Source organism: Dendropsophus ebraccatus, chromosome 6 (assembly GCF_027789765.1).
Source record: "Dendropsophus ebraccatus isolate aDenEbr1 chromosome 6, aDenEbr1.pat, whole genome shotgun sequence".
Lineage (NCBI taxonomy): Eukaryota > Metazoa > Chordata > Amphibia > Anura > Hylidae > Dendropsophus > Dendropsophus ebraccatus.
Window position 1 is genome coordinate 87,073,671 of NC_091459.1, and position 288,358 is coordinate 87,362,028.

The following is a 288,358-nucleotide window of genomic DNA, read 5'->3' on the forward strand; positions in this document are numbered from 1 at the left end:
GGCTACGAAACTGAATCATAAACTTCACTTTTCCAAAAGAAAAACCAGTGTGTGTGCATGAGTGTGTAAGCAGCTTTTAGGGTGCGTTCACACGTACAGGATCTGCAGAAGATTTGATAGCACAGATTTAAAACTGATGATTTGCTTTAAATCTGCAACATCAAATCTGCTGCGGATCTTGTACGTGTGAACGCACCTTTAGGGTTTTCAGTATGAGACATAGCTGCAACAGGGACATCATTTATGTTACGCTATGTTCACACTTTGGACTTTAACCCATTTTGTGGCTTACAAAACATGCAATTAGCCTTTATCATGCAAAAACTACTGAAAAATGTCAAATTGCAGACATTTTTGCATGAAACAGCAATTTTTATTTGTGTAAACACAGCTTAACTTTGGTAACTTTCCAGTTTGTTTGTTTTTTTAAACAAATTTTTATTGTAGTTTTAAACATTTTATAAAATACATACATGGTGTGAAAGACTGACTGGTATGCACGGAGTTACATCATGGCATGTGTCCATAGTATAAAGTACACCAAAACAAACAATTCCCTAACAGAGGAAGCTAAATACCCCCCCCCCCCTTTGCTCGCAACACGACCACATCCTTTTTACACTCTAAGTAAGCTTAGTGTCAGTGGGCGAATGCAGTTTCCGCTAGTTTAGCCCTCATATATCAGGCCGTATTTCTAAATGGTCATATGACCCTCTGAATTTCTGTGGGATCCAAGAACGTCACTATGAACACCTTCCATTTTTTAAAAGAAAGCCTTCGCTCTTTTCTCCCTAGCCGATTCCCCTTCTAATTGCTCCATAGATTAATATGTTTTCACCTGGCTTACCACCTGCTCCATAGTGCTTTCCAGTTTCTTAAAGGGGTGTTCGATTGCAAGGCTACAATTCTTGTTGTATAACTCCAGTCCCACACATCTTCCATTCACCTCTGTCTAGTCTCTGATCTTCTGTCTTCTCAGGAGCAGGACCCTGCAGACAATCACAGGTCATAGCAGTGTTGTGTCCCTATAACATTTCTACTGCATTGATCCATTAACTGGCACTCTGTTGGCTTTATTGATGCAAATCAGGCAATCACAGAAATATGTGACTTCCTCTTCACTCTTGGGGTTATCCAATGAGATCGTGCTAGTATGCGTTCAGTTTTTTTAGCAATAATGAATGTGGCGTTATCCATATAAATCAGTTTTATTTCCAAATAGTGATGCTTTATCTTGGCAGGGGCATGTACCGGGGTGGGGAGACTGGGGAGGTTCTGCCATCGAGACGTTCAGCTTTGGCCAGGGTATTTATACAGGCATCAAAGATAGGATAGAACACTGTTTTATTACCAGCTACATACTATTGTACTGTTGTTTTAGTCTTTTTATTCTGTATCATGTTATTGACTCTTTTGGAGATTGTTCTACAACTATGTTCTCATCTGATAAATAAGTGACTCTTTAAAAGTCCTTGTTATCTGTGACAAGTGACTTCTACAAGAGACATCTCCCATTTCCAGAAATATAGCTGCCTATTTTCTCCAGTATGGCCCAGAATACACTCTCCCGATGTGTCTGCAGCTGTGCTGGACTATACAACAAGATGAGTATGTGTGAGCCCAGCAGATACCGGGGGGCTCTGTGATGAGCGGCCTAATAGCACACAAGAGATGATAGTCTCTATAGACAAAAAGTCATAACCCCCTTGAACATGTTCCTATGGCAACAGAGCACACATCCGCTCTCTGACACACTCCCCTCTTTGTCCTACTATGAAATATGCTGCTGTGCCTATCTGTTCGGGGGGTGAAGAAGAAGACAGGAATGTGGGGGATACCCTCCCCTCTAGTGAAAGAGCCTATTTCACTACCCCAAGACATGTATGCAATCCTACTTAAACTAAAAGACAGAAAAGAGAAGACCATTAAGACTGGGAGAAGAGCTGGAGACTGAGGCTGTAAGTATATCATTTATAATGGTGGCTATAGCAAATTAGGTCTGGTAATAAGTCATAGTCCCATTAACTTGTGACCCCTGGAAAAAAAAGTTACCACTTTTGGGAAACCCCTAATGTAATTTCTGCCCCAGGGGAGCTTGGTGTATGGGGTAGGTAAAGTAGGTGTCTAATTCTTTCCAGTGCCTTCCTTGTTCTAAAAGTGACTGTGTGATTGCTCTGTTCTGTGCACTTCTAACCGGAGCTCAGGAATCCCATTGTGTTAACATTTCAAAAACTATATGTGATTTGCAAATGTACCTGCTCTTATGTGTATATAAACTACAGTATACATTGACCTTACATAGATAGCACTGATTTGTCTTTAATGAATGTACATAAATAATTGGTTGGAATAGGTTAAGTCACAGGATAAAATGTTCAATCTACAGATCATTTAAAGGGGTGTTATGACTTTACAAGTTTTGCAGCATTTTAAAGGGTTTATTCAGGGCTACAAAAACATGGCCACTTTCTCCCTACTGTTGTCTCTAGTTTGGGTGGGGTTTTGAAAGTCAGTTCCATTGAAGTTAATGGAGCTTAATTGCAAACTGCACCTGAACTGGAGACAACAGTAGGGGGAAAAGTGGCCATGTTTTTGTAGTGCTGGATAACCCCTTTAATATAGTTTACATATTAATTCCTCAAGATCTCTGCTTGCTTTAGGTGAATGAAATGCTCTCAACTTGTTCACTCTAGTTCTCAGAAAACCTTTGGCAATAACAGTCGAAACTGGAATGTCTAACTTTTTGTTAGACTGTGTTATTACATGTATGACAACTGTAAATCCATTATACCTGATCTTCTCTACACCTGTCAGTAATTTCAGGCAGGTTTTTAGACCAAAGTAATATCTGAGGTTACCTATACATTGTGTGACACTGATATATTATGTGTATATGTAACAGCACCGGCAGTGTGCACACATAATAGTGTCAGCGCTAGCCTAAATTCACACACAGTAAAATAAAAATAAAGCTGTAAAATTGAGGTTAAAATACAGCCGTTTTTTCAATATAATAATGTACTCTATTTAAGTCAAGGGCCAAGGGCACAAACTGTATAGAATAATGGCAGTAATTCATTACAATTATCCAAATAATGTACATATTTTTACCTGCTTTTGCAAAAAGTTAACATTTATTATGTTAAATTGTTTTCCCTTAGTCCTATTGGCATCACAATAGCTGGGGTGTTCTCACCCCTGTGGGCCACTAGGACGAGTGGAATTTTAATGATTTAAACTTGTAGCTCCTCCCACCCCTGTATATAGTGCCCCTCTACCTTCCACCTGTCAGTTTATTAACAAGTCAACTTTATTCAAAGGGAGGGACTCTTGTGATGCCAATAGGACTAAGGGAAAACAATTTAACATAATAAATGTTAACTTCCCTGTCGTCCTATTGGCCTCACAATAGCTGGGGAATTAGCAAGCAAACAACAAATCCCCTAGGGTGGGACATCAGACACAGAACTGAGAACAGATTTTGCAAATCCGGTATTAGCTGAAAGCAAGGAATCAATCCGATAATGTTTTAGAAATGTGATGGGGGTAGACCATGTAGCCGCCATGCAGATGTTCTCCATGGGAATAGAACTTCTTTCTGCCCATGAGGTAGAGACAGACCTGGTAGAATGTGCCCTCAGAAATTCCGGAACTGGAGTTTCCGACATGTTATAACTGATTTTTATACAATCACATATCCATCTAGAGATGGAGGGTTTGGAAGCCTTCTTACCTTTGTATCTTCCCTGGAAAAGGACTAGGAGGTTTTCGTCCTTGCGAAACTGGGCTGTTCTCTGCAGATAGATTTTCAGACATCGCACTACATCCAGGGAAGAAAAATCCATACCGTCTTCACTAGGCGCAGGAGAATATACTGGAAGAGATATGGACTGGTTAAGGTTAGAAAAGGAAGCAACTTTCGGCCTGAAAGAAGGCAACAGTTTGAGCACCACTCTGTTGTTGAGAAATAGGACATATGGTTCTTTAGAGCCCAAGGCTTGAAGTTCTCCAACGCGTTTGGCTGAAGAAATAGCTAGAAGAAAAACTGTTTTCAAAGTTAAGTATTTTAAGTCCACTTCCTGAAGAGGCTCAAATGGAGCTGCACATAAACTTTTGAGGACTAAAACTAGGTTCCAGGGTGAAACTGATTTTACCACTGTAGGTCTTAATCGGTCTGCCGCTTTGCAAAAGTCTCTTACCTCCTGTATTTGCAACAGTTTTCTGTTCAAAAAGACTGACATGGCTGCTACCTGAACTCTTAAAGAGTTAGGTCTTAACCCCCTATCGAATCCATCTTGAAGAAATTCCATAATCTGTGGGATTGATGGATTTTGAGCATCCACCTGTCTAGAGGTTGCCCAAGTTTGAAAATTTTTTTGAATTCTTGTATATGATTTGTTGGTCGCCTCACTCCTTGAGTGAGAAAGCGTAGCCAACACCCTTTCTGAGAGACCCTCGGTTCTCAATAGGGACCTACCAGAAGCCAGGCAGTTAGGTTGAAGGATTTCAGATTCTTGCATTGATGAGACCCCTGTAGAAGAAGGTCTGATCTCAGCGGGAGTCTCCAAAATTTCCCCTGACTCATCTGCAGAAGGAGAGGAAACCACGATCTCTTTGGCCAGAATGGAATCACCGTGATGACAGCTGCTTGATCCTGCCTGACTTTCAACAATACACGCGGTATCATTGAGACTGGTGGAAAAATGTAGGCCAGGTCGTATGTCCAGGGTATGGTCATGGCATCTATTACCACTGGTTTGTCTGCGGGGTAAAGGGAGCAGAATCTCTGGAGTTTTGTATTTTGTCTTGTTGCCATCAGATCTATCTGGGGAATTCCGAACCTTTTCACAATCTCTGAGAATATCTCCTGATTGAGGCTCCATTCTCCCGGCACTGTCAAACCCCTGCTGAGACGATCTGCTAGTACATTCTGCTCTCCTTTGATGTGGGATGCTGATAACCTGGTTATCCATCCTTCCGCCCAGTTGAAGATCCTTCCCACTTCTTCCAGAAGGGACTGGGATCTCGTGCCTCCCTGTTTGTTGATGTAACAAACCGACGCCATGTTGTCCGTTCGTATACGGATCGCTTTCTGTCTGATCTGTGAAGAGAAATGTCTGAGGGAATAAAATATTGCCTTCAGTTCCCTGGTATTGGAGGAAAGCTCTGCCTCCTCCCTGGTCCAGACTCCCGATACCTGTTGTTCTTGTAGGTGTGCTCCCCAACCGGTGCCTGAAGCATCTGTGGTAATTATGGTCCAACAGGGCTCCTCTAGACTCTTCCCTTCCTTTAGATTTTTCCACCACGACAGGGACTGTCTGCTTCGAGAAGATAATACTATCTTCCTGTCCAGCGTAGTCTGATCTCTGTCCCACGCCTGGAGGACTTCCATCTGAAGAACTCGAATATGCCACAAGGCCCAGGGAACTGCATCTGCCGAGGAGGTCAGTAGACCTAGAAATCTCATTAGTGTCCTCAACGATACCTGTCTTGGCACTGCAAGGAAAGCACACCCCTGAAGGATTCTCAGTCTCCTCTGTGGTGAAAGAAATAACTTCATCTGTAGAGTGTCTACGATAAATCCCAGAAATATTTTTGATGTTGCTGGGAGAAAGTCCGACTTGTCTTCGTTGATAATCCAACCTAATTCCTGTAGGAATTGGAGAATTATACAAACCTGGGCGTCTAGGAGGTCTGCAGACTGCGCTATGATTAGCCAGTCGTCAAAATAAGGGATGACTCTCATTCCCTGAAGCCTGAGTTCCGCTACCACCGCGGAAACCACCTTGGTGAAAACAAAGGGTGCTGTGGTTATGCCAAATGGAAGTACCTTGAACTGTAGATGCTTGAGCTGACCTTCGAGATACACGGCAATCCTCAGGAACTGTCTGAACTGTGAATGAATCGGGATATGAAAATACGCGTCTTGCAGATCCAGAGACGCTAGAAAGTCCCCCTGTGAAAGGATAAATGGAACAGACCTTATCGTTTCCATTCTGAATTTTTTCTTTATTATGAACTGATTTAGGAATCTGAGATCTATGATAACTCTCCACCTTCCAGAAGGCTTTGGCACAAGAAAAATTGGCGAATATATTCCCTGTTGCCTCTCTAAAGGGGGGACCTCTTCCAAGGCTGCTTTGGAGAGCAGTAGCCTTATTTCCTTCTCCAAAATTTCTTTCCTTGGGGAAGGAGGAGGATTTGAAATTAAGAATTTCTCTGGAGGGGGGGACTCCAGAGGAAGGGAGTAACCCTCCCGAATGATCTTGAGAACCCATGGATCCTTTATTCTGGATTCCCAAATTTTTACAAAAAAACTTAAACGTCCCCCTACTTGCTGGGGATAGTCAGAAATCTGGCTCTTTGTTTCCTTTGGACTGCTGTCCACCTCTTTTACTGGCATAGCCACCTCTACCCTTTGTGGAATATCGCCACTGTTGCATTCTTTGGGGAGTTCTCTCTCTACGAAACTGACGGCGATTTTTCCTCTGCTCATAAGGGAGACTCTTCCCTTTTTTATCAGAGAGATCCAGCATTAATTGGTCCAATTCAGTGCCGAATAGCCTCCCGGGACTATATTCCAAGTTGCACAGATAGTACTTGGAGGAACAGTCGCTTGACCAGGGCCTCAACCACAGAGCCCTACGGCTCGCAGTGGAGAGAGACATAGATCTGGCGGCGAGCCTGACCTGTTGGGAGGCCGCGTCACAAAGATAATCTATTCCAAGATTAATCTTTTTAAAGGCAGTAAGTATCTCATCTCTCCCTACTCCTGATTCTATGTCATCCTGTGTCTTCATAAGCCACTTCCTCAAGGCCTTCCCTACCTCGAAGGCTGAAATAGACACAGCCCCTTGAGCAGAGGCCGCAGAGTAGGCTCTTTTAAGAGATACCTCTAGGCGTCTGTCCATGGGGTCCTTTAAACTGGACCCATCCTCGGCTGGAACCATGGTACGTCTAGATAATTTAGCTACGGCTACATCAACCTTAGGAGGTGAAAGCCAATCTTTAGCTTTGTCTTCCATCAGTGGAAACATAGCCTTAAATCTACGGCTTATAACCGCAGCCTTTTCAGGCTTGCGCCATTCGTTTTTTAACATGAGCATAGACGTATCATCCACATCAAAGGCTCTTCTAGATGTGGATGGTCTATCCTCATCATCATACTGTGGCTCGTTCTGTTGTTTAACCACTCTAATGAATTTTTGCATTTTCTCAACAGGAAAATATGTTCTTATAGTCTCAATATCGTCATCATCATCAGAAGATGAGCCAATTTCATCCACAATCTTATACTCCCGTCCAGATGGCGAGACACACTTAGGGCGTTCATCCCTTCTTGACTTCTTAGCACTCTGGAAGGATTCCTTCAATTCAGACACAGAGTCCTGGATACCCGTCAGAGACTGCTTTACCCACACCACCTGTGGGAATAGGTATATATATATATATATATATAAGTACCACTTATGGACTTAAATGGATAAACAGAATGTTAGGAAGGGGTTAACCTACCACATCATGTATGGTAGGTTCGTCACTTGAGGCTGTAACACGACACTCATGGCATTTCAAATATTCCCATCCATCAGGAAGGTCTCTATCACAGTCGGCACATGAGAAATGTTTTCTCTTAGACAGTGTTTTTCGACCATCAGAGGCTCTCCTCTCAGAACCCTCTTTAGAAGACATCTATCATACATTAAAATGAGTAACAAGTATTCATAGAAAAACCATAAATGAGCTAAGCGCAACACTTACTTTAGACTGTGAAGACTATAGGCGACACCGCTGTCTAAACACATCCACCAGCTAGAGAGATCCAGACACACTGGTAGAGCTTTGAGTGCAGGTGGGGTTTAAAAACGCCAAACTGGCGCCAAAAGTTACAAGCCCCGCCCCCTTACGCCCCCCTGGGGCGGAGCTGAAGAATAGGCCAGAACACAGACCTCAGAAAAGGTAATGAGCCTGTACCTTAGGAAGGCGCCGCCGGCCTCCCGACTATCCTACCCGCGTTTTTCGCCGATCTGTGGAGCTCCGGAGCTTAACGGGCGCATCGCGCTCCGAAACCGGAAGTGCGTCAGAGACACTTCCGGATCCCGGGCTCCGCAAAGATGGCGGCCTCCAGGTATGGAGACCGCTCCGAAATACAGCGGCCCAGGACACCACAAGATGCCGGACCGCCGCCGAATGCCCGAAGGCAAAAGCGGAGCTACCTCCGGCCCCGGACATCCAGGACCAGAGCTAACCACTCGCCCCCCGTACCCAAAGGGACGAAAAATAAAAACTGACAGGTGGAAGGTAGAGGGGCACTATATACAGGGGTGGGAGGAGCTACAAGTTTAAATCATTAAAATTCCACTCGTCCTAGTGGCCCACAGGGGTGAGAACACCCCAGCTATTGTGAGGCCAATAGGACGACAGGGAAAAAAAAAATTTTCATCTGTTCACACATCAAAATGATAGTTCTATTTAGCTTTTATTTTACTGTGTATGAACAATCAGCAGTAATGCATATAACATCTATAGTGCAAATGTAATAACCTCAGCCATAGTGTATATCCAATAAAGCCAGCAGTGTATATACAATACCATTGTGGTGCATTTATAGAACTTTTAACCTGCTGAAACCTATTTTTCCCTAAGGAGTAGGACCCTTTTATGTGTCACTTGTATAGACGTACAAGTTGATAATGTCCCCTCTTATGATTTCTGATTGAAAGAATGCATTCTTCTCTGTTAGGCTATGTTCACACAACGTTTTTTTCAGCTCCGTTTAAAAAAATTTTGAGTTTAAAATAACGGACGTTTTTCGAACCCTGGCATCCCCTTAGTGCAATGACGGGTGTTTGCACATTATTTTAGTTTGGGGTTACTAATTGGCCTTTGGTTTCGGCTTAATTGAAAAATCCATTGAATTTAATAGTAAAAACGGAGAAAGAACGGTGACAAAAGAAGAACTGTGTGTGAACAACTAATAAGAAACGTCCGCTGTTTACAAAAAAACCTCCGAAAATAATGTTCATGTTCATTATTTTGACGTCCGTGGCAAAAACGTCCGTTTTTCAATGCATTGTGTGCATAGGACGTCCGTCTTCCCATTGACTTCAATTGCTGCAAAAACAGACATTTTTTTAAATAGCGAAATCGGAAGTTTTTTTCTCCATTTTTGACGTTGTGTGAACATAGCCTTAATCTGCCCCATATACATTAATTTTCTATTGATTCATATATTCATTCTGACATTCCCCTTCATGTGTTTTTTTTTTAATTTATGTAAAAGTGTTGAATGTTTTTAGTGTTGAATTTTTGTTCATATAATTCAAGGAATTTATTTGCCTAAATACTGTATTCTCTAAATTTTGTAACCCTATAGTCAAACTCCCCACAGTTCGTCTCTTACTGTCAAAGCAACATAAGGAAAATAAAATCTCCTGAGGCTATGTTCACACAATGTCTTTTTTTCGGCTGTATTTTTGAACAGCCGTAATTTTGAAGCATAAATACGGCCAAAAAAGACATGTGAACATACCCTAAATTTTCTCCTCTTTAGCTGAAGGTAAGGGTGCCTTTACACAGGGAGATTTATCTGACAGATTTTTTAAGCCAAAGGAATGGATTTAAAAAGAGCAGAAATCTCAGTCTTTCCTTTATGACCTGTTCCTTGTTTAGGCTGGGTTCACACTATGTATATTTGAGGCTGTATTTTTGAGGCTGTGATTGAAAACACAGAAAGGCTCTGTTCACATAATGTTGTAATTGAGTGGATGGCCGTCATTTAATGGCAAATATTTGCTGTTATTTTAAAACGACGGCTGTTATATTGAAATAATGGCAGTTATTTACCGTTATGTGACGGCCATCCACTCAATTTCAACATTGTGTGAACAGAGCCTTTCTGTGTTTTCAATCCACTCCTGGTTTTGGTTGCTATGAGGACCTGACTTGAGGACCAAATACTGCCTGAAATGTACGTAGTGTGAACATAGCCTTATAGTCTGTTCCTGGCTTTGGCTTAAAAAATCTGTCAGATAAATCTCCCTGTGTAAAGGCAGCCTAAGTGTACGGAAGGGAGTGGGCTATGTATGGATCCTGTGCAAGGGTCTTTCTAATTTTCAATAAACTAATTTAAATACAGCATGTTTATAGGTATGGTTTGTTTCCATTGATCTTTCTATGGAGCAATAAAGGAGAAAATGATAAATAAAAAAAATATATGTCTGGATTTAAAACTAGAGATGAGCGAACCTGGAGCATGCTCGAGTCGATCCGAACCCGAACTTTCGGCATTTGATTAGCGGTGGCTGCTAAAGTTGGATAAAGCCCTAAGGCTATGTGGAAATCATGGATATAGTCATTGGCTGTATCCATGTTTTCCAGAAGACAACCTTAGAGCTTTATCCAAGTTCAGCAGCCCCAGCTAATCAAATACAGAACGTTCGGGTTCGGATCGACTCGAACCCGGTTCGCTCATCTCTAGTGTTTTTTTGTTGTTTTGGTTTTAAATAGAGATGAGCGAACCGGGTTCGAGTCGATCCGAACCCGAACGTTCTGTATTTGATTAGCTGGGGCTGCTGAACTTGGATAAAGCTCTAAGGTTGTCTGGAAAACATGGATACAGCCAATGACTATATCCATGATTTCCACATAGCCTTAGGGCTTTATCCAAGTTCAGCAGCCACCACTAATCAAATGCCGAAAGTTCAGGTTCGGATCGACTCGAGCATGCTCCAGGTTCGTTCATCTCTAATATTTTTGCATATCATTGCATTTTATCTAGGTGTTTATGAGTAGTGTTTTTTTGTTGTTTTGGTTTTAAATACTCATAAACACCTAGATAAAATGCAATAATATGCAAAAATATTAGAGATGAACGAACCTGGAGAATGCTCGAGTCGATCCGAACCCGAACTTTCGCCATTTGATTAGCAGTGGCTGCTGAACTTGGATAAAGCCCTAAGGCTATGTGGAAATCATGGATATAGTCATTGGCTGTATCCACGTTTTCCAGACAACCTTAGGGCTTTATCCAAGTTCAGCAGCCCCAACTGATCAAATACCGACCGTTTGGGTTCGGATCGACTCAAACCCGAACCCGGTTCGCTCATCTCTAACAAATATCTGACAGAGTTTTGAGGCCAAAGCCAGGAATGGATTAGAAAAGAGGAGAAATCTCAGTCTTTCCTTTATGACCTGTTCTCTTTTATAGTCTGTTCCTGGCTTTGGCTTCAATGATCAGTCAGATATCTGTCAGATAAATCTGTGTGTGTAAAAGGACCTTAATTAAGAATCTTAGCTGATAAGATTCACTTTGTGCATTTGCCAAACTTTATATATTGCTAATAAGTTGGTTAATTTATTTTACCATTTTGTGGCATGATATAATGAGGGTAAAAAGTAGCACTGAGGATGGACTTTAACCCATGCTCCTATATTGCAGGGGCGACATGGAGTAGCAGTTTGGTGCCCATTATTGACAGCATATGTAAAGTTGGTTTTAGTAAGTATTTCCTTCACTGAACCTATAAAATACATTTCAGGCCCCCTGTAATTCAGTCATTAGTTATTACATACAGTCATGATTAGTCTAAGTGTGTGTGTGAGTGTGTATGTAAGTGAGTGAACAGTATTTGAATACCAGTGGCTGAAGAAGTTGGATGCAGCCCCAAAGCTGCCAGCAAAACGTGAATAAAGCCATAGGCCTGGTTAACACTACGTAAAAAACACGGCTGTATTTCATAACAACGGCCGTATTTGCACAACCATGGCCGTTATTTGCAAATAACAGCCGTTATTATTATTATTTATAGAGCGCCCTTAATTCCAGAGCGCTATACAATAGATGGGGTAACGAGCAGAAACAACACAAGATCAAAACACAGTACATGAAGGCAAATGGCAGACTGATACATGGGGAAGAGGACCCTGCCCGTGAGGGCTTACAATCTATTGTTATGAAATACGGCCGTGTTTTTACGTAGTGTGAACATAGCCATAGGCTGTATCCATGTTTTCCAGGACTCAACCTCTGCAGCCACCACTAATCAAATGCAGCACACTCAAGTTTGCTCATCTCTACATGCCTGTCATTTCTAAGGATTTTTTTTTTTTTTTTAAAACCTGCATGGTTTGTTTAGATCAGGCATGTCCAAAGTCCGGCCGGAGGGCCATTTGCGGCCCGCGTTCCGAACTTTTACGGCCCCCCAGGTATCCAGCTTGCTATTATCTGCCTGTGTTATAAAGCATATAGCATGTAGCATGTAAAATGGTCGGCCCTCGCACATGTTCACTTCATCAAATTTGGCACTCTCCGAAAAAAGTTTGGACATGCCTGGTTTAGATTAACCCTTCAGAGTGGTATTTAGGTGATTTTAGTGGATTTACTGCTCTTATTAAGCCCCTGAGAGGGGCAGAACAAGAGGTTTAGAGGGACAAGGGGTTACAAATATTCTGGGTTTGGAAAATGAGCAGAAAAAAAAAAAAAACACAGCGAGGAAGGGATTATACTAAGCACTGAGCTGCTACTGTTGTTTCTGCTGCTGGTGAAGTTGGGGGCAAGGGTAACACTACAGTAGGGTGGACCCATGGCAGAATGTATACTGCTATTTACAGAAGGAACAGCTTCTATTAGGGTCAGCGATTTGTCCTGATCTAGCTGTTACTACAGATTTCCCCTGAAAACAGGCGTGGATAGCAGAGTGAAGGGAAACTAGACACTTATTTACATCATATAGACATCAGAGCTGATTTTCAGTAGTAAGTAGCCATTTTAGGTTAGTGATATACAAATATATTAGGAATCACATGGGTTAACAAATAGCAGGGTAACTTCTGCGCTATACATGTATATGTGTCATAGACATGTATACATAGAAACAAATGGGGGAGATTTATCAAACATGGTGTAAATTGAAACTGGCTCAGTTGCCCCTAGCAACCAATCAGATTCCACCTTTCATTTTCCAAAGAGTCTGTGAGGAATGAAAGGTGGAATCTGATTGCTTGCTAGGGGCAACTAAGCCAGTTTCACTTCACTCCATGTTTGATAAATCTCCCCCATAGTCTTTTGTTCAGTAAAAGAACACCTGTTTTATCTAGTGTGCTCTTTTGGTATTTCCCTTCTTATTAGCTCAGAATAGAATATCCCAGACATGCTTACATTCAGTTATTGTGTGTTTACCTACCACATCTGCTGTAAGTTTGTTTCAGGCATCTACTACTCTTTCACTAAAGTAATATTTTGTCATGTTGCTTCTGACCTATCCCCTAACTAACCTCTGACTGCTCTCCCTTGTTCTTGTATTAGAAACACAGAAGATTGTCGGCAGAAAAAGACCACTGGGTCCATCTAGTCTGCCCTTTTAGTATTTACCTTCTTATTATCTTAGGATAACTATATATCCTAATATATGTATTCAGTTTCTTATTAAAAACACTTCCCCCCTGAACCTTATTTAATACAATTTCTATATTTTCTGATTTTGCTTTAGTAACTAATATTTGATATGAAATAACTAAAGGATATGCCTCTGTCTTTCAGAGCGATACTGAAGAATCTCAGTGACAATGACTAATTCTGGGGACAAGATGTTCGATAACTCCTCCAGTTTTGCATGGGTGGATCCTTGTGTTCATGAAACATGGCTGGAAAATGCCTTGTTATCTGTATGCTACTTGTTAGGCCTATTTGTAGGAGGTCTGGGAAACATCATTGCTCTATCACTTTTTGTGCGAGACCGCCAGCCTAAGTCACCCTCTGACATCTTCCTCCTTCACCTTGCTTTATCAGATCTCTTCCTGTTGCTCAGCTTACCTACTCGGCTCTTCTACCACCTGTCAGGAAATAGCTGGCCCTTTGGCTCATTGGCATGTAGGCTGTCAGGTTTTGTCTTTTACCTGAATATGTATGCCAGTCTTTACTTTTTGGCTGGCATAAGCATTGATAGATATCTGGCTATTGTGCATCCTCTCAACTCAGTCAAGTTCCGGAAGCCATTACATGCTCATTTGACTTGCGGCTTTTTGTGGGCTATTGTTGCATTTGCTACTGCACCATTACTGTTAGGCCGAGCAGCAGCAACAGAAGAAACGGTTTGCCGACTGCTGTATCGTGAAACGCCATCCTTGCGGGCACTGTCATCACTCAGTGCAGCGTTTGCCATTCCATTCTTAGCCACTGTCATTTGCTATGGTCTTATATTGAGAAGACTCCGGAAAGGAGGTGATAGAAGACCCAAGGAGCGTGCTGTGAAGATGGTGCTCTTGGTTCTTACAATATTCCTGATCTGCTTTGTTCCATACCATCTTAGTCGGACACTTTATCATGTCCTCATGCCAGGAGGTGAAAGTGCAGCTATGTTATCTCCCTGTGACTTAAGGCAAGGATTAGCTTTAGCAAACCGCTTTACTTCTTGCCTTAGCACCCTAAATGCCGCCCTAGACCCCCTTGTCTATTTCTTTGCTGTCAAGAAATTCCGTCAGATTCTCCTCCGTCTGCCGTGTAAGCAGGATGAAGGAGACAATGTGAAAAACCGCGAGGAAGGCCGAACAGAGGACAGTTCTCTCAGTGCTAAAACAGAAGTGTAATTGGAAATGTTGCACAGAGGGTCATGTCTGAAGATGCTTATGGAACGGCACTGTCAATAGAGTAAATGGGTGCGGACATAGAATTGGAATTTGCAGTGAAAGAACAAGACTCAATTGATAACTCAATTACTGGGAGTTTTAAGACTTATCAACACAGTCTGCACCCATAAGGTCTAGAAACAATACATGTATTTACATTAAACACCCGTAAATAATTGACACTGATTATTTTGTAACAATGGCGCCTGTCAATGAGCAGGACATATTGGGCACCAACTTAACATTCAGTTCTTGAAGTTGAGACCAGTGTTCCTGGTAAGCAGTGGTTAGTAAAGGCCAGAGAAGACATTCCCTTTTTTAAATCCTTAAAAACACATATATTCAATGTTCACAGTATTTGACATATAAATTACTCAATTCAGCTGATGTGTTTCTAGTCCTACAAGAGACTGTTAATGTCTAACCGTCTCTAACACAGAGAGACTTATATATGCATTTCCAGAAGTAAAAATTGATGTGAAATTTTACAACTGTGTGTTGCATTACATTATACAATAGTGTGCCTAATAAGAAAGGAGTCACACAGGTCAACTGCTATTTCAATCATGTAGGAAGATTATATATAATGGGCTTTATTTATTTTTTTGGCTCATGTGTTGAATTGGAGATGGACTTTAATCGGTCAAGTAGATCATCTGTCTGTATATATGAATTAACAAAGTTCATAATGTATTTCATAGTTACTATATGTTGTTTCATGTAATGTGAAGTACTGTAGAAAATCACTTACTGCTACATGCCGTATGACCCTGGCTTGGGCTGATCTTTATAGATGAGCAAACTTCGAGTATGTTCAGGTCCATCCTAACCTGAACTCTGAGCAATTGAATACCAGTAACTGAAGAAGTTGAATGCAGCCCTAAGAAATCCTGGAAAACACATGCTATTGACAAGGGGAACAGGAACGCCTGGTTGTTAATTTATCCATTGGAGGAAAAGCACAATGCAAAGCTCTATTAAAGCTCCGCACTTGTTCATGTGCGTGTACTGAAGTAGACATATTGGGAAGAGCTTTTTAATGGCCTTTTAAACTGGGCAATTATCAGCTAAATGGGCCGATTATTGCCCCAAGAAAGGCTGTGTTTGCATGTTTAGGTTTTTAATTGCAATTGTTGAATACATAGCCAGGAATGAGGAAGAAGAAGAAAAATATCAGTTGTACTGATCTGGTCTTTTTATTTAATAACTAATTTAAAAAAAACCTCAAATGTGTGAATGCACCCTAAATGGGGGACACATAAAAGAAAGAAACTTTTCCTCTTATCAAATCCATTCCTGGCTTCACCAGATTGCTGCAACCCTATAAATGAAAGAGGGGATGTCCTGCAGACAATACTATAAATGAAAGAGGGGATGTCCTGCAGACAATAATGTAAGAGAACAGTCGCACAAACAATACAGCGATTGTTCGTGCGGACCTTTGTTCAATATAATTGGGCTGCTTGACTTGTGCTTGTAGCAGGCAGCTGTCTGCCCCTCTAAAAGAGGCTTTATTTCTCCATTTAGGACATGGACAATAAATCAGTGTAAAGGCATCTATAGTCTTTAATCTAATTCATAATGCTGTACTCTGTGCCAATGCCTGAAACCATTATTTTGAACCCCTTATAACAAGTTGTTTCATGATTACATTTATGATTTTGTTATATTGCAAGTTGTTTTCAACTTGAATCTGAAAAAAGTTCATACATAGTGACAGTCTAGTATGTAATATATCATTACACATCATTATATGCTTATATATATATGTATAAATATTAACAGACTGAATTCTATTTATTTGAATGAACAAGCATACTTACCCATTTTCTACAGCCTGTGCATTTTATTTAGGGCAGAAGCAAAGTATACATTTTCTGCAGGAAATTGTCACCTGACGAAGATTCTGTTTTGTACAATCTGAGCAAATTTTTTTTTTTTTTTCTTTCAATAAAACAAGTCAGTAATTTTTCTTCTGTGTTTTTTTTTTATATAAGATTTTTCTTCTTTTTACAGCAATTTGATGTTTAGTAAAGTCGGCTGGCCCTGTGCCCAATGCAAGCATTGCGCAACAAATCTACACCTTCCCATCAGGCGAGCGGGGGATACAGCTGACGTAAGCCAGGGAGAAGGGGCGAATCTGTGCCTTCTCCCTGGCGTACACCAGGGGCGCAATGACAGTAAATGTCCCCCCATGTGTATCAAGCTTTTCATCTTGGAAGAAGCTGTGTCCCCAAGGTTTTGTGCAAAACTTTCAGCAAATGTGAATTTTTTGGCATTGTTCACAAAACTTAAAGATTTAAGGCAAATTGTTAGATGGTGCCGACGATTGTAAAGTACCAAGAGGTGTGCAGCTTCACTAAATACATAGATACAAAATATATATTGTTTTTATAATAAAGCATACTGTCATTCAGAAAAACGTATTTGATTAGTGAGGGTTTTACAGCTGAGAACCCCAACCAACCAGGAGAATGAGCTGAGAACAGTTTGCTGCAGCTCCTCACTGTCAGTCATCCGGGAGGAGACCACATTAAGCCATTGATTGAAATGCTTTACCACATGAAGGCTTTAACACTTCTGAAGGCTCATTCTCTCAATCAGTGGAGGTTTCAGCAGTGAGATCTGACTAATCAAAACTGTTGTTGCATCCCTGTGACTTGTCAGAAGTTTTTCTTTTTAATGACAGCCCCCATTTAAGTATTCATCTGTATGTGTTAATAGTGAAAACTGCGCTTGAAATATTTTGGCTGCAGAAGGATCAAAGTTCAGGTTGAACATCACCTCCTTATCATTTTTAGAGATGATCTAACATTGGGAAATCTAATCATTTTATGTACTTTGCTTATCTTTACACAGCAAAATGATGGCAAGTTCACATTTGTCTAAACTTCACTGTGCTGCAAAGTGTTCTGACTGCACCAGTAGCATCTGGTATCATGATCTAAGGTCTTTTAGAATGAAATGCATCAGAATATCACACTCTTGTACCATTTGGATGCATCTTTTTAACAAGAATTATTAAAGACCACTTCCTTTTAACCATATATCACCACTGCTGGATGTTCGTTTTCTCTTTAATAGCCAAGTGGGTGTTACCAGTGTGGGGCATGTCCCTGCCTTGTCTGATACTATCCAATTAAATACATAAGTCACTAGTCCTGTGCTCTTCTTATTAAAGGGGTTATCCAGTGCTACAAAAACATGGCCACTCTTCCCCCTCTCGTGTCTCCAGGTCAGGTGTGGTTTGCAATTAAGCTTCATTTACTTCAATGGAACTGAGTTTCAAACCCCACACAATCTGGAGACAAGAGAGGGGGAAAAGTGGCCATGTTTTTGTAGTGCTGGATAACCCCTTTAACCCTTTAAGGACAGGGCCCATTTTCGTTTTTACGTTTTCGGTTTTTCCTCCTTGTGTTTAAAAGGCCATAGCACTTGCATTTTTCCACCTAGAAACCCACATGACCCCTTATTTTTTGCGTCACTAATTGTACTTTGCAATTACAGGCTGAATTTTTGCATAAAGTATACTGCGAAACCAGAAAAAAATTCAAAGTGTGGTGAAATTGAAAAAAAAAGCATTTCTTTTATTTGGGGGAAATGTGTTTTTACGCCATTCGCCCTGGGGTAAAACTGACTTGTTATGCATGTTCCTCAAGTTGTTACGATTAAAACGATATATAACATGTATAACTTATATTGTATCTGATGGCCTATAAAAAATTCAAACCGTTGTTAACCAATATACGTTCCTTAAAATCGCTCCATTCCCAGGCTTATAGCGCTTTTATCCTTTGGTCTATGGGGCTGTGCGAGGTGTCATTTTTTGCGCCATGATGTGATCTTTCTATCGGTACCTTGATTGCCCATATACGTCTTTTTGATCGCTTTTTATAAAATTTTTTCTGGATTTGATGCGACCAAAAATGCGCAATTTTGCACTTTGGGATTTTTTTGCGCTGACGCCGTTTACCGTACGAGATCAGGAATGTGATTAATTAATAGTTTGGGCGATTACGCACGCGGCGATAGCAAACATGTTTATTTATTTGTTTACTTTTATTTAAAACCTGGGAAAAGGGGGGTGATTCAGACTTTTATTAGGGGAGGGGGCTTTTTACTATAAACAACACTTTTTTTTTTTTTTTTTACACATATACTAGAAGCCCCCCTGGGGGACTTCTAGTATATACACTTGGATCTCTCATTGAGATCTCTGCAGCATAGATATGCTGCAGAGATCCATGAGATCGGCACTCGTTTGCTTTCGGCTGCTGCAGCCGAAAACGAACGAGTGCCGAGCCGAGGACGGCGCCATCTTGGATGCGTCCCCGGCCGGCATCAGTAACGGAGATCGCTCCTCCGGGACAAGGTCCCGGAGGAGCGATCTCCCCCACTAGACCCCAGGGAAACATTGCCTCCGGTAATCGGAGGCAGCTGTCAACTTTGACAGCTGCCTCCGATTAGCTAATTAGCGGGCACGGCGATCAGACCGTGCCCGCTAATAGCAGCGGTCCCGGGCTACTCGCGGCACCCGGGATCGCGGCACTTCAAAGCGGGGCCGCCGCGCGGCCCCGCTTTGAAGTGCAAGTGAGGACATATGACGTAGGGGTACGTCATATGTCCTTAAGAGGTTAAGGGTACGTTCACACTTACCGGATCCGCAGCAGATTTCATTTAAATAACTGAACACAGCATCAAATCTGCACCATCAAATCTGCTGCAGATCTGCTGTGGATCCTGTAGGTGTGAACGCACCCTAAGTCTGTTTGGGGTGTGGTCCTCCTGGTAATGCAATGCTCCACCATACAACAGGTACACTGCAGAAAAAAAAAATCTGATCCACATATGCCAAAAAGTTATACCAATTTGTAAATAACTTCTATTGGAAAAAAAAAACTAACTGACAGTGCTCTCTGCTGCCACCTCTGTCTGTGACAGGAACTGTCCAGACCAGAAGCAAATCCCCACAGAAAACCTCTCCTGCTCTGCACAATTCCTGATATAAATACAGGTGTCAGTAGGGAGCCTGGAGGACTGGAAAGAACACACAGCTGCTGTGGGACATACAGCAGCTAACAGGTACTGGAAGACTTTAAAAAAAAAAAAAAATAATAATAATATCTGTATAGGTTTCTGGCACAAATTTGATTTTTTTTTCCTCTGGAGTACCCCTCACCCTACTGAAACACAGGGAGAGAAGAAGGAGAAGAAACGGGGGCGCCTCCTGGTGCAATAAATAATGGTAAAAGAGTGTCAAGCACGGAAAGGGGGGGTGTTGCACTCACCTAAGGGAGTTGTGCTGTATTATAGGCACAACTCTATAGCAGGCATAAAGAATAGGACACCGCAGCTCCTGCCGGGGTACGTTCAAGGAAGTCGTACGATGGATAGTGCAGATAGCCAGCTGCAACGGGCTTTAGGACCATGTGTAATCCCGGCTTGTGAAGGGCGCAGGTGTCCAAGGTACCACAGATAGCGGTAGTTATTGCATTAAAGGAATATTTATTACAAAACGACGCGTTTCGGCCCCCAAATATAAGGTGGCCTTTGAGAAACTTGATAAACTTGAGAAAGGCCACCTTATATTTGGGGGCCGAAACGCGTCGTTTTTTAATAAATATTCCTTTAATGCAATAACTACCGCTATCTGTGGTACCTTGGACACCTGCGCCCTTCACAAGCCGGGATTACACATGGTCCTAAAGCCCGTTGCAGCTGGCTATCTGCACCATCACCCTACTGAAGTCATAATTGGAAAAAATGTACCAACTCTAGCTCTAAAAAAAAATTTTTCAAAATTTTATAATTGAGTTTTTATAGGAATTTTATAAATGTTACTCATCAATCTATTTTATGTTCTGTCTAAGGACCTTTCCTCCATATATCAGAAATAAATCACTGGCCCTATAAAATAATGTGGGTCTGGGAGATGTTATCAGTGACTATTTGACAGTTTGTTTCTGTGCTGGAAGAGGTGTGGGTGTGTGTTAGATCTGTGCTGTTCTGTTCCCGGATGCTGGATGCTTGTTTAAGAGCTGCAGTGTAATATGAAGATATCCTGTGCAATACAGAGGAGGAGGAGAAGCCATAAATAGTGTAGCAGTAACCACTACTTCAGTCAATGTGGGAGAAGATTGTGTGTTTACTTTAGTGTACTATGGCTGCAGCAGGCTATGTGTGTGTGTGCGTTTGCTATGGCTGAAGAAGGCTGCATGTGTATTAGAGAGAGGCAGAAATAAAAGGGGTACTCTAGACAACAGTGAAAAATCTAGGGGGGACAGGAATGGTGGGATCATAATTAAAGCGTAACTGTCATTTCAGGGTCATTTTTTTTTTTTAAAACATTAAATATCAATAGTACAAGCGATTTTAAGAAACTCTGTAATAGGTTTTATAAACCAAAAGAGTTTCCTTCTGGACTGAAAAATCTCCCAGGCTCTCCTTTCACTTCAGAAGCAGCAGGATTTCTGTGTCTATTATGTGGCTATGGAGAGGGAAGGGGCTGAGAGGAGTGACTGAGCACGGAGCAGTCCTGCACAGCACAACACCCTGCAATCTTCTCTCAGTAAGTTCATAGATAAGCACTGACCTTTCTGACACCTGAATCCTGCGGTTTAGGTGTCCAGAGAGTCTACAAACAGCTGACCTTCATGTCACTTCTTCCTGCTCCCTCATCTCCCTCGGCCCCTCCAATAAGGATAGAATGGAGAGAGCAGAACCCATCTTCACTGGCTTCTCTGTAATGAAGACGTGTTTGCCTGATAATGCACAGATAAGAAGTCGGGGGGGGGGGGGGGGGGGGGGAGGCTGGGAGATTGCTTCTTGAGTACAGAAAGAGGCTTTTCTGGCTGATAAAGCGTAACTGTCATATTTTTTTTTTATTGCAGAAATCAGTAGTATAAGCAATTTTAAGAAACTCTGTAATAGGTTTTAAGTCCTATACCTGTCCCCATAGTGCAGCTTCAAGGCTCATGGTCTCCGCCTGGCTGCCAATTCTGTGACATCATGGCCCCACTCAGAAATGACCCCTCAATCAGTGAGCGAGGCGGGACATAGCTGCAGTTACTAAAGCTTTGGCTGTCCAGGCATGATGGGAGTTGTAGTTTTGCAACAGCTGGAGGGCCTGAGTTTGACATCCCTGATGTAGAACATTTTACTGAAGCTGCTGAGCCAGGTCTACTTTACACCAGTGTTATGTCAATACCTCCCCTGGTGTCTAACTGGCAATTTATGAAGGAGTCGGTCCCTGATAAAATCAGGAGTCGGAGCAGCAGCTTACTGACTCCACAGCCCTGGTCACTTTCTCATGTAAAGTCTTTTTAGTTCCACTTGGTTGTCAAGTGTCTATAAATCACTGTTCTGTTCTTCAATGTCACTGCCCCAGGATGAGGCCAGAAGGCAAAACCCAGGGTTTGTCAAGGAGGAAGAATGTGCTTCTTTGTATGATTTTTTTTAAATGCATTTTGTGAGTATAAACAAACAACTATACATTTTGGGGGACAGTTATCAAAATGCACCCCAGGCATACACCATGGGAAAGTGGCAGATTCCCCCTTTACCATGGCATATGCCAGCCGTATCCATGCTTGCCTGATGGGTGGGCAGGGTGGCTTGGTACGGTGGGAAAGAGGCTCACAATGCCTGTGCCAGGCGCAAAGCCAGATGGATTTACTAGGAGGCAGACACCTCTTAGTAAATCAGTCTGGGAAACTGGGGGTGGGGCTTTATTTAAGACCACCCATCCTTTTGGCCACTGGGTGCGGATTTGCATTGAAGTGAATGGAGCTGAATTGTAATACCTCACACAATCTGGGTATAGGGGTGGTTCCGTTTTTGCAATAAAGTAGCTGTTTTTTTTCTAATCCTGGATAATCCCTTTAAGAAATATATTTCTGCTTTTTGTGTCCTCCAGAAGATTTGTTCATAATATTGAAATGTGGATGTAAAATTCAAAGTATTACACAGAAACACGGAAGCTTTCACACTTAAAGCATCAAATAACTTTTAGAAAGACACTCCCTTTTTTTCTCCCTTAGTTATTTCTTAAACATATTACATTCAGCATTTCATACAAAAAAAAAACTTAACTCAATTGCCAACAAACTGTACACAAGGATTTGCTGTTTATAACAGTTGTCTCTGGAGAAAAGGACAAGTGATGGTTGTGTGGACTGAACACCATGTGAAAAACCTTAACAGAAAGAGAAAACAAATATGTTGGTTTTTGAGTTCTCTGAAGTCCAAAACGTTGCTTCCAGTGTTCCAGTTCTTGTAAAAGTGTCTAGAATCTCAAAGAAGGATCTCTTCAGCATTGATGCTGTTCTTAGCCACTAAAAATTCAGTTCATATTTGGTCCAATATGGACTTGGGAACAAGATATTTGTCAGGTGATCTTATCGATTCCTTCCTCCTCCACTACTACTTCCGCTACCTCGAGGACCCCCTCTCCACTGAGAGTTCATATTGCTGCTTGTTCCAGACCCCCCTCTGCCCCAGCTCCCTCGATTACCCCTAGACAAGCCTTCATCTTGTTCTTGAGAGCTTGAGCGGCTTAGTCTCTGTGACCTGGATGGTGGCCCTGAAAGAATTACAAAACAGAAAAAAACACAATGTTATAACACAAAAAGGAAACACAAAATGTCTGATGTATAATTTGAAAATATATAATTTGAAAATATAAAAATATTAATGGAGTTAGGGGATATTTTAGCCTATGAACAAGATAGGGGGATAACTAGTTAATAGCTTGAGGTCTGATCACAACAATGTCCAGAGTGAATGAAAGAGCAGTGCACATGCTAAACCACTGTTCTCCTCTCTCTCTCTATGGAACATTAGTGCACATGCTCAACCACTGCTCTCTCCCCTCTCTCTCTCTATATGGAACAGCAGTGCACATGCTAAACCACTGTTCTCCTCTCTCTCTCTATGGAACATTAGTGCACATGCTCAACCACTGCTCTCTCCCCTCTCTCTCTCTCTATGGAACAGCAGTGCACATGCTAAACCACTGTTTTCCGCTCTCTCTATGGAACATTAGTGCACATGCTCAACCACTGCTCTCCTCTCTCTCTATGGAACAGCAGTGCACATGCTAAACTACTGTTCTCCTCTCTCTCTATGGAACATTAGTGCACATGCTAAACCACTGTTCTCCTCTCTCTCTCTCTATGGAACATTAGTGCACATGATAAATCACTGCTCTCCTCTCTCTATGGAACAACACTGCACATGCTCAACCACTGTTCTCCTCTCTCTCTATGGAACAGCAGTGCACATGCTCGACCTCAATTTTATTTAATCTCCATGGAACAGCAGTGTACATGCTGGACTACCACTCTATTCATCCTCTATGGTGCTTTTAAACATTTGCTGAAATCTGCAATGTTTTTAGGTAGAGATTAATCAAAGGTTGTAAAATATACACTGGTGTAAACTGCCCATAGCAGCCAATCACAGCTCAGCTTTCAGCTTGGTAAAATGAAAGAGGAGCTGTGATTGGTTGCTGTGGGCAGTTTACACAAATGTAAATTTTACATCCTTTGAAAAATCAGGGCCTTGCTTCCTATACAGAATAAGTAGTGGCTGAGCATATGTGTTGTTTACCTCTACTCTGATAATGGAAAGGGGATTGGGGGGAGGGGACGACTCAGAGGTGCTGGGGATCAGCAGGGTGGCACATCGATAACACCTCACTTAGATAGGTGTATTGTATCAGTAATATGCCTATTTCTGGGTGTAACACAAAAACTTTTATGGTTTTACTGAACTATACTTTCAGAACATATAGAACTATGTTGTTGTAAAATCAGTTTGGTTGACCTGCCAGATGTCATACTTGGGATACAGACATGGATAAAATTCATTCCTCTGAATGCAAACATTGTATAAGTATCAAGTTTGTATAGGATAGTGATAATATTTGGTATGTGGTATTAGACCTAAATGATTAACATGTATTAATCTTCCTAAAGTGCTTTCTCTCTACACCATTTATGTAGCTTTTTCTTGGACTCTTCTTTAATTTGTGATTATTTTCAGCAAATGAAATTGTAAAAATTACCTTTACCTGGATCATCTGATAGACCTGGTTCTATATCTCTGTGATCAGGGGTTCCAGGGCCATCATGCCAGGGTCTCTTGCGTGGTGGTAAGGAAGCCATGTCCATTCCCTGCAAAGAGGAGGAGCGTTCCCTGCTGGCTGGGGAGTGACCATCAGGAGTTGGAATGTCCCGGCGAGGGCTGCCTTGGAAGTGATCAGGACCTGAGCAGTTACATTGAGGGACATAATATAATGTAATAAATTGAATGTAAGTGTTAAAAGTGTATAATACTACTTGATGTAAGACACGTTCTTAAATATAATTAGAACACGGTAAGAAAAGGAGTGAGCGCTATTCACATTCTGTCACTTTGTTATATGCTCAGTTGTTGTAATTTATTTTGCTTTTTAACTAAATCTAGATACTGGTACAAATTTATTTTTTAGGTGTGTTTTAATTTACATTTCTATATACAATTATGATGCAGCATTTTGTTGGAGCTGCTACTGAGTTCTTCCAACAGGATTCAGACATAGCAATGCGGTCCAACAACAGGAAGTAGTTATTGAGCCCACCTTCGTGCAGATCGCACAACATAGGCTCCGTACTACAATATCTTTAAAGTCTGGCACATCTGGAGACAAGGCCAAACTCTTTAACTAGTTACAGTCATAAAAAGCATGTCCTTTTTGCATCAAAGGAACCTGTAGTCTGGAGATGACTCCCTGAATTTTATAGATGTCTTGTGGCCTGCTAGAAGTTACTGTGCAGGGGAGGAAGAGGAAGTAGTGAGCTGTGGCTGTCACATCTTGTCAATGATAGGTCCTGTGTTATCTGCCTCCAGCTGTATACTAGAGCAGTTTTCATTTGATAGAATCTTGCTTGTGATAATCATGAAGTGACCACTTAGTCTGGGCACTGGTGGTCACATAATGCTATGTCTTTTAGGCTTATTGGAAAGAGGTGACTGTGAAGTGGCAAGTGGGCTCATACAATTACAGTAGATCAAAATCAACGATGTCAGTTTCTGTAAATTTTGCTGTGAAGCAACAGATCAATGTATAACATGTGAATGTGCAGCCAATTGTTTGCTTTTTTTCTTTATATTTGAGATAACTACTAACTACTGAGATAACTAGAAATGATCTCTACAGAATAGGAAATGTCATCTTGTAATGAGGCTCAGATTTACCTGCATCTCTGCCAGGGTCCCGGGACTGGTGATTAGGGCCACGATCTGAACTAGGAAACTGATCTGGAGTAGGTAGAAGACCTTTTCTTGCTTCTGTTTGGCAAAACAAACATCAGGGGCTATTACAGAATAGCTATAATCTTGCTAAAATATATTTCTATTACTAACACTATCATCATCGTGTGTCTATGATTTCAAGAGCATAACATTTTTTTGTAGGTATATCATTGTGAACTTTTCAGAACCCCATGATCTATAAATGATGGCCTATCCTGAGCAAAGGCCACATATCCAGAGAATAGGCTGGCTAAACCATCTAAGGCTGAAAACTTGTAAGGCCCTGTAACAGAAGACTAATGTGCTATGAAAAAAGGACATTAATAAAGGTCTTCTAAAAAGTATACTGAACCCAAAGTAAGCACATCACTATACATAACTAAGAGAACATGGCAGAGGTTAGTTAACCGATACCTCTACTGTAACACTTCACCTCTTTGAGGAGCACGACCACGTCCCCTGGAACTCTCTCGTCCTCTACCAGGCTCATCTTTATCATAGCCATCACTAGAGCCAAAGTCATCCGAGCTAGAGAACCCTTCCCGTCCACGAGAGCCACGACCCTCTTGTCTTGGGGGCCCACTCCGACGGAAACTGAAAATGTAAGAGTAATATGGTGACATAAAGCAATATGATGTAGAGGGCACATCAATCCATTCCATACAAACACTATACGTCAACATAACAGACACAAAATAGGATAAAATGTATTTTTTTTTTTTTTTTTTTTAATCAGATTCTTTGTATTAAGAAACAAAAAAGAACAACATTGTAAAACAGTATCATGGAGGTAGTCAAAATAAAGGCACATTACTCCATGGCAGGCGCGGGGGGGGGATGGGGTGGTGGTGTTGTTACACACCTAGGATATGCTATCTCGTCACCTAGCAGCTGTTGTGACCCATCAACAAGAAGTAAGCCTCCATTGACGTGTACTGTATGAATCTGTAGGGCTGCCTCGGAGTATCCACCCACAGTCCCCAGATAGTTTTAAATTTAGAAATGGCTTCATGTTTCTTCTAAAGCCCTTTTCCCAACCTAATAACTTTCAGCTCATTAATAGTCGGCGTTGTGGACCAAGTTAAATGCCTCCTGATGAGTTTGCGAGCCTGATAAAGTATCCTCCAAATGGCTAATTCAATTTCTGAGGGTTCATCGACAGATTCTACCACACCCAGTAAACATTTCAATGGTTCAGCTGGCACCGTGATACCGTCAAAAAAATAAATCTTGGTTTTGGCACCGGACACGGTATGTTTTGGATTTTTGTGTGCAATACAATGGAGGAAAAGGTCTGTCTGTGGGCAACATACACCTGATGACAAAGCCTCTGATTTAGAGTATATCCTACATGCTTTACTGTGTTTCTTTTTAGCTAGGACTACACAGTGACTGTCCACCTGCTACTGACTGAAAGCTTTCTGCCTATGCATAGTATAAATCAATGATGGAGCTGAACAGTACCTCCTGAATACTGGTGACTGGGGATTATAAAAAATTATGGCATAACACCCCCCCCCCCCCCACACACACACACACACTGATTTGTGGTGCCTGTCATCATATGAGTACAGCCCTTATGTGCCTGAAATACTCAAGTGTATATCAAATCCTTTAGCAACTGCAAAAAATGGATATAGCTTATTAACATGTAGTCATAATTACTACTTCACCGCTAAAGGCTGATAAGTAGTTCTCTGAGGCACAGGTATATGTCTGGTTAAAAATACCTTCCCAGAGCAGTAAAATAAAGTCTGCACATTTCAGGCCCAGAGTCCATAAAGTAACTCTAATGGTGGTTTTACACGGAGCGATAATTCGCCCGATCGCACGATTAACGATTTTGAATGAACGATGTTTTTTTCATAACGATCAGCGTTTACACGGAACGATACATCGTACGGAAAAATCGTTTTGCGATAGCTTAAGCCTATCTCATACATAGGTGAAATCGTTGAAAGAATGTTTACATGGAACGATCTGCGAATTTTTTGCGAACGATCAACGACGATTTGAGAAGTTGTTGAAAGATCAAAATGAACAATTTCTCGCTCGTCGCTTGATCTTTCGCTGCATTTACACGTACGATTATCGTTCGAATTCGATCGTTATGGTGCAAATTCAAACGATAAATCGTTCCGTCTAAAACCATCATAAGATGAAACGAGACAGACTGTCTTCTGTTGGCATGATTGTTCAACCTGATACAGGAATATGCTTGCTGTGGAATAGGAAAGTATCAGTGAGGTATAATACTCAAACTGTGCAGGGTCTATATGAAGGTGGGTTTAGACTGCTCTATTGCCAAGCTACGGCACCCCCCAATGACATGAATGTACTATCTGATGACATGTAACTCACCTATCATCTCTTTGTCCCCGGAAACGTATATCTTCAGAGTCCCTGGCATACTGCTCATCAGAGTGTCTCCTTCCCTCCCATCTGCTTGGATCTCTCCCTTCTCTATCAGGGAAATCTCTATGATTTGAGGCAAACTGCGGGCCTGAACCACCACGCCTCCACTTTTCATCTTGCGACGGGGGGCCACTACTTCTCCCATCAAAGTCTCGTCCTCTTGGTCCATAACGATCATCTGGATGGAAATCATCTGAGCGCTCATGTACCTCAGAGTGTGGACCCCTTCTGTCAGGTGGTCCTCTATTGTCTCTAGAGTCTACCCACTCTGGTCCACCTCTGAAAGGGCTTGGCTCACGCCTCCGATCAGACTGATGATTTGAAGGACCACGCAGGTCACCTAAACGCCCAAAACAAAATAAAAATTCTCTGAATCTGGAATGTATAACATCGTGCACAACTTCAAAGACAACAAATATACTAAATAATAGATTTCTAATCCCTAAAAGCTAAACTGGGATTGAATTGTTAAGTTTTTTTTTATCATAGTTTTTTTTCTCCACCAATCTTTACTTCCTTTATAATGTCAGAAAATATTAGAAAGAAAAATGCAGAAAAAGGCAGGCAAAAATATCCTGTCAAATCCCAAAATGTTACATTAGGATTTCACACTTGTATTGCAATGGCTGAAAACCACTGCAAATTTCTGGAACACATCTCAAAATCCACAACTTGCATACGATCTGGTGCAGATTTTTTTCTGCTCTATTTACTGCTAAGTCACAGAAGTGTAAATGCAAGGTTATGCTAACAAACTATTTATTGGGCTGCACTATCTCCCCCAGTAAACTGGATGTGCTGCTGACATTGATGGGAGTGAATGGCTGCATGATCAGTCCAGCATTTGGTTGCACAGCCCTTCACAGCCAAAAACTGAGCCGTGTAAAGGCTCCCAAGATGAATACTGACAAACTTGTACATAGTCGATCAACATTCATATTAAGCTGTCATCTGCTCATGTAAAAAATAACAAAAAAAGAAAAAACAAAAAAACAAAAACACAACTTTGTTTCAACGATCTTAGATCGCAAGAAAAACCATTTACTAACAACAACAACAACTAACAAATACCATGAGAGACAATAAAATACCTTTGTTGGGGCTGGGACCTTGGCCCAGTGGTGGTGGACGTCCTTGAGAGTTCGCCTGACCTCCTAGGCCCGGTAATAAAGGAGGAGGGGCCTGGCCTTTGCCACCCTGAGGAATAAATTAAATAAAGGCTTACAGTAAAGCCTTAATACAATTTTTACCATTCACCTTTTGCATATTAAAAAAAATAAATAAAAAAAGACCAAAAATTGGCTTTATCTGGATGAAACCCTCTAATATTGGGTTTGCTTTTACATTTTTATTTCCTCATTACTGTTTTGCAGAAATAAAGTACAGGAACATTAACAATATTACTATATGAATAGCTGATTATCATCTGCTTTGACTTGGACTTTCCATTTCTCCTGTATGTGTATTTCACAGTAATATATAGAAGGGAAAAGGATGGATTACATTTTGTTTCTTAATGTTAGGCTACGTTCACATCAGCGTTTGACCATCCGGCACCATTCCGTCTACCTTTTCCATTTTGGAGTAAGTCGGATCTGTTAAAATCCCCATAGACTCCCATTATATTTTAGTGTGCTCCGTTTGCCCTAATTGTGCTCCGTTTGCATGCAATCCGTTCAAGATCCGTTTTTTTGAACGGAAGAAAAAATAGTGTTTGCAGTATTTTTCTTTCCACTTAAAAAAACGGATCACGAACGGAAAGTGCACTTCCATTTTTTTTTTACATTGTAGTCAATGAGGACGGATCTAAAACGGAAGGTATTTCCGTTCACATCTGTTTTTTTTATCCGTTTTTGCACTGAGCATGCCCAGAAGCAGCAAGAAACCATAGAAGAAAAATAAATGGATATAAAAACGGATGCTGACTGATGCAAACCGATGTACAAAAGTCAGTTTTTTTAAGCCAAAATACAAACGGACCATTAAAAAGAGATGAACATTTTGCAATCAGTTTGCATCAGTCTGCTCATCAGTTTATGCTCATCCGTTTAATTAATATAGACGGATCCGTTAGAAACAAAGAAAAACGCTAGTGTGGCCGAGCCCTTAGGGTTTTTTTTTTTCATCAATGTGCACTGCAACATATGTTTATCCACAATCAAACTGTTGGATATGTTTTATATATGCAGAATTGCATTTATTCATGGCTGAAAGATTATGAGACTGGCTACACATGTCCAGCAGAGTGTAGGGATGCCTGCCTGCCCTTGTACTGAATGTTCATTTTAGTCTGCACAAGAGTTGGAGGCACAGGGAGGACACTATTGGATAAGAGTAACAATGGCAGCTCTGCGCTGTTACAGGGGCAATGTGTGAGGCCACCAAATGATTACTGCCTAAAAAGTGAGTAATGCAATGTAAGCACGGAAGACAATGGGTAAATTACCATTTATGTAAAGATGATTTTAAGGTTTGATCACAACAATTTAAATGCAAATGACAAGCTTATTATTTCTTTCTCATCTAATCTATGTGCTGAAGGTATAAAGGTGTCCATAGACCTGACCTTAAAAGTTGATGAAAGTGAACAATTTTGACCAAGACAATAATTTGTGGACTGAAATTTAAGCCCATTCATTTTAGCCAACTGATAACAGACTTATTGTCTGAAAAGAAGTCGACCATGTTTGAAATTACTGAGTGACAGCTGGACGAATAACCACTTGTGAATAAAACATATACTGGGAGAAGAATATTCCTTGATTGTTCGTCCTTTGCCCGGTGACATTGATCATGTACTGGCAGGTCGAACAAATTTAAAGGTTAATGTGGAATTAAGTGTATGGCTGTGAGGATCAGACAATTGTTTAACGGTTGTTCTACCATCAACCTACTTTTATCTAATGTGTATGGCCACCTTAAAGCCTTTATGTCTTCACAGATTTAATTATTTTTTGTTCATGTGGGATCTAAAGAAAGCAACACTTAAAAAGGTGCTCTAACAGCCAAAGCAGCCTTATACACTAGATGCTAAAGTTGGCAAAATCTCCCACTAGTGTTGGGTTTGGCCAACACTTAAGGTGTATGGGGGCCTCCAGATTCTGGCATGATGGATTTTCACTTTCCAACCCTTTTGTCCTGGGAGGAATAGGCTTGCACTAGAGCAGTCTGGCGAAAGCCTATTACTCCCCATAAGGAACACATCAACTATCATGTGTATAGGGAGAACGGGAAAGATCTGTGTATATGGGACTGCAGACTCATTTGTTTATAGAGAGAAGTTTTTAAGGTGTATGGCCACCTTAATACAATAAAATATTAGACTGCGCTCGGCTGGCTTTCTAAAGGGGAAGGTGCTACAGGATGGAAAAATGTTGAATACAGACAAACTAGAAAATGTAGGCACTGAAATTTACTTGTATAGTATATTATATAACATACTGTACAATTATAAACTATGGCACCCCTCTGATGGAAAACATGATCATCATTACCTCAAAGGAAATGAATTCTAGTAAATTATTGTAGTTTCAGAGGCCCAGACAGACAATATAGGTACTGATTATGTACATTAATGCAACAAAAACCCAAATGTAGAAACACTGCCTTATTGTACCTGCTCCATTATGTGCAAGAAATCAGGAGTGGAGGGGTTAAAAGAACACAGAGTAAGAATAATTCTAATGATTTTGAGGCACACAGTCAAGGAAACTACAGCCCAATACAGAGCTGGAACACCAAATGGCATGTCTGCATGTCTTAAGCAGCAGACAACTAGTTCCAGTGCCAATGCCATCTCTGAGTAAAGGAAATAGAAAGGCAAGGCTAGTCTGATGAATTCAGATCTCTGTTGCAGCATGCTGATGGGAGGTTCAGAGTGTTTGGACAGTAAGGCTTATCCTAGCATGGTTCATCTATTCATGGTAACTGTTTTTTAGGACACTTGGATACTTTCCACAGGACAGGGCACCATGCCACAAGGGTCATATAGTCATGGATTGGTTGCAGAAACATGACAGTGCCTTATGCCTACAGAACATCTCTGGGATAAAGTAGTTCTGTTCAGGGCCCGTTACTTCAGTACTTTGCGACAACTGTCAGGACAACTATCCTGCCTGCATAAGCCAATATTCCGGCAGAATGATTTCAACACCTAATGGAATCTATATCATGATGAACTGCTGGAATTCTGAAAGCAAAAGGCGGTCAAAAGTGCTACTAAATATGTGTCTCTCATTAAGTGGCCATTTAGTGTAAGTTGTTGGCTAGGACCAATTACTAAAAAAAAAAAACTATACTGAGTCCCCTCATTGCCGTATATAATCCCTTTGCTTCATAGCATGTTGTGCACCTAGTCCCTTTAAAAGGATGCTGACAAGTAATTTGAGTGTTTTTTTTTTTTGTTAGGAATGGGCCTTGTCGTGCATTTTCCAGTCTCATTTGGATCCAGTGTGTCTTCTCCTTTCCAGACAACAGTGGACCCTTTTTAACATAAATCTACCTTTTCTCACAAAAATGGGGAGTTAGGTGACTTGTTAAATATAAATTCAGCAACTGAAATAATGAATAATCATTTACAGCACAAGTCGTAGCTGTTGTAGTAACAGTACCATGATGTATTGTAAAGGATTTGTGATTCTGACTTAGGCTACTATACTGAAAACATGGGGATCTACATATACACCTCATTAAATAAGTTCAAGAGCCTGGATGCTTTTCTTAAAAAATATAATATTACAAGTAATGGGCACTAGATTACATGTGATAGGAAATTGATCCAGGGATTTATTCTGATTGCAATTTTGTAGTCGGGAAGGAATTTTTACATTGGGATGGGGCAATTGGCATCTGCCTCATAGGGGTTTTGCCTTTAACTGAATCAACAGAGTTTTTTTTAGGATGAACTTGATGGACTCGTCTTCTTTTCAACCTTAGGGGGTTCATACTGAGGAATTCTAGCGGATAATATCCGCGGAATTCCGTCAGCTGTCCGCGTGCCTTGACATGTCACTTCTTTCGGCGAATAGCAGAATACGCCGGCCCATAGAATGGTGTCTATGGAGCCAGCAGAAAGGTGCGCGGCCAGCCGATGGAACTCCGCGGAGTTTATCCGTGAGAATTCCTTAGTATGAATCCACCCTTATTAACTATGTTACTTTTAAAGATGAGCGAACCTCGAGCATGCTCGAGTTCATCTGAGCCCGAGCGTTCGGCATTTGATTAGCGGTGGCTGCTGAAGTTGGATAAAACCCTAAGGCTAAGTGGAAAACATGGATATTGTCATTGGCTGTATCCATGTTTTCCAGACAACCTTATAGCTTTATCCAACTTCAGCAGCCGCAGCTAATCAAATGCTGAACGCTCGGGTTCGGATGAACTCGAGCATGCTCGAGGTTCGCTCATCTCTAATAGTAACATAGTTAGTAAGGTTCATTAACAAGGTGCATTTCTGTGTTTGTGTTCTTTTCAAATGGATAATTAGTGCACAATGTGAACTTTTCTGTGTGTTATACCATAACATTCATATACAAGGAAACTACTTCATACATTTCTCATATAATGCCTTGTAAGCTTTATTCATTAGCAGTCAGCATACTTCCACAGTTTTGCCATCAAGCAAGTGTTGTGCTATACAAGCAAAGATTTTAGTAATGCATTGATGGATATGCCCAATCTTTCCATGGTAAATATATTTGGTTGTGCACTATATAAACCCCATCAATATATTTTACTTACATGCTGCTGCCTTAATAAACTAACAAGAATTTTTACTCAGCACTATAACCTTTGCTGTAAAGACTGAGATAATTTTTGACAATCTATGCACTGTATAATAGTATGGCTATATACACTTCTGTACGTCGTCACATAACAGCATTACCATGCCCTGCAATGCAATGTCCTCTGTCTGCTGATGTCTCTAATAACAGCATCAGCAAGACAGATTATAGGAGGTGGAGGGTGGGGCTTAGTATGTACTCCATGCTTAAGAGAGGTGAGAAAAAGACTTTGTACCTGCATCTGTGAGGATATGCACATCTATGTATAGTAAATAAAATCAAAGATTCCCTCTCATCTCTGAAGGAGTGCTTAGTGTGACACTTTTCTTGCAAACCCAGTGCACCTGTAACATCTTCTCCTCCAACATGCTATCTATAGTAGTGTACTTGATAAATCCCCAGCACAATGTCAGACTGTTCAATGCTTAGGGTAACCCTTTTCTAGCTGTCCTGCTGTTTCTTTCATCACCACTTACATAGCCCCTTGCAAAAAAAAATCAAAACCATGCATGATATATAAAAATCTTTTGAACCAATGGACACGCTTAAAAGGTGTTATTGTGATCCTGTGGTGCATTCTGGTTTTGTCTTGAATAAAAAACCTGTTCAGTGCAGAGACTTCAAATGATGCAAAATCTTTAAAAATTTATTATTATCAGTGGATCTCAAAATACTTTTTTTTGTATAAAAATATACTGTATAAATCTGTAAACTCAGCATTATCCATTTACAGTGCAGGCACACATTCACAAAGTTTTACTAAGGCAAGTCTTGAAACAAGCTGATACTTCCTTTTTTGCACATTGTCTTCAAATTTCCTCTCAGAGGTAATACTATCTTAAGGTTTATTAAAGGTTTTATAGTTAAACTCTATAGAATAGTAAATTGCCATGTATATTCAGTTATGGCTGGCTCAAAAAAAAAACAGTGTTAAAATACAGTCAGCAAAAACACTTTACGTAACAGACTCAAAGTCAGTTTAGAAGCAGAAAGTGATTTGCTCTAGGTGGCCTGTAGTGCAATGGATTCAGAAGTTGAAAGATCACTAGGCCCTAAAGACCACTTTCAAATAGAATAGTATTTGAAATTAGAAATGGCGTCTTCTATCAAAATATTTCCTGTCATTATTAAAGGAAGTTACCTGGTTAAAAGGCCTAGGACCATCTCCCAGTAATGGGGTTTTCTGTTGTGATTGGTGGGATGCCCTTGGATTCTGCGAATTGTGAGGACCTTGTGAATTTCCTGTGGGACCTTGGGATACTGACTGTCCACGGGTATCTTGAGAAAGTCCCAAATTTGACCCTCTGCTCTGGGGACCTCTCATTTCAGGAGGACCACTCATATCCGGGGGTCCTCTAACATCTTGAAGATTTCGAATGTCTTGAGGACCCCTTATATCTTGAGGGCTTCGTATGTCTGGAGAAACGTGCAGATCAGATGGCCCCCTACTGTCCTGAACACCTCTCAGGTGTTGCTGGCCGCGCATATCATGCGGCCCTCTTATATCAGTTCTTCTTATATCCTGTGAACCACGTACATCAGGTCTCATGTCGTGTGGGCCTCGCAAGTCATGAGGACCACCCCTCATGTCCTGGGGACCACGCATATCAGGACCACCCCTCATGTCAGGTGGGCCACGCATATCAGGACCACCTCTCATTTCAGGAAGGCCACCCCTCATTTCAGGAAGGCCACGCATATCTGGACCTCCCCTCATTTCGGGAGGGCCACGCATGTCAGGACCACCTCTCAAATCAGGAGGGCCACTCCTCATGTCAGGAGGACCACGCATGTCAGATCCACCCCTCATGTCAGAAGGGCCACCCCTCATGTCAGGAGGCCCACGCATATCTGGGGGTCCTCTCATATCCTGAAGTCCACGAATGTCTGGAGGTCCACGCATATCCTGGGGGCCACGCAAGTCTGGAGGACCACGCATGTCAGGGGGACCGCGCATGTCATGAGGGCCGCGCATGTCATGAGGGCCACGCATGTCATGGGGACCTCGCATATCTGGGGGACCTCTCATGTCTACAGAACCATGCATATCAGAAAGTCCTCTCATATCCTGAGGCCCACGCAAGTCTGGAGCCCTGATGTCCTGAGGGCCATGTATGTCTAGAGGACCTCGCATATCTGGGCCACCCCTCATGTCTTGAGGGCCACGCATGTCAGGAAGACCTCTCATATCTTGAGGTCCATGGATTTCAGGCGGTCCCCTCATATCCTGGGGTCCTCTCATGTCCATTGGTCCTCTTACATCAGGTCCATGTCCCAGTAGTGCACCTGAAGGGCCTCTCAAATCTTGTGCTGGATGCCCCATAAGCATTCCCTGGTTAGGACCTTGCTGGACACCTCTAGGAGCAACACCCATTAAAGGCCCTTGAGGGCCAGGCCCTCCCTGCATCCCGTGATGGGTCGGTGGAACTCCTCTTGGACCTTGTGGCATTTGAGGAGCCAAATGACCAGGTGGCCCAGGATTACCAGGAGGACCCTGAGGTCCCATAGGTCCAACTGGCCCAGAAAGTCTAGGCATTCCAGGATGCATTTCCTGAGGTCGTATGTTTTGAGGACCTGGACCCATGAAACCTTGTGGACCTGCAGACACTTGAGGCCCTTGTGGCCTGAACTGTCCTTGAGGCCCATGCTGCATATTCATTCCCATTGGTTGTGATGGATGAGGCTGCTGGAAATTTAGCGGTGGCTGGGACTGGGGTCCTGAGGAAGGAAAAGCTGAAGGAACTTGTGGAGGTGCCCCTAAAGGCGATGCAAGGCCTTGGGACTGCCCTGGAGCTTCTGCTTGCTTCTGTGCTATCCTTTCTATCTTTAATTGCTGCAAAAAGAAAAACAAAGTGTAAACTACAAAGTAGTATGCAGGGAAGCATTACTGTCATGTCAATATATAATAGACCTTATCCAATGAGTAAGGCTGAACAAATTGTACAGATCACATTTCATAAAGCAGAGTAGAGCCACCACTAAATGTTTAAAGCTAGATTTCTAATATAAAATTTTACAGAATGAGAAAAGAAAAGAAAACAAAAAATATAGGAAGAAGTGGTCAGCCTGAAAAGGAAGCCTTAAAAAGAATTACCATGTATGGACAACCATGTCACAGAAGTGGAACCCTGTCCTAATAGAAAGGGTTGCTAGAAGGAGCTAATTTGACCACATATTACAAAGTTCCCACTTTTCAGTAGAAACAGCTAAACATTTTTTGTAGGGATTGTCATGATGTGTATATCCTTTTAATTTAATTTAGTTCTCAGTATAATTAATCCATAGGTGCAGTTGGGCAACCTTAACCAATCTCTCATTTAAAGACATTAAATACAGGAGAGTATACGGCATATACTGGTCCTCGACTTTCTGTGCGACATCACATGTCCAAGTCAACTTAATTCCCACTAAGATCAATGTAGTGCTGTAAACTGCATTCACAAACTATAGTTAACATGGCATCACACCAGAAACGGACATACCTCAAGCAGCTGGGGATTGGTATACTGTAGAGCTGCCATCTCTTGTTCAATTTCAGCCTGATTCTTTTTCTTTTCATCAGATTTTACTTCTTCTTTCCGTTCAGGGACAGCTTCTGAAGGAGGCATGAGGGGCACTTTATTCTGCAGCCAGGCCTGAAATTATTAATAAATAATGGTATTTTAGAGTTTTTGTAGACAGAATGAATACAAATGACTTCTAAAAGTTAGACAATTAGGAATTTCTTTTTAAATAAAGTTCAGTTTGTAAATTCTGAAAAAACACTTGTAATAAAACAATTAGACTTTTCCCATAAATTAATGATGGTTAGAATTATATAAACTGTTGATTGTAAACACTTGCTTTTGTTTCATAAATTCAATTACGGCATCCTTGTAAAATTTCAAGACTATATAACAGTATGGTACAATACAGTGTAAGCAAATTAAATTATAACATTTTTAAGCTAACGTTAGATGCCAGTGTATCTGCTTTTCGATTGTTAGGCATTTGAACTATTTCCAAAGGTAGTCGGCAAATGTTATAAGTAGCTAGAGATATGAATGGAGATAACAAAATGTTTGGAACTGGAAAGGTCTATAGCATAAGACATAGTAAATGCTAATGGTAAAACATGAAGAGTAGGGGGCAATAAGATCTACCAAATGGTGGGAAACAAAGTAGTAATTAATCTAGCATGATTGGCTACATTCTTGTGGATCATAATGAGCAGATTTCTTATTTTTTTTAATACTGTGTTTTAATAACACAGTAAACAAGGGAAATTTAGGCAGCACATCTATGACTCCATTCACACTGCAGGTTGCACGCTGCGTGTGGCTTAAGTACAGACAAAAAAACAAAAGGTGCAACAGCAACCCACAGGTGCAAGGGCTTACCGTATATACTCCTCCGAGTGTACACACGGTAAACACCTGCTCTGTACATATTAAAAATTAAAAATATACATTTTTTATTTTATTTTTTTAAAGTGAAGATCTTAGCAAACTATTTGATCAAACAGAGTGTACCATGTCGCCACGTTAAGGCCTCCCCAGAGACACAGTCCCAACTCTAGCATTTTCACACTAGCAATGGCCTCTCCTGGGCTGAATAAGCCTACAACTGGGCAGATAGGAGCCAAATGATCTCTTTTATAGCACTCCTGGGACATGGGTGGAGTACAAGCCAACAGGATTTAGCCACACCCCCCACATTCAACAGAAAACAAGGGAAATTTTTATATTTTAATTTCTAATATCTACAGAGCAGGTGTTTACCGTGTGTATGCTGGGAGGAGTATATACGGTAAGCCCTTGCACCTGTGGGTTGCTGTTGCACCTTTTTTTTTTTTTGTCTGTGTTTAATAACACAGTATACTATTCCTGCTATAATGATCATGGAAACTTTGATGGAAATATTAAAAGGCAATGGAGTTGTTGGAGTTTGGATTTATGACCACAGAAGCCATGACAATGTGATCATAGTCCACTTTGGGTAGCTGTGTGGTGATGCTAGAGAGATAACATTTGACTAACTTGCTGAAATTGAGCAGGTATAGGTTTGGCATATGGGACTTTCTTCTGTGGGACTTTTTTCTGGTCCTTCTGCATCACTTCATCCATTCCCCAGTCCAAGCCTGGGATTGACATTTCCACTGAATTAGTTTCTTCTTTACCTATAAAATAAGACAGTAAGTTTACACCAGGTGGCAAATGAAAGGTAAAAAGACGGGAGACACAAGCAATGCTCCAATTATCTTACCCATTTGTTCTTGTTCCATTGCCATTTTCAGTTGTTCCGGAATACCCATACCAGGTATAACTGCTAGGTTGTTTGGCTCAACATCATCTAAAAAAGTACACAGATTACTTGTGATTAATACCAACTTTGCCTAATTTATAAAAAACAAATGTTCTTTTAGGTTCTTGGGAAAGCTAAGGGCATGATAACACCAAACCATTATAGGCTGTACTTGGCCGATTACTCTGGCCATTCTAGCCAAGAATTGTTTGGTGCACTAGGGCATGTTAAAAGGCAATGATTAGCCAACAAGTACAATGTCAGGAGATAGTGGTCTTAAACATGACCTATCACAACAATAACAATCCATGTAATCGAAGCAGTGGCAGCAGACTGCTCCTATCTTCTATGGGCTACCCGGACGATTGCAGGATTGTCCGGGCAGCCCCTCCAACTGCTCCCTACTCAATGGCTGTGTGTGTAATTGGACAGACAGTGTGTGTGTGTGGGAGGGGGGGGGGATGAGGAGCAAGCGAGCAATGACCTGAAAGGTAGGTGCTCGCTTGCTCCTCAGTTTTGGGCCGTGTACTAGGGCGCTTAAGCTTTGCCCAAGTCTTTGTACTTCTCATTAAAAAGAACCAATGCAATGTTTTTGTTTGTAGCAATCAGTCAAGGTCAAAACATGTCAAAAGTTTGGAATTGACAATGCCAAATATGTAAATATAAGTGGTTACCATATTCAACACCATCTTCTGACATGCCAGGAAGAAGATTGAGATTATAGCGATCTCTCATTTTGTCCCCAGGACGATTTCTGGTCCAGAATTTACTAGATGGAAAATAATGTAGCAAATTAGAACACACACAAAGCAGCAACCTGCAGTAAAAAGCTTCATAATTCCTAAAGTACTCAGTCATGACTTTTTTTTGCCTATTTAAAGGGGTTGGCCACTTTATAGTAAAATAGTTCAGTGTATGGTATTAGTAACTGTACTCACTGTATATACTGACAACAGCTCCCTGTGTACCTCATGGATCTAATACCAGACTGGTTTGTTTCTGTCCATAAGATGGCCGACATGGAGGAGCATGTGACCATACCCCGCCCTCTGTGTCCTCCATAGACATATACAGGCTGAGTGATGGACCCTGGGGGCGGGCCATGGTCACATGCTCCTCCATGTTGGCCATCTTATGGACAGAAACACATCAAAGCAGTGCAGTAAAGACTGGAGGAGGGGAGCCTGATTTTAGCTGTATGGGGTATACAGGGAGCTGCTGTCAGTATATACAGGGACTACACTTACTAATACTGTACACTAAACTATTTTTACTATAAAGTGGCCAACCCCTTTAACCATGTAAAGTGTTGGATAGCGGATGAAAAACAAGTTAAAATATACCTAAAGTGTGGTTGACAAGTTGATTACTGCCGTTTTTTTTAACTGGCCATGAAAATATCTCAAAAGAATGGTAAAGACTTGATCAGAGATCATTAGGAATGCACATGGGCTGGATCGTTAAGAACACTGTGCAAATGTTCAGCATGGAGAAAATGTTCAAGTGGCATTCCTAATGATGAAGAGGGTGGGGAGGAGGGACGGAGGGGTGGTGCAAAGTTAGGGCACAGATATTCTAAGCCAAGCCTGTAGGGCACGGGGCTGTAAGTTTAAAAGTAGTTTTTTAGGACTATAACTGCATCGCCTGCTGAACAGACCGCAGGACAGATCTTGGATTAAAAGCAGCTATCCGAAGGTACACTTTAACTTGTTTTTAACACTACTCAGAATGAGATCTGTTCTGAACAGATGCCAAACACATGTGAATCTAGAGTTTCACAAAACTTTTGACATGTCAAAATATTTGATCGGTCTAGATCCGAGTGTTCAGACCTGCACCAAACGGGAGATAGAGGCGGAAGACAGCTCTAAGCGCAGTCCTCTCCCGCCTCTGTCACATGATCAGCCGGACTTATAATGGAGCTCTATGAAGCCCGACTGATAAGTCTGACTGATTACGTGACACAAGGCCGGGAGATGACCGCGCTTAGTGCGGCCTTCTCCCGCCTCTATTTTCCGATCGCTATGGGTATGAATGCTCAGACCCATCAAAACTTTTGACGTGTCTCTATGACATGTCAAAAGTTTTGTGGAACACTTTCAGTTTTATTTTACATCTCGCACTGTCCCAAGTTATACGCACAACATGTAGTGTTGCTACACTAATAACTATGTGACTGCATGGGAAAATGTGACTGTTTATTATTACAGTTTATGTTTTCAATGCAAGTAATGGGACAGGATGTGCTTATTTCTGGATGACCTTCTCTCACTCAGAAACCAAATATGTTTACACTCTGTGACTGCTGTGTATTATTTTTTTTCTAATCCTAGTCTTCTTTTAACATGATCTGTCACAAAAATCAAAAAGAAAACAATCTGCATAATGCTTATTACCTGGTATGGTCATTAGATCCAGAACACAAAATATGGCCAAGAGGATGCCAGGCAAGACTCCAGATCATTCCTTCATGTGCTATCTCCATACCACCCACTTCTTTTTCCACACTTAAATAAAAAATATAAAATTATAATAACCTTGGGCAAAATGGTACAAAAATCAATCCAGTGATAACGAAAGCGGAAGCAAGTACGTACCCAACATGCCAGAACAACAGTGAGCCATCAGAACCACCACTAGCAAACAAGCCCTCGTGTACTGGATGCCACGCTACAGCTACAATTTAAAAAAAAAAAACAAAAAAAAAAACTAAGATCACGCATTAAATGGGATCTGGATCACTGTTCTATGTTCGCAAAACAACATTTTCTGACCTGTTGCCTCTTTTTTGTGTCCTCTGAAAACCTGAAGCTCCTCCCGAAGATTACGGATGTCAAAAAGCTTGCAGAGATGATCACGTGAGGCAGTGAGCAGCCAATTTCCATTCAAGTTCCACTTCACCTCCATTACAGTATTCTTATGAGCATGTCTAATTTGACACAAAAACACTTCATTTATACCCAATAATACTGTGAGACAAAGAATAAATTTTGGATTCTTTATATTTACAGTTGCTTATTCACTTATTATCATTTAAAGAGGAACTACTGTTTCTGGGAAGAAAAAAAAAAAAAAGTATAAAAAATGATGAAATTATGAGACTTTCCTAAAACACATTAGAAAATCCAAAGACTTGTCTTAGTGTCAGGAAAGCAGGTTTAAAGGAGAAGTTTGGCAAAATAAAAAAAAAAAAAAAAAAAATTGAGTGCCAGCAGGGGGTGAGGAAAACATAATAGAGAAAGTATACTCTAACCACACCCTGTACCCACGCAGCGCCACATTACCAGACTCACAGACCCCACCGGATGTCATTTTCTCACAGCTTCTGTGTATGTCACAACCCGTTGGGAAAGAGTAGGATATAGCCCGTTCAGCCAATCAGTGAGTGTGCCACCGCAGTCGCTGGCTGGTTGAGCGGGTCATCCATCAGCCGGGTCTTCACGTTGAAGGAGACATATAGAGTTCAGGCAGGGGTCCTGGAGTAGGACGAGGTGCTGCGTAGGCACAGGGAATGGTAAATATACGTTCTTGATTATGTTGCCCCCCCCCCCCCCCAGCTGCTCTTTAACGGTTAGTCTACTAGTGGAGGATGTAGCACAGGGAATGGTAAATATACGTTCTTGATTATGTTGCCCCCCCCCCCAGCTGCTCTTTAACGGTTAGTCTACTAGTGGAGGATGTAGCTGCTTGTAAAGGGATAATCTACTAATGGAGGACACATCTGCATGTGAAGGGTAATCTGGGTCTCTACTTCAGCCAGCTTGCAGCAGCAACAGCAAGCTAAGAAGAGGGGATACATTAAAAAATTGTTTTGCAAATTAAACATGTTTAGGCTATGTTCCAACTATGTATAAACAATGGCTGTTATTTGCCACGGAAAACAATGGCTATTGTTTTCAGTATCAAACAACAGCCATTGTTTTAAATGAAAAATTGCATTGAAGTCTATGGACAATGAGCTGAAATGAATGACATGAACATTATTTTGACAGCCATAGCCAAACAATTTTGGTGTTCAATACATTGTGTCTTTGTTTGCATTGACTTCAAAGCAAATCATTGCATTATGAACAGAATGGCCTTTGTTTTAATTGAAAATAGTCTATGAACATAGATTAAGGGTATAAACCCACACACCGTATAAGCAGCGTATTTACTGCTGCGATACGCAGCAAATACGCAGCAAACACGCAGCAGATTAGATCTAAATAACTGAACATAGCATCAAATCTGTACCAACAAATCTGCTGCATATTTGTTGCGTATCTGCTGTGTATACGGTGTGTGGGTTTGTACCCTTAAAATGATTTTGGTTTTTCATTCATTTATGAGGTTATCCCAGAAGTGTTAGGGCCCTATTCCACCGGACGATTATCGTACAGATTATAGTTAAATTGTTCGAATCTAAACGATAATCGTTCGGTTGAAATGCAGTCAACGATTAACAACCGAACGAGAAATCGTTGATCGCTTTATAAGACCTGGACCTATTTTTATCGTTGCTCGTTTGTAAAATGTTCGCAAATCATTCGCATTGAATAAGACATTGTTCAGTCGTTCGCAGTAGATACGAACGCAATAGCGAAGAGATAGCAAAGAAAAAACTTTCGCAAATAAGATCATAAGTAACGATTATCGTTCCATGGAAATGAGTGAACGTTTTCAGGTCTTTCGCAAAAGCGGTCGTTTGAGATAGTTAACCGTTAACGATTATGTGAACGATAATCGTCCAGTGGAATAGGGCCCTTAGGCCTTCTTTAACTTCTTTATTAAGACAACTTTCCACCAACTTCTACTGGAGTTATGGAAAGGCCTGAGTAATGCCCCCTTGACTGTTACAGAAGAATATCTGTCTGAATAGGTGAATAGGGGTCAATGGAAGGTTGTGAAGTTTGTTTGGCAGTAATTTGTGGCAGACTACTTTTGATGCATCTAATAGAAAAAAAAATAATTTAGAGGGATTTGATTATCTACTTACAGTGTTGCGAGACTCTGACCATTTTTGGGATCCCAAAATTTGATTGGCTGTTGACTGTCTTTACTTCCAGAGACAAGAAGACCTTTAGTTGGGTGCCAGTCTACACACTTGACATCAGCACCATGCCCTAAAAAGTGTAAATTTTTGCACTGTAACTGCTGAAGAATGATGAAAACACTGACACTTCAAAAATTAAGCTTGTAAAATCTGTACATAAGTTAGAATTAAAGGATTCACTGAGTTTATCAATGTACACTACAGATATGAAATAGGGATGGTCCGAACCTGCCGAGGTTCGTATGAACCCGGACCCTCGGCAATGATTCTCCCGCTGTCTTAAACCTCAGTGGAGAGGGTGGATAAAGCGGGAAGACCGCCTGGAAAACTGGGATACAGCCTATGGCTGTATCCCGGTTTTCCAGGCGGTCCTCCCGTTGGAATTGAGGAGGTTGGTGTTGGAGGAAATTGAAGGGGAAAATGAGGTTATGATTAAGAAAAAATTATTACAACAGGAGGTCTACTGGATCCAATTGTTGGACACAGTAAGCCCGAAAGGACTCAATGAGATGTGTAATTTTAGTGTTTTTGTAATTTTTCAGTAACAAGCAAGATGGCATTTTAACATTCATTTGACTATGATCAAAGTATATTCTCTGAACAATTATATGTATATATAGTGATTACGTATTTATACTGTGGAATAATTCTATTTGTGCCTACAGCGCGTCTATTTATAATTTGTTGTGATACTGATCATGTCATTTTTTGTTTTTAACAGCCGCGGAAGAACTCTCGCGAGGCTTCCGAGGCATAAATATGGTGGTGGTTGTTTATTCACATATGCTTGAGAAAGAAGCACTAGCTTTGAAATGTCAGAGACGTGAACTCTCCATCTGTTCCGTGAGTGTCTAGGTGTCCTAATGTGAACTCGGACCAGCCCGGCTGAGCGGTGGACTTTTTTTTTCCATATTATTGCTATAGTCCTCTCTACAGCGATATTTTGCTCATATCACTCAGTGGTGAATTGTTGTTAATTTTGAAACTAAGTTTTTCTGAAGATAATAAATCAAGAAAGCATTTGAATTTTGTGTGCATGCCTTTTCGTGAATTGGGTCCTCCCGCTGTATCCACCCTCTGTACGGAGGTTTAAGACAGCGGGAATCATTGCCGAGGGTCCAGGTTCGTACGAATCCGAACCTCGGCAGGTTCGGACCATCCCGAATATCAAACTGAAAGCATTCCATTAAAGAAGCACTCCAGGAAAGGACAGTGCAGCCCAGACTGCTATAAGAGAGTAATAGCAAGAGGTTCTTGAGTATGTCTTTGGCTGTTCACCATCTTACTGCCGATTTTCCCTGATATAACTCTTCTAATGCAGTCTATATTTAACATGATGCTTCTGGCAGACTTAGTGCCTCACTTGCCCTGGCCCCTAACTCACACACAGAGACATATACTGTACCTATAAAATATTATTTGAGTATGTCCTCTTTTCTCAAACTTTGTTCTTAATAGCAGGAAAGATCAGAGTCAGGCTACAAGCCAAATGACAGCAGTGATTTAGCACACAAAAGACACAGGCAGTGTAAGTCAGGGGGGTTGTATCGCTGCACTGATTGGACTTGCCAACTATATCACTGCACGCCTAGTTTATTATGGATTAATCTGACAGATTTAAAGCCAAAGCCAGGAATGGATTGGAAAAGAGGACCAATTTGTTTAAAGTCTGTCTGGCTTTAGATTCAATAATCTGTCAGTGTAAACACACCCTTAGAGAGGGCAGACATTCTATCTTCAGTAGTGCCTTGTGCATTGGGGGTTGTGGGGACAGGAAAAGCCGAGGCTGCCAGGAGGAATATTGTAAGTGATTATGTAATCCTGTAATTTTCTATTTAGGGGATTTTTTTTTTGTTATCTCCCGTGAACCTTGAGAACAAAAGTCCAGGTAAACTTCATTTGGGTCTCTCCCAAAGATCTAACATTTAGTTTGTCAACCGTGGTGCTAATTGAGCTGTCCCAACATCAAGTATTCCATGTATATCCATTCATCTCATCTGAAACTCTAGTCAGTAACCAAAACAGACAATTGCAGTTGGTCCTAGGGCCTTCTACATCCTCCTAGCTGACACGTTCTCTGTGAGTTTTCCTTGGCACTCTTCTGGTCATCTTCTGTAATTACAATCTTCTAACTGTTGCTCCTTATGTTTATTTTTCTATTCATTCTCTCCTATATCTTTATTTCATCCCTTGCTAGATGCTGTGCTTTTAATGTACTATAGGTTTCTGTAAAATCATGTGTACATATTCTCAGTTGATTTGTATCTAAGTTGTATGGCACATGTTATTGCAATGCAGAAAAAATCCTAACAAGTTTCCAAAAAATGAAAAATTACAAGGGCTCTGAATCCCCTATTAGAGACATTTATAACGCATCCCATGGACATATCATAAATATCTTATGGGAGAATGCTAAACAGATGTGGACAGGCATATGTGTCTATTCAGATCCCCAACACTCAAGCAATCCAGGAAAACACTGGAACTTTGTTGCTATACTAACTTGAAAGAAAACCTTCACCTAGCAATTTAAATTGTGGTTATATTACTGTCCTAATCAAACTGTAACTAACTTTGATATGGGTATTCTCATCTCAACTAACAGCTAAGCTTGTAGGACTCGTCAAAAAACAAAAAAAAAAGCAAAAAAAAAAAAACAACCACCCTACCAGCTAGAGGTAGTACTCTGGCTGGTATATACAAAGCTATTATATATACAAGTTTGACTGTTAGTTAACATGGGAATACCCCTTTAACCTCAAAGCAATGCACACTAAACTTATTCTAAGGCTTTTGAAAAGTATGTGCAATAGAAAGGTATAAATCTTGGCACCACCAACACAGGCTAGTAGAGCAGCTGCAATCTCTAACAAGAGACCTCAGCAGCATTACATGGGGTGTTGCTGAACATTATAGGCCAAGTCATCCAATAAAACACAGAAGAGAATTGTGGCCCTCACCAGTCCAGTAACAAGTATAAAATAGTCTTTTTTTCATATCCAGCTAGGTCACGTACGCTGACAAGTGACTAGGCTACAGCCATTTTGCACGCATTCGCAGCGTGCTTCTTATGCACATGCTACAGCTGTAGCCTAGTCACCGGTCAGCGTCCGCGACCTAGTTGAATATGAAATGAAGACAATTTTATACTTACTTATAATTACTGGACTAGTGAGTGCCACAATTCTCTTCTGTTTTCTTTTGAAAAGTATGCTTTGTTTTTTTTAACCTATGACACCAATAACCACAGTGTACAAAAGATGTCCTAAAATTAGGAGTATGCTGGACAATAGCAAACATACCTCGTAGAATTCTCTCCTCATGGCAACGAAGAAAGTCCCAAATTCTAACTGTACCATCATCAGAACAGGTGGCAAATTTATTATCAGTAGGGGAGAAACTGTAAAGTAAAAATAAGTATCATAAGGACAATCTCAGTAACCTAAGAGAACATTTCTGTTCCCTAAAGATTCCTTTGTTGTGGGACAGGCTTAAAGCTTACCCAAAAGGTAGCTTTTAAAAGGAAAAGCTTTGTGTTTGTACATTTATAATTTCAGTTGTCCCTGAGGTAGTGAGTGGAGATTTGACGTTATGATGTACACACAGAGGAGAGGATCCGGCTTCCCCATATCACTACAGTACACCCTCAGCAGCAGGTGCAGCACAGAGGACCTTACAGAGCAGTACAAGTTGTGAATCAAGAACTGGCGTGACATAACACTTCATAATCATCTGTGTCTATGCTTCCGTCTCCCTTGAGCCACTCTCCTCCTTTTATAAGCAGCTGTAACTTTATAATGCAGTGAATAACCATGTCCAGACAGACAAGTTTTTCAGCGTGTATGACAAGTTAAGGAGGCAGGGAAATGGGCCAATATGCTAATTTCTCTGATCCGACATATTACAAAGCATGTGTAAATATATAGTTTGAGTTCTGCATAATGTTTAGAAACGTATATTGTCAAATCTTGATCATAAGTGTCACAGATCTTATCTTGCATATAATATACTTAACATAGTCAGGGTAGGCACCCCAAACTTAAGGTGACCTTCCCCCTTAAGTTGCAGACTAAGATCAAAACGATTGTGTCGGATGAAATTTATCAACAAACATTTTTACCTACTGATGACAGTCTGAAAATATGTCAGATAAGTCGAAAATCATCAGACGAAAGATTATTCCTTCATTCTTTCAGGGAAAGAAAATTTTGATAATGTTCTCAGAAAGATTGTTTGGCCTTTGCCGTGATGTTATTGATCATGTGTTGGCAGATTGATTGACTGCTCAACCTGCAACTTGCTTTTATCTAAATGTATAGGACCACTTTTAGTCAAACTTTGATCTTACAGAATCAATAAAAAGATGGTATTAGGTCTTCACACCAAATTCAGATAACAAGTTTCCATAAACAAGAAAGATCAATGAAAGTCCTTCAGCTGGATTCTAGGATCACTGGAGTATCTCCAAATCCCAAGCATTCGGTGGAGCCTTGTCTTTGTCCTTTCACCAACAGCTCCATTACAATTATGAGATTCAAAGAGCATTGTCCTTGACCTCTTGCTTATACATATGGCTGGACTTAGGGCCCTATTCCACGGGAGCGATAATCAGCCCGATTCGGCAGATTATCGCTCGGTGGAATAGAGAGAACGATCACCCGATGATCGTGTCATCGGCTGATCGTTCATTTAGGGCCAGACCTAAAATCATCGGTCCCCCACCGCACATCGCTACGGTGGAATAGCGGTGCACGGCGGGCGACCGATGATTTGAGAAGCGCAGCATACATTACCTGTCCGGGCTTCTCCTGCGCTAAGTCTTCCTCCCCGGGTCCGGCTCGCAGCATCAGCAGCTACGGAGTGGCCTGACTGAGCAGTCAGACCGCTCAGCCAATCACAGGCCAGGACCGCCGCGACCTGTGATTGGCTGAGCGGTCTGATAGCTCAGTCAGGCCGCTCCGGAGCTGCTGATGCGCCGCAGGACCAGGGGAGGAAGACTCAGCACAGGAGAAGCCCGGACAGGTAATGTATGCTGTGCTTCTCAAATCGTCGGTCGCCCGCCGCGCACCGCAGGAGAAGCCCGGACAGGTAATGTATTGCTGCAAGGACATCGATAATGTCCCTGCAGCCCTCGCTCAACGATCATTGGGGCCGTGGAATAGGCCCAGTAAACTCGTTTACATCGTTGCTCGGCCCGTGGAAAAGGGCCCTTACACAAAAGGTAAATATGCAAAATGGAATGTAAATTTAATTTTTAAAAAATTAAATTACACACTATAAAAACATCAAATAAAAATTTACATTAGACCTACAAGCAGAAAAATAAATAAGACCCTTAAGTGTATGTTAAAAATGTGAACACATCTTATTTCTACATCGAAATACATTTCCAAGAAGTTTAACTTTATAATTTGAAAATTAACAAATTTAGTATGTGCATCCTACCTGGCCTAACTAGATTAAAGTTTTTGATGACCTGGATTCACAAAAGGTCACTGTGCAACAAAAATGTATGAAGAATGAAATGCCACACCAATATCTTTCAGTTTTTGGCCTGTACCTTCAAGCCAATAAATCTTATAGATTATCAAACAAATGTTTTAATGTAACATTTAACATAGATATAATGTTTTTTGTTTCAGATAAAAAGTGGTTGCTAGGCTTTATTGACATTTCCAGTTTCATAAGTAATTTTGTCGACCAATCAGCACAAAGAGGTGTTTTTAGTCCAGTCTTATATACTGCTCTGTGGGCAGCCTAAATTATGTGACACCTATATGTACTGCACCCCAAATATTGCATGGATCTGGCTAAAAAGGCTCTATTCCCTCACAATGATTTGTAACAGCCAGAGACCACCCAATACATGTCTACATAAAAGCACTGTTTAGGCTACCCAAAAGTTAAAATTATTCAAAGTCTTATACTGTTTCGTACATGGTTCACATTATGTTGACATTGCTAGTATTTCAGGTAAAAGACTGCTGTAATGTAATTCTGTCTATATGAATTTACTAGAGAGATGGCACATGTCTAATGGCAAACAAAAACTAAGCAGGTTGTACAAATTTGGTCTATGCTGTATATTGGAGCATAATCCATCTCTCTATGCTTGCGGTCAACAAATAAAAAGCAAAACAAAAAACCACAATGTACCATGTACCAAGAGGGAGTTGTTGGAATAAAATGAAATGTTAAAAGTGATTACATAGATTGGGGAAAAGGTGAGTCTAGTACACTGTTGGGCTCCTTCTAGCCTGGATGCATGATGAGATACAGCTGGGCATAGAAGCATACAGGTTCTACGTGGGATCATGCATTACATTTTCAGCTGTGCCTGTAGATCCTAAATACTCATAGGTTGCCAAACCTGGCTCCAATAACTACTTGACTAGGGGTAAATCTGCTGAACATACAGGCAAAGGAAAGGTTATAATCTGGTTGGGACATTTCTGGAAAAACTCTGCTGTGTCTGGGCAAGTGTTATTCTGCTGACAAATACCCTGGATGCAAGATACTCTGCACATATCGCCAAGCTGTTAAGTGTCCCTCATAACAAAACTAGGGTTTGTGAAGGATCCCCAGTTCTTCACACCAGTTGGGGCAGTGTGTCGTACCACAGCAATAGCTAGGGTGATAGACTTACAACAAGGCCTTGATACTTGATCTAGGATACCATCTCCTGTTCCCAAACACAGCCTGGATTTGTTAATAAAGATGATCCAGTTTCTGGTCCATAGAAGTCCATCTCGCAAACAAAGCCAACAGTTAAGGCTGTCAATGCCAGGACATGTAATGACAACAAATGTTTTTACTCGTGTCATATGACCTAAAACACGTCCGTTTTCGCACCTGAACTACCTCCTGGCAGTTTGTCTACTCTACATGTTTGAGGATTTAGTGAATTATAAAAGGACTGGCTTAGAAATAACAATGCTAAAGACCAAAACGACATAATACAACATTGGCCTAGTCTACTTGCCTAGGAGTTTAAATCTAAAAGAGTCTAGATTTGGTGAATGATAGGAGACTGTTACCTTTCTAACTGTATTGTGTTAACTGTACACTTTGTTTAAGGAGGGATAATGCTATGCGGTCTTTTTTTGGGGGGGAGTTGATCTAGTTCTCTTAGTTTTAGTTAAAGTTTTAGCACATCAAGATATTTTGAGCAACTGTAGGCCTCCCTGTGAGAAGTTTGGGGGAAGGCCCTTTTATGGTTCAGCATTACTGTGCCTCAATTCATAAAAGGCATAATTGGATGAATTTGGCATAGAAGAGCTCGACTGGCCTGTAGAATCATCACCTCAACCCAAACGGCATGAACTAGAACAGAGATTATCTATGGATGAGAGGGCATGACTTGCAGTGTCTGACATCAAATGCTATTCTTAAGGTAAAAAAGGACCAAAATAACCATAAACATCCATCCCAAAATCATGTAGACAGTCTTCCCACAAAAGAAGCGGTTGTGCTTGTAAAGACGGTATGGTGAAATGACTATTAATAGCCATTGATTAAGAATGGGGAGACCCCAAACTTCCTGTATGAGTAAGAAAACATTTGTCAATATAGTATATAATTCATTAGAATAACACCAGACGAAAGGTTCCAGTATAATTTCCTTGGTCAAAAACGGACAGCCAAGTCATAAGGAATTACATCAATCATCCACATCCCTTTATCCCAGCGTAAACTTGGTTTCTTCTGTTTCAGTGTAAACACTGCTTTTAATTCAGCTTTTCTACATTTAAATTCAATTTAGTTCACCTGATTTCGTACAGTTCTGTCAAACATTAACTTCTGTTTGCACCCGTTTTTCCATTTGCTTTTATGTGCATTTTCTACTTCGAAGGCATACATCTCTTTGCGTTTTTGATCCTGATGTGATGTCCTTCTTGGTTTACTCATGTTTATTTTCCGTTTAAAATCTTCCCATTTTGTTAATACTTGCTTAACATTTTATATACAGTTGTCTGGGAACAACTATCATATTTTGCAACAGTCTTGAAAGATTGCCTTTCAGAGTTTTACTTGACATTTCTTTGGGCCACGTTTTCCATCACTTTAGTAACGTCCGTAAGCAATTTTCACTTAAACTGCAGATGACTTTGTAATTTTAGTTTTTATTTGGAACCGCAAATTATAAGGCAAAGATCACTAAAGAGGCATTCCCTAACCATAAAGCGACATTTTTAGACAGACCTGTACACGTCAAAGAGAATAAAAAGACTGCAAATCCGAATCATAAAAAATAATTATTTTGCATGTGTGATTTGTGTTTTGAGACCCTTTAATGAGGCTCCAAGGGCTCTTCTTGTGCATATTCATGTTTCCCAGGGGGCAATGCACCTAGGATTTCACTGCATTGAGCACTTTCAATAGCAGCCGGCAGTGTTATTTTTGGCTGGTCTCCCTGAGATTAGCAATCTGTTTCTCTTATGATTTGTGTATTTGCTACACAAGAAAGAAAAATAAAGCTGTATAAAAACCGTCCAAGTGTGGTGATTCTACACATTTGCCAGGAGCTGTATATGTACAACAGCAAAACAATACCTTTGTTTTGTGTGAAAAGCACACCTTCAGGCCACTAACTCTGGAAACTTTAGTAAAATTGTTAGTACAGCACCAAAAATATTTTGATTTCACAGCTACAAAACCACATATAACTTGAAAAGTCGTCATAAAGGCATACTTCATGTATCATGGACTTGTGATAAAAAAAAATTAAACTCAAATCAGCGTAACAAATGATCTGTAAAGTGAGGTGTTTTTTTTTTGTTTAGTTTTTTTTACATATTAGATGGTGATTTTTTACCCTTTCAAATCTACTGGTGTCAGAAAATTATATAGATTTGCAATTTACCTCAAATTTTAAAAAAAACCTCAAACCTTCCAGGACTTAATTATATAAACTTTCTGACACCAGTAGATTTGAAATCCCCCCCCGCCTAGAGTTCCCTGTTAATAAAAATATTGACAAAAACTACACTTCTGGGGAAACCATGAACTACATATTGGTTGCTGCTTTCGTTACACACAATACATGTGAATAGAGGACAAAGGGCCCTATTCCACCGGACGATTATCGTTCGCAAAATCGTTAACGATTAACGATCTCAAACGACCGCTATTGCGAAAGACCTGAAAACGTTCACTCATTTCCATAGAACGATAAATCGTAACTTATGATCGTATTTGCGATAGTTTTTTCTTCGCTATTGCATTCGTATCTACTGCAAACGACCGAATGACGTCTTATTCAATGCGAACGATTTGCGAAAGAGCAACGATAAAACTAGGTCCAGGTCTTAAGCGATCAACGATTTCTCGTTCGGTCATTAATCGTTAACTGCATTTCAACCGAACGATTATCGTTTAGATTCGAACGATTTGACGATAATCTGAACGATAATTGTCCGGTGAAATAGGGCCTAAAATCTGATAGGTTTTTCCATAACAAATGAAAGTCTACTGAGCTTTCACCCTTTAATTTCCATTAACATTCAATCAATACTAAGAGATTGAACTTAAAAAAAATACAAAAAGGAAAAATGCACTGCTAAAACAAATAATGGGGAGGTAAAAATTATTTTAAGGCAAAACATATACTTTACATTTAATAAATAACTCAAATCATGTATATTTGTTCATAAAATCCCTGGATCAAGCAATTTCATTTCTAGCAATTCATTAATTTCCCAAACTCTCTTCACACTCTCTGGAGTAAAAGAACGTGCTAGGTTCTGCATGCACTGTTGACGCTCCATTTGGCTCCTGCACTTTACCCATACCACCCCATGGCTATGTTCACAAACCGTCAAAATGATGATGGCCTTTTTTTTTTAATGATATTCATTGTTTGCCATTAAATGACAGCAGCCCCCTCCCCCCCCCCCCCCAAAAAAAAAAAAAAAAACAGCTGTCATTTTGACAGTGCATTACATGGCTCAAGGATGATTTAAGCAGAGATTAGCTGGATCCTGCATGCCCAGTGTGTAAGCGCAGGAAGAGCTCAGGGGTGGCTAGTGTACAGTGTAGGTTCCATCCCTCTGTAGTCAGATGTGGTGGGGTGGCACACACTATTTGATCAAACGGTATGCCAAGCAGCTCATTTTTTTCTATAGTAGTTCTGCAGTTGTCTTCAAAGTTCATTTTTGTTTCCAGATGTGGTGCGAACTTAAGCTTCACTTTGTGAATTGGATTAACTAACGAGATAAAAATGGAGATTGATAGTTGTCCATCTTTTCATTCAGGCTTTCAGCCACGATGCTGTGGATAACAGACTCAGACTTATAGTTGGAGTTGATCTTGGATCAATGTGACAACAAAACAGCCAGTGCACACTGCTGTAGATCACAGGGGGTCCAACTGCTGCACCACCAATGATATGCATCCAGTGGGATTCAAATAGTTAAATGACCATCAGCGTAATCGAGTTTGCGGTCATTAATAGCAAGTGTCTGCTATAGATAATAGCTATCACCCAAAGTGTATGTAAGGGTATGTTCACATGACGTTTTTGGCCGCACGTGAGCAGGACAGAGTCATTATGTACGTACACTGCTTTTGTGCAGGACTCAAAAGCGTAGTCAGACTACGCTTTTGAGTCCTGCACAAAAGCCGTGTACGTCTGGCAAATGAGCAGAACACAGCCACATAATGACTCCGTCCTGCTCATTTAAGTCAATGTGGCCGCCGGCCGCACTTCAGGCTGCACGGCAGCATCCTTTTATCACCGATTTGCGCCGTGTAGCCAGACGTGTGGCCAAAAACTTCTTGTGAACATACCCTAGTCTAAAGTGAAGGAGGCTCACAATGCAAATGGAAGCAGAGCTTTACAGTCATGTTTAACAAACAGCACCAAAAAGAACAAGAAAATGATAAACTGTATAGAATACTGTATAATACTGAGGTACGCAAAATAGATCATGTAATATAAACTCATTACAGGGCGATTTGTTTTGTACAGTAACTTTTATCTTGGCCCTTTTATGAGGGTGGCTCTCTAACCATGACATTACAGTGCATCTCAGGATCCTTGCGATCAACTGTAATATGTGAAGAATCTGGTGAAGAAATCAATTTCTAGGCAAACTTATAACTTATAATGAAGTGTCTGGTGGCAAACCTCAAATGTAAAACTATGAAAAGACTCAATTAGCTACAAAATTGTCATTTTCTCAATGGTATTGGCTGCAAATCATGCCATAATTTATTTTGTTGCATAAATAAGCCATTCTTTTTCTGCTTACCTCCGTGCAGTCTGATCCTCAGTCTTCTGATAGAGTCTGCCGGCAGGCTCTATCAGAAGATCGCAAATAACACTGATCACTGCTATGCTATGGCATAGCAGTGATCAGCGTATGAAATCTAGTGTATGAAATCTAATGTGTAATAGTCCCCTGGGGGAAAAAAATAAAAAAAAAAACTGTAAAAATAAATAAAATTGTTTTTAAAAATGCCCCAAAGCCCCTCACCAAATAAAAGTCTAAATCACCCCCCTCCCCATTTTATAAATAAAACACATAAAAGTAATAAAATAAATAAACATATTCTATGACGTAACATGCATAATTGTCCGCTCTATTAAAATAAAACATTATTGCTGCACGTTGAATACACACACATATACATAAATTTTATATATATATATATATATATATATATATATATATATATATATTTAGTCATCAATACATCTGATCTAAACAAATATGGCACTAATAAAAAGTAGAGATCATGGAGCAAAAAAATGACACCCCATACAGCCCCGTAGGTAAAAAAATAAATGCGCTATAGGAGTTACAGAAGGGGCAACTTAAATATACCTATTTGCCAAAAAAAACACAAAGTTTTACTGTTAATAGTAAAACAGTAGAAAAAGCTATGTAACCTGCATATCGCTGTATTCGGACCGACCTATCGAAGATAAAATGTCAGCCTTACCGTTAAGTGCATTATGAAAACACGGAACCCTCCCAAACTTTGCAAAACTGCATTATTTGTCCCAAATTCACCCCATAAATGATATATTGGGGGTTCCTGCCTTACTTTCCATAAGGCGATATTGGGCTCTGTCCTTAAGGGGTTAAAGGGTCCCTCCACACTACGAAGTACCAACCACAATATCTAATAATCTTGATAGAGGGAAGAGGACTCTCCTGTCTTTCCACTGGTGCTCTGCAACAGTACTAAGGGGGACTCCCAACTCTCGAGAGATGTTGGGCAAGAAATGGATGGGGCATGATGGCTTTCACATGCCTGTCCCAATATTCTACCAAAGCAGTATAGCTGTAGCTTACCTTCTTTGAAAAGATACAGACACCGGCACTACTGCTAGGAAGCTAGGACATATGGCTGGATGGGTGGAGTATTCCCTTAAACGGAAAAATGTGGTGCTCTCTTGCTGAGGATAGAGTATATAGTCCTTAAATCATCCACACTTAGAAAAATGCAAGGGCACTCACCAGTCCGTTCACTTGCTTTATTGTTCCATCTTATAAAATTGGCAGATTAGCGGCCGGCAAGGACGCTAAACACTTTCAGCATGATGCTGAAAGTGTTTGGCGTCCTCGCTGGCCGCTAATCTGCCAATTTTATCATCGGTAGATAATAGCTGGAAGAATTGCAAATTTGAAATATTTTATGAATTCTTTAATTTGGTACGAATAGTTTCTGGCACGTTTTAACACCTTTAAAACATTTTGAAGTTTCTCTAAAAATATATTATTATTGGTATGTTTGCTTAGATCACATCTTTTAATAACTTGTTATTCCATTTTTTAGGACAGGAGTCGCCATTAGAGATGAGCGAACCTGCCGAGGATCCGGTTCGTATGAACCTAAACTCTCAGCGTCTGATTCCCGCTGTCTGCAGCCTCCATGCAGAGGGTGGATACAGCCGGAGGACTGCCTGGAAAACTAGGATACAGCCTATGGCTGGGTTCACACTATGTATATTTGAGGCTGTATGTTTGAGGCTGTATAGCAACCAAAATAAGGAGTGGATTGAAAACACAGAAAGGATCTGTTCACATAATGTTGAAATTGAGTGGATGGCCGCCATATAATGGTAAATATGTGCTGTTATTTTAAAACAACGGCTGTTGTATTGAAATAATGGAAGTTCTTTACCGTTATATGGCGGCCATCCACTCAATTTCAACATTATGTGAACAGAGCCTTTCTGTGTTTTGAATCCACTCCTGGTTTTGGTTGCTATGAGGACCTGACATGAGGACCAAATACAGCCTCAAATATACATAGTGTGAACCCAGCCTTCGGCTGTATCCCAAGTCCCAAGCCCTATCCATAACCATTTAACAGCCCCATGACAAAAATTTGATTTCATGTAATACTGAAAAACATATTTAAAACAATTTTTTTTTAAATTATGTTCAAAGGATTGTAAAATCCCCATGTATAAAATGCCGGAAAAAAATGCTTGCAAATCAGTGGTTTTTGTTGTTGTTTTTTTAAAGTAGTTTTTATGTTGTTTTTTTTCCGTTTGTTAAAACCTTTGTTAAAAGAAAAATGTAAAAGAAAAATTGATTTATTTTTTTCTAATATATAATTTTAAAATATCAGCAATCCCCTTTTTGTTTTTTTTTTACGTCGTTCACTGTAATAATGTAACAATAATGTAATATTTTAATAGATCGGACAATTCCGCATGCTACGATATGTAATAGGTTTATTTATTTTTACATATTGTTATAATGGACAAGGAGGTATTTTAAACTTTTATTGGGGGGGGGGTGATATAAAGGTTTACTTTTAAAAAACTTTTTTTATGCACAAAAGTCCGGGTCAAATTAATGCAATGTTCCTGCCCGCCCTCTAAGAGCCGTAGCGCTTTTATTTTTCCACCTAAAGGGCTGGTTGGGGTGTCATTTTTTGCGCCATGATCTCTAGTTTTTATTAATATCATATTTGTGTAACAGAAATTTTTTCTATAAAAAGCGATCAAAAATTTTCTGACAATATATTAAAATCAGCAATCCTGGTGTGTGTGTGTTTTTTTTTCTCGATTACTCCGTTAACTGTGTCGGAACAATAATGTTATATTTTAATAGATCGGAAAATTCCGCACGCTACAATATGTAATGTTTATTTATTTTTTTATATTTTTATAATGGGCAAGGGGGTGTTTTAAACTTTTATTGGATGGGGGTTTATAAGGCTTTTTTTATACTTTAAAAAACTTTATTACACTTGGCAGTAGGGGTCCCGATCACTCAGTGACAGAAGCTTGTTTTGTACCTTAAACACCGCAATCGCTATAGATCGCGGTGTTTAAGGGGTTAGTGAGACGCAGCTGCCTCTCATTACCTTTTGCTCGGACACACTGATGTGTGCAGGACCTCTCTCACTGCTGCGGTCCCGCACACATCAGTAAGCCTCTGAAGTCAGGAACGTGTGTGTGTATATATATATATATATATATATATATATATATATATATATATATATATATATATATATATATATATATATGCATGCAGTAGGAACGTATACACACACATATACATATATATATATATATATATATATATATATATATATATATATATATATATATATACACACATACACACATTACTGACGGGAAGGGGTTAACTTTAAAACATGCAATCATTAGATTGCCTATACTGCTCTATGCTATGCAGAGCAGACTCTGCCTTTTTAACAGCACGGAATTGTCTTACTCCCACCCATCGGTACAAGCGATCGGGATCCGATCCCGATCAGTCAGTGACAAGAACTTGTCCTGTCACAGACTACCTTAAACACTGCGATCACTATAGATTGCAGTGTTTAAAGCGACTCTGTACCCACAATCTGTCCCCCCCAAACCACTTGTACCTTCAGATAGCTGCTTTTAATCCAAGATCTGTCCTGGGGTCCGTTCGGCAGGGTATGCAGTTATTGTCATAAAAAACAACTTTTATTCCGGCAGCGCTGTGTAACGGCCAGGGCTTACATTTGTATATGCATTAGGCTGGCACCACCTCTCTGTCCTTCCTCCCCACCCTCATCATCATTAGGAATGATCCAGGCACATTTACTGCTGTTTGAGCTTTGCACAGGTGTATTAACGATCCAGCCCATGTTCATTATACACACAGGTGGGGAATAGGAAGCAATCTGCCTGGAGCATTCCTAATGAGGAGGAGGGTGTGGAGGAAGGACAGAGGTGGTGCCAGCCTAATGCATATACAAATGTAAGCCCCGGCCGTTAGACGCAGCGCTGTCGGATTAAAAAGTTGTTTTTATGACAATAACTGCATCCCCTGCCGAACGGACCCCAGGACAGATCTTGGATTAAAAGCAGCTATCTAAAGGTACAAGTGGTTTGGGGGGGGGGGGGGGGTCAGATTGTGGGTACAGAGTCAGTTTAAGGGGTTAATGACAGGCAGCTGCAGAATCGCAGCTGCCTGTCATTATCTCTGATGATGTGTGCAGGACCGCTCTGTAGTGGTCCCGCACACATCAGAAAGCCCTGAAATCAGGAACGTATACATACGCTCCTGCTCCAAGAGGCATGTGCAGCAGGAATGTATAAATACGTATGGCTTACATGAAGGGGTTAAAGACTATATACATGTATTACTCTGGTTGTTGGCATAAACATAAAGATGAAATGCCCAAAAGTAGTGACATGTAATTATTTTGATGTTTCTCGCATTAAAATAAATAGAAAATGAAAAACAGGCGAGTCAAAAATGTGAATGCCAAACTACTTATTTTTACGGTATGAACATACCATAAAGAGGACTGTGTAAATAGGAAAGTTTCAATGTAAGACTGTCCATATAAATTATGTAAAGGTGAGCTGAAAATGGATTTTTGGGTGAATGCTTGCATCTGTACAGGGGGTAGCCCGACAGCTGGACAATTATGTCATATGTAAGTACAGCTGGGTCTATCTGGCAGTGTCCCATCTCAAGTAATTACTATTCTGGGGACAGATGCAGAGCTGCTGGGATTTGGACAATATACCACCACACTGAACACACGATTACCTTATGTAACTTTTTCTTTTTTTTACTTTTCCCTTTTTGCAGTTTTTCAGTAGTAGTAGTTTTTGAAGTATTTCATAGGTATAATATCCATAAAAGAATACAAAACATATCACTCAGCTAATGTTGTGTTTAAAAGTGGACTATATATATTCTGCTGGGAGTAAGACCCATTGATCTGATGAAGATAGACAATGAATGTAAAAATCCTGGGAAAGACCTTAAAAGGGCTGTAGGCAAGGCATATAACCAGTTAAAGCGACTCTGTACCCACAATCTGCCCCCCCCCCCCCAACCACATGTACTTGTCCTGGGGTCCGTTCAGCAGGTGATACAGTTATTGTCCAAAAAACAACTTTTAAACTTGCAGCCCATGCCAAACGGGAGTATCTATGCCCCAATTTTGTACCAGCCCTCCATCCTTCCTCCCCACCCTCTTGATCATTAGGAATGCCACTGAACATTTTCTCCATGCTGAACACCGCACAGGTGCTTAACGATCCAGCCCATGTGCCGGGCTGACACAGGTGGGGAATAGGAGGTAATCTGCCTGGAGCATTCCTAATGGTGAAGAGGGTGGGGAGGAGGGACGGAGGGGTGGTGCAAAGTTAGGGCACAGATTTGGCACGGCATTCAAGTTTAAAAGTTGTTTTTAAAGTGACTGTACCACCAGGCCCAGGCTGAAGCACTGGAGGCAGGCCGACCCACCCTTAGTGGGAGGAAACCCCCGCCCCTCTATGATAGGGTTCCATTGATTCTAATGGAGTCACGCCATGGAGGGGCTGGGGTTTCTTCCCACTGGGGGGTGGGTTGGCCTGCCTCAAGTGCTTCAGCCTGGGCCTGGGGGTTCAGTCACTTTAAAGGGGTAGTCCACCAAAAAAAATTTTCTTTCAAATCAACTGGTGCCATAAAGTGCCAGAGATTTGTAATTCACTTCTATTTAAAAAACTTAAGTCTTCCAGTACTTATCAGCTGCTGTGTGTCCAGCAGGAAGTGGTGTTTTCTTTCCTGTCTGACCCAGTGCTCTCTGTTGCCTCCTCTGTCCATGTCAGGAACTGTCCAAAGCAGGAGCAAATCAACATAGAAAACCTCTCCTGCTCTCCAGACTGGAAATAATACAACTTCCTGTTGGGCATACAGCAGCTGATAAGTACTGGAAGGCTTGAGATTTTTTAATAGAAGTAAATTACAAATCTCTGGCACCTCATGGTAGCAGTTGATTTGAAAGAAAAAATTTTTTGGTGGACTACCCCTTTAAAGGACAATAACTGCATTACCTGCTGAACGGACCCCAGGACAGATCTTGTATTAAAAGCAGCTATCCGAAGGTACAAGTGGTTGGGGGGGGAGGGGGGGGAGACTAATTGTGGGTACAGAGTTGCTTTAACGCACTAATAAAGGCAGAAAGAAAATACCATGGGGAAGGCTCTGCGTCCTAAGCCAATTTACAGGGCACTTTAACCCCTTCACGTCAGCCATCTGTATATATACGTTCCTATTGCACATGCCCCGTGCAGTAGGAATGTACATATACGTTCCTGACTGACAGGGGCTTTGTGATGAGAACGGGATCGCTGCAGGGACAGCGATCCCACTCTCATCTGTGTACAGCACCGGAGATAATGAGGATCAGCTGCGATTCCGCAGCTGACCCCCATTAACCCCTTAGTGACCGCTGATATACCGCTGATCGCTTGTGCCATGTGCCGCCGGCACTTTTTATCCCCTGTCACCATGAATGATTGGTGACAGGGGATAAAAAGTGATGTCCCCCCACCCCCCAAGTCGCCCCCCACCCCCCCCAGTCACCCCCGTCTCCGAGTCACCCTTCCCTACCCCATATACTCACCTGCTCCTGGAGCTCCTTCCTCTTCCGTGTCCTGGCTGGTTATGAAGTGCGCATGCGCTCCACAACCAGCCAAGCTCTGAAAATTTAAAGTGACAGAGACCAATTTGGTCTCTGTCACTGAACTATGATTACTGTGATAGAAAATATCACAGTAATCATAGTAATACAGTGAACATGAATGTATAAAGTACAAAAAGTGACAAACATACAAAAAATAAAACACACACTTTTTATTATAGTAATAATTGCAGTTTACTCCCAAATTACCCCTAACCCCCCCCCCCCAGATTACCCGTAACCACCGCAGGTTGCCCGTAACCACCGCACGTTGCCCATAACCACCCCAGGTTGTCCGTAATCACGTCAGATTGCACGTAACCCCCCAGATTGCCCGTGACCACCGCTCATTGCCTGTAACCACCGCACGTTGCCCGTAACCACCGCACGTTGCCAGTGACCCCCTCCAGATTGTCCGTAATCACCCCAGATTGCCTGTAACCACCCCAAATTAGCTATTAGCACTTCACTCTATCCGTAACAATTCTAGATTGTCTGTAACCCCCCCAGGTTGCCCGTAATCATGCCAGATTACATGTAACCCCCCAGATTGCACGCAACCACCGCAGGTTGCCTCTGACCACCGCACGTCGCCTCTGACCACCGCACCTTGCATCTGACCACCGCACCTTGCCTCTGAACACTGCACCTTGCCTCTAACCACCCCAAATTGCCAGTGATCCCCTCCAGATTGCCCGTAACCACGCCAGATTACATGTACCCACCTCAGATTACCTATTAGCACTTCAGTTTATCCGTAACCACAGCAGGTTGCCTGTAACCACCCCAGATTGTCCGTAACCACCAGATTGTCCGTAACCACCCCAGATTGTCCGTAACCACCCCAGATTGTCCGCAACCACCCCAGATTGCCTCTAACCACACCAGGTTGCCTGTAACCACCCCAGGTTGTCGTAACCACAGCAGGTTGCCTGTGACCACCCCATGTTGACCGTATCTACCCCAGATTATCCGTAACCACCCCAGATTACCCGTAACCACCTCAGACTGCCCGTAACCACCCCAGATTACCCGTAACCACCCCAGACTGCCCGTAACCACCCCAGACTGCCCGTAACCACCTTTAGACTGCCCGTTACCACCTCAGGCTGCCCGTAACCACCTCAGGCTGCCCGTAACCACCTCAGGCTGCCCGTAACCACCTCAGGCTACCCGTAACCACCTCAGGCTGCCCGTAACCACCTCAGACTGCCCGTAACCACCCCACATTACCTGTAATCTAATTTTTTTTATTGTATTTTAGTAACTGCGCTATTCTAATAACTGTTACTAGCTGCGGTTTTGCTCCAGCAAATTGGCGCTCCTTCCCTTCTGAGCCCTGCTGTGTGCCCATACAGTGGTTTATGCCCACATATGGGGTACCGTTGTACTCAGGAGAACCTGCGTTACAGATTTTGGGGTACATTTTCTCTCCTGTTCCTTGTGAAATTTAGAAATTTCAAACTAAACCAACATATATTCAATTCAAGTTTTTCATTTTTACTGGCCAATTTTGAATACTTTCCTCTAATTAACCTGTGGGGCCAAAATGCTCATCCTACCCCAAGATGAATTCTTTGAGGGGTGTACTTTCCGAAATGGGGTGACTTTTGGGGGGATTCTATTCTGTAGACATTACAGGGGCGCTGCAAACGCACCTGGTGCTCAGAAACTTCTTCAGAAAAATCTGCACAGAAAATGCTAATTGGCGCTCCTTCCCTTCTGAGCCCGGCTGTGTGCCCATACAGTGGTTTATGCCCACATATGGGGTACCGTTCTACTCAGGAGAACCTGCGTTACAGATTTTGGGGCGAATTTTCTCTCCTGTTCCTCGTGAAATTGAGAAATTTCAAACTAAAGGAACATATTATTGGAAAAATTCGAGTTTTTCATTTTTACTGTCTACTTTTGAATACTTTCCTCTAATACCTGTGGGGTCAATATGCTCACCACACACCAAGATGAATTCTTTGAGGGGTGCACTTTCCAAAATGGGGTGACTTATGGTGAGATTTTACTCCGCTTGCACTACAGGGGCACTGCAAACCCACCTGGCGCTCAGAAACTTCTTCAGCAAAATCTGCATTGAAAAAGCTAATTGGCGCTCCTTCCCTTCTGAGCCCTGATGTGTGCCCATACAGTGGTTTATACCGACATATGAGGTACCTTTTTACTCAGGAGAACCTGCGTTACAAATTTTGGGGTACTTTTTTTCTCTTGTTCCTCGTGAAATTTCAAACTAAAGGAACATATTATTGGAAAAATTCGAGTTTTTCATTTTTACTGTCTAATTTTGAATACTTTCCTCTAACACCTGTGGGGTCAAATTGCTCATCCTACCCGAAGATGAATTCTTTGAGGGGTGTACTTTCCAAAATGGGGTGACTTATGGTTTTTTTTCTCTCTGCTGACACTACAGGGGCTCTGCAAATGCACCTGGCGCTCGGAAACTTCTTCCCTTCTGAGCCCCGCTGTGTGCCCATGCAGTGGTTTACGCCCACATATGGGGTACCGTAGTACTCAAGAGAACCAGTGTTACAAATTTTGGGGTGCTTTTTCTCTCATGTTCCTTTTGAAAATGAGAAACTTTAATCTAAATGTATATATTATTGGAAAATTTTAACTTTTCATTTTTTTACGGCCTAATGGTGAATACTTTTCTCCAGCCCCTGTAGGGTTAAAATGCTCATTATACCCCTAGATTAATGTCTAGTTTCCAAAATGGGGTCACTTATGGGGGTTTCCAGTATACAAACCTCCTAAATCAACTTAAAATAAGAACTGGTCCCTAAAAAAATCAGTTTTGGAAACTTTCACGAAAATGTGGTAATTTGCTGATAAATTTCTAAGCCCCGTAACACCCTAAAAAAGTAAAATATGTTTATGAAATGAAGCCAGAATAAAGAGGACATATTGGTAATGTGACTTAGTAACTAATTTATGTAATACAACTTTCTTTTTTTAGAAGCAGAGAATTTCAAAGTTCATAAAATGCTAATTTTTTAAATTTTTCATGATATTTTTCACAAAAACACACACAAAGTAGTGACCAAATTTTGCCACTAATATAAAGTGCCATATGTGACGAAAAAACAATCTCAGAATCGCTAGCATACGTTAAAGCATCACTGAGCTATAAGCGCATAAAGTGAGACAGGTCAGATTTTGAAAAATGAGCCTGGTCTTTTAGGTGCAAATAGGCTTGGTCTTGAAGGGGTTAAAGTAGTTTGGCAAGAGATCTATAATAAGTTTAAAAAAAAAAAAAAAAAAAAAAAGCACATTGTCCTTTTTAACATTTTTCTGAATTTCAAGACTTCTGTATTCATGCTGAAAGCTGCTTTTCCCAGCCAAGGGGAGGGCCAGCTTGCTTGTCGACATGTTTCTAATAACAGAAACAATATTTAGACAGACTGTACTTAAGGCTACCAGTTTGAAAAGGGGAAAATCCTCTCTAGACCACCTGCATTATGATTAGCTAAAGTATCATTGTGACCTTTGTATCACTGCAAAGGTGCAAGGAAAAATATGTCAGCACTCTGGCCCTACCCGAGGTGCTGACAGTGTGCTGTAGTTGGCCAGTGAGCAGGATACCATTTGGTAATTTATCCATGCAAAGGATTATGCATAATATTGCGTCTCCTTCTGCAAAGAAGAGTCAAAGAACAGTTATGGCGCACTCTAGCACATCTCACCACTCCTTTCTCGTCCCCCTTTTTCATGAATAATCAATGCTGCCAGACCTCCTGCTTCCAAGGCTGTCAGTCAGTATCTGCTAACAGAGGACTTATCTGCAATAAGATATAGTTAAATCTCTTAGCCTGTGTAGTAGCTGTGGTCTAGAGGTAAATCTGTCTAGACATCACCAGCAGTGCTTTCTTCAGTTCAAATCCCGATAGAAATGAAACATAGGTCTTTATTTATTTTTTCCTCGTTATTGTATCAATCAGGTCCAAATTAGTTTGTTTTTTTTAATACAATGATGAGAAAAATTTAGATAATCTTTTTGCATCACTATATGAAAATAACTAATTTGGACCTAATTAAGAATTCTTTGAACTTTTAAAAATGATAGGTATATTTTTCCCCCTCAATATTGTATCATTTTTTGAAAAGTTCAAAGAATTCTTAATTAGGTCCAAATTAGTTATTTTCATATAGTGATGCAAAAAGATTATCTAAATTTTTCTCATCATTGTATTAAAAAAAAAAAAAAAAAAGAAACAAAACTAAATTTGGACCAGATTGAGAATTCTTTGCACTTTTAAAAATGACAATAGCAAGGGAAAAAAAAATAAAGACCTATGTTTTATTTCTATCAGAGGATTCTAACTGTGATTTATGCTTAGACCACAGCTCCAACACATTTGGGCTCAGGGATTCAACTATATCTGAATGTTTCTTTCAAACTGGCTACAAAAAGGACTGATCTGCAATCAAGAGACACTGGCTGACAGCTGAGCAAGGCATTGATTATTCATGAAAAGGAGGAAGGAAAGCAGTGGTGAGCTGTGCTAGAGTGCGGCACAAGTGCTGAGCCACAACTCCTCTTTGACTCTTCATTACAGTAGAAAATGGGAGATTGTGCATAATCCACTGCACGGACAAAATCACCAAAAAGGTACCATGCTCACTAGGGGACTGCCAACTACAGCACACTGTCAGCACATCTGGTATGGCCTGGGTGCTGACAATTTACCTTTAAAAGGGGTTATCTAGATTTAAAAAAAAAAAAAAAAAACTCTTGTCCTCAGTTTGGGTGTGGTTTTGCAGCTTAGGCCCATTAAAGTGAGTGGAGTTTAACTAACACCGCAAACAACCTAGGGGTAGGTGAGGTGCTGTTTTTGTAAGAAAGTATCAGATTTTTCCAATTCTGGACGACCCTTTTAAAAGTAAGCAGTCTGTACTACGCTTGGGACTCTTAAGTAGTGAGGCATGACCAAGTTACTGTATACCAAGGGCAGCCATTGAAACAACTATGACAAGACACTGGCACAATGGAGGAGATTAGGTAGGTCTTGTAGGCACTATTAAACGGATTTTTTTTTTTCAATACATTTTGAAGCCAAATCTCTGTTGTATATCCCCAACCCACATTTTTACAAAGCTGCATGTAAGATACAATATTCTTGTTTCTGCAACTTTTCTCCTTGGTTGTCAACTTATTTACTGTTCTTTTTTTTTTTTTTTTTTTTTTATCTTGAAGCTGTATGATTTTTTGAGCAATCTTCTCTTACTGGGATGGAACCTAATAGTCGCGTACCATAGAGCTCCAATTAAAAAGCATACAGGTGGAACAACTCATGTAACTACAACTACAATTAATAATTAAAACAAAAACGTTTTTAACGGAATGGAGCTGGAAGGAATTTTCTTCTTTTTTTTTTTTAAATGTCTTGCTCCAAATACACGCAAAGCCCTGTGCATTAAAATTAGCAGCTAAAACATGAAATGCAAAACCAATACTATACTTTTTTTTCCTATGAATGAGGATTTATTTCTAAGAGCGGTTTACTAGGAGAGAAGAATAGAAGCAGTTGACCAAAAGTGTAAACAGATCACACAAGAGACGGTTATCTATTGCAGTCATGCATACAATGGGTTGTTGTGGACTAAAAGGATCAGACATCCCTCAAATTAAATAATCAATTCTAATAAGTGAAACTAATTAAATAATCAATTCTAATAAGTGAAACTAAAAACAAATCTATAAACATGTGAAGGAATAAAGCAAATAATGCTAGAAATGTTTGATGGCAAAGAAACAGAAAGTGGTGTTAGTAAAGCAAAAGAAAAAATAAAACTTATAAGAATCAAGACAAAATAACCACACCTACTCATTTAAGCAGGGCACAAAATTGTCTAAAATTCATAATAGCACCAACTGGAATGAAGAGGTAAAGGTATATTAAAAATAAAAAATTATAGAACTACAAATTTATCAGGTGCAAAACCTTGAATGGAAACTGGGATGGATAACAATACAGTGCCTAAAGGCCGTATTACACGTCCCGACTCAGGAGGAGCAAACAAGCGCTGTCAGCATTTGTTTGCTCCTCGTTCCCCGCTTGCTTCTGCTATTACACGTGGCAGCAGCGAACGGGTGAGTCCAGGGAGGGCCGGGGGAAGCTGCAGGGGGGAGCCCATAGGAGGTGCAGGGGGGAGCCCATAGGATATAGCGGCGGCCTGCTGCCGCCGCTCCTTCTTCACAGTGCGGCGGCAGCAGATCCCTGCAATATAAGTAGTTTGTCTTTCAATGTGTTGAAAGACAAACTACTTCAACGATCAGCCGACATGAACGATTTGTACTGCAATGGACAGTTCCCGACAGACATAGGTGGTGTATTCTTTCCATTCTGATGCAATGCTCTGCTGCCACTTCCTGAAGGACATACAGTAACTGATAACTGGAAAAAAGTAAAATTACAAAGTTACTAAAAAAGTAGTAATTTGCAAATCTGTACAACTCTTTGGCACCAGCTGACTAGAACATATTTTCACAAAGGCCTCTGACATGATTTCGCTCATCTATAATCTGCACGTATCAGACATTTATGGAATATACTATGGATATGAAAACTACCTACTACCTCAAATCGTTTCAATACTTTTCTAAAATAGAGTTTAATAGAAGCTACTTCCCAGAGACCCACCACCTACAGTGTTTCTCCAAAAATAAGACAGGGTCTTATATTATTTTTTAAGTATTTCTTATAACTAACTTAAGCCTATTCCAAAAACCCTGCAAAAACAAACTAGGGCTTATTTTCGGGGTAGGGCTCACTTTAAAATAAAAAAAAAAAAAAAAACTTTTCCAGAAGCTTTTCTTTTTTTTTTTAACCCTTAGGTTAAAAAACCACCGCGATCCCAGGTGCCGCATGTAGCCCGGAATTGCGGCTATTAGCGGGCACGGTGTGATCGCCGTGCCCGCTAATCAGGTAATCGGATTACCGGCTGCAGATGATCGGTGGTGGTATAGTGGGGAGATCGCTCCTCCGGGACGTTGTCCCGGAGGAGCGATCTCTGTACCTGCAGCCGGCCGGGGACCGCTCCAAGATGCCGCCGTCCCCGGCTCATCACTCATTTGTTTTCGGCTGCAGCAGCCGAAAGCAAACGAGTGCCGATCTCATTGATCTTTGCTGTATAAGTATACAGCAAAGATCTCAATGAGAGATCTGAGTGCACATACTAGAAGTCCCCCAGGGGGGCTTCTAGTATATGTGTAAAAGTAAAAATAAAAGTATTGTTATAAGTAAAAAGCCCCCTCCCCTAATAAAAGTCTGAATCACCCCCCTTTTCCTTTTGGTCGCATCAAATCCAGAAAAATTGTAATAAAAAGCGATCAAAAAGTCGTATATGTGCAATCAAGGTATCGATAGAAAGTAAACATCATGGCGCAAAAAATGACACCAAAAGGATAAAAGTGCTATAAGCCTGGGTATAGAGCGATTTTAAGTGACGTATATTTGTTAACAATGGGTTTGAATTTTTTACAGGACATCAGATACAATAAAAGTTATACATGTTATATATCGTTTAAATCGTAACGACTTGAGAAACATGCATAACAAGTCAGTTTTACCCCAGGGCAAACGGCGTAAAAACACAAACCCCCCAAATAAAAGAAATGCGTTTTTTTTTTCCAATTTCACCACTTTGAATTTTTTTCTGGTTTCGCAGTGTACTTTATGCAAAAATTCAGCCTGGCATTGCAAAATAAAATTAGTGGCGCAAAATATAAGGGCTCATGTGGGTTTCTAGGTGAAAAAATGCAAGTGCTATGGCCCTTTAAACACAAGGAGGAAAAAACGAAAATGCAAAAATTGAAATTGGTCAGGTCCTCTAAGGGTTAAACTGGTGTCCTTTTATAGTATTCAAAATCAACTTTCTTGAAGGGAGCAATTCAATGTTTTAAATACAGTTCTGAATGTAATACCAGTAGTTTTTTATTTTATTTAAATCACTCATATAATGCTTTGGTATACTCTGTAACTACTGCCACCTGCAATGGTAAGCAGCCATTAAGTATCAGTATCATAATCAGTTTTGGATGCGTACTAAAGAGACTGAAGAAACAAACAGATGAAGAGGACACATCAAAATGACAGAATCATCAGATGCAGGTGGTGGAGAAATACATGTATTACTCTTATTTGAGCTCACATTTGGAACACGTCAGCTGCATGAAGATTAGCAGTGTATCATAGTACCAGTACTGTGAACGAGATTTTTAAGTATTGTAATAACTTTTAACATGTCGTCAGACCAGGGTAAACCTTACTGCCGAGACCCGCTGCGTTCCTGAGATACAGCCAGGGAGTGATCGCAGCAGTATGATTTCACTGACAATCGGGGAGAAATGTGGGCTGCTGGGTTATTTTTTTCCATACTCTATCGCCCTCTGCTGGAGACAATGTAAAGAGAGAGAGACACTCCTCCACTTTTTGTGGACATGCCAGTCCATCCAGGGTTATTGGCTTCAATGTAAAGACCATCTGCAATACCTGCTAACATTCCCATTGACATGGTCTCCCCAAGACACACTGCTATTTATTAGAACGGAACACATCCCATAAAAATAAGAGCATTTTGGTGCAAATTTCTTGTTAGCGCCAAGACGGTCCTTGCCAGACACTGGAAATCCCCTTCGCTACCACAAATGGCGGAAGTCATCACCTCAACAACATATATCTGAGGGCATCATTACCTTGGGATTGCTTAAATATTCAAAGTTTGCGGATGAATGGTCTCCCTGGATGGACTTGATCCTCCATTGCTTACACCCACTATAGCTCCACACTAATGCCCCTATTCCACGAGTCGTTTGGAGGAGCAAACGAGCGCTATTAGCGCTCGTTTGCTCCTCTTTCCCCGCTCGCTGCCGCCGCTATTCAGCGCGGCTGCAGCGAGCGGGTGAGTGCAGGAGGGGCTGCTCGGAGGATCGCTGATCGTCCGGGCAGCCCATAGGATATAGCAGCATCTGCTGCCGACGCTCCTATTCAACGGAGCGACGGCAGCAGATCGCTGCTATATCAGTCGCTTGTTTTTCAACATGTTGAAAAACAAGCGACTGCAACGATCAGCCGACATGAACGATGTCGGCTGATCGTTGCACTCTATTCCACGGGACGAATATCGTTCGTAGCGGCCGATATCGGCCGAATACGAACGATATTGCTCCTTTAAACGACCCGTGGAATAGGGGCTTAAGCCCGTATGGTGTCAGACTTGCTCATAACTGACCCCTTGCAAAAAATTTTGTTTATATAATCACCCTATCACCCCAGTGCCTGCAAATGCTCCATGAACGTCACAGACACGGTCTTAGCGTGCTGAGTGGTAGGCTTTGGGATCTACCTGAATTGCATGTGTCTGTCCTGTAATCTTTTGTTTTGTGCACACACTGTATTTCAAAAGTTTAACTTTCTATATAAGGCATTGAACCAAAATTTTCCATACTTATCTACATGATTTGATACAAATCTGCCATTGTGGACTTTTAGGGGGAAAGACTGCATAAACTGTGCCTTTATTCTTTGAAGTGTGTCTATAGCAATGTGCTGATAACTTCTATTCACAACACTAAAGGAATGGGTCCTTTCCTCTTTTTCTCTTCACAGTTGGACCAACTATCAGCAGATTTGGCTTTCAGTAACATCTCTACACTGATGATACCGAGATAGACATTACTCCTGCATTTCTACACAAAAGTAAATGACTGACAGCTGTCCCAAACATATAGCTACCTACATCTTAAACTGAACGTCTTATATTTCCTTCATCTAGAAAACTAGCTAAACCAGACATCTCCATCTCAGTGTGTGGTACTACTGTAAACCCTAGGCAGCAAGCCTGTTGTCTTGGGAGTTATGCTAAACACTGACCTTCTGTCGTTCACTGCCTATATTCAGTCTTTTTCCGGTTCTTGTTACCTGCACCTCATAAAACATCTCTAGAATTAGTCCTTTTACTGTTTACTGACAGCTAAAACTCACTCTCTCTGATTTATTCTTGTTTTGACTACTGAAACTCTTTTACTAATGAATTTAATATTCTCTAAATGCTCCTCTCTCCAGTCCTTCCTAAAAGCATGGCCTGAGAACACATCTTTTCAGGAAGTATGATATTCCCCTAAGACTGTTTAGACGAAGCTATCTGCTAATTTTTAGTGAATGACCAACGATCATTTTAGAACATATTGAAAGATCACGATGAACAATTTATCACTCGTCATTTGATAGTACACAGTGTTTTTCATGAGCAGATTATCGCTCAAACGTGATAGTTATTGTGAAAATTTGAACGATAATCATTCCTTCTTAACGCATCGGGAATAATGTAAACGTGCTTAATTGGTTACAGCACCTACCAATAATTAACTAGAGTACCCATTTATTACATTGAAAAGTGTCCAGTTTAATTACTTGTACTAAACTGTACAATACTTTTTAATATAAGGAAAAAGCCAGCTTACCCTCTCCTCTATGCCTCCTAGCCCGGACTCTCACTCCAACAGGTGCCACGAGATACGTCCAACAAAACTCTGAGTCCAGCTTCCAGCAAGTGGTTTGCAAAAATGGATTTATTCAAAACCTTCGTCCCCGTACACACACTGCAGCATACCCCCGACAAGATTCCTACGCGTTTCAGCTGCGGCACGCAGCCTTAATCATGGCTGATCTTCATGGGGCTGTGCTGCACTAAATAGCTGCTATGTGGTGGTGTACGTCATCAGCCCTGTGCGTCGCGGCATCGATGACGATAGCACACATCACCTGCAGACTAATGAGCATCATCACCCGTGAAGTGTAAAAGACCGTGTAGTTAATATCATTAAACTTCATAAAAACAACACAAAAGGTTACTGTTGGTTCCCACCATTACTTCTTCTAATACAATCATATAATCATGTTACATTGGGCATAAACTCAGGGGAAGACACATTATTCGGTGTCCTGTAATCACCGTGACTAGGGGGCAATTCACATTCAGTATAAAGGGCAGGTCAAAATAACGCAGAAAAATACTACTCACTATTTTGCATGGCAACTGCTAATCAGTAATATATGAGTAATTCCTTTCTCATGTTCATACCCTGCGGGTAGCAGGTATCCAGGCGGAACATCCAGAAGGCTTCTTTATCCTTTAAAGCCCTCTGGATGTCTCCTCCCCTAATCGAGGTATGTACTTTTTCTATGGCAAAAACACGGAAGTACTTTGTAGATCCCTGGTGTACATCAATGAAATGTTTGGATGCTCCCGATGAAGTTCTTCCTCCAGGTCGTTCAATATCGTGTAAGTGTTCACACACACGCGTTTTTAATTTGCGTGTGGTGCAGCCCACGTATAGTATATTGCAGTGAATACAATGAACAATATATACTACGTTGTGGCTGTTGCAGTTCAAAAAGGACTTGATCTGATACTTTTGTTTTCCGGAGGTATCTGAGAAATTGCTACATGTGGTCACGAACATACATGTTTTACATGGATGATGTCCACATTTGTAAAATCCAATAGTGGATAACCAAGTGGAGTTATTTTGTTTTTTAGTTCCTGGCATCGAAGGAGAAAGTGCATCACCCAATGTTTTGGCTCTCCTAGACACAACATTAATGCCCTCTGATAATATTGTATCTATGAGAGGATCTTGTCTCAAAATTGGTAAGTATGAATTAACAATCTTTTTTTATCTGAGAAAATTGTGGGCTAAATCTAGTGACCATGGTTAATTTTTGTGTATGAGTTATATGAGTGCTTTTGTTGTTCTTTAGTAACTCATTCCTATCTCTTGTGTTCACTTTCCTCTCTGCTCTTTCAACCATCCATTTTTTATAGCCTCGCTGTATTAGACGTTGTGTACATGTTTGTTTTTCTGTGAGATATGCCTGTTCCCGACTGCAGTTCCTCTTCATACGCAACAATGCCCCAACTGGTATAGATTTAATGGTGTGTGGAGGATGACTGCTATTAGCATGTAAGGTAGTGTTACCTGAGATAGCTTTCCTATAGTTGGCAGTGTGTATGACTTGTCCTGGTGTTCCTTCTAATTTTAAATCCAAAAATGCAATGGTATTGTTGTGGGTGTCAGCTGTGAATTGCAAGTTCCACGTGTTTGAGTTGACATACTCTAGGAACAGGTCCAAATCAGGCGTCTCTCTGCTCCATACGATGAGGAGGTCGTCAATGTACCTCCCGTACCATCGTATGGAGCGGAGAAAGGGATTGGACACTGTATAAATATACCTGTCTTCCCAAAAGGACATGGTGAGGTTCGCGAGCGAGGGGGAGTATTTGGCCCCCATCGATACCCCGCTCGTTTGGAGATAAAAGTTGTTAGAGCAAAAGAAAAAGTTATGTGTCATCAGAAACCAGGTGGCCATTTTAATGAAGGAGATAAGATCTGAGTCATAGCTGCTCTGTGTGTGTAAATGAAAACTCAGTGCCTGCATGGCTACTTGGTGTGGAATGGATGTATACAATGAAATAATGAAATATTTATATAGTTATTTCATTGTATACATCCATCCAAGTAGCCATGCAGGCACTGAGTTTTCATTTACACACACAGAGCAGCTATGACTCAGATCTTATCTCCTTCATTAAAATGGCCACCTGGTTTCTGATGACACATAACTTTTTCTTTTGCTCTAACAACTTTTATCTCCAAACGAGCGGGGTATCGATGGGGGCCAAATACTCCCCCTGGCTCGCGAACCTCACCATGTCCTTTTGGGAAGACAGGTATATTTATACAGTGTCCAATCCCTTTCTCCGCTCCATACGATGGTACGGGAGGTACATTGACGACCTCCTCATCGTATGGAGCGGAGAGACGCCTGATTTGGACCTGTTCCTAGAGTATGTCAACTCAAACACGTGGAACTTGCAATTCACAGCTGACACCCACAACAATACCATTGCATTTTTGGATTTAAAATTAGAAGGAACACCAGGACAAGTCATACACACTGCCAACTATAGGAAAGCTATCTCAGGTAACACTACCTTACATGCTAAAAGCAGTCATCCTCCACACACCATTAAATCTATACCAGTTGGGGAATTGTTGCGTATGAAGAGGAACTGCAGTCGGGAACAGGCACATCTTACAGAAAAACAAACATGTACACAACGTCTAATACAGCGAGGCTATAAAAAATGGATGGTTGAAAGAGCAGAGAGGAAAGTGAACACAAGAGATAGAAATGAGTTACTAAAGAACAACAAAAGCACTCATATAACTCATACACAAAAATTAACCATGGTCACTAGATTTAGCCCACAATTTTCTCAGATAAAAAAAGATTGTTAATAGATACAATATTATCAGAGGGCATTAATGTTGTGTCTAGGAGAGCCAAAACATTGGGTGATTTCTCCTTCGATGCCAGGAACTAAAAAACAAAATAACTCCACTTGGTTATCCACTATTGGATTTTACAAATGTGGACATCATCCATGTAAAACATGTATGTTCGTGACCACATGTAGCGATTTCTCAGATACCTCCGGAAAACAAAAGTATCAGATCAAGTCCTTTTTGAACTGCAACAGCCACAACGTAGTATATATTGTTCATTGTATTCACTGCAATATACTATACGTGGGCTGCACCACACGCAAATTAAAAACGCGTGTGTGTGAACACTTACACGATATTGAACGACCTGGAGGAAGAACTTTATCGGGAGCATCCAAACATTTCATTGATGTACACCAGGGATCTACAAAGTACTTACGTGTTTTTGCCATAGAAAAAGTACATACCTCGATTAGGGGAGGAGACATCCAGAGGGCTTTAAAGGATAAAGAAGCCTTCTGGATGTTCCGCCTGGATACCTGCTACCCGCAGGGTATGAACATGAGAAAGGAATTACTCATATATTACTGATTAGCAGTTGCAATGCAAAATAGTGAATAGCATTTTTCTGCGTTATTTTGACCTGCCCTTTATACTGAATGTGAATTGCCCCCTAGTCACGGTGATTACAGGACACCGAATAATGTGTCTTCCCCTGAGTTTATGCCCAATGTAACATGATTATATGATTGTATTAGTAGAAGTAATGGTGGGAACCAACAGTAACCTTTTGTGTTGTTTTTATGAAGTTTAATGATATTAACTACACGGTCTTTTACACTTCACGGGTGATGATGCTCATTAGTCTGCAGGTGATGTGTGCTATCGTCATCGATGCCGCGACGCACAGGGCTGATGACGTACACCACCACATAGCAGCTATTTAGTGCAGCACAGCCCCATGAAGATCAGCCATGATTAAGGCTGCGTGCCGCAGCTGAAACGCGTAGGCATCTTGTCGGGGGTATGCTGCAGTGTGTGTACGGGGACGAAGGTTTTGAATAAATCCATTTTTGCAAACCACTTGCTGGAAGCTGAACTCAGAGTTTTGTTGGACAATACTTTTTAAACAAGAAATATTTAACAGCACTTATAGTACAGTAGTCCACATGCTCCCACCTGCCCTTTACTGTATGGTGCACCCCCTCCCCAGCACTGTAAATGATGAGAGATTGTGGTGCACTGACTGTACTACTACTGTACATGCACTTCACATACAGTACAGTACTGTATATGATTGCTGAAGCCTCACCAGTGGTAAACTCACCACATTAAACCAAAGCTCGCAAAAATGCTTGGATACCAAGCAAAGTCCGAACTCCTAGTGTTACCTAGGAGGTAATTTTTTTGTTGGAATACCGAACAGTTTGAATTCAGATGTGTTTGAACACCAAAGTATTGCTGTACTTCAAGACTGGGTGCAGAAAAAGTGTTTGAGAACCGGAAAGAGTTGGAGAACTGAAGCAAACTTTGCCTGAAAATATTGTTTGAGAACTGAACACTGAGTTGAGAGCAGTTTGAGAACAGTGGTACCACTGTAAAGTACTTTCTGCCTTTTTTCTCAACCCGGTTCCTCAGATTGTAAACTTTTGCAGGCAGGGCCTTCAATCCTCTTGCTTGGATAATCTGTGTGCAATTTTGTAATGTCTGATTTTTGTCTGTCCGTGTGTGTATCCTCAGGAAACGCTCTAGCCAACAGAAGGAAACCCCACCCGTGACTTCCATATGGCCCCAATAACCAACCTTCAAGAGGACAAAACTTAGTGAGTGGACGGGGAAAAAAAAAAAAATCATATTCAGATTTTTTTATTTTTTTTTTCCTGTAAGGGAAGTTAGTCAACATGTGTAATCAATATGTGCATCCTGCATGTGTATTTAGGACTATTAATAAAATTTATTTAAAAAGGCAGGGGGAGATATACCAGCAGTATATACTCTGCCTAGAAATCTCACAAAACAGTATCTATTCTGCAGTAACAGTGATATACAAGGTTTGAAATAGCTTACTTTGGTTTGTGATTACTTACCTCAAAGTTCAGCTTGCATAGACTCCCTCAGCTTTGAACAGTCAGCCTATCACAAGCAAAACTGAGACATACCGCTCAGATAACAAGCTTGTAACAAGCTCATAATGCTCTTCTGGAACTACATCAAAAAACACTGCAGAAAAGGTAAAGGACGAAATCTAGTTGAATGATTCTGACTGAATAGACCCTCCAGTGTTACCCAAGTGCTTGCAGAAGGTCTACTGTGTATGCCTTAACTCTCATAAAGGACTCTTCATCATTTAAGAAGTGCAATGTTTCTTTATCTAAAAAGCAAAGCTTTACAGGATATTTTCAGAAATGAACAGGTATTGCGTTTAGCGGGATCCAATCCATACCATTAGCTCAGTGTGCTTTGATGAGGCAGATAGAAGGCTGTCTAAATCAGGAAACCCCTACTGAGGTCTGAAGTGAAAATTTCAGTGGATATCAAGAGGTTTTTCCTTAGCCAGCAAAACACAAACTATAACTCTTGAACTTCATGACTTAAAACACTTATGCAACTCTTATCTGAAATAAGAAAGCATTCACTGTTACCAGATGTGTGACTTATGCAACCAAATATTATGTACCAACTTTTAGGGTTTTTCATGGCCTAAATGGTGACACTCCAGCAAAACCACATCCCATTTGTTTACAGAGACAGCTTAGTCCCACTTAGTCCCAGACACAGTGACACCTATTTGTACATTCCGTGCCTATATATAATGATAGGGGATGCTGCAGTCGCTAATTGGCTGCAATACCACTACTCGTACATTCCTGTTCTCTGCCCTGACACAAAACAAGTACTGTCCAGCCAATCATGTGGGACAGCAGCACTTTTGTCAGAAAACAAGAAGAACTCAGTAGCAGGGACTGGTACCATTGGATCACCAGCAGGTAAATACTTCTTTTTTGTTTTTATCCCACCTTGAGCACATTTAAACAGGTAGAAAATAAAAATATTCCGACAATCCATTTAAGTATGCTTGAAAAAGTATAATGACTGCATTCAGTTCAATACTATACAGCTATATTTTGTGGCTTTGCTCTTGTTTCTTATATGTGGCTTCACTTCACGTTTCTGTGGTTAGTATAACATAATGCAAAAATCCTTATTAGGTTGTCCACAACAACATTTTGTCTAGATAACGTTACTGTTGACTTAGCTTATGACATTCAACAATGTGAGGGAATTAAAATGTAAAAAAAATATAAAAAATAAAAATGGGAACACTAACTGAATCGTGTACATTACTTTAGCTTAAAACTATGCATAAAATGTATGCATATGGGCAAAGAAAGGGGGAAGAGTGCCAGGGCTTCCTAATACTAATTTGAAAGATATCCCACATAGGTCTTTCCATTTCCAGTGATTTGGCTCTATGGGAGTAGGTGGTTTTATTTTGTGTCATAGTACTTGTAGCTGTAGGTTTTATTGTATAGATTTGTGCTTTATTTTGCATCTGTGAACTATTAGAGGCACAGAATTCTTTATTCATAAAGCAAACATCTTGGCATACACAGTTTGTGCAAGAAACAGTACACAATGCTGTGATTGAACACAAAGAATAACAAGAATGGACGTGCAGAAGATGCTGCTTTAACCTGACTAAGCCTGCCCCACAACAAAAACCTAAAGATTTCAAAGTAATACAAGATAGAAGGCAGAGATTAGCAACATCTATGGAAAAGGGTAGAGTGGTTATAAACCTGGCCTCTCTAATCGCCTCCTTATGTGCCTGGAACATCTTGACGTTATTCATGTTGGACTGCCAGTACTTCACAAATCCACTATGATCAGCAGTAAGCATCCACATGTCATTATGGGACCAGGTCATAGCTCGAACTGGGCTGTCGTGAGCCTAAACAAAATAAAGAAAAAAGTTAACTTATGTGTGTTTAGAACACTAAACAACATTTTTTTACATATTACATCTTGAGTATTTTTTTTTTTTTTTTTTAATAATGCTAATTCAAGAGTCCATGTTAAAGAAAAAAAAACTTTGGAAAACTTTAAGCTTTTAAGATAACAGTCCTCTTTCAATTGATTTATGGATCTGTGGGGTCTCGGCATCTGGAAGCCCAGCAATCAAAATTTTACATGTAATAGTAAGTAGGCTCTCTAGGAATAGGTATATGATATAGTATATATCGTAAAGTAAATATACTGGTTGTGAATAGTAGTATATACTGTTAGAAAAGTATTGGGATAGTAGATAAAGAGATATACAGTAATACTTATACAAAAGCATGACTTAATATGTAATGGTTATTGCTAGTAATATATAAATATAAATATATATATATATATATATAAAAATAGAAATAAAGTATAAAGTAATAATAAAGTAATAATTCATATACATGATATAAAATACATAAAAAGATACATAAAAAGGTGCAATTCCTAGATTCAGAGCTCTCATGGATGAGCTCATATAGTGTCCGATTTGTATAATATGTAGAGCCAAGCTCAGCTGTCCATGCCGGGCCCTTTGCGCAGGCAGCTGATAAGAAAATATATATGTATTGTAGATAACATATAGCCTGTAGTTATATCAATCAGTCAATTAGATAAAGATTATTAGTATAGTGATACGGTAGCGCTTCTTTCAAGACTTGTGAGTTATGGCAAACGTAGCGCTTGTATATGGTGAAGTTCAATTGTGTTTGAGCTTGAATGAGCGTGCGCTTGTCCAACATGCAGACGCCCTGACAGTATCAGCAGAACGGTGAACGCAGACAACACAGATCTCTGAGCTTCTCAGTGTGAACAGGAATACATAGCCACACAGAGGAGCTCCCTGCCCGGCTACTCACATCTTTACAAACCACTGGAAGTCGGGTGAGAGGTGGATGATCCACCATCAATGTTTGAATATATGCTTTTATCTGCAATATATGCCCTTGAAAACCCAAAATGTTCTATGCAAGCCGATCGCACCTTGTGCCCTAAGGCTATCATACTCTGCACGACGAGGGCGATCTCTCTCCTAAGGGTTACAGTGTGCATAAGTTACATCCTACAAAGGAATCAATATTTCAAACACTACTTAACTACTTTCCTGCATGATTATTTTACTGTCAGTGGAAACAATAAGTGCCTTGTACTGTGGAGATACAGAGTCATATATAAAGAGATAATTAACGCAATTGACATTCACCATATACAAGCGCTACGTTTGCCATAACTCACAAGTCTTGAAAGAAGCGCTACCGTATCACTATACTAATAATCTTTATCTAATTGACTGATCGATATAACTACAGGCTATATGTTATCTACAATACAGATATATTTTATCAGCTGCCTGCGCAAAGGGCCCGGCACGGACAGCTGAACTTGGCTCTACATATTATACAAATCGGACACTATATGAGCTCACCCATGAGAGCTCTGAATCTATGAATTGAACCTTTTTATGTATTTTATATCATGTATATGAATTAAATTATATTATTATATATTTATTTATTTATCTGGCAATGACCATTACATATTAAGTCATGCTTTTGTATAAGTATTAATTACTGTATATCTTTTTATCTACTATCCCAATTTTTTTCTGACAGTATATACCACTATTCACAACCAGCATATTTACTTGACCATATATACTATATCATATACCTATTCCTAGACAGCCTACTTACTTTTGTATTTCCTTGTTTACCCTCAGGCGCAGAGACAGTAGTGCACTCGGAGTCAGGGTTTAGCCACCATATTGTCGGGGTGTAGCAAACATATAAGACAATTAAAATTTTACATATCACTAGGACATGTCAGAGATCTATGTTTAGATATTTATTTTTAAGATACAGGTATTTTTTACAGATCACCAATAATATTAGTAACTGTTTCAGTGTTAAGGAGCGGTTACACAGAGATTTATCTGAGATTTCTGAAGCCAAAGCTAGGAACAGACTATAAACAGAGACCTGGTCATAATGGGAAGATTTAGATTTCCCTTCTTTTCAAATGCATTCCTGGCTTTGGGTTCGAAAATCTGTCATATAAATCTCTGTGTAAACACACAATTCGGTAAATAAGACTCAGCTCTTGATTTGATCCTTGGGGATATCAGATGCTCGACCCCCATAGATCACTTATTCTATTGGCTATGCAATTAATCTCTGTCCAACAAGACAAATTCCCTTATGAAGCCACTCAGATACCGTACTAGAAAACTGGGCTATGAACAATTTCCTATATTTTACCATTTATGCTCCCTTTATAAAGGGAAAAGTTGTTATGGTAGGGTAAACCTACACATAACAAGCTATTGATATAAAAAAAACATTCTGTTTACAGAAATTAAGCAATACCACCAAACAGTATAACCTTTAAGAAAGTCAGAAAAATTACCTGTAATATAGTCTCAAAATTAAATGTGAGACCATTCCATAAAGTAAACTCCCCACTTGAAGCTCCTGTTACTAAACGGCGACCTTCAGGTGTCCACTGCAGGGAGATAAACAACAGTAATGGTTTATTTTACATTCAGGACACTAATGATTTTATAGAAATACTATATTATACAACCTAACAATCAAACAATACAAAGCCAAATACATACCCGTACAACAAACACAGGACACTTCACTTTGTTGGTAGATGTACGCACAAACTTTGTAGTAACAGCATTGAGAGGATTGTTAAGCATCCCAATGGGAGGCACCAGCTGTAAAATAGAACATATGAAAATTACATTTAAATATGTCACACAGCTTTTTTAAAACTGCAGTCTACAAATACCCACATTAAATCAACATTATTCTTCACAAATTCTAGATATGCTAAAAAGTCATTTTCGGAGATGATACAGTTGCTGCTAAAAAAAAAAAAAAAAACAACAACAACAACAACAACAACAACAATCAGTAGCAACTTTAACTTACATCATTATAATAACCGGCATCTGGTTGAATGGCTCTCATGTCTCGTTGATCTCTCTGCCATACACGATTCTGACAAAAACACAAGAAATTAAGTAAAAAAAAACAATCAAGCAGCTGCTCTCAAAAGGAAGAATATGATGAAAACACCCAGCAATGTCTCCCTTTTCTTTAACCAACTCTGTAATACTGCAAACACAACTCTAAAAAAAATATACATACGATTGTGTGGATTTCCCAGGATTTCCTAAAGCCGGGGGGGGTGGGTGTTCTGCCCGGGTGATCGCCAGATCGTCCGGGCAACCCATAGCATATAGCAGCAGTCTGCTGCCGCTACTCCTATTCCACGGAGCGACGGCAGCAGATCCTTGCTGTGTGAGTCATTTATTTGTCTTTCAAGATGCATCATCGTTCATGTCGGCTGATTGTTGCCTTCTATTACACAGGACGATTATCATCCGTATAGGCCGATAATCGTTCCATTTAATAGGGCCTTAAGCCATGTCACCCATCCGGCTAACCCACCTAGACAGGAATGGTCATGACTGCACTCCACTGCTGCCTGCAACAAGAGATCACACAGAATACACCCCATATAACTGTCTTTAGGCCCTTTAACACAAGCAGAATATCGTTAGTGAACATTCCTAGGACAGGGCTCCAGATGGCGACCAAAATGGTCGCCAATGCGACTGACTTTTTGCAAATGGCGCCCAGATTTATTAATCTGGGCGCCATTTGCGACTGGCCCCGGCGGCGGCGCGCTGTCTCTTTAAGATGCGCGGCTGCCGGGGGTGTCCCGTCCTATCCCCGGCAGCGCGGCGCATCAGTGAGCTGCCTGGGGCCCTGACTTCCGGCACAGGAAGCACACGTCAGAGACGCTTCCTGTGTCAGAAGTCACAGCCCCGGCGTACAGGAGCTCACTGATGCGCCGCGCTGCCGGGGATAGGACGGGACACCCCCGGCAGCCGCGCATCAGCCGGGGACAGCGTCCGAAGAAGAAGAGGATCGCCGGGGGAGCGGGTTGTCAGGTGAGTTTGTGTGTTTGTTTTTTTTTAAATATTGCTTAGCATAGAGGAAAGGGGGGGGGGCATCTATAATGGGGGGGAGAAGAGGGGGTATCTATAATGGGGGGGAGAAGAGGGGGTATCTATAATGGGGGGGAGAAGAGGGGGTATCTATAATGGGGGGGAGAAGAGGGGGTATCTATAATGGGGGGGAGAAGAGGGGGTATCTATAATGGGGGGGAGGAGGGGGCATCTATAATGGGGGGGAGGAGGGGGCATCTATAATGGGGGTAGAGGGGGTCATCTATAAGGGGAGGGGGCCATCTATAAGTGTAGGGCAGACTGGCTGCAGACACTGGGAGATAGATATATGCACAATTATTATTATCAGGGCCCCTCAGGTGTCTGTATTGTAGGGGGTCACTTGCATTAGTCACTAGGTGAGAGATATATCTATCTATATACACATCTTGTGGGGGGTCACTATGGCTGCAGTCATAAGTCTAGCTCAGTATGTATATACTGTTGCAAGCTTTTAAAGGGAACCTGTCACCCCCCGTGACGGGGTGACAGGCTCCCAACCCCCCATTAGAACCCCCTATACTCACCTCATCGCGCCGGGTCCCGCTTCTGAAGATGGTCGGGTCACGGAGATCTCAGCCGCTGCAGCCCGGCGCGCACACTGAGAGATGAGTCCAACGCTCAGAGAATGACGGAGCGCTGGACTCTCCCATCATTCTCTATGAGCGTTGGACTCATCTCTCAGCGCACGCCGGGCTGCAGCGGCTGAGATCTCCGTGACCCTACCATCTTCAGAAGCGGGACCCGGCGCGATGAGGTGAATATAGGGGGCTCTAACGGGGGGTTGGGAGCCTGTCACCCCGGCACGGGGGTCGACAGGTTCCCTTTAAGCTCAAGTTCAGAAGAGTAAGCCTCATTAAAAGGCTAGCCAAGTGAGGCTGAAGTACTGAGTCAGACTGGATATGGTTGTCAGACTGTATATGGTTGTCAAGTTGCAAGTTTCCATGTTGAACGTTTTCAAACTAAGAAAAGAAAGGATCTAAAGGAGGAGGCTGCTGCCGTGGCCTCTGCACACAGTAAGTCCCATTTAACATAACATTAATTTTACATGGTTTAAAATGTTGGCGACCAAATATTCTATTTGGCGCCTAAATTTTTCAGGTTAGGAGCCAATGGCTCCTAGGTAAATTTTTTAGTCTGGAGCCCTGTAGGACTTGTACTCAGTTACCCGATATACAGCCCGTGTAAAAGGGCCGGCGTTCAGCTGAGGAATAAGCAAATACCTTCTTGTCAGCTCACTGGATCTTTTGTGCGTCCAGCAAAATTATTATCGGGCGTGTAACATACTGTCTGAATGAGATACAGTGAATGACAATGCATTTAAAAGATCACATGAACATTACAGCGATTGTTCACGTGGCCTGGCTGCATGATTAAAGGGGTTATCCAGCGCTACAAAAACATGGCCACTTTTCCCCCTACTGTTGTCTCCAGTTCAGGTGTGGTTTGCAATTAAGCTCCATTTACTTCAATGGAACGGAGTTTTAAAACCCCACCCAAACTGGAGACAACAGTAGGGGGAAAGTGGCCATGTTTTTGTAGTGCTGGATAACCCCTTTAATCGTGCTGTATAAAAGCACTATAAACAAGTGCCAATCTCGCTGATTGCAGCCACACATGGGAGAGAATACAAAGAACATTTAGCTAAAAATAGAACGAATCAGGCAAAAACTTTTGTACAACCAATCGTGGACAGTACACTGCTGAAAGTCCCGCAGACTAGAAAGTAAGTACTATTTTCATTTAGTAAAAAGCTAGAGTATTCATTTGTTACTTGAAGCTTGCAAGAAAAGTTTAACATTAAGGGTATTAAAAAAAAACAAACAAACAAAAACCTTTTCTAGAAAGGGTACTCAAAATTAAAAGTGAGAATTTTCCTTCAGCCCTTTTATCTCATTATAAGGGCCAGTTAATACAGAGTAAAAGCGGCAAAACTCCGCCTGCCTCAGTGTCATACAGTCTATAGGAGGGCTTGCGCACCTCCTCTCTCCGCTCAAAGAATTGACATGTCAATTCTTTGAGCGGAATGGCTCGGAGAGAAGAGGCGTGCGAGCCCTCCCACAGACTATTTGACAATGAGGCAGACGGGATTACGCAGCAGAGATTTCTGCTGCTTTTACTCTGTGAGAACTAGCCCTAAGGATGATTTAAAAAAAAAAAAAAAAACAATTTAGAGCAGAAAGGGTCACACACTCCCAATTGGTACAGGTCTGAGCAATCAGACCCAGACCGATCAAAACTTTTGACACGTCTCTATGACATGCAAAAAAAGGAGAAGTGCAACAGCAACCTACAGGTACAAGTGCTTACCGTACATACTCCCCCCAGTGTACACACGCTAAAAACCTGCTCTTTAGATATTAAAAAAATTAGGATCTTTAAAATTAGCAAACCATTTGATCAAACAGAGTGTACCATGTCACCACGTTATCGTGTTCTAAGACAGTGCTTCTCAATTCCAGTCCTCGGGCCTCACCAACAGGTCATGTTTTGACGATTTCTTATACAAAGAACTGCTGTGATAATACCCGATACACTGAGTATAATTATATCACCTGTTGAGTCACGTGTTGAGGATTTCCTTAGTATTTCACAGGTGATATAATTATACTCAGTGTATCGGGTATTATCACAGCAGTTCTTTGTATAAGAAATCGTCAAAACATGACCTGTTGATGAGGCCCGAGGACTGGAACTGAGAAGCACTGTTCTAAGAAACATGGTCCTAATCTGTAGAATCCAAATGAAAAAGGGAGATATGTCCCCGCGCAGACCATAAGTATAGAAGCAAATTTTATTGGTGTATATCCACAGGTAACGCGTTTCAAGAGCGCTGGGCTCTCTTTTTCAAACCTCCAGGATACTTAAAACATGGACATCGAGATCAGCAAATCACGAACAAACTGTGTGGGCTAACGTTCTAATTACCAGAGGTCAAACTGTATCTATTGTAAATGTCCACGCGAGAAGCTGTCAGGAATAAGGAGCCGCCGCCATATTGTTGTTGCCAGATACTAAACCATGTTCTTTTTCTCTAATCTGTTTCTCTTTTCTGATTATTTTTTTTTTCTTTCTTTTTTTTTTGTACATTATTATGTGGGCAGCCATCTTGCTTGAGCTGTTTTCAGCTATTTGCTTTACAACAAACCCTGTGGACACAGTGTACAATGGACATGACCTGTCCAAGCTGTGAGCTTCCTCTACTCAAAACCATGAACTGGTGTCACATTTTACTGTAAGCAGCCTCTTGCTTTTCAGACAGAACAGGAAGTCTCAGCATACAGTCATTCCTAACAGTGATAATGAAAACAGAAGGATTCCAGGATTTTAGAATGTAGATAGTAACTGTATAACTGTAGAGATAACTAAATTAATATATCTTACCCTATGCTATACTCACCTCAAGATACTTTATAACAGAAGGATTGTAATCTATAGTCTTGCGGTTTACGGCCTTCCTCATGCGCTTGCCATCAAAGGTGAGCTGTTGCATGGCCTGCTGCTGAGCATAGTCGGGACGTTTGTAGAACAGCTGTCGGGGAGCCTGGTGCTGGAAACGTGGCATGTGAAAGAAGCGAGGAGGGGAACCAATTTCTGTTGCCATTGTGGTGCTTTCAGAGGTCTGGGATACTTAAATATGAAAAAAACGAAAATCAGAAAACACATCAAAATATATATTTTTTAAATTTAATTAAATTAAACATTTAATCTCAAATCCGGGATCATATCAATTCAATGGAAAATCAATATGCAGCAGAATACTGATGTGCATGGCACAAAACAAATGTATTATCTCCTTCTGGGACAGGAGGAGATAACGGGAGTTGAAAATTCACTAAGAAGGGAATAAATAAAAGTGTGTGCGCCAGGATTTTAGTGCAAAAATCAGTTCACCAGATTTTTAAAATAAAGTAAAACAAACTAAAAACCTAAGGTTTTACATCTGGTGGCTGGGCGGAGCATAACAAAAAGTGATTTTCCATAAGCTAAAAAAAGTTTGGCTGTCCAGGCATGATGAGCAGCTGGAGGGCCAAAAAGTTTTACACACCCCTGGTCTAAAGTTGTGCAGTAATTTTTTCTCCTCTAAATCCACGGTGTGTATAGGTTCTTTCGCGCAAAATACTAGAGTTAATATGTGAAACATGGGTTGGCCTAAATGTTTATCTAACATACTTAGCCATTGCAACAGGTCCCTGAACCCCTACACGTATGGATTCTATAACATTTAAAAAAAACATTTGAAGATGATGTCCGGGCATTTTCAAAATTCGGCAACTGGTAGGCGCAGGGGAGAAAATAGCTCACAAGTACAAATTTACCTCTGCCGTTGCTCGCAGTGAGCAGCAGAACTGGTCTTGGGACCCCCGCCGGACTCAAAGTTCTCTTGCACAGACACGTCACGACCCGGCTGATGGACTTGGCGCTTAGCCACCCCCTCGAGTCAGGACATCATCACAACCCAGGGAAAAATTCCTTACAGCAGGGGTTCAGAGGCCAGTCCTGCCGCTTACCGTGGGCACAGGGAGAGGTAAGTTTCTACTTTTAATCATGCCGAATTTTAACCTCTTCCTGTCAGCAATCTGTATGTATACGTTCCTACCGCACATACCCAGTGCCGTAGGAATGTATACATACGTTCCTGACTGAGGGGCTTCTGATGTGTGCGGGAGCACGGCAGTGAGAGCGGTCCTGCACACAACTGTGTGTCCAGGGCCGAAGGTAATGAGAGGCAGCTGCAATCCCGCAGATGCGTCTCATTAACCTCTTAAACGCCGCAACCTATAGCGATCGCTGTGTTTAACGTACTCCGTGACAGAACAAGCTGATCGGGTGATCACATCGGTCCCGATCGCTTGTGCAGTCTGGCGGGGGTAAGTCACTTACCTCCGTCCTGACCGATCGGCGATCCATGTATAGCGACTGATCTTAGGCTCTATGCATAGATTGCCTTTAACACTGATCTATGCTATGGGATAGCATAGATCAGTTCAGTATATGCAATATATTAACTGCATGTGTGTTACAGTAAAAAAAAAAAAAAAAAAAAAAAAAAAAAAAAATTTATAACCCCCCCCCCCCCCCCCCCCTGCCAATCAAAGTTTAAAATACCCCCTTGCCCATAAAAAAAAAAAAAAAAAAAAATTATATATACCAACAAAACACAACAAATCACTGAACTCAGGGAGAACAGTGAAAAATTCCAATGGAGAATTTTTCACTGTTCTCCCTGAGTTCAGTGATTGTTGTGTTTGTTGGTCTGTTTATCATTGCCCCAGTAGCCAGAATCCTGCTCCACACTGACAAGGGGGGCAAATACCCCGAAACTGCAGTCTGTGGATGGATGCCTAGCCTTGGTAAACCTTGTCTTATGTCGTTATACTAGGGCTGGGCGGTATACCGCAAAAATACCGATACCGTCACTGGCGTCGGTTAACCGACCTCAACTTAGCCAGGACGGTATCTGCGGTATTTTTTTCTGCTGCTCCTCCACCACTGACATGCCGGCGTCTCTGCACACAGGGACACCGGCATCAGAGCGGGAGGTGGAGGAGCAGCAGCAGGGCCCAGGTGACAATGCCGCCCGACCCACCCCGCCCCCCGCCCGTCCTGACCCGCCACCGCCCGTCTGAGCACCCTCACCCGTCCAGTCCCAGGCCCCGTCCCGCCGCACCTGTCCATCCATGCGCCCATCCGTCAAGTCCGGTCCCGTCCGGCGTCCCTGCACACACAGCACATTGACATTGCCCTCCCCGGCACCAGTCCCGTCTGAGCCCCCCCCCCGGCCGGCGAGCGCTGCACATGTCAATGTGCTGTGTGTGCAGGTGCGGCGGGGCGGGGGGTGAGGGCGCTCAGAGGGGCGGGGGGTGAGGGCGCTCAGAGGGGCGGGGGGTGAGGGCGCTCAGAGGGGCGGGGGGTGAGGGCGCTCAGAGGGGCGGGGGGTGAGGGCGCTCAGACGGGCGGGGGGTGAGGGCGCTCAGACGGGCGGGGGGTGAGGGCGCTCAGACGGGCGGGGGGTGAGGGCGCTCAGACGGGCGGGGGGTGAGGGGGCTCAGACGGGCGGGGGGTGAGGGGGCTCAGACGGGCGGGGGGTGAGGGCGCTCAGACGGGCGGGGGGTGAGGGCGCTCAGACGGGCGGGGGGCGGGTCGGGCGGCATTGTCACCTGGGCCCTGCTGCTCCTCCACCTCCCGCTCTGATACCGGCGTCCCTGCACATGTTATTGTGCTGTGTGTGCAGTGACGCCGGCATGTCATAGCTGGAGGAGCAGCTGTACCTGTTGTCCCCTCAGTAACATAGGAGGAATAATGGGCTGCAGCAGGCAGGATAACTTATAGCTGTGTGTGTTATCCTGCCTGCTGCAGCACATCCATTCCTCCTATGTTACAGCCCTGTATTGTTACTGAGGGGACTACAGGTAACAGCATGCCCCTCCCTGTATAATATTCTCCTACCCGCCTGCCAACCTTATGTGCCCCCTGTAAAGTTACACGCCCCTTTTCACCCCTCCGTATAGTCATACCCCCCTATCCGCGCCCCCCCCTGTTTAGTCATACACCCCTGTCCGCCCCCGTTTAGTCATACGCCCCTATCCGCGCCCCCCCTTGTTTAGTCATACACCCCTGCCCACCCCCCGTATAGTCATACACCCTTGCCCCCCCGTATAGTCATACACCCCTGTCCGCCCCCGTTTAGTCATACGCCCCTATCCGCGCCCCCCCTTGTTTAGTCATACACCCCTGTCCGCCCCCGTTTAGTCATACACCCCTGTCCGCCCCCCTATGTATAGTCATACACCCCTATCTGCCCCCCCCGTATAGTCATACACCCCTATCTCCCCCCCGTATAGTCATACACCCTTGCCTTCCCCCCCCCGTATAGTCATACACCCTTGCCCCCCCGTATAGTCATACACCCTTGCCCCCCCCCGTATAGTCATACACCCTTGCCCCCCCGTATAGTCATACACCCCTGCCCACCCCCCGTATAGTCATACACCCCTGCCCACCCCCCGTATAGTCATACACCCCTGTGCGCCCTCCCTGTATAGTCATACACCCCTATCCACCCTCCCTGTAGTCATACACCCCTATCCACCCTCCCTGTAGTCATACACCCCCGTCCGCCATCCCTGTATAGTCATACACCCCCGTCCGCCATCCCTGTATAGTCATACACCCCCGTCCGCCATCCCTGTATAGTCATACACCCCCGTCCGCCATCCCTGTATAGTCATACACCCCCGTCCGCCATCCCTGTATAGTCATACACCCCCGTCCGCCATCCCTGTATAGTCATACACCCTTGCCCCCCCCCCCGTATAGTCATACACCCTTGCCCCCCCGTATAGTCATACACCCTTGCCCCCCCCCCCGTATAGTCATACACCCTTGCCCCCCCGTATAGTCATACACCCCTGCCCACCCCCCGTATAGTCATACACCCCTGCCCACCCCCCGTATAGTCATACACCCCTGCCCACCCCCCGTATAGTCATACACCCCTGCCCACCCCCCGTATAGTCATACACCCCTGCCCACCCCCCGTATAGTCATACACCCCTGTGCGCCCTCCCTGTATAGTCATACACCCCTATCCACCCTCCCTGTAGTCATACACCCCCGTCCGCCATCCCTGTATAGTCATACACCCCCGTCCGCCATCCCTGTATAGTCATACACCCCCGTCCGCCATCCCTGTATAGTCATACACCCCCGTCCGCCATCCCTGTATAGTCATACACCCCCGTCCGCCATCCCTGTATAGTCATACACCCCCGTCCGCCATCCCTGTATAGTCATACACCCCCGTCCGCCATCCCTGTATAGTCATACACCCCCATCCGCCATCCCTGTATAGTCATACACCCCCGTCCGCCATCCCTGTATAGTCATACACCCCCGTCCGTCATCCCTGTATAGTCATACACCCCCGTCCGCCATCCCTGTATAGTCATACACCCCCGTCCGCCATCCCTGTATAGTCATACACCCCTATCCCCCAGTATAGTCATACACCCCTGTCTGCCATCCCTGTATAGTCATACACCCCTATCCGCCCCCTGTATATAGTCATACACCCCTATCCGCCCCCCCCTGTATAGTCATACACCCCTATCTGCCCTCCCTGTATAGTCATACACCCCTATCCGCCCCCTATCCCTATGTGCTGCCTGTATAGTCCTGTAACCCGATCCCAACCTACTGTATAGTAATACACCCCAATCCATCCCCCCCATATAGTCATACACACCTATCCCTCTGTGACCTGTGTATACCCTGTAGAGGGTGTATACCTGTATATACACATGTCCAGGTCTCTGCTGAGACCCCCTAATAATGACAAATAATAATAATGATAATAGACTAACCATGGGTTGCTGCTCAGTGAGTTCTTTTTAACTTTTTTTGAATCAAAATATCGCCAGTTTGGCACGGCAAGTGGGTGTGGTTTACAAAAAGGGGTGTGTCATATTTATCGTTCAATTATCGTTACCGCGGCTACATGTGCGATAAACCGCGATATTGATTTAGGCCAATATCGCCCAGCCCTACGTTATACTCGCCACAGAGTTAGACTTTGACTTACAGGGGCCACCCTGGTGTTTCCCTATTTAGGTCCCAAAGCTTGCAACAGAGTGAGGACCTGAGGGACTACGTATCAGGGTGGTTTGGTGCTCTAGGAGGCACCCCTCGGCAATGGGCTTCCTTCTCTGGAGAGAGGGATATCTGGCTATTCCTGTGTTTTGAGACTCTTAACTGAGGCTCCACGGACCCCTTTTTGCATAATGCATAATATATTTATATATATATATATATATATATATATATATATATATATATATATATATATATATATTTTACACATATTACATATCGTAGCGGGCGGAATTGTCCGATCTATTAAAATATAACATTGTTTCCACATGGTGAACGGCGTAAATGAAGAGGAAAAAAAAAAAAAAAAAACACACCAGGATTGCGGATTTTAATAAATTATATCAGAAAAAAAAAAATAAAAAAGCGATACATTTTCTGTTACACCAATATGATAATAAAAACTAGAGATCATGGTGCAAAAAATGACAACTCAACCAGCCGTGTGGCTGGGTTCACACTACGTATATTTCAGTCAGTATTGTGGTCCTCATATTCCAACCAAAATCAGGAGTGGAATAAAAACACAGAAAGGATCTGTCCACACAATGGTGAAATTGAGTGGATGGCCGCCATATAACAGTAAATAACTGCGATTATTTCAATATAACAGCCGTTGTTTCAAAATAACAGCAAATATTTGCCATTAAATACTGACCACAATACTGACTGAAATATACGTAGTGTGAACCCAGCCTGTAGGTGGAAATATAAAAGGCGGGGAGGAACACTGCATTAATTTCACCCTGACATCTGTGCATCCAAGGGCTAATCTTGAAGGGGTTTAAAATGGCCGGCCTTCTTTAATATCAACACGCATATTGAATCATCATAGGCTCCATAGGTTTTCTTCTAATGTGTCACCATGTGGCGCTTTGTACACACGCCCAGAGGGGTGTGATAACAGCGCCGGAGCCGGCCCAGGACAGTGACTACTTTAAGAAGACACTGCCCACCGTGACTACTTAGATGGTAATTTGCATAGAGCGCGGGAGACTAATAAACTAACTTTGTGGGCTCTATGTTCATGGGACGGGGGGATGGTTAGGAAGCGTGCTGGCTGATCTACCAGCACGTTTCCTTCGCTTTATAGCCAATTTTTGTGTGATTGGTTCCCTTTAAGGGAGCTTCCTTTTACATACTCGCAGCGGGATGACAATTCTGCTGAGAGTATGTAATCCTATTGAAAGTTACAGGAAGGGAAATCGCAGCGGATTTCGCCACGTACCTTAAAGGGAATCTGTCAGATCTGTACCATGTACAGAGCAGCAAATGCAGACAGATTGGCAATAGGGAGATAAAACAAATTAGGCCTTTTGCTCATGGCCATTTAAAGACTTTAAAGTGAGATAAAATTATATCATTCCTTGGAAGATGAAGTGCCACAGAAGTGATGCTTATGCTGCGTTTACACGAAACGATTATCGTGCGATTTCGCACAATAACGATCAAATTCAAATGATAATTGTACGTGTAAACGCAGCGAACGATCAAACGATGAGCGAGAAATCGTTCATTTTATCTTTCAACAACTTCTCAAATAGTCGTTGATCGTTCGCAAAAAATTCGCAGATCGTTCTGTGTGAACAGTCGTTCGCCGATTTAACCAATGTGTAAGATAGGCTTTAAGCGATCGCAAAACAAATTTCCGTACGATATACCGTACCGTCTAAACGCTAATCGTTATGAAAAAAAATAGTTACTCCGACATCGTTAATCGTACGATCGGGCGAATAATCGTTCCGTGTAAACGTAGAATAAGCCACAGCATGCAAACCTCTTTCCTAACACAACCTTCCTGACTTGACTAATTGATGTACAGGGTGGAGCCTTAAAGCGACTCTGTACCCACAATCTGTCCCCACAATCTGTCCCCTCCAAACCACTTGTACCTTCAGATAGTTGCTTTTAATCCAAGATCTGTCCTGGGGTCCGTTCGGCAGGTGATGCAGTTATTGTTTTAAAAACAACTTTTAAAGGAGACCTGTCACCCCCCGCGCCGGGGTGACAGGCTCCCGACCCCAGATAGATCCCCTTATACTTACCTCATGTCGCCGAGTCCCGCTGCCGGAGCCGGTCCCGGTGAGAAGCCGGCGCGCGCGCTGTGGAGATGGGTCCGGCGTCCATAGAGAATGAATGGAGCCGTGAGCGCGCAGCAGAGATGAGTCCAGCTCCATTCAATCTCTATGGACGCCGGACCCATCTCCATAGCGCGCGCGCCGGCTTCTCACCGGGATATCTCCGTCCCGGGACAGTCTCCGGCAGTGGGACTCAGTGACATGAGGTAACTATAAGGGGATCTATCTGGGGGTCGGGAGCCTGTCACCCCGGCGCGGGGGGTGACAGGTCTCCTTTAAACTTGCAGCCTTGTGTCTAACAGCCGGGGCTTACATTAGTATATGCATTAGGCTGGCACAACCTCTTCTTCCTTCCTCCCCACCCTCCTCATGATTAGGAATGCTCCAGGCAGATTGCTTCCTATTCCCCAGCTTTGTGCATAATGAACATGGGATGGATTGTTAAGACACCTGTGCAAAGCTCAAACAGCAGTAAATGTTCCTGGATCAGGTGAGGTGAGATAAGGAGAGGTGTGCCAGCCTAATGCATATACAAATTTAAGCACTGGCCGTTAGACACAGCGCTGTAGAATTATAAATTGTTTTTAAAACAATAACTGCATCCCCTGCCGAATGGACACCAGGACAGATCTTGGATTAAAAGCAGCTATCTGAAGGTACAAGTGGTTTGGGGGGGTCAGATTGTGGGTACAGAGTCGCTTTAAGCTCTGTGCCTCAATTAGTCAAGTAAGGGAGAGGTGGTGTGCATTCTAAGGGCCCTATTTCACCGGACGATTATCGTTTGCATAATCGTTAACGATTAACGATCTCAAACTACCTCTATTGCGAAAGACCTGAAAACGTTCACTCATTTCCATGGAGCGATAATCGTTACTTATGATCGTAATTGCGATAATTTTTATCTATTGCGAATGACCGAACGATGTATTATTCAATGCGAACGTTTTGCGAACGAGCAACGATAAAAATAGGTCCAGGTCTTATAAAGCGATCAACGATTTCTTGTTCGGTCATTAATCGTTAACTGCATTTCAACCGAACGATTTTCGTTTAGATACGAACGATTTAACGATAATCTGAACGATAATCGTCCGGTTTAATAGGGCCCTATGGCTCAGCATCACATCAGCTTCCAGGGAAAAATGCTATTTTATAACAGAAAAAAAAAAACAGACAAGAGAAAAAAAGAAAAAAACAAACAAAAAAAACACAGCCATGTTTCAAAGGAACGTTTCACTCTATGTTACATACAATGCTATGTTATACTTGGCTATTTAACCAATCCAACAGAACAAACATTAGCCACATGAAATCTCATGAGATACATGAAATAACACAAACCAATATCAGCAAAACATCAATTTTATTTAGTATAATGGCAACTCCTGCTCTCCAGCTGGTAAAACCTACCACTCCCATCATGCTCTAATAGCCCTCAGCTATATATTTTCTAAAACTACAATTTGGTTCCAAAGAAATGATATCCCATCAGCAAGTAATCGCTGCTTTTTAAAAGAGAAGTCTGGGCAAGGGCAATTTTTTTTTTTTTAAACTTGTGCCTGGAATGTCCCAAGTCCCATCTCAACACTAGAAAGAGGTGAGGGACTGGGGGCCGAAGCAGACGGCTGACACCAGCACTGGGAGGAAGTGCCTGTTATTCCCCTTTTTTTACCCATCTCCCTCCCCGGCAAGTTTGAAAAGATGTCCCTGCCACGAATTCCCCTTAATGGTGCGTTCACACCTACAGGATCTGCAGCTGATTTTCTGCTGCAGATCCTGTAGGTGTGAACGCACCCTAAGGGTATAAAACACACACACACCGTATACGCAGCGTATTTACTGCTGCGATACGCAGCAAATACGCAACAGATTAGATCTAAATAACTGAACACAACGCAACAGATTAGATCTAAATAACTGAACACAGCATCAAATCTGCACCATCAAATCTGCTGCAGATCTGCTGCGCATACGGTGTGTGTGTTTGTACCCTTAATGACTGTAGGACCACCACTCAATAGCTTCTCTCATCACCAACTACTTATACATTTGCCTGTGTAGTTTTGCAGAGTAAAAAAAAAATAATAAAATTAAAAAAAAAAAAAAAAAAAGACATTCACATGTTCAGTAGGAACTTCTCTCCTTTGAGAAAACCTGTTGCCAGAGAGACAAGGCAACCAACACGTCTCCTGGAGACAAACTTTCACTTCAGTTTACTGTATGCACAATTTAACATGCAGATTCCCCTTTGGCAAAACCATAAAGAAGTTCATGAAGAACAATTCCATGTTATTCATCATAGTAAGTATTCTGCCTGTGAAGTTGTTTATTACGACAAGATAAAACATTGCTACCATTTAGCAAAAACAGCACCACACCTTATCTGTAATATGGAGGTTTCTGGCAGCAAGTGGCCACATTTCTCTAGGACTGGATAACCCCTTTGGCGTACATTCAGGCAGTATGGATAGACATACCTTAAAGGGGTTGTCCGGGATATTTTAATAAACTAGCATTTCATTGACCTCTGTGGATGTTGCATATTCTACAGTTCTATTTTTTATTCAGAGTGCTTACTGTGTTCTCAGGCTCAGTCACATGACCACTCTGCCTGTGTTTTCTTTACTTCCTGTGGTGTCACGTTCCCTTTCTGTTTTCTGTTCCTGCCAGTGAGTCATCAGGTGGGCGGGGTTATTTATCCACATTTCTTTAGCCACACCCCTTACATCTAACTAACATCTGAGCCCAGAAAAAACTGCAGCAGTAAGGACAGCATGACAGACTACAATCTCTGTACAGCACTGCAGCATAGGTTGGAGCTATAAACAGTAAGTAAAGGAACCATAAGGGGTGATTTATCAAAACTTGTGCAGAGGAACAGGGAAGCAGTTGCCCATAGCAACCAGTCAGATTCTAGGTTTCGTTTTTCAAGGCCTTTTTAAAAATAAAAGAAGCAATCTGATTGCTATGGGCAATTGCTCCCCTGTGCAGGCTGTATTCCATCTCCCCTATAGTGTTATTATTGTACTGTAAGGATGTACAGTGTTAGGGCAGAGCTGCTGCATGTAATATGGAGAGGAGAGAGGAGGCTTCACCTCACGTCATTTACCATTATATTTATTTCTTGCTGAGGTAACAGAATTCTGCCCCATTGAAACCCAACCATTGAAAAAAAAAAAAGGTTTCACCATTAGCACAGGTGAGTATTCTTTACTGTAAGAGCAAAGAGACTATGGAACTCTCTGCCACATGATTATGTCTTGGCTAATTCGTTAAATACGTTCAAGGGAGGTCTGGATGTTTTCTTGAAAAATATAGTATTAATCAAAGTTATGGGCTTTAGATTTCTGGTGATATGTTGATCCAGGCATTTATTCTGATTGCCACTGGAGTCAGGAAGAAATTGTCTCCCTGTGATGGGGCAATTGTCATCTGCCACATAAGGGTGTTTGCCTTCCTCTGGATCAACACAGTAGGTTTTTCCAGGTTGAACCGGATGGAAACTTGTCTTCTTTCAACCTTATTAACTTTGTTACCAAGATAAAATGTGAGGAGGGGGGGGAATCTGCAATCCTGACGATTTTTTTTCCCCTCTTTTCTTTCACACCGTTCACCATAAGGGAATCGTTTTTTATATCTTAATAGATCGGATAACTGTGCAATCTATGATACATTTTTATTTATACATGATTTGTACAATTGTAAGATGGTAATTTAAACTTATTGGAGGATGGGCTGTGTCCTATTTAAAAAAACAAATAAACAAACAACAACATTGCTATACCATTGCACTGATCAGTGTTATCAGCGCTCTGAACATACAGTCTGCCCGAGGTAGACTTTATGACCAGACTGGTGATCAGACAAAGTTAAGCATCAAACCTCCAGCAGTCAGGAAAAACAATGCACTGCAATCAGCTCAACTCCTGTCACTGACACTTAAATGCTGCAAAGTCGTCAGTGATGGGCGGAAGCACAAACGTTACTGCCCTTCATAACAGGCAAGGACCCAGCGGCTGTGAAGCAAGCTCAGCTTTTGCTCCTGGCGTAAATGTATGCAATATGTTCTTTAAGTGACTTATTGCATTATGATTTCTCTATACAGGTGTAAAAGGTAAATTTTGCAGTTTTTATACCTAATTTTATATTATGTGTCATGGTGTTTGTTACAGTAAAAGGTGATCTTATCACCTGTGGATTGTGCTACCTGGGCAGGCTTCACAACAACGTTTTTTAGACCCACCAACATTGCCACCGTAGGCCCCTCCCCTCTGACGTCATCACAGCTTGGGCCCCACCCCCTCAGGGGCCATTGGTATCTAAGGGCCCTTTTACAGGAAAGATTATCTGACAGATTATCTGCCAAAGATTTGAAGCCAAAGCCAGGTCTGATTTTGAAAAGAGAAGAAATCTCAGGCTTTCCTTTATGACCTGATCTCTGTTTATAGTCTGTACCTGGTTTTGGCTTCAAATCTTTGGTAGATAATCTGTCAGATAATCTTTCTGTGTAAAAGGGCCCTTAGACTGTTCCATTCCAAAGTCAGTCGAGAGGGGGCCTATGCATCGATGTCACATCAGCTCTGCTACGTCAGCTAGTATGGAATACATACTGGGGTGATTGATGCAAAAGCAGTGAAAAAAAAAACTGTTCTGTGTTTACTGTGCAATAGTAATGACAGCAGTGGGCAGGAAATAATGCCAACTGGGCGACTATGCAAGCAGACCAATCAGGGAGATGCATGATGGGAAATGTTTCCTGGCCAGCGCCATTTTGGATATAGATTGGCTTTTGAAAAACATGTAACTCATTTCATTTTTTGGCTCTTAGGTGGATAACCCCATTAAGTTACAAGTTCCATGGAGTACATTTACATCATATGTTGGGAAAGGGTTAAAGTAATAGCAATTTTTTTCCCACACGGTAAACAAAAATAAAACCAGGATTTTGTCACATTATATATGTGGGGGAAAAAAGTTGTAGGAGTTACAATATGGCTATTTAATATATCTTAATATATTAGAAAAGCTATGTAAAACATAGGTATCGTATTCTGACTGGCTTATACTTTATACCGTTAACTGCATTGCGTAAAAACTAAACACCCTAAAATTTGCGGAAACTGTTTATTTCCAATTTCACTCCGCAAACATTTTGGGCATGCAGAAATATACTCTATATATAGGCTCTGTTCACAGTATCATGGCTTCTGTTTTCAAAATGAGCATTGCAGCAATAAACCAAACTGATACTCTTGAATATTAGCAAACCCCACTAATTTAAATGATGGTTCTGGATTTTTTTTTTGCAGCAGGACTAAAAAAGGTATGCTATTTTGCTGTCAGATATACAGGGAAGGCTAAATGAAACTCTGAAGACACATATACAAAAGCATTTAGCAAATAACTGAATTTTAGTGTAAAATAAAACCGCAACTAGGGATGCACGATGCACCGAAATATCGATACTACTATCGATATTTCGGGCAAAAAAACGGTTCGATACCAGGATTTCCTGGTATCGAAACTTTAAGTTAAGCTGAGAACACGGTGGGCGGCTAGCTGAGCGCCGGCCGTGTTCTCTATGTGCCGCCCCCTGCAGTCTCCTCCTCTGCTCTCCCTCCCTCCGCTCCCATTGGCGCCAATTTCAAATAGCCGGCACTTAGCTATTGCTAGTGCCGGCTATTTAAGTATATAGATGCCGCTGTCACACTGACAGCGGCATCTGACCCCTCCTGAGCCCGCTTTATATACAGCGGGGGCCCGCTACTGTGTGTAGCAGACCCCCGCTGCTGGTGTCTCTCTGATAACAGAGTCCGGCTCAGCCAGACTCTGTTATCAGAGAGATGATTTATGCAGAGGAGCCGGAGCTGCACGGAGGAGAGCGGCTGGAGAGGGAGAGCAGGAGAGGAGGACGGAGGAGAAGACTGGAGGAAGAGCGGGAGGTCCGGGAGAGAGGAGTACGGAGAGGGAGAGCGGGATGTCCGGGAGAGGAGCCGGAGCTGCACAGAGGAGAGCGGCTGGAGAGGGAGAGCGGGAGGTCACGGAGAGAGGAGGACGGAGAAGGCTGGAGGTGGGGAGGATGAAGAGGGAGAGCGGGGGTCTGTGAGATCCGGGAGAGGAGGCCGGGGGAAGTGCAGCACATGTGAGGATCCAGCCGGCTGGCAGGTGGGGGAGGTGGCCGGGGCTGAAAGGAGCAGATAAGATTGGCTGTAGTGTGTGGGATCCTGTGTAACCACCTCTTCTCTTCCTCCGCAATCTTGGTAACTGGTGCAGCAGAGCTATCTTAGTGATGGGTGGTGCAGCAGAGCTGTCTCAGTGATGGGTGGTGCAGCAGAGCTATCTTAGTGATGGGTGGTGCAGCAGAGCTGTCTTATCGCTTGGTATAGCAGAGCTGTCTCAGTGATGGGTGGTGCAGCAGAGCTGTCTTAGTGGTGGGTGGTGCAGCAGAGCTGTCTCAGTGGTGGGTGGTGCAGCAGAGCTCAGTGGTGGGTGGTGCAGCACAGCTGTCTCAGTGATGGGTGGTGCAGCAGAGCTGTCTTATCGCTTGGTATAGCAGAGCTGTCTCAGTGATGGGTGGTGCAGCAGAGCTGTCTCAGTGATGGGTGGTGCAGCAGAGCTGTCTTATCGCTTGGTATAGTAGAGCTGTTTTAGTGATCAGGCTATTTGGAAGAGCAGAATTGTATTAATGATAATGACTAGTGACTATATATCTATCCCTGTGTTTTGTTTTTTTTATATACTTTACTAAGTATCGAACCGGTATTGAGTATCGAAATAAAAAAGTTAGTATCGGTATCGAACTCAAAATTTTGGTATTGTGACATCACTAACCGCAACCCATACAATTACGGTCCATGGAAAAAAATTATTCTGGCAACTGTAACCACATACTGTATACAGCTTGTTTTAGTAAATATTTGCTTTTCTTGGTAAATGGAGAATATTACTTATAGAAAAGATATGGAGCACCCAATGTTTCAGGGGATGACAACTACAGGAGGGTATTGCTACAGTTGTTAAAACAAATGCAAGCTGGGCTTCAATTTGGCTGTGTACAGTCCTATTTAAAAAGCAGAGCAGCATACAGTTTTCATAGAAAGTCTGAGAAGAGCTTAACTAAGCAGATCACAGCAATCATTTCTGACCATTCAGCATTCATTGGAATCCAGCCCCCACCCCACAATAAGTTACTCTTAAAGGGAACCAATCAGCACGATTGTGCTAATCTGGTTCCCTGCTGCACAGTATAGCTCTGCTGTGCAGCTCCCTAAAGCTATCCAGCTGCGGCAGTAGCTTTACAGAGGTCAAAAAGTAGTTTTATTCTCTCGCACAAGGCCAAGGGAGGGGCGGCAACTAGTAATCTAGGCCTGTCAGTGCCCTGTGCAGAGATGATTGACAGGTAGAGAGGCTGGTTAGTGGTCTCTCTTCCTGTCAATCATCCCCGCACTGCGCACCGACAGGCAGAGAACTGTGACTAGTCACAGGCGGCTCTCCACCCAGATGACTAGTTGCCGCCCCTGGCCTCACGCAGGGGAATAAAACCACCTTTTTCCAGCTTTAAAGCTACCACCCCAGCTGGTAGCTTCGTGGAAGCTGCGCAGCAGGGAACCATATCAGAACAATTGTGCTGATCGGTTCCCCTTAAAGGGAATCTGTGAGGTGTGTACTGTGTGCAGAGCTGTAGACTGGTAAAAGGGAGATTAAACAAATGACTGTTTTTGCTGATGGCCATTAGCATAGTTATAAAATAGCATTTTCCTCAGAAGGTGAAGTGTAACTAGAGCGATGCAGAGCCACAGCATGCACACCTCCTCCCCCATTACTCACTTACTTACTTGACCACCTGACCTACAGGGTAGACAATCTAGTACATCAATGGGATACGGGTGACAAGGGGTTAATTTGGCAGCATCTGTCAGGGTAATGGTGCATTTACACAGACAGATTTATCTGACAGATCTTTGAAGCCAAAACCAGGAACAGACTATAAACCGGGATCAGGTCATAAAGGAAAGGCTGAGATTTCTCCTCTTCTCAAATCCATTCCTGGCTTTGGCTTCCAAAATCTGTCAGATAAATCTTTCTGTGTAAATGCACCCTAAAGGGGGCTAATTTTAGGTACACTAACAGGAAAGGGTCAATCAGGTGCAGTAATGGGGAACTGTGGAGACGATCAGGCACAGTGACAGGGGAGATGATCAGGTACAGCAACAGGAGACAATCTGGGTGAAAGGGTGTTATCTATAGACTATACACTAAGGCTGCATTCACATGTTACATGAAGTTGTCTGTGATAATGGACAATTTTATAGTCCAATGCTTTTTATAAGGCTATTCACACGTTCTGTTTTTTTCACAGACCTGCAATCTGTTCAGTGAAAAAACGTCATAACTCCGATGAGATCATGGCATTGATTTCCCCTTTGAAGTCTATGAAATCTGTTTTTTTTCACCGGTTCCATGGATCTGACATCCATGTACCTGTGCAATCCGTGAAAACACAAATGTGATGTAATCAGTGTAAAAGCTTGAAAAACATTGACACGGATGTAAATGGGATGTTTTTTCACGGATCACGGGAGGTAGATAGCAGACTTCATTCACGGACCTCGACTATCACTGAACGTGTGAATGCTGCCTAACAGGGACAGTGATCAGAGTAACACAGAAAGTCCTGTGTTTCCCAGGTTATCTGAGCGCTCACAGAGAAGGCAGTCATGTGATTGACGGACAGATGATCTGAGACTCTGTACAAGTCAGACTTCATGTAGTTAGTCTTTTATTTTTCAACCAGCACAAGACTAAAAATCTGCCTTCAGGAGACTGGACCTGGATTTCTGGTAAGTACAGCTTTGTTTTACAGCATGATAAAAAAAAAAAAATGTATATTGCAAACTCGCAAAATTTCAAGTCTACACTTGATTTGGATTTTGAAAGTTCTAACAGTTACATTTTCTGCCATGGGTAAATCATGATAAAGTAGGGGCAGAGCAGGGCTTCTGCCTGGGGTATACAATGGAAAAGGCAATAATTGTCGTCATTTGAGTGGTGTAAAACGGGGAAACACATTGATAAAGACATTCCATACACCTTGCCATTTATTCACGTACATCTGTTAACTTAGGGTTGGTGGTCCTAAGTCAAGCTAGTGGATTAAGGAACATAAGCCAAAGTCTGTCAGCGCCCGTTTTCTCCTCGTTCCCCGCTATTACATGTTGGCAGCGAGTGCAGAGGGGGCTGCCCGGGTGATCGCTAGATCGTCCAGGCAGCCCATAGCAGCGATCTGCTGCCACCACTCCTATTCCACAGAGCAATGGCAGCATGTCGCTGCTATAATAGTTGTTTGTCTTTCAACATGTTGACTGCAATGATCAGCCAACATTGTTCATGTCGGCTGCTCGTTGCCTTCTAGACGATTATTGGCTGCATACGGCCGATAATAGTTTCGTTTAATAGGGCCTTAAAGTGACTGTACCACCAGGCCCAGGCTGAAGCACTGGAGGTGGGACGACCCAAACAGGGCTGTGGAGTCGGTAAGCCGCAGCTCCGACTCCTGCTCCTTCATAAATGGCCAGTCATATACCAGGGGAGTTATCACACTGGCTCAGTAGCTTCTCCCTAATGTCCTACATGACCCTCGGGCGACTTCTGAGGGAATAAAGAAACATATAAAGCAGCTTCTCCTGTGTGTGCAGTAGATGCAGCCAGGCTCCAGCCTCCATGTCCTGAACTACTCACAACTAGACTAGATGGAGCAGGTGATCTCTTCAGCTGACAGTCTTCTAAATACTAAATATTCACCATACTTAAAAGGGGTATTCCAGGAAAAAAATCAATAATTTAGCAATGGAAAGAGTTAACCAAGGTTAACCCTTTCCTAATATACTTACCTCTCCGTTATTGGCCCCCCCAAGGAGATCTCCGGTCCGGTCACATGAGCGTCCAGCTTGCCACTCCCCGATCACCCCGATAAAACTAAGCTGACAGGCGCTGTGTACGGAGCAAGGAAGAAATCTCTCCTGCCTCAGCGCGCTCTGGGGGGGGGGGGGGGGGGGCAATCAGCAGCAGCCGATCAGCATTACTTTACAGAACTGTATTACACTGCTGCTCATACAGTCATCCAGCATCCAGGAAGAGAACAGCACAGATCTCCCCCCACACAATGGCCTCTTCCAGCTCAGAAACAAACTGCAAAATAGTGACCGACAACTTTTCCATGACCACCCTTATGTAAAAGGGCCAGTGTCCTATTAGAATGTTGCTTATAATATATATTCATGAGCAAAACTTGTAAAATTCATATCAAAATTCAATTCTACATTTTTTAAAGATTTTTTTTTAAAGCTGGAGTCGGTACATTTTTTTCCGACTCAAACTCCAGCCAAAACTAGCTCCGACTCCACAGCCCTGGACCCACCCATAGGGCGGGTTCACACTGCGGAATTCTCGCGGACAATGTCCGTGGAATTCCGTCAGCTGTCCGCCCGAACATCTGGGCGCCTTTCCGCTGGCCCCATAGATACCATTCTATGGGCCGGTGTATTCCGCTATACGCTGAAAGAAGTGTCACGTCACTTCTTTCAGCGGATCGCGGAATACGCCGGCCCATAGAATGGTGTCTATGGAGCCAGCGGAAAAGCTGACGGAATTCCAGACATTTTCCGCAAGAATTCCTCAGTCTGAACCCCCGCCCCTCTATGATGGGGTTCCATTGATTCTAATGGGGTCACGTCATGGAGTGGCTGGGGTTTCTTCGAACTGGGGGTGGGTCGGCCCACCTCCAGTGCTTCAGCCTGGGCCTGGTGGTACAGTCACTTTAAAGGGGTAGTGCGGCGGTAAAGAATTATTGACAGAATAACACACATTACAAAGTTATACAACTTTGTGATGTATGTTATGTCTGTGAATGGCCCCCTTCCCCGTGTCCCACCACCCCCACCTGTGTACCCGGAAGTGTGGTGCGCTATACATACCTGTCACGTGCTGACTCGTCTCCGATCTTCAGTCTGCGATGTCGCCTTCGGGCGTCCTGAATGCCGGCCGCCCTCTTAAGCGTCATCAGCTGCTCAGCCGCGATTGGCTGAGCATAACTGTGGTCAGCCAATCGCAGCTGAGCATCTAATGATGCTGAAGAGGGCGGCCGGCACTCAGGACGCTCGGAGGGATTCGGCCCGGCCGCCCGAAGACGACGTCGCAGACTGAAGATCGGAGACGAGTCGGCATGTGACAGGTATGTATAGCGCACCACACTTCCGGGTACACGGGTGGGGGTGGTGGGACACGGGGAAGGGGGCCATTCACAGACATAACATACATTACAAAGTTGTATAACTTTGTAATGTGTGTTATTCTGTCAATAATTCTTTACTGCCGCACTACCCCTTTAAGGCCACATTCTCATGCCCCTAACAGTCGCACCATGTGGATGATATTCCTGCCAACATTTCACAGCTATTTGTGAGCCAGTGGGGGCATGCTTTCAGACACATTCTAATTAGAGATGAGCGAAGTCAATGCTGCCCCACCCCGGGTGCCTGGAAAAGCTGGATCCAGTCCTGGAAAACTTCTACCAGAACTGGATCCAGCTTTTCCAGGCACCTTGGTGGCGTGTAACGGACTTTAAAGGCAGTCAGCTGATAAGCCAAGTTAACTAAGCGACTTGCTTCATTTGTACTGTAAATTCTCTCATCTCGAATTCTAATTGCACATGCAGTCTGAGTTTCTTAACATATTAGCAACCTTATAAGGAGTATTACCATCCCCAAAATTAGATAGAGGACTGCCTGTCGTCCAACAAAGAGAATGGAGAAAAATTGTACTGGATGAATAAAGTGCACTGTGTGTGAGTGGCCCGAGCTCTATTCATTCTCTATGGGGCTTCTGAACATTGGTGAGTGATAAGTAATTGGATCTCACCAGCCAGTTATCTTATGTCAGAATAAACAGCACCAAGGATGAAGGTAACAGACATGCCTTTATCCTCAGATCCCAAGTGGGCACGGGGCTAACCTGCAGATAGTTCCCCTTTAACACCTTAGGGACTAGAGATGAGCGAACCGGGTTCGGGTTCGAGTCGATCCGAACCCGATCGTTCGGCATTTGATTAGCGGGGGCTACTGAACTTGGATAAAGCTCTAAGGTTGTCTGGAAAACATGGATACAGCCAATGACTATATCCATGATTTCCACATAGCCTTAGGGCTTTATCCAAGTTCAGCAGCCACCGCTAATCAAATGCTGAAAGTTCGGGTTCGGATCAACTTGAGCATGCTCGAGGTTCGCTCATCTCTATTAGGGACCCATGACGTACCTTTACACCAGTGGGTCCGGTGGCGTTATGAAGTGAGCTCAGGAGCTGAGCTTACTTCACAAAGCGTGGGAACTGGCTAGAGAGTCTGCTAGGGGGACATAAGTGTAAAATAAAATCGTTTTTTAAAAACACACCATAGTCCGTTCCCCAGTAAAAAAAAAAAATCACCCAACTTTCCCATTTTATAAATAAAACACATAAAAATGAATGGCCCCCTTCCCCGTGTTCCCCCAACCCCCGCCCGTGGACCCCGAAGTGTAGTGCATTATACATACCTGATACGCGTCGACCCCTGTCTTCTGACAGCGATGTAACCTTCGGGAGGCCGGCCAACCCACTTCTGCCGTCCCTCATGCCAGCCAATCGCGACAGTTATGACGCAACAGAGGGAGCCGGCATGAGGGACGGCAGGAGCGGGTCGACCGGCCTACCGAAGATTACATCACTGTCAAAAGACGGCGGACGGGGGTCGACGCGTATCAGGTTTGTATAATGCACTACACTTCCGGGTCCACGGGCGGGGGTTGGGGGAACATGGGGAAGGGGGCCATTCACATACATAACATACATTACAAAGTTGTATTTTGTGAATAATTTCTTAGCGCTACACTACCCCTTTAACGATCCAGCCCATGTTCAGTATTCACACAGCTGATAAATAGGAGACAATCTGCCTGGAGCATTGTCCCGGAGGAGCGATCTCCCTGTTTGATGCCGGCCGGGGACTCATCCAAGATGGCGCAGTCCCCGGCTCGGCACTCGTTTGTTTCCGGCTGCAGCAGCTGAAAGCAAACGAGTGCCTATCATATTGATCTTTGCTGTATAGCTATACAGCAAAGATCTCAATGAGAGATCAAAGTGTATATACTAGAAGTCCCCTAGTGGGGCTTCTAGTATATGTGTAAAAAAAAAAAAGTGTTTATAGTAAAAAGCCCCCTCCCCTAATAAAAGTCTGAATCACCCCCCTTTTCCCAGGTTTTAAATAAAAGTAAATAAATAAACATGTAATCGCCCGAACTATTAATCACATTCCTGATCTCGCACAGTAAACGGCGTCAGCGCAAAAAAATCCCAAAGTTTAAAATTGCGCATTTTTGGTAGCATCAAATCCAGAAAAAATGTAATAAAAAGCGATCAAAAATTCATATATGCGCAATCAAGGTACCGATAGAAAGAACACATCATGGCGCAAAAAATGACACCTGACACAGCCACATAGACCAAAGGATAAAAACGCTATAAGCCTGGGAATGGAGCGATTTTAAGGAACGTATATTTGTTAACAATGGTTTGAATTTTTTACAGGCCATCAGATACAATAAAAGTTATACATGTTATATATCGTTTTAATCGTAACGACTTGAGGAACATGCATAACAAGTCAGTTTTACCCCAGAGTGAATGGCGTAAAAACACAGTTCCCCCAAATAAAAGAAATGCGTTTTTTTTTTTTTTCAATTTCACCACACATTGAATTCTTTTCTGGTTTCATAGTGTACCAAATGCAAAAATTCAGCCTGTCATTGCAAAGTACAATTAGTGACGCAAAAAATTTTAATAAAGTATTGTACTAACCCACAAAAGTTATACAAATCACCAATATACACTTTTTACAGGAAATGCACATAAAGTGCTTTTTCCCTGCACTTACTACTGCATCAAGGCTTCACTTCCTGGATAACATGTTGACGTCACCACCCGACTCCCAGAGCTGTGCGGGCTGTGGCTGCTGGAAAGGATGATGGCAGAGGTATGCTCAGTGTCCCTCCAGTGCCGTTTCCCTCAGTATCCCCCTGCCATCATCCTCTCCAGCAGCCACAGCCCACACAGCTCTGGGAGTTGGGTCGTGACATCACCATTTTATCCAAGAAGTGAAGCCTTGATGCAGTAGTAAGTGCAGGGGGAAAAAAAGCACTTTACGTGCATTTCCTGTAATAAGTGTATATTGGTGATTTGTATAACTTTTGGGGGGCAATACAATACTTAAATAAAAATTTTCGCCAAACTTCTCCTTTAACCCCTAGACGACCCTGGACGTAGGGTTACGTCATGGAAGTCTGTCCCCAGACGACCCATGACGTAACCTTACGTCATGGGTGTTATTCCCGCTATGAAGCGCGCTCCGGAGCGGAGCGCGCTTCATAGGAGGTGGGGGCCGGCTGCAGTGAGCAGCCGGGATCTCACCGGTAATGACACGCTGCAGCGATCGCGCTGCCGCGTGTCATTAACCCCTTAAACGCCGCGATCGCGGCGCGACCGCAGCGTTTAAGTGTAAGTGACAGGGGGAGTCCCCTGTTACTTACCGATCGGGACCCCCGCAGTGTGACTGCGGGGGTCCCGATCGTTGAAACGGACTGCTGGAGGTCTCTTACCTGCCTCCATGCGGTCCGATCGGCGATCTGCTACACTGAGCCTGCACAGGCAGGCTCAATGAGCAGAGCGCCGATAACACTGATCAATGCTATGCCTACGGCATAGCATTCATCAGTGTATAAATCAAAGTAATGTATGTACAAGTCCCCCAAAGGGACTTCAAAAGTGTAAAAAAAAAAAAAAGTTCAAAACACTAACACACTAACCCAAAACCCCTCCCCCAATAAAAGTCTAAATCACCCCCCTTTCCCATTATATAAATAAAACATATAAAAATGAATAGATAAACATATAATATACCGTAGCGTGCGTAATTGTCCGATCTATTAAAATATAACAAGCATCATTGCGACCGGTAAACGGCGTACACGAAAAGAGGGGAAAAAGTGCGCAGATTACCGATTTTATGTTACATTATATATTAAAAAAAAATCAATAAAAAGTGATCAAAACGTCCGATCTTCACAAATATGGTATTAATAAAAACTAGAGATCATGGCGGAAAAAATGACACCCCATACAGCCCCATAGGTGAAAAAATAAAACCGTTATAAGCGTCACAATAGGCCCATTTTATTAATATTTAATTGCCAAAAAAAAGGATTTCATAAAAAAAAAAATATATATAACATTAGAGAATCTGTGTAACCTGCATATGGTTGTGTTCAGACTGACCTATACAATAATAGTGTCATGTCGCTGTTACCATACAGTGCATTACGTAGACACAGGAACCCCCCAAACGTTACCATATTGCATTCTTTCTTACGATTTCACCTATTTATATCTTCATAAATAATATATTTGGAATTCCATCATACATGTTATGGTAAAATGAATGACGCCATTACAAAGTACAACTATTCCTGTAAAAAACAAGCACTTACATGGCTTGTAGATAGAAAACTGAGAGTGCTAGAGCTCTTAGAAGGGGAGAAGGGAAAAACGGAAACCCTAAGATCAAAATTTGCGCGGTCCACTGGGTCATTTTGGGCCTGGTCCTCAAAGGGTTAAAGGAGAAGTCCGGCCAAAATTAATTTTTGATATGTTGTTACTTATGAAAAGTTATACAAGTTTCTAATGTACATTAATTATGGGAAATGCTCATATACTGCTATTTCCCTTAATTTAGTAGATCAGGAAGTGTTAGAATTCTCTCAGATCCAGTGACGTCACGACGAAAGGTGTAATTCCTATGGAGTGTCCAGCAGGGGGCCCTCTCTATATAGAAGTCTATGGGACTTTATTGTTTCTATGGATTTCTATGTAATGTAATGTAGTGTACAGTACTTTATTGAATGAATACATCTATGGAATACTTTGGGGAGCAAGTGTCCCTGCTCCCTAAAGTATTGCATAAATGTATTCATTCAATATATTAGGATATCACAGTAAGCCCGCCGATCCGCCGCATATACACTAAACTACAGCTCCCATCATCTGCTTATAGTATGAACAGGTGATGGGAGCTGTAGCTGGGTAATGGATATGACTTGCCTGCGATGCCACTGCTAATGCCGCCGGGCACAGGGGGAGCCGCTCAGTACACAGGAGCGCTCCCCCCTCCTCCTCCTTCCGGGAACCTTCCCCCTATAGCACTGCTGACTCGCCGCCTGGCTGCCACTCTCATATACCAGCTCCCGATGCCTCAGCGCAGACACCAGGATGCATCGGGAGCCGGTATATGAGAGCGGAGGCCAGGCGGGGAGTCAGCAGTGCTATAGGGGAAGGTATCCCGGAAGAAGGAGGAGGAGGGGGGAGCGCTCCTGTGTACTGAGCGGCTACCCCCTGCGCCCGGCGGCATAAGCAGTGGCATCACAGGCAAGTGATATCCATTACCCAGCTACAGCTCCCATCACCTGTTCATACTATAAGCAGATGATGGGAGCTGTAGTTCAGTGTATATGTGGCGGATCGGTGGGAGTGCGGCAGATGGGCGGGCTTACGGTGATATCCTAATGTATTGAATGAATACATTTATGCAATACTTTGGGGAGCAGGGACACTTGCTCCCCAAAGTATTCCATAGATTTATTTATTCAATAAAGCTCTGTACACTACACTACATTACATTACATAGAAATCCATAGAAACAATAAAGTCCCATAGACTTCTATAGAGAGAGCGCCCCCCTGCTGGACACTCCATAGGAACTACACCTTTCGTTGTGACGTCACTGGATCTGAGAGAATTCTAACACTTCCTGATCTATTAAATTAAGGGAAATAGCCCTATATGTGCATTTCCCATAATTAATGCACATTAGAAATTTGTATAACCTTTCATAAGTAACAACATATCAAAAATTAATTTTGGCCGGACTTCTCCTTTAAGGCCCTATCGCTTTGTGTAATAGAAAACAACAATCAGCCAACATGCTGGATGTCGGCTGATCACGGTCTTTTAACAGGCTCAAACAGAAAGTATCAGCTTAGCAATGATCTGCTGCCTTTGCTCCATGTAATAGGAGTGACAGCAGACCGCCGCTATCTCCTATGGGCTGCACAGACAATCTGATGATCGGCCAGGCAGCCCCTCTCCTGGACTTGCTTTAGGCGTGTGTAATAGCTGCAGCAGCGAGCTTGCTCCTCTGAATCAGCCCGTGTAATAGTGTCTTTAGCCATGCTGCTGTGGACATGGCAGTAACGTACACTTACCTGTCCGCCTCCCTCGTCATTGCTGAATCCAGTGCAACCGCTGCTGTCAGTGTTTTTATAACATCCACTAATGTGTTCCTATAGGAAATGGACGTCACCATAGAATCTATGCTAAAGCCATTTTTGGTGGGAGCAGAGGAAAGCAGGTTGCCTGGATCCAGCAGGTGAGCGGGAAAGGTACATTTACATTACTGTTGTGTCCTCTGCAGCATGCCTAAGGCTGCATTCTCACATTCCGTGTTCCACCTCTCCATTGATTCTAATGGCGCGGCGTGATTAAGGGGTGGGGGTTTCTTCACACGGTGGGCGGCCCGGGCCGCCTCCAGTGCTTCACTCCCGGGCCGGTAACCATGAATTGAATGGCGCCGTACGCGGGAACCGGGCCGTGGTTCAAAAACAGGACCGCGGCACCAGCTTCCTTGTGCCAGTGCCATTTGATTCATGTGCGATTTTTAAGAGTGTGTACCTGATGGTACATTCTCTTTAAATAGAATTATTTTTATATTTGTGTCATCCTGTAACAATTCGTAACTTAGTTTTTCTTTTGCAGTTACTGGCGGAACAGAGCATGTATAAGGATTTTATTCACAATGTTAGCCTTCAGATCCCAATGTGATGCCCTGAAGATGAGAGTATGTTCTCCATACATTGTTATTTAAGATTTTACAGATAAATTCTCTAAAGTAATAGAGTAGAAGCTATTGCAGATAGCAGAGTAGTATACAATATAATAAATGCTTATCAATCACATTAGCCCAGACACTGATCTCTCATCCATGTGACAGCCCCCTCACACTCATGGAGTGTGCCCCAACACTACGACCCCCAGCTGTGTGTGTCTGCTAGGAGGCCACAGGTTGGCTTCCCCCTCACTTCCTATGTCAGGCCTCTCCTATACTCCCCAGGAGCAGCGTGCTGTGTGGGAGGTCAGGGACACCTCAAAGTACAGCGGTAAAAGAGAACAGCTACAGCCGCCACAGGTTGTTCCGGTAAAGGAAAGGCCCCTTTACTGTTTGCCAAACCCACCATGCACGAACGTACTATATACATACGAAGCTAGGGCCACTGCCCTCCGTCACCTCCTCCGTTCTTATCACCCCCTCGCCGTTAACGACTCAGCTGACTAGGCAGCTCTCTAAAGACACTCTTTACGCTTCCGGTTCCTGTCTCGGTCTTTCTCTCCCCTCGGCCGTGCTAAGCCGCGCTCCGCCATTAATCACGTGACACGACGGGCCGCCTCTTCCCCCTGAGGTAAACTAGCGGCTGCGCATTACGTCAGCATTTTTTTCCCCCTAACTTTATTTGTATAAACAAAGAAAACAATATAAGTTGCGTGTGGACATTTTTTTTTCATTATTTCTACGAAGCAGGTGCCCTGTAGATAGATTTTACATCAGGTTTTCATCAACTAAATTACTAAGTTACTTAGTATATACATTTTATTACCAATCTATATTCCATAGAACAGTTATATCTTTTGGAAAAAATCGTTATTGCGATCGTTTTAAGATCGCTTAAGCCTATCTCACACATTGGGTGAATCGGTGAAAGACTGTTTACACAAAGAGATCTGCAAATTTTTAGCGAATGACCAACAACGATTTGATAACTTGTTGAAAGATCACAATGAACGATTTCTCACTCATCGTTTGATCGTTCGCCGTGTTTACACTAGCCGATTATCACTCAAATACGATCGTTATCGCGGAAATTCAAACGATAGTCGTTCCGTGTAAACGCACCATAAAAGACAACCATCAGCCGACATGCACGATGTCAGCTGAAGGTTATACGTTCTACAAATACAATATGTTCTATGTTCTACAAAACAAACAAACAAAAAAAAAAAAAAACCCGATAAGTAGGATACAGAAGGAATGTCCTTTGTCCACCATAACAGCCAATGACAGCACAGATTTCAAACATTTATATTCCTGGTAAAAAACGCTGAGTGGTGATTGGGTGCTATGGGCAACAAAGATCATTCACCCTTTGAATTCAAATTTTACTGAATGGGAATCACCAGCCACTTTCCGATTGAGTTCAGTGGAACACAATACTAAACAAAGACTGCCAAACTCTGGCCTAATAGGTCACTGTCTATTCAACAATATCCCCACCATCCATACATGGATTCTGGCTCAGCACTACCCCATTTCATTGTTATTTTAGATGGCATTATACAAACCAATCCTCTCGTCCACTGTAAACTGCAAGCTCCAGAGCTTTTTTTTTTTTTTTTTATAAAAACTCTTGGCTTATTATAAAAAAACTGAATTTCAGCTAGGGGTCTATCATACTTGTGAGTTTTCCCCTCGATGTATAAGAGAGGCAGCTTTTAAAGCCCATAAAACCCCATCATTCATACAAGTGTCTGTAATTGCCAACACGACCCCATTCACTTGTATGAGTCATTTGGTCAGTCTTTTTAGCCAAAACCTGGAATACAGGACACATAGAAAAATGATAATGTAAAGATTTACATATTTACAAATTTGTAGGTTTTGCCTACAAATACCATCCAACTATTGTGCAAAATACTACAAGTGCACCTAGTCTGAAATCTTGGAAATTGCAAAAAGAAACACATTTGGCCTTGTAATGAATAAAAACTGCACCAAAATATAATGTTAGATATTTTCCACTTCTTCGAATAGAATCCAACTCTTTTAAATAACTCCCATGTAAAATAATGCACATATTACTGCTATTATACAGATTATATGAGCGAAAAACTGACATTCAAAGCCCCAATGACTTCTATGTGACTTCCTCCCTCTGACTATCTGCTTAAATGGGAGTCAGACATAAAACGTACTCTTTCGCCAAGGCAATGTGAGAAGGTACTCACTTTGGCTCATAAGTCGCCCATCAGTTCGTGCCTCCAAAAAAACGGTTACAAGATACTGACCCATTGGTATAGATTCCCCTCCAAGTTACATACTATCTAGCCACATGTGGACATCATGGTCTCACATCAGAAATCACAATTGTATTTCCATCCTTTTTTTCTATTGGGATGGTCTAGGACAGGGGTGGGGAACCTTTTCCATGTCGAGGGCCGGTCGGGCATTAATAAAATCATTCGAGGGCCGCATACCATGTGCGGCAGTTAGTAGTGTGGGTTTGCAGCACCCAGGGCAAGGCAAAGTATTGTTCCCCTGCTATTGTAGTTAACCCCCAGTGATGCCCTGCTATTGTAGTTAACCCCCCCAGTGATGCCCCTTGTAGTCTAGTTAACCCCCAAGTCATGTCCCTGGTAGCCTAGTTAACCCCCCAGTGATGCCTCTGGTAGGCCTAGTTAACCCCCATCAGGCATGTCCCTGGTGGCCTAGTTAACCCCCATCAGGCATGTCCCTGGTGGCCTAGTTAACCCCCATCAGGCATGTCCCTGGTGGCCTAGTTAACCCCCATCAGGCATGTCCCTGGTGGCCTAGTTAACCCCCAAATAAAAAAATAAACATCCCACTCACCTTACCTCCGTTCCCACGCTGCCCATGTCCTCTTCTGTCCCAGGTCCTCTGTGCCGGTCTTCTCCTTCAGGCGGCGCGCGATGAAATGACGTCATCGCGCGCGGCCCGCAGGAGACTGAAGACACGCGCCGCTCTGCTGGTGAAGAAGCCGGCATAGACAGCATCCTCCTGTATCCGGCAGCTGTCACAGACACCGGAGGATGCTGTGTATGCCGGCTCCTTCCTCCTCCAGAGCGGCGCGCATCACAGGGGAGCTGTGGGCCGCATCGGGAGGTCTCAGGGGCCGGATGCGGCCCGCGGGCCGGAGGTTCCCCACCCCTGGTCTAGGACTTATTTAATAAGCTTTTTAGCCATATAAAGCCATAGCTTTTGCTACAACCCAAAGAAGCTGCTCAAAACACAGCCCACAACAATGTCCAGGCTCGCATGGGTCTCCAAACTGTGGCCCTCGAGCTGTTGCAAAACTACATTTCCCATCATGCCTGGACAGCCAAATCCAAAGCTTTAGCTGTCCAGGTATGATGGGAAATGTAGTTTCGCAACAGCTGGAGGGCCACAGTTTGGAGACCAGGGTTTTCACTGGTCAGGGTCTTGGCACCAAGGAAAGTTTACAATGGAGTTTATTTGATTCAAAAAGTCAGATGGTGTGACAAGCCAGAGAGTGACGTGTACAGCTGTGCACTTCTCCTGACTATACCTAGTAATCAGTGGGGGTTTCAGAACTGATACCCCGTAACTAATAGTAGAAAAAAAAGAAACTTTTGACATCTTACACATGTCAATTTTCACTCCAGACAACAACCCCTTTAAAGAGGCAACAGAGAAAAGTCTAGGGGGGGCAGTGGGTGGGGGAAACATAATAAAGTCCTACTTACCTGACCCTGTGTAAGTCTCTTAGTTCATACGACGACCTCAAAGAAACTACCTACTGAGCCAGTCAGTGACTGCAGCAGTGTCCTGCCTCCGATTGGATAAGCAGGTGTTTCTGAGCTGGGGCCGTGAAGTCATAAGACCGGGAGCTTCAGGATCCCAGCAGAAAATTGGGAGCAATGCAGGGAGACAGGGCTAAAATGCAAAAAAAGCCTCATCTAGATGGCACCCATAATGTTCACCCATAAAATGAAGCGAGACTAAGGGGGTGGGGTGGCTGTATCACATTTAGGATCCACACGTTCACACCTACAGGTGCGTTCACACCTACAGGATCTGCAGCATATTCGATGGTGCAGATTTGATGCTGTGTTCAGTTATTTAAATGAAATCTGCTGCAGATCCGGTAAGTGTGAATGTACCCTTAGGGTCAGTTCACACAGAGCAAAAGCGGTGGAGCTCTCCGCCGCGGAATCTCAGTCTCAGTCGGTGGAGCTCTCCGCCTGTCTCAGTCTCCCAGTGTGTTTGAGTGGAGAGCTATGAAAGTGGAGACACGCAAGCCCTCCCACGGACACACTGTGTGAGACTGGGGCAGACGGGATTCTGCTGCAGAGTTCTGCTGTTTTTTGCTCCATGTGAACTGGCCCTAGGGCTATGTTTAGGGAGCACAGCAGGTGAAATCCTGATTATTATTAACGTCCGTCTTTATTACGAGATGAGTACCTTTCCCCGCTAGGTGGAGACATAGCTTAAAGTTGGTATTCCATGAACCAAAGTTACTAAAAAAGTAAAAATATCCTGTTTTTCAAGTAAAATTTTTTACATCACTGTATTGATCACCTGTGAGTCCGTTGTTGCCATGCTTTCCGTTGAGCACATACTTTCCCACAATCCCCCTTGCCTGTGTGTGCAGTGCAGCCTGTCAGTACATCCAGGACAGAGCAGGAGACTGTAGAACTGAGCCTGCGCCACTGTCTTAGTGGGTGATCCTCAGGCAGTCGTAACCGAGGGCAACAGGCCACCATGAAGGCACATGCAGGTTATCTATATAGCTATAGCTCACAGAGGACATCTTCACAACCGCTTGATCATCTCAATTATATTTAGACCTATTGATCTTGATGGTAAAACCCCTAGTAGAGAGCAGAGCTGTATAGACTGCAGCTGTGTATGAAGCCGGCCTCTCCAGTCAGTATAGACGAGGGCTGTACTTGTTGTCTGCATACAGCTGTGTGGATGCGTACCTGCATTGGATGGAACCACTGACATCACTGCGGCCCTGAGCACCGCTCTCTCAGGGGATCCCTTGGTGAAGCTGTGTACGTTTCAATAAACTTTATTTATACAGCTCCCGAACAAACAAGTTGATAACAACTCGCCCATGTCATCTGGTTACATCTTATCCGCACTCTAGATGCCAATACTGTGCAGGTTGTGAGAACACGGAGGCCGTACGTTACTCCCTGACAATGCCTGCAGTGCTCTGAGCCCCGGGACCGTCCGCCCTGCCGTTACCCGCAGCGACACGTCCTAGGGCACAGCAGCTAGCGGGATTACTATAGTCGGCCTGGATGAAGTGATAATGGGTTGTGTCCGTGCGCTTATATTCTACGTTACTTATGGTAATAAAGTTCGTTGAACAAAAAAAAATTGGACACAGACGTCATGTGTGGAGATCCTGGATGCCGCTGCTCGTCTTGTTTAGCTGGTTGGTGGGCGGGGCGTCGGCTGTCACGTGATTGGTGGCGGAGCGCGGTTCAGTCAGACTGAGGGAAGGGAAAGACCGAGACCGGAACCGGAAACCGAAAGAGTAACTGTGAGAACGGAGCAGTTCGCTGGGCTCGGTGACGGAGTGCTCGTCATTTGCTGTGTAGCTGCGCAGGGAGGAGTGAGGGGCGGCGGGCTGTGTCCATCACCTCGTATGTACGATTGTTGTTTTCTTTGCGCATTGTTGTTTCTGCAAAGTGAGCTGACACCTTGTCGGTGTACCGGCAGCCGCGGCTCCGTGCCTACCGGGTACCGGCCGGGGGGCGACACTTCTCTAACTGCCGAACTGCTCATGTCAGTATATGCGGTAATCGTATGTGTGTGAACAGCCGTGTATAGCTGGGAGGCTGAGGGGCCGTGATGTCAGTGCGCCCACCAAGGCGACTGCAGCATAGGGTGGAAGGGATCGCCGCTCTGACGGACACATTCTGCCTGCTGCTGCATGCTGTGCCTGTTCTAGAGCAGTACAATGTGTGAAGGGGACTATGACAGCTCTGCTGGGCCGTCTGTGGAGATCATTGTCCTTCCAGACAGTGGCAAACTACAACTATGGAGGCTTGCTGGGAGTTGTAGTTCTCACTAGGGTTGGGGCAGCTGGCAGGACTTGCTGGGGGTTGTAGTCTTGGCACAGGTCAGGGGGGGGGCTGGCAGGGCTTGCTGGGGGTTGTAGTCTTGGCACAGGTCAGGGGGGGGGTGGCTGGCAGGGCTTGCTGGGGGTTGTAGATTTGGCACAGGTTGGGGGGTGGCTGGCAGGGCTTGCTGGGGGTTGTTGTGGCACAGGTCGGGGGGGGGCTGGCAGGACTTGCTGGGGGTTATGGCACAGGTCGGGGGGTGGCTGGCAGGACTTGCTGGGGGTTGTAGATTTGGCACAGGTCGGGGGGTGGCTGGCAGGGCTTGCAGGGGGTTGTAGATTTGGCACAGGTCGGGGGGTGGCTGACAGGGCTTGCTGGGGGTTGTAGATTTGGCACAGGTTGGGGGGTGGCTGGCAGGGCTTGCTGGGAGTTTTAGTCTTGGCACAGGTTGGGGGGTGGCTGGCAGGGCTTGCTGGGAGTTTTAGTCTTGGCACAGGTTGGGGGGGGGCTGGCAGGACTTGCTGGGGGTTTTAGTCTTGGCACAGGTTGGGGGGGGCTGGCAGGACTTGCTGGGGGTTGTTATGGCACAGGTTGGGGGGTGGCTGTCAGGGCTTGCTGGGGGTTGTAGTCTTGGCACAGGTCGGGGGGCTGTCAGGGCTTGCTAGGGGTTGTAGTCTTGGCACAGGTCGGGGGGCTGTCAGGGCTTGCTAGGGGTTGTAGTCTTGGCACAGGTCGGGGGGGTGCTGTCAGGGCTTGCTAGGGGTTGTAGTCTTGGCACAGGTCGGGGGGGGGGCTGTCAGGGCTTGCTAGGGGTTGTAGTCTTGGCACAGGTCGGGGAGGGGGGGGCTGTCAGGGCTTGCTAGGGGTTGTAGTTTTGCAATAGCTGGAGAAATTGGGGATCAGCTGTGGTTATCATAAAATCGGCACCATGTACAGTATTTATACAGTGATTTTTTTTTTTAAAAGGTGTTTTTAACCTCCCTCAATGATTTTTTCAGCTCAAAGGGGGGGGGGGGGGGGGGGGGGGGGAAGCTGCTGTACTACAGGCAGACTGATAGAATTATGTCCTTTATACAGTTATTTATAATAATTTACAGCGATGTTCTAGCACTAGAGTACTCCATCACAATTCTGACTTTAGCACTGCAGCTTGTTCAGTCTTTCCCTACACCTCAGTTCTTCAGGTGAATGGGCCCATCATGACTATCGTGCACAGCAAGGTGCGACCCTGTGCAGAGAGGGTGCGGGCTATTTGGTTGCACAAGGTGTGCACTGTGTTACACTGCAACCTGACAGTGGCAAGAAATGCATTTGTGGTTTATTTCTTGTGACTGCTGGGTAGTCTTCTTTGCCACTTTTATGTTGAAAAATGTATCTTTGGTATAAAGTAGCACCATCCACACAGTGCAACGCCTATTTTAGGGGGCAGGACCCCCTCTTGTGCCCAAAATCCCCATGTATCCTCAGTTAAAAACTTTACTCTCACAATCACTGGGGGTCACACATTAGGCATTTAAAAAATACTTAAGCTAGATGTTAGCTGGGAGCCAGTATAGAAATAAGAAATGCCATGGACCCCTGCCATCTCTTACTTGTTCCTTATCCTGTGGACAGGGGACAGGTTTTTGGGTGGACAACCTCTCTAGGCATTACTAGTAACTAGCAAATTCTGACGTGGCCTCAGACATTTTAGAAGTTGCTGATGTCAGCAGGTGTCTCTCCTGAGACCCACTGCGATCCTGGGGGAGTTCTGGGGGGAATGTGTGGCAGTGTAATCTTCTCCCCAGCCAGCAGGGACATCTGCTTTTTTATGTGCCAAAATCAAAAGAAGATGCTGGTGAAAGAGTAAAAAAATGTATCATTCTGGGATAAAATTTCTGCCTGGCTAGGTAGAAAGTCCTCATGATCTGGAGGCTTTATAGGGGTCTTTCCTTTTTTTTTTTTTTTTTTTTAATCTATGTGGGCAGTGAACTGGATAAACACACCTACTTTAGTTTCCAGAAATGCTACAATGGTGATCCTTTACATAATGCAGTAGCCAAAAACTAGTTTCAGTAGTCACTTGCACCTATGTATTAAAACCACAAAATCTCATGCCTCTCTTTTCAAAAGTGTCGTATGCTGGATAGCAACCAGAAGGACACAGAGCTTCAGCAGCCTCTATAGCTAAAGCTTCGTCTGTCCAGGCATGATGGGAATTGTAGTTTTGCAACAGCTGGACAGCCGAAGGTTCCCCATCCCTGCTTTATAACTGCAAGGTGTCCGTCACTTTGCAATATACAGTGGTGCCTTGCATTATAAGAATAATTTGTTCCAGGACCGTGTTTGTAATCCAAATAACTCTTAAAGCAAAGCAAATTTTCTCATTAGAAATCACTGATATGCAGAAAGTTGGTTCCAACATTTAGAAACAGCTGAATATGTAATAATATAGGTTACTGTACAATATAGCAATCAGCATGTGGAGTATAATGTATAGTACGTGTATAAACCTGAAAAACAGCAGCAGTTTGTAGATACAGGATGGAGCTGCAGATCCCCAAAAGCAGTAGTGTAATACAACAGTCTAGAATAGAGAAGCAGGGCTGCTGTCAGAGGTCTGTGGGGTCACATCACAGCAATGGGGAAGGGGGGTGTTCAGCATGGACCAATGAGAATGACAGCTGTGCAGGAGGAAAGTGACAGAAACTTCTCTATACAGCAGTGTGAATGGCTAAGTGTAAGTGCAGGCACATTTTAGCAGCAGTGTATATAGCTGAGTAAGTGCAGGCACATTATAGCAGGAATGGAGAGGATGGGAAACACAAGGGCTGACAGAGACTGCAGGGAGTATGAAGGAATGAGCAGGACAGATGTGGGCACATAGAGGGGTTACAGCTGTGAAGAGATTACCTCCACACTCCTGTGCCCTGATACAAGCCCCAGCCTGAAGTGGATCTTCTATGATTTTGAAGGTGAGGGAGACTTCCTGGGTCAGAGTACAGTGCTGTATACCCTCCCTGACTTTCCATCCCACCCAGTACAGAGAGCTCTTAAACCAAAGCAGCGCTCTCAATCCAAGTTACTCTTAAACCAAGGTACCACTGTACTGTACTATTTCATACAATAGATTAATGCAACCCTGATACATACCACCCAGATAGAGGTCAAAATAACACTGTATTGGCCTGTCAGGTAGTGAGAAGTTATGGATGTGATTATTGTATACTAGAAAATGTACCCGGCGCTGCCCGGGTATAAAGTGTCAGTGTGTTAATTAGATTTGTTCTAAGGTGCCCAGGAGGTCAAGCTAAAGGTAATGTTTTATCTGAGTTAATCAGTGGAATTAGTGTATACCTGTAGTGCATAGTTGGAGGGGTTCTTTATACCCACAATGTATAGTTTTTAGGGGTCTCGCTTATCTGTAGTGCATAGTTGGGGGGGCTGTATACCTATAGTGTATAGTTGAGGGAGGTCCTGTATACCTGCAGTGTACAGTTGGTGAAGGTCCTGTATACCTGTACTGTATAGTTCGGGGGTCCTGTATACCTGTAGTATATAGTTGGTGCTGTATACCTGTAATGTATAGTTGGTGGAGGTCTTGTATACCTGTAGTTTATAGTTTATAATTGGTGGAGGTCTTGTATACCTGTAGTATATAGTTCGGGGGTCCTGTATACCTGTAGTAAATAGTTTGAGGGTCCTGTATAACTATAGTATAGAGTTGGTGGAGGTCCTGTATCAAAAGTACAAAAATGTCTTGTGTGAACAAAGTCTGTATACCTGTAGTGTATAGTTTGGGGTCCTATATAGCTGGTGGAGTTCCTGTATACCTGTAGTATATTTGGGGTCCTGTATACTTGTAGTATAGAGTTGGTGTAGGTCCTGTATACCTGTAGTGTATAGTTTGGGGTCCTACATACCTGTAGTATATAGTTGGTGGAGTTCCTGTATACCTGTAGTGTATAGTTTTGGGGTCCTGTATACCTGTAGTGTATAGTTTGGGGTCCTGTATACCTGTAGTATGTAGTTGGTGGAGGTCCTGTATACCTGAAGTATATAGTTGGTGAAGGTCCTGTATACCTGTAGTATATAGTTTTGGGGTCCTGTATACCTGTAGTATATAGTTTTGTGGAGGTCCCGTGCACTTGTAGTGTATAGTTCTGGGGTCCTGTATACCTGTAGTGTCCTGTATACCTGCAGGGTTGTATTTACCCGTATGGCAGTGTTATTCAGTCACAGTGTTTCGGTATTGGTCATGTCTGGCATGGGGGTGTTATCCAGTCACAGTATGGCGGTATTGGTCAGGTCTGGTGTGGCGGTGTTATCCAGTCACGGTATGGTGGTATTGGTCAGGTCTGGTATAGCGGTGTTATCCAGTCACAGTATGGCAGTATTGGTCAGGTCTTGATATGATGGTGTTATCCAGTCACAGTATGGTGGTATTGGTCAGGACTGGTGTGGCGGTGTTACCCAGTCACAGTTTGCCGGTATTGGTCAGGTCTGGTATGGCAGTGTTATCCAGTCACAGTATGGCGGTATTGGTCAGGTCTGGTATGACAGTGTTATCCAGTCACAGTATGGCGGTATTGGTCAGGTCTGGTATGGCAGTGTTATCCAGTCACAGTATGGCGGTATTGGTCAGGTCTGGTATGACAGTGTTATCCAGTTACAGTATGGCGGTATTGGTCAGGTCTGGTGTGGCAGTGTTATCCAGTCACAGTAAGGCGGTATTGGTCAGGTCTGGTATGGAGGTGTTATCCAGTCACAGTATGGCGGTATTGGTCAGGTCTGGTATGGAGGTGTTATCCAGTCACAGTATGGCGGTATTGGTCTGGTATGGCAGTGTTATCCAGTCACAGTATGGCGGTATTGGTCTGGTATGGCAGTGTTATCCAGTCACAGTATGGCGGTATTGGTCAGGTCTGGTATGACAGTGTTATCCAGCACAGTATGGCGGTATTGGTCAGGTCTGGTGTAGCAGTGTTACCCAGTCACAGTTTGGTATACCTGTTGTGCCCTGTATATACATGTACTGTATGGATGGAGTAGGGGGTCCTGTATATATGTACTGTATAGATGGAGTAGGGGGTTCTGTATATACATGTACTGTATACATGGAGTAGGGGGTCCTGTATATATATATATATATATATATATATATATATGTACTGTATAGATGGAGTAGGGGGCCCTGTATATACATGTACTGTATGGATGGAGTAGGGGGCCCTGTATATACATGTACTGTATAGATGGAGTAGGGGGCCCTGTATATACATGTAATGTATAGTTGGAGTAGGGGGTCCTGTATATACATGTAATGTATAGATGGAGTAGGGGGTCCTGTATACCTGTCCTGTATAGATGGAGTAGGGGGTCCTGTATACCTGTCCTGTATAGATGGAGTAGGGGGTCCTGTATATACATGTACTGTATAGATGGAGTAGGGGGCCCTGTATATACATGTACTGTATGGATGGAGTAGGGGGCCCTGTATATACATGTACTGTATAGATGGAGTAGGGGGCCCTGTATATACATGTAATGTATAGTTGGAGTAGGGGGTCCTGTATATACATGTAATGTATAGATGGAGTAGGGGGTCCTGTATACCTGTCCTGTATAGATGGAGTAGGGGGTCCTGTATACCTGTCCTGTATAGATGGAGTAGGGGGTCCTGTATATACATGTACTGTATAGATGGAGTAGGGGGTCCTGTATATACATGTACTGTATAGATGGAGTAGGGGGTCCTGTATATACATGTACTGTATAGATGGAGTAGGGGGTCCTGTATATACATGTACTGTATAGATGGAGTAGGGGGTCCTGTATATACATGTACTGTATAGATGGAGTAGGGGGTCCTGTATATACATGTACTGTATAGATGGAGTAGGGGGTCCTGTATATACATGTACTGTATAGATGGAGTAGGGGGTCCTGTATATACATGTACTGTATAGATGGAGTAGGGGGTCCTGTATATACATGTACTGTATAGATGGAGTAGGGGGTCCTGTATATACATGTACTGTATAGATGGAGTAGGGGGTCCTGTATATACATGTACTGTATAGATGGAGTAGGGGGTCCTGTATATACATGTACTGTATAGATGGAGTAGGGGGTCCTGTATATACATGTACTGTATAGATGGAGTAGGGGGTCCTGTATATACATGTACTGTATAGATGGAGTAGGGGGTCCTGTATATACATGTACTGTATAGATGGAGTAGGGGGTCCTGTATATACATGTACTGTATAGATGGAGTAGGGGGTCCTGTATATACATGTACTGTATAGATGGAGTAGGGGGTCCTGTATATACATGTACTGTATAGATGGAGTAGGGGGTCCTGTATATACATGTAATGTATAGTTGGAGTAGGGGGTCCTGTATATACATGTAATGTATAGTTGGAGTAGGGGGTCCTGTATATACATGTACTGTATAGATGGAGTAGGGGGTCCTGTATATACATGTACTGTATAGATGGAGTAGGGGGTCCTGTATATACATGTACTGTATAGATGGAGTAGGGGGTCCTGTATACCTGTACTGTATAGATGGAGTAGGGGGCCCTGTATATACATGTACTGTATAGATGGAGTAGGGGGCCCTGTATATACATGTACTGTATAGATGGAGTAGGGGGCCCTGTATATACATGTACTGTATAGATGGAGTAGGGGGTCTACCAGTTATTACTGTGGATGTTGTGAGGCAGCTTCCCTAGCAACCATTGTTCCCTGTGAAAATGAAAGCAGTAATCCTATTGGTTGCTAAGGCTCCAACTGCCGTGTCTGCTGCAGCTAATTATATCACCTGTGTTTGCAGTGAGGAGATTTTCCCATTCATCTCTATGGGGCGCCTCTCTTTCCCCTCCCCCTCCCCTCCTGTACATCTGGCGGGGACGGGACCTTCGCAATAACCTTCCCGGGCACCCAAGGTATCTGTGGGCCAAATTTGGGGTCAAACGGTTCAGGCGTTTGGAAGTCTATAGAGGACAGACAGACAGACTTTTATGATATAGATGCTGTGATTCTCAGATTTTCTCATCTAGTACGAAATCTCAGCTGTCTGTGTAATTCTGTCCTGTATCGTAGAGTGATGGTGTCCCAGATGTAGTAGATGAGAAAATCCCGGCACTCACCAATTGAAGTTATGCTTGTTTATTTATGCGCAAAACATGATAAAGTACAGGAGGACGTGTTGCGGCATATAGCCTTTATCAGCTCTGATGCAGCTCTGAGCTGATGAAGGCTATATGCTGAAACACGTCCTCCTGTACTTTATTATGTTTTGCACATAAATAAATAAGCATAACTTCAATTGGTGAGTGCCAGGTTTTTCTCATCTACTGTGTAATTCTGTCAATCAGGGCAAAATAAAGTTATGTTTTAGAGTTTTTAGTTTTATGTACTTACGTTTTTTTAAACATTTTTTTTGTCATTGAGCATACTTTGTAAACACAATTCTTACAATACATGTGACTAGTTATTGTGTTGCTCAAATATTTGTGCATAGAATATGGTTATACTAATGTATTGGCTGGCACATATTTAAGATGTGCATTAACTTATATTTGTGCTATTTTAGTCCTAGTAAGTAGCACAGAAACCTTGTGCTTTTTCCTATTTTCCCATTGTATCTAATGATTTGATTGTACATTTTCTTTCCTACTGTAAGGAGGACATGAGTTCGCAACAGTTCCCTCGACAAGGGGCTCCCCTTCCCTCGCAGATTGTAGGTGGTGGACCGACTGTGGGTCAGAATATGCAAGGGACAGGTAATAGCTGTAAGATGTACATGTATGAATGCTTTTCCTCTACTGTACTAGATTATTTTAATTTAAATTTTAATCCAGAAACACTCATGTCCAATGGTTAGGAGCTTTTAATGACTGTGTATATATGTACGTTTTCATCTTGTGGTGACCCATTCTGAAGTCTATGGGTCCTATTCCACGGGCCGAGGAGGGCCCGATCAACGATGTAAACGAGCGGCGATCTGCTAGATCGCCGCTCGTTTACTGGGCCTATTCCACGGCCCGATCGTTGAGCGAGGGCTGCAGGGACATAGTTACCGATGTCCTTGCAGCCCTTGCAGCATCATACATTACCTGTCAGGTCTTCTCGGTGCTGTCTTCATCCCCGGGGCCCGGGCGCTCTATCTTCAGAATGGCCATTCTGAAGATAGAGTGCGCGGGACCCGGGGATGAAGACGGCATGGAGAAGACCTGACAGGTAATGTATGATGCTGCAAGGGCTGCAAGGACATCGGTAACGATGTCCCTGCAGCCCTCGCTCAACTATCTGAAGATAGACAGCGTGGCGAAGACCTGACAGGTAATGTATGATGATGATGCTGCTGCTTGTAATCGTCGGTCGCCCGCCGTGCACCGCTATTCAACAATAGCGATGCGCGGTGGGGGAACGATAATTTTAGGTCTGGCCCTAAATGAACGATCAGCCGATGAAACGATCATCGGCTGATCGTTATCTCTATTTCACTGAACGATAATCATCCGAATCGGACCAAATGGGGCCGATACGGCCGATTATCGTTACTGTGGAATAGGGCCCTATGTCTTCTCTAAGCTCCCCAATACCACAATGGCGTCTGTAGTTAAAGCTTTCAAGCTCACTTACTTACTTAAGGCTCAACACTGGGCCCCGTTTCAGTGCATTAATGTGCTGGCACTGTAGTTGAAAATGTATTCATCGCCTCTAGATGTACCTTGTTCTGAAGCATACAGGCTATCTGCTATCCACAATTATTTCTTTTATTTACTTTTTATCAACTTCTCTCAAGGTGGTGACGAAACTTTGCGGGAAATGGAGGGTCAGTCACGTGACACACTTACTGCAAATACAGTTCTTCCTTCAAGAGACGACAAACAAGAAGCCGTGGTAGTCAGGCCATACCCCCAGCTACAGATGGTCCCTAACCATTCAGCAAGTCCCCTGACTATGACAGCTCAGTCTGCTCATCTTCCAAATGTCCCATTGGCTTTCTCTGAGAATATCCTCAAGGTGATTTGTCTTTAGATGAATATTTCTTACATGACCTTTTTTTTTTAAGTCTATCTGTCGTAGTACTATAAAGACATAAACTGATAATGTGAGTAACCACATGTATACATTTCAGATTTTTTTTTTTATTGTCATAAATTGTTTCATATATTAACCCCTTAAGGTTCCATGCCGTACGTCATGGCATCCTGTCACTTAAGGACCCATGCCGTACCCGTACGTCATGGAGTCCTGTGGTGCTTTGAAGCGAGCTCAGGAGCTGAGCTCACTTCAAAGCACGTGGGGACCGGCTGCTATATGCAGCCAGGTCCTTACTGTTAATTGACAGGCTGCTGCGATCACGCCGTGGCCTGCCATTGACCCCTGCAGTACCGTGGCACTTAACACTGTCCGATTGGAACCCCTGCAGTGTGATGCGGGGGTTCCGATAGTTCTGTCTGATTGCTAAAGGGTCCCTAACCTTCCTCCTGGCAGTCAGATCGTCGGTCATTGTATACTGCACAATACTGTACTGCACAGGCAGGCTCTATGCAATGATCGCAGATAACACTGATCAATGCTATGCTATGGCATAGCAATGATCAGTGTATGTAATGTAATGTAAAATGTTAAAGTATCCTAAGGGGACATAAAAAGTGTAAAAAAAAAAAAAATAATTAAAACACACCATAGCCTCTCCCCCAATAAAAGTTTAAATACCCCCCTTTTCCCATTTTATAAATAAAACACATAAAAATAAATGAACCTATTACGTAATCGTCCAAACTATTAAAATAAAACAATATTGTTCCCACACAGTGAACGGCGCAAACAAAAAGCTGTACAAAAACACACCAAGATTGATGATTTTTATTTAAAATGAATAAAAATTGATTATTTGTGTCTCATCTACATAAATATGGTATTGATAAAAACTAGAGATCATGGCTGAAAAAATTACACCCCATACAGCCTCGTACGTGAAAAAATAGGCCATTGTAATCACACCTTATTTGCAAAAAAAACTTTTACTGTTAATAAAAATAGTAAAACATTACAAAGGCTATATAAAATGCATATCTATGTATTCAGACTGACCTATAGAATAAAGATAAAGGGGGAGATTTATCAAAGGGTGTAAAATTCAGACTGGTGCAAACTGCCCACAGCAACCAATCACAGCTCAGCTTTCCTTTCAGCACTGCCTAAAGCTGAGCTGTGATTGGTTGCTGTGGGTAGTTTGCACCAGTCTAAATTTTACACCCTTTAATAAATCTCCCCCAAAATTACAGTTTTACTGTAAAGTGCATTACCCCCCCCCCCCCCCCCCCAAACAAACATACACTTTCCAGAATTGTATTTTTTTTCCCCAACTTCACCCCATAAATGATATATTTTGGAGGTTCCATCATATGTGTTGTGGTAGATCAAAAGGTGCCATTACGAAGTACACCTGTTCCTGAAAAAACAAAAACACTAAATTTTAAATTGTCCCGGTCATTTTGGGCTCTGTCCTTACTGATGAAAAACGGACTGTTTTGCACGGATCACGGAGGTAACTGCCGGACCACAATCACGGACCGGGAAAAACACTGAACGTGTGAATGCAGCCTTAGTTATTGGCATCATGTTATAAAGCAGAAGGAGCTGAGCAGGTTGACAAATACAAAGTAACTTGTAATTTATTTCTTTTTATGCAAAGGAGTCCAGTTAGGGATCCTATCATTGAGTCACACTGTCCTCTGGACTCCTTAAAGGAGAAGTCCGGCCATTTGAAAAATCTCATAGCTGGCAGGGGAGAAGATAATTCAATCCTTGCTTACCTCTCCCCGTGGCCGCCAACCCCTGCCGGAAGGCATTTTTCCCCGGTTGCCAATGTGGTCTTGTATTGGGGGGTGGTAAGGCCGTTCTGGCTGATGGATTATATGCTCTGCCAATCAGTGACTGCAGTGGCGTCCTCACTGACTGGCTGAGTGGGCAGTCCATCAACCATGTCGTGATTTCAGCTCTGCAAGAGATCTCGAAGCCCGGATGGGGGTCCTAGAGCAGCAATCCAGTGCTTTAGAGGCATAGGGAGAGGTGAGTTGGGGTAGTTTATTTCCTCCAGTTTGAAAAAATGTTCGCATGGCCGAACTTCTCCTATAATACAGAATGAGTGGGAATTTTACAAGTTACAAATCTTTCCCCTTAAAGATATTTAACAATCTGCTTGCTTCATCCTGATCTATACCATGATGTCTATAGTTTAGTTAGCATTATCTCGGTGACGGGTTCCCTTTAAAATATGACATCACAACACTATCCTCCATGTGGGCTCTACCTCTGAGAAGCACCACAATTCCAAAGACCAGCTGGGAACAGAACTGTGCATCTCCATACTATTAGTAGTTGTGGTGCTAGGTACTGCAGCATTGTCCTGTTCACAAGTGGAAAACCATGTCTGATCCATGGAGGCTGTACCTTACAGGTCTTAAAGGATCTATTTTAGGAGGTTTTGTGGAGGCCATGCCTTAATGGATCACAAGGGTGACCTTCACCGGAATAGGTAGGTTGTTCTAATATTGTGGCTGATCAGTGTTTCTGGCTCATTTTCTAAAGGTTTTAATCAGAATTAAACCTTTACACGCCCCTTCCCCTTATAAAGCAGTTTGAGTCTTTATAATAGCCTATCAAATCATATGAAAAATATGCTTGTTGTTCACGAGTATTATCTCCATCTAACACTAAAAAAAAGTGAAGTTGTGAAGTTTTTACTATTTCTATGTAGTTCATTGCTGATCTATTCCCACAGCAGCCTTTAAAGCCGACAATTCCAAGCAGACCCATTGCTCCAGCGCCGCCCTCTGCTCTGTCTGCTGTTCCTAAGGTATCTGGGCCAGTCACAGTCACAATGGAGAGTGGCCTTCCTCAGGCTTCAGCTATTCCTGTGGCCACTATTAGTGGTCAGCAAGTAAGTGTCTAGTACTTAGCACAGTACAACATAATACAGTGTGTAGGCACATTCTGTGTGTTTTTCCTGTCTATTATGCTTTTATTTAGTAGAATGTGATATGTGCTAACATATCATTTTTCTGAACTAGGTAACATTCTTTAATTTTCTTGTCTATATTTCTGTGGTTTACTTAGGCCCTGTTTACATTTAGCTTTTCTGCGTTGAGTATATTCCATAATATTTGCAGTTTTAGGAATACATTGCCCATTGCTCTATATGTAAAACGATAACAAAAAATTGCGTAGTGTGCATTCTTTTTACCAGTTTTCTCTGTATAGAGAAGTGTAACTACATTGTACTATTCTTTGACATACTACACTGGGTCCATGGGGAGGCCTATTAATACGCTGCTTGCTGGTTGTTTTCCTAGGGCGTATGCTAAATGTAAATTTTCAAACAACATGTGTACAGAGCTAAATCGATTTACATTTATTGATTGAAAATGTAAATTTTTTTTTCTTCCTTTTGTCACTTTTAGGGACATCCCAATAACCTGCATCATCACATAATGACTGCAACTAATGTTCAGATGTCTATAATCCGCAGCAATGCTCCAGGACCGCCTCTGCATATTGGAGCCTCCCATCTCCCAAGAGGTAATATGATAAATACTCATCTACGACAGAAACCAGGTTTATTCAGGATGAGATGCTTTTTTTACATCAGTTTTAGCTTATATTTAGAGAGAATTTTTTTGGGACTCTTCAGGGGCTAATTTTCTCCTGACCCCCTCCCCCTGACAACTGATAGGCTCTTTATACATGTAGGGTTCCATGGTGAGAATGTGATGACCTGTGGCAACATCGTGGCTTGTCAACACAGACTCAGACTTGCATATCCTGGTTAATTAGCAAGGCTGGTGAAAGCTTTTTGTACTATTTTGCGGTGTTCCTCAATTATTCTCACTTGAAATGTATAAATTGACAACTGTCAGCACACATCCTGTTCACCAATTTGCCTTTGTGTAGGCAGAAGAGACTCAAGCACAGAACTGCTAATAGGTTGATCATTGATTCCTCAATCTAGATCTGGAATTATGTTACTTGTAGCACAAATATGGATTTTTAAATTAATTAAATTACATGTTTCAGTCTGGAGTGTATTCTGGAAAATAACTAAATCAGTAATCTAAGTTTGCACTTTGATGTTCTATTAGGAAATGAGCCGTCTGTTCCATTTCTTATTCTGTGTATTAGGAGCCGCGGCTGCTGCTGTAATGTCCAGCTCCAAAGTGACTACCGTCTTAAGACCAGCCTCTAGCCAGATGCCCTCTGCTGCAGCTGCCCAGTCGGTAGCTCAGCACATCATCCACCCACCTATTCAAGTAAGTTTGTAGTTCATTTCATAGTAATTGAATTTTATTGTTGCAATTTAACCCCTACAGTGGGAAAAAGTCAGGTACAATTTCAACATTTTCAGCCAGCTCAAAATTTGTTTGATAATTAAACGATCACATCTTTCTTTACAGGAAATAACAAAAGTTATTTTGCAATTAAAAATTTTTTTTTTATATGGCTATGCAATACAACTGCAGCATTGTGCGTATTTAAAGGGATACAAGGTCAGGTAAAAAATGCTGTAGAGACATAAAGCACTGCTTATCTAGCTGACTCATTTCTTAAACCAAAAATTCTCCTCTCTCCCTTTGGCTTTTGTTACTTCCTGGTTAAGCAGCTGGCATGTACTACAATTCCCAGAATGCATTGCTTTCCCTAAGCTCTTATGATTGTTCTCCCACTCTGCATACCTTCCTCAAGCCGCGCTCCTGACAGTTCCTCATCCAGAGCCGTAGCTACGTTCCCCATTCGCAAACCTATGACAGTTTGCTGTGGCAGTTTTTCTGCAAGCTGATCTGTGGGGTGTGAACATACCCATAGGATACGTTTATGCATGCTGTATATACTGTAGATTTTCTGATGCAGATTGTATGCTGCGTAAATTAATAGAAATAAAGGGCTAATAAAAAGAGAATAAAATATGAAGCGTATATAGCACTATATATGATCATACCCTAAAGGCCCTATTACACAAAGAAATATGCAGCTGATGGCTGATTAATGATAACGGGCATGTGATTCGAGTCACACGCCTTAAGGGTGTGTTTACATAGTTTTAAAAACTGCCTCAAAAATGGCTTTTACGTGTGTGTGTTTTGTTTTGTTTGTTTTTTTTTTTATTTAGCTTCAAATAACTTGAATGTGTTATTTCCAAGAGGAAGTGCTTTGAAAAAGGAACGTCACTTTTTTGATATGCTGTTTTGGTCATTTGAAGTGAATTGGAGCTGGAAATTGTGCAGTTTTTGTTTTGATGCCTTCCAGGCCCCCCAGGCTATGTTCACACTATGTATAACGGCGTCCGTTGTTTGACACGGCTGCTTTCAGTGTTAAACAACAGCCGCTGTTTAACATGTGTTCCTCTGGCAAATACTGGCGTATCGGCCAGAGGAACATGTGAACATAGCCCAAAGGTTGATTTACCAGGGAGATTAGTTGCAGAAATGATCTTTATTCAGGAAAATATAACTGCTTTTTGAATTGCACAAAATTTATGTAATAAATCTGCAACTTTGTTGTATTCTGTCTGCTCCTCTGCATATGGCAATGATCGGCACAAGGCAGGATTCTGTAAACACACCCCTGCAAGTGAAAACAAACATATATAGTATAGTATGAATGCGGCATTGCTGACATGAGCTGTAGGGGCTGGTTAGAGGTGGTGAGGTAGGTTGTAGGGAGCTGGTCAGAGGTAGGGCTAGAGCTCAGAGACAAATTACAGACACCTCCTAAGTCAGATAGCAGAATATGATGTTGTGTTAAAACCGATGGAAGAGTTGCAGAGAGTACATCACTTTGAAACTGAAAGATCCACTCAACGTTGTCTGCCAGGGCTTATTCTAGCAAAATCATGCCGACGCCAGTACGGTTTATGGCAACACTTTATTTTTATTTTATTTTTTTTAACCACAATCGATATTGGAATACCCCTTTTTTTTTTTTTTTTTTTTTTTTTTCTTCAGTTTTTTAGTTCCTCCATTCAAATTATTCCCTTTTTCTGCAGTCACGGCCTCCAGTTACTACAGCAACTTCAGTCTCACCTGCTGTAGTAGCCACAGTTTCTGCTACCCGTGCGCAGTCCCCAGTTATTACTACCACTCCAGCACATGCCGCTGAACCAGTACTAAGGTATAATTATTATATTATATGGTGTTTTTTTACTGAACACTTGGGGGGACATGTATTAAAAGGCAAAAATGGCTTTTTTGGCGCAGATCGGCCCAACCGGCGGAAAAATATTCGCAAAAGGTCTTTTTGCAAATATTTTATTCGCATTGGGCCGATCTGCACCACCTTCGCCAGTCGGGGGGGGGGGGGGGGGGGGGTGTTATGTAAGTAGGTGCCGCTACATGCAGAGGGGCGCGTCCTCTGCGTGCGCCGCATTTATCATTTTTCCGGGGGGGAAATGATACTGAAACCTACGCCAGCTCTGAGCTTAAAAACGCTGGACTTTATATGTCCCCCTAGGTTTTTTTTTTTTATCTGCTCTAATCCCTCTTTCTGCATAGACCAACTCTGTCAATTCAGCAGCACCCACCTCCTGCAACTATCAGCATTCAGAGGCCTTCCCAGGTGCGTGATACTGGAACACGCATTACTCTGCCCACACACCCTGCTCTCGGAGCACAGAAACAACAGTTGCATGCAATGGCACAGGTACTGTAAACTGAATCCTTTGTTGCTCATGTTCACTTTATTACATGTGAGGTTTCACTTTTAATTATTAAAAATCCAGATCCACTATTTTCTTTTATTTTTACACCATCCCCTGCCGTTCTAGAAAAAAATTTTCGTTTGTTTATTTTTTGGTTCAGTACGTGTGAAGCTACCCTTAAGGCAGAATAGAGTTTAAGATTTCTTTTTTTTTTTAACTAAATTATACATGTATACATGTGTGAATTATTTTATTTTTTTTGGTAGAAGACTCTTTTTGGCACAGGAAACCCAGTAGCTGCAGCAACTGTGGCTCCAATTTTGGCTACAAACACTCTGCCTTCTGTAACAACATCAGGTAACTCATCATTTTGTATATTCATATACAGTGGGGAAAAAAAGTATTTAGTCAGTCACCAATAGTGCAAGTTCTCCCACTTAAAAAGATGAGAGGGGTCTGTAATTTACATCATAGGTAGACTTCAACTATGAGAGACAAAATGAGAAAACAAATCCGAAAATCACATTGTCTGATTTTGTAGGAATTTATTTGCAAATTATGGTGGAAAATAAGTTTTTGGTCACATACAAACAATCAAGATTTCTGGCTCTCACAGACCTGTAACTTCTTTAAGAGTCTCCTCTTTCCTCCGCGATTGTGTCGTGGGGGGGGGGGGGGATTAGGGCGGGTGATTCCCCTCTCCCACTACACCACCAATGTATGGGGACAGCAGGCATTTAGATGCAACTGTCAATTTTGACAGCTGCATCTAAATGCCTAATAAGATGGCATGGAGATCGCACTGTGCCCGCTAATAGCCGTTGCCCTTTGCTGCAGATAGCACCCGGGGTCACGGTTCAGAGCGGGGTCGCCGCACAGCCCCACTCTGAACTCCCCTAGCCATGCCAAGACGTACAGTAACGTCCTGGTGCGTCTAGGGGTTAAAGTATTTTCCACTCATATTTGGGCAGTGTGGTGAGCAGCTAATACCATTTCTAAGAAGAAGGGATGCAGTTTAGCAGCACATTTGTGTTGGAGCCTCACATTGTAAAAAGAAAAAACAACTATATTGTGCTTTACAGTGGGCTGTTTGTGTATATGTCAAGACTCCTTTTTTGGATACCTTCAATGTAGTCTGAAAATATTATTTGAATAGGGTCTTAAGCTTTTCTTTGTTTCCTTCATTGTTTCTGTAGGATCTACTGCCCACACACAGGTTTCTACCAGCACCATTGTTACCATGACAATGCCAACCCACTCTTCCCATGCTACAGCAGTGACCACTTCCAACATTCCTGTTGGTAAGTCTAATTATATACTGTATATAATTGTTGTATGTGTTGTTTTTTTTTTTTTTTTTTTTTGTAGCAGCTGCATTTTGCCTTGTCAGTCAGAAACCTGTGTCATAGGAAAAACAAGTGAATTACAAACACTGAAACTAACTCCCCCAATTTGCACAAGACTGCCCTCTAACTAGAATCTTGTGTCTGGATTTGTCTTAATGGTTGGTTACAGCACAAGGAAGCAGTTTACAAGAAAATGGCCCAAATTCAGCGAAGCATGCACCAGGCATATAAACTGTCGTGATTTGTATGTGATGGCTGCATCTATTCGAATTACTGTTCTTATTTTCGGTTATTTTTTGTGTTTTGTTTTGTTTTTTTGTAAAGGGGATATCCAAGTCTTAAATTAAAAAAAAAAAAAGTAGTAAAAATGGCTTGACACTCCAGTTGGTGCGCAGGTTTTGCTGTACAGTGGTTTTGTTGTGTACTCCAGGCATCTCCACTTGAGGCCACTTACTGTCTGCCAGTATTGGTCTTGTGTCAGCTGCTTGTAAAAGACGCTGAGTGCAGCATGTATAGGAGATCAAAGAGGGTTTGCTATATATTTCTTTGGGGCCCTTTTTTTTAATTTATTTAAAGGTTTTTATTTTTTGTAAAGAGAAAAGCATACAAACATAAAGAAAAGCTCGGGATTACATATCCCAAAGACAAATAGGTTTACAAGTGAGAACATTTTGTAATACAGAAAAACACTGAGCAAGAGAAAACCACAGGAATAGTTGGCAACCATCCAATCCTCAGATACGACTCATGGTTATAACAAACAGCATATAGAAAAATAACAACAAAATAAAAGAGCAGGGAACACAGTACCCATACAAGAGAGGCAGCCCATATGACTGTCTGAAAAGAAGGGGGTTAATTGCAAAACAAATATGACAGACAATGATTCGTAAATCACAAACAGAATGAAAGAAAAACACGTGTCAGGCCACTGGCGATTCAAACACACAACAGAACTGAGTCCAGGGGGTGAACACAACCAGGAGCCCAATCAGGTGGGTGCAATATCAGGCATCAGTGGTTCTGTAAGAGTCAGAAGTCTGAAACAATATCCACAAACTCCAGGTGGCAGTGTATTTCTTCACTGCCTCGGTGGTAACCACAATCAGGTCCTTCATAGGTTGAATCTGAACGACTTCTGCGTACAATTCGTCTAAGGTAAGGAGGTCTACTGACTTCCACCGTCAGGGTAGAATGGATTTTGTGGCCTGAAGCAGTGGGCACTCAAGGAACTTTTTTGAAACTGGATTGGGCAGTGGGGAACATGAAAACCGCATCAGGGGAGTTGGGAATAAGAATGCCAGTAATTTTGTGAATAAGTTGTAGGATTGTGTGCCAGAACCTTGTCAACTTCGGGCAACTCCACCAAATGTGTGTCATGGTGCCTCACGTAGCCCCACAGCGCCAACATATGTGGTACCCTTCGGTACCGGATGTATGGAGAACGGCACACGATACCAGCGGAATACGATCTTGTAGCTTGTTTCCTGAGCCTTGCAGGCCAAAGCAGCCTTGTGAGAAAGAAAAAAAGCCTTTGACCACTGCTGTGGCGTAAATCGTTTATCTAACTCAGTCTCCCACGCGGTACAATAGGGAGGCAGGTTGCTAGAGCTAAGGGAGAAGTACATTCGATAAATGATGGATATGACGTGTGAGGGGCAGGAGGGAGCCAGGCACAACTGCTCAAAGTCTGAAAGGCTCCTATGTAAGTTATGAGAACGCAAAGAGGTGGAGTAAAAGTGTTGCAATTGGGCGTATTCAAAAGTGGGGCCCTTTTTAACAAAATGAAAGCCTTTTTAATATGACTTTTTTTTTTTTTTTTTTTTTTTTTTTTTATCTTCTAGCTATAATATAATATTAATATAACTTTATTTTATTTTATCTTCTAGCTAAAGTTGTCCCACAGCAAATTACTCACACCTCACCGCGGATACAGTCAGACTATGGACCTGAGAGGAGCAATCTGATACCTATTCCTGGACACAGAGCGTCACCAAATCCAATGACCATGGAGGCTAGGAGTGAAAATAGGTGAGTTGTAGCCTTTCACTTTTAAAGTAATGGTACCTATTGCCTTTTGTGGCTATAGGATACATGTATTTTGTCCTAAGTTGAAGGTTTGTTTGTTTTTCTTTTTGTTTTTTTGACGAACAATTATAATTGTTATTATAAATGAACTATACAGATGTGAACGCAGCATAAAAGCTGTCTATACACTTCTAGATAGCTTTAGGTCATGTGTGCATGTGTTCTAAATGGAGAGACAGCGCTCTGCTGCCAGATACCTCTGAGAACAAAAGGACTGGGCATGTTGAAATCTAACTGACTGATCCTTTGCTTCCTGACATCTGTTGGTGGGGCAGTCAGGAGGTGCCCTAAACATTAGATTAGCTAATCCTGCAGAGGTTGGCGATTTTTAATCTGTGTATGGTGATCTTTAAAGTGACACTGTCACCCCCTTAGTGCATTCTGACATCTCTACACAGGTGTAAAGGGTAAATTTAGTGTTTTTCATATCTTATTTCATATCATACGTCATGGTGCTTGTTCAAGTAAAAAGTGTCCTTTTATCAACTGCAGATTGTATTAAGTGGGCGTGGCCTCGCGGCACTAGCGCCACATAACCCCGCCCACAACGGCACGGTTGGCCCCGCCCCCTTGACGCCCATTGGTTGTCCAACGTAAAGGGGGTGGAGTCTAGACCTTTCGGCCAGCCTGTTCCAATGGCCGGCGAGGGGGCGGGGCCAATTGTGCCGTTGTGGGCGGGGTTATGTGGCGCTAGTGCCGCGAGGCCACGCCCACTTAATACAATCTGCAGATGATAAAAGGACACTTTTTACTTGAACAAGCACCATGACGTATGATATGAAATAAGGTATGAAAAACACTAAATTTACCCTTTACACCTGTGTAGAGATGTCAAAATGAACAAAGGGGGTGACAGTGTCACTTTAAGGCATACACAACTTGATAGTATATTGCACCGGCTAGACTAGTACTGTGTGCTGAATTTACCTAATGTGCTAAAATAGGTAATCTGTATAGTTACATCTGTTGAAATATGCGTGTGATACCATAGACAACTTATATGAGATAAGGTAATTTGTTGAATAAATTTATTACCGTAATTTAAATTAAGAATCTTACGTTTTTGTACTTCCTTGCTTAACTTAGTCTTTGTCTGTGGACAAAGCGTGATGCCGTTTCTTGAAGAAAGTAGTCATGTTTTTCTTCTCCTGGAGAATCCCTCTAACACCTTTCAGTCTGGTCTTATTTTGTCTGAAGGAAGGGGTATTTTATACCAATTAGCCTTTGATGGAGTAAAGTATTTAATAAATGGTCATCTCCCATTTGTTTTACTTTCGCAGGCCGCCAGTACCAGTGCAATTACAATATTTTTTACCCACATATTCCCAGTCTGCGTATCCATTGGCTGCTCACACCTACACACCCATAACCAGTTCTGTATCGACTATTCGTCAGTACCCAGGTGAGCAAGCTGTTACTTTTTCACGTTGATATGACTGCTCTATATGTAATGGAACTGTATTTGGATTTATGATCATTAATTCATTAAGCTGTAAACCCTTCTAGTTTCTGCTAAATAGTAAAGAAAAAAGCCAAAAGTAAACCTCTGTTCGTCACAAGAAAAGATGGGAAAAAACAGTTTTAACCCCTTAAGGACCGGGCCTGAAATGGCCTTAAGGACCGGAGCAAATTTTATGAATATGACCTGTGTCACTTTATTCATTAATAACTTCGGGATGCTTTTACCTATCTGGACGATTCTGAGATTGTTTTCTCGTGACATATTGTACTTCACATTTCTAGTAAATTGGAGTCAATACTAATAACGAATCTTTATGAAAAAACCCAAAATAGCGTGAAAAATTGTGAAAAAATGCATTTTTCCAACTTTAAAACTTTTCTGCTTATACAGAAAATGGTTATACCACATAAATTATATATTAAATAGCATTAGCAACATGTCTACTTTATGTTGGCGGCATTTATTAAACTATCGTTCATTTTTTTTTTTAGACAATAGAAAGCTTAAAACATTAGCAGCAATTTTCCAAATTTTCAGTAAAATTTCAAAATCAGATATTTTTAGGGACCTGATCAGGTTTAAAGTGTATTTGAGGGGACTGTGTGTTAGAAAGCCCCACAAAGCACCCCATTTCAGAAACTGCACCCCCCAAACTCTGCAAAAGCACATCCACAGTTTTTTAACCCTTTAGGGGAGTCACAGAAATAAAAGCTAAGTGTGTAAGAAATTTGAAAATTTTAATTTTCTGTGCAGAGATTTTATTATAATCCAATATTTCTCATAATTATGAACCTATTACCAGAGAAATGCACCCCAATATTTATTGCCTCGTTTCTGCAGTTTATAGAAATACCCCATATGTGGCCCTATTGCGCTATTTGACGCAACCACAAGCCTCAGATATAAAGGAGCGCCTAGTGAATTTCAAAGGCTCCGTTATCTTTGGTCATTTCTGACTGTACCACTTCAGGTTGGCAGAGGCTCTGGGGTGCCAAAACCTAAAAAACACCCCTAAAGGGACACCATTTAGAAAACTACACCCCTCAAGGAATGTAACAAGGGGTGCGGTGAGCATTTGAACCCCACAGGTGCTTCACAGATTTTCCGAACAATATGGCGTGAAAAAAGACAAAAGTATTTTTTACACTAAAACGTTGTTCTAGCCTTCAATTTTTCATTTTCACAAAGGGATAAAAGGAAAAAAAACAACACAAAACGTGTAGTGCAGTTTCTCCCGAGAACGGAAATACCCCACATGTGGACATAAAGTGCCAAGCGGGCGCAGGTCTAGCCTCCAAAGGGAAGGAGCGCCTATTGGCTTTTGGAAGCTGGATTTCACTGGAATGGATTTCAAGGGCCACGTCGCATTTACAGAGCCCTCGTGCTGCCAAAACGCTGGAACCCCCCTACAAGGGACCCCATTCTGGAAACTACACCCCTCAAGGAATCTAACAAGGGGCACAGTGAGCATATGGACCCCACTGGTGACGGGCACAAATGTGGAACAATGTGACGTGAAAGTGAAAAATTTCATTTTTTCACTTTCACAGCACAAATGTGCCCATCATCAAGGGGTCCATATCCTCATTGCACCCCTTGTTAGATTCCTTGAGGGGTGTAGTTTCCAGAATGGGGTCACTTGTGGGGGGTTTTCAGTGTTTTGGCAGCACCAGGGCTCTGTAAATGCGACATGGCGTTCATCATCCATTCTAGCCAAATCCAACCTCCAAAATCCAAATCGCGCTCCTTCCCTTTGGAGGCTTGCCCTGCACCCACATGGCGCTTTATGTCCACATGTGGGGTATTTACGGACTCGGGGGGAAATTGCTCTACACATTTTGTGTTTTTTTTTTTCTCTTTTAACCCCTTGTGAAAATGATAAATTCAAGGCTAAACCAACATTATAGTGTAAAAAATTTAATATTTCATTTTCACGCCACATTGTTCCACATTTGTGCCCGTCACCAGTGGGGTCCATATGCTCACTACACCCCTTGTTACATTCCTTGAGGGGTGTAGTTTCCATAATGGAGTCACTTGTGGGGGGTTTCAACTGTCTTGGCAACACAGGGGCCTTTTAAATGCAACATGGCCCCTCGAAATCCATTCCAACCAAATCCAGCCTCAAAAAACCAAATGGCGCTCCTTCCCTTTGGAGGCTTACCCTGCACCCGCATGGCGCTTTATGTCCACATGTGGGGTATTTCCGTACTCAGGGGAAATTGCTCTACACATTTTGTGTTTTTTTTTTTTTTTAATCTTTTAGCCCCTTGTGAAAATGAAAAAATCATGACAAGATCAATGATTTAGAGTTAAAATTAAAAAAAAAAAATTACACTAAATGTTGGTCTAGCCTTGATTTTTTTCCATTTCCACAAGGGGTTAAAAAAGAAAATAAACGCAAAACGTGTAGGGTAATTTCCCCTGAGTACGAAAATACCCCACATGTGGGCATAATGTGCCATATGGGCACAGGGCAAGCCACCAAAGGGACAGAGCGCCATTTAGAGCCTGGAATGGAGGAACTGCCAGGACAGTAGAAACCCCCCACAAGTGACCCCATTCTGGAAATTACACCCCATAAGATATCTAACGAGGGGTACAGTGAGCATATGGACCCCACTGGTGACGGGCACATGTGTAGAACATGTGCCGTGAAAATAAAAAATAATTTTTTTTTCATTTTCACGTCCCAAATGTGGCGGTCACCAGGGGGCCATATATCCGCTGCCCCCCTTGTTAGATTCCTTATGGGGTGTAGTTTCCAGAATGGGGTCACTTGTGGGGGGTTTCTACTGTCCTGGCCGCACAGAGGCTTTGTAATTGAATCATGGCATCCTCTAATGGGAATGGCGGCCATACCTATTTAGCTGGGGAAAAGGGACAATTCTAATTTATTTGGGGGTATTAGGCCAATTATTAGTGTATAAGGTTGAAAATGACAGGAGTCCATCAAATTCAACCTGTGTTGATCCAGAGGAAGGCAAAAAATCCTTTTAAGGCAGACGACAGTAGCCTCATCACTGAAAAAATTTGTTCCTGATCCAGTATGCAGAGGCCGGGGTGATCAGGACAGGTGTCACACTGGAAAATGGTGTCCTTCCTGATCCCCCTGTTACGCCACACTCTGCACTTCTTCTGGGGTCTCCTGTTTTCCAGTGTGCGGGACATCACCTGGAAAATGTTGCCCTGGTGCCATACCGGGTCCTTCATATCCAGAAGCGCTGGGTCCGCTCCATGGCTGCTAAATATTAGGGCTCTGTTACTGCTTCTGATATTTTCGGATCGTGCCGCAAGCTACAGTAGCTCGGGCAGCGAGGGACCAGAAGAGGGGGTGCTGGTATAAAAGTTATCCCCGTACAGGTGGTGACCTTTATCCAGCAGTGGGAAGATTAGTTCCCGAATGATCTCCCCACTAACTCGGAGGATGGGGGGGGAGGGTGGGCAGGATTCGGGTGTCCCTTCCTTCATACACTCGAAGGGTACGTGCACACTGCGGAATGGCGAAGGATAACCCTTTGTGCATTCCGCAGCTGGCACCCACCGGTGGACTGATGCGGGCGCGCGTCTCCGTCCGTGTCGTAGACTCCATTCTATGCACGGGCGGATTCCGCTCTCCGACCAATGTGTTCATTCTTTGGATGGACGATGGAATCCGCCCGTGCATAACATGGAGTCTATGACACGGGTGGAGACACGCGCCTGCATCAGTCCGCCGGCGGGTGCCAGCTGCGGCATGCACAAAGGGTTATCCTTCGAAATTCCGCAGTGTGCACGTACCCTATATCTGTAAGTGTACTCTGGGGTACTCTCACAGAGTTAGTAGAATTTCACGCCATACCGTCATCTCTTATTGGGACGGTACTGGCGGAAAAGACGTGTCTGGGAGGCAGCGTACGCTACGCTACCCCCAGATACATCATTGGAGGATGAGGATGAATGGAGGAACGAAGGATTCCCCCCCATTCATCCTCACTGGCTGTTTCGGTGTCGGAAGCAATAATAGCGTATGCGTCCGATACCGAAAACACGCCGGGGGCCACTTTTATATAGGGATTGGTATATGGGGTATGTAGTGGTGTAGTGTCAAACTTTATTCAATGTAGTGTAGTGTGGTGTAATGTAGTGTTTTTTACAGTAAGTATTAAAAAAAACACGCCAAAAATGGTGTTGCTGATACTTATCAGCAGACCGTGGCAGTAGGATATAGAAAAAAAACACCCTACGCCAAAAAGGAGGAGTTGCTGATTAGCAGCGCACTTTCGTGCGATGCTGATCAACAGTCAGCGGCGATAGGGTACGGAAAATAGAAAAAAAAAATTTGGGAAAAAAAAAAACCTTTATTACATACTGAACATCCCTATAGTGGCTGATATGTGTATTACACTTAACAACAAGAGAAATTGCACAAATGGAATAGAAAAATATAACAAAAATCTTTATTAGAAATTATGAATTGATAAAATTACAAAGAGTATAGTATGGGATAAAACACCAACGTCAAAACCAGGCGGGGAGGAAGATATCAGCGTGGTATGTGTCCGTAAAAACCAAATTAAATTTAGTGGGTGAGGTAATTGTTATTACAACAGCACCATCTAGTGGTCACTAATGGTATAGAAGCTTTGAGCCAAATACACAAACCCAGGGAGGTGACTAGAAAAAATTCCTTGGCTACAAAGAAAATCACATTGAAGGAGAGGGGGGCTGTGTGCAACCCCTCAACAGGTTAACCCCAGTGAAAGTATTGGTAAAAAACCAAATAGTGAAATCAGTACATTAAATCCATAATCCAAATAACTTAGTGAACACAGAAAAAACCACACTGAGATCTTACCACCCGCCTGGCACAAAGCCCGACGTACGTTTCGCTCACTTCGTCAGGAGCTAAGTCATTAGCTCCTGACGAAGTGAGCGAAACGTACGTCGGGCTTTGTGCCAGGCGGGTGGTAAGATCTGTTTTTTTCTGTGTTCACTAAGTTATTTGGATTATGGATTTAATGTACTGATTTCACTATTTGGTTTTTTTACCAATACTTTCACTGGGGTTAACCTGTTGAGGGGTTGCACACAGCCCCCCTCTCCTTCAAAGTGATTTTCTTTGTAGCCAAGGAATTTTTTCTAGTCACCTCCCTGGGTTTGTGTATTTGGCTCAAAGCTTCTATACCATTAGTGACCACTAGATGGTGCTGTTGTAATAACAATTACCTCACCCACTAAATTTAATTTGGTTTTTACGGACACATACCACGCTGATATCTTCCTCCCCGCCTGGTTTTGACGTTTGTGTTTTATCCCATACTATACTCTGTGTAATTTTATCAATTCATAATTTCTAATAAAGATTTTTGTTATATTTTTCTATTCCATTTGTGCAATTTCTTTTGTTGTTCTTTGATTCATATGTTTGATTCTAGGTAGCTGAGGGGTCTAGAGCAGGTATTTATAACTTTTGGGGACTTTGATCGCCGTGAACGGCCGGCCGGTATCGGACAGCCGTTAACGGCGATAGGGCCGGTGGCACCGTGACCACCATTACTTTTTACAGTAATGGCGGTCGGTGCCGGCCTCGGACAGCACCGACCGCCACTTTTTTCCGGGTCACCGATGGCCCAAAAAGGTTCCGATCGCCGCTATTGGCTGATCTGGGGGGGGGGGGGTTAACAACCCCCCATGCCGACAGGGAGAGATGGCCTGCAGTGTATTTCTGCAGGCCATCTCTCCCAATCGCATACGGCCGGTCCGCGGCGCCCTCTTACGTCATGGGTCCTTAAGTGACAGTGATCCATGACGTACCGGTACGTCATGGGTCCTTAAGAGGTTAAAGGGGGTTTTCTCAACAAATGTAAAAATTATTTAACTGCTCCCTGTGCATTAAAGGGGTAGTGCGGCGTTTAACATTTATTCACTTAATAACACACATTACAAAGTTATACAACTTTGTAATGTGTGTTATTTAAGTGAATGGCCCCCTTCCCCGTGTTCCTCCCACCCCGGAAGTGTGGTGCACTATACTCAATTGCTGTCAACCGCTCCAGCCGTCCCTCATGCTGCAGAGTGCCATATGAATATTTATGAAGAGGGGCAGGCAGGTCAGTGCCTTTACTGCACTGAACCACCTAATAAAACAGAAGATTGCAGGAAAAGGTGATGATGATGATAGTTTAAAAAAAAAAATAACCACCTTCCTCAGCATGTTCTATAAAAAAGTAAGATCAGGTTAGATTATTCTTTCCCTTTTTAAATGTGTTTTAACAACTTGAAATAAAATATTCTTATTTTATACTAACAATTAAATATGCATACATTTGTAGGGATTGCTTTAGACATAAATATGTGCCAATAATTATAATAGTAATATTTCCATATACTTGTATTTTCAGCTCAGGCTCCAAATTCTGCCATCACAGCCCAGTCAGTTGCCTCCACGGTCCATCTGAACCCTATGCAGCTGATAAATGTTGATACGTCACACACGCGTCACATACAAGGAATCCAGCCTGCGCCAGTCAGTGCACAAGGAATGCAGCCTGCACCCTTTGGTACCCAAGGCATTCAAGCTACTCCAATTGGCACCCAGGGTATTCAACCACCTCCAATCAGCAGCCAAGGAATCCATCCTGCAGGGTCAATCGCTACTCAGGGTGTCCAGACATCTTCAGTAAACTCTCAACAAGCTTCAAGTGATGCAAAGCCTTCTGGTATTGTATTTTCTAATGATGTAATTGATTCCATTTGTAATTTGTCATAGGTTCTGAGGTATGCACTTTGATAAAAACATTTAGTGCGAGAGAGAGAATTATGGGACAAAACATGTTTTCCCATACATGAAGAATGTATCTATTTTTCATTACCATACACCCCTGATTTTTTTTTTTTTTTCCCATTCCTGTCATTGCAGTTGTACTTGCAGAGGGGGCCACAATAGTTGCCAATCCCTTAAATAGTGCTTTCAATACTGCACCAGCAAGTGCTACAGTCATGCAGGGTCACAATCAAAGTCCAGGTATTGGTAGCGCCCCAGCCCAGGGCTCCTCTCCACGGCCTAGCATCTTGCGCAAGAAGCCTGCCACGGATGGGTAAGTTCATAAGTATCTACTGTCTTCCACAAGATTGTCATACTGTGAAGCAGTTATTGCCATGTATACATTTGCCTCTTTTTTTTTCAATAACAGGTTGTCTGTTCGGAAAAGCCTTATTCCTCCTCATCCAGGAGATGCAGTAAGCCCCCGCCATGACAGTGCTCTGCGAAGCAGTTCTGCTTCTCCTCGTCCTGCTGGGTAATTTCATACATTATAGTGAATTATTATTATTATTATTATTACATGTAATCTTTATTGCAATGTGGTGATTTAAGCTTATTACACATGCAAATAGTGCTTTAGGAGGCAGAAGCTCTTTAATGCCACCTGTAGGTTGTTACCCTGTAAGTCAATGCACTACCATTAATGACTGGCAATCCACAAGGGAAGTCCTTACCTTACAGAATGCTTATGTACATAAAACCGGATTCCCCTTGAGGCATTGGAAACAGACTTCAGTAAGCTTTTCTTGTTTTGAAACGCATAACAGGTCACCTGTCTTCATATGGTCTGGTGACCTGTTTATATACGGTCTATAGACTGGGGGCAATAGCTTGGGCTTTTTGTCAATGATATTCACTATATGGAACTCTTATGTTATCCTACATTACAAGCTCCATTGAATGGGCATTCCCATGTGGCATCAAGGACTCCCTGCCCCCTTTTGGCTTGCTTGTGCTCCTGGAGGTGGCCAGGAAGCAGATACCAGCTAAGAGAATTTTACAGTTTGTGAAATTCCTACTGACTAGCACTGTTAGCTGTGTTTTTTCCATACTTCCTGGAGATATGTATACAGCGTACTTCATGTATGCTCCCCCCATTAGCAAAGGGAGTTGAGCAAATTTTGTAAAATAACCACCAGCAGGAGCACAGGGAAGCCAGAGTGGGCTGGGGGCTCTCAGTCTAAAGACAGATGGTAGAACATGCATCCTGTTAATGCTATAATGGTCCTAAATGGGAATACATCTATTAGCATTGTTGTATATTTGTTGTCATCCATCTTTTATGTTTTACTTGTCATCAAAATTTATATATCTATTTTCTAACCCTGCAGTGCTAAGCCTAAAGCTGAACTTCACATCTCGGTGGCACCAGGAGTGACTGGGGATCCAGGCACAGGGGGTGAGCAGCCAAGTGCAGCTGCATCCCTCCCTTCTTCTCATCATCCTGCAGCTGCTGTACCCAGCCCTCCCTCTCAGCCTGTGCCTGGACCTCTCCCCAGCAACATTCATGTCCCTCCAGCTGCTGTCCCTACCTTATCAGCGCCCCCACCTCTGCTAAGCAGTGCACCTTCTGGGACAACTGTCCCTGAAGCCAAAGTTAAGGAAGAAGCAGAACCAATGGACATAGCAAGGCCAGTTTCAGGTATGCAGTTTTATTTTTAAGTAACCTCCTCCGATACAGTTAGCTTTTCAGGGTTTCCATCAGTGCATTTAAGGCCTATCTAGTAAATTGGACAGTGGCACTCCACCTTGTCTCCCAGTTTTCTAAGAAACTGCACACTTCCATTGACAATGACATTACGAAATGTTAGTTTATATGTTGTTTGCTGACGCAGTGATTATCTCCTAGTGGTGGCTTCAGGCAGACAGGTTTTTGTGTCTGGTGATAAGACTGCATAATTTGTGTGACCCTGTACGGCCGGATGGCATCTCCTGAACTTTATTACCACCACTTAATATGAAAAGTTTTTGTTATCTTGCATGCTAAAATTGTTATATTCTCATTCTGTTTTGTTTTGCCAGCAGTGCCTCCAATGACTTCAGGATCTATCTCCTCCCCACTAGCTTTGTTAGCCAATAACATCTCGGTTTCTGCTGGTGAATTGCCACCAGGAGCTTCACCCCGTAAAAAGCCTCGCAAACAGCAACATGTTATATCTACAGAAGAAGGTGATATGATGGAGACAAATAGTACGGATGAGGAGAAATGTCACTCTGTAAAACCTCTAACGTCTCGCCCAGAGAAACGCAAGTCTCCACCTAAGGAGTACATAGGTATTGCATGTAATTTTCTTTAGGCACTTGTCTTGGAGGTCATGTCCTGTGTACTGAATATTCCAAGTGGAATGCTAGAAAAAAAATCATGGAATAAAAAAATAAATAAATAAATCTGTGTATGAGATGTGGTGCAGACTCAGTTTGAGAAAACATTAGCTAGTGGCTCCATATTATATGAGAAGACTCAGACTAAATGGAAATTATGGGTTTATGCACACATTACCTCAGCCCCTCTCTCTCATCCGCCTTCCTCTTCTGTATCTAGCTGACATATACTTCTCATAGCCTCTTGCTGGATCATTTCAATATATTATTAGAATGTAGATGGATGAGCAGTAATACAGGCTCAGATATTCTTTAGCTGATATCAAGGATCCATGTTGATGGAGAAGGATCTGGGTGTACTTGTAGATATACTACAGAACAGCACACAATGTCTGTCAGTGGCTTCTAAGGCCAGCAGGATATTGTCATGCATTAAAACAGGCATGGACTCACGGGACGGGGATATAATATTACCGCTTTATAAAGCTTTGGTGCGGCCTCATCTGGAGTATGCTGTCCAGTTTTGGAACCCGATTCATAAAAAGGATGTTCTAGAGCTGGAGAGGGTACAAAGACGGGCAACTAAACTAATAAGGGGAATGGAGCATCTTAGTTATGAGAAGAGATTAAAAGAATTACATTTGTTTAGTCTGGAGAAGAGACGTTTAAGGGGAGATATGATTAACTTATTTAAATATATAAATGGCCCCTACAAGACATATGGGGAAAAGATCTTCCAGGTAAAACCCCCTCAAAGGACAAGAGGGCACTGCCTCCGCCTGGAGAAAAAAAGGTTCAATCTCCGGAGGCGACAAGCCTTCTTTACCCTGAGAACTGTGAATCTGTGGAACAGTCTACCACAGGATCTGGTCACAGCAACAACAGTAGAGGGCTTCAAAACAGGGCTAGACAAGGTCTTAGAGCAAAATAACTTAGGTTCTATACATATGCATTTATCACCCCTCCTTGGTTGAACCTGATGGACATGTCTTTTTTTCAACCATATTAACTATGTAACTATGTTCAAGACCATGGATTTAGATTACTTTTCCTCATTTGGTGATTGTGCAGAAGTGGTACTTTGCGTTGTTTGGTTTACTTCTGTTCAGTTGTTTGGTTTGTATGTAACAAATGTTGTACCTTGCTCTTTTGTTGTACACATTTGTACACTTTAGTGTTCACAATTACTGTAAGCAACCATTACACTACATAAAGTATATTACATTTTGGTGAAAACTCAATAAAAAACATTAAAACAGAGATGTGGTGCAGTGGCAAGCAAAGCAGTTTCTGACATTTCTTTTGTTTTCAGATGAAGAAGGTGTACGCTATGTCCCAGTAAAACCTCGGCCTCCCATTACTCTTTTGCGCCATTACCGCAATCCTTGGAAAGCTGCCTATCATCATTTCCAACGTTACAGTGATGTACGAGTCAAAGGCAAGTAACTGGAAATAGCCGATTAGATGTTTTTGTTTTGTTTTAATTATTAAATTGTTTAAATTGTGAGCTTCATAGGAGGGGGGTCTATGAATGATGACTCTGTTACTGAGGTAGGTAATGTTTGTCATTTAAATGGGTATTAACATATCAAGTTAACTTATATCTGTAGAATAGTGGAAACAAGCTTGATTGGTGGGGATCCAGCCAGTGTGACCCCCAATGATCACAAGAAGAATATATTCTTATAAAAGAAAAAGTTGAATTTGTCAGGCTAGGTTCAGCTCTGTATCATGAGAGATAAGTGTGACAATTTTCCATTTAGAAGCTGATATTAATGGAATTTTTATTGCAGAAGAAAAGAAGTTGACATTACAGGAGATTGCCAATCAGAAGGGGATTGCTTGTCGTGTACAAGGCTGGAAGACTCATCTCTGTGCTGCTCAACTTCTCCAGTTGGTAAGTGTTGTGATGTCTAAAGATCTGTTATGGTTTTTGTTTTCCTTTTCCATTTTCTGCTTATGTTCCTCTTGTGTTCCTGCTTCAGACTAAACTAGAGCAAGATGTGTTTGATCGCTTAACTGGGCTACAAGAAGGTCTTATTCCTAAAAAGAAAACTGCCACGGATGATGATTTGCACAGGATCAATGAACTTATACAGGTATACTACATTCTTTCTTAAAGTACAGTTGTTTCTGAAGTATGAGCAGCATCTTCTAATCCAGTGTGTGTGTGTATATAGATACATAATAGATCATAGAGGAGCTACCAGGGTAACTGTGCACTGAATGTCCTAGGTAAATGTCCTTTGTGTTCATTAATGTTTCTTTTCCTGCAGGGTAATATGCAGCGCTGTAAACTAGTGATGGATCAGATTACTGAATCCCGAGATTGCATGCTTAAAGTACTTGATCACAAGGACCGTGTCCTAAAATTGCTGAACAAGAGCGGGACATCACGCAGGCTTTCAAAAGTGAAACATAAAGACAAAGTGTGAGCAGAGGATGGATCGCTTCCACTTTACCCAAAACCATTGTGTACTTGCAGCTGTTCACATATGATTGCTCTAGCAGCAGACCATTCACCTAAAATGTATATATAATTTTTTTTGTAAGAATGAAAGGGGAAAGAACCTTAGTTACATTTTGTTCCTGTATTATTGGCCTGCTTAAGGACTTATGGCTCAGCTTTTTTTTTTTTTTTTTTTTTTTTTGGGGGGGGGGGGGGGGGGGGGGCGGCGGTGGTGGGGCTTAAAAAATACTTTCACCGCCTTGAGGAAACTTGTCATTTATTACCTGGTGCTGTGTACGGGAACTGATTTTTAGTGTGTAACACATGCTTGTGTATAGTGCTGTTTTTCCCCTTATGCGTGCACACACTTTAAAAGTGATTCTTATTTGTGCTCCATGTTTTGAAGAGATACCTTTTTAAGGCACCACGCATTCAACTGCAGAATCTGTTATTGTATTGTTGTTTATGTAGTGCCCTAATTATATTTGTGTCTGTGTTTAAAAAAAAAAAAAAGAGGAAAAAAAATGTATGTACATACCCTCTACATTTCATTTTTTATGTAGCTGCTTATGCTTTCTTCTTTAGTATTTCTATAAATCTGTGCTGGACAAAATAATTATGTATTTATTTGTAATAGCATTCAACAGTGTCCTCCATTATTTACACTATAAAGGCCATTTTACCATCTTCCCATCCCCCAACCATCTTGTTGTTGGGAGCTGTATTCTAAAATACACGCTCACCCTGATTTACTAAAACTGCCTACTACTTTTTTGGGCGTGTGCATTTTTTTTTTTTTTTTTTTTTTACACAGTGGTGCATCTTAAACCATGCCCCTTTTTAATGATGCCGTGAATTGAAGAAGTGCTTAAAAATACATTGCATTGTAAAGTAGTGCGCAGTAATGGCAAGCAAACTTGGCAGTCAGTTTTTCATTGGTTTATACAAGAATGTGCCTGAATCTCCAAAAAAAAAAAAAAAAAAAAAAGATATTTTGCAGCTTCGGATTTCTTCAGTACTGACAAACAGGTTGGGTATTAAAATTTAGAATGTGCTATCAGATTGCCATCCCAATCCTTTACTTTGCCTGGGTAACTGAAATGGTTAGCTCCATGACACTAAAAATCCCTGAGTCATATTGAGCACTGTGTTCCTGAAAACTTTGCTTACACATTTGGACTATGGCTTAGGGTTTCCCCAGCAGAGTAGGCTTGGAAGTACCTATGTAAGATCTGATCTGCATCTTCCTTCTCTCCAGATCACTGTAATGGTGTCCTAATAGGCTGTTACCATTAGATCACTGTAATCAATATGTATATAGTAACAGAAGGAACACATGGAAAATGTGTTTTATTGCTAACCTGTGCCCCCATATTAAAGAAAAATAATAAATGTAAAAAAAAATGGTTAAAATCAGGACAATTTGTATTTTATTTCCTATTTCTGGTCATTTCCCCCAAAAGACTTAAAGAGTCACTGTCGTATTTTTTTTTTTTGCAGAAATCAATAGTCCAGGCGATTTTAAGAAACTTTGTAATTGGGTTTATTAGCCAAATCTGCCATTATCTGCATGTAAAAAGCCTTTTCCCAGGTCCCCCCCTCCTTCCTCTTTTTCATCCACTCTGAAAAATCTGAAAATTGTGACTTGTTGCAGGAGACGTCCCCTGTCTGTTCTAGGGAGAGGGGAGGGGGGAGGAGGGAGGAGGGAGTTAGCCGGCAGCAGAAAGCAGAGAACAGAGGATTACAGGCACAGAGCTGGGTGACAGCTGTAATCTGAGCTCAGACAGGTCACTGGTGATGGTCAGAACAGATATCAGGTGAGGGATTTGTAGATTAACTCTTTGTTGTCCTGTTTTGGTCTTTTCTTTAGCTCTCTCCATAGGAGAACAATGAAGACAGGGGGGAGAGCTTCAAACTGCTTTTTCATGATAAAAATGCATTTTTCGGATAATAAACCCAATTACAAAGTTTCTTAAAATCGCCTGGACTATTGATTTCTGCAAAAAAAAAAATCACGACAGTGACACTTTAAAGTGTCACAGTCATTAAATTTTTTTTTTTTTTTTTGCAGAAATCAATAGTACAGGCGATTTTAAGAAACTTTGTAATTGAGTTTATTAGCCGGAAAATAAATTTTTATCCTGAAAAAGCAGTTTGAAGCTTCCCCTTGTCTTTATTGTTCTCCTATGGAGAGAGGGAAATGAGACACCAAAACAGGACAACAAAGAGTTTATTTACAACTACATGACCCAGCTATCTCCTCTGACAGATAGCACTGACCTTTCTGACCTCTGAATACAGCTGTCACCCAGCTCCCTACCTGTAATCCTTTGTTCTCTGCTCTCGCTGCTGACTCATGTCCCCCCTCCCCTCTCTATAGAATAGACAGGGTTGTGTCTTGATGCAACAAGTCACAATTTCCTGATATTTTGCAGTGAATGGAAAAGAGGGGGGGGGGGGGGCTGGGAAAAGTCTTTTTAAATGCAGATAATGGCATATTTGCCTAATAAACCCAATTACAAAGTTTCTTAACACCTTCGGGACCAGGCTAATTTTCGTTTTTGCATTTTCGTTTTTTCCTCCATGTGCTTAAAAGGCCATAGTACTTGCATTTTTACACCTACAGACCCACATGAGCCCTTATTTTTTGCGTCACTAATTGTACTTTGCAATGACAGGCTGAATTTTTGCATAAAGTACACTGCTAAACCAGAAAAAAATTCAAAGTGTGGTGAAATTGAAAAAAAATAAAAAACCGCATTTCTTTTATTTGGGGGGAATGTGTTTTTACGCCATTCGCCCTGGGGTAAAAATGACTTGTTATGCATGTCCCTTAAGTCGTTACGATTAAAACGATATATAACATGTATAACTTTTCTTGTATCTGATGGCCTGTAAAAAATTCAAACCATTGTTAACAAATATACGTTCCTTAAAATCGCTCTATTCCCATGCTTATAACGCTTTTATCCTTTGTTCTATGGGGCTGTATGAGGTGTTATTTTTTGCGCCATGATGTGTTCTTTCTATCGGTATGCAAAACAGGAGTCCGTGGAGCCTCGGTTGCGAGTCTCAAAACACGGGATAGCCAGATATCTCTAGCCTGTTGCTACGGGGTGCCTCCATGATAGGGAGAGCACCACACCACCCTGATAAATAGCCCCTTAAGTCCCACTCGGTTGCGAGTATTGGAACATAAATAGGGAAACACCAGGGTCGCCCCTTTTTGTCAATGTCTAACTCAAGGTGTGAGTGTAACGATCATGACAAGGGCTTGCCAAGGCAGGCTTCCATCCACAGACAGCCGTTTCGGGGTTTTTGCCCGTCGTCAGTGTGGAGTAGGATTCTGGCTAGTTGGGGCAATAGCAAATCGACCAACAAAACACAGTAATCACTGAACTCAAGGAGAACAGTTTCCCTATTTATGTTCCAATACTCGCAACCGAGTGGGACTTAAGGGGCTATTTATCAGGGTGGTGTGGTGCTCTCCCTAAGTCCCACTCGGTTGCGAGTATTGGAACATAAATGGGGAAACTGTTCTCCTTGAGTTCAGTGATTACTGTGTTTTGTTGGTCGATTTGCTATTGCCCCAACTAGCCAGAATCCTACTCCACACTGACGACGGGCAAAAACCCCAAAACGGCTGTCTGTGGATGGAAGCCTGCCTTAGCAAGCCCTTGTCATGATCGTTACACTCACACCTTGAGTTAGACATTGACAAAAAGGGGCGACCCTGGTGTTTCCCTATTTATGTTCCAATACTCGCAACCGAGTGGGACTTAAGGGGCTATTTATCAGGGTGGTGTGGTGCTCTCCCTATCATGGAGGCACCCCGTGGCAACAGGCTAGAGATATCTGGCTATCCTGTGTTTTGAGACTCGCAAACCGAGGCTCCACGGACTCCTGTTTTGCATATTTACATTTTTGGGGGCATGAGTGGAGACTCTTGATTGAGTACTTCATTGGATTTTTTTCACTGTTCTCCTTGAGTTCAGTGATTACTGTGTTTTGTTGGTCTTTCTATCGGTACCTTGATTGCGCATATACGACTTTTTGATCGCTTTTTATTACATTTTTTTTCTGGATTTGATGCGACCAAAAATGCTCAATTTTGCACTTTGGGATTTTTTTGCGCTTACGCCGTTTACCGTGCAAGATCAGGAATATGATTAATAGTTCGGGCGATTACGCACGCGGCGATAGCAAACATGTTTATTTATTTAGTTATTTACTTTTATTTAAAACCTGCGAAAAGGGGGCTGATTCAGACTTTTATTAGGGGAGGGGGCTTTTTACTAATAACAATCCTTTTTTTTTTTTTTCTTTTTTTACACACATATACTAGAAGCCCCCCTGGGGGACTTCTCAATGAGAGATCGAAGTGTATATACTAGATTAGGGATGGTCCGAACCCGCCGAGGTTCGGGTTCGGCTGAACCCGAACGCTAGGCATCGGATTCCCGTTGTCTGCCCGCTCCGTACAGCGGGAGGAACGCCTGGGATACAGCCTATGGCTATGGCTGTATCCCAGTTTTCCAGGCGTTCCTTGCGCTGCACGCAGCGGGCAGACAGCATTAATCATTGCGGAGGGTTCGGGTTCGTACGAACCCCGTCCGAACCAGGTTCGGACCATCCCTAATTGAGATCTTTGCTGTATAGTTATACAGCAAAGATCAATGAGATCGGCACTCGTTTGCTTTCGGCTGCTGCAGCCGAAGACAAACGAGTGCCGAGTCGGGGACGGCGCCATCTTGGAGCGGTCCCCGGCCGGCTTCAGTAACTGAGATCGCTCCTCCGGGACAACGTCCCGGAGGAACGATCTCACCCACTAGACACCAGGGAAGTGCTGCGTCCGGTAATCGGAGGCAGCTGCCATGTTTGTCATGTCCGATCGCCGTGCCCGCTAATACCCGCGGTCCCGGGCTACAAGCGGCACCCGGGACCGCGGCAGTTCAGAGCGGGGTCGCCAAGCGGCTCCGCTCTGAAAGCCCGTACCCGCGCGAGGACGTACAGTTACGTCCTCGTGCGGGAAAAGGTTAAAATCTCTGCGTTTCCGGGTGCCCCTTGTAGCCCGGGACCGCGGGTATTAGCGGGCACGGTCCGATCGCCGTGCCCGCTAATACAGTAATCAGATGCAGCTGTCAAACATGACAGCTGCATCCGATTACCGGATGCAGCACTTCCCTGGTGTCTAGTGGTTGAGATCGCTCCTCCGGGACGTTGTCTCGGAGGAGCGATCTCCGTACCTGCTGCCGGCCGGGGACCTCTCTAAGATGGCGCCGTCCCCAGCTCGGCACTCGTTTGTTTTCGGCTGCTGCAGCCGAAAACAAACGAGTGCCGATCTCATTGATCTTTGCTGTATAAGTATACAGCAAAGATCTCAATGAGAGATCAAAGTGTTTATACTAGAAGTCCCCCAGGGGGAATAACCCTAACCCCAGGGTGGCTTCTAGTATATGTGTAAAAAAAAAAAATATATATATATATATAATATTGTTATAAGTAAAAAGCCCCCTCCCCTAATAAAAGTCTGAATCACCCCCCTTTTCCCAGGTTTTAAATAAATAAACATGTTTGGTATCGCCGCGTGCGTAATCGCCCAAACTATTATTTAGGGTACAAACCCAGTTGACGGGGGCGTGGCCTGAGCGGAGATGTAAGCGGTCGCATGGTCCGGAGCTCCCGCCGCTGAATCCTGTTATTTACCCGACATAGCCCGCAGAATCCCCTGTACCGCACCGCATCCGATTTGGCAGACCCTGCAGAACCGTCCGGTGTGCGCAGCTACCATGGGGGTCACGAAGAAAACGGGGGGGAAGGCTGTAAAGGACGCCGGCACAGCGACGCCACTGAAGCAAGATGGCGCCGCGGCCGCTGACAAGGTCCGGGAAGTGGCGGTAAGGCTGGGGAAATATGCCCACAGTCCCACAGCAGCCCCAACAGAGGAGCAGGTAGAGGGTACCCGGGCAGAGGATGATAGGAATGCCCATGAGGAGGAGATGGACACCTCGCCCTCGGCCACAGCCGCAGCCACAGAGGATGGTGGTGATTGTTCTCAGGGACAGTCTGCAAGTGCAGCTATAGCAGACCCCACGCTTAAAGATGTGTATACAGCTGTCCTCTCACTGCACAATAATATGGGCTCCCTGAAGGAGGAAATGCTGCTCCTCAGGCAAGATCTTAAAGTTACAAATGAACGAGTCAAAGCTGCTGAAAGCAGAATAAGTGATATTGAAGACCAAATGCCCCCTATGGCAAGAGATCTTAAAAGAGTCATTAATGATGTCTCTCTGCTCTTTGACAAGACTGATGACTTAGAAAATAGACTCCGCAGAAGTAATGTACGCCTGATAGGAGTCCCTGAACGAGCAGAAGGGAGAGATCCAGTTATATACTTTGAGAGCTGGTTTAAGGAGAAAATTGCGAAAGACAAACTGTCTCATCTATTTGCTATTGAGAGGGCACACAGGGTGCCGTTCCGGGAGCCACCACCAGGGGCGCCTCCCAGACCAATCCTGATTAAGGTCCTGCATTTCCGGGATAGGGACGCCATATTGAGGGCTGCCAGAGACTGCCGAGACCTGACCATAAACGGAAGCAGGGTTTCTATCTTCCCTGATTTCTCTGCGGAGGTGCAGAGGAGAAGAGCCCAGTTCCTGGACATTAAAAAGCGGCTGCGTGCACTCAATGTGGTTTACTCTATGCTTTACCCTGCTAAATTGCGCATCGTTGCTCTGGGCTCTGTGCACATGTTTGAAAGCCCGAGAAATGCGCTGGAATGGCTCGACAGTAATGAACGGCGTATTAAGCAAGATAGCAGGAACAACTGAACTTTACTGGGATGCCGAAGCCCTTGGATCTCTCTGCGCATACTTCTGGACAGGTTACTTAGGGATACTGTTCTGTTATATCCTGACTATCGTATATTTGTTTCTTAGTTATTGACTACTCACCTTATGGGCTATCATACATCAATATGTAAAATAGGCGGGCAGCTATCGGGCACGCGGAGTAGTAGGTTGACTGAGCGACCTGCTTCCCCGAATAGTGCGGCCGAGATCAGTGACTTTCTTCACTGACCTATGAACCTCAGGTGCCTCATGGTCTCAATATACGAGACAATGTTCATTTTGGTTGTGGTTTTGTTTTGTACCGGTTATATGTTTGTGGTTGGGTTGTTTTACCTCACTGTGTCATCAGATGTTGCACTACTCTCACACACTTTTACACCTATGCTGCTACTTACCTCAGAGTCCCTACTGCTGGTGGTCATATGGGTTGGGGGGACAATTATAGCCACTATATGTATTAATGGCGTATAAAGTACATATTACAGCTTGGAACGTCAGGGGGCTGGGGGATGCTACCAAACGATGTGCCATTTTCTCTGCTCTAAAAGCCTATCTGCCGGGCATCATAGTTCTATCTGAGACACACTTAACTAAAGACACTACTTCCGTCCTTAAGCGCAGGTGGATATCGCACACTTACCATTCGGTGCACACTACCTACTCTAGAGGGGTATCGGTGCTTATCCACAAGGATCTTCCATTTACATGCCAGTTTTCCCATGTGGACACGGATGGGAGATTTGTGTGCTTGCAGTGTACAATTTATAGAATATCCTTTGTGATAGTAGCACTTTATATACCTCCCCCATATAACGGCTCTGTCCTGAAAAGGGTACTAGGGGTGCTGTCAGGGCTTCCCCCCCTGCCGATACTGATAATCGGCGATTTTAATAATTTGCTAATCCCTAGTCTGGATAAATTTGCTCCCGACCCTACCTCGCTATCGGCAACACCAACCCCTATGGCTAGAGCCCTTGAGGAGGCCGGTCTGACGGACCTGTGGAGGATACGCAACCCAACAATAAGACAGTACTCCTGTTACTCCAGTTCACATCGTTCCCTCTCCCGTATAGACTTGGCTGTTGGCAGTGTTGGGCTCCTGCCCTATGTACACAGTGTGTCCTATCTTCCACGTAGCTTATCAGACCACTCCCCATTACATGTTCAGTTACAGTGGGGTTATAGACCACCTGGGGCGGGACCTGTATGGCGTCTAAATCCCTTTTGGCTACAGCTAGTTGACACAGATGGGTCAATGGGGGCAGCTATTAGCGAATTCTTTGCACATAACATAGGCTCTTCCTCCAGAACCACTGTATGGGACGCTATGAAAGCATACGTTCGAGGACTCTACATTCAGAAGATTAGTAGACATAAAAACAAATCGCGAGCAATGCTGGCCTCCTGTGAGCGTAGGGTGGTAGAAACTGAAGCTGAATATATATCTGACCCCTCTGCACAACACCTGAGCAACTGGGAGGAGGCACAGAAATTGCTTAAAGATCACCAAGCTAATGCGGCTGATAACAAGCGCTTCTTTAGTAAGCAGGCGCATTATCAAGAGGGGGAAAGTGCTGGGCACATGCTCGCAATGGTTATCAGGGCACAATCAGGCTCCCCGCATATAGCCGAATTGGTGTCATCTGAGAAGGGATTGGTGTCGAATGATGCAGATATCCTGGAATGCCTATATGAGTTCTATAAGTCACTGTATGCCTCCAGGTTGTCTTCATCTGACAAGGAAGGTATAGGGGAATACGTGGCAAATATAGATTTGCCTTCTCTGTCCGCTGAGCAAACCCGCATGTTGGATGAACCGCTGACACTGGAAGAGTTGGAAAGGTCTTTACAGTCTTTAGCGAATGAAAAAGCGCCAGGGGGGGATGGGCTACCGGGTGAATTTTATAAGAAACATGGTGAGATCCTTCTCCCACAGCTCCTGGAAACTTTTAACGAGGCATTACAAACTGGTAGCCTAGCCCAGTCGCAGAGGGAAGCCATTATCGTAGTCCTCCCAAAACCAGGTAAAGACCCTACCAGCCCCGATTCATACAGGCCTATATCCTTATTGACAGCTGATGTTAAACTCCTAGCACGGGCACTGGCGGATCGACTTACATCGGTTATAGACAATCTCATCCACCCTGACCAATCCGGCTTTATGCCCAACAGATCTACATCCCAGAACATTAGAAGGCTCTACCTGAATCTTCAGGCACACGGGGGAGGGGGAGGTGGGAGGGCAGCCATTCTCTCCCTCGACGCTGCCAAAGCTTTTGACAGCGTCGAGTGGGACTATCTTTGGGCCGTGATGGGGAAAATGGGCTTGGGAGAGGGATTTATAAAATGGGTTAGATTGTTATATGTAGACCCAATAGCGCGGGTGCGGGCTAATGGGGGGCTGTCAGACAGCTTTAGTTTACACAGGGGGACTAGACAGGGCTGCCCGCTGTCGCCCCTTTTGTTTGCGATTGCGGTGGAGCCCCTGGCTTGCCTGATCCGCTCATCCACTGATATAAAAGGGTTCCCTTGGGGGGGAGGGGGGGGATTGGAAGAGAAAATTTCCCTATATGCAGATGACATGTTGTTATACACGGATGATTATGATAACTCCATTGGCCCTATTATGAATATTATTACTCAGTTCGGCTCTAGGTCAGGATTGACCATAAATTGGGATAAATCTGTAGTGATGCCCCTGACGGCTCCACTATCCTCACTTGGGTCCCCTCAGGTTCCTCTACAACGGGTGGAACGCTTCCGGTATTTGGGGGTGGTGGTGTCAGTGAGAGTGGGAGATTATATCCAGGATAATTTAGTGCCCATTCTCCGTAAAAGCGCAACTAAAGTGGATGCATGGTGCCGCTTACCCTTGTCAACAGTTGGACGGGGTAACCTTATCAAAATGGTGCTCATGCCACAATTACTTTATATTTTGCACAATGCTCCCCTTTGGATTCCGGCTAAATATTTTAAGAAAATCAATACCCTGTTTAGAGAGCTTATATGGCAGAAAAAGGCGGCTAGAATCAAGCTGGACACACTCCAAAGGCCTAAGGCCGACGGTGGCCTAGCAATACCTGACCCCTATATATATTTTATAGCAGCCCAATTGCAGCACATGAAAGGGTGGGGGCAAACAGAGGGGATAGGAGTAGCGGGCCGGATGGTATCCTGGTTAACTGGGCATGCACCACCTGTGGCTGCGATAGACATGGCCTGTGTTATGGGTCGGGGTAGGTTTATGCCTACTTTGCGGTTGTTGAGCAAAGTCTGGAGTCAAACTAAATTAATATTGGGCATATCTGGGTTCACTAATTTTACACCGCTATGGAGAAACCCGCAGCTGCCAGAATTGTTTCGGCTAGAGGGTTTCTCCCCATGGAAAAATGCGGGAATTTACTTTGTACCACAAGTATGGAGGGACGGCTCCATTATCTCCTTTGATCTTCTCAAAGAAACCTTTCTATTTACCAATGTAATGTTCCATAAATACTTACAGATCCGTCATGCCCTACAGGCCCAACATGCCCTAACACCTCTAACATTCTCATCTCATCACCTTTTAGATGCGGTAGGGGAAAAGGGGACATTGCGAGGGGCTATATCCTCTGCGTATACCTCACTGTTTCAGTCCAAACTTAATGCAGCTCCTCTAACAATCAGGGACAAATGGGTTCAGGATATAGGGCCTATCGATGATTCTCAATGGAGGGAGGTGTTGGAAACGGTTCCATTGCTGTCCCTTTGTGAGGCTCAGCGGATGCCACAGCTCTTTTTGTTGCATAGAGTTTACAAAACCCCGTATATCATGCACAAGATAGGGTATCGACCAACGTCTAAATGTCCCAGGTGTGATGCAGAGGACGCACACATAATCCACATGTTTTGGGACTGCCGGGTATTGGACTCTTATTGGAGGGGGGTGAAAGATATTATCCACCAGGTCTTTGGTATTTCTATAACATTGGCGCCGCAATATTTTATTCTGGGAATGCTGAGTACCATGCAGTTGGATGATTACACGGTGTTGGGGATTCAGAGGATACTATTTCAGGCGCGCAAGTGTGTGGCTTCTAAATGGATCCAAAAAGAACCGCCTACCATACCTGAGCTCTTATCTAGAATGAATACCATCGTCCGACTGGAGAGAGGGGTATATGTTAAGAGAAAATGTCTACGTAAGTTTGAACAAATATGGGGGAGGTGGCTGGACGCACCAGGTGTCCCGACCAGGATATTACTGCAAACATGTAGAAATCCATTTCAACAGTTTATTGCTGCGATGGCTAGGTAACGGAGTGGTATAGGTGAACAGTAGGCATGATTGTACATCTCCCTTAAATACCCGGTACGCTATGGGATGGAACGGGGATGTCTATCATTCATCTGTATACGTGTGTGTAGTGCCTGTGGGGGGAGAAACTGGATGTTCATAGTGAGGGCGGCAGAAGTCCTGTGGCAGGTTCCTCAACTAAATTTTCCAAGGGGGGGGGGGTTCCTAATGGTCTATGGTTAAACTGACACAGGGTGTTGTGTGACACGACAGAAATAATGAGGTGTGCACATGTGCAAGCTACTTTGTTTGTTTGTTTTTGTTAGTTGGGAGGAAAATGTAGAAAATGGTGGATTCATTGCAGCCACTGCTAACATCTCCTTGTGGGTATAGGGCATACCTTGTATTGGATATCAACTGTACCTCTACTGTTTGTATTTGTTAATGTACCATGCATTGAAGTATATGTTCAATGTGTCTTTCATGCCTGTCTATACTGCAATGAAAATGTCAATAAAAAATTATCTGATTTAAAAAAAACAAACCCAGTTGACGTATTTGCTGCGTGAATCAGTCTTAAAAATAAGCAGGCAAAACGCAGGTTGGCTTTATACAATTGTTCTGCGTTAAAATATGCAATTGCGTATTTTTGAAGCGTGAAGCTTGTTGTTAGCAAAGCATCAGTTGTTAACAACCTGTGAGAAAAACGCATGTAGCTTCACACTTCAAAAATACGCAATTGAGTATTTTAACACAGAACAATTGTATAAAGCCAACCTGCGTTTTGCCTGCTTATTTTTAAGACTGATTCATGCAGCAAATACGTCAAGTGGGTTTGTACCCTTAATCACATTCCTGATCTCGCACGGTAAACAGTGTAAGCGCAAAAAAATCCCAAAGTGCAAAATTGCATGTTTGGTCGCATCAAATAAAAAAAAAATGTAATAAAAAGCGATCAAAAAGTTGTATATGCGCAATCAAGGTACCAGTAGAAAGTAAATATCATGGCGCAAAAAATGACACCTCATACAGCCCCATAGACCAAAGGATAAAAGCGCTATAAGCCTCGGAATAGAGTGAGTTTAAGGAACGTATATTTGTTAACAATGGTTTGAATTTTTTTACTGGCCATCAGATAAAAGAAAAGTTATACATGTTATATATCATTGTAATCGTAACGACTTGAGGAACATACATAACAAGTCAGTTTTACCCCAGGGCGAATGGCGTAATAACACAGTTCCCCCCACATAAAAGAAATGAGGTTTTTTTTGTTCAATTTCACCACACTTTGAATTTTTTTCTGGTTTCGCAGTATACTTTATGCAAAAATTCAGCCTGTCATTGCAAAATACAATTAGTGACGCAAAAAATAAGGGCTCATGTGGGTTTCTAGGTGGAAAAATGCAAGTGCTATGGCCTTTTAAACACAAGGAGGAAAAACCGAAAACGCAAAAACGAAAATTGGCCCTGTCCTTAAAGTTAAACTAGTCTCCAAACAGCCATAGGTGACTGCGGGAAACTGGGCATCAGTCCCTAACTTGCTATACCTTAAAACACAAAACACGGACAAGACAAACTTCCACATATAAAGTAGTGAACAAGTTGGGTCAAACCAAACAGACTGTAACGTACAAAATCAGAATCTAATGGGAAGTCAAGTAACAAGAGCTGAGGTCAGAAAAGCCAGATAATGAAGTAGATAAACGATGTAGAAAACACTAAGAACACTAGAAACGCTACACTAATAGCCAGTGAGGGTGATGCGAACTAAGGGTCATATATATATATATATATATATATATATATATATATATATATATATATAAGGTCAGGTCCACAAAGTAATTGCTCCGGCCCCTTAATCCTCACAAGGCACATATGCAGGTAACACATCTTGACTGTCAGGGAGACCCGGCAGTCATTCACATACTGCAGTACAGCTGAAGTAATTTAAGATTCCTGCCAGGTGACGCTGAGCTGGCGCGCCTCACGTTGCTGGGGACACTGTCAGGTATTCGTGGCATCACTGGCAGCAGGCAGCCCTGGTTCTGAGTGACAGGCAGTGCTATAAGAGTGTGCGGCTGGAACGAGGGCAAGTAAGGATATAACAGTCTGCCCTCCCCCTTTGATGAGGGGACACTGGACCCTCACTTAACGGACCTGTTTTGGAAGTGTGAAGGTGACCATGAAGGGTTAATACTTATGGGAAAAAACATTGTATTCCTTGAAATGCCTTCAGCTTTGGAACCACTTCTAGTTGGACAAGACTGGTCTATGAGACATGTTGGAATGTTGGCAGCCCCCCCGAGAGGACACCACCCTGAACTCACAAAAGAAGAAGATGATGTCTAATAAATAACCACTAACCAGCTCACTGTGCCGAACAGGATATAGCTAACCATTTATGGAATAACCAATCACAGTATTACATGTATACTCTTTGTGACTTGAAACTCCGCCTATAATGAAGGAGGATATAATCAATGTGAAACTAAATAAAGAGGAAGAGTATGCTAAAATTATAAAGTTAATTTGTTTTCCCTAAGACCCATTGGCATCACAACATATGGGGTATATTCGCCCCTGCGAGCCCCTGGGACGAAGGAATATTTAATGAAAAAAACTGAATAAATCTTTAATCCCCTCCTCCAGGTGGTATAAATAGGCTCCACCTCCATCAAACACCAGTCAAATTATAACGAATCACAAACAAGGGAGGGAGTCTTGTGATGCCAATGGGTCTTAGGGAAAACAAATTAACTTTATAATTTTAGCTTCCCTTTCGTCCCATTGGCATCACAACATATGGGGAATTAGCAAGTATGCTCCCCAATGGGCGGGTTATCAATTACAGCCGCATTAAGAACGGATCTTGCAAAGGTCGTTCTCGATGAAAAAGAAGAATCCAACCTATAATGTCTAACAAATGTCGCAAGTGAAGACCAGGTTGCTGCTTGGCAAATGTCCTCCAGGGGAACGGAGGCACGCTCCGCCCAGGAGGAGGCCACCGCTCTTGTAGAATGAGCCTTGGTAAACTCTGGTGGATCCCGATCTGCAGATGAGTAGCACAAAGCAATAGTATCACAGATCCACCTGGAAATAGAAGGTTTTGAAGCCTTCTTTCCTTTGTTTTTCCCTGCAAATAAGATGAAAAAATTTTCCTCTTTACGGAACTCCTTTACTCTTTCCAGATACTCTGATTGCTCGAGAAACGTCCAACAGAGATAGGCCGGAAGTACCCGGCTCGGTTAAGCTACACAGCGCTTATACGAGCAAACTACACACAAGAGAGGTGACAGGACTCTAAGAGGCATACTCTTAGTCCCAACATACTACCTGAACAGGATCCAGCGAAGCAGCTGCGACCCTGAAAGAAAAAAACACAGGTAACTGACTGAATAAGGAGGAGGGACAAAGTCCCCTAGGGCTAACAGATGCGAAGCAAAAAAAGACTGGTGTTTGATGGAGGTGGAGCCTATTTATACCACCTGGAGGAGGGGATTAAAGATTTATTCAGTTTTTTTCATTAAATATTCATTCGTCGCAGGGGCAAATATACCCCATATGTTGTGATGCCAATGGGACGAAAGGGAAACTTCTATCTCAGCTGAGAGAGAAGGGAATACCGACTATTTGTGTCTGGTGCTTTCTCCTCGTCGCTAGCACTCAGCTTTATTCAATTTGGACAGGGATAGTCACTTGGGAATATGGTGGATGAAAAGGTAAAATTCACCTTATCATAAGGATTATGCAGATGGAAAAGCTTGATGAGGGGAGTTGCGTGGATATCTTTCTCAAAGACCCAAGAACGCGCCTCCAGGCCTTAACCTTTCCAGCAAATAAGATATTGAAGAATATTTTGCACTTAACAAGACTCCAATATCATCTCCACCTCATACTTACAATCACCTTGGATGACAACAGACACCAGTGGTGCAAGAAGCATGGCAAGGGTTATATACCTTTTTAATAGAGCTTTAAGGAAGACATTGCAAATATGCACTGTGTTTGGTAGTTGCAATCTGTAAGAGACAGAGTTAATGATTTCCATAACGTAAGGACCAATATATCTTGATACAAAATTTCTCGAAGGTACCTTGAGACAGAGGTTTTATTGTGGAGAGCCAGAACTTTTCACCCACCATGTCCTCATGGCCAGATATGCATCTTTTATCAGTTTGGCTTTTGGTTGATTCCTAGGCTTTCACCAAGATCAGCAGAGCTTTGGCCCACACTGTGCACAGTCGTTTTTAGATAACTTCAGCAGAGGGGTTTGTGGATTCTGCACTGTGTACGGATGAATACCTTGTGTTAAACCTATAATTGCAAAAGAACTTAGACACTTTGGTAGCAGAATTTTCTCTATTATTCAAGCAAATTCGTCAAGAGGTAGAGATTCGTTCCGCTTGCTTTGAGTATTTAAAACATAACATCTTAGAAATTGTTCTAATGACTGCTTGAATCTCTCTGTTTGTGAGACAAACTGTACCATACGCTCCTATGAGAATATTTTACGGATTGTTGATAAAATCTATTGACATATGAGTCCAAGGTTTTTCGGGAAGTGGGAGAGGATGAAGATGGTATTTTTTGCGGAACCTTGGACCTAGCACTTACATTATGTTTGGCATTGTCAAGGTACAACAGGTTTTTATTATCAGTGATGACCAGGATTTTATGTTTCGTCACTTGAGGAAGTGTCTCTACTTTTCAACTGCCCACTTAATAAACAGTAGTTCTCTATAATTAATACACGGTTTGACGCTCCCATCCCTTTTCACAACGAAAAAGAAACCAGCCCCCAAGAGAGAGCTAGAACTAGAACTAGACTGGTGAATGTGCCCTTTCAGGAGACTCTCCTGAATATACTATGGCATAACCTTACATTCGGGCACAAAGATATTGAAGATTCTTCCTTTGGGGTATTTAGACCTCGGAAAAAGTTCAATACTGCAATCAAAAGGCCTATGGAAGGAAAACTCATCAGCAACCAATTCTCGTGTGGATTAATCAAATGCTGGATTATGTACATCCAACAAAATCCAAGGATAATTTCATAACTAAGAAACTCAGTAACACCAAGTGAATGGAGCCCACCTGTACACAGACCTGAGAGGTTCTGAATCAGATTTTCTCGTGCGTCTTATTGGGGGACAAAGATACCATGGGTATAGGCTGCTGCCACTAGGAGGCGCTGAAGATTCATCAAAGATATGAGGCCATAGGGAGAAGTGACCCTAGAAATGGGCAGTTTTATGATGAGGAAGACAGACTTTCCATCCTCATAAGACTGGCAACAGGGCATTCAGATGTCACCCCAGATATCCTAAGTAACTTCAGGCCGACCATCCATGATGAGCCCTTGTCTCTGTGTGGGAGGTTTGAAGCTATGTATAGGAGGGTGACAAAGGATCATAATGTAGGAAGCCCACAAGGCATGATCCGCATGTTTGTGGCGAAGTTTCCTTATCTTCATGCTGCAATACGTGTAAATGCAATGAAAGAGCCATCACTCATTGAAGCAGCAATGGTCATTGAGGAGTTTAGAAAGGATTTGCTAAATAGTGGTGAGTCCATTCCTATGAGTAAAAAGGTAGCAGTCGCCCGCAAATTGCAAGATGGCCATGCGGCAAAGGGTAGAGCTCATAGCCATATACCTGGGCATCCCAATGTACCCCAGCTGCGGAAATGGGGGAATGGTCGTTGCTTTCATTGTCTGCAATATGGCCATATAAAACGGGTCTGTCCACAAAGGGTTTACAAGTCTGTAAGGCGGGCAGTCTCACAACCTTACAAGCAATTCCAAGGACAGACAATGAGACATATTTCCCTTGTGAATGCGCAGGCAATGCATGAAATAACACCAGACATGGACACTGGTACAACAGATACCCCCAATGGGGGTCTGTTATAGCAGATTTTTGAGTGGGGATCCCTAAAGATCTGGCCCTAAGATTTAATGTCAGGGATACCTCTTATAATGGCCAGAAAGTGTGATATTGTGTGGTAAACATGATTCCTCCATGTGTGGTGAGAGGAGATAGTCACCAATGGGGGAGGGGTCGGATTGGGATTACTGTTTTAGGACTCTTTGTTGTGTACAGTCCATTTGTTATGTTCTTCAGATAAGGCTGGTCTATCCAACAAATGCTCAGGTATTTATGGCCCATGTCCTGGCCATATGTAAATGTAGTGTTGCCCCTCAGGGGCCCGGTCAGTCACACAGTCATGGTGACTCTTGTTTTATCACTGGCAATCTGCATATGTGAGGTCAATGGCTATTGGGCATATTTTCTTTTGTGTAAATCTAAATACTACATTGAGGTAATGTGATGGTTCTAAAATCATTGTATCCTTGTAATATTGGATGGTTCAAGGTGCGGTTCAGGGAAGAAACAGAGTGCTACACCTCACACCTATGGCTGATACTAGTGCCGCTAGGCTAAATAAAAAACACATCAGAATTTTGTGTATGAATTGATCAAGCCATACTGCCCCATGTACCTCGTGCCGGTATCTGATACACATGGGTCCCTACACTAAGTCCACACCGTGCCAGTCAGTGGCCACCAACCCCGCAGGCGTGCACAGCCAGGGAACGGGGGCCATGGGACGGCCCTGCGACCCCCATGCCACAGGACCAGACCCAAAAACACCACACCAGAACCCGGCCAGCACCGCCGGCGGAGAAGGTCGCCCCCAAGCAGCACAAGTCTGGATAAGATATTACACTCACCATAGCTGCAGCAAACAGAATGGAAAAAGACAGGAGGGATTAAAACCATGTGCACTCAGGTGTCTCCTGCTAATTGCGGTCATGTGGGTCTCACCAGGAGGAGTGCAAAACACGGAGAAAAGAGAGAAACAAAATGCGGTTCAGGGAAGAAACAGAGTGCTGCACCTCACACCTATGGCTGATACTATTGCCGCTATTCTAAATAAAAAACACATCAGAATTTTGTGTATGAATTGATCAAGCCATACTGCCCCATGTACCTCGTGCCGGTATCTGATACACATGGGTCCCTACACTAAGTCCACACCGTGCCAGTCAGTGGCCACCAACCCCGCAGGCGTGCACAGCCAGGGAACGGGGGCCATGAGACGGCCCTGCGACCCCCATGCCACAGGACCAGACCCAAAAACACCACACCAGAACCCGGCCAGCACCGCCGGCGGAGAAGGTCGCCCCCAAGCAGCACAAGTCTGGATAAGATATTACACTCACCATAGCTGCAGCAAACAGCTATGGTGAGACCCACATGACCGCAATTAGCAGGAGACACCTGAGTGCACATGGTTTTAATCCCTCCTGTTTTTTCCCATTCTGTTTGCTGCAGCTATGGTGAGTGTAATTCCTTATCCAGACTTGTGCTGCTTGGGGGCGACCTTCTCCGCCGGCGGTGCTGGCCGGGTTCTGGTGTGGTGTTTTTGGGTCTGGTCCTGTGGCATGGGGGTCGCAGGGCCGTCCCTTGGCCCCCGTTCCCTGACTGTGCACGCCTGTGGGGTTGGTGGCCACTGACTGGCATGGTGTGGACTTAGTGTAGGGACCCATGTGTATCAGATACCGGCACGAGGTACATGGGGCAGTATGGCTTGATCAATTCATACACAAAATTCTGATGTGTTTTTTATTTAGCCTAGCGGCACTAGTATCAGCCATAGGTGTGAGGTGCAGCACTCTGTTTCTTCCCTGAACCGCATTTTGTTTCTCTCTTTTCTCAGTGTTTTGCACTCCTCCTGGTGAGACCCACATGACCGCAATTAGCAGGAGACACCTGAGTGCACATGGTTTTAATCCCTCCTGTTTTTTCCCATTCTGTTTGCTGCAGCTATGGTGAGTGTAATTCCTTATCCAGACTTGTGCTGCTTGGGGGCGACCTTCTCCGCCGGCGGTGCTGGCCGGGTTCTGGTGTGGTGTTTTTGGGTCTGGTCCTGTGGCATGGGGGTCGCAGGGCCGTCCCTTGGCCCCCGTTCCCTGACTGTGCACGCCTGTGGGGTTGGTGGCCACTGACTGGCATGGTGTGGACTTAGTGTAGGGACCCATGTGTATCAGATACCACACGAGGTACATGGGGCAGTATGGCTTGATCAATTCATACACAAAATTCTGATGTGTTTTTTATTTAGCCTAGCGGCACTAGTATCAGCCATAGGTGTGAGGTGCAGCACTCTGTTTCTTCCCTGAACCGCATTTTGTTTCTCTCTTTTCTCAGTGTTTTGCACTCCTCCTGGTGAGACCCACATGACCGCAATTAGCAGGAGACACCTGAGTGCACATGGTTTTAATCCCTCCTGTTTTTTTCCCATTCTGTTTGCTGCAGCTATGGTGAGTGTAATTCCTTATCCAGACTTGTGCTGCTTGGGGGCGACCTTCTCCGCCGGCGGTGCTGGCCGGGTTCTGGTGTGGTGTTTTTGGGTCTGGTCCTGTGGCATGGGGGTCGCAGGGCCGTCCCTTGGCCCCCGTTCCCTGACTGTGCACGCCTGCGGGGTTGGTGGCCACTGACTGGCACGGTGTGGACTTAGTGTAGGGACCCATGTGTATCAGATACCGGCATGAGGTACATGGGGCAGTATGGCTTGATCAATTCATACACAAAATTCTGATGTGTTTTTTATTTAGCCTAGCGGCACTAGTATCAGCCATAGGTGTGAGGTGCAGCACTCTGTTTCTTCCCTGAACCGCATTTTGTTTCTCTCTTTTCTCCGTGTTTTGCACTCCTCCTGGTGAGACCCACATGACCGCAATTAGCAGGAGACACCTGAGTGCACATGGTTTTAATCCCTCCTGTTTTTTCCCATTCTGTTTGCTGCAGCTATGGTGAGTGTAATTCCTTATCCAGACTTGTGCTGCTTGGGGGCGACCTTCTCCGCCGGCGGTGCTGGCCGGGTTCTGGTGTGGTGTTTTTGGGTCTGGTCCTGTGGCATGGGGGTCGCAGGGCCGTCCCTTGGCCCCCGTTCCCTGACTGTGCACGCCTGCGGGGTTGGTGGCCACTGACTGGCACGGTGTGGACTTAGTGTAGGGACCCATGTGTATCAGATACCGGCACGAGGTACATGGGGCAGTATGGCTTGATCAATTCATACACAAAATTCTGATGTGTTTTTTATTTAGCCTAGCGGCACTAGTATCAGCCATAGGTGTGAGGTGCAGCACTCTGTTTCTTCCCTGAACCGCATTGGATGGTTCAAGATACTCCTGGGTTTCAATGAAGGGGCTTGCAATAATATTGGTGGGTCAGGGTCTGTGAGCCAGCTAACTTGCTGCAGGCCTCATAGGCGGCCAAGACTGACCCCCATACTGTTGATCCTGCACATCAAGTAAAGATAGTGTTCTTTTTGTGCATCTGTATAGCCTGTTAATTGTCAAAGCTCTAATACTCTCCCAATTGTCTGTTATGCCACTGTTCCCAGTTTATGGCACCCTAGTAATCTAATACGGGTAGAGGGGTGGATGAGATGGAGTTTGGCTGCCTACTGAGTGTACTCTCTATGTGTGAGCACTAATGTGTAGGCAGCTGGTCAGGTCAAACTGACATGTCTGATCCCACAATGGGTAGCAGTGACCCATGGGCACATATGGTGCAGTTATGGCGCAGACCTATAAAGTCCGTGGCGCAGCCAATAGGCCGTGGGGCATAGCTCTCCCTATTGAGCATTCTGCGAGGGAGTGGGTAATACCACAGTGAACCGCAGAGGCGCTTTGAAGGAACAATGACCGTCCGGTCGGACACGGATCTTTGGGGCAGCCGGTCCATGAGGGAGCTACCAGGGGGTGGAAGTCCCCAACCTCGGTTTATACCGTATACACTGGGGGTACCATGTGTTACAGAGTGGTATGCTATACTGCTAATGTACAGATACTGTCCACAGTTGGAGACCATCAAATCTCCTGATGGACTAACATAACTGGCATATTACCTGGGAGGACAATGAACTGTATGCAGAGAGGAGATGTGTTAACCTCGCACTCCGCCTAGGAGCGTAGTGTTCTTTTGATATTTCAGGCAAACAGATGCACAGAGCAAATAAAGAAAGCCCTAACCAAAGAAACTGACCGATCATCTGCCCAGATACATCGTGAAGGCACCAGAGGATATCCCTTCCAAGACAAAGAGATAACCAGAACCATCCATGCCCAAAGACTGACCCGAGATGAATAAATGAACTTGTTTATTCTGTGTTTGCATATGGACTGAGCCCAATACGCCTCTTCTGAAGGACAATCTTGTTTTCATGTTTTTATTATTTTTCTATTTGTTTTTGTATTTAGCTTATGTTAAATGTAAGCTCCGCCACACACAGAAGATCAGGCCTCCTACATAGTGTGTCGGTATACTGACAACAGGGGGATATGTTACAGGAGCTGTGACCACATATACTATATACCTGGTACAGGTATATAGTATATACTGATAGCAGGCATTCACTGAGCTCTCAGTGTGTCCAAAGGCCATTTGGACTTTAGCATTTCAAAGGCCCAGAGTCCAGGAAGAAGCTAATTTAACTAGTTGGTCAACATTTTTCATGCCCCCACTGTAAGGTATATGAGTGGTCTTAGGGTGGAGTCCATAGATGGGTTGGGACAATTCCTAGGGGATATAAACCATGTAATACTCTAGGTCTCGCTCTCTTTCCTGCGGCCCTGGACGAACAAGCACTTAGGAACAGGTATAATATATGTGGCCTTCTGTGTGTGTATATAGCAATATAAGTATAATAGCATCACAGTAGACTGTATATGTGTACATATAGATATTCTAGGTATAAGTGTGTGTTGCTATAGATATATATGCTGTTAATGCATGAGTTTCTATATGTACATGTACTAGTGGTCGGCTGCTGGATGTGGCTTTGTTAGTAAGTATAGATCCAGGATACTGTGTAGGATCTGGATATATGTTATACTGTATATACATACACAGCATTGGTCACATGGTGCTTGGTATCCAGGGGGGTAGGAAAGGAGGCAGCTGTGTGTGGTTGTGATCTCTATGTAATGTATTGTATTTGTATATAATGTATAATGTCCTTGTCATCTTTATGTTGTTAGTAAAGTAGTTTTATACATATCTGCGAGGGTTGTATGTTACTCCAGTAGTGGGAGAAGGACCGATGGGTGTGTGTATACTATATATAATACAGAGTAAGTGGCCTGTACAGGAAACAAAGGTACCAGACTAGGAGCGGACCAAAGGGACGAAGATCCAGAACCAGAATTATCCCTTTATCAGGCTCCTATGTGGTGAGTATATTCCCCCTGCCCATCATATCACATAGGTAACTCTCCCTGGGCCATGCTTTTCCTCACACTGAGGGATCCCTCCACTTCCTTGCAGCCCTCCCCAGGCAGATGCTCCACTCCCGCCATTTTCAGGGTCTCCCTTCAGACAGTAGCAGGCCAGCCCTCTCCACCATTTTATTTTTACTTGTGTCCCCCGTGCTTCTCGCACTTTTTTCCTTTCAGTGGCTCTAGAGACCATACCTGAACATGCTCCGCCCCTTTCCTGGCGCCGTAGCATCCCCCCTTTTTTTCTTACATTGTGGCTCTGTGGACAGCACACACCGATGGCTGCCCCGCCCCCTTGCGGTATGCCCCGCCGCATGGTCCACTTTTTATCTCAGCAACCTGCTCTAGAGCATGCCCCGCCTCCTCCAGTTAGGCCCCGCCCACTTTCGGGTGCCGCACGGGTCGGGGCATATTTTGTGGAGCATGCACTGTGGGAAGCCCCGCCCCATGCATTGCGCCTTTTTTCCCCTCCTATGTTGTGGAGCCTGCACCTTTTTTTACCTCTGTTGTGGCTTTCTCCAGAGCCTGCACTGTGGGATGCTGCACCCTTCTTTGCAGCAAAGCCCCTCTGCCATCTTGTGTGCGTGGTCTCCTGCGGAAGCTTCCACACACTGTTCTACTCTCAGCAGCTTGGGACACTTGCTGTGCCTCCGCTGCCACCTACTGGTGGAAATGTGTTATTACACCAATACATATAAAATTGGCTTGCATCAGGTTTTATATGGCCAATGTTCCATATGGTGTTCCAGCAGCAGCCCTTGGTCTGCAGATCAAGAATTTACAGATATACATATTATTGTGTATATATATATATGTATATATCTCAAATATCATAAAAATAATAAATATCATAAAAACTTATATACACACTCTGGTTCCCCATCCGAAGACCTGCACACAGACATATTCCCTGTTACTAGACAGTGTTTACTGTGCCCTCTGCTACTTGGTGTCACAAGCAGGATATGGAACCAGACACGGTACCCGCTATCAGGCGGCGTATCTGTGCTCTGAGCAGAACCCTCTGCTACATGGTGTCACGCAGGAAACAGAACCAGACACATTACCCGCTATCAGGCGGCGTATCTGTGCTCTGAGCAGAGCCCTCTGCTACATGATGTCACACGCAGGTCATGGAATCAGACACATTACCCGTTATCAGGCGGTGTATCTTTGCTCTGAGCGGAACCCTCGGCTACATGGTGTCACGAGCAGGAAACGGAACCAGACACATTAATGGAACCAGACACATTACCCGCTATTAGGCGGTGTATCTGTGCGCTAAGCAGAATCCGCTGCTACACGGTGTCACACGCAGGAAACGGAACCAGACACGTTACCCATTTCCAGGCGGTGTATCTGGGCTCTAAGCAGATCCCTCTGCTACTCCGTGTGCTATGCAGGACACGGCACCAGACACATTACATGTTACCATGTGGTGTTACTATGTACAGAACAGAACCCTCTGCTACATGGTGTTTCGTTCAAGATATGGGACCAGACACATCACATTATCAGGCAGTGTGACTGTGTCACTTAGAGCTTCACTCTCTGCTACAGGTTGTCATAAGCACAACACATGCATTCTCATCACCCTTAAGCAGGCTGTACATCGGGCCTTGCTCTCATCTTCATGTCATGGATTCCTGGATCCTTACCTACATTATGTCACAGACATAGAACTGGACATGTTCCCCCTCGAAGGTGGTGGGGTACAAGGTTATTCAGAGCTTTGCCCTCTGCGGCATTATATGGATACAACTAAATTACCTGTTGTCAGGTGTGCACAGATTGTGGTATTCTTTTACACAATGTAATACACCTTCTTCAGGTCCACTCACTATACTGGTGATGCTGGGCATTTCTCGTATCCAGTTCTCATTTACATTGGGACACAGTCCTATCTTTTCCCTGCTCCCAGAGCACACCCTGTAGACCTCTGTTACATGTCTTGTTTACAGGTCTGACCAGGCACAGAACCTGTTTCCAGTCCAGGTATTTGCATCTCTTGAATGCTGGCCCTCTGTTACTTACTGCTTGCAGCTAGTATGCTTGTGTTACCCTATATTACCTTTCATCCTCGTAGGACGCCCATGATCTGTGCCTGTCATTTTAGGGGATCATCATAGGGTAACTTGTTACTACACCATGTGGTCTTCTATATGTTTCTCTTGACAAGTCTCATTACCTGCTCTCAGGCAGTGTAACCTTGTTGTATTCCTTTCAGGCTGTATTGTTTCTCAAGCCCGAGCATCCTGCTACGTGTCCCACTTCACAAGGTACAGAACCCCCTGCTTTACCTGCCCTCGGACTGTCATATTCTGGTCCTCTGAGTGGCCGGCAGAATACAGATCCGGTCACTATTTCATTCTGGTACTGTCAGGGTGGTTCTTCTGTCCTTCATCTGAGCATAACTACCATGTTCTGGCATTTGTCTTGCTGGCTGTTCCCCAGTAGTATGGCTTGTATTGCTTAGACCCGTCCCCTCTGCTATATTGCAGATGGTCCTCAGCAAGGTTTGGTCTTATTTTCTCATGGTGCTCTACTTAAGGTAACTGTCCTTGGTCAGCACCAGCCACTTTGAGTCTTCTCATTGATCTGTGTAATGAGGGCTCTTGGTTTCTCAGGTACAACAGTAAAGGGTTTCTTCTACCCCTGGTGTATATAGGACATCAAATGCCTACATGACCATCACAATGCTACCTACTTTAGGACTTCTCCTCCTGCATCTGCCTATTGCCAACATAGCAAGTATTTAGTCTTCTCTCTCTTAGGCAGCTGCAGTATCACAGGGTGAGGATTCCTGTTTACTCCCTGTACTGTTTCTCTACCGTCCTAAGCCTATGGTCTGTTCGTGGTCTAGCTTCTCCAAGTGTCCTTGCTTGGCCATACGGACTATGAAGCATCGTTCTCAGTTCAGTGTTTTGCAGTGCTCCTGCATACACCATTGCTCCTTCTCCCTGGAGTAGTGCACTGTTGTTTATGACCCCCCTATCCTGGCGTGGGTTTTTTACCACTCGGCAAGGAAATCTTAAAGCAGCCCTTCCCTCCTCCACAAGGATGGAATATTTAGTATAATAAGTATCCTTCAGTTACCTTTTCTGAGGACTGTTATTCCCAAATTGCTTCTTCCGACAGGCGGGTGTGGGGTTCTGGCTCTTACTGGCCTCTATGAGCACTCCTGCTTGACATCCTTGTCCTTGGTCTTCTTGTTGACCAGCCATGCTCTCCAGCTGAGGCTTCCAGTCCCCCTCCCTTATTTTGTCTCCCATGTGGAGTCCTCAAGAATTTACTCCCTTAAGGGTTTCCTTTCTTTGCAAACAGGGGTGTTCACTGGCACATGTCTGGCCCTACCTAAGGCTCTATCATCTCTACACTTATCAGATTCTGGACAGGCTTACATTAGTTTGGCAAGTTGCTGATTTTCTATCATCTTGTCTCATTCACTGTTAACGCCCCTTGTTTTTTCTGTTGCTCTGCCCACCAGAATGCTTCTGGCTCTCGCCTTTCCCATTGCCTAGGGCTCCGGTTGAGCTGGTTGATGCTCTAATCTCTTCAATGGGGCCATTAGTCTCCACACAAGGTTCTTTTCTTCTGGTCTTCACCCACTTTCACTACAGCTGTACCTTTTTTTGCTGTTCTGCTCTTACCAAGCAACGTCTCTGCTCACCTTTTGAGGTGTTGGTTTCTAGATCTAGTCTACATATGGTGTCTACATATGGCACTCTCGTGCCATCAGCCTTACCTTGACCTACCTCTACAGTTGTCTTCTGGCACTCCATGCACTTGAGTACCTCTAGGCTTCCTTGGAGCAGTTTTTTATATGATTGACCTCCTTTCTAAGGCTTTAATAGCCCATGGAGATGTTTTTTCCCGGCCTACCTGCTTCCTCTGCTCCTCTTTTCTGTCGGGCACTGCTGGGTACCAGGTACTTCTGTACTCCTTCCAGGACAACTTACACAAGATTCAGATCATGGTTTTCCTTTCTCCGCTCCTTCCTTTCCCTGAACTGCATTACGCTTGGACAGCTTTATTTTTAGTACCATCTATGTGTTTCTCAGATGGGGTAACTCATGTCATCGGCCATGGCTTCTCCCAGATTGCCATACTTCTCTTGTGCTTTACCTTTGTCTTCTCGCTGGAGACTGTACTCCTAGGCCTATGGAACTTCCAGCAGCTTCTCCTGCATCTCATGTGGCACTCTCTATGAGAGAAACGCTCAGTCCTTTCTCCGTTATTTGACGCCTTAGGCCTATATGTGCCATGACACGCTTTCCAGGCTCTCTTCACATCTAGCCTACCGGTTCTGTTCGGCTCAATGTTACATCATGTTGCTGGCTTCCAGGATAGCCACAACCCACTGTGTCTGCAGTGCAGCACGTTGCTCCAGGGACTAGACCCTCTTTTCCCTTGTGGTGGATCTGTATGGGTTGTCTCGGATGCATTCTGCATCATACCTTGCTCTATTCCTAGTTGATGGTTGTGTTGGTGCTATTCTGTGCCTTCTCACCAAGCTCCTTGTCTAGCGGTTATCTTTCCCACCCCATGGACTGCTTTTGGACGTCCCATGGTATCTGTGTCCCCCAATAAGATGCACGAGAAAAGAGGATTTTTTACTCAACGTAAAATCTCTTTCTCGTAGTCTTCATTGGGGGACACAGCACCCACCCATTTTCTTTTGGGGGTTTTCCTCGGTATGGTGGTTTTCTCCATTTTAGTGTTATTGCTACCGTACCTGTTTTTTTGACTTCTCCTACTGCTCTAGTACAAACTGGTTTAGCTCAGTGCCTGTGGGCGGGTATATCCTGCTCAGGAGGAGTCACTTCCTTTGTTTCTTAGTGTCAGCACCTCCTAGTGGCAGCAACCTATACCCATGGTATCTGTGTCCCCCAATGAAGACTATGAGAAAGAGATTTTACGGTGAGTAAAAAATCCTCTTTTACCCCTGGCCAGTGGGGTAAAATCCACTCCAGTGATTGACAGGGGACAGTTCAAAGTAACAAGTTCACACCCCAGGCTAGAAACTAATGATGAATCATCAATATTGGCTGCAGCCTCAAAATCCACCAAGCACAAAACCAGAAACAGACTTAACTCTGGTGGGAAACAATACCGCTAACATTACTTTACTGCATTATTTGGAAGGTACCTGATCGCCTGAGTGGTTCTCCGGTTCACCACTCAGGTGCTGAAGCTTTCCATCTGTGATTTTAGCTGGTAGGACAATCACAGACATAATGACGCAGTTTTCCATAGTACAGACAGAGACTGTTTTTAAGGCGATATGAACGTCTGGCCTTAGCGTCAACTGTGCCGAGTTCCTCTTCAGAGGCAGCAGAAAAGACGACAAGTTTTTTGACAAGAGGAGAAGAAGAGACAGTAGATTTCAGGAGTTCCGAATCTCCTCTCTCTCTGCCTGTCCCGAACTCTATGGTCTATTAGGACAGCTAAAGCCATACCTTGTTCTAATGAGAAGGAGTCTGGATGTGTCACGAAGAATACTAGGTCTATAATGATGCATTATGTTAAATGTAACATATTTCAAATTTCCAAGAATTTCCTGAAATGTTTTGTTTGAGAACTATAGACTCACCAATACCCCATGTCATGATCCCCGTGACTTAGGTACTGGATAAGAGCCTACAGGGTCACACTGGACCTCCCTCTGTCAGCTGCCAAACAGAACCTCATCAAACCTTGCTGGGTTTTTCTGGGTTTTTAATTTATTCACTTTTTACTTTCCTGTCTCGCGCCGCCTCTTTTCAAGAGCCGGCGCGAGACAGGAAGCTCCCGTCATGCACAGCGGCAGCAAGGCCGGGGGGCCACCATCTTGATTACGTCATTTGCGCTCCAGCGGTGGAACGCAAGTAACGTAATCAAGATGGCGGCGCCTGGCTCGAACAAGAGGATCAGGTAAAGTATAAGATACAGACTGCAAAGGCAGTCTGTATCCTCATAAATAGACAAAGTAAAGATACAGACTGCCTTTGCAGTCTGTATCTTATACTTTACCCAATTCTCTTTTTTCCGGCACGAAGGCCGGGCGCCGCCATCTTGATGACGTCACTTTGCGTTCCACCACTGGAACGCAAGTGACGTCATCAAGATGGCGGCACCCGGCCTTCGTGCAGCAGACAAGAGGATCAGGTAAAGTATAAGATACAGACTGCAAAGGCAGTCTGTATCTTCATTTTGTCTATATACAAAGATACAGACTGCCTTTGCAGTCTGTATCCTATACTTTACCTGATCCTCTTGTCCGCTGCAGCAAGGCCGGCGCCGCCATCTTGGTAACGTCACTTTGCGTTCCACCGCTGGAACGCAAGTAATGTAATCAAGATGGCGGCACCGGCTTTGCTGCAGTGGACAAGAGGATCAGGTAAAGTATAGGATACAGACTGCAAAGGCAGTCTGTATCTTATATAGACAAAATGAAGATACAGACTGCCTTTGCAGTCTGTATCTTATACTTTACCTGATCCTCTTGTCCGCTGCACGAAGGCCGGGTGCCGCCATCTTGATGACGTCACTTGCTTTCCAGCGGTGGAACGCAAAGTGACGTCATCAAGATGGCGGCGCCCGGACTTCGTGCCGGGAAAAAGAGAATTGGGTAAAGTATAAGATACAGACTGCAAAGGCAGTCTGTATCTTCATAGATAGACTTAGGGAGAGATGCACATTGATAATAGGGACAGTGAGTTTTAGGTGATAGGTTCTCTTTAAACACATCAAACACAATTACAAGTGACTATACCCTATAGCATTCACATATTAATAACTCACCACTGGTAACTCTATTCCTTGGGTCATAGGATCGTTAGAACACAAGAAGACTCTTATTAAAGTGAAGTTTAATATCATTTTAAAAAAGACAGCGAGTACAATAAAGGATTATATAAGAGAAATACAAGATGAAATACACAGACATATATATACATAAACGTTTTAGTCTATATGCACACACCCTGTGGATGCGGCCCGCACTATGAATGTGATCTGCCTTTGCCACTTCATTACCATAGCCATCCAAGCTGCAAAATGCAGTCCACATTGCAGCAGCTCTCCCCACCCTCCTTTCTCTGATGTCAGAGGAGGCCAGGGAATATGGTAATGTCCTTTTACAACCCTAGGTTTTGATAACCATGGTATTATACCAGTAGCCTCAAGATGTTCATAATACCATAGTTTTGCAGGTGTTCATCATAGCAAGGTCTCAGCCGTGCCATTCCCTCTGTCATCATCTCCCGCACACATGTACACACCAAACATGGCAACGATCGGCGCAATACAGTGGGAGTTACCCAAATGCTCCCTGTTCCTATGGGACGATAAGTTAATATTTGATACAGTAGGTTTGTATCAGTGTCCTGTGTACTTCTGCAAAAGCATACCTCTAAAATATGTATGAACTCCATATTTCTGGAGGGGTCAGATGCCAGAATGGTGTTCTATGGGAGACCTCCGGCGTCCCTTACCTAACCTCTCTGGGTCTCTGCTTTGTGACAGACCAGGATGTGGGTTGTCTCTGTGTGGACACTAGATAATAATCACATTAGGAATCAGGAATTCTAGAAGGGCAGGGTGAGTGACCTCTGTTTATAATTTTGAGATCTGGGGATATCGTTCACCACACCCCATGTGCATGTTCTGTTTGATAACCTGTTTCCCTTGGTTACAGCTCACCAGGCATCCACTTTCTTGGGTCACTCATACTTTAACCCCTTAAGGACCGGGAAAATTTAGATTTGTGTTTTCGTTTTTTCCTCCTTGTGCATAAAAGGCCATAGCATTTGCATTTTTTCACCTAGAAACCCACATGAGCCCTTATTTTTTGCGCCACTAATTGTACTTTGCAATGACAGGCTGAATTTTTGCATAAAGTACACTGCAAAAGCAGGAAAAAAATTCAATGTGTGGTGAAATTGAAAAAAAAAACACATTTTGTGTTTTTACGCTGTTCGCCCTGGGGTAAAACTGACTTGTTATATATGTTCCAGAAGTCGTTACGATTAAAACGATATATAACATGTATAAATTATATTGTATCTGATGGCCTGTAAAAAATTAAAACCATTGTTTACAAATATATGTTCCTTAAAATCGCTCCATTCCCAGGCTTATAGCGCTTTTATCCTTTGGTCTATGGGGCTGTGTCAGGTGTCATTTTTTGCGCCATGATGTGTTCTTTCTATCGGTACCTTGATTGTGCATATACGACTTTTTGATCGCTTTTTATTAACATTTTTATGGATTTGATGCGACCAAAAATGCGCAATTTTGCACTTTGGGATTTTTTGGCGCTGACGCCGTTTACCGTGCGAGATCAGGAATGTGATTAATTAATAGTTCGGGCAATTACACACGCGGCGATACCAAACATGTTTGTTTATTTATTTACTTTTATTAATAACCTGGGAAAAGGGGGGTGATTCACACTTTTATTAGGGGAGGGGGCTTTTTACTATTAACAACACTTTTTTTTTACTTTTACACTCATACTAGAAGCCCCCCTAGGGGACTTCTAGTATATACACTTTGATCTCTCATAGAGATCTCTGCAGCATAGATATGCTGCAGCGATCCATGAGATAGGCACTCGTTTACTTCCGGCTGCTGCAGCCGGAAGTAAACGAGTGCCGAGCCGGGGACGGCGCCATCTTGGAGCGGTCCCCGGCCGGCTTCAGAAACTGAGATCGCTCTGCTGGGACAACGTCCCGTTGGAGCGATCTCCCCACTAGACACCAGGGATGACGCTGCAAACGGTAATCGGATGCAGCTGTCAACTTTGACAGCTGCATCCGATTACTGTATTAGCGGGCACGGCAATCGGACCGTGCCCGCTAATACCTGCGGTAGTTCTGAACGTCCTTAACGACCGCAGGGCGTAAATATACGCCCGCGGTCGTTAAGGGGTTAATCGCATTCACATGATTTGTCCCATTAGTACTGGCAGTTGGTTTTCACCTCACATGCAGCAAGGGGGATTTTGGGAAAATGTCTGCACTGTTGCATAAAAAAGAAAAATGGTACAGAGATGTAAGGTACTTTACTAAAACCAACTCACTTGTTCTCCTTTACACACACACTAATATATATATATATATATATATATATATATATATATATATATATATATATATATATATGGTACACATCTTAATATACCTTCTTTCTCCGAGACTAACCTCAGATTTAACTGTAACTGTACACAGTTTCTCAAGGAACACGGCAGGGAGTTCAATCATCTTGGAGAACCACAGATATTCTGTGAATGTAGACTTCCTGAAATCCTTATGTCTCTTTGTCCCAGACTGAATGATGTCCTGCTGCAGTATAAAAATGTTGAGCCTAGCAGATGCCTTTTTGATAGAAGGGGCCTTACTCTGCAGCATTTTTTTCCATACAAGTCTAAAAGTTTTGCAAAGTACTGTATATAATTATATCTTTGAGTCTCTTGTCCGACAAGCACAGTACAAACCTTTGCTGTTAAAACATAGCTGCATACCGGCAACTCTGTATGTAGATTACACTGCTGCATGGTGTGAACATTATACACACAGGTTCACTGCAGACAAGTTACATTTGTATCAAGTTTTACTGCATGCACAGTACAAACACAGCTCTTCATGAACATTATACGCAAACACACACACAGCTCTGCTTCATGTACATTACACAGATACAGCTCAGCTGCATGCACATTACACAGATACAGCTCTGCTGCATGCACATTACACAGATACAGCTCTGCTGCATGCACATTACACAGACAAAGCTCTGCTGCATGCACATTACACAGACACAGCTCTGTTGCATGCACATTACACAGACACAGCTCTGTTGCATGCACATTACACAGACACAGCTCTGCTGCATGCACATTACACAGATACAGCTCTACTGCATGCACATTACACACACAGCTCTACTGCATGCACATTACACAGATACAGCTCTGCTGCATGCACATTACACAGATACAGCTCTGCTGCATGCACATTACACAGATACAGCCACACACAGCTCTGCTGCATTCACATTACACATACACAGCTCTGCTGCATGCACATTACACAGACACAGCTCTGCTGCATGCACATTACACAGACACAGCTCTGCTGCATGCACATTACACAGATACAGCTCTACTGCATGCACATTACACAGATACAGCCACACACAGCTCTGCTGCATGCACATTACACAGATACAGCCACACACAGCTCTGCTGCATGCACATTACAGACACAGCTCTGCTGCATACACAGACACAGCTCTGCTGCATGCACATTACACAGATACAGCCACACACACACACACACACAGAGCTCTACTGCATGCACATTACACAGATACAGCCACACACAGCTCTGCTGCATGCACATTACACAGATACAGCCACACACAGCTCTGCTGCATGCACATTACACAGATACAGCCACACACAGCTCTGCTGCATGCACATTACACAGATACCGCCACACACAGCTCTGCTGCATGCACATTACACAGATACAGCCACACACAGCTCTGCTGCATGCACATTACACAGATACAGCCACACACAGCTCTGCTGCATGCACATTACACAGATACAGCTCTGCTGCATGCACATTACACAGATACAGCTCTGCTGCATGCACATTACACAGATACAGCCACACACAGCTCTGCTGCATGCACATTACACAGATACAGCCACACACAGCTCTGCTGCATGCACATTACACAGATACAGCCACACACAGCTCTGCTGCATGCACATTACACAGATACAGCTCTGCTGCATGCACATTACACAGATACAGCCACACACAGCTCTGCTGCATGCACATTACACAGATACAGCCACATACAGTTCTGCTGCATGCACATTACACAGATACAGCCACACACAGCTCTGCTGCATGCACATTACACAGATACAGCTCTGCTGCATGCACATTACACAGATACAGCCACACACAGCTCTGCTGCATGCACATTACACAGATACCGCCACACACAGCTCTGCTGCATGCACATTACACAGATACCGCCACACACAGCTCTGCTGCATGCACATTACAGATACAGCCACACACAGTTCTGCTGCATGCACATTACACAGATACAGCCACACACAGCTCTGCTGCATGCACATTACACAGATACAGCCACATACAGTTCTGCTGCATGCACATTACACAGATACAGCCACACACAGCTCTGCTGCATGCACATTACACAGATACAGCCACATACAGTTCTGCTGCATGCACATTACACAGATACAGCCACACACAGCTCTGCTGCATGCACATTACACAGATACAGCCACATACAGTTCTGCTGCATGCACATTACACAGATACAGCCACATACAGTTCTGCTGCATGCACATTACACAGATACAGCCACACACAGCTCTGCTGCATGCACATTACACAGATACAGCTCTGCTGCATGCACATTACACAGATACAGCCACATACAGTTCTGCTGCATGCACATTACACAGATACAGCCACATACAGTTCTGCTGCATGCACATTACACAGATACAGCCACATACAGTTCTGCTGCAGGCATCTGACATTCCCAGCATTGTCCCTCCCAGCATGATAACATTCCGCCTGATGATCAGGACGCTCTTCTCTCTATTCACATTCTGACATTTCACGTAATCAAGAACAGCCTCAGGACTGACTCCTCCTAGACATGTGACCGGTCACCTGCTCATGACATCATCAAAGGTCCTTTAACCCACTAGGATCTAGCATCTACCGGCCGGTTCGGTTCGGCTGCGGATGGCAGAGTCCGGCCTGGGGGCTGGAGGAAAACCGGAACTGGAGCCAGCGTTGGGTAGAGCGGGTGAGATCTTGTATATCTTAGACATTAGCAAATGACAGCAGGCTCCCAGGCAGACATTATGCATCTATAGCAGATGTAGATGAGCCATAATCACTAATGAGGACTGCCACCCTGGTGACAGGCAGCTGTATGTGTGCTCATTGTGGGGAATGGACTATGTGCTGACACATGGCATTGCTCCATACCTCCCTGGACATAGATGCAGCAGCAGCAGGGCTGACAATGATTTGCAGGTCATGATGATAACAAAGTGATCATGGAAACCCAATTCATTGGTCGGAATTTTGTAGTCTTATGCTGCATTAACACGGAGCGATAATTCGCCCAATCCATCGTTTAACGTTTTTAAAGCTGCGATTTGGTTTTTATAATGATTAGACTAATAAACGATAACGATTAGACTAATAAATAGTTAGAAAAATTGTTAGAAAATTCGTAAGAAAAATTGTTATTGCGATCGTTATTAAGATCGCCTAAGCCCATCTTTCACATAGGGTGAGTCTTTGAAAGACTGTTTACACGAAACGATCTGCGAATTTTTAGCGAATGACGGACGACGGTTTGAGAACATGTTGAAAGATCAAAATGAACGATTTATTGCTCTTGGCTTGATTGTTTGCTGTGTTTACACGGAACGGTTTTCGCTCAAATGCGTTATTGCGAAAATTTGCAATCATTATTGCGTGTAAACGCAGCATTGGTTGTTTTGCATATATAGTATGAAGGGGTGGTCTGCTGACAGGGAGACCAATTACCATACGCTTTATTGAGCCATATGGGTGTCATGAGAGCCCCCATCCCCATCTATTACAGATGTATACTGGATTTTGTGTTTTTGTCCACCCATGGTTTATGTAAGTGTTATTTCCTGCATATATTTAATCATAAAAATTTCATATATCTAGGTAATTTTTTTCCAGCTGGTTTTTTTTCAATTTCTTCAAGAAATGCTGCAGCCAGATTTAATCTGAAATATAAAACACACTACAAACACTATGGGTTGGTGACATATTTTTTAAAGTGTTTTTCTATCTCCCATCTGGCAATATCCTTCTCTGTGGCCTCACATCTAAGGCTCCATTCACACATCCTGTAAAATTGTCCGTGGTCGCGGATCCATTAGGAATAGAGATGGGCGAACCTGGAGCATGCTGGAGTCGATTCGAACCCGAACGTTCAGTATTTGATTAGCGGTGGCTGCTGAAGTTGGATAAAGCCCTAAGGCTATGTGGAAAACATGGATATAGTCATTGGCTGTATCCATGTTTTCCAGACAACCTTAGAGCTTTATCCAAGTTCAGCAGCCCCAGCTAATCAAATACCGAACGTTCGGGTTCAGGTCGACTCGAACCCGAACCCGGTTCGCTCATCTCTAATTAGAAACCATTCTAATGAATGCAGCCATCAACATGATCCGTGCCACGACCCCCACTGCGATTGGCACTGTGAAAAAATAGGACATGTCCTAATGTGAATCGTTATATATGCACATTCTGTACATCGTTATGGGGCAGATATCTTGCCTGAACAACATTTAATGACATGCTTTACAGCAAGTCTCATGGATATAGATGACAATAGACAAGAGTCTGTCCCTTTGACATGAATGTGAAACATTATTGATAGAGATGAGCGAACCGGGTTCGGCATTTGATTAGTGGCAGCTGCTGAACTTGGATAAAGCTTTAAGGTTGTCTGGAAAACATGGATACAGCCAATAACTATATCCATGTTTTCCACATAGCCTTAGGGCTTTATCCAAGTTCAGCAGCCACCGCTAATTAAATGCCGAAAGTTCGGGTTCGGATGGACTCGAGCATGCTCAAGGTTCGCTCGTCTCTAATTATTGAGCATACTCTGTGACCTCTGAAGAGGTCATTCCACAGGGATCTGCTATTGTCATGTATCGATGCTATATACTATATACATTTTAAGATTATTTTATAATATAGATATGTAGAGATTTAAGTAAGACCAATGTAGAGGTACGCTGGTCTTGATAAATCCTCCCCTTAAAGTTTCTTTTCTCCTTTCTTAGACACATTATAGATTATCAACTTACTATAACTTTTTTAGTTCATGTATATTGTATATTCTTGTCATACATTTTTAACAACATTTTGTATTTAAACAACTCTTTCATATGTACAAAATTACACTTTACTTCTAAGCTTAAATGGGTTATCCAGCACTGCAAAAACATGGCCACTTTCTTCCAGAGACAGCCCCACTCTTGTCACCAGTTTGGGAGGGGTTTTGCTGCTCAGTTCCATTGAAGTGAATGGAGCTTACATGCAAACTGCACCTGAACTGGAGACAAGAGTCGTGTTGTCTCTGAAAGAAAGTGGCCATGTTTTTGTAGCACTGGATAACCCCTTTAAGAATCATAGAGGCTGAGCTGCAGCATGCATGCCTCCCCCATCAGCTATCTGCCCATGTCTGCAGCTCTAAGCATGATGTAGAGCTAATAGATTACACTTTGTCTTTGCAACAAATCTTGGAAAATAAAGTGGGGGATTTAAAGCGTAACTGTCATTTCAGGGTAATTTTTTTTTAAAACATTAAATATTAACAGTACAAGCGATTTTAAGAAACTCTGCAATAGGTTTTATGTACTAAAAGAGTTTCCTTCTGGACTGAAAAAGCAATCTTCTCTCAGTAAGTTCATAGATAAGCACTGACCTTTCTGACCCCAGAATCCTGCGTTTTAGGTGCCCAGACAGTCTACAAACAGCTGACCTTCATGTCACCTCTTCCTGCTGCCTCATCTCCCTCGGCCCCTCTCCCCTTCATAAGGATAGAATGGAAAGAGCAGAGCCCGTCTTCACTGGCTTCTCTGTAATGAAGACGTATTTGCCTGATACTGAACAGATAAGAAGTCAGGGGGGAGGCTGGGAGATTGCTTCTTGAGTACAGAAGGAGGCTTTTTTGGCTGATAAAACCTATTACAGAGTTTCTTAAAATCGCTTATACTACTGATTTCTGCAATAAAAAAAACATGACAGTTACGCTTTACGAATGTCCTTTGTTGCACATTGCAACCTATCACAGGTCAGATATTATTTTACCAGAACTCAATATATTAATGCTGAACTGTGATTGGTTGATAACTCTCTCCTTTCTTCCATGGTGGTGGTGTTGCTATTTTGCATCTGAGATTTCCTTTAAAGGGTTGCCTCACAGGTAAGAATATGTTGTGCAAGGAGTGTGAAAACTGAGTTGAATCTGAGGAAATATAAAGAGGACCTGTCACCCCCAGTGCCGGGGTGACAGGCTCCCGATCCCCAGTTAGATCCCCTTATACGTACCTCATCCCAACGAGTCCTGCTGCCAGAGCCGGTCCTGGGACAGAGATATCCCGGTCAGAAGCCGGCGCGCGCACTCTGGAGAGAGGTCCGGCATCCATAGAGAATGAATGGAGCCGTGCGCACACTGCAGAGATGAGTCCGGCTCCATTTATTCTCTATGGACGCCAGACCTCTCTCCAGAGCGCGCGCGCCGGCTTCTGACAGGGATATCTCTGTCCCGGGACCGGCTCCGGCAGCGGGACTCGATGGGATGAGGTACGTATAAGGGGATCTAACTGGGGGTCAGGAGCCTGTCACCCCGGAACGGGGGGGTTGACAGGTCTCCTTTAACTGTAATTTCTGCGTAAATGAGCAACAGGTTAATTGTTCTCTATGTTTGGTTACAAAGTGAAGTCCTAGCAGAAATGTGTAAATATTTGGTTATTGAATATTATGTATTATTGGATTTTATGTTTGTCATCTGAGATCCTGTTTCTCTGTGAGATCACGCAAAGGAAATTACACTTATTAAAAAAAAAAGTTGTTCCTTTCCCTCTTAGAATGTGCACCTAATGTACCCAGTTTTCCTCTCTAACCACCTCTCATGGCAAATCGTTCCTCCTACTTGACTATAAATTGATACAATAGACACCTGCCTTCAGGCCTGGGGGGGAGGGGGGGAGTTTTCCAAACTCCGACATTACAGGACATGGAGTCACCAGAGATGGTGGCAGTTCTGATCAACATTCTGAAACTATGTGCGATTTACTGTCTGTCTGTCCGTCTGTTCCAATTACAAATTAAAACAAGACATGTTGCTTTGTCAAAGTAGATCTTATTTATTCCAAAATGGCAAGCAGTATTTATATCCTGGGGCAGGCGTTCTTCCACTGAGGCTGGTATTAATATTTAATTGGCTGAGGTACAAAAAGTTACTTGTGTAAACTTTAAGGAATTTAAACAATATATGCTTTAGAAGGTCATCAGAATCATGTGATGGCTTCACAAAATAGCATCATGACATCCTTAACAGAAGGGTGCCAAATCCAGATTTAACAATGGGAGCGGCATTTAGGGTCGCTGCATTGATGACCTAGCTAAATGTGTCATTAGGACCATTACAGCTTGAAAACCATGCTAATCTCGGATTTACCATTCATCTTGGATTTCTCTGCTGGTGCTGCTTTTTTCCTGTCCAGAATTTTGTTCCTTCTTCAAAAGGTCTTAGATCCGAGGCTTGGCTGTAGTTTTCGGGGGGGGGGGGGGGGGGTTCTAAGGTTCTGAGAGCCCCAAAGCTGATATTTGGCAGATGAATATATAATGATTTCTATAAACTCTATGGGGGAGATTTATCAAAGGGTGTAAAATTTAGATTGGTGAAAACTGCCCACAGCAGCCAATCACAGCTCAGCTTTCCTTTCAGCACTGCCTAAAGCTGAGCTGTGATTGGTTGCTGTGGGCAGTTTGCACCAGTCTAAATTTTACACCCTTTGATAAATCTGCCCCTATAGCTTCTATTAAGTATCATGGCTTCTATGACAGCTCTGATGCATTTGTATTTAAATGAAACCATATACTGTATACCATTTAGTCCTAATTGGCCAGTAAGGTTTATGTAGGTCAGATAAATCTAGAAGTGTTATGTGTGAAAATTGTAAAGTATCATCATCATAAAGTAATCTTAATTTCAGCATTCTACAACCAAAAAATAAAAATAGGGATGTATCATACTCACCTTTCATACTGTCTGTTATCTGCAGGGTGTGTCACAGAATGGGGAAGAGACGCTGCGTATCGACTACAGAGAATAAGCCATCTTCAGGCTGTTGTGGAGTAAAAAAGCCTAAACTGTGCCCCTCTCCTGCCGGCAGTGTTCAGCCCCCAGTCCCACATAACTGCCAACCCCACGAGGACAAGACGGTGGGGCCAGGTGCTCTCACCCCACTCTCCCGCCCTAATGGGACCACAAGCGGAAGGGAGCAGTTGGTGGTGACAGCTGAAATGGGCTGCTACTGTTTTGATGTTCTTTATTGTCATCTGCATGGCTTCCCACAGCCACGTCTGCCACGTTTCACCAATGACCCCTAGTAAGTGGTAAAGTTATATATCTCATTTCTATTACAGAATGTTAAATAAAGAGAAAACATAAGGTCCTTCGGTGATATGACGCCTGCCAGCACCACCGATAAGTAAATCAAGGGGCCACAGCAATTGTCTTTTCAAAGTTTAGAAAGCATAGCTGTGTACATGTGCGTGGTGTTGTGGCCCATACATGTAAATGGAACTGGAAACAATAACTACATAGTGTACAGAGCTATGCATGATACAGTGAAGAGGCAGCCTGTTCAATCAGCTGATTAGTAGATGTATCAGAAGATCTGAAACTGATGGCCCATCATAAATATACAGTATACTGTATATCTACACCAAAGTCAGTTGTATGTGTGTATATATCTGTGTGTTATGTTTACTCTTATCCTTTTTCTTTCTAGCCCTCTTTTTGTCACATGGAAGGCTGGGCGAGACAAGCGTCTTCGTGGCTGTATTGGCACTTTTTCCGCCATGAACTTACACTCAGGACTCAGGGAATACACCTTAACCAGGTACTTTAGGCAACAGCAACATTTACTGTGCATAATAACCTCATATATACAGTGTACAAGTATCTTATATATGGCTTCATTTAAAGGTAACTGTCATTTACAAAAACATGACATGTCATGATCATTAGGTTCCAAGCACTAAAATCCCTATTATATGGGTCAATATGGAAAATATACTGATCAAATCTTCTGACATGCCACTATAACATCTCAGGTATTTCATGACAGTAACCCTTTAAAGAGATATTCCTGCTAAATTTATTCTAAGAACCATCTGTATGCGCCAATACTATGGTGCTAAGAGATAGAGAAAGGAGGGTATTACTATATCTCTGAGATTTTGCTTGGTCCTAAAAGCCAAGGAAACCTGTCAACATGAAAATGCAATGTTATCGCTACATCATGTTATAGAGCAAATAGAGCTGAGCAGATTGACTTTATAGAAAAAGATGCAGTAGAACGTATAATTTATTAACATTCCTGCTTCCTTTCTATTGTCATCAGTCGAGTGGACTGTATTACTCACTGAACTCCTTAGCATGGAAAGATCAGAAATTTCAATCAATAAATGACAAATTTATACTGAATCATTCCTCACAAAGATAAATATAAATCTACTCAACTCCTCCTCTTAAACATGGTGCCAATAGATTTTATAGCATTTTCATGGTGACGGAATACCTTGAAACATTTTAAAGTGGCACTAGCAGCAGGTTCTTCCCAGAAAACCTGCTGATATGCCGCAGAAGCAGAGGACCTTATTGGTAGATCGCTGTTAAATACATCCCTCTTCTCCCCCGCATTGTTTCTGAAGTCGCTAATTGCTCCTATGCAAATCTGTTGCTTAGGAGCATTTGGAGCGTTATGCAAATCCGTTGCTTAAGAGCATTTGGGGTGTTGCTGGCAAGCCCTGAGCACCACTGCACTCCGCTCAGGCCACCCCCTCCCATCCCGCCCACTATGCATATTCATATATGCATAGTGGGTAGAGATGAGCGAATTGGGTTCGGGTTCGAGGCCATCCAAACCCGACAGATCGGCATATGATGAGCGGTGGCTGCTGAACTTGGATAAAGCTCTAAGGTTGTCTGGTAAACATGGATACAGCCAATGACTATATCCATGTTTCCCACATAGCCTTAGAGCTTTATCCAACTTCAGCAGCCCCCGCTAATCAAATGCCGAACGTTCGGGTTCGGATGGACTCGAGCATGCTCGAGATTCGCTCATCTCTAATAGTGGGCTCTATGTAACGTGGCTGCGTAGGGAAGATGTCCACTTGGAGACAGGCTGCTTCCTGCACAGGCGCAATTCCTCCAGGCTGCGGGAGGTCACTGAAGATGGAAATATAAGTCCATGTTTGTCTGTGAATGTGTGTAGTTGAAGTGATTGTTGTTTTTTTTGCAAATTGTGTGAATGCGCATGAGTGGTAGTATGTGCCTGTTGAGAGTGTGTGGATAATGGGAGTGTGCATGGTGTGGATCATGGCAGTGTGGATGATGGGAGTGTGCATGATGAGAGTGTACATAGTGTGGATGATGGGAGTGTGGATGATGGGGGTGAGCATTTTGTGTATGATGGATCCACACAATGTTCACTCCCATCATCCATACCATGCACACTCTCATCATCCACACCATGCAAACTCATGATGCACACACTCATCATCCACACCTTGCACACTCATCAGGCACACTCTCATCATCCACACCATGCACACTCATCATGCACACTCCCATAACACTCCCATAAAACATAGACTTATACTTACATCTTGAGTGACCTCTGTAGGATTCTTATCACTGTCAGGCGGCCCGGATGAATCGCGCATGCGCAGGAAGCAGCCTGTCTCCGACAGGACATCTTCCCTGCGCAGTCGCATTACATAGAGCCCACTATGCATATATGATTATGCATAGTGGGCGGGATGGGAGGAAGTGGACTGGGGGGGGGGTTGGTGTTGGGGGCCTGCTGACAACGCCCCAAATGCTCTTAAGCAATGGATTTGCATAAGAGCAATTAGCGATTAAAGAAAAAATACTGGGGAAAAGAGGGATGAACCTGCTGACTAAGCTTGTAAAGAAGAGGAGCAGCTTTCAGCAATACCTTCATGCCATTATCTTATTTGGTTTGTGTTATTATTTTTTAGTGCTGTCTTAGTTCTTGACTGCTTCTTAGAGCTATATAGCAAAATGATCATTTAGGGTGGATCTTAATATGCACTATTTGGCATAGGCTTTGGTATAGATCCAGAGCCAAAATTATATTAGTGGAGGCCCCTGAGAAAAAAATTAGTCATGGCGGTCACTGTTGTTAAAACTTTCAAACTCTATATCAACAGTAGATGTAAAATAATGCAAGTTTGCAATTTACATTCATAAATTTTTTTGCTGTTATTATGCTATAAAACAAAGCTGAACTTACCAGAAATCCAGGTCCACTCTCCTGAAGGCAGATATTTAGTCTTGTGCTGATTGAAAAAAGAAAAAAAACAGAAATAAAAACACAAATTCCAGCCAGTACAGAGAGTCACAGCTCAATGTTTCTGTCTATCACATGACTGCCTTCTCTGTGTACACGCAGATGACTTGGGAAACACGGGACTTCCTGCAGGACATATAGTACCATAGATAATAAGTATGGGAAGACTTGAGATTTTTTAATAGAAGTAAATTACAAATCTATATACCTTTCTGCCACCAGTTGATTTGAAAGAAAAAGATTTACGCTGGATAACCCCTTTAATGCACATAGATAGAAGTGTTGGATTTCTGCAAAATTGGCATATAGATTTGATAATCTGCTTAGACACTGAGACTTACTACAATTGGGTGTAAAAATGCTTCCCCTGCTGCCCTCTGAGGCTCTCTGAAATTATGTTTGAGTAGTGTACCTCTTGGTGAGAGATGGTTGACTGTTAGACATGTCTCTATGGGTGCACCTGGAAACATTTTACCCAGTTGAGGGGCATTGAGGGGGACATATCAGTGGATTGAGAGAAGCAGGACGGTTGTTTTGACAAACTGCCTCCCATCTAGTCCATCAAGCTGTTAGTAAGTGTTGTGAACGTGAGGGCGCACGCACACATGGTGGCCCTGACAGACCACCAGTAATGAGCACAAGCAGCCCCAAATGCTGGTGTGATGAGTAACAGGAGTAACACTAACAGCTCAGTGATATGTACAGCTTATCATGCAGCCACGTATGTTGCTTCTTATGTCAGGGTTTCCAACTAGTATTTTTTAGCAGGATAATGGTCACCCATACACATCAATGGTTTGCAAGGAATGTCTCTGCCAGTTTGTCACACTTGGCCTGCCCAGTTGCCAAAATATATTGCCAATCGAACATTTATGAGACCAGCTGGTATGCCAACTTTGGATCGATGGGCCCAGCTGTAACATCTGAGGGCAAATGTGTCTTGTATCCAGGCTATAAGCAGCCCACTTCACAATCATACAGTTTTCCACAATAAACTTATCCTATAACTCGTATATTGTAATCACTTACATATATTATCATTTCATTCACACATATAAAAAGTTTTACTCAATTTCAACTAATCCTTTTCTGCCAATGAGTGTAGAAGGCAGACAACTTGGAAATACATGAAGTAAAATATTAAAAGACTTTTAGAAACATAGGGGGACATTTATCAAACATGGTGTACAGTGAAACTGGCTCTGTTGCCCCTAGCAACCAATCAGATTCCACCTTTCATTCCTCACAGACTCTTTGGAAAATGAAAAGTGGAATCTGATTGGTTGCTAGGGGCAACTGAGCCAGTGTCACTTTACACCATGTTTGATAAATCTCCCTCATAGATTGTCGGCAGAAAAAGACCACTGGGTCCATCTAGTCTGCCCTTTTAGTATTTCCTTTCTTATTTATCTTAGGATAGATACACTGAATGTTTGTCCCAGACATGTGTTCATTCAGTTATTGTAGATTTACCAACCACATCTGCTGGAAGTTTGTTCCAAGTATCTACTACTCTTTCAGTAAAATAATATTTTCTCACGTTGCTTCTGATCTTTACCCCAACTAACCTCTCACTGTGCTGCTTGTTCTTGAGCTCAGTTTTTTTTTCTAAAAACACTTCCCTCTGGAACCTTATTTATTTCTTTAACATATTTAAAGGTTTCTATCATGTCCGCCCTTTCTCTTGTTTCCTCCTGACTAATTTTTAATAAGTTTGACTTGTATTCTCATGTATGTGGTTTATTATAGTGGGGAATGTTCTTTGCAAACAACCTTTTCTATTTCACCATTGCATCTGAAATACATAAATACATAGATATCCTAAAGATTTGCATTGGCTGCTGCGATCAAGACCTCTGTGTCTCTTTTATGGCAGATGAGCATCTACAGTCATAGTTTTTTTTTCTATCCCTTCCCAACTTTCTGCTAACATACATAGAGTATGTACAGTACAGACCAAAAGTTTGGACGCACTTTCTCATTCAAAGAGTTTTCTGTATTTTCATGACTATGAAAATTGTAGATAGCAGCGGCATGCTATTCCATCCGGTTTGTCTTTAGTTGGATCATCATTTATTTTTTAACAGGAAAATAACCCCAAAGGCTAGGTTCACACAACATTTAACAGCGTCCGTTGCATAGCAACGGACTCTGTTAAACAGCCGGCCGCTGGGCTGCACTCAGCCCATTCCTGCAGCCGATACCTCCGTATCAGCTGCAGGCACGCTCTTCTTTCACAATTGATTTGCGGGCACCGGTGGCTGTGCCCGCAAATCAATTATCCATTCACTCCAATGCAATGTGCGGGCGCGCTGCACATTACGTTGTGTGAACAGCTGATGTTTCCGGACGCTCTTCATTGAACAGCGTCCGGAAATAATTGACAGGTACATTTTCCTAAAGCCTGTTCTAAAGATCTGGTGTTAGAATAACGATGTGAGAACACAGCAGGCGGCATTGCATTGACTTCAATGCAATGCCGCCCCTGCAGTAAAGAACGAACGCTGAGGCAATTGCAATTAGCGTCCGTTCTTTACTTAAAAAGAACGTCGCGTGAACCTAGCCAAACACACCTCCAGCCTGTGTAAGGGCTATTAAAACAAGTAGAAGAGTGATGGGGTGCTATGCCAGATGACCTGGTGATGATTTGGGGTGAGCTGGACCGCAGAGTGAAGGCAAAAGGGCCAACAAGTGCTAAGCATCTCTGGGAACTCCTTCAAGACTGTTGGAAGACCATAAAGATAATGCCAAGAGTGTGCTAAGCAGTAATAAAAGCTACTTTGAAGAACCTAGAATATAAGACATGCTGTATTTTCATTTGTTTCACACTTTTTTGTTAAGTGTATACAGTAATTCCACATGTGTTCATTCATAGTTTTGATGCCTTCAGTGTGAATCTACAATTTTCATAGTCATAAAAATACAGAAAACTCTTTGAATGACAAGGTGTGTCCAAACTTTTGGTCTGTACTGTAAGTTAGCAAAAAATAGAAGGCAGGTGGAAGAGGAAAAATATGAATATTGAGACACATGTCTACATAGAAGCTACACAAGGCCAATTTTTTTTTTATATTTCAGATGGTTTGAAAATTATGTTTTTTTTAAAGATTGTAGGAATAAGATTAAGTTTTGTAGCAGACACCTTTCTGGATGTATTTGTTTTCTCAGACAACTTGTCGTACTTCTCTTTCCAGGGTTATTTCCTATGACTGTTGTGTGGGCATGTGGACAGTGGATGTACTGACTGATATGCACTGGGTGAACTATTAAAGCAAACTTGTCACATTGAACATGTAGTCTGATCTGCCAGCAGCATGTCACAGAGCAAGAGATGGTGAACAGATTGACATAAAACCTTGTGAGAAAAGATTCAGTATACCATGTACATTCTAGATGTAAATCTCTGCTTATCCTGAGCTAAAGAGTCCAGAGGGTGATCACACTCAGTGATTGAAGTGATCATTTTTTATACATTGCTTTAATAAAGTTATATTACTTTATAATATACAGTAGTGCCTTGGATTACGAGCATAATTCGTTCCGGGGCCGTGCTTATAATCCAAATCCACTCTTAAACCAAAGCAAAATTTCCCATAAGAAATCATAGAAATGCAGACAATTGGTTCCACACCCCAAAAATAATGATTTATTATTCTGAATAACATGTAAAACTAATGAAACAAACATTCAGAAACAGCAGAATATGTGATATTATAAGTTACTGTACAGTAATGGAGAGGATGGAAACACAAGGGTGGACAGAGACTGCAGGAAATATGAAGGAATGAGCAGGACAGATGTGGGCACAGTATAGTAGCACTCTCTGTCCGGGGAGAGAGAGGTTACAGCTATGAAGAGATTACTGCCACAGTCCTGTCCCATGATGTAAGCCCCAGCCTGAAATGGATCTGCCATGATTTGAAAGGTGAGGGAGACTTCCTGGGTCAGAGTACAGGGCTGTAGACCCCGCTATGCAGACCATGCCCCTCCCCCACTTCCCCTCCCACCCAGTACAGGGAGCTCTTAAACCAAAACAATGCTCTTAAACCAAGTCACAATTTTGAAAAACTGTGAGCTCTTAAACCAAGTTACTCTTAAACCAAAGTACCACTGTAAATTCATTAAAATTAACATTTTTTTTAAATTAATCTACTATTATAAGTGTAGTGGCAGCAGTAGCATTGACAAAGGACTCTCTGCTGTCAACAACGTTTTTCTTGAGAACTGTGGTGCTGTCCAAGTCCGGGTCCCTGCTCCCCCGCTGTGATCCAGCACTGCCGCCAACACATTGCCACTAAAAGAGAGCCCCACCACCACGTACTGTATATTCTATACAGTACATGAGGGAGGGAGACTGGCTGCCAGTAGCGTTGAGTGATTAGCAGCCCCTGCAGGGCAGGCCGGTCTCCTTGTGTACTGTATCCGTAGCACTGGATTCAGCATTTTGAGCATTCAGCATAGACCAGGGCTTGGATAGCCCTCCAGTTCCCAACAGGAATATTGGTGGCAGCAGAGTGACTCTATTGACCCTTACCACTGCCACTCAATGTATAATAGTAGATAAATAAAATATTAGACATTCTATTTTTTATTTTACAAACTAATAAAACTTTATTAAAACACACATATATATATATATATATATATATATATATATATATAAGTAAAAAAAAAATTAAAACCTCTCTGGAGCAATAAGTGACACTGCCCACTGTACCCAGAATCAGGTACAGAATCAGGTAATTTTTCCTCACAAAGATATATATCAATCTTCCCGCCTCCTCCTGCTCATTATATGCTGCAGGCAAACAACAAAAAATGACCAATGTGACAGGTCACTTTAAGAAGTGAATGGTGACTTGTGTTATGCACATTTTGCCTTCCAATATACCTTGTATTATTTAAAATAAAAAACATATATTCCTGTCAACCTACAGTGCCCTTAAGGACAGCCGCTTCCCTCCTCTAACCCGTGAGGAGCTGCCCAAGCTGTCTTGCTCCGTGTCTCTGCTCACCAACTTTGAGGATGTAGGCGATTTTCTGGACTGGGAGGTAAAAAGTTCCATGTGGCTTGAATTCATACTGCACTATCTGCTCCGTTTTCAGTATCGATGCATCATTTATAACAACAATGATTGTTATTATTTTTATTTAGCATTTTGAAATTGGGTGAAAAAGAGTGAGATTCTGTAAATTGCCTGGAGGAGGCAGTGAGCTCTATGTGGAAGATGGGATGAGAACATTGGAAGTACAGGGAACATGGCATAAGATCTTTAAGATCTTGCAAACTTCTTTTGTTACTTTTATATTCCACCCCATAGCTCAAGTGACAATATCAGTAAGTAGGTTATGCATAGCCAAAAAATGCATCAATGTTTAATGCATGGTTGCCAGCTGTACATCACCTGTACAATGCATTTATTGGGCTGCAAAAAAAATTCAATCAGCCAGTGAATGAGCGTTTGCTGGTTTATTAGCTGATCACTGATCTTTATACAGTGGCGGCATGCTTTACAATGCAACCAATGCTTGCCATTGTGCTTGGTTATATATAACTTGCATGCAGCTGCTTGATCATGGAAACCCATGCTGTAAGTGTTTGCCAGAACAGTGTTTGCGCTGATTTTATTCCCACATTTGAAGTTTGGAATGAGTCGTTGTGACTTTTTGGATTGTGCGCCTTAGCAATCCACAACTCAGCAATCCACAACCCAGCAATCCATAACTTCACATGATCTCCACTTCATGGCTAAGTTGGTGTGGTTTCTAAACACTTCCACTCTTTGAGTAAGTCCACACTACAGAATCCCGGCGGATCACTCGCCGCGGATTCTGAAGCTTGCCCCCGCTCGCGGCTGTGGATTCCGTAGCGTGGACATACCCTTTATGCTGAAATTCATTTAGCTCTTTAGAATGAACCATTCTTTGTAAAGATAGACTGGTTGGGTAGATGTGGGATTTTATACACCTGTGGCTATAGTTTTAAATCTATAGTAATAGTTTCATGTAAAGAATGGTCAGTTAATTAGATAATCAGCAAAGCTGCTGTTGCATGTGCTTCCTAGAGCAGCTCTTCTCAAACTGCAAAGTGCGCTTTGTGACTGTCTGGTGAGGTGCCTGATAATGGCAGCCGTGCATTGGTGAGGGACCTGATGTAAAGTCTACTCCTGTATACTCTTGAGCAAGCAGATTAACCTACTCCCAATGAGATATCCCTGTGCTCTCCACTGCCACATATGGCAGTGCTGCAAAAGGTGCTGAGTAGAGAGATGAGCAAAGCACATTTTTTGCTAAACTTGTTAACAAAATAAAGTAAAAAAAATGGTTTGCTCGCCTGGTTGTGCTCCCCTAATGTCCTTTTCTGTGTCTTCAGTCGCCTTCAGCCTGTTCAGGCAATCACTGACTAAGGGACAGTGCCGCGGCCAGTGATTGGCTGAGCAGGCTTTAACTCTTGTGGTCAGGCAATCACTGGCCATGGCACTGTCCCTTCTCAGTCAGTCATTGATTGGCTGAGCGGAGAGTGACAGCCCACTTAGCCAATCACTCATTGACTGAGAGGGGACAGCAGGGCTGTGGAGTCGGTAAGCCGCAGCTCCGACTCCATCTCCTGAATTTTCTCAAGACCGACTCCGACTCCTGCTCCTTCATAAATGGCCGGTCATATACCAGGGGAGTTATTTATCACACTGGCTCAGCAGCTTCTCCCTAATGTCCTACATGATTTCTGAGGGAATAAGGAATACTGTATATAAAGCCGTTTATCATGTGTGTGCAGTGGATGCAGCCAGTCTCCAGCCTCCATGTCCTGAACAACTCAGAACTGGACTAGATGGAGCAGGTGGTCTTTTCCTGCTGACAGTCTTCTATGTTTCTAACTAAATATTCACCATACAAAAAGAAACACTGCTAACAATGCCAGATACCTGTGATATAGAGGTCAGCCATAGTGATATACAGGGGGTCACACATAGTGATATACAGGGGGTCAGCCATAGTGATATACAGAGGTTCACACAGTGATATAGAAGGTCACTGTGGGGGCACGCAATAGCACGCACACACACACACACAGCCTGCTGCAGCCATAACATACACACACACAGCCTGCTGCAGCCTTAGCACACACACAGCTTGCTGCAGCCATAGCACACACCACACACACACACACAGCCTGCTGCGGCCTTAGCACACATACACACAGCCTGCTGCAGCCATAGTGTGCACACACAAACACACAGAGCTTGCTGCAGCCATAGCACACATGCACACAGCCTGCTGCAGCCATAGCACTCACACACACACACACACACACAGCCTGCTGCAGTCATAGCACACACACAGCCTACTGCAGCCATAGCACGCACATACACACAGCTGCAGCCATAGAACACTGAAGAAAGACACACAATATTATCCCAGAGAGAAAACACAACACTGAGGACAGAGGTTACTGCTATACTACTTATGTCTTCTTCTCCTCTATATTACACAGGATATCTTCATATTACACTGCTGCTCATATACAGTCATCCAGCATCCAGGAAGAGAACAGCACAGATCTCCCCCCACACAATGGACTCTTCCAGCTCAGAAACAAACTGCCAAATAGTGACCAACAACTTTTCCATGACCCCCCCCCCCCTTATGTAATAGGGCCAGTGTCCTATTACTAATATATTCCCCGACCACCCTTATGTAATAGGGCCAGTGTCCTATTACTAATATATTCCCCGACCCCCCCTTATCTAATAGGGCCAGTGTCCTATTACTGATATATTTCCCGACCACCCTTATGTAATAGGGCAAGTGTCCTATTACTGATATATTCCCCGACCACCCTTATGTAATAGGGCCAGTGTCCTATTACTGATATATTCCCCGACCACCCTTATGTAATAGGGCCAGTGTCCTATTACTGATATATTCCCCAACCACGCTTATCTAATAGGGCCAGTGTCCTATTACTGTCCTATTACTGATATATCCCCCCGAGTCGGTACATTTTTTTCTGACTCCGACTCCAGCCAAAGCTAGCTCCGACTCCAGCCAAAACTAGCTCCGACTCCACGACTCCACAGCCCTGGAGGACAGCATCCCGGGCAGTGATTGGCTAAGTGGGCTCAGCCAATCTCTGTCGGAAGCGGACATCGGGGGAGTGCGGACAGGTAAGTATAAATTTGTTAAGTCTGGTTTGTGAAGTTCGCAAATTTTGCGGGAAAAAATTGCGAACATCTAATTCTCAGGGCCCTATTCCACGGGACGATTATCGTTTGCACAATCGTTAACGATAAACGATCCAAACGACCGCTATTACGAAAGACCTGAAATCGTTCACCCATTTACATGGAAAGATAATACTTACTTATGATCGTTCTTGCGGTCGTCTTGTCGTCGCTATTGCGTTCGTCACTACTGCGAACGAACGAACGACTTCTTATTCAATGCGAACGATTTGCGAACGAGCAACGATAAAAATAGGTCCAGGTCTTATTAAACGATCAACGATTTCTTGTGTTAACTGCTATTCAACCGAACGATTATCGCTTAGATTCGAACGATTTAACGATAATCTGAACGATAATCGACCGGTGGAATAGGGCCCTCAGGGATCTGAGAATGGTTTTGTTCTCAATGTTTTTACGTTGGTGCTTGTTTTCTTTCTGTGCGTATTCAATAAAACCTTTAAAAAAAAAATTGCGAACATTGCAAACTGAATTTTCAAAAGATTCGCTCATCTCTAGGGCTGAGGGGTCAGTACTGCCACTGTAAGAGGTGCCAAGGGGGGTCAGTATTGCTATTAGCAGAGGTGCTGAAGGTGTCAGTGCTGCTATTAGAAGAGATACTAAGGTTGTCAGTATTACTATTAGAAGAGGTGCTAAAGGTGTCAGTGCTCCTGTTAGAGAAGGTCCTGCTCCATGACTGCTCCAGTGTGGTATTGGTGTGGTGCTGGTGGAAATCTATTTATTGCTACACTGCAGTGTTGGTTTGTTACTGTTAGAGATATTATGTGCCCTGTGTGGTTCTGTTAGAAGTGCTGAGGGGGTCAGTGATGCTATTAAAAGAGGTGCTGATTGGGATCATTGATGCTATGGAAACGTTTATTATGTGCACTTTCTGGTGGTATATTTGGAGTGGTTGGGAATAATATGGATGCTGCACATCAGTATTTGGCACTGCAAGGTAGTATGTGTTTGTCAGTGGCTCCCCAGCTTCAACACAGATTAGGTGGTGAGGCTTGTGTAGAAAACGTTTAAGAAACCATATTCTAGAACAGGGATGTGAAACTCAGGCCCTCCAGGTGTTGACAAACTACAAGTCCCATCATGCCTGGACAGCCTAAGCTTTATCTTTGGCTGTCCAGGCATGATGGGAATTGTAGTTTTAAAACAGCTGGAGGGCCTGAGTTTGACACGTCTGTTCTAGAATATGTAGTAAGATTCTATGCAGTATCTGGACTGAAAAGGAGGATTCGCTGTTTGAAGTACAATACTGGTGAAATGTATTTCCCCTATTCCAGCATGGGTCATCTGTCCATAAGCTAAAGTGTAAGTGGGTTATGTAGCAGGATAAAAATTTTAACCCCTTCACGTCAGCCATCTGTATATATACGTTCCTATTGCACATGCCCCGTGCAGTAGGAATGTACATATACGTTCCTGACTGACAGGGGCTTTGTGATGAGAACAGCGATCCCGCTCTCATCTGTGTACAGCACCGGAGATAATGAGGATCAGCTGCGATTCCGCAGCTGACCCCCATTAACCCCTTAGTGACCGCCGAAACGGCGGTCACTAATGGGCCGATGCCGCCGCTGTATTTCATCTCCCCCCACCGTGAATCCACGGTGGGGGGAGATGAAATAAGTAAAAATCAGACCCCAGATCAGCCCCCTACTGCCCCAGTCACTAACCCCCCCTCCCGCGGCGGCCATCGGATCCAAGATGGCCGCCGCGATCACTGTGAACAGACTAATGTCTGTTCACAGTGATCAAAAAAGAAAAATGAATGACCCTGTGGGGTCCCGGTACAAGCGATCAGCGGTATATACTATATACCGCTGATCGCTTGTGCCATGTGCCGCCGGCACTTTTTATCCCCTGTCACCATGAATGATTGGTGACAGGGGATAAAAAGTGATGTCCCCCCACCCCCCAAGTCGCCCCCCACCCCCCCAGTCACCCCCGTCCCCGAGTCACCCTCCCCTACCCCATATACTCACCTGCTCCTGGAGCTCCTTCCTCTTCCGTGTCCTGGCTGGTTATGAAGTGCGCATGCGCTCCACAACCAGCCAAGCTCTGAAAATTTAAAGTGACAGAGACCAATTTGGTCTCTGTCACTGAACTATGATTACTGTGATAGAAAATATCACAGTAATCATAGTAATACAGTGAACATGAATGTATAAAGTACAAAAAGTGACAAACATACAAAAAAATAAAACACACACTTTTTATTATAGTAATAATTGCAGTTTACTCCCAAATTACCCCTAACCCCCCCCAGATTACCCGTAACCACCGCAGGTTGCCCGTAACCACCGCACGTTGCCCATAACCACCCCAGGTTGTCCGTAATCACGTCAGATTGCACGTAACCCCCCAGATTACCCGTAACCACCGCACGTTGCCCGTAACCACCGCACGTTGCCCGTAACCACCGCACGTTGCCCGTAACCACCACACGTTGCCCGTAACCACCACACGTTGCCAGTGACCCCCTCCAGATTGTCCGTAATCACCCCAGATTGCCTGTAACCACCCCAAATTACATGTAACCACCCCAGATTAGCTATAAGCACTTCACTCTATCTGTAACAATTCTAGATTGTCTGTAACCCCCCCAGGTTGCCCGTAACCACCCCAGGTTGCCCGTAATCATGCCAGATTACATGTAACCCCCCAGATTGCACGCAACCACCGCAGGTTGCCTCTGACCACCGCAGGTTGCCTCTGACCACCGCACCTTGCCTCTGACCACCGCACCTTGCCTCTGACCACCGCACGTCGCCTCTGACCACCGCACGTCGCCTCTGACCACCGCACGTCGCCTCTGACCACCGCACGTCGCCTTTGACCACCGCACGTCGCCTATGACCACCGCACGTCGCCTATGACCACCGCACGTCGCCTCTGACCACCGCACGTCGCCTTTGACCACCGCACGTCGCCTATGACCACCGCACGTCGCCTATGACCACCGCACGTCGCCTATGACCACCGCACCTTGCATCTGACCACCGCACCTTGCCTCTGAACACTGCACCTTGCCTCTAACCACCCCAAATTGCCAGTGACCCCCTCCAGATTGCCCGTAACCACGCCAGATTACATGTACCCACCTCAGATTACCTATTAGCACTTCAGTTTATCCGTAACCACAGCAGGTTGCCTGTAACCACCCCAGATTGTCCGTAACCACCCCAGATTGTCCGTAACCACCCCAGATTGTCCGTAACCACCCCAGATTGTCCGTAACCACCCCAGATTGTCCGTAACCACCCCACGTTGCCCGTAACCACAGCAGGTTGCCTGTAACCACCCTAGATTGTCTGTAACCACAGCAGGTTGCCCGTAACCACCCCAGGTTGCCCGTAACCACCCCAGATTGTCCGTAACCACCACAGATTGTCCGTAACCACCCCAGATTGTCCGTAACCACCCCAGATTGTCCGCAACCACCCCAGATTGTCCGTAACCACCCCAGATTGTCCGCAACCACCCCAGATTGTCCGCAACCACCCCAGATTGTCTGTAACCACAGCAGGTTGCCTCTAACCATACCAGATTGTCTGTAACCACAGCAGGTTGTCCGTATTCACCCCACGTTGCCCGTAACCACCCCAGGTTGCCTCTAACCACACCAGGTTGCCTCTAACCACACCAGGTTGCCTGTAACCACCCCAGGTTGTCGTAACCACAGCAGGTTGCCTGTGACCACCCCATGTTGACCGTATCTACCCCAGATTATCCGTAACCACCCCAGATTACCCATAACCACCTCAGACTGCCCGTAACCACCCCAGATTACCCGTAACCACCCCAGACTGCCCGTAACCACCTCAGACTGCCCGTAACCACCTTTAGACTGCCCGTAACCACCTCAGGCTGCCCGTAACCACCTCAGACTGCCCGTAACCACCTCTAGATTACCCGGAACCACCCCAGACTGTCCGTAACCACCCCACATTACCTGTAATCTAATTTTTTTTATTGTATTTTAGTAACTGCGCTATTCTAATAACTGTTACTAGCTGCGGTTTTGCTCCAGCAAATTGGTGCTACTTCCCTTCTGAGCCCTGCTGTGTGCCCATACAGTGGTTTATGCCCACATATGGGGTACCGTTGTACTCAGGAGAACCTGTGTTACAGATTTTGGGGTACATTTTTTCTCCTGTTCCTTGTGAAATTTAGAAATTTCAAACTAAACCAACATATTTTTGGAAAAATTCAAGTTTTTCATTTTTACTGGCCAATTTTGAATACTTTCCTCTAATACCTGTGGGGCCAAAATGCTCATCCTACCCCAAGATGAATTCTTTGAGGGGTGTACTTTCCGAAATGGGGTGACTTTTGGGGGGATTCTATTCTGTAGACACTACAGGGGCGCTGCAAACGCACCTGGTGCTCAGAAACTTCTTCAGAAAAATCTGCAGAGAAAATGCTAATTGGCGCTCCTTCCCTTCTGAGCCCGGCTGTGTGCCCATACAGTGGTTTATGCCCACATATGAGGTACCGTTCTACTCAGGAGAACCTGCGTTACAGATTTTGGGGTGAATTTTCTCTCCTGTTCCTCGTAAAATTGAGAAATGTCAAACTAAAGGAACATATTATTGGAAAAATTCGAGTTTTTCATTTTTACTGTCTACTTTTGAATACTTTCCTCTAATACCTGTGGGGTCAAAATGCTCACCACACACCAAGATGAATTCTTTGAGGGGTGCACTTTCCAAAATGGGGTGACTTATGGCGAGATTTTACTCCGCTGGCACTACAGGGGCACTGCAAACCCACCTGGCGCTCAGAAACTTCTTCAGCAAAATCTGCATTGAAAAAGCTAATTGGCGCTCCTTCCCTTCTGAGCCCTGATGTGTGCCCATACAGTGGTTTATACCGACATATGAGGTACCTTTTTACTCAGGAGAACCTGCGTTACAAATTTTGGGGTACTTTTTTTCTCTTGTTCTTCGTGAAATCGAGAAATTTCAAACTAAAGGAACATATTATTGGAAAAATTCGAGTTTTTCATTTTTACTGTCTACTTTTGAATACTTTCCTCTAATACCTGTGGGGTCAAAATGCTCACCACACCCCAAAATGAATTCTTTGAGGGGTGCACTTTCCAAAATGGGGTGACTTATGGCGAGATTTTACTCCGCTGGCACTACAGGGGCTCTGCAAACACACCTGGCGCTCAGAAACTTCTTCAGCAAAATCTGCATTGAAAAAGCTAATTGGCGCTCCTTTCCTTCTGAGCCCTGCTGTGTGCTTATGCAGTGGTTTATGCCCACATATGAGGTACCTTTTTACTCAGGAGAACCTGCGTTACAAATTTTGTGGTACTTTTTTTCTCTTGTTCCTCGTGAAATTGAGAAATTTCAAACTGAAGGAACATATTATTGGAAAAATTCGAGTTTTTCATTTTTACTGTCTAATTTTGAATACTTTCCTCTAACACCTGTGGGGTCAAATTGCTCATCCTACCCCAAGATGAATTCTTTGAGGGGTGTACTTTCCAAAATGGGGTGACTTATGGTTTTTTTTCTCTCTGCTGACACTACAGGGGCTCTGCAAATGCACCTGGCGCTCGGAAACTTCTTCAGCAAAATCTGCAATGGAAAAGCTAATTGGCGCTCCTTCCCTTCTGAGCCCGGCTGTGTGCCCATACAGTGGTTTACGCCCACATATGGGGTACCGTAGTACTCAAGAGAACCCGTGTTCAAAATTTTGGGGTGCTTTTTCTCTCATGTTCCTTTTGAAAATGAGAAACTTTAATCTAAATGTATATATTATTGGAAAATTTTAACTTTTCATTTTTTTACGGCCTAATGGTGAATACTTTCCTCCAGCCCCTGTAGGGTTAAAATGCTCATTATACCCCTAGATTAATTCTTTAAGGTGTCTAGTTTCCAAAATGGGATCACTTATGGGGGTTTCCAGTATACAAACCTCCTAAATCAACTTAAAATAAGAACTGGTCCCTAAAAAAATCAGTTTTGGAAACTTTCACGAAAATGTGGTAATTTGCTGATAAATTTCTAAGCCCCGTAACACCCTAAAAAAGTAAAATATGTTTATGAAATGAAGCCAGAATAAAGAGGACATATTGGTAATGTGACTTAGTAACTAATTTATGTAATACAACTTTCTTTTTTTAGAAGCAGAGAATTTCAAAGTTCATAAAATGCTAATTTTTTCAATTTTTCATGATATTTTGATGTTTTTCACAAAAAAAAACACAAAGTAGTGACCAAATTTTGCCACTAATATAAAGTGCCATATGTGACGAAAAAACAATCTCAGAATCGCTAGCATACGTTAAAGCATCACTGAGCTATAAGCGCATAAAGTGAGACAGGTCAGATTTTGAAAAATGAGCCTGGTCTTTTAGGTGCAAATAGGCTTGGTCTTGAAGGGGTTAAACACAAAAGCAGATCTATATCTGGGAAGAAACATTTTTTATTTTTATTGTCCTAGCCGAAGTCTTAAGAAGTTGGATAAGATATAATAAAGAATGGGCTAAAATTCTTTAATAGCAACACGAAATATTACTATCAAATTATAGGAAGCATTTAGTTTCACATACTAAGGCTATGTTCACCCAATTTATAATTACATTAAACAATGGCTGTAATTGCAGTTTTGCAACCACGGCCGTTATTTAATGAAATTGCAGATTACATTGATTGTAATGGACATGTCAGTTTTGTGTGGCCGCTATTCATTGAATAGTAGCTGCACAACACCCACAGTTTGGACAATGTAAAGTGCGGCTCCGGCCAGACTTTGCATTGTCGGCTATGGTGATTTAAAAATGCAGCCACACCGGAACGTGCCTGCATTCCAAATCTAAAGAAATGAAGTTCATCCATGTCTGGGATGAACTTTACTGAACGGCTGTTGTCTTACGTACTGTGAACCTGGCCTTAAGCTGATGCAATCTGTTATGAAGTTTAGTAGGGCAGCAACATCATATAAATGGGTGATAAGGTTATACATTTACTTAGTTTAGTGGGATTTACTACCACTAGATGTAGTAACATTAAGTATAATATGTGGATTGTGAAGATATCCCTTTGACTAGGATGAGGGCAGTCATTGTACTCATTTTTAACTATAAAGTATGATTTCCTATCATCGTCAGAATATTCGTTTTGTATTGATCTATGTGTTAATAATTTCTACCCGTAAGACATTATAACAGTAAACGAAGACACATGCTTTTAAGCAATTTATAAATAAATTCCATGTTGCTTTTAAACACATTATTTATGTTTGAGCTCTAAGGAAAGTTGTTAATTTCCCCTTTTAGGTTGGAATCCACGGAATCCGGATTGAGTTCCTTAATGAAAAGGGGGTAAAACGCACAGCCACCTACCTACCTGAAGTAGCAAAGGAACAAGGTACATTCTTTATCTGTATATCTAATACTGCCCAGTGCCTCGGGCAGCAGAATTTATAAGTATTTTATCTTTCTTTAATGAAAAGAGAGAAGTCATTACAACTGTATGAAAGGATAAGATGTTCCTTATCAGCATATCAATAACTTAAAGTGACACTGTCACCCCCTTTTTGCATTCTGACTTCTCTACACAGGTGTAATGGGTAAATGTAACAGTTTTTATACCTCATTTTAATTCATACGTCATGGTGCTTGTTCAAGTAAAAAGTCATCTTTTATTAACGTCATTGGTACATAGGCCCCGCCCCCTCAACGCCCATCGGTATGGGCCAATCTAGAGGGCGTGTGGCCTAGACCTGGTCGGTGCGAGGAAGGGACCGATGTGCCTATGACGTCATGGAGGGGCTAAGTGGCGCTGAACCTGTGAAGCCCCACCCACTATAACACAATACAGTTGATAAAAGATCACTTTTTACTTGAACAAGCAACATGATGTATGATGTAAAATAAGGTTATGAAAACTGTTAAATTTACCTTTTACACCTGTGTAGAGAAGTCAGAATGCAAAAAGGGGGTGACAGTGTCACTTTAAGAATGCTGATAGCTCTATCATTCCCTGATTAGTACTTAAGGTCCTATTAGACTAAGCGATTTTTAACGAGAAGTGATCGCAAACGAGAGCTACTTGAAATTGTTCATCATATTCAACAGAACGACAGTCGTTAGTTACCATTCTTACTAGGATTGTTACTACAATAGTTTACTCCATGTGATCCTAGCAAAGGAGCGAACAATGTGGAATGAGGGTGCGTTTACACAGAAAGATTTATCTGACAGATTTTGGAAGCCAAAGCCAGGAAGGAATTTAAAAAGAGGATAGATCCCAGTATTTCCTTTATGACCTGATCCCTGTTTATAGTCTGCTACTGGTTTTGGCTTCAAAGATCTTTCAGATAAATCTGTCTGTATAAACGCACTATAATTTAAGCTATGTTCACACTGCGTACGAATCCGTATGCAGTTCTTACGCTGCCGTACATGTGCGGCTGAAAGTACTGGCGTGCGAAAAATCGACATGTGGCCAGATGCGTACGCACCACGAACATACGCCCGCAGTACAGTTATGCTTCCCTAGCTTGTTTCGAAGCGATCTGAGGCAGGTCATTTACTTGGAAATCTTCGCCCAGCCCCGTAAACCACACAGAACCTTTTGGATCGAAAAATCAAGTTCAATTTGGCTGAAATAAGTACTTTGTACGGGACCACATGGAAATCCACGGCCGCGAGTTGGAACATTTCCGTCCTCAAACAATGGTCTTGTTCATTTTTCACGGCGCCGCATACGATCCGGCCGTAAGCTCATACGTAGTGTGCACTGTGCAGGCGTATATCGTATACTTTCAAGCAAACGCATCAACCTCAAAACTACGTGCGTATATTCGCGGTTCGCACTACGGACGGATTCATACGCAGTGTGAACATAGCCTTAGGCTATGTTCACACTATGTAAATCTGCGGCCGTAGTTCTCGCCGCAGAACTATAGCCGTAGATTTGCGGGGTGGAACATAGCATTATTTGCTATGGGATCCCGGCCGGAGCGTACACACATCGTATATGCTCCGGCTGGTTCCTATACGGCGCCGCAAACAACTGACAGGTCCATTATTTGCGGACGGAATTCAATGAATTCCGCCCGCAGAAGGACCTGTCAGTTCACACTGTGAAGCGAGCGGCTCCGGCCGCTTGCTTCACTCTGTGCTATGGGAAGCCCTGATGCGGGCGCGCGCTGATGCGCCCGCATCAGAACTCCACGGAGGAAAGATCATCCGGCCGGTACTTAAGTACCGGCCGTGATGATCCGGGCTGAGACCGACCGTTCCGTGACCCGGCCGGAGTCACGGAACGTCCAGTCTCATACGTAGTGTGCAGATATTAGGAAGAGCCCGGCACTCACCAAGTAGATTATGCTTCTTTATTGTAGTGTAGCAAACATATGGTACAAGGACGCGTTTCGGCCAAGCATGGCCTTCATCAGCTTAGGGGTGTACACCCCTAAGCTGATGAAGGCCATGCTTGGCCGAAACGCGTCCTTGTACCATATGTTTGCTACACTACAATAAAGAAGCATAATCTACTTGGTGAGTGCCGGGCTCTTCCTAATATCTGAACATTTTTCTCACCTCGAGCACCACCGCCACGGAAGTGCCGTCTTCTACATATTCATACGTAGTGTGAACCCAGCCTAGGGCATGACTAACAATGATTTTGGTGTCAGCACAAAATCAATGATCAATAAATGACATATGAATGATTTCTTGTTGGTATTTTGATTTACACTTTACGCATTTACACTAAATGATTATCATTCAAATTCGAACGATATATCGATTATTCATATGATAATCATCCTGTGTAATAGGGCCCTTAGTCAAGGTATTACTAAGCAAATCACTGACGTCCCTGATGAGCACATGAGGACATTACCTGACTAAAACTAGCCATGCACAAAAGCCAAACACCCAAATTGTGTATGGTACCCCCATCTCCATAAAATGGGGGAGAGAAATATAGGGCATTTTGGATTTCATCTGGCAGCAGCGTACTTTGCACTGCCCATTAAAGGGGTTTTCCTAGGGCATTTTCTGCCTTGATCACCTACTGTTCCAATGGTGCCTGGTTCTCACTTTTCCCTACCTCTTCTTGAATCCTGTGTTGTGTTATTTATGCAGGAACTGCCTGCTTAGCTAGTCACTTACCACCGTGATGACCAACATTTGACAATTAATGATGTAGTAGGCAGTTCCTGCAGGAAAAATACACTGCAAGAAAAGCAGAGGGCACCAGGGAGTCATTGGGAAAGCAGCGGCAGGGGATCAGGGAAGTGAGTATTGTTTGCTTTTTTTTGTTTGTTTGCAGAACCCACATTCATTATATCTAGAGATGAGCAAATCTGCAGTAGGAACGAGGTGAATTTCTTCGTTCCTATCTGGATTCTGCTCATCAGGCTGTGGGCTTTAAAGTCTGCTCTGCTCTGTACCGCTCCTCCCTAGGTAATGGAAAAAAAATGCATCCAGTTCTGAGAAACTTGGAGAAGTTTACCAGCACCTGGGGAGGAGCGGCAGGGAGCGAAAGACACTTTAAAGCTTGCAGCCTGATAGGTAGGTAGGTAGGTAGGAACAAAAAGATTCACTTTGTTCCTACTGTAGATTTGCTCATCTCTAGTTATATCTTTTGCAGAAAACCCCTTTAAGAACATGTTTGCTTGGCTGAGCTGAATATTAATGGGTATATGGGGATAAAGAAAACGATAACTGTTGGCTTAATGAGTATTTAGCTGACTTCTACCTTATGTGCATTGCCAGCCTAAATGTAGAGCGGGGCTATACTACAGCATTGAAGACCTGGAGATACACGTTTGCATCCTAATCATCATTCTGCCATCAATCAGAAAGGCACCGTGTACTGTAGGGTGCTTGATGGTCCATCAGCATCTGCTATCTCAATATCTGGTCCTGGTTTTGGGTATGAAAATAATTTAGTAAGAAATGTTATCTTACTAAAAGTAAGCTCCTGATTTCGGAGTTCAGAGCTGGCTGTTTATTTAATAGTCTATTTTATATTATTACATCTGACGTGAACACCACTTGTAGACTCTATGGAAACAGTAGATATATCAATCGCACAATCACATACTTCCTAATTGTTTGTATCAGTATTGTTATATATAAATCTCTTCTCAGATTGGGATCAGATTCAGACAATAGACTCTCTGCTCAGGAAAGGTGGATTCAAAGCTCCCATTACTAATGAATTTAGGAAAAGCATCAAACTCACAAGGTAAGTAATGATATGCACATCCTTCATAAGGGCCTCATTAGAACAACCCTGTATTGATGCACTGGGAGCTGTGCCTGGTAGATGGGTCACTTGAAGCAAAGATCATGGTCATTAGACACTCACACAGTGGAGCTACCCTTGCTTGCCAATGCCGACCCCACTAGACTTAAGGCCCTATTCCACAGAACGATTATAACGTTAATAAACTCGCTCCTACGACCGCTTGTTAACGATCACTAAACATTTTTTTTTTTTTGCGAAATATAACACGTAACACACGTGGGAACGTGAACGCTATATATAGTGTAACGATTATTTTGCGGTCGTTACAAACGTTCGCCGGGGTGATCATAACCATACGACACACCTATTTTTTTTTAAACCTTTTTACGAACGACTCAATGAATTCTAATTTTACGAACTGAGTAGCGAATTATCTTTCAGAGACCAACAATTTAATTTCAACATGCTGTAAAAAATTTTTGAACGACAATATAACGATTTCGCCTTTGTCGTTCGCTTGTTTACACCAATTTCACGAAGCGATTATCGTTAACGAGCGGTGGTTGGAGTTTATGAACGATAATTGTTCCGTGGAATAGGACCTTCAGACTTTTTGCAAACAAGTAATATTTTATTTTTGTCTGACTGAGGGGCATGGAAGCTAGATGGTTACAGTCAATTCATGTGGTTCAATACACATGTTGGTTTCTCTGGCACCTGGTAACTCCCCTTAAACTTTGAAAACACTAACTTTCCTGTGTAGTTCAGAAAATTTCAGTTTACAGTAGACTTAGGCTTTAACAGACTGTAACACTATGTTTTCTTATACAGGTACCGCAGTGAGAAGGTGACAATCAGCTATACAGAATACATGGCCTCCCGCCAGAATGCACAGCAAAATGGCACTGTGCATGCACTGCCTCATTATACGCATTACTCCTGACACAGCGTTGTCCCCCTCGCAGCCCTGCCCCCCGCTCGCCGGCAATGCCTGTGATCTCCTGACATCTGACTCCTCCTCAGCCCCCTCCTCCTGGTCCAGTTACCTATACTACTGCACCATCTTATGAGTTTCACCAGAGGAGGGAGCAGTGCCCAGAGACTCGCAGACACAAGCAGCCTTACCTCACCCCCGCTCTCTCCAGGGACCTTGAGTGGGAGGGAGAGCTAAATGGGAAGTTATGGTCTCCTTCAACCCCTCCAGTGTTAGGGGTCGCTCCCCACGGAAAAAGCACTTTTAGGTTTTTACATTCTATATTGATTTTTTATATATGCATATAAAATATATATATATATATATATATATATATATATATATATATATATATATATATCATATATATATATATTTTTTTTAACCTAAAGAACAAGCCCTACTTTGTGAATTCTGCTCCCTTATTTCCCAGATTTGCCTGGAATGGGGTGACATGGCCTTTAGTGTGTTGCTTTACAGACCCGCACAGGTCATGGGCTGTAGGCGTGACACATTGAGAGCTGTAGAGTGGAATAGTGCACATAAGTTTGCCAGTGTATAAAATTTCTTTATGCTAGGACGTCAGTTTCCATGTATCACACCTTGTCCCAAATTGTAGGACATTTTAGGTTCTGCCCCATTTAGCCTTAAAATGCCCCAAAATTGCACAGAAACACAACTTTCTATGCAAAATCTGAACACATCCTGCCTCTTTATTTTGCCATTCAAATGGGACTGTTGGAAGTTGTGTTAGTTATAAAAAAAAAAAAAAAAAAAAAGTTTAGTACTCCTTTGATGTCCCCCATTCCCTTATACATGTGTTGGCCAACACTTTTTTGGCAGGGCTGGCTGACCAACAGCTATATTTTGTGTATTACCACCTTTAGAAGAGCTCTAGCAAGAGAACTACTTACCTGGTAGTCTTCAGTGACGCACTGGGTGCTGACTGCTATCTTCCTCTTCTCAGTAGCCATGTCCGCATGTGTCCCTTAGCCACACTAGATATGCAGATCGTGAATTATCAAGTCACACCTCAGTAACAGTGATAATACTTATCATAAAGCAAAGAAATTAGTTCAGAAGTCTCTAAACTTCTATCACTTGCATCATGCCAACCTTGGTGGGGACAGTGTAACATAAGGAGAAAAATTATGTTTTCAGTGGTCTATCCCGTACACTGGGGTGAACTGTAGGTTTGGAGACCCTACACCCGAAAACAGACAGCACACATCTAAAAAGGAGTCACTGTTGCCCCTGCCCACCCACTGATGATTCCATATGCAATGACGGAGAAATTTGTCAATCATTGATGTAGACAGTGGGGACTCTCAAGGTAGCCATAAACCTTCTATATCAACATTGTTCGACTCTTAGTTATCTCTATTGTCTGGACCCCTTTCTCACCAGACACAGGAACGTACAGCACGAACGAGCAAACTACACATGAATGATCAACACGACTGACCAATCCTGTGTTCTCTAAGGGGAGGGTTAAGTCACAGCCAGAAAGCCAGTGGCTTATCTCTCCTTTTCTCCATCCACCAACATCATCTGTGGGTGGACACCTTATGTGAGTGGCAGGTACGGCTGACTAAAGTATAAGGTATATGGGGACCTTTAGTCTGCTTATAGGTGTAGATTCTCCAGACCTACAGCACATCCCCGTACAAGAGACTGCTAAAAACATTGAGTTTTTCCTTATGTTATGTTTCTTTTAGTGAGGGCAGCATAACCTTAAAGGTTCCTTTTAATTACTGTAACTGTACTTCTCAAAAAGTGGATGACAACCAATAGGGCTGTCATTACAGTGGCCTTAAAATTCAGTACCAATTACTTTCCTAATATATAATTTTAGCAGCCGGTGCTCAGTTTTTCTGATCTACAGACCTAAATCCCCTACATAGGCAAAAAGTTAAAATATACTATTCTGGTTGTCTGCAGCCACCACTAGAGGGAGCTTATATGCTTACTGCATACTGTGTGATTATTACATTTAATGTATAAATGACATGCAGTTAGGGCTGTATAGTTGTGACTGCTGGGAGCCAATAGTGTTAAGATCATGCAGTTGATTTGGAGTTTTGTATCAGAAAAAAACTTTATTAAATTTTATTAAATATTCATATATTAAATAACAATTATAATTCATCTTTCCTTATAACTATCTTGTGCTGCTACTTAGTAATTCCTTTTAGAAATGTATGACGCAATTAGCAACTGGATGTTACCTATTTAGCTCAAAGGGGTGTATCCATACATAATTTTATATTGTCAACACTGATTGGACTGTGCCAGTGTCTGTATGTACACACCCACACTAGGTTACACCCAGTTGTCAGTTTATTTTTAAATTCTCAGAGAAATAAAAGGACAGGGAATATTTCAATTTGCTGGTGATTATTAACATACCCTTGGGGCTGGGTCGCAAACCCATCATTTCAGTTTTTAAGCCAAAGTCAGAAGTAGATTCAAAGTAATGGGAAAAAGAACAGAAGAACTTATGTCTCTTAGCCTAGGTTTACACTGTGTTTTTTGCATTCGTTTCACTGTATCTATTTTTGAACATTTACTTTTAGCGCACAGAAAAACGTCACGTTTTTGTGTAGGTTAATTATTTTTATTATTTTTTTAAAAGGATCAGTTTTGATCGTTTTTTTTTTTTTTTTATAATGTAAGTCAATGGAAAACAGATACTTACAGATGGCATACAAATGCACCAGTTTCTACCATCCGTTTTTTTCAATAAGACAGATACATTAAATGGACAATGTAAACCTAGCCTTATCTCTTGCGTCCACTTCTGCCTTTGGCTCAAAAACGGCAGCGTGCGACTCTAGGCGTATAGTTATATTTTCTAGATTTTGGCTGGAAATATTTATGCACGCAATTTAGAAACATGGAAACTCTCGTCCACTGTAATGGACGTGTGAACGTCCACTGTTCTTGTAGCCAAACAATAATCCCTTTACCATTACAACCTTATTTATACTCCATGGATTCTGTGTCTTATATGACATCTTTTATGACATTTTTTATGCCTGCTGGCAAACTGGAGAGGCAGCTTAGGGGAAGAGTGTAGACTTGTGTGGCAGAGACAGGGAGAGAGGATGGATTTTGCACATGAAATGTCAGACTTCCTTGATGTCAAGCGCTGTCTTTATCTTTGTCCTACCCGAGGAGCCACCACCAACTGGCTTCTCTGGCAGCAGATTGATAAGTATCCTGCCAGGCGCATCCCCCTCCCTCCCTCTGAGGAATCATGGAAGATTGTTTTTCCTTTCATGCTGCTGAGAATAAATTGAACTGATTGGATCAGGCAATGAAACGTGGTGGTGTCATGATTTATAAATCCTCTCCTTATTTTTCTGCATTGCTATGTATAAGAACTTCCCCCAAAATAAGAACACTTTACTTTAGGTAGCATTTATAGAAGACCAACCCTAATGGTGCCTTTACACAGAAAGATTTATCTGACAGATTTTGGAAGCCAAAGCCAGGAATGGATTTAAAAAGAGGATAGATCCCAGTCTTTCCTTTATGACCTGATCCCTGTTTATAGTCTGCTCCTGGTTTTGGCTTCAAAGATCTGTCAGATATATCTGTCCGTGTAAACGCACCATAAAAGAATAAAATAACGAAGTCCTTTAAGTTTAGAGAAGGATCACCTCTACTACCTGGCCTTGACCTCCTGCTGACAACAAAATGGGGCAATCAATATGACTGGAATAGTTCAGACAGCTATCTAAACAACTGGGTTTAGATCTTTCTAGATCTGCATAGGCTATAATCTTGAAAATGTCTGCTGGTCACTTTACATAGGTCATCATTTGTTACTGGTCTGAACTTTTCTCTGTTGTTTATGAGGATTGGCACAACAGCACAACGGATCCATCAGCATAACAGTGATTGGCAGTTATCTCTGCTTGCTTTGCTACACTGCTGCTGGTTCAGCGCTGACACAGTCATGGGACTCTGCATGGGTCTCAGCTTCTTGGGACTTAGCTTTAGCAACACCTCTGACACTGAAGAATAAAGGCATTTTGTACATACTTGAAGCACAGATGGTTATATGAGAGGTATCATCAGAGGTGTAGCCAGCTTTTCCTGCATCCGGGGCAAAAATTCAGTTTAGCCCCCCCCCCACACACACACACAGACAGCGTATCCACGACACCCCAAATAGAAACTCCTCTGCATTAAGAGCTGTGACTGCAAAGTATACCGAAGGCCACACTAGGAGCACAGAGCAGAGGTGCAGGGAGCTGGAGCCTGCAGAGGGCCCCTATGTAAAAAGTGAGCTTGGGCCCCATAACCTAATTGTACCACCACCTTCCTGCTTTAAAGGCTCACACTCAGAGATGATCGACATGTTCGCCCAGGTATCTAGGTCCTGTATTCCCAGGGGGTTCCTACAGCACAGTCATCAGGGTGCACTGGAAGAGTCTCTGGTGGGCCCAGATGTCTGTTCTGTACTGCAGTCTGAGCGTGTCCCAGCGTGGAACTGATGCTGGGGACACTCAAATAGAGAAATATTAAGAAGCGACATGCTGACCCTGTCCCATCCTGCACTGATCTGTATCTGTGACCACAACTGCCTTTAACTAACAACTACAACTCTCAGCATGCCCAACACTTATGGAGCTCTCAGGATATGCTGTGTGTTGTAGTTTCTTAGTCGAGTTCTCTGTTCATATGTACTACAACCCCCAGCATATCATGAAAGGTTCAGGCTGTCAGTAAATGCTTGGAGTTGTAGTGTTTGCAGTTTTTGTAGTTAGAGGGTCGTAGGTGCATTGTACACTGACTACATTATGGAAGATCAGAATACATAAGGGGAATTTATCATTTATGGCCCTGGCATACACCAGGAAGAAGGTGTAGGTCCCTCGGATTTACTAAGAGGCATGCTCCTCTTACTAATTTAACAGTGTTCATAGGGACGGGGATTTATCTAAGACTGGTGTACGTGAATGCCAGTCTTGATAAATTCCCCCAAGATGTTCTGTAAAGGCTTAGTGTGCGGAGGTGACCCCAGAACCCCAGGGGATATAACAAAAATAAAATATTAATATATTATCACCACATATATCACCACACACACATCACCACACATATCAGCACATATATCATCACACAGATCACCACACACACATCACCACACATATCAGCACATATATCATCACACAGATCACCACATATATCACCACATATTATTGTCAAGGTGAGATTTGCTTTTCATCTCCCTTATTCCAAAGTAACTATCCCTGTTCAAATTAAGTAAGCTGAGCGCTAGCGACGAGGACATGACACCAGGCAAAAAGACGATATAACCTCCTCACTCAGCTGAGTTTAGGAGTGCACAGTCACGCTTTATTTTGTTTCACATGAATTATATAAGCTTTTAATACAGGTGGGGTTTCACGTTACAAGACACATACATGTCACACTCTGATAGGTCAGTCCATAAATGGTCAGTGGCTTCCTGTCCTGTGTAGTCAAGTTGGCACAACGTGATGTTTACCATATATATTGTTTATATAACAGTCTCGTTCTTATGTCTGTGTTGTGACTACGATGTAGGTTCATGGTGCTTTTCTCATCGGCGTGCTGCCGGCATTCCTCTCCTTCTTCTAGAAGCAGTTACAAGACTGAAGCCATTTTAAGGATTTCAATGTTTTTACCTAAAGTAATAACCCCTTAATGGCCACCTTCACAGGCCCCCCTAAAAACATTGGAATTCCGGTCTCCTGCGTGACAGTTGGGGATACCTACCACTATACTAACAAGGACATCTGAGCAGGGAAGGGGTGTAGGGGTGTACCCCCCAATGAGTGGACTTGTGCATAGGAAAGTCAGATGTATTGACTCTCCTCTTACTTCACTTATGGGGGTTATCTTTGGAACTATATAGTGTAGATTGTTTCAGAGGTATGTATATCTTCTAGTTCACCTCTCTATAGGTTGCAGTTAAAGGTTCCAGACTCCTCTGGGTATTGGAAACTCACAACAACTAACTTTAAAAATTTTTTGAAAGTTTAGATGTGAGCAAATCTTATCTCATGGTAAAAGCAAAGCAAAAAGTTGATTGACACATAAACCAAAAACAGCAAAACAGATAAATGCAATAAAATCTTTGCTATGTGACCTATTATGTAATCATTAGATTCACTTATAATCAGTGAAGCTTCGTAATCTTTAGTATGGGATTCCCTTATAGTCCCATTACATATGTCCCATTATAAGCTACTGTACAGTCTAGTAATCAGCATGTGGAGTAGAATGTATATATAGTAAGAGCATAAACCTGAAAAACAGCAGCAGTCTCTAGATACCAGGAAGTGAGAATCACAGAGCTGTGCATGAGGACAGTGACAGAAACTTTTCTATACAGCAGTGTGAATGGCTGAGTGTAAGTGCAGGCACATTGTAGCAGCAGTGTGTATAGCTTCTTTTAAAGCGGCACTATCAGCAGGTTCTTCCCAGAGAACCTGCTGATATGCAGTAGTAGCTGTGTATGTCAGTAATACACAGCCACTACTTTCACCCCTCTTGCCCCCCGCATTGTTTCTAAAAACGCTAAATGCCCTTATGCAAATTAGTAGCATAAGAGCATTTAGGGCGTTGCTCGGGGACGGAAAGCATCGCCGCTCCAGACCTCCCACCCATGGGGCACCCCTCCACCCGCAGATCAAGCAATACACTACCCCTTCACCCGCTCCGGGCACCGCAACCTCCTCCTTCACTGCTGTTATCAGCCACTGCTTGCGGGTTCTGTGCACTGGGCACCTGTCCCCACTGGGGCTTCTGACAGTCGCTCATCCCAGAGTTGTCAGCCCAGACAGAAGATCAGCCCCCAGTCCCGCCCCCTGGCAGAGCACATGACCGGACGCAAGGAGGGGGTGACTGCAGCGGCCGCAACTACAGCCACTCTGTGTAACTGTTGGCGCACTGGGCACTGCCAGCCGCAGTGTCCAGGCTGACAACTCCGGGATAAACGACTGTCAGAAGCCCCAGTGCTCAGTGCACGGAAACCCGCAAGCAGCGGCTGATAACAGCAGTGAAGGAGGAGTGTATTGCTTGATCTGCGGGGGGGAGGTCGTGCTTCCCTGCACAGCCTCTGTATATACAGCCCACCATGCATGTATGAATATGCATAGTGGACGGGAGGGGACTGGGTAAGTGGGGCTCACCAATGCTCTCCGGCCCCAAGCAACGCCCTAAATGCTCTTATGCTAGTAATTTGCATAAGAGCATTTAGCGTTTTTAGAAACAATGCGGGGGAGGAAAGGGGTGACAGTAGTGGCTGTGTATTACTGACATACACAGCTACTACGGCATATCTTCTCTGGGAAGAACCTGCTGATAGTGCCGCTTTAAGGCCACTAGTATCACCTCAGACATTGGCTTTGTTCTCTCCCATAGCTTTGGCTAACCTGTAAAGAAGACAAGGACATACATATATGGACCACCTGTGGCAGTTGGATGAAGTCCACTTACATTCCCTGAAACAGGCATGATGGTCTTATACCATGCAGACAGGCACTTTACTGTGTTACGTACAGGAGGTTATGACAGGTGTAAATAATACAGCCCTACACAACCCTCTTTACTATATTTGTTGACTCCTGGGCCACCCAATGTGAATATGTTACACCACATAACACATGGCTTCCTTCTGCTGGTTTTGTCAGATAACTCACAGTGAGATACAAGGCAGGTGGCAAACACAGTTTCTTATTTACTGTCCGGTACCTCTTCTCCATCCGCTGGTCTCACAGCTTGTTGCAGTCTCTGAAAAAGGCTTAAAAACAAAGAGATCCACATTCACCTGTACACTATGTACAGTTACCTCAGGAAGAGACCGGAAACTGCAGCATCGGCAGCTTCGTCCATCACCCTTTTGGCTTCAGGGTTTGTCTGCATAAAACTGAACGTTACGTCAGCCGCTCTCTCTAGCAGCTCCTCTTCTTCTTTGTATGTTTTTTTAAGTCATTGGTTAGCCCAGGGACCCAACAAAATCTCTTAATTTGCCAATTAACCCATAATCATGGGCTTCATATAGACATCTGCACAGTTACCTCCAACCATCTTACATGTATGTCTCAGTGATTGTCCTCCCCTCCAGCTTATGGCAGGAGCGGTTTCTGCAGTGGAACGTCACGCTGCATGGCGGTCACCATATATCCTTGTGTCTTGTGCCATCTATTTTTGTAATCAGGGATTATGTACAATAATATTTGGGCTTTCAATTACATTTTCATCTTTCAGATTTAAAATATCAAACAATAAACATCTTTAGTCAACAATAAAGTTTGTGCGGTATTTTAAATTCATTAAGGGACAACTCCCAGTAATTGAAGCACATTACAAAGTTATATAACTCTGTAATATGCTTCAATCACCTATCTGCCTCCCTTCCCTGTCTTTTCCACCCCCCACCAGGAAGTGCAGGAAACTCACACATATCTAATTACTGTCGTCACCCGTTTCTTCTCTCAGCTCCTTCTTGTGACGATGAGTCATCAGGAGGGCTGGTCTACCTCCTGTTACACCAGCCTCCCCCTCCCATGCCTTGTCAGGTGACTCAGCTTGCTCAGCTCCCATTGGCTGAGCAACTGCAAGCCATCTGAGTCCATGTCACTTGCTTATCTTCCCTAGTGACATGACTCATTCACTCACTGAGTCCACTGGCAGCAGAAGAGAGTATGAGGGGAGGGGGGAGCTGCCTATGTGTTGGGAGTCTGTCACGAGGGAAGATAAGCAAGTGACATGACTCAGATGGCTTGCAGTTGCTCAGCCAATGGGAGCTGAGCAAGCTGAGTCACCTGACAAGGCAGGGGAGGGGGAGGCTGGTGTAACAGGAGCTAGACCAGCCCTCCTGCTGATGACTCATCCCCACAAGAAGGAGCTGAGAGAAGAAACTGGTGATGACAGTAATTAGGTATATGTGAGTTTTCTACACTTCCTAGTGGGGGGTGGAGGGGGGAAAAGATAGGGAAGGGGGGCAGATAGGTGATTGAAGCACATTACAGAGTTATATAACTTTGTAATGTGCTTCAATTACTGGAAAAAAAGTTTTTCATGGGAATTGTCCATTAATTCCTCTCTCTCCGTTCTCCCCCCTTTTAAAACTTGGCCTATAGGTATATAATAACAAAGCCAAGTATAAAACTATACACTTTTAGTAACAACATTTGAAAGCAGTAATAAAATCACTTCACAATATGAAGGTGTTTTAGGTAGACTACTCTATAACTTCTCAGTTTCTAAACTTAAAAGTTTACTTTAGTAAGTAATAACCTTTTTTCATGGGCTAAGTGTATTATACTAGTTTGTTATAATCATCACAAAACTGTTATCCCTAAAAATAAAAATTATAAAACATGTTACCCTTGGCTAGTTTCATATTATTTTTTTTTCCTATAAATAAAAAAAGCCTTGAAAATGAAATGTAAAACATACAGTATATAGAATAATTCTTTTTATAAGTGTCAGCAGCTTCAGCTAAATTTTACCATTGTTTCTGTGGGCCCAATACATGTCTTCCAGAAATAAATTAACTAAATTAGCTGAAATGAATACAGTGGTGCCTTGGATTTGTTCGCAGTGGAGCATAATTCGTTCTGGGACTGTGCTTGTAATCCAAATCCACTCTTAAACCAAAGCAAATTTTCCTATAAGAAATCATAGAAATGCAGACAATTTGTTCCACACCCCAAATATAATGATTTATTATTCTGAATAACATGTAGAACAGATGAAAAAAACATTCAGAAACAGCAGAATATGTGATATTATAAGTTACTGTACAGTAATGGAGAAACAGATGGGAAACACAAGGACGGACAGAGACTGCAGGGAGTATGGAGGAATGAGCAGGACATATGTGGGCACATAACTGCAGCACTCTGGGGAGAGAGGGGTTACAGCTATGGAGAGATTACCTCCACAGTCCTATCCCCTGATGCAAGCCCCCATCCCCTGATGCAAGCCCCAGCCTGAAGTGGATCTGCTATGATTTGGAAGGTGAGGGAGACTTCCTGAGTCAGAGTACAGGGCTGTAGACCCCGCTATGCAGACCATGCCCCTCCCCCACTTGCGCTCCCACCCAGTACAGGGAGCTCTTAAACTAAAGCAATGCTCTTAAACCAAGTCACAATTTTGAAGAACTGTGATCTCTTAAACAAAAACGCTCTTAAACCAAGGTACCACTGTACATTCCTTCAATAAGCTGCTCTTTGGCAGAATGCCTTATCAATGACATAGACTAGATAGCAATGGGTTAAATCCCCCCAGGCGCTTAGCCCCCGCTTTCTCACTTCTAACCTTGAACAGTGAGCAGTAAAATCGTAGATTATATGTTGGGACACACACATAAAGAAAATTTACTTACAATATAAAGGCATAGGTATATCTCTGAGACAAAAAAAAAACTTTTTACACAGATGTGTAAGTTACAATGGCGGATTATAATGTGGGCGGTTTGGGCGGCCGCCCGGGGCCCGAGGCTCGCCACGCTGCCCACATTATAATGCCGCTGCGGCCCGGCCCCCCCTCGCCACTGCAGGCTCTTGTGACCGCAAGCATTGTTTTGCTTGCGGTCACAAGAGTCCTGCTCTTACTGTTCCCCGGCTGTTGTGCAGCTGCCGGAGGTGTCCCGTCCTATCCCCCGGCAGCGCGCGCATCACAGAGCTCCCCGTGCGCTTGTGGCTGTGACTTCCGGCACACGGGGAGCTCTGTGATGCGCGCGCTGCCAGGGGATAGGACGGGACACCTCCGGCAGCTGCGCAACAACCGAGGGACAGACGGCGCCTGCAGGACAGGAGAGGATCGACGGGGGAACGGGTTGTAAGGTGAGTTTTTTTTGTTTGTTTTTTTAAATCTATAAGAGAGGGGGGAAGAGGGGGGACCATCTATAAGAGAGGGGGGGAAAGAGGGGGACCATCTATAAGAGAGGGGGGGAAGAAGGGGACCATCTATAAGAGGGGGGGGAGAGGGGGACCATCTATAAGAGGGGGGGGGAGAGGGGGACCATCTATAAGAGGGGGGAAAAGAGGGGGACCATCTATAAGAGGGGGGAAAAGAGGGGGACCATCAATAAGAGGGGGGAAAAGAGGGGGACCATCTATAAGAGGGGGGAAAAGAGGGGGGCCATCTATAAGAGGGGGGGAAGAGGGGGACCATCTATAAGAGGGGGGGAGAGGGGGAACATCTATAAGAGGGGGGGGTGGAAAGAGGGGGACCATCTATAAGAGGGGGGGGGGGAGAGGGGGAACATCTATAAGAGGGGGGGTGGAAAGAGGGGGACCATCTATAAGAGGGGGGAAAAGAGGGGGACCATCTATAAGAGAGGGGAAAAGAGGGGGGCCATCTATAAGAGGGGGGGAAGAGGGGGGGCATCTATAAGAGGGGGACCATCAATAAGGGTATAAGGGGGGGGAAGAGGGAGACCATCTATAAGGGGGAAGAGGGGGACCATCTATAAGAGGGGGGGGAAGAGGGGGACCATCTATAAGAGGGGGGGGGGAAGAGGGGGACCATCTATAAGAGGGGGGAAAAGAGGGGGGCCATCTATAAGAGGGGGGGAAGAGGGGGACCATCTATAAGAGGGGGGGAGAGGGGGAACATCTATAAGAGGGGGGGTGGAAAGAGGGGGACCATCTATAAGAGGGGGGGGGGAGAGGGGGAACATCTATAAGAGGGGGGGTGGAAAGAGGGGGACCATCTATAAGAGGGGGGAAAAGAGGGGGACCATCTATAAGAGGGGGGAAAAGAGGGGGACCATCTATAAGAGAGGGGAAAAGAGGGGGGGCCATCTATAAGAGGGGGGGGAAGAGGGGGGCCATCTATAAGAGGGGGACCATCAATAAGGGTATAAGGGGGGGGAAGAGGGAGACCATCTATAAGGGGGAAGAGGGGGACCATCTATAAGAGGGGGGGGAAGAGGGGGACCATCTATAAGAGGGGGGGGAAGAGGGGGACCATCTATAAGAGGGGGGGAGGGGGACCATCTATAAGAGGGGGGAAAAGAGGGGGACCATCTATAAGAGTGGGAAAGAGGGAGACCATCAATAAGGGTATAAGGGGGGGAAGAGGGGGCCATCTATAAGGGGGGGGGGAGAGGGGTACCATCTATAAGGGGGGGAAGAGGGGTACTATCTATAAGGGGGGAAGAGGGGGACCATCTCCTATAGGATTAGCACTCTCCTCTCCTGACATCCTCTGTGCTGCTGTGACCCTCCCCTGTTAGATCAGCACCCTCCTCTCCTGACATCCTCTGTGCTGCTCGGACCTCTCCTATAGATCAGCACCCTCCTCTCCTGACATCCTCTGTGCTGCTGGGACCTCTCCTATAGGATTAGCACCCTCCTCTCCTGACATCCTCTGTGCTGCTGTGACCTCCCCTATAAGATCAGCACCCTCCACTCCTGACATCCTCTGTGCTGCTGTGACCCTGGGACCTCCCCTATAAGATCAGCCCCCTCCTCTCCTGAAACCAGGTGGCAGTATGTTTATTGGGGGCAGTGGAGGTGGGGTGGACAATGCTTACTGGGAGCAGCAAGGGACCAAATATTAGGTTTATTGGGGCCAGCAGGGAGGGGAGGCAGGCAGTGTTTATTGGGAACAGCGTGGGGGGGGGGCAGTAGCGGAGTATAATGTGGGAGGATTGACCGGGGGGGGCCCAGGTTGGGTGGACAGCCCGGGGCCCAGGGTACATTTAATCCGCAACTGGTAAATTACAGTAATAAGTTACTCCGGGCTCTCATACTATCGGGTTCTTAATAAGTGCACAAAGGGGTGTGGCCTGGCTGTGATGACGTGTGGAGGCTAAAGCTTGAGCTCCCACGCTAGACCCTGAACCACCGAATGTGTCTGCCTTAGGAAGCTGGTGACGCTCCACAGACGCAGTCTGCGGGGTTGTCCTGCCTTGCTCCGGGAGCGGAGACGAGTCGCCACGGGTCTCCTGAGAATGTGAGGAGGCGCGTGTCGAGCAGCCCTGTCGCTCCTATGGTTACAGCTAGGACCCCAGAAGCCGTGGGAGCTCGGCTGGAGGAGCCCTCCCGGGAGAAAGCAGGGCAAAGGAGAGCGGACCCAGTCGGAGAGCCATTGGAAACATTGGACTACAGGAAGATGGTGGTTAGTGCCGACCAGCAAATGGTGCAGGGAACAGCAGAGGGCATGGGAGCTGGACTGAGAGGACGGAAGATTGCAGTAATGGCGGAGGGCAGGGTGGACACAATGGCAGAGATAAAGTTATGGAGACATACTCCTTGCAGGAGGTTTAATGTGAGGCGGTGGAGGGACTCTGTGATGTCGCCTTGGAAGGGCCCGCAAGTTCGGTAACACAAATGCAAATGATGTATGTTGAGGGGCCGAGGCAGATGGTGGAGCAGGCTGAGGCGTGTGAGGGTGCTACAGGAGGTTGGGGAAGTGTAAGAAGGCTCAGTGGGGGTATGGACAATTTGGAGGTGAGCCATGAAGTCGTAAGGGAGCACCCGGATCAGAGCGGTCGGGTGTCAGAGATGTTGTTGGCCCTAGCAGCTGAAGTATGTATACCTGCTACAAGGTCTTCCAGAGGGGAAAGCAGCCCTACTTCCATGAATAACTTAGAGCCCCAAGCTGGAGAGACAGCATGTATAGATAAAAGCAAAAGTTTTTCTGCTGCTACTCGGTATATGCTTTACTTGCTGCAATATAGCTGGCTATTCTCTTTCCCAGAATAGGAGTGCAGAGGACCTCACCTGTGGGTGATAAGGCGTTGCAACATGGAAAGGAAACGCATATGCTGTGATCAAGGCTCAGAGTGGTCCGAAACGCGTCTAGAATTTTCAATGTTTTTTGTATGTAACGATTTTATGAAATTAACACAATAAATACCGGATTTTATTGGACTGCTGGAATACGTTTCCTTTTATCCATGTATAGATAACTCTGTTCCAGCAGATGTGCTGGCGGACTTGCGAGCACATATTAGGGCCATACTAACAAGAGACGACATGGAGAACTATGTTAAACGCCTTGAAGTGGTATATAAGGCTGAAATAGACTCTTTGCGGTCAGAATTGCACCATATAGATGAGAGGGTGGAGGCCGCTAGAGGTGCTATACAAATATTGTCATCACAGGTGGAGGCCCAGCAGGTTCAGCTGGATTCTCACATATTTCAGCTTAATTTTTTGACGGATGCAATCGATGATGCCGAAAACAGGGGCAGACGAAATAATCTAAGGATTAGAGGGTTACCAGAGTCCATTGAGACCTCAGAGCTCCCCGTTGTACTACAAACTATCTTTAATAATATCTTAGGTGCCCCTGCTTGAACTGGATAGGGCCCATCGGGCACCAGGACCCAGAGTACGGGACTCTGCGAGAGGATGTGGCATGCAGGGTTCATAGATACTTGTTAGAAGGAAGCTATTCTCCAGCGGTTGAGAGAAGGATCAAGGGCAGTATATCAAGTGAGGACTATACAAATTATTCCAGACCTTTCTAGACTTACCCTTCAAAAAAGGAGAGCGCTAAAGCCTCTGCTGGATGAATTGCGTTCACGAAACATATCATACTCATGGGGGTTCCCGTTCCGCCTACAGGTCCGCTAGGAGGGTAGTATGGTGGTATTGAGATCCCCTCAATACATGCAAACGTTTTCAGAGGTGATGGGCTTACCCACGAGTGCCCATACACTACAACCGCAACGTCTGAGGAGAGAACATAGCAAGAGATCCCATTCTATTCAGAGGATTTTAGCCCTCCCTCAGCATAATGACAGAGGATGTTTATTATAGAGTGACAAATTTGATTGACTTATTGATCCTCTTTTTTTTTCTTTTTTATTAGTTTCCTGATTAGTTCCCTCCCGATACCCCCTGTTCCCCAGTATTTTTTTCCTTTTTTTGCTTGGTAATCCCTATTTGGATTTTTTTCCTTTTTCTCTTTTTGTTTTTTATTTCTTGTTCTTTTTACCCTTGGGGCGAAGAAGTTTTGCGATATATGTTGCTGTTTTTTTTCTTCTTTGGGCCCACAGGGGGGGCAGTTTATGAATTGAAGTTGGAAGAGGTGTCCTAAGGGATAAGATGGGTCCCTGATGGAGTTGCAGAGGGTGGTAAGGGTCTGGGTGCTCCGCATTCCTATAGAAAGCCGACCCCCACACGGGACAAGCACCCTGTAATACAGGGTGCATAATTGTTGTTTTTTTCTTGTCCCAGGGGTGGTATCCACAAGTAGGGGTGAATTTGGTAGTACTTTATTGGTTTGTTTTGCGTTTAATTATTTATTTTATTATTATTTTTTTCTCTAGTTATTTATTTTTGGTTTTATGGTCCTTATTAATTTTGGTTCATTGAGTGAAAGAGGGTTGAATTCCCCCCAGAAGCGTAACCATTAGAGATGAGCAAACCTTGAGCATGCCCGAACTTTCGGCATTTGATTAGCGGTGGCTGCTGAAGTTGGATAAAGCCCTAAGGCTATGTGGAGAACATGGATATAGTCATTGTCTGTATCCATGTTTTCCAGACAAACTTAGAGCTTTATCCAAGTTCAGCAGCCCCTGCTAATCAAATGCAGATCGTTCGGGTTCGGATCGACTCAAACCCGAACCCGGTTCGCTCATCTCTAGTAACCATGTGTTATATCAAATGCACAGACATAGAGCTCATATTTTACTCCTACAGGAGACCCATTTTAGGAAAGATTGTGTAGCCAATATCCGAGATAGATACTACACCAATTGGTTCCATTCCACGAATAATGAATCAAAAACTAAAGGAGTGTCTATAGGCATTTACAAATCCCTTAGATATGACCTAGTAGATACAAGGGTAGATCTGGAGGGGAGATACCTATTTGTGAAACTAAGGATAAATGAGAAGGTGATTACGGTGGCTAATATGTATATTCCTAACCAGCGACAAGTGCAGGTGTGTAAAAAATATCTGAGGTTGTTGGAGGAGTTTGCGGAGGGTGTTGTTATTATAGGAGGAGATTTTAATTTAGTGCTTGACGGAGTAATGGATACGTCGGTTGGTAGTAGTCGTACCCCGGCAGCTCGGCTGAATCAATTAAAGCTAGCCTTACACAAGATACAATTGACGGATGTGTGGCGTATATTAAATCCTAGAGCCAGACACTATACTTGTTATTCGGCTATGCATTAGTCTTACAGCCGTATTGATTTTTTTAAAATTAGTCACCATGTGCTCTCTTGGCAGGTACAAGCTTCTGTATGGTCTGATCACTTTCCAGTATATCTCACGGTGGAGGTGCCAGGTATGCATGAGAAACGGTGGATGTGATGGTTAAATGATAACTTACTCAAGGATCCGGTTTCTACGTTGGAAATTCGCAATACGGTATTAGATTTTTTTTTCTATTCACTCACATGATACTTCTTCTTTTCCAGTTCAGTGGGAGGCGTTGAAATGCTTTTATTAAACATGGGGCACGAATTAAAAAAGAAAATTCTTTGAAAATGTCATCACTTTTGGATAAGATATATTCACTTGAACGATCAAATAAACAGACGCTTAATCAGGTTACGTTGCATGAACTTTTGACCACAAGGGAGGAGTTACGGGCACTTTTGGATAAGAAATACTTATATTTAAGGGATCAATATAGAAGGTTTTGTTATAAGCACTCTAATAAGTGTGGACGACCCTTAGCGAGGTTGCTCCATCAACGGGTAGCACATTCATATATTTCTCACATAAGAAATGCACAAGGGGTTGATGAACATGATCCTAGAAAAATCTCGGAAGTGTTCTGTTTATATTATCAGAAGCTATATAATATTCATGGGCACTTCGGAGACATGTCACCAGAGGCACTGCAGGCCAAAATTGCCTCATGTGCAGGAGACAGCTCTTCCATCCATTACGGAGGTAGAGCAGTCTTTATTAGATGAAGACATTTCAGAGGGGGAGGTTAGGGCGACATTAAAGACAACTGCACCTGGAAAGGCCCCTGGGCCTGATGGCTTCTCTTCTAGATTTTATAAGTTGTTTGGTGAGTTGATATCCCCTTTTCTCACTAAAGTATTTAATTCTGTTTCCTTTTCCACACCATTTACACGAAAATCACTGTGCGAATATTACTGTAATTCCGAAACAGGAGAAGGATAAATCATTATGTGCGAACTACTGCTCAATATCATTAATAAATGTTGATATAAAGGTGTTCTCTAAGATCCTGGTCAACAGACTAAGCCCACTGTTACCATCGCTAATACACTGGGATCAGGTGGGATTTGTCAGGGGGAGGAGGGCCAGGGACAATATCAATAAAACAATCTTGATGATGTCGGTAGCCAAGAAACAAGGGGTCCCGTTGTGTTTGTTATTGGTCGACGCCGAGAAGGCGTTCGACCGTGTGCATTGGGCTTCCTCGGCACTTTGTTAGACCAGATAGGTTTGGGACCTAAATTTAAAGGGAAAATTATGTCATTATTTACAGATCCCACAGCACAGGTCCGGACGAAGGGTACCCTTTCTGATCCATTCCCTATTAGGAATGGGACGCGGCAGTGGTGCCCTTTATCCAATTTTTTGTATGCCATAGTTATGGAGCGTCTGGCTGTGGTGCTGAGGAAGAATCCCAATGTACATGGTCTACAATGTAGGCTGGCTCAGGTTAAAACAGCATTGTATGCTGACGACTTGTTACTGTATGTCTCCCAACCCCAGATATCGTTTCCTTTGGTTTTGCATGAATTCACACGGTTTGGCAATTTATCTAACTTTAAGGTGAATTTGAGTAAGACTGAGGCATTGGATGTCTCTCTCCCTGCGAATGAATTGCAACATTTGGCTCAGGTATTCCCATTTAAATTGAGGGGTCAGTCGATTAAGTATTTAGGAATTCATATGAACAAAAATCTGTCGCCGTTATATACTGAGAATTATCAAGTGCTCCTGGACAGGACAGCGGGTGCCTTGAGTAGATATGCCAAAGCAAGGCTGACCTGGTTTGGGAGGATCAATGTCCTGAAGATGGACGTGATGCCCCGATTATATGTGTTTCAGGCTTTGCCGTTTAGTCCTCCCGCCGTCTTTTTAAGGAGACTTAGGACAATGTTCTCAAAGTTTATATGGTGGAATAAAGGGAGTAGGATTAGTTTTTGGATCCTATCAAGGAGTAAGGAACGAGGTGGGGCATGTCTTCCGGATCCGAAGACGTATTTTACGGCCTCAGTTTTATTAAGATTTATGGACTGACATTTCCATAGGGAAACTAAACAATGGGGTTTCTTAAAGGTTAATCAAGTACACCAGAGATTACACACATTGCCCTGGTTGGAGCCCAAGGATAGACCTACAGATATGCACCACTCTTATTTTTCCTCTGTTTTTTTAAAGATATGGGTTAGACTATTGGCAGTAAGGACGGTACTAAAGAGAAATGGCCCGCTTACACCTCTGTTCGGTAACTTAGCATTCATTCCTGGATGTAATTCAACTAGGTTTTTGGGTTGGGCAGTAGAAGAAGACGTCAGATTCCATCACATATTAGGGGATGCCCGCTGCCTTCATTTGGAAGATTTAGATCCTTAAACCAGGTTCCTCCTTCAGCGTGGATGGAATATAATCAGTTAGCATCATTTGTGAATAAGCCGGGAAGGAGTGAGCAATTGAGGGCCTCCCCAACTCGTTTAGAAAAACTTTTTTTGTCTACGACACCCCCATCGCATAATTTGTCATTTATTTACAAGGTTTTTTTAGAGGAGGGGGCAGGTGAGAGGCCCATATTTATGCGGAGGTGGGAACAGGAGATCCAGGAAGAGATAGGGGAAGAAGAATGGGTAAGGGCCTGTAGAGTTACTCATAAGATCTCTATCGCGAACTTGGCTCAGGAAAAAAGTTATACGTTACTAACAAGATGGTATAGATGTCCATCCCTTCTCCATGAAATGTACCCGGGGGTGTCTGATCTCTGTTGGAGGTGTGACCTGACGAAGGGTACAATGTTACATGATTGGTGGGGCTGTGGGAGATTGAAGCCGTTTTTGGTGGGAGTGTTCTCTGTGCATTTATCTTAGGGGGTGAGCTTCCTTTCTCACCTAAAATAGCATTGTTTTCCATGTTTCCTGGGAGGATGATATGTAGATATCTCATTAGACATTTGTTTATAGCCGCTAGGGCGGTCATCCCTAGAAATTAGAAAAAGCTAAATCCTCCTCCTATACTGGAATGGGTGCATGAGGTTAATATCAGACGGATGGAGAAATTAGGCTGAAAGGGATGACAAGTGTGAGTTATATAATAAAACTTGGGAGCTTTGGAGGAGATTTATATCCTCAGATGAACTAAATAGGATGATCACTTAGGACCTTTTGGGTTTTTTGTTGTTGTTGTTTTTTTTTTTGGGGGGGGGGGGGGAGTAGGGGAAGCAGTATTTATGATTTGTTTTTATGTAACTTGTTTGTAGTTTGTTTTGTGGTAAATAAATAAACTTAGATTAAAAAAAGTGCTCAAAATTCTGCGTTTGATCTTAACCAATTATCACTTTTCTCTTGACATCCATAGTAAAACTGGTTATTTCTCTCTAACTCCTGTGAAGTGGTAGGCTCTCTAGTAATCACCCTTTGTGTAAAAGAACTACATTAAAGGGGTAGTTCACCAAAAAAAAATGTCTTTCAAATCAACTGCTGCCATGAAGTGCCAGAGATTTGTAATTTACTTCTATTAAAAAATCTCAAGCCTTCCAGTACTTATCAGCTGCTGTATGCCCAACAGGAAGTTGTATTATTTCCAGTCTGGACAGCAGGAGAGGTTTTCTATAGGGATTTGCTCCTGTTTTGGACAGTTCCTGACATGGACAGAGGAGGCAACAGAGAGCACTGTGTCAGACAGGAAAGAAAACACCACTTCCTGCTGGACACACAGCAGCTGATAAGTACTGGAAGACTTGAGATTTTTTAATAGAAGTGAATTACAAATCTCTGGCACTTTATGGCACCAGTTAATTTGAAAGACATCTTTTTTTGGTGGACTACCCCTTTAAGTATGAGTAATTCAACATTTATATCTTTATATCTCTATTTATATCTCTATATATTAATAGTGTAGAAAAAATGAAGAAAACAAAGCTAAAAATAGATTATTTGCACATTGCACATCCACAAGGAGTATATAGCAATAAACTTAGCGTTATAAATTGTTAAAAACATGAAAATTAAGAAAATTATGAAAAATATATTATATTTACACGAAAAGTCTTGTGGTGAATACTGTATATATAGATATATACAGTAGCGGTCTTGGGCACTACGCATCCCACGCAATTGCGTAGGGCCCCCGACATCCAGGGGGGCCCCGCTCTGGTGCCCAAGACCGCTGTGGCTAACTATGTGCGCTCGTAATGAGCGCACATAGTTACAGGCAGCAGCGGCACTGACAGGGCAGGAGCCATTGGCTCCCTCGCTGTCAGTCACTCTTGTGGCCGCAGGAAGTGTTTTCCCTGCGGTCACAAGAGGCTGCTCTGTGTCTCTGGTGCCGGCGCTCGAGGCATCACTGGAGCGCCGGTGCCATGACAACGGGAGAGCGGCCTTATGTGACCGCAGGGGAAACACTTCCCGCGGCCACAAGAGGGAAGAGAAGAGACGAGAAGAGAAGAGGAGATGCCGGTCCCAGGTGAGTAAAAATGTTTTTTTTTTTGTGTTATATACTATATAGGAGGTAGAGCACACAGTGGGGGCCTATATAAAACGGGAGGAGCGCACAGGGGGGCTATATAAATGGGGGGAGCGCACAGGGGGGCTATATAAACGGGGGGAGCGCACAGGGGGCTATATAAACGGGGGGAGCGCACAGGGGGCTACATAAACGGGGGGAGCGCACAGGGGGGCTATGTAAACGGGGGGAGCACACAGGGGGGCTATATAAATGGGGGGAGCGCACAGGGTGGCTATATAAATGGGGGGAGCGCACAGGGGGCTATATAAACGGGGGGAGCGCACAGGGGGCTATATAAACGGGGGAGCGCACAGGGGGGCTTCATAAACGGGGGGAGCACACAGTGGGGGTCTATATAAACGGGGGGCGCACAGGGGGGCTATATAAACAGGGGAGCACACAGGGGGGCTCTATATAAGTGGGGGAGTGCACGGGGGCTATATAAACGGGGGGAGCGCACAGGGGGGCTATATAAACGGGAGCACACAGGGGGCTATATACAGTGGGGGAGCTCACAGGGGGCTATATACAAGTGGGGGAGCTCACAGGGGGGCTATATAAGGGGGGAGCACACAGGGGGGCTATATACAAGTGGGGGAGCTCACAGGGAGGCTATATACAAGTGGGGGAGCACACAGGGGGTATATAAAACTGGGGGCAGCACACAGGGTATATACAACTGGGGGCAGCACACGGGGGGTATATACAACTGGGGGGAGCACACGGGGTATATACGACTGGGAGCAGCACACAGGGGGTCTATATAGTATACTGGGGGAGCACACAGGGGAGCTATGTATAACTGGGTGATCACACAGGTCTATATATAACTGCGGGAGCACACAGGGGGGTCTATATACCACTGGGGACAGCACACAAGAGGTATATACTACTGGGGGCAGCACACAAGTGGTATTTACTACTGTCGGCAGCGCACAAGGGGTCTATATAACTGGGGGCAGCACACAGCGGTCTTAATTACATTGGGATTGCACAGAAGTGCCAATATGCCTTACTACTATACTGGGGCACAGAACATACCTAATTATTAAGTGGGAGCACAGGGACACCTTTAAGGTGGCTCACGCTGGATGGAGAGAGAAAGACTGCCCCTGGATATATATAGATATGATTGTCCGTTGGCGGCTTTGCATGGCCCTTGCAAGCCGCCAATTGTTTAAATACTGTGCTGGCAGCAGGTTATTCAGCATCTACTGCATATTAGAAGGGATGTTGGATAGTTGACCGTTTATTAAAAATTAATTAAATAATTCTTCGTTATAGTATAGTAGCACAGTAATGTATTCACCACTAGTTGCAACTGTAATAGACGCGTTTCTGAATAATCCTCTATTCTGCAACCTAATACTGAGGAAAGAATAGAGGATTATTCAGAAACGCGTCTATTACAGTTGCAACTAGTGGTGAATACATTACTGTGCTACTATACTATGCTAAACTCTCAGCATATATCCTAGCTTCAATCCCTGGCTTTTGGAGCATTTACCAACACTCTCAACATCTCATCTATGGGAGGCACGCCCAACAGAGGTGGAATTACCTGGCTGCAGTGAGCCTCCACTGCTTGAGCTTCGCTGTGCAAACTGCAGGAGGAAGCATCTATCAGTGTTCACACACGCGCGGGGATCTCACGTATCCTCTGCATCTACGGCCGTAGATTTTAAGAACAACACAGGACTGGTGAGAGGTGGACTTCTGCCAACATACTTTTTCTCCACTTAATGTATTACAAGCAGCACAAATAACAGAATTATTTAATGAATTTTTAATGAATTTTCAATAAACTATGAACTATCCAACATCCCATCTAATACGCAGTAGATGCTGAATACCCTGCTGCCAGCACAGTATTTAAACAATTGGCAGCTTGCAAGGGCCCTGTAAAGCCGCCAACGGACAATAATCATATCTATATATTTATATATACAGTATTCACCACAAGACTTTCCATGTTAATATAATATATTTTTCATAATTTTCATGTTTTTAACAATTTATAACACTAAGTTTATTGCTATATACACCTTGTGGATGTGCAATGTGCATATAATCTATTTTTTACTTTGTTTTATTAATTTTTTCTACACTAGTAAAATATATAAATGTTGAATTAATCATACTTAATGTAGTTCTTTTACACAAAGGGTGATTACTAGAGAGCCTACCACTTCACACGAATTTTTCCGGTATACAGGTGCTAACTAAGTAGTGCACTCGTAATATACCCTCAATCCCATCTGCATTATCAGGTTGAGTTCTTACCACACCAAAACATCTCTCTAACTCCTACTGACTCTTCCGTGTGACACTCTTAATCATGACCTCGCCTGGTCTAATAGACCCTGCATTTTCAAACAGTCCATAAACCTTTGTCTAACTTTCCTAACCATCACGTAATAACATTCATTAGCAGAAGTACTAAACAGTCCTAAGCCCTATGCCCGCCCCCTCAGTGACATTAAGCAGTATAGGCACGGGGGTGGGTGGGTGGTGTGTTTGGATGACAGAAATGCCAGGAGTTAAAATGGCCACCGGACCAGAAGTAATAAACGGATATCGGGGGGTTGGCTTAGGGCGTGGTAATAGGTGGTGTCATCTTAGGGACTGCTTCTGAAGACACCTTTTTTCTCTAGGGGCAGGGGACAGATGTGATGGAATGTAATCCACAAATACAACAAACATTATCGGAGTTAGGATTTTTTCACACCGTAAATCTAGTAGTTGTCTGCTCCCATCTGAAACACATATGTTATACTCATTATGAACACTTTTCCCCCTCTGATGCAAGTTTCTCGCTAATTCTGCATCAGTTTGCTTTTCTTTCTTATCTTTTCAAAGCTTTTTGACAACTTCCACCTGCGTGGAGGCACATTACTTTCACAGTCCCTTCTAACTTGCAACATGTTTTTTCTCCATCTCTCCGTGCTACCAGCTCGACTGGGCTTTCATTCCTTCTCTGACCTACTTTTGGGTTAAACAAGGAGCGTAGGCTTTCCATCACACTACGGGTTTCTGCTTGTCGTCTAGGGCAAATGTGACTGGTTTCCCTATCTGCATTCTTGAAATCAGGATGCTGCGCTGTTCCAGGTGTCAGACTATACCTACGTGATTCGACTACAGCTAATCTCAGGTTGTCTCATGAGGTGTATACAGGCTTATCCCGTACGCTAACCTGTGTGCGGTTTATCAACCCAGTGTAATTAACCCAGTGGGTCCTGCATATTTTTCAAGAAGCTTCCGACACCCATTAAAAAAAAAATAAAGAAAAAATAAAAATCACAAACTTAACAACAGTATCACAGTCCGGTCACAATCGTCCCATCAGAAATTGAAGTACAGTAAGCTCCCCCCAGAAGCTGAGCGACTGATCAAAATAAAAACCCTAATTTCACGTCACACCACCAGACGCCCGATTGTCCTTGTGTCGGTCTTTTCCTCATGACGTGACTGTAGCTAATCTAGCGATCTCACCCAGGAGGCGTTTATCTGTGAAGTCCGATTAGCGAACTCTCCACAGTGATAAGCCCAAAAGAGTGGCATTGAACACATTAAAAAAACAAAAACAAAAAAAACCCAAGACAACCTTAAAAATATCAACTCAACTTCAACTTAATATACATCTCCGGCCGCATCCCCTCATCCCCCGCCGCATCCAGCAGCCCGCATCCCCGGCCGCATCCTGCAGCCCGCCGCCGAGAGCATACAGTACCTGCTAGGCGGCGCGGCTGCAGTGAGGCTCCCGACCCCGCTAATGAGCGGGACCAGAGCCGGGAGTCTCACTGCAGCTGCGCCGCCTAGCAGGTACTTTATGCTCTCGGCGGCGGGCTGCAGGATGCGGCCGGAGATAGGGGATGTGGGCTGCTGAATGCGGCGGGGGATGCGGCCGGAGATGGGGGATGCGGCCGAGGATGGGCTAATGTGGCGGCGGGGCTGTGGACAGCGAGGGGTTAAAGCACATATTCACAGCGGGATGTTAATCCCGCTGCGAATATGTGCTATCATAGGGGTGAATGGTACCGGATCTGCAGCGGTTCTCGCTTAGAATCCGCAGAAGTGAGATCCGCTGTGAATCCGGAAGGTGTGAAGGCACCCTTAACTGTCACTGGAGATTTTATCAGCTAAGTTGATGCAATAGGAAAATGGCTGCTGCCATCTGCCCTTCATACACATCTGCCTCCCTCACAGGCTCCGTTCACTGCACAAAAACTCAGCAGGAAGGTCAATTAAACATTGGACCCCAACACATGCTATTCAGCTTAATGGGGTCCCTCAGCTTCCTGGTTGCTTTCCATTTAGGTGGCAGGATTTGAGCGTGCAGTCCCAGAACAGCCCTTCTCATGCTCATACTTTTATTATAACCAGTTCTGTTCTGGAAAGCTATGGTCCACTGCAAACTGCATGTATCGTGTCACCCCTGCAGTATTCAGGTCTGCTATTCCATTCATTTATTGCATGTATATTCAGGTATCAGTGTCTAATGGTATTATGTCGCCTCCCAGTGTTCAAGCATGGTACTTCTCATGTATATTTCTCTGTATATGCCTAATGGTGTGATGATGCAATGGCAGGATGTCACGTGACTGTGCCCTGCTTCCATGGTAACTCCAATGGTCATCGAGCTTTTGGCTGGGGTTTACCATGTGACTTCCTGTTCTACCTCAATCTATCTCCTGTCCCAGAGGGATAGGGTGTGTTGCTCTGCTGTTCCTGTGCAGTCTAGTCTTGTCCTCCACCTTCAAGTTGTGAGTCTATCTCCTATCCCATAGGGAATAGGTTGTGTGTCTGTCCTCTCTCCCTGCTAAGAGAGAGGCCTGTGTGTGCTCTGCTGCTCCAGTCCACTGGCTGTGTTCCTGTCTCAAGTCTCAAGATTCTCATCTGGGTGTCGATTCTTCAGTCATTCTTCAGTTCCTCTCATCATCATCTTCTCTAATCATCAACAGCAAGTATTTTATTCAAGTCTCATTCCACCCAGCATCTCAACTTCAGTTTCACTACTACTCCCATCATTCAGCACGCTACTCTCACAGCCTATTGCAGCATCACCCATTACTCTGCTTTACTCAAGTCTGCCTTATTCCCAGTTGCATCCGGAGAGACTGTTGCTATTGGTTACCACCGTTACAATAAATATACAACTACCGTTGTTTCTGAACCTTGGCATTGGTGTGATAATTGGTGCCCTGACTAAGGACAACGAAGAATCGCATGCCCAGTATTCCCGCATGGTCAGGAGCCCGGTTTCCAGCTGTATCACCCTCGTGCCTACACCGTGACCACATTATCCTACAGCTGCCCCAGTTCCTGCCTGTTAGCACCATCTATACTGCGGAGTGGCCCCTAGGGGCCAGGGCATAGCAAGCGGACAAAAGGAGCCGGCAGCAATCCACACCGCCTTTTTATGGCATTTACATAGATACGGCCAGCCCATGCATATGGGAGTGCACAGCGCCGTCGGTCATTTTGTAAGTGGGCAAAACAAAGGGCAGGAGGCGGGGTACTGAAAATCAGCATTCCTGGGGGCAAGAAGCAATAAAATGGATGGAAGTATTGGACTTCCGTAAGAAGTGGACCATATTGGGTATACGTTATAAGGTATTCATTTAAGATGGAGGACTATGTTAAAGTGACTCTGTACCACAATCTGACCCCCCCCCCCCCCCAAAAAAAACAAAAACAAAAACAAAAAAACCTTCGAATAGCTGCTTTTAATCAAAGATCGGTACTGGGGTCCTTTCGGCAGGTGATGCAGTTATTGTCCTAATAAACACATTTTAAATGTGTCAAACAGCCGTGGCTTAGATTGTGTATGCATTAGGCTGGCACAACCTCTCCCTTGCTCCTCCCCACCCTCCTCATCATTAGGAATGCTCCAAGCAGATTGTTTCCTATTCCTCAGCTGTGTGAATACTGAATATGGGCTGGATCGTTAAAGGGGTATTCCCCCCAAAATTATTTTTGCATTAATACGTTGCCCACCCGTAGCTTTACATCTTTCCAATATAAAGTTATTATGGATTCTGCACAGTTTTGCTGTTATCTAGGTGCCCCCACCCCCACCGATTGCATAGAATCATCAGCTCTCAGTCCACTCCGACACGCTCCCTGCTCCTGGCCCCGACCCTCCGAGACGGCATCACGTGTCCTCAGTCTCTTTAATGGGCTGGGTTATCGCTTCTAACCCAGCACATTGAAAAGAGGGAGGACAGTGACACAGTGACAGCTGCTGCTAATCACTGCTAGTCTCCCTCTCTGAAAGCACCCCCCCAGCTCTGAACTGATGAGTGGTGGCCGCCCGCGGCACCCGACCCCCCCCCCCCCCCCGCACCTGAGCTGATGAGCGGTGGCCGCCCGCGGCACCCGACACCCCCCCCCGCACCTGAACTGATGAGCGGTGGCCGCCCGCGGCACCCGACACCCCCCCGCACCTGAACTGCTGAGCGGCCGCCTGCGGCACCCGACACCCCTTCCCCCCTCGCACCTGAACTGACGAGCGGCCGCCTGTGAGACCCGACAACCCCCCCTGCACCTGAACTGATGAGCGGCCGCCTGCGGGACCCGACACCCCCCCCCCCCCCGTGTGGCACCCGACACCCCCCCTCCAAATCTGAACTGACCAGCGGTCATAGCCCGCGGCACCCGACATCCATACGCCCCTCCCCCCCGAACTGACCTGATGAGCATATCACTCATTCAGCTCTACTATGCTGCTCACTCAACTCTGCTATGTCGTTCACTCAACTCTGCTATGTCTTTCCCTCAACTCTGCTATGTCGTTCACTCAACTCTGCTATGTCGTTCACTCAACTCTGCTATGCCGTTCACTCAACTCTGCTATGTCGTTCACTCAACTCTGCTATATGGCTCATTCAACTCTGATATATCGCTCAATCAACTCTGCTATGCCGCTAACTCAACTCTGCTATGTCGCTCATTCAGCTCTACTATGCCGCTCGCTCAACTCTGCTATGCCGCTCGCTCAACTCTGCTATGCCGCTGACTCAACTCTACTATGCCGCTCACTCAACTCTGCTATGTCGTTCACTCAGCTCTGCTATGTCCTTCACTCAACTTTGCTTTATCGCTCATTCAACTCCGCTATATCGCTCATTCAACTCTGCTATATCGCTTATTCAACTCTGTTATGCCGCTAACTCAACTCTGCTATGCCGCTCACTCAACTCTGCTATATCGCTCACTCAACTCTGCTATATCGCTCATTCAACTGTGCTATGCCGCTCACTCAACTCTGCTAGGTCGCACACTCCACTCTGCTATGCCGCTCATTCAACTCCGCTATGCCGCTCATTCAACTCTGCTATGCCGCTCACTCAACTCTGCTAGGTCGCACTCAACTCTGCTAGGTCGCATACTCAACTCTGCTATGTCGCTCATTCAGCTCTACTATGCCGCTCGCTCAACTCTGCTATGCCGCTCATTCAACTTTGATATATCTACTGCATATTAGCTCTGCTACATCATGTACCAGTTAGACATAAGCATTGCATGATGGGAAATGTAGTTTTCTGGCCGGCGCCATGTTGGATATAGATCAGCTTTTTTAAAAACTTGTAACTATGGAACGGAAGCATATAGAAAGACGGGAGACAGCACAAAATACTCAGGGGGACTTGGTGAGTAAGACAAGCTAGGTTTGGGAGCATTTTATTTTTTTAGCTCTTGGGGGGAATACCCCTTTAAGGCACCTGTGCAATATTCAGACAGAAGAAAATGTTCCAGAGGCGTTCCTAATGATAAAAGGGTAGGGAGTAGGGATGGAGGGGTGGTGCAAAGTTAGGGCACAGATACTCTAAGCCCTGCTGTTGGGCACGGGGCTGCAAGTTTAAAAGTAGTTTTTTAGGACTATAATTGCATCACCTGCCAAACGTATCCCAGGACAGATCTTGGTTTAACCCTTAGCCGCACCAGGAAGTTATAGTACGTCCTGGCAGGAGTTTACTTTCCGCACCAGGACGTACTATAACTTCCCGACTCCCGGTGCTCACTGTTTACACAGTGACCGGGAGCCGAAACTAAACTGTAAGCTGATAGCTGACAGTTTAGTGTAGCTGGTGCTGGACCCCCTGAAGGGGTCCAGCACAGGCGATCACCGGCATCAGTGGATCGCTAACGATCCACTGATCCCGGTGAAGCAAGCAGTAAACCCCGGGTCCCGAACTCTGACGAGTTCCAGAATTCGGGGGAAGCTGCTGCCGCACCGTCCCCGCCCCCCGCTGTCCCCGATCTTCGCCCCCCCCCCTGTTGCCGGGCTGCTGCTGCCGCCGCTCCCGCTGTACCAGTGCTTACTACAGCGGCGATCGAATCCGGCGGCAGCGGCAGCGATGGGGGGGGGGGGGGGTGCTGGCTTGCTTCAACCTGGAGGCAGAGAGCCCGGCATCGGGCAGAGGTTCATGCTGCAGCAGGAGGTGGTCACATCAGAGATCGCTCCTTCCCCATCCTCTTTGCAGCACTGGCTCCCCGGATCCCAGAGCTCAATGAGTTCTGGGACCGGGAGCCAGTGCTGCGAGGAGGAGTGGGAAGGAGCGATCTCTGATGTGACCCCCTCATACTGCAGCATGGACCTCTCTCCCCCCACCCCCCTGATGCCGGGCTCCCTCTGCCTCCAGGATGAAGCAATGTGATCAGAGCTGTCAATCACAGTATCTGATCATGGATGCAGGCTCTGATCCCTCACTTTGTGAGGAGATCAGACCCTGCATCCATATACTGTAAAACACACACAAACACACACACATAAATAAAAAGTGAGCCCTCCCCTGTGATCTCCCAGTAATAAGGGAGATCTTAGTGTCTGTTAGTCAGCGTCAGTTAGTAAGCGTCAGTCAGTGTCCGTTAGTAAGCGTCAGTCAGCATCCGTTAGTAAGCGTCAGTCAGCGTCTGTTAGTAAGCGTCATTCAGCATCTGTTAGTAATCGTCAGTCAGCGTCCGTTAGGAAGCTTCAGTGTCAGTCAGCGTCTTTTAGTAAGAGTCAGTGTTCGTTAGTAAGAGTCAATCAGCATCCGTTAGTAAGCGTCGGTCTCAGTCAACGTCCATTGGTAAGAGGAAACCTGTCATATTTGAAAAATTTGGCCGTGTCATAAACACCAAAACTGGCTGTGTCCCCTAAGGGTTAAAAGCAGCTATCCGAAGGTACAAGTGGTTTGGGGTGGGCAGAATGTGGGTACAGAGTCGCTTTAAGTCAAATAGTTTAGTTAACCTCTTAAGGACATAGGACGTATGCGTACGTCATATGTCCTCACTTGCACTTCAAAGCGGGGCCGCGCGGCGGCCCCGCTTTGAAGTGCCGCGATCCCGGGTGCCGCGAGTAGCCCGGGACCGCTGCTATTAGCGGGCACGGTCTGATCGCCGTGCCCGCTAATTAGCTAATCGGAGGCAGCTGTCAAAGTTGACAGCTGCCTCCGATTACCGGAGGCAACGTTTCCCTGGGGTCTAGTGGGGGAGATCGCTCCTCCGGGACCTTGTCCCGGAGGAGCGATCTCCGTTACTGATGCCGGCCGGGGACGCGTCCAAGATGGCGCCGTCCTCGGCTCGGCACTCGTTCGTTTTCGGCTGCAGCAGCCGAAAGCAAACGAGTGCCGATCTCATGGATCTCTGCAGCATATCTATGCTGCAGAGATCTCAATGAGAGCTCCAAGTGTATATACTAGAAGCCCCCCTGGGGGACTTCTAGTATATGTGTAAAAAAAAAAAAAAAGTGTTGTTAATAGTAAAAAGCCCCCTCCCCTAATAAAAGTCTGAATCACCCCCCTTTTCCCAGGTTTTAAATAAAAGTAAACAAATAAATAAATAAACATGTTTGCTATCGCCGCGTGCGTAATCGCCCGAACTATTAATTAATCACATTCCTGATCTCGTACGGTAAACGGCGTCAGCGCCAAAAAATCCCAAAGTGCAAAATTGCGCATTTTTGGTCGCATCAAATCCAGAAAAAATGTAATATAAAGCGATCAAAAAGTCGTATATGCGCAATCAAGGTACCGATAGAAAGATCACATCATGGCGCAAAAAATGACACCTCGCACAGCCCCATAGACCAAAGGATAAAAGCGCTATAAGCCTGGGAATGGAGCGATTTTAAGGAACGTATATTGGTTAACAACGGTTTGAATTTTTTACAGGCCATCAGATACAATATAAGTTATACATGTTATATATCGTTTTAATCGTAACGACTTGAGGAACATGCATAACAAGTCAGTTTTACCCCAGGGCGAATGGCGTAAAAACACATTTCCCCCAAATAAAAGAAATGCGTTTTTTTTTTCAATTTCACCACACTTTGAATTTTTTTCTGGTTTCGCAGTGTACTTTATGCAAAAATTCAGCCTGTAATTGCAAAGTACAATTAGTGACGCAAAAAATAAGGGGTCATGTGGGTTTCTAGGTGGAAAAATGCAAGTGCTATGACCTTTTAAACACAAGGAGGAAAAACCGAAAACGTAAAAACGAAAATGGGCCATGTCCTTAAAGGGTTAAAAGAGTCATTGTGATCAAGTCAACAGAAAGTGCAGCAGCAACCCACAGGTGCAAGGGCTTACCATATATACTCCTCCCAGCGTACACACGGTAAACACCTGCTCTGTAGATATTAAAAAGTGAGGATCTTAGCAAACTATTTGATCAAACAGAGTGTACCATGTCACCAATGTTAAGGCGTCCTCGAGACATGGTCCCTACTCTAGTATTTTCACACTAGCAATGGCCTCTCTTGGGCTGAATAAGCCTACAACTGGGCAGATAGGAGCCAAATGATCTCTTTTATGCACCTGCAGTGTGAACAGAGTCTTAGATATGCAGACAATTTTTCCCTTTTTTTCCTTTTTTTATTGTGATCAAGTTGACACAGGCTACATCTGTATATATGTATGTGTATTGTTACATATCTGGAGTCCATGCAGGCTAAATACCCATTGTATGCCCAGATTCTCGCATCAGATAGTCACTTGGTGTCATAGGTGGAGTGTTTACAGATGCAAGATAACACTGTGATACCAATTGGCATATTGTCTCTTTGGTGATGAAAGGGTTTTGGGACAATGAAGTAGAGACGGGAGTCTGCGAGAATAGGGGTAACAATGGAGCCTGATGGTATTAAAGAACCATGTATGGCTCATAGGAGGAGGACAGGACAGGAAGGGGAGCAAGAGGAAGTGACAGGAAGCAGAGATCAGACCTGAAGGAGATGGAGACCTGTGTGGTTAAGAGCCCATAGTGTGGTAACTATGCCTGAAATTTCTGTTGTTAGAATCCGTGAAATATTTTAGTTTTCTGTAATGTAATGGTTATTCCTTAGTGGTTATATTGTATTTGTATTGTATTTTTATAATTATTATTTCTTTCTGCTCTTTTATATGTTTATACAACTCTCATAACAAATATAAAGGCAAAATTCCACTCTGACAATATGTGATTTACTTTACACTCGCTCTTGTATTTCATTTACTGGCCCAACTGTCTGGCCTCCCCTTAGTGCAATGACTAATGTTTGTACATTATACTAGTTTGGGGTTACTAATTGGCCTTTGGATGCGGCTTAATCAAAAAGTCCATTGACTTTAACAGTAAAAACGAAGAAAGAACGGTGAGAAAAGAAAAACTGTGTGCGCACAACTAATAGAAAATGTCCGCTGTTTGCTAAAGATGTCTGAAAATAATGATCATAATCACGTAAAACGTCCGTTATTCAATGCATTGTGTGCATTGGACATCCGTCTTCCCATTGATTTCAATGCATTGCCATTGCAGTCAGTTAAATCGCGGCAAAAACTGACTTTTTTTTTATATCAAATTTGGGGCCTTTTCTCTATTTTTGATGTTATGTGAACATAGCCTATATATCTATTTTCTATAGTCTAGATATATATTTATTTATATATACATAATAATTCTTACATATTTGGAGAGCCAGTTAGCAGGTTGGAGCACAGTTGTGGGGACATTGGTGAGTGTGAATATATTATCTGCTGTGCAGTTCTGAATTTATATAAGTTAGTTTGTTAGTTTGTTGTGTAGGATATAATATGGAGGGCTTCTTGAGTAAAATCGCTAAAGTCGAATAGGCTAAGTAACTTGTAAATGCAATGGAGGGATCTGAAGATCCTTGGTTACAGGTGAAGCGGTTTGTGACTGAGGCTATTCTGATCAAGAAATTTTAAAAATTGGAAGAAAATCGGCTTTAGTTTTTGCGTCTAGCTGGATAGCCGAGCAGTACTCAAAGCTGCAGAAGGAAAATGTAATTTTACACAACAAAGTTGAATGTATGGATGAGTTGTATGGCAGTGTGAAGGAGCAGAAAGGGAGCTTGGAGTTAGAGGTAAATGTCCTAAAGAAAGAGATTGATGTGTTAAAATTGTCTGCTGAAAATGCTGCTGCTATGTTTAGTAGTAACCAGCTAGTTGGGGCAGAGAAAAAAATGTTAAAAATGGAGAATGAGCAGCTTGGTGAGAGGCTGAAGGCAGCAGAAAGCCATATTGCTTCGCTGACTGCTTCCTCCAGCGTGGAAGAAGGCGATCATTCTACACCGGACTGTGTATCTATGGAGTCTGGTGCTCAAAAATGTGATTCTAGTGTAGCCGCTGTTAAACATGTTAATGTGAATAGTAACCATGAGTCTACAAAGCCTTCTATAGAGAAGAAACCTGTAAAGTGCTTTTTGTGTGGATGTGTGGGGCATATTGCAAAATTTTGTCAAATTTCTGTTGAGGGAAAACAGAAAGGTGATGATAGGAGAAAATGTTTTGGATGTGGACACTTGGGCCACAATGCAAGATATTGCCCTGGCCACAGAGAAAGGCACAGGAGTCAGTTTAAAATCTGCTTTACATGTGGTAAAGCCGGTCACATTGCTAGTTAATGCTATAGTTGGAATGCTAAGGAATGAAGTGAAGGGTGTAAAATCTCAGGAGAATCTCAGGAGAATGGAACCAAAATGGAAGGGGGACAAAGGCAAATGTCTTCCTCAAGGTGGGGGACTTAGAAGATGGCAGAGAGGCCATATTAGACGTTTCTACTGGGTTCCATATCAGGAGGTTAAGGAAATATGTAAGAATTATTATGTATATATAAATATATATCTAGAGTATAGAAAATACATATATACACACCACCCTCTTACTAGGTCTAGATTGGGCCAGTAAATGAAATACAAGAGCGAGTGTAAAGTAAATCACATATTGTCAGAGTGGAATTTTGCCTTTATATTTGTTATGAGAGTTGTATAAACATATAAAAGAGCAGAAAGAGATAATAATTACAAAAATACAATACAAATACAATATAACCAATAAGGAATAACCATTACATTACAGAAAACTAAAATATTTCACATATTCCAACAACAGAAATTTCAGGCATAGTTAACCACACAGGTCTCCATCTCCTTCAGGTCTGATCTCTGCTTCCTGTCACTTCCTCTTCCTCCCCTTCCTGTCCTGTCCTCCTCCTATAAGTCATGCCCGGTTCTTTAATACCCGTCTCTACTTCATTGTCCCAAAACCCTTTCATCATCAAAGAGACAATTTGCCAATTGGTATCACAGTGTTATCTTGCATCTGTAAACCCTCTACCTGTGACACCAAGTGACTATCTGATGTGAGAATCTGGGCATACAATGGGTATTTAGCCTACATGGACTCCAGATATGTAACAATACACATACATATATACAGATGTAGCCTGTGTCAACTTGATCACAATGACTCTTTTAACTAAACGATTTGACTTAACATAGATCTCTGATACACTTGTTGCATCAGGGATCAGGTTAACCCAATAAATAGATACCTTATAAAATATACCAAAGATGGCCTGCTATTAAATATATATTTTCTAAGGTCCATTTCTTACTCTTCCATAAACATAACGCCGCACGGTGAACTATTAAACCAAACTGTGGCGTAGTAATGTGTAATACACGTCAATGTACCATAGTGAACATGACTGGGGGGAATTAAGAGAAATCGTGAGAACTGAGTATAAGTGACAGGGATATTACTCTACAGTATAATAAATACAGCCAGTGGCAGGGAAAAGAAGCACTTCATGTGCATTTCCTGTAATAAGTGTATAATAGTAATTTGTATGTTTTTTTGAGGGCAATAAAATACTTTAATAAAAAAATTTGCCGGATTTCTCCTTTCATTTTTCAATAAAGGCTGGAATATGAAAGGAAAAAAACAACAACATACAATTACAAACAACATTTTGAGCCTGTGAGCAATAGAACAAAAAAGTTGGGATCACTCTAGGGAAGGGTTGGTAAGGTAAGTATAAATATATAAGCCAAAGCTGATAGGCAAACAGGTAAGGGAACATCTTCATTGCTGCCTAATCCATGAAAACCTCAGCGAGAGTGAAAAGATATGACTACATAGTATACAATACTATAAGTAACTCCAAGAAGGATACGTGTAAAAAAATGTATATTTTATTTCTAATCATTAAAATATATAACATAACATGAAAAAGATACAAATATTTATAAAAGTCTCCAAAAGTAGGTCCGTAGTCAGTAGGAGGTTGGTAAGGCTGTCATGTCCCTGCTGGAGGGAACTCTGTATATGTCCACAGATAACAATGCCACGTCCAGTCTCATTCACAGACAGTACCGACAATGTCTCCTGACCAATTAATTGAACCAATAGTAAAGGTGATCAAGCTACCACCGGACAGTTACCAAACCATAATCCTCTAGTTTAGAATTGTCCCAAGGCGAACAGACCGGCCAACATGCCCAACGCGTTTCAGTATCATATGTCAGATACGTCATCAGGGGCTAAACGGTCATAGCGTCATATACGTCATAGATTTGACAAGATAAATAAGACATCACATTAACACATGATTCATGGCTAATTATACACGCCAGTAGTTTATATGTGTGTGATGCTGATATGGAGCGCTGCTGTGTCCTGTACTCACTGTACCGACGTCCAGGTAACCAACAGATATTTATCCCACCGTACGTGACTGATTGCGGGTACTGTATAATGTAAAAAAGTTGTATCAGTATGACCAGGGTAATATGTACTAATATGTATTGATTTTTATCATATAGTACTTACTCTGTCATGCTCAAGAGTCAACCTGGGTACAGACTCACATCTAGGACCAGTTAACCTGTAAGTGGATACGCATACATTGGTATTACCGTAATAATGTGTGCAGTGCAATATAATGCCTACCACTTGCAGCCGTCATAACAATAGGATTTTAGTGCTACTTACAGCCAGCGCTTCCTGAGGAGACATGCTCCCGTCCTCCTGTTTCTGCGGAGTCTCGGGAATGCACGCGGCGGCTAGAAGAAATAGCCGCCGCATTGGCAGTTGCGCGTCTGACGTCACAGCACTCGAAGTAGCGCGCCAGAACTAGGTCACTCCCCCCTGCACGCCCGGTGGGAGTGAACGGTCCCAGTAAATAAACAAAGGATCCGACTTCTGACAGTGTAGCGCTCTCCAAGGTGCTGCACAAATGTGCGATGACAATTATGTTGCCGCGTGAATAAGCGGGTAATGTGATTAAGATTACTGGGTAATTCTGGAACCGCCTCTAGACACATTGAGGGAATCATACAACTCAGCTAAAACAAGACAGAGGGATGACCTACTTAATCCCAGACAGAGAGAGGACACTGAGGGATTCATGCGCATCATAGGGACTTTTGACACCGAGGCCGGGCAGGTCAGGGATATTCTGAAGAAACACTGGAATATCCTTAGACTGGACCCAGACCTCAGGGATGTGGTCAGTGAGTACCCTCTGATTACCTACAGAAAGGGGAGGAGTATAAAGGATAGAGTGACGCAGAGCCACCTGCCACCTGCTGCGGTGCAAAAAACTTGGCTTCATATGCAGCAGGCCACTGGCTCCTACTGCTGCGGACACTGTAGGGCATGTGCATCAGTACAGAAAGCCAAATCATTCACATGCTCACAGACCATGCAAACCTACGAGATTAGATCATTCATTAATTGTAGCACTAAAGCGGTAATATACCTGGCTACTTGTGAATGTTCTAAACAATACGTGGGTAAAACGATTAGGGAGTGGCGCAAACGCATACTTGAGCATAGGGGAGATGTTAGAAACAAAAGAGACACACCTCTGGCAACACATGTACATGAACATCATGGGGGAAACCCTGACGTTATTAAATTCACTGCAATAGAGAGCCTCAAGCCTTCCCCCCGGGGGGGTGATATTGATAGAATATTGCTCCAGAAACAGACCAGATGGATTTACACCTTACAAACCACTGCACCGGGAGGCCTTAACGAGTCTCTAAACTTTGCCTGTTACATATAGTACGTACAATTCATGATTAACAGATGCAGTAAGCGGCCAAAAAAAAAAACCCCAAACCCCCCCCCCCCCCACTCAAAGAATACCCCTCCCCCCTCCCTTCTGGAATGGGCACTATTTTCACCCCTCACCTTGACTGTTTAGAATGCTGGCTCAACGAGTTAGCTAGGGAAGGTCCTAGTGGGCCTACTAACAGTTAGTGAGCCGGTTTAGTAAACAGGGACACCTAGGGACTCGATAGCCCTAGGTTGCAGAGTGGGACCGTCCTTCTTAGGACGGCCACCCCACATAGGCATAGGGATATAGGATAGGGCATACTAGGGTATCATAGGCCCATCCCCTACCGTTTATCCAAGTTCCTAACCATATCATGTCACCTATGCTATCCAGGATCCTAACCATATCATGTCATCAATGCTACGCTGTAGATACTACATACTTACGAGTGTATACATAACTTACCACGGTTATATTCCACTACACGCACATTCTGCTTTATTATACACTAACATGCTAGATATACATCATCCTCATGTATATATAGTTGGTTATCGGCATATCTGTAAAATAACTGTCACTAATAATGTCTAGAGGCGGTTCCAGCCGCCGCGTGCATTCCCGAGACTCCGCAGAAACAGGAGGACGGGAGCATGTCTCCTCAGGAAGCGCTGGCTGTAAGTAGCACTAAAATCCTATTGTTATGACGGCTGCAAGTGGTAGGCATTATATTGCACTGCACACATTATTACGGTAATACCAATGTATGCGTATCCACTTACAGGTTAACTGGTCCTAGATGTGAGTCTGTACCCAGGATGACTCTTGAGCATGACAGAGTAAGTACTATATGATAAAAATCAATACATATTAGTACATATTACCCTGGTCATACTGATACAACTTTTTTACATTATACAGTACCCGCAATCAGTCACGTACGGTGGGATAAATATCTGTTGGTTACCTGGACGTCGGTACAGTGAGTACAGGACACAGCAGCGCTCCATATCAGCATCACACACATATAAACTACTGGCGTGTATAATTAGCCATGAATCATGTGTTAACTTCTTGCCTCTAAAGCCTGTTTTGGCCTTAATGACCAGGCTCATTTTTCAAAATCTGACCTGTCTCACTTTATGCTCTTATAGTTCAGTGATGCTTTAACGTATGCTAGCGATTCTGAGATTGTTTTTTCGTCACATATGGCACTTTATATTAGTGGCAAAATTTGGTCACTACTTTGTGTGTTTTTTGTGAAAAACATCAAAATATCATGAAAAATTTGAAAATTTTGCATTTTATGAACTTCTGAAATTCTCTGCTTCTAAAAAAGGAAGTCATAGCACATAAATTAGTTACTAAGTCACATTACCAATATGTCCTCTTTATTCTGGCATAATTTGGGAAACATATTTTACTTTTTTAGGGTGTTACGGGGCTTAGAAATTTATCAGCAAATTATCACATTTTCATGAAAGTTTCCAAAACTGATTTTTTTTAGGGACCAGTTTTTTTTTTAAGTTGATTTAGGAGGCTTGTATGCTGTAAACCCCCATAAGTGACCCCATTTTGGAAACTAGACACCTTAAAGAATTAATCTAGGGGTATAATGAGCATTTTAACCCTACAGGGGCTGGAGGAAAGTATTCACAATTAGGCCGTAAAAAAACGAAAATTTTAATTTTCCAATAATATATATGTTTAGATTAAAGTTTCTCCTTTTCAAAAGGAACATGAGAGAATCCGCACCCCAAAATTTGTAATGCAGGTTCTCTTGAGTACAACGGTACCCCATATGTGGGCGTAAACCACTGTATGGGCACACAGGAGGGCTCAGAAGGAAGGGAGCGCCAATTAGCTTTTTTAATGCAGATTTTGCTGAAGAAGTTTCTGAGCGCCAGGTGCGTTTGCAGAGCCCCTGTAGTGTCCGTAGAAGAGAACTCCCCCAAAAGTCACCCCATTTTCGAAAGTACACCCCTCAAAGAATTCATCTTGGGGTAGGACGAGCATTTTGACCCCACAGGTATTAGAGGAAAGTATTCAAAATAAGACAGTAAAAATGAAAAACACGAATTTTTCCAATAATATGTTCGTTTAGTTTGAAATTTCTCAATTTCACAAGGAAAAAGAGAAAAAAAGTACCCCAAAAATTGTAACGCAGGTTCTCCTGAATACAACGGTACCCCATATGTTGGCATAAACCACTGTATGGGCACACAGCAGTGCTCAGAAGGGAAGGAGCGCCAATTAGCATTTTCAGTGCAGATTTTGCTGAAGAAGTTTCTGAGCGCCAGGTGCGTTTGCAGAGCCCCTGTAGTGTCCGTAGAAGAGAACCCCCCCAAAAGTCACCCCATTTTGGAAAGTACACCCCTCAAAGAATTCATCTTGGTGTGTGGTGACCATTTTGACCCCACAGGTATTAGAGGAAAGTATTCAAAATAAGAGAGTAAAATTGAAAAACTAGAATTTTTCCAATAATATGTTCATTTAGTTTGAAATTTCTGAATTTCACTAGGAACAGGGGAGAAGCTGCATGCCAAAATCTGTAACGCAGGTTCTCCTGAGTAGAACAGTACCTCATATGTGGGCATAAACCACTGTATGGGCACACAGCAGGGCTCAGAAGGGAAGGAGCGCCAATTAGCATTTTCAGTGCAGATTTTTCCGAAGAAGTTTCTGAGCGCCAGGTGTGTTTGCAGCGCCCTTGTAGTGTTAGTAGAATAGAACCCCACCAAAAGTCACCCCATTTAGGAAAGTACACCCCTCAAAGAACTCATCTTGGGGTGCAGTGAGCGGTTTGACCCCACAGATATTAGAGGAAAGTATTCAAAATAAGACAGTAAAATTTAAAAACTCGAATTTTTCCAATAATATGTTCGTTTAGTTTGAAATTTCTCAATTTGACTAGGAACAGGTAAGAAGCTGCATGCCAAAATCTGTAACACAGGTTCTCCTGAGTACAACGGTACCCCATATGTGGGCATAATCTACTGTATGGGCACACAGCCGGGCTCAGAAGGGAAGGAGCGCCAACTAGCATTTTCAGTGCAGATTTTTCTGAAGAAGTTTCTGAGCGCCAGGTGCGTTTGCAGAGCCCCTGTAGTGGCAGTGGAGTAAAATCTCCCAATAAGTCACCCCATTTAGGAAAGTGCACCCCTCAAAGAATTCATCTTGGGGTGCGGTGAGCTGTTTGACCCCACAGGTATTAGAGGAAAGTATTCAAAATAAGACAGTAAAAATGAAAAACTCGAATTTTTCCAATGATACGTTGGTTCTCAATTTCACAAGGAATGGGAGAGAAAATGTACCCCAAAATCTGTAACGCAGCTTCTCCTGAGTAGAACGATACCCCATATGTGGGCATAAACCACTGTATGAGCACACAGCAGGCCTCAGAAGGGAAGGAGCAACAATTTGCTGGAGCAAAACCGCAGCTATTAATAAATATTAGAATAGTGCAGTTACTAAAATACAATAAAAAATTAGATTACAGGCAAAGTGGGGTGGTTACGGACAGTCTGGAGGTGGTTACGAATAATCTGGAGGTGGTAACGGGCAACCTGCGACGGTAACGGGCAACCTGCGGTGGCAACGGGCAACCTGCGGTGGTAACGGGCAACCTGCGGTGGTAACGGGCAACCTGCGGTGGTTACGGGCAACGTGGGGTGGGTACATGTAATTTGGGGTGGTTACATGCGGGCAACCTGCGGTGGTAACGGGCAACCTGCGGTGGTAACGGGCAACCTGCGATGGTCAGGGGCAACGTGCGATGGTCAGGGGCAATGTGCGGTGGTCAGGGGCAACGTGCGGTGGTCAGGGGCAACGTGCGGTGGTCAGGGGCAATGTGCGGTGGTAAGAGGCAACGTGCGGTGGTCAGGGGCAACGTGCGGTGGTTAGAGGCAACGTGCGGTGGTTAGGGGCAATGTGCGGTGGTTAGGGGCAACGTGCGGTGGTTAAAGGGCAACGTGCGGTGGTTAGGGGCAACGTGCGGTGGTTACATGTAATCTGGCGTGTTTACGGGCAACCTGTGGCGGTTACGGGCAAACTAGGGCGGATACGGGCAACCTGCGGTGGTTACGGGTAATCTGGGAGTAAACCGCAATTATTACTAAAATAAAATGTGTGTTTTATTTTATTTGTATGTTTTTCACTTTTTCACATTTACACTTTTTCACTTGTGCTTTTTACACATTCATTTTCACTGTATTACTATGATTACTGTGATATTTTCTATCACAGTAATCATAGTTTAGTGACAGAGACCAAATTGGTCTCTGTCACTTAAAATTTTCAGAGCTAACTGCTTCTGACGCGCATGCGCACATCAGAAGCAGTCAGGACGTCAAGGAGGACAGAGCTCCAGGATCAGGTAACGTATGTTGGGAAGGGGGGGGGGGTGACTGGGGGACGAGGGTGACTGGGGGGGTGGGGGGCGACTTGGGGGGCGACTTACTGACACTTTTTATCCCCTGTCACCAATGATTTATGGTGACAGGGGATAAAAAGTGCTGGCAGCACTGGTAACAGGCGATCAGCGGTATATAGTATATACCGCCGATCGCCTGTTCCGGGACCCCACAGGGGGGTCACCGATCACTGCCCCATGCTCTCCGCTACCTCCGGTGGCGGAGAGCATGGGTGTTTCATTCATTTTTTTATTTCCATCGCTGCGAACAAACATCGTTTGTTCGCAGCGATGGGGGCGGCCATCTTGGATGTGATGGCCGCCCGGGGATCGGCCGCTAGGAGGGGGGGGGGGCTGATCTGGGGTCTGATTTATACTTATTTAATCTCCCCCCACCGTGGATTCACGGTGGGGGGAGATGAAATGCAGCGGCGGCGCCGGTAATGTCCGGTACTGGCGGATCGCCGCTATAACGGAAATAGCGGCGATCCGCCAGTACCGGGGGGGGGACGGAACGGCCAGGGGGGCATCAGTAGTGGCGGCGGGAGGAGGCAACATGCCACAGCCCCCTCCCGCCGCCCGATCGCCGCAATTGTTCTTATCTCCCCATAGACGCTGCGGTCGCATTGACCGCGGCGTCTATGGGGTTAACTGCCCGGGGGGAGCGCGGCTCCCCTTCGGGCAGAGGCAGCGGGAGGATGCGGTGTGATACTGCCTCCTCCCGCTGCCCGATCTCACTTAGGGACAGCGGGGGGAGGCAGGGAAAGCATGACTTTTGGGAAACGTCATGTTGCGGGAACTACCTGCTTTACATGACGTTTCCCAAACGTCATTTTGCGGCAAGGGGTTAATGTGATGTCTTATTTATCTTGTCAAATCTATGACGTATATGACGCTATGACCGTTTAGCCCCTGATGACGTATCTGACATATGATACTGAAACGCGTTGGGCATGTTGGCCGGTCTGTTCGCCTTGGGACAATTCTAAACTAGAGGATTATGGTTTGGTAACTGTCCGGTGGTAGCTTGATCACCTTTACTATTGGTTCAATTAATTGGTCAGGAGACATTGTCGGTACTGTCTGTGAATGAGACTGGACGTGGCATTGCTATCTGTGGACATATACAGAGTTCCCTCCAGCAGGGACATGACAGCCTTACCAACCTCCTACTGACTACGGACCTACTTTTGGAGACTTTTATAAATATTGGTATCTTTTTCATGTTATGTTATATATTTTAATGATTAGAAATAAAATATAAATTTTTTTACACGTATCCTTCTTGGAGTTACTTGTATTTAAGCGTAAGGATAAAACCATTGTGGGGCTGGTGTACCCGATATCACACTATTGTTTAAAATTATACAATACTATAGGCATAAAGGTTCAATTCTTGTGATTCTATTGAGAAAATAAGGATATACCATTGATATCTATATTGGGTATACCCACTGGTAAAATGGCACATGCAAGAAAAATCTACAATATCCAAAGAATACTCAAGAATACCTAAATGTAAAGAAATGAAATGAAAAAGACTAGAAGGAGAACCCCGACCATAAAGGAGGTATGTTTCACAGGCAATGGCTTCTTGAGGGCCAGTAGATAAGTAGGCACCAAGTTGTAGATGATGAGCAAGGAGGGATGAAGGCAAAGCTGTATATAGTGTGTTCTGGTTCGCCAAAGTGGTAAGATAATAGTGGAGATCCAATAAGCCTAAAATGTAAAGGAAGGGGTGAAAAAAAAAATTGTGGGTACTGGGAATTGAACCCTTCCCTGTCAGCCCCGAGCGCCGACACCCTGCCACTGCCGCCACTGAGCACCCTTAACTGTCACTGGAGATTTTATCAGCTAAGTTGATGCAATAGGAAAATGGCTGCTGCCATCTGCCCTTCATACACATCTGCTTCCCTCACAGGCTCCGTTCACTGCACAAAAACTCAGCAGGAAGGTCAATTAAACATTGGATCCCAACACATGCTATTCAGCTTAATGGGGTCCCTCAGCTTCCTGGCTGCTTTCCATTTAGGTGGCAGGATTTGAGAGGACAAAAGGAGCCGGCAGCAATCCACACTGCCTGCAGCCTTTAATGTCCTCTCAGGCCCTGCTGTTTAGTGGCACCGAGCATCCTCCAACATAGGCAGGAACAAAGCCTTTTTATGGCATTTACATAGATACGGCCAGCCCATGCATATGGGAGCGCACATTGCCGTCGGCCATTTTGTAAGTGGGCGACACAAAGGGCAGGAGCCGGGGTACTGAAAATCAGCATTCCTGGGGGCAAGAAGCAATGAAATGGATAGAAGTATGACTCCCATAACCATAACGCCACACAGTGAACAATGAAACCAAACTGTGGTGTAGTAAGGTGTAATACACGTCAATGTACCATAGTGAACATGACTGGGGGAATTAAGAGAAATGGGGAGAACTGAGTATAAGTGACAGGGATATTACTCTACAGGATAATAAATACAGCCAGTGGCACTTCATCCATGAGGCCACTTGAAGTGGGGACCTCAGGCGGCGCCCCCTGTTGTCAGAAAGGGAGACGGCTCCTCACCTAGGATGCTGAGCCATTGCTGCGACTGTCTGCCGCCCCCTCCTCTCCCAGCAGACCACACCTTTCTCTAGCTGGGAATGCCCTCGCTCACCTGTGGATGCAGCAGCTGAGTGCCCTCTCTCCATCCTGCTGCTAACTAACAGCCCTGTCCTGACTCCTGCTCATCCCTGCCAGGACTCTGATAGAGAAGAGAGACAGGACACCTGGGCTGCTGTAGGACCGCATCCCCTGGGGAGTGTTGGCTGAAGGACCTGTGGTGATGTCCGTGTAATCAATTACATGGGTGGGAGGAGCCAGACTCTACAAGTGGTGGAGTTGTGCACTGAGCAATAACTCATTTCTCTATCTGCAAGTAACCTTAGGAAAACACCCGCCCTGCATTGTATACATACACACCCCCAGTTATGTCCATTCGCAGACTCTACAAGTGGTGGAGTTGTGCACTGACCAGTAGTGGATTATAATAGAGGCGTTTCGGGCGGCAGCCCGGGGCCCTGAGCTCCTGGGGGGCCCATGACCACCCAAAAAGACTTATACTTTCAGTGGTGTACTGTCTCCTGGCTACACTTCCGCCATGATTTGCAAAAAATCACTTTTTTTTAATGGCAATTTTGCACAAATCAGGACATCATGACATTATCTATACTGTACTAGGAACGCCAGGCTAGTGCTGCCATAGTTACAGTGGGATGGGGGGCCCAGGCTTGGTGAACAGCCCAGGGCCTATGGTAAAGTTAATCCGCCCCTGGCACTGAGTAATAACTCAGGAACATACATAAAGGGGTATCCTGTGGATAGGGGAAAAGTAAATTTTTCCCGGAATACCCCTTAAAAGAAAGAACAAAAAGAAGTATTGCCCAGCCCTAAAACTACTGTTGGAACTAAGTAAAGTATCTCCTCTATACACCATTCTATTTCATCACTGGTATCAGCTCCATGCACCATTCTTTTCCATCACTGGTATCAGCTCTATACACCATTCTATTACATCTCTCGTATCAGGATCTATACTACATCCTATTACTGTCAGGACCGGGAGGTACGGACAGGACAAGACAGTGGGCCCTAGGTCTCAACCTACCCTCTGTCCCTACCTACTTGCCTCGGTCTTCCCTAGGCAGCCGTGGACAACCACGAAGGCATTCCTTGTTTGGAACACAAAACAAGACAGACAGACAAACACAATAAAGAATAGTGAGCAAGCCAAGTCAGAGCCAAACGAGCAATGCAGTACAAAATCAGCAAACCAATCGGGCAGTCTAAGGTCAGGCGGGAGGTCACATAACAAGCCGAGCAGTCAGAGGGAATTAGGAAGGGAATCGCAGGAGTAGACACGGGAAGCTGGGACCAGAAGTTAACCTAATAGCCAGCGATCAGTGAAAGACCACTGGCTCTTTAAATACAGGACCAGGAGCCCGGACCAGAATGTGATTGGTCCGGACTCCTGAATCCTGACCACAGTCAGCTGTAGTGCTGCAGAACGAGTGGCAGAGACGTCTGCCTCTCATCCTGAGCACTGATACCGTCCAACTGAGCACTACACCGCTCAGCTTGGCGGCCATACGTTACTGGAGCCAGGTGGTTACTGCTCCAGCTGGAGAGGACGTCGCTGGAGCGCGGTCAGGTAAGTTCCTGACAATTACATCACTGGTATCAGCTTTGTAAAACATTCTATTACATTACTGGTATCAGCGCTATACACCAGTCCTACTTCTAGTCTTTTTATGAGGAACTTCAACTACAAAATCTGCACAAAAAAGTGGTTTTTGGTGGGACCAGGGGGTGATGTTGTCAAAGAGAGGCAACTTCCATAGGAAATAATGGTGAAAAAATTGGTCCCAAAAGTCTGGAAATGAGATCTTCTCAAAGATTTGGTCTGCTCGGGAGGTTTCACTCTATCAACTCCATTCTAGTCAGTTCAGCAGTGGGACAGCTAGATTGGAGTTTCTGTTCAGAGCATTTCCTTATACCATCTACAGTCTATATAACACATATGATCCTGCATAATTTTTCCATTAATAAGGTGTGTGAACCGGCCTACTGTAATTGTCTATCACCTTCTTAGGTTACATATGTCATGAGTATATGATAGCCCTTTCCCTTCACTATAACTTTTAAGTAGCTGATGTTAAAGGAGTCACACAAAGTTTAACCCCCTAACGACATCGGGCGTAAACTTACGCCCTCGCGCCCTGGTACTTGGCGCATCAGGGCGTAAATTTACGCCCGATGTTTCCCCGATCACTGCGTGTTCGCACACAGCGATCGGGGAAGATGGCCTGCTATAAATCATAGCAGGCCATCTTAGCTTCACGGCACGGGGGGTGGTTAACATCAATTCAGATCAGCCAATAGCGGCGATCGGAACCTTTCCGGGTCATCGGCGACCCGATGACCCGGAAAAAAATGCCGGTCGGTGCTGTCCGAGGACGGCACCGACCGCCATTACTGTAAAAAGTAATGGTGATCGCCGTGCCACCGGCCCGATCGCCGTGAACGGCCGGCCGGCCGTTCACGGCGATCGGGCCGGTGGCACGGCGATCAGAGTCCCACAAAATAGTAAATACCTGCCCTGGACCCCTCAGCTAGGTAGCCGAGGGGTCCAGAGCAGGTATTTGTACATTACTCACCTGTCCCGGGCTCCTGATCGGCGTCTTCCGGGTTCGCGGCGTCCTCGTCTTCGTTCGGGTCTTCGGCTTCCTCCGTGACGTCACGTTCGGCTTCTCTCGGCTATTTTCGGCTCCAGCGTCGTCTTTTTCCGTATTTTGCGCTCTGCTGCCCTCTAGCGGCTGATATGTGTAATACACTTATCAGCAGCTACAGGGATGTTCAGAATGTATAAAAATTTATTTTTTTAAAGTACAATATGTCACGAGAAAACAATCTCAGAATCAGCCGGATAGGTAAAAGCATCCTGAAGTTATTAATGAATAAAGTGACACAGGTCATATTCATAAAATTTGTCTCTGTCATTAAGGCCATTTCAGGCTCTGTCCTTAAGGGGTTAATAGTATTGCTCTAATTGAGAATGTTGATGTATACCTTCTGACTTAAATGTATGATATATGCAATACTTTTCTTTGTTAAAAGAAAAGTCCAGTAAAAAAATTTATTAAAGTATTGTATTGCCCCCCAAAAGTTATACAAATTACCAATATACACTTATTACAGGAAATGCACATAAAGTGCTTTTTTTCCATTTTCACTTCCGGGATAACATGGTGATGTCACGACCCGACTCCAAAAGCAATGCGGGCTGTGGCTGCTGGAGAGGAAGATGGCAGGGGGACACTGAGGGACACGTAGCAATGGGGGACACTGAGCATACCTCTGCCATCATACTCTCCAGCAGCCACAGCCCACACAGCTCTGGGAGTTGGGTCGTGACATCACCATTTTATCCAGGAAGTGAAGCCTTGATGCAGTAGTAAGGGCAGGCAAAAAAGCACTTTTTGTGTATATTGGTAATTTGTATAACTTTTGGAGGTTAATAAATGACTTTAATAAAAAATGTTGACGGACTTCTGCTTTAACCTCTTAAGGACGCATGACGTACTGGTACGTCATGGATCACTGTCACTTAAGGACCCATGACGTACCGGTATGCGGGTCTTTTAAGAGGGTGCCGCGGACCGGCCGCACGCGATCGGGAGAGATGGCCTGCTGAAATACACTGCAGGCCATCTCTCCCTGTCGGCATGGGGGGTTGTTAACCCCCCCATGCCGACGATCACTGCTATTGGCTGATCAGTTCCGATCAGCCAATAGCGGCGATCGGAACCTTTCCGGGCCATCGGTGACCACCGATGACCACCAGTGACTGTAAAAAGTCACGGTGCCACTGGCCTGATCGCCGTGAACGGCCGACCGGTAACGGTGATCAAAGTCCCCAAAAGTAATAAATACCTGCTCTGGACCCCTCAGCTAGGTAGCTGAGGGGTCCAGAGCAGGTATTTGTACATTACTCACCTGTCCCGGGGTCCTAATCAGCAACTCCTCCTTTTTGGCGTAGGGTGTTTTTTTTCTATATCCTACTGCCACGGTCTGCTGATAAGTGCCGCTCATAAGTGCGGCATTTATCAGCAACACCATTTTTGTCGTAGTTTTTTTTTTATATACTTACTGTAAAAAAAACACGTAAAAAACACTACGTTACACCACACTACACTGAATAAAGTTTGACACTACACCACTACATACCCCATATACCAATCCCCATATAAAAGTGGCCCCCGGCGTGTTTTTGGTATCAGACGCATACGCTATTATTGCCTCGGACACCAAAACAGCCAGTGAGGATGAATGGGGGATCCTTTTTTCCTCCATTCATCCTCATCATCCAGTGACGTGTCTGGGGGTAGCGTAGTGTACGCTGCCCCCCAGACACGTCTTTTCCACCAGTACAGTTCCAATAAGAGATGACGGTATGGTGCGAAATTCTAAAAACTCTGTGAGAGTACCTCAGGGTACTGTTACAGATTTAGGGTACGTGCACACTGCGGAATGGCGAAGGATAACCCTTTGTGCATTCCGCAGCTGGCACCCGCCGGCGGACTGATGCAGGCGTGCGTCTCCGCCCGTGTCATAGACTCAATGTTATGCATGGGCGGATTCCATCGTCCGTCCAAAGAATGAACACATTGGACGGAGAGCGGAATCCGCCCGTGCATAGAATGGAGTCTATGACATGGACGGAAACGCGTGCCCGCATCAGTCCGCCGGTGGGTGCCAGCTGCGGAATGCACAAAGGGTTATCCTTAGCCTTAGTGTGCACGTACCCTTAGAGTGTATGAAGGAAGGGACACCCGAATCCAGCCCCCAGATGCCCCCCCCCCATCCTCGGAGTTAGTGGGGAGATCGTTCGGGAACTGATCTTCCCACTTCTGGATAAAGGTCACCACCTGTACGGGGATAACTTTTATACCAGCACCCCCTCTTCCAGTCCCTCGTTGCCTGAGCTACTGTAGCTTGCGGCACGATCCAAAAATATCAGAAGCAGTAATAGAGCCCTAATATTTAGCAGCCATGGAGCGGACCCAGCGCTTCTGGATATGAAGGACCCCGTATCGCACCAGGACAACATTTTCCAGGTGATGTCCCCCACACTGGAAAACAGGAGACCCCAGAAGAAGTGTAGAGTGTGGCGTAACAGGGGGATCAGGAAGGACGCCATTTTCCAGTGTGACGCCTGTCCTGATCACCCCGGCCTCTGCATACAAGATCGCTTCAAGGCGTACTACACGTCATTGGGGTTCTACTTTTTCTAAATTCTGTCCCTTATTTCAGGGGTCACGTTGATCCAGGGATTATTCTGATCGCCATTATGGAGTCGGGAAGGAATTTTTTCCCTGTGATGAGGCTACTGTCGTCTGCCTCACAAGGTTTTTTTTTGCCTTCCTCTGGATCAACACAGGTTGAATTTGATGGACACCTGTCATTTTCAACCTTATAAACTAATAATTGGCCTAATACCCCCAAATAAATAAGAATGGTCCCTTTTCCCCAGCTAAGTAGGTATGGCCGCCATTCCCATTAGAGGATGCCATGATGCAATTGCAAAGCCTCTGTGCGGCCAGGACAGTAGAACCCCCCCAAGTGACCCCATTCTGGAAACTACACCCCATAAGGAATCTAACAAGGGGGGCAGCAGGGATATGGCCCCCTGGTGACGGCCACATTTGGGACGTGAAAATGAAAAAATTTTATTTTTTATTTTCACGGCACATGTTCTACATATGTGCCTGTTACCAGTGGGCTCCATATGCTCACTGCACCCCTCGTTAGATTCCTTATGGGGTGTAATTTCCTGAATGGGGTCACTTGTGGGGGGTTTCTACTGTCCTGGCAGCACTGGAGCTTTGTAATTGCGACATGGCCTCCATCCTCCATTACAGCCTCTAAATGGCGCTCTGTCCCTGTGGTGGCTTGCCCTGTGCCCATATGGCACATTATGCCCACATGTGGGGTATTTTCGTACTCAGGGGAAATTACCCTACACGTTTTGCATTTATTTTCTTTTTTAACCCCTTGTGGAAATGGAAAAAAAATCAAGGCTAGACAAACATTTAGTGTAATTTTTTAAAATTTTTTACTCTAAATCATTGATCTTGTCATGATTTTTTCATTTTCACAAGGGGCTAAAAGATAAAAAAAAACACAAAATGTGTAGAGAATTTCCCATGAGTACGGAAATACCCCACATGTGGACATAAAGCGCCATGCGGTCACAGGGTAAGCCTCCAAAGGGAAGGAGCGCCATTTTTATAATTTAATATATTTTATTTTATATCAATAAAACACTCCACAACACAATTATATTTTTGTGAACAAAAAATTCACATTATATACATTAAGATATACCCCCCTAAACCCACCCCCCTTCCCTCCCCCTCCCCAACCTACCACCCCCCACCCGCCCCACGAGGAAGAGAGAGATAGACCACCAAAAAAAAAATTAAAAATTAATAAATAAATAGATAATAATTAAAAAAAATAATAAATTATATATCTAAGTATTTGTAATTATTTGTGATTATTTACTTGCGGGGAAGCCTAGAAACGAGGGAAAGGAGGTCATCAATTTATTCAATTATCCTCAGAATTGTGTCCGAAATTATCCCATTTACTCCAAATTTTCCTACATCTTTTTTCTGCTTTTAGGGTGCGTTCACACCTACAGGATCTGCAGCAGATCTGCAGCAGATTTGATGCTGTGTTCAGTTATTTAAATGAAATCTGCAGCAGAAAATCAGCTGCAGATCCTGTAGGTGTGAACGCACCCTTATAGAGTTTTTCTTGGCCACCATTAATTCATACTTACAGATTCTATCTACTAATTCCTTCCACTGCTCAAAGCTAGGTGCAGCATTCCCTCCCCATTTCCTCGCAATTAGCACCTTAACTAAAAGGAACAATTTATTTTTAAGAGAGCCTTCCTTTCCGTCGTTTGGGATTCCCCCCAGTAATATTTGGGAAAGATCTGACCCAGGATCCATTTGCATATCATCTTGCATATACATCATCACCTTCCTCCATAATGCTTGAACTTTTTCACAGCCCCATAATAGATGTAAAAAATCGGCTTGTTCCCTCTGACATTTTGGACACTCTGAGTTATTTCTGTATCCTCTGTTCCTTAAATTTAACGGGGAAAAATACACCCTATATAAGATTTTAACCCCTTAAGGACAGAGCCTGAAATGGCCTTAAGGACAGAGACAAATTTTATGAATATGACCTGTGTCACTTTAGTCATTAATAACTTAGGGATGCTTTTACCTATCCGGCTGATTCTGAGACTGCTTTCTCGTGACATATTGTACTTCACATTTCTGGTAAATTGGAGTCGATACTCATAACGAATCTTTATGAAAAACACCAAAATAACGTGAAAAATTGTGAAAAAATGCATTTTTTAACTTTGAAACCTTCCTGCTTATACAGAAAATGGTAATGCCACATAAATTATATATTAAATAGCATTAGCAACATGTCTACTTTATGGTGGCAGCATTTATTAAACTATATTTCATTTTTTTTAGACAATAGAAAGCTAAAATCATTAGCAGCAATTTTCCAAATTTTCTGTAAAATTTCAAAATCAGATATTTTCAGGGACCTGTTCAGGTTGAAAGTGTATTTGAGGGGCCTGTATGTTAGAAAGCCCCACAAAGCACCCCATTTCAGAAACTGCACCCCCCAAACTCTGCAAAAGCACATCCAGAAAGTGTTTTAACCCTTTAGGGGAGTCACAGAAATAAAAGCCAAGTGTGTAAGAAATTTGAAAATTTTTATTTTCTGTGCAGAGATTTTATTGTAATCCAATATCTTTCATAATGATAAACCTATTAGCAGAGAAATGCACCCCAATATTGATTGCCCCGTTTCTGCAGTTTATAGAAATACCCCATATGTGGCCGTATTGCGCTATTTGACGCAACCACAAGCCTCAGATATAAAGGAGCGCCCAGTGAATTTCAACGCCTCCGTTATATTTGGTTATTTTTGACCGTACCACTTCAGGTTGGCAGAGGCTCTGGGGTGCCAAAACATTAAAAACACCCCTAAAGGGACACCATTTAGAAAACTACACCCCTCAAGGAATGTAACAAGGGGTGCGGCGAGCATTTGGACCCCAAAGGGGCTTCACAGATTTTCAGAACAATGTGGTGTAAAAAAGGAAAAATTCTATTTTTTACACTAAAATGTTCTTCTAGCCTTCATTTTTCATTTTTACAAGGGGATAAAAGAAAAAAAAAAAAAACACCAAATGTGTAGCGCAGTTTCTCCTGAGTACAGAAATACCCCACATGTGGACATAAAGTGCCAAGCGGGCGCAGGACGAGCCTCCAAAGGGAAGGAGCGCCAATTGTCCTTTGCAAGCTGGATGTCGCATTTACAGACCCCTCGTGCTGCCAAGACACTGGAAACCCCCCACAAGTGACCCCATTTTGGAAACTACACCCCTCAAGGAATCTAACAAGGGGTGCAGTGAGCATATGGACCCCACTGGTGACGGGCACAAATGTGGAACAATGTGACGTGAAAGGGAAAATTTTCATTTTTTTCACTTTCTCGGCACAAATGTGGCCGTCATCAAGGGGTCCATATCCTCACTGCACCCCTTGATAGATTCCTTGAGGGGTGTAGTTTCCAGAATGGGGTCACTTGTGGGGGGTTTCCAGTGTTTTGGCAGCACGAGGGCTCTGTAAATGCGACATGGCGTTCATCATCCATTCTGGCCAAATCCAGCCTCCAAAATCCAAATGGCGCTCCTTCCCTTCGGAGGCTTGCCCTGCACCCACACGGCGCTTTATGTCCACATGTGGGGTATTTACGGACTCAGAGGGAATTGCTCTACACATTTTGTGTGTTTTTTTCTCTTTTAACCCCTTGTGAAAATGAAAAATTTAAGGCTAAACCAACATTATAGTGTAAAAAATGTAATATTTAATTTTCACGCCATATTGTTCCACATTTGTGCCCGTCACCAGTGGGGTCCATATGCTCACTACACCCCTTGTTACATTCCTTGAGGGGTGTAGTTTCCATAATGGAGTCAATTGTGGGGGGGTTCAACTGTCTTGGCAACACAGGGGCCTTTTAAATGCAACAATGCCCTTGGAATCCATTCCAGCCAAATCCAGCCTTCAAAAACCAAATGGCGCTCCTTCCCTTTGGAGGCTTACCCTGCACCCACATGGCGCTTTATGTCCACATGTCGGGTATTTCCATACTCAGGGGAAATTGCGCTACACATTTAGTGTTTTGTTTTATCTTTTAACCCCTTGTGAAAATGAAAAAAATCAAGACAAGATCAATGATTTAGTGTAAAAATTTAACATTTTTTACACTAAATGTTGGTCTAGCCTTGATTTTTTTCCTTTTCCACAAGGGGTTAAAAAAGAAAGTGAACACAAAACGTGTAGGGTAATTTCCCCTGAGTACGAAAATACCCCAAATGTGGACATAATGTGCCATATTGGCACAGGGCAAGCCACCAAAGGGACACAGCGCCATTTAGAGGCTGGAATGGAGGATGGAGGCCATGTCGCATTTACAAAGCTCCTGTGCTGCCAGAACAGTAGAAACCCCCCACAAGTGACCCCATTATGGAAACTACACCCCATAAGGAATCCAACAAGGGGTGCAGTGAGCATATGGACCCCACTGGTGATGGGCACTTACGTAGAACATGTGCCGAGAAAATAAAAAATACCATTTTTTTCATTTTCACGTCCCAAATGTGGCCGTCACCAGGGGGCCATATCCCCGCTGCACACCTTGTTAGATTCCTTATGGGGTGTAGTTTCCAGAATGGGGTCACTTGTGGGGGGTTTCTACTGTCCTGGCTGCACAGAGGCTTTGTAATTGCATCATAGCATCCTCTAATGGGAATGGCAGCCATACCTACTTAGCTGGGGAAAAGGGACAATTCTAATTTATTTGGGGGTATTAGGCCAATTATTAGTTTATAAGGTTGGAAATGACAGGTGTCCATCAAATTCAACCTGTGTTGATCCAGAGGAAGGCAAAAAACCCTCGTGAGGCAGACGACAGTAGCCTCATCACTGGGGAAAAATTCCTTCCCGACTCCATAATGGCGATCAGAATAATCCCTGGACTAACGTGACCCCTGAAATAGGAATAAGGGACAGAATTTAGATAATGTAGAACCCCAATGACGTGTGGTACACCTTGAAGCGATCCAGTATGCAGAAGCCGGGGCGATCAGGACAGGTGTCATACTGGAAAATGGTGTCCTTCCTGATCCCCCTATTACGCCACACTCTGCACTTCTTCTGGGGTCTCCCTTTCTCCAGTGTGGGGGACGTCACCTGGAAAATGTTGTCCTGGTGCGATACGGGGTCCCTCATATCCAGAAGCGCTGGGTCCGCTCCATGGCTACTAAATATTAGGGCTTTATTACGGCTTCTGATATTTTTGGATTGTGCCGCAAGCTACAGTAGCTCGGGCAGCGAGGGACCAGAAGAGGGGGGTGCTGGTATAAAAGTTATCCCCGTACAGGTGGTAACCTTTATCCAGCAGTGGGAAGATCAGTTACTGGACGATCTCCCCACTAACTCCGAGGATGGGGGGGGGTGGGGGCATCTGGGGGCAGGATTCGGGTGTCCCTTCCTTCATACACTGTAATGGTACATGTACACTGCGGAATGGCGAAGGATAACCCTTTGTGCATTCCGCAGCTGGCACCCGCCGGCGGCCTGATGCAGGCGTGCGTCTCCGCTCGTGTCACACTCCATTCTATGCACGGGCTGATTCCGCTCTCCGTCCAACGTGTTTATTCTTTGGACGGACAATGGAATCCGCCCGTGCATAGAATAGAGTCTATGACACGGGCGGAGACGCGCGCCTGCATCAGTCCGCCGGCGGGTGTCAGCTGCGGAATGCACAAAGGGTTATCCTTCGCCATTCCGCAGTGTGCACGTACTCTAAATCTGTAAGTGTACCCTGAGGTACACTCACAGAGTTTGTAGAATTTCACGCCATACCGTGATCTCTTATTGGGACGGTACTGGCGGAAAAGACGTGTCTGGGGGGCAGCGTACGCTACGCTACCCCCAGACATGTCACTGGATGATGAGGAGGATGAGGATGAGGATGAATGGAGGAAAGAAGGATCCCCCCATTCATTCTCACTGGCTGTTTCGGTGTTGGAGGCAATAATAGCATATGCGTCCGACGCCGAAAACACCCTGGGGGTCATCTTTATACGGGGACTAGTATATGGGGTATGTAAATGTTTATTGTAAAACTTTATTCCATGTAGTGTGGTGTAATTTAGTGTTTTTTAAGTTTTTTTGACAGTAAGAAAATAATATCCCTACGCCAAGAAAGGAGCTGCTGATAAATGCCGCACTTACGTGCGGCACTTATCAGCAGACAGTGGCGGTAGGATATAGGGGGGAAAAACGCTCCTACGCCAAAAAGGAGGAGTTGCTGATCAGTGGCACACTTACGTGCGATGCTGATCAGTACTCAGCGGCGTTAGGGCGCAAAAAAAAAAAAAAAAAAAATTGGGGGAAAAAAAAAAATAAAAAAATCTTTTTAACCCAAAGCAACTGATCAGTGAATGATATTCACTGATCAGCCGCTAGGGGGCAGTAGAGCGACGCTGCCGGAGATTACCGAGGCCCGCCGAAAACGAAGACCCGAGTGTTTCCGAAGATTTCCGACGCTGGACGAACGAACCCGGAAGCGACGCGAAGAAGACGCGAGGACCGCAGATCTTCGCTCCGGACGGCCAGATCAGGTCAGTATGGTACACCTTCACCACACACACCTGTTCTGCACCTCTCAGCTATCTAGCTGGGGGGTGCAGAACTCGGCAATACTGTTTTTTACAGTATGATCGCAATGGTGGGCCGGCCGGTACTGGCCGGCCTATCACGGCGATCGTGGCGGTGGCACCGCGGCCATCTTTGTTGGGGAGACTTATGGCGATTGGTGCTATCTCGGACAGCACCAATCGCCATTGCTTTCCGGGTCACCGATGACCCGGAAAGCTGTTTTCAGCTGCTATATGCTGATCTGTATTGATCAGCATATAGCAGCGATCGTCGGCACGGGAGGGGTTAATCACCCCCCGTGCCGACGAGCAGAGATGGCCTGCTATACATTATAGCAGGCCATCTTCCCCGACCGCTGTGTGTGAACACACAGCGATCGGGGAAACATCGGACGTACCTATACGCCCGTTTGCGTTAAAGCCCACCCTGCGGGGGGCGTATAGGTACGCCCGATGTCGTTAAGGGGTTAAGGACTATAAGTCTGTAGGGCTCATTACAACAGACTAACCTGGAATTAACAATAATAGTACTCCAGTTATCTCCATGAACTTCTCCAATAAGTAAATCCCATTTATCTTTCAGTTTCTCTAGTTGTCTTTTCCCTGTCTCTCTAATCAACATTTTATATATAGGGGATAGGAATTTCCCGACTAGGCCAGGCTTCTTAATGTACTCAATTATATTATGGTCACTAATATCCCATAGTTCTTTATTCAGTGTATGTGTAAAAGCATTTTTAAGTTGTGCATACCAAAAAACTTGAGAGTCTAACAACCCCCATTCCCTCTTACAATCTTCAAACCTAATAAGTTCTCCATCTCTTACTACCTGTGATACATAATTTACCCCTTTCTGTCTCCAAAACTGTGTATTAGTTATCTTGAAAAATTCTTTCAGGTTACTATTGTGCCATAATAGAGTGAACCCTAACCCTTCCTTTATCTTACATATTTTCTTGATGCTAACCCATACTTTATTATACATATATAACTGTGTTATTGAGTTTATACCCCCAAATTTAGCCTCAACAGCCTCTACTACATGCTTATACACCCCCCTATTAAGCCCTAACATATATTTGAGTACTACAGACTTTTGTCCTCTTTTAAGATCTTGTGCCTTTGCTGCCAAAAAATATTTTTGGAAGTCCGGTAATCCTATCCCTCCTTCCCCAGTTCTCTGAACCCATGCACTATATTTTAACCTTGGCTTTTTCCCACCCCAAACAAAGGAGTTTAACATTTTCATTAATTTTTGAAACCATGCATTTGAAATCCAAACTGGGGACGCATAAAGAAAAAAAAGAACCTGCGGTAAAAAAATCATTTTAATAATTGCAATTCGTTCTGCTATAGAGATTGGCATCTTAACCCATATCTCTATTTTGTTCCGGATTTTTTTCATCAAGGGCTGTAAATTTAACTCTGCAAATCCAGCAATGTGGGCGGGTATTGCGACTCCCAGATACTCTAATGCTATACCCGGTTTTAAGACCGCGACAGGGAGAGAGGCCCCACTAATATCTTCCCCAATAGGCAACAGTGAGGACTTCTCCCAGTTAATCTTCAGACCGGACAATTGTCCATACTCCTCAATTATTGCCATAACTTTCGGGATGCCATCCCTCCAATCCCTCAAAAAAACCAGCACGTCATCCGCATACAAGAGAAATCTATCCTTTACCCCCTCTAAACCAAAGCCCTCCAAATCTTCTGCTTTCATAAACTTTATTGCGAGAGGCTCCATGTAAAAGGCAAAGAGCAACGGCGAGAGGGGGCACCCCTGCCTAGTCCCCCTAGTAAGGTCGAACCACCCAGTGTGCCCCTCATTCACCGCCACCCTCACCCTGGGGGTCTCATATAACAGTTTAACCCAGCTTATAAAATTGTCCCCCAGATCAAATGCCTCCAGAACTTTCCAGAGGAACCCCCACTCCACCCTATCAAACGCCTTCATTGCGTCTAAAGACAGGATGGAGTGGGGGGCCTCCGTTTCCAACTGAATATTGGCAAATACTCTACTGATGTTATCGTATATGGATCTCCCCGGGACAAACCCAGCTTGTTCCCCCCCGATTAACTCGGAGGCAACTTTTGCCAATCTGACTGCTAACACTTTAGCTATAACCTTATAGTCTGTATTGAGCAATGAAATTGGACGATATGACTCAATTCTACTGCTATCTTTATTCTTCTTTCTTATCAATGATATACTGGCTTCATACATAGAGGGTGGAAGGATGGCATCTTTACAGGATTCATTAAACATTCTATGTAGCAAGGGAGCAAGGACCTCAGCGTATTCTTTATATAGCTCGGGTGGAAGACCGTCTGTTCCAGGAGCAGATTGCCCTCTGCAGCACCTAATGGCAGCCGATATTTCCTCCACTGTAATTGGACTATTTAACATTTCTTTCATAACTGTACTAACTTTAGGGAATGAGATGGAATTTAAATAGTTCTCAATTTCCTGATCCTGATGGGTGTCAGAAGATGTATATAAGTCTGAAAAAAATCAAAAACTATACCCTCCATTTCTGCGGAATTATTTACAACCTTACCATCTTTATTATATAGGGAAGGGATATATTTTTTTCCCTCTTGGGACCTAATTATTCCCGCTACTAATTTCCCCTGCTTGCCTCCCTCTACAAAATATTTGTGACCCCCCCAAATAATCTTTTGTTGTGCCAGGGGGGCTTCTAGTATAAGTGTAAAAATAACTATTAGTAAAAAGCCCCCTCCCCTAATAAAAGTCTGAATCACCCCCCTTTTCCCATGTTTTAAATAAAAGTAAAAAAATAAATAAATAAACATATTTGCTATCGCCGCGTGCGTAATCGCCCGAACTATTAATTAATCACATTCCTGATCTCGCACGGTAAACTGCGTAAGTGCAAAAAAATCCCAAAGTGCAAAATTGCGCATATTTGGTCGTATCAAAACCAGAAAAAAATGTAATAAAAAGCGATCGAAAAGTCTTATATGCGCAATCAAGGTACAGATAGAAAGTAAACATCATGGCGCAAAAAATGACACCTCACACAGCCCCATAGACCAAAGGATAAAAGCGTTATAAGCCTGGGAATGGAGCGATTTTAAGGAACATATATTTGTTAACAATGGTTTGAATTTTTTACAGGCTATATATCGATATTGTTGTATTGTTATATATTGTTGTAATTGTAACGACTTGAGGACCATGCATAACAAGTCAGTTTTACCCTAGGGCGAATGGCGTAAAAACAAAAAAACCCTAAATAAAAAAAATGCTTTTTTTGTTCAATTTCATCACACATTGAATTTTTTGCTGGTTTCGCAGTGTACTTTATGCAAAAATTCTGCCTGTCATTGCAAAGTACAATTAGTGACGCAAAAAATAAGGGCTCATGTGGGTTTCTAGGTGAAAAAATGCAAGTGCTATGGCCTTTTAAACACAAGGAGGAAAAAACGAAAAGCAAAAACGAAAATTGGCTCTGTCCTTAAGAGGTTAATCTTTATTTTTAAACCCCTCCCCCAGTTTTCAATTCTGTACCCTTAAAGGAGAAGTCCGGCAGAAATTTTTATTAAAGATTTATTAATTGAACCCTTCCCTGTCAGCCCTGAGCGCCGACACCCTGCCACTGCCGCCACTGAGCACCCTTAACTGTCACTGGAGATTTTATCAGCTAAGTTGATGCAATAGGAAAATGGCTGCTGCCATCTGCCCTTCATACACATCTGCCTCCCTCACAGGCTCCGTTCACTGCACAAAAACTCAGCAGGAAGGTCAATTAAACATTGGACCCCAACACATGCTATTCAGCTTAATGGGGTCCCTCAGCTTCCTGGCTGCTTTCCATTTAGGTGGTAGGATTTGAGCGGATAAAAGGAGCTGGCAGCAATCCACACTGCCTGCAGCCTTTAATGTCCACTCAGGCCCTGCTGTTTAGTGGCACCGAGCATCCTCCAACATAGGCAGGATCAAAGCCTTTTTATGGCATTTACATAGATACAGCCAGCCCATGCATATGAGAGTGCACAGCGCCGTCGGCCATTTTGTAAGTGGGCGACACAAAGGGCAGGAGCCGGGGTACTGAAAATCAGCATTCCTAGGAGCAAGAAGCAATAAAATGGATGGAAGTATGACTCCCATAACCATAACGCCGCACAGTGAACAATGAAACCAAACTGTGGTGTAGTAAGGTGTAATACACGTCAATGTACCATAGTGAACATGACTGGGGGGAATTAAGAGAACTGAGTATAAGTGACAGGGATATTACTCTACAGGATAATAAATACAGCCAGTGGCACTTCATCCATGAGGCCACTTGGGGAAGTGGGGACCTCAGGCGGCGCCCCCTATAGCATAGCAATGATCAGTGTAAAAATTAAAGTAGTGGGGGGCGGAGCTTGCCGCGGCCATGAGCAGACGCGCCTAAAGAGAGCTCCAGATACATTGCCTCTTTTTTAGCATTTATCCTGCAGAAATCCTGTCTTCATCACCCAGAAATTAACCTAGGGTGTCGCTGCAGATCTGGGGCGCAAAATGAATCGCACCAGACAGTCCCAACTGAAAGACTTCCCGAAAGTGACCCCTCAGCAGAGCGCGCAGCACTCCCAGACCCACCAAGATGGCGAACCCTCAGACCAAGAAGAACCTGAACCCACGCTTGCCCAGGTATCGGCGCAGCTACTGGATGCGATCCACGCGTCCACGACTTCCCTTACAGGCAAACTAGAGGAGGTGAAGACGGACGTGGGGCTCCTCCGTCAGGATATGCAAAAACTACGGGAGCGGGTCAGAGAGACCGAACACCGCGTGTCTCAGATAGAAGACAACATGGCGCCGATCCCGGGTCGACTTACCGCGCTAGACAAAACTGCTGCAGTGTGGGTTCAACGAGCGGACAATCTTGAAAACCGCCTACGGAGAAACAACCTGCGAATCCTGGGGCTTCCTGAGCGGTCTGAGGGGGACAACCCGTGCGCGTTTGCTGAGCGCTGGCTGCGGGAACTACTACCTATCCTGGTCACCTCTGCGACATATGCGGTGGAGAGGGCGCATCGTGTGCCGACTAAAGTGCCGCCACCGGGTGCCCCGCCACGGCCGTTCCTGGTTCGCCTACTGAGCAACAGAGACCGAGATGAAGTGCTCCGAGCGGCGCCCGTAGAGGAAAGCTGACGTACCACAACTCCGCCATCTTGCTGTTTCCTGACTTCTCGGCGACATTGCAAAAAACGAGAGCCACCTTTATCGCAGTCAAAGCCAAGCTGCGGGACCTCCAGATCCAGTACTCCATGTCCTACCCTGCCAGATTGCGTGTGGTGTCGGGGGACCGGGCTCTATTTTTCACCTCACCGACTGAGGTGGAAGAGTGGATCCAGACTCAGAGACGTCCATCTGCCAACTGCCAACTGCCAAGATCTAAACATTTACAGATAAGTACATTTCCCCGGGCCCTGACAGAGAAACATTCATAGCAATATACCTGTGCCTGAGACGTTTGGGAGAGGGGTTGGAATTACTAGTGGTCGCTCTTGGAGAGTATGCGACCTTTATAACACGATCGGACCCGCAAAGAACACTGACCAAATATGCCACAGGAGTTAAAGGTTGTATACAGGACGCTATGCAGCTACTGTCGTGTGACTGCACACCACTTATCATACTTGGGTTCGCAGGGTCCGTGTTGCTTGTTAACTTTTTACCCCATCTCTATCGTCCTCTTCTCCTCCCCCCCTATCCCCCCTCCCTTCCCCTGTCCTAATTCTGTGCCTTAACTTGCTAACTTCAAGAGGGAAGTTTGCCTGCCCGTGATAAATAACGACCCGCTGTGAGTTGAGTGATGTGGATGTGCACAGGGTACTGTGCACACACGAAAGAGTGGTTACACACCGATTTTTGTACCTGAGCTCGTGGATGCCTGGGTGCTTATCTCTTTATCCCTCATCTATCGCCCTCTTATCCTCCCCCCCCTTTTTTCCCACCTCCTTTCCCCTCTTCCCCATTACTCTACTTCCTCTTATGACTGTCATGGTAAATGTCTACTTATCTACAACGAGCAGTGTTATGATGAGAATTGAGAGTTGTGGCGATATATAGAATGTTATATATGTGCTGACAAATAATATTACGCCACCTGTTATACCTGGGTTCACTAGGTTTCTTTTGCTCCTTTTTTCTACAACCCATATCTTTCGCCCTCTTCTCCTCCCCCCCTTCCCCCCAATCCCTCCCCTTACCTCACACTTTGGCTCTCTTTTCTCTCATTTAATTAATTCCCTCTGTAAGGTTTGAACCTATCCTGCCTCTCTGTGATGTACGAGAACTCCACTAGGTGGCGCCCTAATACCATGCTACTGTGATACTATACTATAGTGATGATATTCCTATTTACAAGAAAGTTAAGGTGATGTGACTGTGGTCTGTGCTTGCATCATCTACAGTACAGACTACCCCCGTATACTACTGTCACTATCTCTTAGTGTTTGAAGTTTGTTACATTTATTGCCTCCGTTGAGAGGCGTATACTATATTCCTAGCCCTTGCTTGTTGCAAGGGAGGTTACTGAAAAGGTTTTTTTCCTGTTAGGGAAAAGTTTTGTCTTATTCTCTGAAGCGCATACATAATACCAATGTCTGTTACAGTGTTTTCTCACAATGTCAGGGGACTAGGCACACCTAAAAAGCGATCTATGGTGTTTTCCCAGATTCAGAAGCATAAGGCGCAAGTGGTATGTCTACAAGAAACCCATATGACCAAACCCACACTTAGGCTACTGCAGAAACCGTGGATTCAATGGTCCTTACACTCCACCCGCACTTCATATTCCAGAGGGGTATCCATACTTGTCCATAAATCGCTGAGGTGGGAGCCTGGTGCTACGCATAGGGATCCGGAGGGCAGGGGAGTGTTTGTACAGGCATGGATTGAGTCAGTACAAGTGGTGCTCATTGGATTATATTTACCACCTCCCGCATCAATGCAGATTGTACATGAAGCTGCGCGTTTTGCGGCGGCATACCCACAGGCTGTATTGTTGATCCTGGGAGATTTTAACCTGACTGTTAACCCCTTGTTGGACAGACTCTGGAGGGTTGCACCGGGCCCCACTGCCACCTCTACGTCCCCATTGGGACAACTACTGCTAGAACTAGGATGGGTAGATTTATGGAGACTGCGGCACCCAGACACGTTAGAATTCACCTGTCATAATGTGACCCACCAGACGCTGTCTAGGATTGATTATGCTATAGGTAACCCTAAGACTAATGCGATACTGTCTACCATACAACAGCTACCGAGAGCCATCTCAGACCACTCACCATTGTTATTAGAATTGAATGTGGGAACAGCGGGACTGAGAGGGGGAATCCGGAAAATACATCCGTTTTGGCTTACCCTTATACGTGACACGGATCGTATCCCCGCCCAACTGCAGTCTTTCTTGCATCATAACCTCCCCTATGACACACACACCATGTTTTGGGATGCCCTAAAGGCATTCTGGAGAGGCTGCTTACAGACATCCATTTCTTTTGTTAAGAGAGAGACTGCTAGAGAGGAGAATGAACTGGCCTCCAGGTGTGCACAACTAGAGGTTACATATGTCTCTAACCCATCTGACAGTAATAGATACGAGTGGTTACGAGCGGGCCGAGAATACCTACATTGTTTACAAGAAAAGAACAAACGTAAACTTTTCTTTTGTGCCCAAAAGGGATTTGAGTTGGGAAACCAATCTAGCAGCTTACTGGCACACCTTATACACCTAAATACCTCATCTCCCGCAATTTTTAAAATATCCGACACAGATAGCAGAATTCTCACATCTAGCATTGATATTCTCCAGAGGTTCTCGGGGTACTACCAGAACTTGTATGAGACCCAGCTGGAATGCACTACACAAGATATACGGACATATTTGGCGGACATTCCGCTCCCTGCCCTGCAGGAGGATCTATGTACTCTTTTAGAGGCACCCATATCACTGGAGGAAGTAAATATCGCATTGCGTGACTCTGCGAGGGGAAAGGCATCGGGTCCCGATGGTCTTCCACTGGAAGCCTACTTACAATACAAAGATATATTACTCCCTGCACTTCTCTCGGTCTATCACTCCTCCTTTGAACACCAGATTCTACCTGAGTCCTTTTATGCCGCAACAATTGTACTCATACTCAAGCCTGATAAAAACCCGTTAGATTGTGGATCCTACAGGCCCATATCTCTCCTTAATTCGGACTACAAGCTACTTACCAAGATAATTGCAAACCGCCTGTGCAGAGTTGTCCCTTCTCTTATACACACTGACCAGTTTGGTTTTATTCTAGGACGAAGCACCTCTGATAATATCCGTAGAGCACAAATAGCGATACAAAGGGGATCTGCACAGAAGAAAGACTGGGCTTTGGCTGCGTTAGACGCAGCCAAGGCATTTGATTCCATAGAATGGCCGTTCCTTTTAGAAGTATTGCAAAAGTTTAAATTTGGACCCAATTTCATTAAATGGATAGAAATACTATATAAGTGCCCGACAGCAGCTATATCTTTAAATGGCTTACTATCCCCTTCTTTTCCACTAGGGAGAGGCACCCGTCAAGGATGTCCTCTATCCCCACTTCTATTTATATTGGCGGTGGAGCCGCTGGCGGCTACCCTCCGTACTGACATAATATATAAAGGACTTGAGTACACTGGTGGAGAGGATAGACTTGGACTCTTTGCAGATGACCTTCTTCTTTTCCTATCTGACCCTGATGTGTCCCTGCCCAGAGCCATACAATTGGTAGACGCGTTTGGTACGCTTTCTGGTTTGGTAATGAACTGGACTAAATCTTTTCTCCTATACATGCACTCCTCGAGATTACACCTACTGGACACTTCTGTACACGGTCTTCGGGTGGTGTCCCAGTTTCGTTACCTTGGTATACAAATTACAACTAGGCCACCAGACATGCTATCTGCTAATGTTAACCCAATCATTGCACACTTTAGAGATAAATTTAAGATTTGGAGTACACTTCCTCTCTCTGTGGCTGGAAGAATTAACCTAGTCAAGATGGTGGTGCTCCCCAAATGCCTATATGTCCTTCAGCACATATTTGTACCAATCCCTAAAGTATTCTTTAAGACACTGGATTCAGCTATTATTGGTTTTATCTGGGGGGCTTCGCGATCCAAGTTACAACTAGCGAAACTGCAAAGGACGAAAGACCTTGCAGGTTTTGCGGTCCCAGACTTATATCTCTATTACGTGGCGGGTCAGCTGAAATATTTGCAGGGCTGGATGGAGGTGGAGCCTCGGATGGGGTCTGAAGCCCATCTAGTAGACTGCTCTCCTCTACCCTCATTATGGTCTATTTTAGTGTCAGATGGAGTTCCTAATTCTAACCTTCTCCCGATCTGCCGTGTGGTGAGACAGATGTGGCAAGCAGCTGCTCAGATCTCTTCCTATACAGATACCCCAGCAGAGTCCCCACTATGGTGTAATGACAGCTTTGCTCATTTGCTTACATTCCATGATATCAGTTACTGGAAGGAAGTGGGAATTCATTACGTGGAGCAGGTCTACGAAAATGGAACCGTAGTTACTTTTGATACCCTTAAAGAGTCCTATTTTATACCTAATCGCCACTTCTATAAGTATTTGCAGTTACGTCACGTGCTCCACGCTCAGTTCGGCCCTACCGATCCCCCGATTTCTAGTTACCCCCTGATAGGAGTCATTAAATCCAAAGGACCAAGTGGTTTAATTTCATCTATCTACTCTCACCTGATACGCCTCAAAGCAACTTCCACACCTCTCCCTGCAATTGAGAGATGGAGGGAGCACGTCCCTGCTATGTCAGACGACACTTATGCAGTTTTATTGGAATCTCACCTCCATGTCTCACCTTCCATAAATAACAAACTTACACAACTATACATCATTCATCAAAGCTACCTAACCCCTATCAGACTCCACCGCATGGGCAGAATCCCAGCCCCGACATGCCCCAAGTGCCAGATGGAACCGGCGGATTTCTGGCATATGGTTTGGGCCTGCCCCCGGCTGCAGACATTCTGGAGGGAGGTGGGCAACACTCTTACATCTATGTGCCCCATGCAAGTCCCACTAGACCCAACGGTATGCTTATTTGGGTCACTGAGTGAGGAGGTGTGGACACACTACAACATTATCCTTCTACGAGAAGCATTATTTTTAGCGAGAAAGGCTATAGCCATGAGATGGATAGATAAAAGACCACCTACGGTGGCAATGTGGATAAACATGGTTAACTCTGTAGTTTCCTATGAGAGAATAATTTATAAACATAGGGGTTGCCCTGCTAAATTTGGGAAGATTTGGGACGCCTGGTGTCGCTCCCCCTTGACGCTTATAGACGAAACTGAATTCCCTAGATAGGGACAAAGAGTAATGCTGTGTGTGGAAACACCTTCGCTTCTTCACAATCCTGATGTGTGTTGCTTACAGGGATGAGACTTATTGCAGTTCTTTTGTTGGTTTTTACGTTAAGTAGTGTTTGTACAAGTCCCCCAAAGGGACTTCAAATGTGTAAAATAAAAAAAAGTTACAAACACCAATACACTACCCCAGTGGCGTCGCTAGGCAGTTTTATTCGGGGCTCATGCCCCGAATAAAATGCCTGCTGCCCCGGATCTCTTCTGCCCCGCTCTTGCGAGCCAGATGCGGCTCTTTTGATGGCCGCATCTGGCTCGCAGATTGCAGCTGCTGCTGTCCTCCTTACCTACTGGCCGCCCGCAGCGCCCGGACACGCTCCTCCATCCAATCAGCGGAAACCGGGAGTGTGGGGCCGCTGCGGTGGGCCGTGGTGCACGCATCCAATTAACGCGTGCGCCACGGCCCACCGCAGCGGCCCCACGCTCCCGCTCTGAGCTGATTGAGTTGTAGGAGCACCTCCGGCCGCTACGGTAGGTGAGGCGGACAGCAGCAGCCGCGATCTAGAAGGAGGTGAGCAGGCACGGGGGGAGAGAAACGGGCGAGAAGCACAGGGGGAAAGAAGCAAGGGGGGAGAGAAACGGGAGAAAAGCATGGGGGAGAGAAAGAGGGGAGAAAAGCATGGGGGAGAGAAAGAGGGGAGAAAAGCATGGGGGAGAGAAAGGGGAGAAAAGCATGGGGGAGAGAAAGAGGGGAGAAAAGCATGGGGGAGAGAAAGAGGGGAGAAAAGCATAGGGGAGAAAAGCATGGGGGAGAGAAACAGGGGAGAAAAGCATAGGGGAGAAAAGCATGGAGGAGAGAAACAGGGGAGAAAAGCATGGAGGAGAGAAACAGGGGAGAAAAGCATGGAGGAGAAAAGCATGGGGGAGAGAAACAGGGGAGAAAAGCATGGGGGAGAGAAACAGGGGAGAAAAGCATGGGGGAGAGAAACAGGGGAGAAAAGCATGGGGGAGAGAAACAGGGGAGAAAGCATGGGGGAGAGAAACAGGGGAGAAAGCATGGGGGAGACAAAGAGGGGAGAAAAGCATGGGGGAGAGAAACAGGGGAGAAAGCATGGGGGAGAGAAACAGGGGAGAAAAGCATTGAGGAGAGAAAGAGGGGAGAAAAGCATGGGGGAGAGAAACAGGGGGGAAAAGCATGGGGGAGAGAAACGGGAGAAAGCATGGGGAGAGAAACAGGGGAGAAAAGCATGGAGGAGAGAAACGGGAGAAAAGCATGGGGGAGAGAAACAGGGGAGAAAAGCATGGGGGAGCAAAACAGGGGAAGAGAAAGAGGGGAGAAAAGCATGGGGGAGAGAAAGAGGGGAGAAAAGCATGGGGGAGAGAAACAGGGGAGAAAAGCATGGGGGAGAGAAACAGGGGAGAAAAGCATGGGGGAGAGAAACAGGGGAGAAAAGCATGGGGGAGAGAAACAGGGGAGAAAGTAACAGAGGAGAGAAATGGGGGAGAGAAACAGGAGAGATAACCATGGGGGAGAGAAACAGGGGAGGAAAGCATGGGGGAGAGAAACAGGGGAGAAAAGCATGGGGGAGAGAAACAGGGGAGAAAAGCATGGGGGAGAGAAACAGGGGAGAAAGCATGGTAGAGAGAAAAATGGGGGAGAGAAACAGGGGAGATAAGCATGGGGGAGAGAAACAGGGGAGATAAGCATGGGGGAGAGAAAAATGGGGGAGAGAAACAGGGGAGAAAAGCATGGGGGAGATAAACAGGGGAGAAAAGCATGGGGGAGAGAAATGGGAGAAAAGCATGGGGGAGAGAAAGGGGAGAAAAGCATGGGGGAGAGAAACTCAGAGGGCCCGGGCCCCGGATGTTTTAGGACCCTAGCAACGCCCCTGACTAAGGGACATACTAAGGGGGGTACTAAGGGGCATACTAAGAAGGTACTAAGGGGCATACTAAGGGGGGTACTAAGGGACATACTAAGAAGGTACAAAGGGGCATACTAAGGGGGGTACTAAGGGGCATACTAAGAAGGTACTAAAGGGCATACTAAGAAGGTACTAAGGGGCATACTAAGGGGGGTACTAAGGGGCATACTAAGGGGGGTACTAAGGGACATACTCAGGGGGGTACTAAGGGACATACTAAGAAGGTACTAAGGGGCATACTAAGGGGGTACTAAGGGACATACTAAGAAGGTACTAAGGGACATACTAAGGGGTACTAAGGGGCATACTAAGGGGGTACTAAGGGACATACTAAGAAGGTACTAAGGGACATACTAAGTGGGTACTAAGGGGCATACTAAGAAGGTACTAAGGGACATACTAAGGGGGTACTAAGGGGCATACTAAGGGATATACTAAGGGGCATACTAAGAAGTTACTAAGGGGCATACTAAGGGACATACTAAGGGGCGTTCTAAGAAGGTACTAAGGGACATACTAAGGGGGTACTAAGGGGCATATTAAGAAGGTACTAAGGGGCATACTAAGGGGGTACTAAGGGACATACTAAGAAGCTTCTAAGGGGCATACTAAGGGACATACTAAGAAGGTACTAAGGGGCATACTAAGGGGGTACTAAGGGGCATACTAAGAAGGTACTAAGGGGCATACTAAGGGGGTACTAAGGGGCATACTAAGGGGGTACTAAGGGGCATACTAAGGGGGTACTAAGGGGCATACTAAGGGGCATACTAAGAAGGTACTAAGGGGCATACTAAGGGGGTACTAAGGGGCATACTAAGAAGGTACTAAGGGGCATACTAAGGGGGTACTAAGGAACATACTAAGGGGGTACTAAGGGGCATACTAAGGGGGTACTAAGGGGCATACTAAGGGGGTACTTAGGGGCATACTAAGGAGATTACTAAGGGGGTAGTAAGGGGCATACTAAGGGGGTACTAAGGGGCATACTATGGGGCATACTATGGGGCATACTAAGGGGCATACTAAGGGGGTACTAAGAAGGTACTAAGAGGCATACTAAGGGGGTACTAAGGGGCATACTAAGGGGGTACAATGGGGCATACTAAAGGGGTACTAAGGGGGTATTAAGGGGCATACTAAGGGGTTACTAAAGGGCATACTAAGGGGCATCCTAATTGGGTACTAAGGGGCATACTAAGGGGGTAGTAAGGGGCATGCTAAGGGGGTACTTAAGGGCATACTAAGGGGGTACTAAGGGGCATACCAAGGGGCATACTAAGGGGGTACTAAGGGGCTTACTAAGGGGCATACTAAGGGGGTACTAAGAAGGTAAAAAAGGGGGTACTACAGGGCATACTAAGGGGGTACTAAGAGGATACTAAGAGGCATACTAAGGGCGTACTAAGGGGCATACTAAAGGGATACTAATACATGCAACATAGGGGCATGCTATATACCATGTGGGGGCTAAAAAGGAGGGGTTATATTATGTGGGGGCTATACTATGTGCTTTTTGGGGGCTCCTGCACAGGATTGGGTCCTATACTATATAGGGGCTGCTACGGGGGAGGGCTATACTCTATGGGGACTGCTGCACAGGGGGAGGGAAAAGTTGGCAAGAAACACAAAATAGAAGCAGAGAAGACGTCCCCTGTGAGTCACCGAATACCGGCAATACAATCACCTATAAGGTCTGCAGGTGCACAGCCTCATCTACCGCTATATGGTGACTGCTGAGGGAGAGCACTGCTCTGTGCACAGCCTCATCTACCGCTATATGGTGACTGCTGAGGGAGAGTACTGCTCTGTGTACAGCCTCATCTACCGCTATATGGTGACTGCTGAGGGAGAGTACTGCTCTGTGCACAGCCTCATCTACCGCTATATGGTGACTGCTGAGGGAGAGTACTGCTCTGTGCACAGCCTCATCTACCGCTATATGGTGACTGCTGAGGGAGAGTACTGCTCTGTGTATACTGGATGTTATGTAGTAATGGTATAAGGGGGGGGTGGCGTCTCTGATCAATGCTCAATTGTGGCGCCATATAAATGTGTGGGGGGGGAGCCTATTAACGTTCATACGTGGCGCCACATTACAAACATAGGGTGGTGCCTATCACATATGTGGCGCTATATTGTAAGTGTGTGTGTATAAAATGCTTTCCCCATACATTGTACAGGATAGGGACACTTTAGGGTCTATCCTGTTCCTATAATACCTAGAGACCGCAGAGCAGCAACCACTCCTCCTGATCTTTTGCAGCTATGCACTTTTAAGGCCGGGTTTACACAGCGTATGACACCGGCCGTGTCACATAACGGCTGGTGTCAGTGAACTTTAGCCCGGCCGGTACTGCTGTACTGCTCAGACGCAGGGCCGGTTTTAGACTAAATGTGGCCCTGGGCAAAGTTGAAGGTGGGGCCCTAAATGCTTAAATATTGTAGCAGCAATTTAATTTTTACACTTTTGTTGGTGATACCTGCTGCTCGTGGTGGGTTCGGCCATCAGTGTAAGGAGTATGAGGCTCTCTGGACAGTCCTCTGACAGATGATATCAGTGGGCATAGGGGGTTAGGCTTGATGGAAAATCAATGCCCAACCTCTTTGTTCTCAGAGAGACAAGCCGCCATCAGATCTATGTGGCTATGGCTTACCCCTCCCATAGAGAACACAGGAAAACTCAGCTGTGCCGAACACTCCTGTGTATTAGGAAGACAGGGCCAGATGATATATATATATATCATTAGTGATGTGTGTGCAGCTCTTGCTGTATATAGTGAACAATAAAGATATATACTACGTGATCACGTCCTCAGACCTTGTCTGTGGGATCCCCCAGTCCCAGCTCTCACTTCTGGTCCTCTCTCTGAAGTTATAGGCCGTTCAGCCAGTCACTGGCCGTAACAAACAGACAAGGTCTGAGGACACCGGAGAATGTGATCAGGTAAGTAACAGCTTTATTATGTTATACGCACAGCAGCCAATGATTTTTACACTTGCCAAAAGACAATGATCATTTGATTACTGTTGTCTCTATATACACAGAGCGATATCGGCCGGATTCGGACAATTTTCGTTCCGTGTATTATGGCCCTTAGTCAATTCAGAAGGTTACATGCCAGGACCGCCACTACATGTCAGGACTGCTGCTACATGCCAGGACCGCCGCTACATGCCATGACTGCCGCTACATGCCAGGACTGCCGTTACATGTCAGGACTGCCACTACATGCCGGGACTGCCTCTACATGTCAGGACTGCTGCTACATGCCAGAACCGCCGCTCCGTGGGTGGGAGGAAAAAGGGGGGACATGGCAGGACTGCTGCTACATGCCAGGACCGCCGCTACATGGCAGGACTGCTGCTACATGCTAGGACCGCCGCTACATGCCAGGACTGCCGCTACATGCCAGGACTAACGCTACATGCCAGGACTAACGCTACATGCCAGGACTAATGCTACATGCCAGGACCGCCGCTACATGTCAGGAATGCTGCTACATGCCAGGACTCTCACTAGTGGTGTAAACACAAAAACTATTTATACTCACCTGACTTTTGAGTGCAGCGTCTTCTCTAAATGTGTAGATAGATAGATAGGAGATAGATAGATAGATAGAGAGTAGAAAACAAGTCGCACATCCAATTCCAATGTGGCGGGTGCTCAGGGAATAGAGAAAGATAGCGAGAGGCTATCGAAACGTTGCATCTGTTTGTTCACCATTTTTTTGGAATAAACTACACATTTTCTACTACCTGAGCTGGTGTGCTGTGGACTCTCCATCTTCTAGATAGATAGATAGATAGATAGATACATCGATAATATTTGAATGTTTTTATCATTTGCAGATTTCGGCTGTCCTCAGTATCCCATTCTGGTTTCTACAAAGATTTGGCAAAAAGATGGCAGCTTTTGGAATCTCTGTAAGTATTACTGCAGAACATGGCGCTCAGCGGCGTAGCTAATGTCTCCTGGGCCCTGGTGCGAGAGGTCAACTTGGGCCCCCCCCCCCCTCCTCCTCCTTTCACGACCAAGTGATGCTATTGGTGTGTATATATATATATATATATATATATATATATATATATATAAACACCAAGACAGATATTACCAAGAACACCAGCATATTGGAAGAGAAAGTATTATCACCGTACATATTACCGCCATACTGTTACCGACCAAATCCTGTATACTGAGACCAATATTACCAGTAATACCAGTATATAGGAAGGAAACATTACTGCCACACCACAACCACTACCATCACCACCATATTGTTACTGACCAAATCCAGTATACTAAATCACCTCATCCAGTCATATAGAGGTGGATGCAGCTGTACACAGGCTCTATACACCATATACATTACAGTGCAGTTAAATCAGGTGACTCACAGGAGACGTCTTTTCTGATCGGAGTTCTTTCCTTTTCATCTTCTCCATCCGTCCTGGGCCATTATGAGAACTTCTCCGAGCCACGAATCCACAGAATCTGCCAGACAGACATATTAGTCTCCTCACACTGGCACCATCCTCATCTCTATACACGCTGCACATCTGTATTGTCCCCTTTACACCCTCATTTAGTGGGTAGCCCTGACTCTATGTGACCCCCTAATAATATATGCCCCCCTCTGTGTATCCCCTCTCCCCCCATGTTGCCCTCCTTATAGATGGCCCCATTCCCCACCCTCCCTTATAGATGGCCTCCTCTCCCTCCTCCATATAGATGGCCCCCTCTACCCCCTCCCTTATAGATGGCCTCCTCTCCCCCCCCTCCTTATAGATGGCCCCCTCTACCCCCTCCCTTATAGATGGCCCCCTCTCTCCTCACCCTCCCTTATAGATGCCCCCCTCTCTTCCACCCTCCCTTATAGATGGCCCCCTCTCCCCCCACCCTCCCTTATAGATGGCCCCCTCTCCCCCCCCTTCCTTATAGATGGTCCTCCCCCTAATAGATGGCCCCCTTCCCCCCCTCCCTTATAGATGGTTTCCCCCCCCCTTATAGATGGCCCCCTTCCCCCCCTCCCTTATAGATGGCCCCCTCTCCCCCCACCCTCCCTTATAGATGGTCCCCTTCCCCCCCTCCCTTATAGATGGTCCCCCCCCTTCCCTTATAGATGGTCCCCTTCCCCCCCTCCCTTATAGATGGTCCCCCCCCTTATAGATGGCCCCCTTCCCCCCCTCCCTTATAGATAGCCCCCTCTCCCCCCACCCTCCCTTATAGATGGTCCCCTTTCCCCCCACCCTCCCTTATAGATGGCCCTCTCCCCCCACCCTCCCTTATAGATGTTCCCCTTTCCCCCCCTTCCTTATAGATGGTCCCCTCCCCCCCCCCTTATAGTTAGTCCCCTTCCCCCCCTCCCTTATAGATGGTCCCTCTTCCCCCCCTCATAGATACCCCCCTCTTTCCCCCCACCCTTATAGATGCCCCCCTCTTTCCCCCCACCTTCATAGATGCCCCCCTCTTTCCCCCCACCCTCATAGATGCCCCCGTCTTTCCCCCCACCCTCATAGATGCCCCCACTTTCCCCCCACCCTCATAGATGCCCCCCTCTTCCCCCCCACCCTCATAGATGGTCCCCTTTCCCCCCACCCTCATAGATGCCCCCCTCTTTCCCCCCACCCTCATAGATGCCCCCCTCTTTTCCCCCACCCTCATAGATGCCCCCCTCTTCCCCCCACCCTGCAGGCTGATAAAAAAAAAAAAAACTTAACTCACCTGACCACGCGCTCCCACATTGATCCTCACTCCTCCTGGTCTGTCCCCGGCTGCTGCGCGGATGCCGGGGGTGTCACGTCCTATCCCCGGCAGCGCTCGCATCCCAGAGCTCCCTGCGCGCCGGAACCGGAAGTCAGGGCCCAAGGCGCGCAGGGAGCTCTGGGATGCGCGCGCTGCCCCGGATGAGACGCGACACCCCCGGCAGCCGCGCAGCAGCCGGGGGAAGACTGAGCCGGACATACATTTCAACAAGAAAAGAAGAGTATTATAGTAGACAAGGATCTGATTATACATCAGGAAACCATCCATAGTCATAATCCTTGTTTAACAAAATAGAAAATGTTAAGATGAAAAATAGGAGCTTGATGTCCATGGTGACCAATTCTCTCTGAACCTTTTAATAGAGTTATTACCAAAGGCTATAGCCTCCTCATATTTGTAAGTGTTATTAATTTCTTGGATTGTGTCCTCTATTTTAGGAATTGCGAAACTCATCCCAGAGCTCCCTGCGCGCCGGAACCGGAAGTCGGATGCGTGCGCTGCCCCGGATGAGACGCGACACCCCCGGCAGCCACGCAGCAGCCGGGCGAAGACGGAGCCGGACTCTGGTGACCGCAAGCAATCACAAGAGTGATTGATCGGGAGGGCCTCACGGGCCCCCCTTCGTGGCAGGCCCGGGCGCGGCGGCGACCGCGGTAGCTGCGCCACTGATGGCGCTGTATAAGTGTGTAAGTTCTAATAAAAAACACATGCTGGGTACAAAAAGCCACACGACTAACATGTAAATGATC

The 288,358-nt window shown here is 43.9% G+C and overlaps 4 protein-coding genes across 21 annotated transcripts; 3 read left to right on the forward strand and 1 right to left on the reverse strand.

The window, feature by feature from the left end:
• The first annotated feature begins 1,818 nt into the window (after positions 1 to 1,818).
• On the forward strand, positions 1,819 to 16,545 carry GPR17 (G protein-coupled receptor 17). Of its 2 annotated transcripts, XM_069973861.1 has the most exons (3): positions 1,819 to 1,958; positions 11,441 to 11,500; positions 13,541 to 16,545. In XM_069973861.1, the coding sequence occupies exon 3, from the start codon at positions 13,567 to 13,569 to the stop codon at positions 14,584 to 14,586; it is 1,020 nt and encodes a 339-aa protein (XP_069829962.1). In that variant the 5' UTR covers positions 1,819 to 1,958; positions 11,441 to 11,500; positions 13,541 to 13,566; the 3' UTR covers positions 14,587 to 16,545. The 2 variants fall into 2 exon arrangements, with proteins under 2 accessions (XP_069829962.1, XP_069829963.1); XM_069973862.1 differs by lacking the exons at positions 1,819 to 1,958; positions 11,441 to 11,500 and adding an exon at positions 13,092 to 13,194.
• A 6,187-nt stretch (positions 16,546 to 22,732) lies between these two features.
• WDR33 (WD repeat domain 33) lies at positions 22,733 to 117,871 on the reverse strand. 10 transcript variants are annotated; one of them, XM_069975331.1, is made up of 22 exons: positions 117,811 to 117,871; positions 87,136 to 87,365; positions 82,651 to 82,719; positions 82,329 to 82,433; positions 82,118 to 82,213; positions 79,462 to 79,613; positions 47,736 to 47,833; positions 44,377 to 44,503; positions 42,173 to 42,327; positions 41,996 to 42,074; positions 41,795 to 41,905; positions 40,073 to 40,167; positions 39,360 to 39,446; positions 39,134 to 39,273; positions 37,598 to 37,750; positions 35,257 to 36,948; positions 29,427 to 29,532; positions 28,282 to 28,675; positions 26,354 to 26,514; positions 25,864 to 25,956; positions 24,692 to 24,892; positions 22,733 to 23,206 (listed from the first exon to the last, which is right to left on the reverse strand). In XM_069975331.1, exons 2-22 carry the CDS (start codon positions 87,337 to 87,339, stop codon positions 23,022 to 23,024), a joined length of 4,503 nt encoding a protein of 1,500 aa, XP_069831432.1. In that variant the 5' UTR covers positions 87,340 to 87,365; positions 117,811 to 117,871; the 3' UTR covers positions 22,733 to 23,021. The 10 variants fall into 10 exon arrangements, with proteins under 10 accessions (XP_069831432.1, XP_069831425.1, XP_069831424.1 ...); XM_069975324.1 differs by lacking the exon at positions 117,811 to 117,871 and adding an exon at positions 117,393 to 117,715 and having other exon boundaries at positions 24,698 to 24,892; XM_069975323.1 differs by lacking the exon at positions 117,811 to 117,871 and adding an exon at positions 117,393 to 117,715.
• SAP130 (Sin3A associated protein 130) lies at positions 117,122 to 150,857 on the forward strand. Of its 8 annotated transcripts, none has more exons than XM_069975334.1 (21): positions 117,122 to 117,187; positions 126,165 to 126,264; positions 127,290 to 127,510; positions 130,281 to 130,439; positions 130,960 to 131,077; positions 131,678 to 131,805; positions 133,539 to 133,663; positions 134,044 to 134,191; positions 134,456 to 134,546; positions 135,386 to 135,490; positions 137,425 to 137,566; positions 138,904 to 139,025; positions 145,463 to 145,786; positions 145,987 to 146,164; positions 146,261 to 146,365; positions 147,222 to 147,532; positions 147,913 to 148,164; positions 149,525 to 149,650; positions 150,006 to 150,109; positions 150,198 to 150,311; positions 150,489 to 150,857. In XM_069975334.1, the coding sequence occupies exons 1-21, from the start codon at positions 117,182 to 117,184 to the stop codon at positions 150,645 to 150,647; spliced, it is 3,138 nt and encodes a 1,045-aa protein (XP_069831435.1). In that variant the 5' UTR covers positions 117,122 to 117,181; the 3' UTR covers positions 150,648 to 150,857. The 8 variants fall into 8 exon arrangements, with proteins under 8 accessions (XP_069831435.1, XP_069831438.1, XP_069831436.1 ...); XM_069975337.1 differs by having other exon boundaries at positions 134,459 to 134,546; XM_069975335.1 differs by having other exon boundaries at positions 117,123 to 117,187; positions 147,916 to 148,164.
• A 33,942-nt stretch (positions 150,858 to 184,799) lies between these two features.
• Positions 184,800 to 217,062, forward strand: AMMECR1L (AMMECR1 like). Its single transcript, XM_069975343.1, has 7 exons — positions 184,800 to 184,934; positions 189,982 to 190,308; positions 190,714 to 190,824; positions 198,243 to 198,357; positions 208,834 to 208,924; positions 212,665 to 212,761; positions 213,596 to 217,062. Exons 2-7 carry the CDS (start codon positions 189,995 to 189,997, stop codon positions 213,705 to 213,707), a joined length of 840 nt encoding a protein of 279 aa, XP_069831444.1. The 5' UTR covers positions 184,800 to 184,934; positions 189,982 to 189,994; the 3' UTR covers positions 213,708 to 217,062.
• Positions 217,063 to 288,358: the final 71,296 nt, after the last annotated feature.

Coding starts and splice junctions, on each gene's coding strand:
- SAP130 (XM_069975334.1), top strand. Junction 127,511..130,280: donor TCTCTGAGAATATCCTCAAG/GTGATTTGTCTT, acceptor CTATTCCCACAG/CAGCCTTTAAAGCCGACAAT. Junction 131,806..133,538: donor TCATCCACCCACCTATTCAA/GTAAGTTTGTAG, acceptor CTTTTTCTGCAG/TCACGGCCTCCAGTTACTAC.
- AMMECR1L (XM_069975343.1), top strand. CDS start 189,995: ATGGGGAAGAGACGCTGCGTATCGACTACAGAGAATAAGCCATCTTCA. Junction 198,358..208,833: donor GCGATTTTCTGGACTGGGAG/GTAAAAAGTTCC, acceptor TTCCCCTTTTAG/GTTGGAATCCACGGAATCCG. Junction 208,925..212,664: donor TGAAGTAGCAAAGGAACAAG/GTACATTCTTTA, acceptor ATCTCTTCTCAG/ATTGGGATCAGATTCAGACA.
- WDR33 (XM_069975323.1), bottom strand. CDS start 117,417: ATGTCAGTGGTTCCATCCAATGCAG. Junction 44,504..47,735: donor TGAGGAGAGAATTCTACGAG/GTATGTTTGCTA, acceptor TACACTTTTTAG/GGCATGGTGCTGATGTCAAG. Junction 29,533..35,256: donor GTCCTAGGCCTTTTAACCAG/GTAACTTCCTTT, acceptor TTTATTCCTCAG/GGTGGCAAAGGCCAGGCCCC.
- GPR17 (XM_069973861.1), top strand. CDS start 13,567: ATGACTAATTCTGGGGACAAGATGTTCGATAACTCCTCCAGTTTTGCA.